We start from the raw sequence: 246955 nt of genomic DNA, 5'->3' as shown, positions 1-246955 counted from the left end.
GACATATACTAAAGCACATACTGAAAATTAAGCTGGCATCAAAACTGAGTAATGTATTAGGTTAGAATCCACTCCAGATAAAAATGGAGTATCACAAAAAGCAGTTTTAAAAACTAACTTTGAAAAGCTGTTGTGGAAACATCATCTTAGTTCTAAGATTAATACAATTACTTCAGCAAGTATAATGGCGTCTAGGCTAATCATTAAAGCAAAGAACAGCAAAAACATTTGCAGGAACCCAATGTAGATGCCCTACACTTATCACATAAACTGAATTTTCAGGACTGGCTGTGTATTACATGTTATTTTCTCCTGGAATGCCCACAAAACTACAATTATCTTATTATTTACAAATCTCATTTTAGAGGAGAACTGCTTGATATCAAGAAGAAAAGACATAATACTGAACAAGTAATTAACACAGGAAGGCTACAGTCAGAAGAATCTGAATTGACTGTAACACTCCTTGCAAATTTGTTTCCTGCAGCACCTCAGGTGATGAGATGCTGTAGGAGCACCTGTAGGTCACGTACAGATGAGAACTCGGTAGGACCATGCATATTGGCAGAAGTATGCAAGTTCAAGGACAAGAGGTTTCAAGAAAAAAAAGATCTCCATCTTTGTAACACAATGCGTTTACCAGAATTTGAAAAGACAATTGTTTGAGGAAGAGGCTAAAGACTGTAAACCCTAGGTCAGAATGGATTCCGTACACAGAGATGTATCTGTGTCAAATCAGATGCAACGTTGTTTTTCAACTGTGATGTTGCTGACCCCACTCAGGATGCATTTCCCTCCCTTTTCAAGCTGGAAGGCAGGCTCTTCATTGTTCAACTTTAGCTTTTTTGTTGTTGTTTTTTGTTTGGTTGGGGTTTTTTTGCAGGGGTGTGTTAAGGGTTTTTTTTAGCTTGAAATCTGCATCAGTTTTCTGAATCCTTTTGTCTACCTTATTACTTGCTATTATTCATGTTCACTTTGTATTTGTATGAAACAACCAACCTAGGACAGATACACAGCCTGTTTCCAAGACCCCTACTTCATTGTATGCTCTGTTTCCTTAGACCTTTAATGCCTAAGTCATGTCTGGAGAAGAATCAAAGCCTGAGATTTTGTCTTTACTGGCCAAGAATAACAGTTCCTCTCTTCCTTCCTCTCACATTGTCGATTCCATACCCTGTTAAACACAGAAAGAAAGGAGTAGTTTAGCACCTTCTTCTTCCATAGTCACAGGAACAGGGGTTTAAACCTCACACTTAGTAAGATGTAGCATACGGTCTCACCACCTAGGTAAGAAGTTATTACACTATCTTGCAAAAGACAATTATCACCAAAGCTACTGCCTCTTCTGGCTGTGTTTTCAAAGACAAGAACAAATCAGGCTACAGAGTCAGTCTGATCTCAAGCAGCAGGATAAAGGGTTAAAGCTATAGCTATTTATGTCGAGTCTTGTAGACATGCTTTTATGACAGCAGTAATTGGTGTCCGATTTCCAGACAAGTTTGAGAGATCCTTCCCATATTCATATTCCCTAGTAGCTGTTTTTGGCATCTCCTCTCTTCCAACAGACACGCTAGAGCTAATACCTAACTCCTACTAGTCACTAAACACAGTGGAGAGGTTCCCACTCGCTAAACCCTGGTGCACCCAAGTGTGTTTGAGAATCCAAACATCCCAGATGCGCTTCATGCAGACCAAGACTGCCTTCGCACAGTCCTGCAGGGAATCCTTTAACATATAAAGAATTATAGATGTATAGTCTGCTTCCCTCTCTGCTCAGCTCTCCTAAAGCTGGAGAGGGAATAGCAAAATCTTTTCAGGGCACTTGCCCTTGCAGGTGGTAATATAACTCCCTTTTGACCACAGCTGCATTTCAGAGTGGACACAAAACTAGAGGGACTCTTTGTTTTCCTCACAAATACACCTTGCAATGCTTGTCCCTATTTGTACATTACCTCATAAACAAAACAAAAGTATTACATTTTATAATAGAAAATAAAATATTCCACATTATTCTTGAACTGAGGATGCTCAGTTCTAGAACTGTGTTTTCAGACATTCCACAATTAATGCACACAGCAACAGGCAGCACAGAGTACTGAATGACCGAGAGCTGATTTTCCAACTTACCTGTAAAATGACTTGTATTAGGTTGTAACAGGACCCAGATTACAGCTGACAGTGGGATAAGCACTGTCCAAAGGCAAGGCAAAATGAGGGCTTCTGTCCCAAAGAGTAAATTCAGAATTTCAAGGAACACTCGAGAATTGAGGCAGACATGTAGTAATTTTACATTAACTTCACATGTGAAAAAACAAATGTTATTTCAATACTGAGAGAAAAGCTGAGCTTTTGCCCTTTACAAGAAGCTAGTAAAGCACAGTGTCTTTTCAGTGAGGCTATGTAGCCAGGGACTACTGTGGCAGCAAACACAGCGAGTGCTGATGCAAGGGTACATTTTCAGAAAAGACACTGCACAATTTATGTTTTTAAGCAAAATGTATTGTCAGATGTTTGTTGCAAAAATAGAAACAGGGAAAAACATCCTGCCTAGCTACAGGTGCTTTCATTTAAGGTAACACCAAAGCATGCAGCCAAGTCTATTAATATTCAGGTCAGCTCTCATGCACCCACCATGACCTCACTGCTTTCTTGACTCAGCAGAAAAATGGGTTTATGAAAAAAATATGGAAACACCCCTCAAAATTTTTTTGAAAGCTACTATCAGTTAAACCTGTGCAAATAATTGTAGAATAATCTCTCCCATGCTTCCCCACTGAAGTATGGAAAATGCACATTTCTACTTTTGTAAAGAGGCAAAAAAGGCTCCAAAACAACCAGGCAATTACTTTGACATTATTTAGAGTATAAAGAGCTCTGAATTCTTACTTCTGGAGACATACTCAGAATAAATTAACTGTCCAACATGAGTACAAAAGTAATTTTGATTCCACCAGTATTAGTGGAGATTTAACTTTTTTCAACTCTTTCCCACACCACAGGCACATGTGACCGAAAGCTGACCCAACAGCCTAAAAGATCAGGAGATAAAAGCATGAAATTTTTCATTCTTTCCCTGTATCTCAACCATAACTTAAAACATAACCAGTGAGAGAACTGTACTTAAAGTTGATCAACACAGACTTCCAGAGGCCCTGAAAGCATATAATGTGAAACAATGCAAAAACAAAGTATTCACAAGAATTTGCCATCTACTAGAATTTCCAGATATACTATTTAGACTTATAGTTTTACAAAAACCCTTTGTTCTTTCCAAGAATAGAGTTCTACATAGCAGATACTACACAATAATTTTAATCTGAGTAGCAAAAGATTATTTTTCTGTGAACAAGTCTGGGACTCCAAAGAGCTGGGAGTGTGATAATGCAACTCAGTCAAATGTATGTGACCATCCACAACAGACAAGTACAAAAATGATGATGGTTATACTCTGTAACAGGGAAACCTGATAAAGGATCCAAGTAATGGACACGACAGAAGAAGTGAATGGAGGCAAAATACAAAGTCTGTGTGTTTAAGGAATCTCTAATGAAGGGAATGTTCCCCTGTGGCCCAATATCAAGGTTTTCTGTGTAATGTATTACAGCATGTGTGTATCATGTGTTGAATGCATGTTGCATGTCTGAAAATACTCAGCCTCATTTCAGCGCCGAGGGAAAAGTGCATACCACCCTGCACTCCTTCACACTTCAGTCATGCTCTACAGCAAAAAACTGTGTAAAGCATTCAGAGTTCCTTCTCAAGGAGAAATATCAGTACTATCAGTGCATCCACAGCTACCCATTTCTTATTCCATGCTATTTTTTAAGGTAAATTTTTAAGGATGCAGATCAGTGCACAGTATCATTCACTGTAAGCTTCTAATTTTCTACCCAATTACCTACTTATACTAGCAGAAGAAATGTTTGAAATTTGAGTAGATAACAGTAAATAATAAGCAAGAGTTATTCGCTTCTGTTCAGTGTCTTGAAGTAAGAAACATATGTGAGTTCTTTTGTTCTGTCATTAAAACTAGCACTTGTTACAGGCTCCAAGGCTTCCAACCACAGTCTTTGGATCTGTGATAACATTCCACCACAATTTTAAATATTTCAGAAAGGGGTGGGGAACAAAAACCAAAGATGCGTTCAACTACATCTTCAGAACGCGTATGCAGGTATGAAAAATCTGTGACTTTCCCTGGAAGTTTTTATATGAATAAAAAAAAATCTCAAGTGTCACAGAATCTCTGAAAATACATTCTGTACTACTTCAGCAACGATAAAGTATTTTTTAAAAACATCTGCACTCTTATTTAATATGGTATGTTATTATGCCTTATACTACTAGATAAGCTGTGTTTAAATTCTAAGCTAAACAAATTCTATTTCCAGAGCAATCACAACTACCACTATGAAGACCGTATTTTCAAGAAGAGTTAAACATCACCAAGTTAGAAATATATTTTGTCCCTAGTGCATATAATTATTAACTATGGTGAGATAGTATACTGGGAGAGATTTACAAGAATAAACCCAGAAACCGTGAACTTCAACAATCCCTTTAATATAACAAACATATCAAACTTTCAAACATAAACTGGAACCAACTAACAAACTCAAAACAACTTTCTGAATACCAAAAAGGTTTTATGCAAAACAGTGCACATTTATTTGAGGTATCGTATCCATGAAAACAAAACAAAACAAACCAAACTATCTACATTTTAAAAGATTTTTTACTTAGCAAGGCAAAAGAAGTTAGGTGGTACACAAGGAGTAAACCAATGTAAACAGTGTAAAAATAAAAGACTGCTAATACCAGCCAACCCAAGACTGAAATATCCCAATAGATTGAAGAAAAATAAACCAAAGGCATGCAAAATATTGTTTGCTAAAATACACTCAAATCCATGTGGCTAAAGTGAAAGTCACAAGCTAGTGACGTGGATTTCTTTATTTTCCTTAGATTGATTGTCATTCAGTTTTCCACTGATAAAAAGCTTTCAGCCTTCTTCAACCCACTGGGAACTGAATTTTTAAGACTCCAAACAGGTGCTGCAAAGGAGGTTTAAGTAATTGTGTTTTTATAATCTAGTGTGATATACAACCTCACTCAAATGCCACAAGCAAATGGTGATCTGTTACCATTGTGGGAGGCAAAAGCTTGGAAAACAGTCAGGTTGCTCCGGGTGGAATTGAAAGATTTTTGAGTTTCTCCTGACGAGAACAGTGACAAACTCCATAGTAAATCCGGTAAGCCACTTAACATTTTATTTGCAATACAGAACATTTTGGCAACCAAGATGCATTAGAGGAATCTGAATCGTGACCTGCAATGCATGTGCTTTTCAGAAAAATTAAGTTTTGTTTCAGGTATGCATCAGGAACATCAATAGCACAAGACTTTTTCTCATTCAAACAACTGCAGCGATGCCATCTGTCTCAGATGCACTTACAGGTCTTTCTTACCTTCTGCTTGATTTAAACTTTGCTGAAAAGAGACAGATCAAAAATAATTTAAGTTTGGCAAGATCAGAAACCGTTGACTCCAGACGCTGCATTTTGCCCCTCTGCAGTCACACCTGATTTGTTCACCATACACCTTTCTAAGTTGCAGTCCCATCAATACTACCCCACACCACACCTGAGCTTCTGCTGTCAGCAGTCAAGGCTGTGCAGCCTAGTTCTGCTCCCTTTGGTGTTGCAGCTGAGCTGTGCAGCAAACCCAGCAGAAAACATCTTCTGCTATCAACTGATTTATTCTTGGGAGCCAAATCTCCTGTGTGCTCAGTACCTCTGTTCTTTCCACTCAGAGGTAAACAGAAGATGGTGAGGATGTGTGTTTTAGACCACAAGTCTGTTAGAAATGCAGCAGGACTACTATGGCTCATTACACAGGGAAGCACAACAAGGACAGGCCATGCATGGTGGTCTTGAACACAGTGATCAGTTGAGCAATCTCTGTAGGAGTACAGGGTGAGGCTGGGAATGAGTAAGTGGTTTCACAGAGTAGAGGAAAGAAAGATTATAACCAGGTCAAAACTGCCTTTTTAAAATTTAATACAGGACTGAAAAACTCTTTTTGAAAAGCAAGTCACCATAATTTTAACAATAATTTATTTTCTCCCAGGACCACTACTTATAAAAAGGCTAACTTTCATTTTTACTGAATTTTGCTCGAGACAGATGCTAGGCATGGACCATACGAACACCTGTCCAACAACTTAAATTGGGAGTACAGACTCCCAGTTCTACCAGAAATAATTACTGTGTATTTTACGGGTATTACAGCCATGCACATAAGAAACTCGATCAAACAGCTAATTGAACTTTTGCTTAATATGTTTTTTAAATTATTTTGTACTTCAGTTTGAATTTTATAGTAGCCCGTTTTTAGCCTAGGCTGTTTGTTGCATTTTTTACCTTCATGTATCAACAGTATTGCAACATGTACAATCTGGGATTGCAAAAGCATGTTTTAAGAGCAAACAAAATAAAATTACTTTTATAAATTATGTATATACTCCCCCCACCACACACACAGACCCCCCCCCATAATTTTCTTACCATATTTCAGTTTCATCATCACATGCAAAACTATCTGAATCTTATTTCCCAAGTAACAATAAAACTGAAGCTAATAACAGCCTGAGCATTGTCAACCAAAGTGCAAAACAAAATTCTACTATTTTGAAGAAGTTTAAGGAATGCTGCCAATTGTAACTTTATGCTATACTAAAGATTTTGGTAAATTCTCTTGCACCAACAAAATACCAACAAACAGAATTTTGCTGGTACAATTTCAAAACACAGTTCTTGTATGGCGATCCAGAGCCACCTACCTGAAGCTGCTGAAATTCTTTCATCAGATGATCATATTCTTTTCTAAGGCCTTCAGACTGCTTTTTAACTGCAGCCACTTCAGTTTTTGCCTTATGGAAAGCTGTAAAATATTGGAATTGGTGTTTTAATAATGACTTGTATTCCTGCAGTTCCTCAGAGCCCTAGATGTGCATTAGGGCTCCACTGCAGTAGACAGTCCTTCCTCTAAAAAAGCTTAGAATTTAAGACACAGCATCACAGATGGACACAGATGGATGGAAGAGAAGTTGAGGACAGGGAGCGGAAAGAGAATGGCCAATGTTCAGAAAGATCAGCACGAGGAACAGGAAGGGCCTGTAAGAAAGGTAGGGGTGAGACCAATAAACTACTGAAAGAGGTGACTAGTTAGTGATGACTACAGTGTTCTGTCACACTGCAGGAGACAGTTTTAGAAAAACAAAACTCTGTAACTCCAAAACCAAAACTCTCAGACCTCTTAAAGAGGGAACTCAAACATTGGGCAAGATTTTCACACAGCAACCGAGACCATCGACAAAACATGGTAAGGAGGAAGATAATACATGATTATAGGAGCACAGACCTCACCTTTTTACCCTGTTCTGTATTTCACCATGCATGAGTTAATTGATTAGCGGCATCAGTTTATGGATGAAAAGGCAGAAATGGTGGTGGGATGACGGACAACTCTGAACAGTTTTTTAACATGTGAAAAAAAGTAATTATTACTCTACTCCATCTCAACACAAACTGACATCACATCTATGCTGCAGTACCAAACAGCCTAGGACTCCATAGGGGCTATTTTACAATGCAGGGTAAAACAGCGCCAAGTGTCATAAAGCCATTAGTCCTAAGCTGTTACATGAGGTCATTTAGACATTTTCATATTCCTCTGCTACAGGTATCTCAGGGATCATTATAGTTCTCTGATGTAGCATCACAGGCATAGTCTAAATTTTGATCTACTCATGTGAAAACAAAGAAATGTTGTTAATGATCTAATAAGGCTGCCTCACATGCCCACTTAAAAAACCCAAACAACCAAATCTAATGGTACAAATAAAAAAAGAACATTTGCCAATTTCCTTGTTCTAAAAGTGTGAGTCTATCCTTTGACTGTGAACTCCCTGAGAGAGACTCTTCTTTCTCAGAGACCTCCATGGCACTCAAGAATTACAGCACCTCTAAAAGCCTGTTCTCAAAAGATGAGGAGCTAGATGTGGTTTTTAAGCACTGAACTAACAAGCAGTCTGGTATGAAACAGATTTCTCTTTCGATGCTAGTTCTTGAAACATCAGGAAATGAGATTTGACCACTCTCCTACATGCAAAAAGGAGAACTCCCTCCCCCAGAATTTCTGCTATTTTTAAGTAATTAATTGGAATGCACAGATGAAAAGTAGCTCTAATTTCAGAACTCTGCAAGTGGTTTTCCTGTAACAGGACTTTTACCTACCTTGAAATTCTGATTTACTGGAGTTAATAACACATCCATCTATTGATTCCAACATGAGTAAAGATTCATCCCTTCTCTTTAAATACTTTCTTTCATTTCCATACTCTTCCACAGTTATCCTGCATCCTTTAAGTCACTCTTGATAGCATCAATACAAATTTTCTGAAGGTTCTGGTATTTGGAATAACTTGTATATTTCCATACATCTGACAAATCAGATGTATTGCATTTACTCTCTCTCTGATCTTGGTACTGTTTAAAATATTCAATAGCAAAATTTGGAAACAAGTAAAATAAAACTTGTGACAATTTGATAAACTCCCGAATTTTAAGTCGTAGACAAAAAACCATATATGTATGCTATTTCACTTCTCCAAGAATCTGCTACTTCGAAAGATAAATCCTGCTTTTGCTTGAACATTTTTATACATAGTGTAGTACAAATTAATAATACCTAATTTCTGAAGAAGTTGTAGCTCAGTGTTATTGATCTAATACTATTTAGTGATTTATAAGCAGTGGCACAGTACTTTAGTTGCAACTAAAAACTACTTTATCTTTAAAACATGAACAAAATATCTAGAAGTATCTACAAATCAAGAAAGCAAACAAGCTACTGCATTGTTTCAATGTTTTGACCAAAACAGATGTATGACAGAAATACCTCACCTAACCCTAGAAGAAGAAAAAGCAAAGAACAGATTGTCCTTTCCACCTGTGTTGGCTATGGACAAAAACCCCCAAAACATCAACAAACCACCAAATCCAGATTCATTTCTGTTGGGGCCACACAATTAAAAGAAGCATCACATCTTTGACAGTGTGAATTCCTCAGTGCACCAATTTCCCTGGATGCCTGCTGACACCAGTGTCCACACAGCAGTGCCCAACTCCTCTGCGGTTGCACGAGCACTGCAGTGCAGCTGAGTGCATCAGGTACAGTTTGTCATATGGATCCTATCACTTGAACACAGATCCAGCAGGGAACAGGAGATCCTTTGTGTGCACAATACACTCAGTTATTATTTCTGGCTTCCATCTGGCCTGTTACTTTGCCTCACAGGAGCGCAACAGCTGGACTGGCAGCAAGCAAGCCCCCACAGCTGACACCTCCCACCAAGTCAGTGCATGAGCGGGCAGGAGGTGAGGATGCTGCTTCTACTTTAAAGCACCCAATGAGAGGAATAATCACTAAGTTCCAAACCCAGAATCCAGCCTCAGTACTATGAGAGGTAGGCTATCCTTTTTCATCCCTTCTCCTTCCCTTCAAAGAAAAATCAACAAACTATTCCTAGGGCAGTGTTTCAATAGAAGACATTTATGGAAAACTTTATCCCTTTACACTTATGCGTGACTGAAGGTCTATAAATAATTGTAACATATATGGTCTGAGAAAAGTAGAGAACTTGTCCTTCTTTCACCACATTCTCTGAATCCTATTCCAGGAGAGACAGTTTACTTCAGATTGATCTGAATTCTAAGGATGGAGAATAAAACTGGTCTGAGGAGCTACATTACCACAGCCCAGTAGCTGAAGCATTTCTATCATCTTCTCATTCTAACAAGGATGGAGAACCTAACACTAAAACCAAAACCAAACAGCAACAAAAACAACCAATAATTCTTTGGGCATTTCCTTGCACAACTTCTAGTCCTGGTCTGACTAAATCACTTGACTTACAGTGCTTGCTACTAAGGAAACGATCTGGAACTTACATTAGCATTGCTCACAATACAAGCCTACAACCCAAATCATTTGGACTAGTTGAAGAGTAAAAAAGAGCCCTCTCTTAAAAGAGTTTTCAAGTTAAAAAAGAGCTATTCACATTTAAGAATTTAGGCACTAACGGCACAAGAGATTTGCCAACAAATACGCTGTAAGGCTGGGAACACAACTCCAGTCAAGCAATTCCATACTAATTCTGAATTCTCTTCTTAAGATATAATGGTCAGAATTTAGAATGAGAAGGCAGGGCCAAAAAATTTACAGATTTGCTTCAAGTACCTTTTGCAACCTCAAAAGAAATTTTGTTACAAAAGGGATGTTATAGCATCTTCAGATGGCATAAACAGCCTTGTATAATAAACGCTGTATAATAAGCATTGTATAATGCTTTCTGTATGCAGCCTTCCCTTCCAATCTGTAAATGTACCAACTCTTGCTGCACGTGACATCTGCAATGGCTCCCACCCTTGGTTATCATCTCACAGTTCTGTAAAAAGTAAGGTTAAGTAAGACAGACTTTGTTTCTCTACTTCCCTCTGCTATTGGCTAAATAATAAGACTGTGGCTAATCTTTCAACTTGCTTGTTTTTAAAAACTGGAGTGCATCAGTGAAGCTCAACACAGTTTTCACATATAGCCTACCCAGCAACACCAAGGCCAAACTGAACTCTCGCTTGCAGCAATAGTTTTATGAAATGTATTCCCAGTGTCTGTATTTTTAATAACTTTTTAAAATGTAATAATCTTCACATTTAAGTGAGAGCAGTACATCTGTACATGCACACTTTCTAAAAGAGCCAATAGTTAGAAGCTATTTCAAAACCAGCCCTCCACATGAATTGTTCCTTTCTTCCAGTCTCCTACAACACTATGCAACCATGAAAACCAAGAACACTCGTGACAGTCTGTACACAAAACAAACCTCTTTAAAGGATGCATGGAAATTCCATTAGAATTTCCTCCTGCCCCACTATATGACAACAATGTATAAGCAGAGTATTTTCAGGAAAAGTTGAACTGAAGTTCAAAAGCACATAAATGACTTTAATGAGCCAGTACATATTTCATGAAGCCCTGTTCCTGCCCCAAAAAAAAGGACTGATGTAAGGACATAAGGCTTGATGAAACTTCTCTCACCTCTAACCTCATGCCCAGTTGCAGATAACTTGTTTTGTTGTGTTTTTTTGAATAGTTTTCAAAACCATCAAAATGAAACAATATCATGGCATGTCTTCTTTCCCCACAAAATTCCTATTGGTCCTAGGCCAGTAGCCATACTGAGAACCTCTAATTATCTGAATCAATATTTTGTTAGAAATATGTCTAATGCGTAGGAGGAGAAACATTCTTAGATCAGTACTGAGTACTGTTACAAGTATGTACATTTATTTCTAGATATCAATGAGACATTTTCATAATATATAAGTGTATCAATAAAATACCATCTCAAAAGGTTTCTGAGCAGTCATGTTATTACATGTCTAGGTATGCTAAAAATGGATTTAGGCTCTAAAACTGCTAGCCCCACTGCTGGGTGCCTAAAAAGCCCTGACAACAATATGTGAGTCTGCAAGAAAGTAGTGAGGAACTAGCCCCTCTTTGCTTCATTTCCAAAATAAAGCAAAAAAAGGAATCAAGGGGAATAGAAAAATCTAGTCTGAAAAGAAAATGAATTTGCTCAAAAACCTTGTAAATAATTTCCAACCTTTCCCCAGATTTTACTAATTTCACTGCTCAGTCTTGTATTTTGATTCTTCCTCCCCACCTGTTCAAAGCACAGGAGGTAGAAAAATGTCTTCTTAACTTAGGATTTCACTGTTAAGCAAGGGAAAAAAAAAGTAGTTTTGTGTTTTCTGTGAAAGGCAGAAAGCTGAAGAACTAGAGAGGAGTCTCCTGAAAGTCTGCAATCATCTGTCTACACTATAATTTTAATCAGAATTTCAGAAAAAGAAGACATACAGTATTTCCTCTGCCAGTTGTAAAAACAGTTATAAAAACTTTACAGGAAATTTGCATGACCTTTGAAGTCACAGCACATCTGATACTAAACTGTTTTCTTAAATGTGAAGACGGTGTACATTTAGGACTCCTGGTTGCCACTATACTGAGTTAACCTGCCTTTCAACTCACGGCCTACTCTAAAATAATATATCTCCATGCATCAGCAGCTTAATGAGTGTCCCAGACCAGAGCAATAGATAATTGAAACTGCTTTTGAAGAAAAAAAAATTTTTTTTCCTTGCAAGCAGCAAAAAAAAACCCCCTAAACACAAACCCCCAGCCAACCAAGAACAAAATCCGAATACTTTAGCTGAAAACAAACAAGAAGAAAACCTCCAAAATCAAAACCAGTCAAGTTTTTATTTTTATACTAGTTTTGCTTTGTTTCATTATTAGGTGACACCCTTCACACTCTTCACTCCCCCCCCCTGCAAATTTCATGGATTGGACTTCGTGGACACAAAGAAAAAGTTACTTTAGTCATATGAGCTCAGTAGCATGAAACAAATTGTTTAGAAGAGGCAAAACAAGCTTTCCAATCTCAACTTTCATTTTGTGTAATCCACTGCTCACAGTTACTGAACATGAAAGTCAACATTCACCTGCCCAGCTGCAGGAATTTCAAAAGAAAACAGTAAATTTGATCCACACTCTCTAACACTCCATAGAAAACTATGTCTACAGATGTAGTTGTTCTTATTAAGTACTTCAAGCTTTCTGGCTATCAATTTGCTCAAAGTAACATATAAGAAAACTTACAAAGAGGTAAGACAGATATACCTCACCACCACCTAGCTGCCCATGGTAATTCCCATACCACCCATGGGGTTTTTGGCAACGAGGGGGGTGGCAACAGGAGAAGGGCTGTAAATATTTTCCTATTCACTCCTTAGAAAGACCCTTTTTCCCACTTGTGCCCTAACAAAAGATTCAAGCATGCCTTAATTTATACATCTCTTGGATGGACAACATCCCATGGGGAGAATGAAGCTGAAGCAGCATGAGGTAAATCTATTTATTCCTTAGCCTTCTCTAGCATTCCTGACTGAAAAGCTTACATTATATTAGTGTTACATACCACAAGTTAGTTTAAATAAAACATATGCATTTAAATTTTCCACTGATCCTGTCACTTCAAAGACTGTTTTCCCCCCTTTCTTCAAGAAAACAGCAGGAGAGGGAAAACCCACCATCAAACATGCCTGAGAACATGAACTAATGAGATTCTCTATTTAAACATTCTTGTTGCTTCAAGGCCAGCTGAAAACAGCTGGTTTACATTTTTTATTTGAATTCCCAGTGGACAGTAAAAAAGGATTAATGAAATATTTGCTGTTATTCTTATAGTGTTGTAGCAGTGCCAGGCAATATGAAAGCGGGGCTATGTTTTGATGATAACATGCTATCTTGTAGCGAGAAAATTTGTATTTTTGTTAGTCTGAACATCTGATTAATGTTTACAAGATCACAAGCAGTGTTATCTTAAAAACACTGACTTCAGATGAGCAGGTGTTCACAGGCTCACACACCTTGAGAGATCCCAGTAAGACAGAACCAAACAGGTAAAATCTGCTTCTATCTCAATTTGGGCTGCCTATAAAGCAGTTTTGACAACCTAAACCTTAAACACGGAAGCTGCTAACAAAAGTATTATGTTACAAATTGCAAGATATGTTTCCTTGTAAACAAAAAAAATATTAAAAAAGCTAACATCTTAATACCTCAACTGCAGAACATATATAAATTTAGAATACTAGTCAAGGACTTTTCTGCTGACGGAAACCCTGTGTTAGTAAAAAACCTCAACCACAGTACTTCCCCATTTTATACAGGGAGAGTGGCTGCTATGTATGACATGAAAGATCAAACCAATGCTACAAGCAACCTGCAAATGATTCCATATCCTGGCCGTGTCACTGACAAAGACAAGTCAACACCACTTAAATATATCAGTCCAATTTGTTAATAATTACAACTTACCTAGGGTGTTCCGATTACACCTTACATATTTTCATAATGAACACATTTACTAAAATATTGGGATGGCAATGGCATGTTTTGTCAGTTCCTAGTCAAATGTAAAGAAACCACATACCAAGTGTTCTGGAAACAGATGAAGTTAGTTCATGCTATAGCTAGAATATTTTTTTGACTTTCAGTGTTGAAATATATTTTTCCTATTTGCAAAGAAGTCCTAACTAATACTTACCATCTGATGTCTTCTGTAGCTCTGCTTTCAAATGTTCAACTTCCTCCTTCAACTTTTCCTTGGTTGCATCTGTTGACTCTTTCTTTTTACCATGTCCTTTTCCACTCAAGGCCTATTAAAAACCACAGTTGCTACAATTAGTTTTATTTTCATTAGTCTGATATTAATGCAAAATATCCAGGGAATGTCAGCCCTGAGCTTGCAAAGCATTAGGTTTTATCAAATGTCAACTTGATACAGGCAGATAGTTATTCTAGAAAAAAATCCTCCCAAATTAAAAAAAAAAAAGGAAATAAACAAGCTCAGTGTTTTAGGTAATGGCATACTTGTAACAGAAGGGCATTATCTCCTTTGTAAGAGTACTTTGCATGTCTCATCAAGTGTACAACTTTCACTTCGGTTATAAATGGATTTTTCAGAAGACACACACTGGGACTGTCAGTGACAGAATGCTGCCATGCTTATGTGCAACTGGTTCTAACAATTTCTTCCAATTCTCTCCTTGTAGGTTTGCAGCTACTTCAATCTTCAGAACAGTTCCAATATTCAGATTCTACTTCCAGTGAAATTCAAGACAAAAACTAGGAAAGAATTCAGGAAGAGCCCTGTAAACACTTGACACAAGAGCAATATATTCCCTGTACTCCAAAAATGTTGGCACTACTATACTTACGCATGCTCTTAACGTGTAAGATTAGATCCCATAACAAGACCCTTTTTTCATAAAGCTTCTACTATCTAACCACACATCATCTCTGTAATAGCAAAAGAAGTGGTAAATGTTTAACGGGATGAAGTAAAACAACTGAGACAAACAGCCGTTAGGTGAACTAGCAGTATCAGAGCTTACCAGGCACAGGCAGGAGCAAAGGGGAAAGATTACTTTAGGAAGAAGAAAAAGAACTGTTATAAAGAGTGGTAAACAATCCAAGGAAAAGAGCTGAAAAAATTTTTCCATAAGCTATTTAATCAAAGAGCGAGATGATATTTAACTGCTCATAACGAAACCATAGCCAATTGTCTTCTTTGCTTTGTGCTCACCTCTATTAATATGCAAATAGCTATTTCTGTAAACTTTTATCTTAAGTCCTGTGCTCCATGGAACCTCTGAACAGGTGACAGTGCAGACCTTGTACACCAGAGTAAACTCACAGTATTTATACTTGCAGCCAGTGCCTTACGTGCAATTGCTCTCACTTCTCTCTGACGGTGAAATGAAGCACACTTGTAAATAAACACAAATGCAGGGGCCAAGCCACAGAGAAGCCTAAGCCATAGGATGCCTACGAAGTTAAAATATTCCAGTCCTGAACACTTCCCATGTCCATCACAAAGGAGATCCAGCCACAGCATGTTGCCTGTACCTGTGGCTACCCGTGTTTTTAAAAACCATGCAATCAAATGCACAAATAAAAACAGACAAGAGTACAGTTTCCAATTTCTGGCTATCACTTGCAAGTGGCTAAGAGAATGTGTTGCTAAGAGAATGTGAAAGCAGAACAAAAAAGAGGACTTTTGGCAAAATCCCAACAGGACAGAAAAGAAAAAAAAAACCGTACCCATAGGCAGTAAAGAGACAAATTCCATGGCTGAGGGAAGGAATTTGAATCATTTTGACAAAATACCAAATCCCAAAATTTTGGAATCATTTTATACTTGGGAAACACCTAACACAGACTAGTGATCCTTGTTTTACAACACCTCTCAAACAACTGGATTTTTTGTATCCTGTCTTTTGTCTAGAGTCTTCTACGAAGATTTATTACAAAAAAATTACAGTGTCAGTAACCATAGACACTGCTTTAGACAAACTGGAAGGAAACCTGTACACACCTGCAGGGAATTTTGTTTTGACAATGTGCCGGACTCTAAAAGTCTTCATATGTCTAGATGTCTGAACTCTAGCTTATGGTTCAGTCTCTTCAAACAGAAGTCAAACTAATCAGTTACAAGAAAAGATTTCATACATTTATCTTAATCATCTTTGATGACTTTCCTTCCTGAATACAATTATGTATTGAACCACAGCTTAACCATTCTTTGCATAAAAATAACATCGCTTTTGTCCATTGATCTTTTATTAATAAATTTTTGGTAGTAGTCTCATTAATACTACAACAGTGTCCTACTAAGCAGGGGAAGTATTCTGAAGTTGGCTGACCCACCATAAAAAGATACAAGAATATGAAATACATTAAATACAAAAGAATATTTTTCAAATTAGAAAATACATTTCAAGACTGGAGAAAATCCTATTAAGAAGAAACAGTCAGCATGAAAACAGTTATTTAGTAGGCTTTTTCATCCTGGACTGCTACAGCCTTGACCTAAACAGGCAATCGTTTGGGATAAAAGGAATAAAATTAGTGGCTCTCTCTACTTTGTTATGACTAAATTCAAAGAGATACATTAAGGATCTATTACTACTTTGATGAAGTTCGTACTGGAAAGACAGGACTTCATTTACTTGGTTTACTTCAGTTTCCTTTGTTAAAAAAATGCTACTATAGTTTGTTTTCAGTATTCTAAATTACATACTGTAAAAATAGTTTTCTTCCTTTTTCAACCAGAAGGAAAAAAATGGACAAGCATTCCGTAGCAAACCATCCCCAGAGTACATCGTACTAACTACCTGCTGCATAAGAAAGTTACTAATGAAGCTCAAAGGTACCTCCTGCAGCCTTTCGTTCTCCGCCATGTATTTTTTGGCTGCTTCAGTAGCATCATTTACTTGTGTCTCCAGAGCTGCATGAGATGCCATCTCTTTTGCCAACTGAGTAAGAAGGGTAACAGTACGTCTCAATACACTGGTGAAGAAAAACAGTGAACAGAACTGTAATTTACAGCGTAAATAATAAAAAAACCCAAACCACAAGCAAAAACCAAAACAACAAAAATCAAACCAAACAAAAATATCCAAAAAACCAAAACAAGCCCTTTTCTCTCTCTGCATTAGATGTAAAAATAAAACCAGAAGAGGGCTGTTTAAGCACCTTAAGGGAAACATTCAGGCTCATCGATGACAAGTAACAGTAACAGGAGAGACTGAAAATATTTTCATCCATTGACATTCTGATTTTCACTTGACGCAGAACCTCCCACAGCCATTAAGGGGTCAGAGACGTGATTGCTTAAAGGCTGTTTAAATACTGTTAAATGACCCAGTATTTTTAACAGGATTGATCTCCAAATGCAAGAGCCAAACAACAAGTTATGGTAATGAGTACAGTGAAAAAAAAACCCCTCACAATTTCATAAACAGCCTTGCAAGAATAAAAGTAGCAATGTGAGCATATTAATCTTCAAAGTACTGTCAATACAGCTAAATCAGAACATGTGCAGATGTCAACACTCACACGGAACCTCAATTCTAAGTTTTGCAAATACCTCCCATGATTTGATCTAGTGATTGCTTCTTTGCATCACTACTTTCATTATTCATCTTGAAGTCTTTCAAATGTTGCTGAATCAAGGTAACATAACACTGAGTTAAATTAATGCCTATAATGTAACTATGCAGCTGCTCTTCAAAGAAATTTGAAAATCTAAGTAATTGGCTTTTTCATAACTGGAAGAGTATTAATAGACCTTTTCAAGTTAAGCCTCCCTCCACCCCCTCGCTTTTTCACTGAAAGCTCCTTACTATTTCAGAGGTTAATAAAGAAGTTAAGGTCTCCATGTCACTACTTTTCCAAAGGTTAGCAAGTTTTGCTATTAACTTACAGATGCAGGAATCAATAAAACATCACAACTAAAAGTTAATCACAGAATCATGTAGGTCGAAGGAGGCTTCCATCCCATGCAAAGTAGGCCAGGTTGAGCAGATTGCTCAGAGGCTTGTCCAGTTGAGCACCTACCATCTTCAGAGATGGGAGTTTCCACCATCCTTCAGGGTCCTTGTTCTAGTGTTTAACCACTCTTGACAGTAGCAGTACTTTTCTACCACAAGTCAGAACATCTCAGATTCCTGTTAACTCTTGTCATTCCTTTTTGGATCCACTGAGATGAACTGGATCCATCTTTTCTGCTACTAGACAGACATACAAACCAATGGGATTTTCCCTTCAAAGTCTCTTCTCTTCTGTCTGAAAGCCATGTTCCATCATCATCTCCTCAGAGGTCACATATTTCAGCCTCCAACTTTCTCTGTACCCCACTGCAGTACTCCAGTATTTTGGGGAATTAAAACTGGACACAGTCCTGCAGCTGCAGCACCACATGTGTCAGACAGAGGAGAATAACCATTTTCCTTGACCTGCTGACGACATCCTTGCTATCACAGCTCAATACACGACTGGCTGTCCACCAGGATCCTCAGGTTTTTTCCTACAAAACTGTTTCCTGCTCACCCACGCAGCCAGTCCCCAGCCTGGATGTTGTATATGATTATCCTGTAAAATGTAAGACTTCGCATTTGTCTTTGTTGAACTTCATGAGATTTCTGTCAGTACATTTCTTCAACCTTTCTGGCTCCCTCTGAAAAACAGCACTGCTCTCCAAGATGTCAACCACTCTGATTTGGCACTGTGAGGAGCTTGCTGAGAGCACACTCAATCCTATCATCCATGTTGTTAATAAGGACATTAAACAATACCGAGACCAGTACCAATCCCTGAGGGGCACCAGCTAAAATTTACATCATTATTATCCTTTGAGCCCAAAGGTCCAGGGAATTTTCCACCTGCTTTTTTCTCCATTTCTCCAGCCTATGACCCTCCATGGTCAGACTCTCAGGATACTAAAAGGCACTATGTCAAAGGCCTTGCAAAACGGATATACTGGTCAGGCATCACCTTCCCTAAGTAAGTCCGTGATGGCTGTTCCAAGTCATCGTGTCCTTCATGTCCCTGAAGATGTCTTTGAGCAAGATTTGCTTCATAACCTTTCCAGGGAGGCCAGTCTCCAGTTTCCTACATCCTGTTTTTTATCCTTCTTCTTGCCTTTTTGCAGTCACCGGGATTCTCCCCAGAATTGTGATCTTTCAAACTAAGCCTTGCAATGACATTGGCCAACTCCCTCTGCCATCCCAGGATGCCACAGACTTTTGTATGCCCAACTGGCCTAAGTACTCCCTAGCTGCATCTTCCACTACTGGGAGTGATGCTACACTCCTGCCGACTCTCCTAGAAGGCCCCAGTGAGCAGTAGGCTCATGTTTCCTTGAGATTCTCTTTTGTTTTCAGCCCTTCTTATCCCCCTCTGGTACAGCATGGGCTGACAGAGGACCAGGGCAAACTAGCAGATGGGTGTCTCTGTCCTACCCAGGGGACAGTCTTTCGGGTCTATGACACTCCTCTTTTCTGTGCAGTTTGCAGATAAGGGCTCAGCTGGCCCAAATACCTCCACTGATACATGATTTTCCTCATCTGTACCCCACAACTGCTGTTGTCTTGCCAGAAGTGACAAGCTCCCAGCCTCCTCCATTTCATGAATCTCCATTTACCAGTCTTGTGGAATTCTCCTATTGGCTGATGTGCTAAAATGAACCAAAACTGACACAAAGAATGAACTAGGGGCATCCAATTACCCATTCACACTAGATGGGGTCTCACGTTGGTTGGGTGATGGTACAGCAGTGCAGGATAAGGAAACCCAAGGAACACCTTTCCTCCACTTCTCCGACAGACATTATGCCTGTTTCATGGATAAACAAAACAGCTCTAGTAAGAAAAGTCCTTTGATCTAGCCCCTACTGGAAGAATGCTTATTTCTCCTAAATCTTGGTGAAAGGCCAGCACCTCAAAAAAACCTCAAGCAAACCTCTTCAAGAGCAGAGCTTTTATACAAAATAAAATCTACTGGGGCCACTTTACAAGTGTTCTTCCTTGGAAGCTGAATGTAAGTAGGACCCTGAGAGACCACCTTCCAATTCTTGTGTATGACACAATTCAGCTATTCCTCTTGGAGCAGAGTTTAAAAACGTATTTGTGCATATTTACTTAACCTTTCTGTAGGAGGACAAAGAACTTGATGCATTCCTATCACTACTGAGCAAGGCTACAGCCACATTGTTTTTTCCAAGGTTTTTCTGCTCAAGCCTCGTATTCATTTTTCCTTGACACTTCTTTATGCTCCATGCTCTGCTAAAATGGCCACGCATCACTCTAAGGGGAAGAAGTTTGTCATAAGTCTGTCATATTCTTGTTTTGTGCTCCTCTTGAGTATTGAGGCAATGTCAAGCAGCTCACTGAAGGAACTCCTAAGAGGACCAACACTTCTTGTCCAGTCACCACAGAAACGCACAAATAGGAAATCATCAGACCAACATGTCTGTTTCCATTTGTTCACATTATCAGTGTCCAGTGACTTCATGTGCTCTCTGCCCAACTGATACGATCTGCAGGTTGTTGTGGCTACTGATTCACAGGTAGTCTTGGCTGCTACAGGTGGGCAGTACAGAACTGCCCTTTCCTTTACCCTGTTTTGTGAGCTGTACTTAAGCATCCTGAAAAGAATACCAGACCTAAGATCATAACACCATAGTAGGCAAGTTGCCACAAAGCGTTTGATCTGCAATGCATTTGAAACTTTCCTTAAAACCCAGAATATTATCCTACAGTTCTTAACTTCATGCTTGAGCTGAAGTGGCTCAGGTCAGGCTCAAGTTTTGCTTCTTAACACAGCAGGGTGCAATGACACCAGTTTGCCAGATATTAATATTATTTTAACAGTACTTTAGTTTTGAGGGTTTTTTTATTCCAGTTTTCCATGTGCAAAACAAAGGGTGTAAGTTTAAGGAAGGAAATGAGTATTCCCCAAAGAAACTTCTGCAAAATACATGTTTTCTCCAGCATTCAAAATGTTTCTCTCCATGTGTTGCTCACATATCCTTCTAATTTTCAAACATTTGTAAGGTATTATTTTCCCTGATCTTACTTACCTTGTAGCCAACCTGGTCATAATTAATTCTTTAATCTCCTGAAATTGTCCTTCTGATCTTTACAATTACTTTCTACAACAGTTCCTGTAACAAACATACTATGTAAACATTAGAAAAATGTTATACTTACAGCCAAAGAAATAAGGAAAAACCTGAGAGATACAGGTTTCTTTGCGATCGAAAGAGTTTCATCTGAATATGATCAAAGGCACTGCTGTTGACATTTGCAGCCTTTTCATTCACATGAACAGATGAGTATTTCCTGATTTCTCTAACAGCATCTGCAAACGAAGACAGTCTGTTCTTATTCACATCTGCAGGTGTGCATGTATGCTAAACTAGACACAGTACTAGAAATAGGTATTTGGACTTTCTACTCAGCAAACAGTAATAGGACCAATAGCGACTTCAATTATGTTATCCATACATTTTAAAGATTGGTCTTGATAAATCATGAAGTGCTCTAGCACATTCCCAGAAATATGACAAACCATTGCCCAAAATATGCTTGAACAGGTATTTCAAATGCTTGTGCCCAGCCACAGATGTTACCAAAGACCCTACAGTGTCAAAATGTCACTGCTGACAACCGAGCTAAAATTTCCCAGCAGACAGTAAGAAAAGAGAAAGAGAAGCAAAAAGAAGTAGTATTTCCTCAAGTATCTGCTTCACACAGGGTTTAAGATATGCATGTGTTTTAGTAATGACAGAAGTGTCTACTTTGTGCTTCAATCATAGAGGGAGAAAATTATTTCTTTAGCATCCATCAAAATAGGAAGACTGTAGTAACACAGCAGTAGTAACATCAGTAGGAACTACTAACTGTAACAACATCATAAAAAGAATGGAGGAGGAAAGCTACAACTCAGCTTTCTTTCATTTGCCTTTCATACATCTTTCAGCTTCCTTTCATCCATGACATACTCCTGATAGTTCTGGAAAAGGGCCAGTACACTGCAAACACCTTTCAAAGGACAAAATAAATAATTGGGACTTACATCCACATAAACCCCAAACCTAACCCAGTTAAGAGTTCATATTACAATCTTTAAACATAAGGTCATCAGACATTCCTACAACCAACACAGCACCTTAAATCTCTTCCTGCACATCAACAAATATACACATTTCATGACATGGCCTCAGTTCTTGCAGAGTATTTTGGCCAGATGTTATTAAATTGCTGCTGCATTTGTCTAAGCAGGCTAAATCAACTACAAAGAAAAGCATATAAAAAGTGAATATAATCACTTATGACGGTCTCCTTCATATGTCTGAGTTATTTAGGTGGTATAAAACCCCTGAAGTGAAGCTTCAAACAATGCATTGAAGACTATGAGCAAACAAATGCATGTCCCTGCACTATAGGAAGACTCTAGGCCTGCAGTAACCTATCACTTCACCCTATGGGGCAGGTATCTCATCACTGCTTCCCTTCAGCCCAATTCTATCTTTCCACAAAACCAATGACCATCACCAACTTAAAAGCAAACTCTGGTCAAAGTTTTCAACAGCAGTTCAAGAGAGTAAATTAAATAAATTAGTTCCCAATCTCAAGCCATTTACTGAAGATCTACTTTTAAGGATAATACTAAACATAATCTTAAAAAATAATTTTAGAAGTTTATTGCATTTCTGGTACTTTAAATATTAAGAATATAGTACTGTAGCCTGGTCTGACATTGCTATATATATAAGTGCATCTGCATGTTTCCCTCAGTAGAAAATAAAACCATGGATTTTTTCTTTCTATTTCAAGTAGCTTGGAGTTAAGTAGCATGTATATTCTAAGGCACTGGAAACACTTATCCATGGAGAACTATCTAATATCCCTGAAACACACGAGAACTACTTTCATCACTGAAATACAGGAGATGCTTACCACACAAAGCAGTCAGGGCAGACATTAAATGACATCAGTCAGGCATATGGTAACCATTAAAGCTTTACTCTTAGTTCACAGACCTGAGGATCTGCTCATAACAAATGTAGCCAGCAGATGTTTTGTATCTGTACTGAGCAAAAGTATTCAGTCAGCCCAGTGCTTTGATATATTCTGGTCTTCTGTTTCAACAGCAACCAAAAGAAAAGAGTGCCATCTACTGCATGAGGTGCACCTCAGCCAAATTCTGCTGTCAAACAAGTTCATTTACCTGTATGAGAAAGGGAAACCAAGCAGCAGCCTAGACTAAGCTCCATTTTTCCTTCTCATTCACTCAGTATATTACAATTGCATTTGGATTCCCAATGTGGATGCAGTATTAGCCCTCTCCTCTTTCATTCTATGGTATAACTTTTCAATAAATCAGCTGACTTACACTAAGCTTAAATCCCTTCCATTAATTTACTGATATAAACTCAATGTACCAGGTTTCTTTTACCCATTTGTTAAGAAATTATCTAACACTTACCAAGAAACAAGATGATCAACAGAACTATTATTGTAAGGAACATCTTGTTCCAAAATACTGCCATTTTGCTCCATAGAGGAAACATAAAAATCTTCTGCCATCTGTAAAATAGAACTGTGTTATTCAAAAATAATTAAGCACTAAAAGAAGAGCATTACAACCTCACAGAAGAGAGCCTTGTTATTGATAAGAGACTTGTATAAGGTCTCTAAACAGTTCCTCTAACTGCAATATAATTTAGGTATATATTAACTTTTCCAGAAATCCAACTTGTCTTTTTTTGTTGTTGATACAGGCAAAACCAGTTGGTTCATCTTACAAATGTCTTGCACAATAGCAGGGACTCTGCAGATGTGTCTGATTTTAGCTTATACTTTGGCTAGCAATACGTTGTATTCAGTCCTGACTATAACAAGGGATGGGGTAAAGACTGTAAAACCCATTCCATTATTTTTATTTTTATCCACTAATACCTCTTGTTGCCAAATAAAATTAAAAGCTTCCAGAAATTCTCTACCATCCTTCTTCAGAAGGCTTATCTTTTATGCTGATGGGTCTGCATAATTCTGAAGTACAAGGACTGTTACTACATTCTAACTTGTAACGACAACAAAAAAGACCAATCTTGTGTTCATATTTTGTTAAGGGTTAAAACTTCTTTCCCAAGCATAAATTTGCTGGCTACAGAAGCGAGTTCTGGTGAGGCCAATGCTGATGCAGGCTTTTTATTTTTAAATGATTAGTTGTCTATTTGATATTGCTGCATGGAGGGCGTGGCAGAATCACACCTGCAGCACAAAGAACATCTAATGCGCTCAAATGAATTGAAACAAGTTACAACAGAGCACCTATTTGTTCTTTGCTGCAGGTTAGAATCAGTGCTACTGCACAAATGAAATAATACCTAGTCATGCCATAGGGACGTAACACAGACATGCTACTCACCATCTTATTATATGAGGTAAAATTTCCTACTTTTGTTATGACTATTTACACTTCCTAGAGACTGTTAAGATTTGCCCTCTCACAGCAGTTTCCAACCTACTACAAATTTAATTTAAATCAGACTGCAGCATGATCTCCTGTGGTCCTTTACGGTTCTCCACCAGAAAGAATTAAAATGTTTTAGCGTTGTGCATTTAAGTCTTTTAGTATAATCTCAATTCTTTACAGCAGACAGCCACAGTATGTATCAAACAAAAAGCTTACTTCAAGCTACGACTCAAACAAAGCCAACTCGCTAACTCTTTAAACGTGCAATTTTCCAAGCTCCATACTGACCTCCACTTAAGAGGTGATTCTTTGAAGTATGACCTTAGATAAACTACACTGCCAAGTTATAATCAGGCTAAAAATATGGATCTCTTTACTGGAAAATCTTCCTGTGTTTTATTTTCACATTTATTTTTCCTCAGCAAGTATAGACATTCACATTTACTAAAACTCTACATCCTTTTGGTGCCAGAAGTCATATAAATATAATCCTTCCAAACTATAATACTAGCCACCATTTTAGATGTACTACACCTAGTAGAACAGATCTCTTCGTGTACTTGCAGTTTTATACTGTCAATTTACTTGTTCCCCAGGAACTTACAAACTTGTTAGCAAATCTGAAAAACATTATTTAAAAAAATGTGCAGACACAAGAGAGACAACGAATCAGTTTACTGAGTAAATCAAAACTTCCAAGAACAGCAGTTTCACACCTGTCAGTAACCACGCATGCCTTACTGCTGACAAAACTAGCTCCCAGGCCACCAAGATGTGTCAGGCAGAGTTGCTGCCCTCTGGTACTGTCACAGCAGCTAAATCTAATTTTTAACCCCACAAGATTCCTGCAAGTTTTGTTAAGAAGATAATTGCATATATCACATAAGGGACAAAGCGATTTCACTCTTTTAGAAACCAGTGTTCAGAGGAATAGCTGAATGCTCCAAACAAAGCACACAAATCTATCCTTTCTATATAATTAAAAACACTGTGTTTAATGTTTGAAAAAATTTTGGCACAGCTGCACATTACGAATTTGCTTTTCAGCCACTAACACTGGACTCTGTTTGCATTGTAAGTGAAACATATTTCAATACTCCCAAAGTATTCTGCTTGTGACATTAGCCTGAAGAAATTCTTGCAACTAGTTTCCTCACATAAGCCATTAATAACCTGATGCTTATGACTCCCATAATACTCCTCTCCTCTTACATAGTTGCACTTTTGCTTAGAAAACAGTAAGAAATACAACAACTCAACAGTCTATGTAAAAATGCTGAACTTGCAAGCCAACTTGTAAAAAACCAGAAGCTGAATTAGATTTTAGAACAGTTTCAACTTCTCAAGCTGAGGAAACATGCCTAATCATTGGTACCAGGTGTGGAGGAGCCAGTCATTTTCAAGACTCCTCCACAGGTTTAAGTAATTAAATCCAAACTTTCCACAACAACTCTTGTTCCTTAAGAGGACAGTAAAAGCTACATCATTCTAAATATATCTAAAGATGCAGGAAACAAACAGAAGACACAAAGAAACAAACAGTTTTCACAGAAGACTGCTGAAACAGCAGCATTTAAAAACAAAAAAAAAAGCTTTAAAGTTTCTTCTTGCTTGTTGTTTTGGGGGGTTGTGGGATTTTTGTGGGTTTGGTTCTTAAGACTTCCTGATATTCTGAAAAGAAATCATAAGTCTACTTCTCTTGCCTCCTGCAGAGAAACTAGCTTTATTTCCTGTAGAGAAATAATATCACCAAATTTGAAGAGCTACTTACAGGAAACAAGATAATGCTGTAAGTCAAGCCTTTGCATACAGTAAAGATAATAAATGCATTTTTTTCCTTTCCCTTATTATGTGCATTTATTTTACAAGAATTTACTATTTTCTTAATGTCTGTGTTGTGTTCCAGAAGTAGTACTATTTTCTTAATCTATATGTAAGTTTACAAAGGCCCTTATTCCAGTAGTCCCAAACCTTCTGCTTCAAACTCAGGTTCAGTTTTTTTAAACAAGTGATCAAAAATTTCTTGCGGGCCTTACACACAGTTTGCAGCCTGCATTGTATATCTGACGTCTCATCTGTTCAGCACCCACAATGCCTAGTGTACACCAAAACACAGAGTTGCATCTCACAAATGTGACAAACAACTGCCGAAAAAACCTGCATTCTCCTCTCATTTATTACTGCCAGATGCCTTCCTGTACGCTGCCTACTCCAAAACTCTGGGAAAAGCCGTCCCACCTGCTGAAGCGAAGCAGGGGGCTGCTCTGGGCACGCCGAGACCGCTGCTCTCGGATGAATCAGCACTGCGTAGAAAACACAAAGCTCCTTAAAGAGACTTGCGATTCTTGCAGCTCCTGATACTCAAGTCCCAAACAGCAGTCCTTCGGCTATGTTCACAACTAGTTTAGGATGCAGCAAAGCTCCGTGTTTACGAAAACAGAGACGTAAAATAAGCCCACACTGGTGAGAAGAGCGAGCTGTGTTGCTCAGCACGCCGAAGTCCTCCTACCTCAACGGGGAAATGAATGGCAGGCAAAGCACGAGAATTACTCCGATTTCACCATACAGGATGGTAGCCACTGCCGTCCACTGGAAAGTCATCGTCCCGGCGGCCTGCGGAAGAAGGGACGGCTCAGGCGGGCGGCTCTGACTTCCCCTCCCGAACGACAGCCCGGGGCGGCGCTGGCCCGCTGGGCAGGGTCCCCGGCAGAGCCCCCGCGAGGCGGCCGCGGGCCCGCGGGTTCCTCCCGCCGCCTCCCGCCCCCCAGCGCTGCCAGCGCCCCCTGCGCGGCCGCGCAGCCCAGCGGCCGCCCCATGCTCCCGCCCGGCCGGCCTTCCAACCTCGTCAGCGCCGGCGCCCGGTGGGGCTGATGGCGGCCAAGGGGCGGGAGCGGTCGGAGCTGCGGAAGCGCGGACCAGTCTCTCCCGGCGGCGCAGGGCGGGGGAAAGGGGTGTCTGTGCGGACACGGTGCCGCCTCCGCCTTGCCCGGGGAATGTGGGCCGGGATGGGGCTGAATGACACAGCGGGGGCGGCGCGGGGCTGCCGCCGGCCCGGCCGGGGAAAGGTGCGGGCGAGGGAGGCAGGCAGAGTGCAGCCCGGCGGAGCGGCGCTCCCGGCGCAGAGGCCGCGCTCGTTGCGGCCCGGCCGCCCGGGCACACGGGCAGTGCCGCCTGCGGAGCGGGGGGGCCGAAAATGACGGCGAGCGCGGAGTTGCTAAGGGGCCGCACCTCTGTTGGGGAACGCGTGGATCTACGGGCTGAGCAAGGTTCAAATGAGCATTACGTTTTCTCCTATCGAGGGAATGATTTGTAAGCATTTTGCTGCGGAATCGTGCTGTGCTCATGCCACCGGTCCGTGACTCCAGCTTAATCTATTGGAGACTTCAACTCTGCTCTCCAGCACTATCATGAGTTTCTCAAGTTCAGTTAAAATACTGCGTGTGTCTATCCATTCCCTCTTCCATGTGTTACACTACATTAATGTATTAAGACCCAGTAAATTGTTTTCTCAAGAAAAACAGGTCCAGTATTTGTAAGGACAGCACAAATAACAACCGAACAACAGTCTCAAGCACTCAAACAGGCCTGTTTGGACCTCATGAATCAAACAGTATTCCTTCAGAAAGCCCTGTTCTTTCCTACTGTCCTGTGCCTGTGCAATGTTTTTATCAGTGTACCAAGGCTCCAAGCACATTCTTTCCATACCTTGGTACCCATTTACCCATTTCTTGAGCACCTCTTTTGCTAGCCGTGCAACTCTCTTTGCCCATGCATAAGAAAGACATCCTCTGATCATTTTTTCCTGTTGATCCTAGCAGATGCTGAGGTGCTGCCAGTGGAAGAGGTTACCTTGTCTACCTGGGCATCTCCAGCACTCTTTGATACAGCTACTTGCTTTAGGGAATTTTTTCCCAATTAAGTTCCATCAACATGAGATATATAAAATGCTGTGAATAGTAGTTCTTTGTTACTCTAATCCATTAGAATTGATGTGGGGTGGAAGTTCTTGCATAAGCAGTTTTGAGCAGAGCTGTTTGAAGCTGCTCACAATCTGAAATTGTTTACTTAAAATTTCCCAGGTCTGCAGCCTGGGGATGGAGCCAGTGTGTCAACATTTTCCTAGTTGTTGCCAAGCAATGTCTGAATGAAAGGTTACATCCCAAATAATTGTTTATGCATAACAAATACTGGAGAGAGATATAAGCAGTCATTTCAGTCCAATCTACACAGTAGGAACACTCCCAGTTTTAAGTAGTATTTCTAACACATTTTCGCAAACATATTTAATCAGCAGTATAGACAAAACACCACCTCTTCAAATGTTCTGGTTATTACATTTTAGCTACTGGCCTACAGCCACTATACTTCACTGAAGCTGTTAAAACGTTAATACTTTCCTTTTATTACAGAGCAGTTTCCATTTCTGAGCTGCTTACTCGCCTCTTTCTAGTACTGTAAACTGCTCTCCCACTAGCATACCCTCATACTGATAGGACTGTATTCACTCATTCCCACTGCCAGAGACTTGGAGTCTGCTTTATCACTTTAGAGGCTTCATAAGATCTCAGAAAGACTCACAGTGAATGTGACTGCTGTGCACTTCCACTGCGGCTGATGCGTGTTCCCCAGCAACATAGAATGAGACCTGAAGAAAAGAGAGGTCCCCTGCAAACATTTGTGAGACCTCTCTTCTCCTGCTGAGTGCACTCTGCTGCTCCTGGAAGGAATTCTACCTGAAGCTGTAGAAGTCTGGGTTGTTGATCTAAGGCTGTCTCTCTTATACTGAACCCCCATATGATGAATATCATGCCATACAATATATACATAATGGCTGGCTGTTTTAGGGAAAAAAATCATAAATCTTCAAACATTACAGTTAAAAGGAATACCTTCCTTTTCAATCAATGAGGTGACAAACTATTCTGAAGCAGAAAATAGGAAATGCCTGTACATTAGCAACTGGTTAGAGGACTGAAATAAAACTAGTTCTCTTCTGAAACAAAAGGAAAGTTTAAATTTGTTCTGTTTTGGCTTCTGTGACAGCCTTCTCATCACCATACACTGCTTTTGGCCAACCATCAACCCATGAGACCTAAGAAATTTAACAACAGGCAATAGAGAAAATGGGATTGTATAGGCTGTGTGAGGGTGCTGGGGTTATTGAAGCAGGGTAAAAGCTGCAAAAACATACAGGTATTATGAGAATATGGTATTGTTGTGCAGGGGGGGTTTAACATAAAGAACAGGATCAGTTACAGGAGGCAAAGAACCTAAAATAGGAAACAATGCTTTGTATCTTCTGTTATTTGCTTTGTACTTATATTAACAACATTTAAAAACTAGAAAATCAAAAGGCTGACCACGTGGTGATGTTAAAAGTAACATGTACAGGAGAAGGACTACATCCAGTGGTTTTAAACGAAAATAGACTTTTTCTGTAATTAAATGTCTTCTAATGAGAAATATGACCTGTTCCAGTTTGGCCAAATTTAGAAATATATACTCTGAGAGAAGGCACAACCACCCCTCCCCCACCAGGTTCAGGAAAAATAAATTTTCTTCGAAGGAAAGTGAAGGAGATAAAACTATTTATTTAACAAACACACGGGAAAGGAAAATAATGCTAAATAATAAAATCTCTCGCTGTGGAGATAAAACCTGGGAAAAGTGTTAGAGTCCTCCCTTTGGTCTCCTCGGAGCTGGGGCTTGGCCCAGGGCCAGACCCTCTGTGCCCAGTGGAAAGTCCTCCTGATGTGCTCTGAGGTTGAAAGCAGTCCAGTAGAAAAGGGAGAAAATCTGGAATTCCAGGGAAGGAAAAGCAAAGTTCAACTCTCAGTCTTTCTCTGGAGAACAAGAAACTGAAACAACTGGCAAAAAGCTGACCGGAAAGCAGCAAGCCAGGTGCCTCCTCGCTCCCCTGCCGCAGCTGGGGAAAAACCTGCTATCTCTGTGTGGCCTTGAACAAGCTGCAAACTGCTTTGAAAAAGTTTTGCTCAGTTTTTCCTTCCCCCTCTCAGGCTCAGTTTAGAGGCACAGAAAGGCACAAAGTTAATTTCTGGGCATAGGGCAGCGATATGGGATACACATCATAGAGTCACCCCAAGACAGTGTTATTCTAAAAATAACACTGGTAGTTGAATAACTCCCAACCGTAGCAATTTATGTATATTGGAACAGTATGGTGTTCAAAGTATGGCTCAAAGACTCCAACTTTGCAGTTTATTCTATGGAAACAGTGAAGTATATTCAGATGCATACAACATTTAGAATGGAAGGCATAAGATTCATTTCACCCTTGGAAAGGGATGATGAACTTCCATTGACTTTTATGATACACAAAAGGCCAGATCAAGCACTCCATAATTAATACCAATATTAACAGCAACCTAGGTCTTGTACTTCAGGTAGGAATCTCTGTGATTAATCTCACACAGGCACAACAACTGCTGCCTTCAAAATCATCAAGTACTCAGTTCCTAAATAGGTCAAGGTATTTCCAGTCCTCTAAAATTCAATTTTCCCACTACGACAGAAAAAATAAAGAAAGCCTTTGTGTTGATTATATATATTATTCTTCTCTGCTCCTTGAGGCTAATGGGATAGTTTGCTACATATAATAGTTGCTAGCCAAATCATAAAACTCTCAAGAAAGTGGCAACAAAGGGCTTAGTTTCACAATCCTTTTCCTCTACAATTCAGTTGTATAGTTTTACTTCAGAGGAGCCTGGAGGCATTTTCAGAACTGAGGAGAACTGAGTTGCACCATATTTGGATGAACTCGATATTGGAAATTTGGCAGTACAAAATACATAGTCATGCAGTTGGGAAATAAGAACTTCTGCTCTAAAACTGGGAGCTCCTAATTTACATGATGAATATTAGCTGAAGACAAGTGAAACATTGTATGAAGTATTAACTGCAGAAGACACTGTGGGGAATTTACCTGGAATGCTATACAGAAATGTGCCCAACTAATGTCAAAAAAACATTACAATCCAGAAGAATGAAAAAATAGTTGTCTGAGGGAATGGAGACACACCAAAAATGGTTGAAGAGGTTGTCTCAGCCTAGGAAAGCAAAGCATGTCTGTAGTTTTCCATTTGTTAGCACATCGGGAAGGTGATCATATCAGAAGAGTTACGTAACTTTGCTGCCTTAAATAGTGAACTGGACTTGATGACTTGGGTCATGCCTTTCAAACTTTTGTTCATATGCCTAAATCAGACATATTCATTATAAAAAATGATCAAGTATTTTATGCTATTGCATTAAAAAAATTGTGACAATTTAAGATACCTGAACTATGAAAACATTTGGGGAGTAGCTTCAAAAGCAACCTTCCCTCCTCCAGACTGCTGTATAACAAAAAAAATTACAACTGCATACAAAACCAGCAATTTATTTAGAAAATTTGGAACTATTCACATATATATTCACAAAACAATCACAGTCAGAAAACTAGGCAATTTTTGGTATGAATTTCTGTGTAAACATGTAAAGAAAACAAATTATTTGATTACAAATAATTGTCCTGTACAGTTTTGTGAAATTTCCCTTGCAGAACAAATGCAGCTGGTGTGTAATGTTATTATCTTGTTCTAATTTTCACTATTTCACTCATATATAACGACTCAAAACCAAGTGGCTGTCATGCTTTGATAAGCAACATGCCAGCAGGCAGAAAGGACTGCAAGAGCCCCACTGAGAGAATCTGTCAGCTTTTCTTTGACCTAAAAAGTTCTGGTTTGGTAGATGATAGGGATTTAATCTTGTATACAACTATTCTACAGTAGATAAAAAACTCTGAATTTAGTTACATTGAACTTTAAGTCTTGTTCTTTAGATTCAGCTAAATTTTTACTTAAACTATCTCTTAGTTTTCCTTTTTTCTTCTTTCCCTTTTCATTTTCCTTCTTTCCATAATTGTTCATCTGTGTTTCTTTTGCTATAAGAAGTGTAGAATTTTTCTAAGTTGTAAGTAAGTTTAGAAAGTTTTAGGCTGCAAAAGGAACATCAAATTTAAAAGAGGATAGTATGATGGGCTTTAAGCTTATGTTATCTAAAGCAAAAACTTCTGTAGTTGCTCCCTTTGTATTCTTTTGGTCTGAAATTACTGGCATTATTTGTAAGTAGTCCTGATTTTAGGAGCTTTCATGTAAGAAAGGCCCTAGTTTTGCAATCATATTGCTGTAAGCAATTATTCTGTGAAAAATTAAATTACTGGGGCCTTAAAATAATCAATCCTCTGTGTAGTAGTGCATTGTAAATAGAATTCCACATTTGTAGAATCTTGAATATTCTCTAGAGTGAAAAATAGACATAAAAATAGAAAGTATCATCCTAATGATAATGTTTTGCTGTGTTGAAGATACTTACACAATATATAAATGTGACTAAAAAGTAAGAACCCAATTAAAACTTCTGCAGTTTACTGACAATTGCAAATACAAGTTTACATAGAACTAACATACTTTCACACGCCATAATGGTCATTCAGATAATCTAATACTGCTGAGGTACTTGATAAAACATTAAAAACTTTTTTTTCTTGTTTAGAAGTTATCCGCTCCATCATGTACATTAAGTGGTGGTGAAAACACGTAAAAGGAGTTCCGTGCTCAAGAGCTATGTCAACCCAGTCCTGGATGCACTGAAAAGGTGTCTCTTCATATCCTGCAAACATAGCTGGATTTGCCAAGAGTCCTCTAGCCACCATTATACCTTCAAATTGGAAATTAAAGCAGTAAGTTACATTCTAGTTTAAATTTTATGCTAAATCTTCTTGTAGATTTTGTGCAGCACCCCTTAGAACAACCACCTGAAGCTTACAGACAGTAATGGGAGAACAACAGGGATGAGTATTACAGCTTTATCAGAGAAATCCATTGAACAAGGCAGACATCAGAGTATCTACAACACCTATCAACACATTCCAGAAATTTTGAAACAAAACACAGGTCACAGAAGCATTTCTTCCCTTCGTTTGAAACTGCAAATAAATAGTATTTTATTTGCTACACACATTTATTGCCTTTATAACATAAAATTATGATGGAAAGACACAAGAGGACTAATAATTTTCTGTGCAACTCAGTCTATTCACTGACCTTCTTCCAGTAAGAGCTCAATGGCTGAATTACGTAAATTTCAGGACTCTTATCTGCAGCAAATCTTTCTGAACAAGCATGTAGTGTATTTGCAATTCTAATCCCATATTGTCAGATAAACCTACACAAGTTCCATTGTAATTTTTGTGATTTTTCTGTGATTAAGGGATTCTGTTTTCCTGCACTACCAACATACAATCCATTACACTTAGTTTTTCCTTAAGAAACAGGATGATCAAAAATGAAAAATTTCTTTTGTCATTGTCCACGACAGAAAAAACCGAATGCTTTATATTTTTACTACTGAAGAAGGTCAGATGGACTATGAGAACATTGCTTTGTATTATGCTTTTCCTTCCTGCTCTGCATTTGGGGGGAAATACACTGTAAGCATAGTAGTTTGGTTCAATTTCTTTTGATGCTATTAAACGGCAACAGGGTGAGCAGAAACCTGTCACATGTACTGTTCTCTTTCCTGTTTTTCTCTAGCTGTAAGACAGAAAGTCTGTAGATACAGATTATCTTTTCAGAACATATACCAAATATCCATATTGTCTTGAAACCACAGACAGTTGCAGGAATCTACTGTGACTAATAACTGCAAAAAATCCCCAAATTTTACCACTGAAATGAAAGTGCAATGCTTCACTGTGTGCTTGAAGTTCACCATCTGGCTTAACAGTATTTCCCTTTTCCACTGTGTTCTTACTGTAAGAAATCTGCTCCCATGTGCAGGAAGCAGAGATTTCCAAGTGGAAGTTTACAGTTCTTTAAGAGATGATCAGCTCCATTAAGAGACAGAATGTCTGAAGGTCCCCCCGAACTCCACTACTGAGTGATGAGATAGCATAAATAATCACAGAGCTTTTGTAATTTGTCTCGGAAATAATTATTTGTGGCTTTGAATAACAGTGCTCTAGTGTTCTGACGATTACCAGTGATGCTGCTTATGAGTTTGTAAGGCATCTAAAATATCCTCTTTCATTTGTCTCTTCAAGGAGAGAAAGCACTCAAATCATGTCCTACTTACATCCAAAATAAATACCTTGAAATCTGATAAGTTTACTTAGAAAATAGAGTATGTTTAATCTTACCATCTGCTTCTGTCAAGTGATGAACATTTTCAGCATCTTTTAAAGTTTTAATGTCTCCATTAGCCACAATAGGTATAGACATGCTTTGTTTAATTATTTTAATTGCATCATAATGTACAGGTTGATGCCTTTCTTCTATACTTCTCCCATGTACTGTAATCCATGAAACTCCAGCTGCTTCAGCTTTTTGACACAGGTCAACTGTTCTTTTTAAGTCCTCATGGATCCTAAAATTGCAAGGAATGAAAGCAGTAGGTAGTAAGTTTCCCTGGCCTATATAAAAAGCACTCCTCTATAGGGAGGAATTACCACATATTTCTATAAGTAACGGTATAAAGACAGTATTACTGTAGGAAAACAGTGTTTGATTTTTGTTTTTTTTTTTTTTAAGACATATGAGTTCAGTGTATGGAAACTGTTATTTATTTTAGCATTTCTCAATTATATCACATCTCTGTAATATACATGGTAAATTTTATACAGATTGAGCAAGGGTACCCAAAAAATCTAAAATAAACACCGTGATTTTGCATATTTTGTGAAAAAAAAAATCCAATTTATAATAGTTCCCCTTTCCAGAAGGACTGGAAACTAAGTTGAAACTTAACTGACAAATACGCAGAAGCCATATAGGATGTATGGTTAAATAATGGATCAAGAATGGCCATAGAATGGTTTGGGGTGGATGCAACCTTAAAGACCATCCAGTTTCAATACCCCTGCTATGGAGAGAGTGGATCTTCCATTAGACCAGGTTGCTCAGAGATCACCCCATCTGGCTTTACAAATTTCCAGGGATGGGCATCTACAACTTCTCTAGGCAACATGCTCCAGGGCCTCACCACGTCCACAGCAAAGAATTTCTTCCAAATATCTAACCTAAACTTGCCCTCTTTCATTTTGGAGCCATTCCCCCATTCCTGTAACACCACGCTCTTGTACGAAGTCTGTCTCCATCTTTCCTGTGGACCCCCTTTAGGTACTTGGAAGGCTGCTCTAAGGTCTCCCTGGAACCTTCTCTTCTCTGTGCTGTACACAAAGCAATGCAAAACAAGTCTACAGAAGTTTAGAAGCTGATGTAGGGAAGCAGAATGTATTCCTTACAGCAGCTGTGGGAGCAGCTCCCAGTTTTGTTACCCATCCCTTTATACCCAACCACAACTATGGCTCTGCTCCCTAATAGCTTGCAAAGCAAATCCTTGTGATGATACAGACTATGCATTGCTTTTCTTTTACAGAAGCCCTTTAATCTTTTACCTTGTACTTTCATGTTGTTTGGATTGCAAGAGAACTCTAGTTTACAGTATGTTATCTGGATAAGCAGTCAAAGGCTGTGCTGGTTCTAAGTTTTATATTAATTGCCCCAGATATCTGAGTCAAAAAAATCTCATCAGTCTTCACGCATAAGGAAATTACTATAATATGTAGTATTACAGTAACAGAATTACAAATATTATTATCATGACACTAAATTCTTTCTTTAAAAAAAAAAGGATTCTTCCATGTACCACAAACAGCACTTAAGTTAGACCTACCTTATTTTAATAGATACTGAAAATTTAGGATTGTCGATCTGACTCCGTACATGTCTCACCATATCTTTAACAAGCTCAGGTTTATTTATTAAGCAAGCACCATAACCTTCTGAAACCGCCCATCTTTAAAAGAAAAAGAACATTCATATTCTACATTTGAAGAAATGCAGATCAGTATCAGTCGCATACATCAGTTTCTTTCCTTATGACCTTCAGAATATGTGGTTAAGTAATCAGAGATAGTACTGGCTTTAGATCAATTACTTGTTTGCAGTTTGATACAGCTTTTAGATCCTGGTTCAGTCTCCGTTTTGCTACTAGAAATTTGGACAAGTTACCAATCTCTTTAAGTTAAATTTTCTGTCCACAAAATAGATTCATAACGAAGATAAATTAAAATTTAATCTACAGTGCATGCATGAAATAAATATATTGATGTTTCCCCTTCCCCTTGGTCATGGATTTCTTTCAAACAGATTTCAAACTTTGGATTGAAAAGGAGGTTTTTTTGAAGTGCAAGTGATGATATTATTTTAGTAATATTCTGATCTCACTGTTTTGACTGGCAAAAATAACCTTTGCTTCCACATAACAGCAGCAGTTTTTAAAATAATTTTTCTTATAAAAAACATGACACAAACTTTTGTTATTTTGAAACTAATATGCACAAGAAACAAAGGATTCAAATGTAAGCATGTATTTTTGGCCTAAAAGGAACAGACAGTTTGACATACTTAACTATAGTTAGCTTAAAAAAAACCCCAATACTTCCATTCAGAAGCCTCAGATCTCTCCAGAAAAGAGTTTTCTCAAATACTATAGTTTTAAGTCAAGACAACCTAATTAGAATAGAGAAATTAAGTATTTGCACCGTAGTATTATCTTTTACTTTCCTATATTTTTCAGGTCTTCATTTAGAAAAAGACTGCCTGGCAAACATGTAATAGATGGTTCTCAATTGAACCAGTTAGAAACAAGCTTACTACTCTATTTCAGTGTCAAGACAAAATCTTTATCAATAAGTGAGAAGTAGATCACTAATTCACTATACTTACGAATTTAATAAAAGATGGAAGAAATTATTTTCAGCAGTTTATCTGTATAATTTTATTTTGAAGACTATCCTTCACTTGCAGAAGTTTGAGACATCAGGACTTGCCTCATTATTCTGGAAATTGCTATATCATTATTCAAAACACTCCGCAAATTATTTGCAGCAAGCTCTTTTTGGGAGTGCACATTTAGCAGTTGTCAAGAAGGGATGGGCACTTCACTTCTGAGCCAACACTCAGTATCAAAGAAATTAATAAAGGCAAGTTGGCAAATACAACTAGTTTTCCCAGTCTCACCATGGTGACAGGCATCTCAGAGCACTCAGAACAGTGCCTTACCACACAGACGTTTCTGACAGGTTAAAAAGCTCTTACTCTCTTGAAATCTCTTTTTAGGTTAAAATAGAAATGATGATGAAAAGGAACTATTTAGTCTCTAATTATTTCACTGTATTTACCCAGCTTTTTCAAAACTTTACCTCTGAGGACAGCCACAGTTTAGGTCTATTCCATCTGCAAAAGGACAGACGATACGGGCAGCATCACACAAAACCTGTGCTTCTTTAGCAGCGAACTGAACAATCAGTGGGTGATCACCTACTCCAATGAAAAGATATTTAGAGACTTAAAAATTCCCAGAAAATAAAAAGAACAAGTTCTAAATTTTGAATGTTTTTTTTGTATATTGTACAGCTGTCTGACCATGGTCCTGGCAACCAGGTATAGGTGACCCTGCATGAACAGGGTGGCTGGATAACATGACCTACAGAGGTCCTTCCAAGCTCATCTCTTCTGTCATTCTGTGAGCCCCAGATCACAAATAAACGAAGGTGGCTGGCATGGGGTTACTAAGTATGTCTATTAACAGAGGTGGGAATTCAGACAAATATAGGTGTCCCACACAGTTGCTGGCTTAACATACACTATTTCTGACTGAAGCTGGTCAGTTGCTAATCTTTCACAAAGACCATCTACGAAACTAGGCATTCACTAATTTTCAGCAGCCTTCATGCTTCCCCTCCTAGGCTGCCCCTCCTTGTCTGCATGCTGCCCCTCTGCTGTGCTGACATGGCACATGCCATGTCTGTCTTGCTAGGTGGGAAACTTGCTTACAGAACCAACCCTTCAGAAGGGAGCTAAACCACCCACAAACTTTGTCCTTCCTCATCCAAGCCGCTCTTTTTCCTTTTCTGTGCCAACATGGCTGTTTTTATCCACAACGTGACACTCGAGAGTTGGAATGAGCACTCATGTGCAGACGCAGCTCTAGCAGCTTTGTCTCAAGTGAGAAACCAAAGTGTCAGTGCTCCTCTGCTTGGGTCTGCTGAACTACTTGTGATTTACTAAGCCCCTGCAGAGAGCCAGATGGTCATTTGGAACATGCTCTCCTCTTTTACAGCTACTGCATTACATTAAAGGCATCTCAAGTATCTCAAGCAGTCTTAGCACTCACTTTCCATATAAACAATTGCTGTAGTTAAGAAGCAGCAGCATGATATCTGAGCACTGATGGAAAGAGATGATCAAACAAATGCACGAAACAAGTGCACTTCTGGTACTGAAGAGACCACAAGTGCTTTCTGAAGATTTTCCTGTTTTAGAGGGAAATGAATAGTTACTGAAATGGTGGAGATTAAGTAAGAAAGGCCACCAGTACCCTCTCAATCAAGCTGAGACACTTCTAGAGGTTACTTAAAAATCCAGCAAGCAAAAAAAAATTGCATGTATATTTTCAAAAGTGTCCCTTTAATACAGTGCTCTAGATGAAGAGATTTACATTGTTATAGCTAATATTTTAGAATAAGCCCATGTGCCTAGTTTCTCTTTGATGAGCATTAAGTAATAAAAGCACTGAGTCTAGCCACATAAAATATTTTAGCAGCAGCCACAAAGAACATCTACCTCTATTTGAGAAATACACAACAAAGAAACATTAATGCAGAAGAAAATGTAAAACAGAGATTGCAAACCTACTCCACTAATTAGAAGACAAAATCCCCAAACAGCCAGCAAGTTAAACATAAAACCACACAAAAAGTATAAATGCTAATAGTGTAAATAGTATAGGCTGGTCAAAGCATGAGACAATGTTTTAGAGGCCTATAAAATTAAGAACGGCATAAAAGAAGTTGAGCAGGGAAAAGATGTTGTTTACAACACTAAAAGATTTCATCTCCTCTTTCCCTGTCCCAGCACCCCCCAGAATACACTCCATATCTGACCTGTAGAACTTCAGTGCCACCAGACTTCGTGTAGATCAAAAGTGTAAGTAAATTCTAAGAGGCAAACTAGTAACTGTGGAGCTTTGAGCCATATACAGTGTCAGTTATGTTCTTACTCATTTTTTTTTACGTAGAATGAGTTATTCATGGTTTTTTTTGAAGTTGAATTCCACTCATAAGAGTCTGCCTGTGCCTTCCAATGTGAGTTTTCTCTGTAATTGCTCTGTTCTATTTGAATAATGCACCATAGTACATAGCCAATGCGGAAACAGTGAAATACACTTTCCCTGTTACATATACACTTATGAAACCACAAATTCTGTGGCCTGAATAGAATAAATCATCACACTTCACAGACCCTACATGCTGATCTTACTTGCACGTTAGCGGTGCTTTTCATTCCTCCAGTTGCAGCCTGTGCTCGTACATTCCTTGTCACACAGTTCTGCTGCAGCCGCTTCATGCCAACAGATCTGTATCGTTCTTGTCACCTCTTCCCACATATTTCAGATCTCTTTACAGCCATGACACTGTACAAGTCCTCATACTTCTACTTTTTATAGGTGTTCTGGTTATGTTTCTGTGCCATGCCTGAAGCCTTGCTTCTCCCCCTCAACCCCAGCCATGCTTTAACTTCCCAATCTCTTCTGTGCTTTCTTGCTCTTGCATTTCAACTTGTCCACCAGCCCCTTCCACTTCCCAGTGTGGCTAATATGAAACCCTTTTTCTTTTATCAGTCCTTGACTCCACTGTATCAATGGCTGGTCTATTACTTTTTTCACCTTTAGCAACACTCTTATTTTTGCTAGAGACTAGAAAACTTTTCCTGGCAATGAGTTAAATGTTTGTCTCTGAAACACACATTAAACAATTGCTGGAAAAAGAATCTTACTGTCATCTTGTACCTGGTCTAGCTGAGATGGAGCTACTCGTCAAATTTATTTGAAGTTTATTTGTAGTAGCCTGTATGTCTGGATTTTGTGATAAAACCAGTGTTGAAAATTCACAATTGTTTTGGCTCTTGCACAGTACCTGCACAGTGTCAAAACTTCCTGGTTTTTTCACTCTGCCTACCCCTGCCCCCAGCAAACAGACTGGGGTGGGCAAGAAGTTTGTAGTGGACAAAACTATGAGAGCTGACCCAAACAGGAACAAGGAGTATTCCATACTCTATAAAGTCAAGTTCAGCAAGGAAACTGGAGTGGTAGGAAAAGAAGAAAGTGGGTTGGGACATGGAATTTTTGTTCCAGAGTGGCTATTGCTTGGAGAGTGGCTGGGCATTTGTCTGCTAGTAGGAAGTGATTGCCTTTGCATAACTTGTTTCTTTCCCTTTTTCTTTCCTTAACTTATTAAGCTGCCTTTATCTTGACACATAAATTTTTCTTGCATTTGCTCTTCCTATTCTCCCCTTATGCTGCTGGGAGAATGGAGGAGGAATGAATGAGCAGCTATGTGTGGTCAACCCCCACAGATGTAAATCACTTTGGAGGCCTCGATTTCAGGTGGAGACAAGGTTTTCCACTATTTCATTTGACCCACTATCACTGCACTGTGCTTACTCTCACTTAGAATATTCCTGCGGTTTATTAATCAATCTGACGGTATGCCAAAATTGTTAACAGATGTCTAGTTGTGTGACAGACTTCATTCACTTAGCCAATTTGGCTTATGACCATATAAAACATTCTGACAAGGCAATGGTTTGTTAGAAGTAATACCTTTGTTTGTTGTGAATTCGCTGTCTCTGGCTTTCGCAGATCTCACAAAATCAGCTGCCACTATCATTGGTGTGTAACACAAATCGCAACTGTACTTCCTAACCAAGGTTCTGAAAGCCAACCTGCAGACACATGAAAATTAAGAGGTAAATAGTTAAGGCATTTTTCTGTTAGCTATCCTAAAATGCTGTTCTAACATGCAGTATTGTGGAGATGTTCGAGTATTGTATGCGTAGATCTCTGATGAAAACACATCCACCTCTGTCTTAAATAAAAGAGACGGTAATCACCCATTTTTACAGTCAAGATAAACTTGAGAAACAAGTTTCTAAACAAAGAAAATACACTGAAAACTGTTGACATGACAGCTACTTACTTTGAATAACGGACCATAGGGGCACATATTTTTACAACTTGCCCAGAATGAAACAAATCCATGGGATCTTTTAGTTGGCATTCTTTAGATTCCCTGATGTCACCAGTCATGTATAGTTAACAGTCCTATCAGCATCTGGGAAAACAAACAGCGCCTGAAACGTTCGTTATTCAGCTATTTCTCACAGGCCATCATGCAGAGCACCACAGTTTACGCAGCACTCGAGTTCTGGGGAAGCGTCGGACCAGAAGCCGCTCCTCCGCAGAATGCCGGGCACAGCCCCCCCGGCACGGCCCCTGAGACACAGCCCCTCCCGACCCCCCCCGGCCCCCCGGCACGGCCCCTGAGACACAGCCCCTCCCGAACCCCCCCGGCCCCCCCCGGCACGGCCCCCCCCCCGGCACGGCCCCCCCCTCGGCACGGCCCCTCCCGGCACGGCCCCCCCCCGGCACGGCCCCTCCCGGCACGGCCCCCCCCGGCACGGCCCCTCCCGGCACGGCCGCTCCCGGCACGGCCGCTCCCGGCACGGCCCCCCCCCCGGCACGGCCCGGGCCGCGCTCGCTCCCGGCGGCCCCGCTCACCACGTGCTGCCGCCACCGCCCGCTCCGTCGCGCGCCTTCGCCATCATCGCCGCGCGCCGTGTCCGGGAGTGACGCGCGCGCTCCGGCACCGCCAGCATGGAGGAGGCGGGGGCTGCCCCCGCCCCGGCGCTCGCCGAGCTGCGGGCGGACGGTGAGGCGCGGCCGCGGGCACGGGGGACAGCGCCGGGCACAGCTCTCGCCGGCACGACCGTGCCGGGGGCCCGTCCGCGGCCGTCCGGAGGGTCCCCTGCGAGGGTGGCGTTGGGCCCGGCGGGCGGAGCCCGGGAAGAGGCAGGCGGGGAAGCCCCGCGCTGGCGAGTCAGGGGAAGTTTGGGCGGAGGAGCGAGTGCCCCGGCGCGGGGAGGGATCGCCGGCCGAGGGGCTGCGGCGCCGCGGGATGGAGTGTGCCCGGGTTCGCTTGCTCCCAAAGGAGAAAAAATTGCAGTGGAAGGAGAAGCGAAGGTGCTCGGTTGAATTAGGAGTAGCTGTCTGGGAACTCTGATCTTGCTTGATCCAGAGTCAGCATTGCAGTATCATTTCTTAATTGTTTTATAAACTCATACTGTTGCCGAAATCCGGTATGATTTCATGAAGTTCAGTCTTACGCCACTTGTCAGTGATCTGCAGCTGACTGGTGTGTTTGGTTATGGGTACAGGCTCAACAGCTTCACCCTGGTTACACTGTAAAGTTTGAAAAAATAAGGTATACACTTTTTAGGGTATTCTGCTCAAGAGAAGGTTGTGGGGAATAAAGAGACATGAGTCTTTGTCTCCATTTGCCAAAAAATCCCCCAAACAAACATCAACCCCAGTTACCAGTTCTAAACTTGTTTCTCATGATAGTGGTCTCTTCTAAAGTTTGTACTATGTGATGTAGAGAACATTCACTGTTACGTTGAAGTAACTGAAGGTCAGAAAACTGTACACTGTAGGGCTATAAGTATTATTTCATTCTTCTGAAGCATGAATATAAAATCTAAATCCTTTTTCAGAATGTTATGCTGACTTCTTCAGAGAAGACTTTGATGTGAAGGCTTACACTTCCCAGTCCATCCATCAGGCTGTGATAGCTGAGCAACTGGCAAAACTTGCTCAAGGTATTAGTCAGTTGGATAAAGAACTGCATTTACAAGTAAGTTTAAAGCATACCTGTTATTCTGGGGTGATTGATATAAACTAGTAAAAAACATAGTAATCTTATGACCTTGTAACTTGTGAAACTGCCCAGTGTCCTCTGCAAGCAGTTACTAAAGGTACAACTTGCACCTACACTAGTACTGAGTTTGACAACTCAGTTAAGCCCACACTTAATACTCATACCAGGAAGCCATGTACTGTTTCAGTTTCTGTAGTCTATCACTGTATGCTGTTTTACTCCTGTAAGAAGGAAGACTCTTTCCAAATGGTTGTGTCAACCATCATAAACACTTGAGGCTGTGTTTCAGGATGGCATTGTGAGAAGATAGGGAGAACTTGCACCCTTACATCCTGTGCTGAAGAGTAGCATAAGCCCTAAGACTTACCTTTAGCTAGGCAAATATAACCTGTGTTAACATACCTCTACACCTTCAGAAAGGCTTTTGAGTTTTGATGGTAAAAGACTTCTTCTACGCAGAAACCATAAATCCACAGTAGACCTTGGAATGAGAACACTTGCTAAGTTTGTGTGTAGTGTCAAAACCTGCTTCCTCCCTCCCCCTGCTTCAGTTGGTAAGTTCTTTGGGAACTAGTTTAGAAATGTCATAGTAAGAAAAAAAGTTACTGTACATTATTATGGTATGATTAGTAAGTTCACATTTACAATTATTATTAAATATGAAGGTGTGTTGAAATGTGATTGCTCTGCTGGCTTTAATTAAGATGTCAGCTCTGCTGCAGTTACGGACCCTCTTCTCATTCTAAGCTTGCTGCTTTTGTGAATTAAAACACCTTGTATTCTGAAAACCCTTTCTCCTGTAAGATATACCTGCTTTTTCCTGTATCTGACTAATGTAGAGATGCTGATGTTTAAATGCCTAATGTAGGAATGATGTAGATATATGTAATACTGCTTTTAGGCTCATGTCCCCATTTTTCTCTTATTGATTTCTATATTGTTTTTTTAAGGTTGTTGCAAGACATGAAGATCTGTTGGCCCAAGCAACTGGAATTGAATCCCTGGAAGGTAAATATTGTTATATTATGCTGGCTATTCTTACAGTGGAAAAAGCACTTTTAGAATCTGTGTGGGGAACTGGATTCACTGCTAACTTTGGCCCCAAATGTTAAAGCTCCAAATCTGATTTCTGAGGAGTAACATGTGGCAGCTTTTTTTTTTTACATCAGTAGATGGAGCTCCAGGGAGAAGATTTGGCTTATACTTCTCTGGAGTAGCTGCTTCATAGGAAAATGTATTTTGTTAAGGTTCTGAGCAACTTTAGCAATAAAGCCTTTTTTTACCTTTTAATATATTTTTCTAAATAAGCCTAATTTTGCTGCAACATTGGCAGGTATCTGTTGCCATAAGCACCAATTTTATGTTGCATATGCATATGTTACATAGTTTGCACATCTTAACCAAAGAGGCTGTAACACATACTCTAAAACGTGTTCAGATATTTTTTCCTAGTAAAGGGCTACTAAGTTAAATACATACCTTTGTTTTATTCCACTGTTTGAGACATGCATTTTAACATAAACTGCTGATTTTCAAAGGCCTTACTTAGGAACCATTGAATCTGTATAGAAAATGGTTGCATTATATTGTTCTTGTGCCAAGAGCTCATGAAACCTGCCATTCTGCTCTGTCACTTTGCTGAGAACGTCATATGGTTTGGTTTGGTTGGTTTTCGGGTTGTTTTTGTGCAGACAGATACTCACCTCTGTAACATGCCAGAATGTCTGTAGCATGTCCCCTTTTCCCCTTTGTAACTTGCTAAGTAATTTATTCCTTTTTCTGCTTTCAGCTTTTGGCATAACCAGAGTTTCTGGTTACTGATGGTTATAGTATATCCTTAGTCTTAGTAACTGCTTGGATACACTGTTTTGTGTCAGTAATTGCATACAACTGTAAAATTAAAGAAATGGCTATTTAATCTAGCAGTGGTAGCTCCTGAATAACTTTATAAACTGTTGGAGAATCAAGCATAGAAGACTGAAATATGTGTTCATTCTCCAGTTAAGAAGCAGACAGGAATCTGTAGTCAATCTTATGACTGATAAATACATCCCAGTAACAATCTTCAGCAATTTGTGCTCAGTGGAATTCTGTTTTCTGAAATTATGGTTGTTTCTGAAGGTATTCCTTCCAAAAATTGCTCTGAGGAAAGAATGATGTACTTCAAAACAACTGCTCAGTTAGGAAACATTTCTATAAGGCAGGTGTGGTAAATAATGCATGTTTTACAACTAATACTGCAAAGTAAAGATAAAATTTAATTCACCTCAAAGTTGTTGAAATTTTTCCATTTACTTAGGGTTATGCTCTTAAAAGAAACCCTGAGTCAAGATTCATAAGAAAAAGAAAAGATAAATGCCAACAGATTTTTAAATTATGAAGTTAGAAATGCATAGCTCTTGGTATATTTATCAAGAAAGTTAGCAAATGAAGATTATGGAGCTAATTCACAGCATGCATAGTCATTTGGATGTGTGAAAATGAATCTCATTAAACATTACAAGTTGGTACACCCAGCTTGTACAGTCCTTTCTTTTTTGGGCCTGTGCACTTTTTTTAATGGTACACAGCTCTGGTCTACATATTCTTTTTTGTCTATAGGTAGTTCAGTAGGTATCTTGAGCTTACCTGTTATTTTAAGGTAGCATCATCCTGTATCAGTTGTATCATCCTGTATCTTTGACAGCAGGTGGAGAGGGGAGAGTGCCTTTTCACCCATTCTTATTCTGTCCTCTGGGAAGAGGGCTGTTGTATGCTTAATAGCAATATTACAGCCGTAGATGCAGCAATGTTGTGCCACTGGCCCTCCCCCATTGTTGCAATGTAGAGTAGACAATGCAGTCTATTTTGTCAGCTTTTCACTGTATCTCTTATCTTCATCCTCATGATCTGTTGCCTGCTATACCATGTCTAAATAACAGAGAACCTGCGATCCTGTCACTAAGTTAATACTTCTGAAGTATGGAGAAGATGGGAATTTACATATTTATACAAAATGAGTGAGATACAATCACAGTACAGGACAACCTGAATATAACTGTTAGCAGTAGTTTTGTTTGTCTTTCATCTTACAGTATCATGCTGCAGTTTTATTTAATTTAACGATGGCATGCTTGTAAACAGGACTTTACAAAAATGTAGTATGTTTTAGAATGCTAACAGTAACTGGAACAAAAATAATTTCATAGGCCTGGGTTTGTCTAACCTAATTAAATTCTCAGCAGGCTGATTCTGTATTGCAAAAATGACTCCTGTCCCCTACTACTTTGTTTGCAATTTACCAAGAAAAGAACAGGCATGCTTATCAGCTTTCCTTGTGCTGCTTTGCCAAACTAATGTGGAACAAACATGATTAGGGTAGTTTTCTCTGTTTGTAATCCAAATTACATGACCTTACAATGACATTGATACCTTACTTTTTGCTAAAGATGCTTATGCCCAGGAAGAAGACCTTGAAATAGAATTGTTTTGTCTTCTCAGTCCTCTTTGTCATTTGGTTCTCTGAACTGTCTCGTCACTATGTTAAATAAATAGTGTTAAATACGTTCTGCCATTTTTGTGTATCATGTTCAGGTGTTTATACCAGATTATGTAATTTGAACTGCATTCCTGATCATCATTCTCTTAGAAAGTAGCATCCTCTAAATATTATTTGAAACTTCACAAATGATGGATTTTGGAGTGATGTTTCTTCTGTGGGTTTATGTTCTCTACCAATATATTTTCCATAACATTCAGTAAATGACCTATTACCTGCTCAGTTTATTTCCCAATATGCTTATTAATTTTGGTCTCTCTGATGCTTTGTTATAAAGGGGGAAACTTTTTTGGTGTATGCTAAAGTAGTCTGCAGTAGTTACTATGATTTGAAGAGAAACTCTGTAACTGATCAGTGTTCCATGTAAAAAATCTGCTTTATTTTGCAGGTGTCCTCCAAATGATGCAAACTAGAATTGGTGCTCTACAAAGCACTGTTGATAGGTATGACATTCATTATGTAATTGGAAACTATAAATTCTTATGTTCTATAATGCTATTTATTAACACTGCTATAAATAAATTTCTCTTCTTATTTTCAGAATTAGAGTCAAAATTGTTGACCCCTACAACAAAATAGTGTCTCGCACAGCTCAGCTAGCAAAACTTCAAGTAAGTTGCATGCAAAGCATATTTTAAAAAATCCTTTTTGAACATGTGTTATTCCACAATTGTCATACATGGTACAGTTTTTCTACTCCAGTAGCCTGTAATTCATTGTCAGTATTTTTCTGAAAATCAGTATTTTTGTGTCTCTTCAAGAGCTACTGAGAAGTGCTTTATATTGCAAAGTAGGAAATTGACCTTTGCACTGGCTAATTGAGTTTTTGTAGAGATGAAGGGAAGAGGGAAGGGTTATCTGAGTACAGATTAATTAAATTCTCATAATTGTGTTATTTTGGCATTTAATGTTATGGTGCTGTTGTGCAGAAGATGCTTTTCACCCCTAAGTTAATGCAGACTTTGCTGCAGTTTAATAAAGAGTTTGGGAATTATTTCAAAATTCTTTCAAATTTCTTCAAAAGTCAAGATACAACTTAAGGAGCCATTTGTGGTTGTGGAGTTTTGTAAACCCAGGTGCATGGCTGTCCGTGCCTTTTAAATATAAGTGGAGTCTAGAGAAGAATGTAGATCTGCGTTAGAGGATAGCAGTGGCAGAGAGCTTATCACAATGGTGGTGAGATAAGTGTCAAACACTTCCACTGATAATTTTATAGTAGTTGAAAACTATTCCATAGATCTTCAGGAATCATGTATCTGCATTCTATTAAGTTAATGGTTTGAAACGCAACACAACTCCAACCCCACAAGTGTTTAATGAGTTATTGTTTAACTATTTGTCTTTGCAAGTTTACCTGAATTTTGAGCTGTGGATATTCACTCAAGTAGATTGCAGTCTGCAAGTGACTGCTGTTGTAGAGTAGATGAAGCTGCAGACTCAAGCAGTTTCTAGTCTGGGGACTGGTGAAGCAGCTGCACTGTCTCTTGGCTGAACTTCTATTTTCTGTGTTACTTTCAGTAGCAGTGAAGTTCAGCTGGGAGCTCTTAACACTGTACAGCCATTTTGGCCAGATGCTTCTCCTGTTGTTTTCAGCTCCAGCTGTTACTCTTGCCACTGGCCAAAAGTCCCATTACTTCCATGTGGCAGTTTAGGTGCAGATTTTTTTGATGTTCTCTGAGATGTGTTGCGCATGTAGAAAAGGTTGTAGGAATGTGGGGCTAAAGAAGATCATTTCTGCACTGTCCTTACACAAAGTCAAACTGCAGAAGGATGTCTGAGAAGAATGAGTCCCTGGACTTAGGAAATGTTTCTTGGGTGCTCTTTGTTTCCTCTTGGCTGTTACATGGGTTTTCCTGTGGTGTGAAAGCAGCATCCATTCAGGGTCAGCATTGCTCAGGCTGTGCCAGGGGATTTGTAATAACTGACTCTTCTTGCTGTAAGTCAGAAAAAAGAGGTGCAGAGTAATTGGAAGCCTGGTAGGCTGCTCTTCCTAACATCAGTGTAGAAAGAGGAATGATGACTCCAGATTCTCTGCCACTGAGGGGTCTATCCTCAGCACAAGAGCTGCTGTCCCTTCTTGTGTTGGCAGATACATTGTGAGTGCTGGAGGAGTTGAGGGTCAGGATACCTGGATTGAGAAATGAAGGTGAATTTACGGAGAGTTGAGTCAAATCTCAACTCTCCAGCCTCCTAAAGATGCACTGCTGGGCTGTCCTTTACCCGGGGGACTTGTTTGTTGAGGAAGGAGGGGCACACCACACAGTTCACTCCTTGGTGATGACAGGGCTTACAACATGAAATTGCCCCCAAATGTGAGACTTGTGGCTTGGGACATTGTCAAACTTACTAATTTTATCAGTTGATCTACAATTGGTAGAAAAAGATAGCTGGTAAAAGAGGTTGCCTTCTGTCCAAATCTGTAGGGTTAGCAGGTATGTTTTGCTGGAATGCATGATGTTTCAGTGTGTCTTGCACTTGTGATGGTGTTATTTTAGTACTTCTCCATTGATTGCTGTGGGACTGCTCACTAACTGAAGGAATATTTGACTTGCATAAAGCTAGATTTTGCCATCCTTAATTGTTTTTAATATAGTGTGGCTTTTCATAAACGTTCTCACTGCAGGTTTGTTGTTAAACTTAAAATCTAGTCCTGAATTCTAAATCTCTGTTATGTGCTTGTACATGTTATGTCTTGCTCTGCTCTTAGAGCTTCATGGCATCCTAAGGCAGCAGCAGACTCACTTCCTGCTTTGAATTATACTGTCCTCTTCTGACTCTTTCCATAGTTGATCACAAGCTAAGTGGGAGTAGTTAACAGCTGAAATGTGTAGACAGGGAGTTTGTCCTTCAGAAGGTTCATTTCTGTGCAGCTCTGTTTAACTAAATGTTTCAGTATCTTGGTGTATGAAAAACTTTATAATAGCCAAACATGTCAAACATTGAAAAAAAAAATCTGTATTTTAAAGTTATTCTTATTTTAAAATATTTACCAGTAGCAGATGTCATCGTGATGCTACTGTAAATAAATAGTAATTGTAGTCTAAGATAGTGGACTATCTCCTCTTCAGGCTTCATAAACAACAGAATATATACATTCAATTAACTTGCATGTTTGAGCTACACACTGGAACATTTTCAAGTGACTCTTTCTTTATAATTAAGTGTTCTTTCAGTAATTTCTTAAAACTAATTTGAGATTAAAGGTAAGAGGCTTTTTGTTTACTCAAATTGTACTAGTAATTTCTGTTATTGTTGATATGTTGTTTTAAATTTCAGGAGATAGCTACCATGTAATCTCAAAAAAAATTGGGGTTTAGTTTTACTTAAAATGACCTGGACTAACTGGAGCCATTGGCCTTTTCCAAATTAATTCTTGCTTGAACAGTAGAATTCGTTCCTTCTTGGATGAAAGCATCTCCTTTAGAAAAGCATTCTTGTCCAACTCAGGGAGGGAATGTTCCCTGAATTAATTCAGACTTCTGTTATGTGGATAGTCAGGTTAGAGGATCTGGCATCTGTGAACAACTCCAAAGATACAGTTCTTTGTTTCTGTCACATGTCCTTATATATAGCATTCTTTTACAGTGACTGGGAGTTTCATTAAGTTGAACAGCTCACATAAATGAAAATACTTGGGTGAAACAGAATCTTTGTCAAGGGTACAATGCAGTAGAAGTCACTATGAAATTTAGAGTGCATCTTCAGTGTCTTTGGATTTTTTTCCTCCTACTAATTCCCAGGGCCAGTAATCAAAACTTTTTTTTTGCTCTTGTATCTAAATATAACTTTCCCTATCTCTTACTCTCTTTTAAAAGATTGTTTCTTGGGACAGGAAATAATAAGCAACAAGTCAACGAAAAAGAAATACTCTTCTGGCATGTAAAGTAAACAATGGTTCGAAAATAACAGAAGTTGAATTTGTGGGGAAAAACATTAGCCAGAGGTACACAGTTGGATTAGAGAGTAATTAATTTTGAAAGCAAAGTAATAATACTATGCCCTCTTATTTGGTGAAGCATAGTGCACTATATAAAGAGCTATTTTTGATTAATCTGGCAGAAATTTAGTTCACAGATATGAAAGTGATATGTGGATCAAGAGTTTTCTAATTAAAGAAATGAGTTAATAAAAATTAATACATTAATCTCTCAAAGCAGGATAAGCCCCACTTAGTTCTCAGTAAGGGTAATAGAAATCATGTGGTTAAGTTGTCACAGAATGCTTAGAAAACTTGCACTTCAGACTGTGGTAGAGAGCCTGAAGCAGCAAGAGTAATTGGGCTTTCCCTGATTTGCCTCAGTGGGGCTTTTTCTAATTTTTCCTTTTTGTTCTGTCTAGATGTTTAATAAAATGAAACTATAAATATTTGTGGATTTGTTAGTTTGTCCTGGCATAGGGGAGAGACTGACAGGTTGTACAGTCTGCTGTGGATATTGGTTGAAATTATTCACTTGTGCATGTTTTCATATGGGCACTTTAACATTAGTTTTCAATAAATGAACTTGAGTCTGAAAAAGAGGTTCTAAGTCTTTTGGATACTAAATATTTTTTTTAAGTAATTTTAAATTAATTTTGATATCCATAAGGTTAATACTTCAGGAGACTTTGCCTTCAGTACCAGGGAAAGTAACTCCAAACAACTATGTCATACCTGTTCCAAATTTCTCACTTGCCACTCTTGTTAATCTGATTGCAGATATTGGACCCTACCTATGACTGTACTGAAATCTGAGTTGCATTTTTGAATTCTACTTTAGTTGTTACCCACTCCAAAATGTTGCTGTTCCCACAGCATGTATTTCAAGATATTAATTGAGTGAAAAATTATGAAACTGTTATGTTTGATTCAGATGTCAGCAATGCCTGTTACTCTAATTTGGTGCTAACAAAAACATACATGAATATGTTTCCTAAAAATTTATATATATGTCCATATTCTTAATTTTTAACCAAGAATGCCTTGTATTTTAATAAGCATATGAAAGAATGTGAACTAACAGTTGGCTGAATGAAGGTAACTGGCCTTCTGAAAGTTTTTCTGAGAATTAGTTTTTACATATATGCCTACCATAAGAGTCAATACCTATAATAACAATTTAGTCTTCAAGTTTTATTGTCTTCTGAAGTAACTGCTGCCATTTTGTTTATTTTGGATGAGTATTTGATTGGCAAAGCCAACTTCTTAACTTTGCTAAAGCTTAAAGAGGGGAGGAGTATTGAGAGACATGCACAAGGTAAAATAAAGCTCACTTCTAAGTAGGAATAGAACATGCCTCTGTCATGGGGTTCTGAGTTTCTTTTGTTTTTGCGTGGGTAGTGACAGAATAATCTCAGTAGCCCCATGAATGTAATTACCAGCTTTTCAAAGTCTTGGTCTATATAACATAGAATCATATTAAAAATTTTTGAAAAAAGGGATTTTAATGTTCTAATGTTCTTTGTTTTTATTTGCATTCACATTTCCTTTTTTGCTCAAGATGTTTTCACATTTGAGTACTGGTATTATGTGATAATAATGTACTGATAATATCCCCTAATGCCACAATTTCCTTGCAGGCTGCCTGTGACTTGCTGCGGAGGATAATACGCATCTTGTATCTCAGTAAGAGACTTCAAGGACAACTGCAAGGAGGAAGCAGAGAGATAACAAAAGCTGCCCAGAGTCTCAATGAACTTGGTGAGTCCTTAAGTCTTAATTACTTGTAGATATATTTTTAGCTTGCACTCACATGATTCACACTAGTGTTTGACTTAAAAAACAAAGAAACACCCAAAACTTTTTACTATGGTTCTTGCTTTCTACTTCCTGATTTAAATTGAGAAATGGTGTGGACAGAACTTATTAGTCCTTTACCTTTTTTCATATAACTTCTCTAAATACAGGTAGTTAATAATGTGAATATTCTATGATAACTTGTGTTCTTTTGGGCAACATTGTTTTTGTGAAGGAATTTCTTACTGGTTTATGTTTCTATAAAACATCCTCAGAGGCAGCAGATAAATATTTAGCTTTTAGGAGACATTGCACTATGATAAGGCATAGTTTAAATTAGTTAATGTCCTAAAAGAAAGATATTGGCCCTGTGACTTTTATGAAAGCCATAGGTGATATGATATACAGATACCTAACCTAATTCAGATACTGGAAGTGTTCTGCTGCAGTAGTGACTAACTTACCCTTTATTTTATTGGCTTCTAGGAAGAATAATGGGGTAGTTCTCATGAAGGCTCATGTTACATTGCTAGAATGTTTTCTGTACTTGAGCTTGGGAGGTTGCAGGCTGCAGGATGCAATGAGGAGCATCCCATTAGTCTGGGAGAGATAGTTGGTGGTGTTGTATATGGTATCTTGCCAGCTGTTTCTCCTCTGATTTAATGGTATCAGATTCCAACTTCCAAAAATAGGTTGTGGGAGGGCTGAACTATCAAACATTCAGAATCATCCTGAAGTTTATTTTGCGTATTTGTCACTACTGCTCTTTTTATATTGTGTGATCAAAAAATTATTAGACAATGACTTAATCTTACAACTGGCAGATGCTGTGTTGCAAACAAAAAGTTTATATATTTATTTAGTATATCAGTCTGATTGAAGCACTTAAGTACCAATTATATCATTCTAAGGTAGAATATTTTTTCTGATTCTTTTTACTTTTCTTTCCGTTTTGCTCTTGCATTATAGCTTCAGAATATAAAAAGTAATACTGTCTGTTAACTACCTGGATTGCAAGTGTTGTGGGATTAATTTGAGTACTAGATCCTATTAAACAAATTAGTACAATTTAGTGCTAATCTAGATGTTTAGTGTAGATTTTAGGATTTCTTTCTTTGAAAGAAAATGCCTTTTACTACTGGCCTTCCTGTCTTTTTCTTTCACTGTTTAACAAAAAAAGTGCAAGCTCTTTTTTTAAAATGCCACATTTTTTTGAGTTTCTTGTTTTCAAATACTTGGTCTTTTCCTAAAGCTCAGCAAAGTCTGAGTAATTATTGTTAAAGATGAAGGGAAGTGTGTCCCCTTGGGGGGCCCTTTTGAGTTTGATTCTACAGTCCATGGCAGTAGCCAAGGCTTGGGGTCCTTAATTTAATCCTTAATTCTGGATGGTTTATGGCCAGGTAAAGTACCTGTCTATTGTCATTTATCTCTCCATCTTATTTCCTGGTATCTCTTCCTTTTTTCTCTCATACCCCTCCATCTGCATCCCTCCTTCATTTTTGGCTACCTGTCCTTTGTTACCATCTACTGCCCACCTTGGCTGGTTTGAATTCTTCCTGCTTCCCAGCTGGCCATGCCTCCCAGCACCTGGGTGGATGGGAACACCCCCCTGGGGAAATGCTGGTGCAGGGAATTGGAGGTCCGTGTCCTGTGTGGAGAGGCAGTGATTGCTGGGTGTGGGGTGGCTCTGTTCCAAGGGGAGGAAAGTGCATGGGGGCTGGAGTCAGCATGGGTACTGCTGTGGGAGTCAGCGGGAAGGGAGTGTGCTGCAGGGAACCTGGGTTGTGGGATATGACTGGGGAAGCACTGTGCTGTGCTTCTGGACTTGGAAAGCATTGGAATGGGTGGGAAATCTCTAGCAGAGAGGTGGTGGTGGTGTGTGGCAGGAGAGCACTCGGGATGGGGTGGCTTGGGGTGAGGTTGTGGAAGTGCTGTGCTTCAAAAAGATGGGAAATGTGATGTGGTGCTCTGTGGTGTCAGGAGGGTGGGAAGCATGGGGAACAGGCACTGGATGCTAGCAATTTGGTGGTGAGATATGAAAGCTTTGGGAGGCCTGGGGAAATACTACAACATCTGATGGTAGTAAATAGGTGGTAGACATGAGTGGTGTGAAAGGCTGGTATTGGATAGGGACCTCTGTGTCCCAGAGGCTTGCTTTTGTGTTGGGGTTTATGTCCAAGATGAATACTGATCTGTGGTTTTAGCCAGATATTCCTGAATATCCCTTTCATCTCTCATTCAACGAAAAAATCATTCCATTGTTTATTATCTTTTCATTGTACATGTGGTGCAGAATAATTTCTGCTTGGTCAAAATCAGCACTGTGATATTGCTGTGAAAGCTTTGTACTTGCTGCGGTAAAAGATACCTTCCATTGCTTGTAAGGTGTTCTGATGTTGAGATAACTGTCAAGTGTTTTCTATGTACTGCTACACTCTGTATGTTTGAGAGACACAAATGTGCGTGTTTAGGTATGTATTTAACACACATTCCTACAGCTGATCTTTGTTAGTTCACTTACAGCTTTTACTTAGTTGTGTCTTGAAGTTTATTTTGCAGTGATGGGAAAGGCTATGGTAAATATATAAAATATTTGAATTAGGTAAAAATGTGGGTCAGTCAGAGGAACTACAAGAAACAGTAGCTTTTACTGAGAAGCAGTTTTTTCTGGACACCTAAAGTTGCTAGTAGTCTGCAGATCTCCAGCTTCAGTGTATGATGTTAGGAAGATGCTTTCTCTGAAAGCATTTGGTAATATTTTGACTGCAATCTCTACTTAGAGCTGAAGTAGATCTGGAATTCCTCTGTGCTGGAGTTCCACATTCTTTGAAATTAACTTCACACTTTGGCAAAGTAAAAAGAAAAACTGAATTTCCTATGCAATTTTAGAGATTAAAAGTGATTTGTGAGTGTGTATGTGTATATATATATATTTATATAAAATTAAACCCCAGACTTCTTCAACTCTTCTACCTTCCAACATACTTTGGGTTCTCTAGCAAAGCAGAGTAATCTATTAGCTGCTTCTCTACTGCTATTTCTTTGTATCATACAATCCAATTCAGCGTTTGCATAGGTAAAACAAGTGCCAATATTCAGATGTCACACAGTGCCTAATGCAGTGAATTATATGTTCTGACTGTGCTTCTTGGTGGTATTTAAATACAAATATTTTATAAAGTGAAAAAGAAACATTCCTAAGCAAGATTAAACAATAGAATGTGACAAGAAAATGGTACATTATATACAGTTCCCTTTCACAGAAAAAATTCTGCAGGCATTAAAATATCAGCTGTCTTCCATGAGGGATGTGGAAATTACTGTCTTTAACAGTGGCCAGTTAACTTATCCAATGGAGATGAAAAAATTCTGAGTTGTGCAGCAAAAGGCCAGTTTAAGCGTGGACAGGTTAATTCCATCTGTCAGTTACAGAGCTACCTCTGGACAACAAAGGATTTCTCTCTTTCCCTGATGTCATCATTATTCATATAAATACCTAGACTTCTTTTAATGACAATAAATTCCTCATCTCTATATATGCTTGTATTATAATTTATGTCTCAGCAACTTAATCTGTTTGCTTAAATGATCTTGTGAATATATAGTATTTCAAGGCAGGCTCTTGAACCAGCCATAATGTTGCTCTTTTGTAAACTCAGACTTACTCTGTGACTAAGCTGTGCAGTCATAAAATGAAGGAGAAGGGATCTATTAAAATACAGTGTCAGGTATCTTCCATATATAGAAGTTGTTCCAGGAAAACATTGTCTTCCATGTTACTTAAGAGAGAATGGGCAAAGATAGAACTATGACCTTACTTTAAAGCTAAATATTTCTAAAGAAGTAACAAAATATTGTCAGTTATTGAGGTCTAGCTAAAATGGAGAAAACTCTACGTATGCATTGTGCTCCTGTTGTGGTTTAACCCCAGCCAGCAGCCAAGCCCATGCAGCCTCTTGCTTGTTCATCCTTGAGTGGAGGTGGGGTGGGGGAAGGGTAAAGTGAGAAAACCCATGGGTTGCTATAAAGGCAGGTTAATGAGTAAAGCAAAAGCCAGGCATGCAAGAAGAGCAAAACAAGGAATTAATTCACCACTTCTCATGGGCAGGCAGGTGTTCAGCCATACCCAGGAAAGCAGGGCTCCGTCACACGGGGACACAGACACCATCACTCTGAATGTCCCCCTCTTCCTCCCTCTTCCCCCAGCTTCATATGCTGAGCATGACACTGTATGGGATGGAATATCCCTTGGATCACTTGGGCTCAGCTGACCTGGCTGCGTCCCCTCCCAGCTCCTTGTGCACTCGCAGCCTCCTCACTGGTGCAGTAGGGTGAGAGGCAGAAAAGGACTTGACTCTGTCTAAGTCATGCTCAGCAATAACGAAAACATTTCTGTGCTATCACCACTATTTCCCACACAAATCCAAAACACAGCCCATATCAGCTACTATGAAGAAAATTAACTCTATCCTTGCTAAAACCAGCAAAATCCTTTATAAAGAGGGAGCAAAGCTTACCTGGGCCAGTTTTTTAGGTTTAACATCACAATACAAGATTTAAGGAAATTCAAAGAAAATAGCTTGTGAAGAAGTGTTGCTGGGCTGGAGAAAATTGAAATTAGTTAGGGAATGCATGATACTAGGTGAAATACAATTTGAAAAAAGTTATTTGGCTGTGCCTGGAAGGCCTCTTTGTAGATGGTATAATGTAGGGGGTGGTAGTCTGGTCTTCTAAAGTGTACCCCAGAACTAGTGACATCCGCACAATGGTGACAGTAGTCTTGGACATGAAAAATTCTTCTGGAGACTAGAAATAAATTTGACTTAGCACTTTTCTAGGGTAAACAGTATGGATCATACATGATTAAAAAAGCAAAAAAGCCTGGATAAAGCTGATACGTCAGTTAGAGTAGAAATTAGGGGCAATGGAATGAGGAAAATTACTTCTTATCTACCTCTCTTAATGTGGTTTGCATTGTGGGACCTTGTCTTTCCACTGTTCAGGTTTCTCTGTTTCAGTGCACTTTTCTAGTATTGCTGCTACATGTAGTACCCTGAAGTTTCCACTGAAAGGGAACACTGTTGTAAAGACTGTGAGTTATCTATGGTACTGCAGCTCATCACCCACTTTGTGTCATGCACTAATACAAAATAGTGCTTGATGTAGGGAGACAACATGGTCTGTGTTTCCCCCAGCTTTGAAAATATCATTAATTAGAGCAATATTATAATCCCAAATATTATAAGCCTAGAAAGTACTGTTTTCCTTCTTGTTCTCTATTGCTAATGGGCCTATTTAGTAGAAAAGAGAGCATGTTCCTTTGTGTACATATATATAGCATGTGTATGTATATACACATGTATATAATAGCATGTGTATGTATATAAAGATTTATAATATTCATAAATACAAATATGAACAATATGTATATTCATCTTAATGTATCTTAGATACTTTTCAGAGTAATCTCATTGTTCTTAGTGGTTATCTTCGTGAATTCTGGGGGGAGAGATTAGATTCCCGAATCTAATGGAGAGCTTGTTTTATTGAAAATAGATCTTACTGCAGTCTATTTTAGACAATTCAAACTAACTTGACTTCCTTAAGCAAAGGAACTCCAGAACAAATAAACTATTTGTTGGAGTCTATATAAAAGTGCTATTAAATAGCAGGACACACAGATTTATCAAGAATGAATCCTGTTTAACCAACCGTATTTTCTTTGTTGGCAGCATAACAGGCCTTGGGACTAGAGAGATCAATGACTGTCTTGTAGTTTGATTTAAATAGGGCTCTTGACACCATTGATTTAAATAGGGCTCTTGACACCGTGTCACGCTAGCAGGATCAGCAATAGAATCCAGATGAAAATGTCATTCATGCAGTGAATTCAAAAGTTTAGAGTAAGCTGTACCCCAAAAGCCTTCATCTGTTGTTCACTTACCCAGCAGTATATCAAGCGAGGTGGTGTTAAAACGTGTTCTGTAGCTGGCTTGTGTTTTCGTTAATGATTTGAGTGATGTAATATGGCATATATCCTTATTAAATTTATAACCAATAATCAAGCAGAGAAGAATGGAAAGTATGTTAGGAAACAGGGTTAGAATGAAGGATATTCTTAGCAAATTGGAGCTACGTCTCAGCTGAACTGATTTTATTTCTCTTTCAGACAAGTGCTAAATCCTCGCAATAAATAGTTGTAGTTAAGAGGGGGAACAGGAGAAATTACTGTATGGATTACAGTTCTGCAGAGAGAGTTGATAGTTCCTCACAAATTGAGTGCAAGCCACTTGTTCATTTATTTTGTAGCAGTGTGACATTGTTGGCAATGAAGTTTGTACTCATCTTTATAAGGAAGGGTGTTGTGTACAAGGCACTTGAAACAAATCTTTTGTTCATGCTTCAAACAGTATCAAGTCCCTTTTGAGGCCCCTCATTGAAGGAAGACTTAGGTTAATTGGAGAAAGTCCTAAGTACAGCAACAATGATGGCTGAAGGTCTAGAGGATGGTCAGTGGGTGGAGGAACTGGAAGTGTGTGGCTGTGGTTTGGAGAAGAGGGGTCTGAGAGGGAGAATAATGTTCTTCAGATAAACAAAGGTTTTTCAGATGAGAAGGGAGTAAGTGGCTCTTCATATGCACTGTGACCAAAACAAGAAGTAATAGGCCTGAAATGAGGCAAAGGAATTTTTTTTCTAAAATGTTAGGAAAGAGTTCTGTCAGCAATGGTAGTTTCAGGGGAGCTATGAAGTCAGTATTTGAAGCCTTTTTAAAAGGGTTTTACACAGAGCATGTAACAGGAATAAAATCATATAGTCATGGAATAGCTTGGGTTGGAAGGAATCTTTAAAGCTGATCTAGTTCAACTCCTCTACAATGAGCAGGGACAGTTAGATAGGGATGGTTTTGCCTTGAAGTAGGAGACTCAGTAAGGTGATCTGCTACCAATCCTTTGTTACTCTTGGAGATGTTCCCCTTCTCCCTCAATTTTTGGTTGGTTTTTTTTTTGGTTTTGGGATTTTTTGTTTGGTTGTTTGTGTGTTTATTTGGTTTTGGTTTTTTGCTTTGGTTTGTTTGTTTGTTTTTGGTTTTTTGTGGGGTTTTTTTTTTTAGTTGGAATTTTTTTAATTTGAATTCTTGATGTAAAATATTCTTTACAAGTTGGTTTGTTGGGCATTGTTCCCAGATACCTCCTGGAATATTATTAGGACAGTGTGACTGGAAATTTCATGCCATCACTTCAATTCAGCCTCTTCTTATCATTCCTTCAGATGAAACAGATAAATCTCCTCAAAGACCTTCAGCTCAACCCTCTGACAGAATTACTTCTCTTCTGGTTGTGACTGACATTCACGAAACTTCACACAGTTCATTGTGTTACTTGAGTGCTGCAAAAACTGACCCTCAAAAGCTATGATGTCAGTCTGGTCCAGGAGAATGCAGTGAGCAGGAAAAAGGAAGTAATACTGACTATGTGAATGGAAGTGTCCTGTATCTAATTTTTTTTCCCCTTTTCTGGGAAAGAAGGCAAGCTGTCCAACTGTTTTTAAGAAAGATGTTACTCTATTTCTCTTAAGTTTTTTAGTATTTGGGATCAGTGATGAATATTGTTTTGTATGCATCAAAATACTAAGCACTACTAGTTAGTATTCAGGAAACAACAGTTCTAATTTGCTATTTTAGTAGTAAGTATTCACAGTAGTTTATTTTATACCAGTTAGCCATATCTGTTGCAAGGTAGAATTAACTTTACCTATGATTTCCACGGTGTACCTTATTAATTGAGTATTAAAATAGCATAAGTAATCTAACTTATACACAGTGACTTATTCTGAAGTGATTGCAGATTGGCTGACTGCAATATTTGTTCCTCAGGTTAAATATTATTGTCTAAAAGCTGTTTCATTTTAGCTGCTACAGTTTTTGCAGTAACATTCAATATGTGTTATGTATCTGTACACAAGTATTGCTAAACTTGCAATGGTAAACTGTCTGAACACCTGCCATGGATACTGTGGCAGCTCTCTTTCACTGCTGCCTTCTTCCTGTATCCTGTTCAGTGATGAACTTGATTTTTTTTCTATTCCAAGCAATAATTTACAGCGTAGAATTGCCAAGCCAGATCTTGCATTGACTGCTGTTAAAGTGAGGATGGACTTGGTTACTGTCATGTCAGTGAAGTCTTTCACTGGTAGTACACAGAGCAGACAGATTTGGTGATACTAATACTGCCGTGCACAGTTTCTCATAAGAATCAACACTCAACAAACTGGAGGGAAAATTTGCTTTCATTGTGCTTTTGCTTAGGGACTTAGATGCCTTACAATTTGCTGCCTTGTGCAGTACCTAGTGTCCTCCAAAATAATATAACACAGATCTATGTAGCACAGTTATTGTTCTGTAGGGGTAAGTGAACTTATTTGATTAATAGAAATTACATGGCTTTTATTGCATGACTCTTTGCTCTTGGGTAATTAGTCCTGCTGAGAATGACTGAATTATATTACTGGCTCAGAGCCATCTGCATTAGTGCCACTGCTTCAGGTGGTGCATCTGCATCCATAAGAAGTGCAAATATTCTGCTAAAACATTTTTCTTCTGTCTCCAGTGGTGTTAGCAGTAACACTGCCAGACCTTCACTGAAATTGTCTGGACTAAAAAATACTGTGCCTTTCTGTAGCTGAATGTAATCTCCATGTTCTTCAATTTCATCTTGTTCCTTTCAGTTGAGTTGTTTTTTATTTTGCTTTTTTATGTTTTTCCTGAAGTTCTGTTATAAGATGAAAGATTTTGCAAAAATTTGATATGCAAATTTTCTTTGTAGTATTCCAGGCCAAAAAAAAACCCTTTCTGGTGGGAAGGTCAATTTTTTTCTTATTGACTTTTGAAATAAAGGAAAATCTTGATAGTATCTAAAAAGTTCATTAATTTGAACTGTTGACTGTGAAATACCAAATTAATGTGCATGTAATAAATTGACTTTCAAAACTTAATACAGTTTTTCATTAGTAAGAGGCCAATAGTATATGACCTCTTTATCCTCTTTGAGCAAGGCAGACAGAACATACAGATTTTACCATCCAATTGTGTTTTGCTGTGACTAGGATTCCTAGCTTGGAAACCTGATGTTAGACAAAGCATTTTATGTAAATATTTTGTATGTTTTACCTAATCTCTGGCATGCATTCTTTTTCTAGTCATTTCAGTAGAAGACATTAAATAATTACAGGGACATGAGAGAAAAGACTGAAGTTTGAGTTGATGCCAGAAAAAAGTCCTGTTACAATTTTGTTTTTCAACATACCCTTTTAAATTACCAGGGTTTGGAATTTAATTTTCTTTATGCATACAGTTCAACAAAAATAATCCAAATACAGTTGTGATTCTGGGATTTTTTGATGCCTAGTTTCCTTTAAACAACCATAAACAAGTTTCAAGTTTGCCATATGGAGTGAATTGTGAAAATATTTTTTTTAAGCATTGTAAGCATTAAGTTGATTTCTGGTATTGATGAGATTAATGTTTTAGCTGTAACCACTCAAAAAAATTGATTTTGTTGTATTATTAAGTATTTGGTAATTTTAGTCTCAAGTACATAGAAATTTTCAGAGGGCTGTATGTCAGATGTTTTAAAATGGATTTAGTATTCCGCTTTCTGTCGTGGTGTTAACCTGTTCCTAAGAGATATGTTACTGATGGCCTGGTAGCAAGCCTGTGTCAGAAGTTAATTATGGTGTGTTCAAGTTGCTTTTGCTGTAGCCGGTGGAGTATTTATAAAAGCTTGTGTCCCAGGCCCATCAAAGACTATTTTCTGTCTTTTGCTTTTTTCTTTCTCAGTTACAGATGTCCACACCTGTTGTTCCTTGTATTTCTGGAAAGCTTTACTCTTTCAAAGTCCTTATCATCTGTTCCCTAAATCTGATTGTTGCTATTTCATTGTTAGTATCAGTTATGACTGTCATTGTGTGATCTAATGTATAGAAGTTTTGGTTGTAGGCCAATATTACATTTAGCTAGGCTTCAGCAGGTACGGAGTAAAATCTAGGGCCTGACAGCTCTTGATATATTTGCTTCTGAAAGTTCAGAGGACTCCAGTGGGAAAGAGATGATAGTGAACAATAACTAAGGGAGGGGAGGGGGGATGTCATGTACTGCCGCAAAGTGTTTTCTTCTTGGAGAGGAATTATTGTCAGGACAGCAGAATAACTGCACCCATAATGCAGTTGATAAGTTATTACAGATTTAAACCTTTGTGTGTATGGATAGTCACATGAGTACAAATAGCGTTTGCCTTGGTAGCACATTCAGTTCAGTGTTTGAGATTAAGCCAATACTTAGTATTTCTTAAAATTACCAATTACACTGTAACTACAGTGTCTTCCGTTTGCTTTGTTAATATGTTGTAGTGCTAGATTTATCTTAGCAGGCTGTAGCTTCCTGAGAGCTCAGTGGGGATGCTTAGGGCAATGCGACCCAGTTGCATCCCGTAGTCCATTTTGGACGGCCCCGCGATCTTGCTCCGGCAGCCAGCAGCGCTACAACCAGTGATGGTGAAGGAAGCGAGAAGGGTCTCCCAGAGGGGTTTGAGAGAACTTTAATCACACCTTGCCCCAGTGATCCCCAGAGGCAGAGAGACCTCGAAGTTCGGGTGCAGGGGGGTTTTGTGAGGGGCTCAGGGGTGGTCCCTGGGCGGGGTTGGGGTACAGGAGCCAATAGGGAGAGCCTGAGGGAGTGGCCAGGGCTAGGGCAGGGAAAAGTAGGAGAACAATGTGAAATAGGAAAAGCAATGGGTTAACAGATCACCACAGTAATACATGAGATGGTCTGGGGTTTTGAGAGCTAGAGGATATACCTGGGGTTTGTAGTGGCACCTAATGCTGAAACAGAGGAACTCCGGAATTTTGAAAGAAGAACTGGTTGGAAATGAAGAATAGAAGGAGTGATGGAAGGAGAAGTTGTGGAAGAAGCTCTTAGCAATTACACCATCCTGTCTTTTCTCATTAATAGGCTTAAATGTAAAAGCTAGGTCTCATAGTTCTTTTTTCCCAGTTTTTGTTTGCTTATTTTGCAGTTAGTGAATTTAACTCTGTAATTTTAAAATCTGAAAACTGTACTTATATTGTGTTTCTCTAATTACAAAATTTTCCTTCTACTCTCTTCTCAAAGTATCCCTGTAGAGCAGAAAGGAATTATACCAAGCTTGTTTCTGTTTTGCTGTAAAGGAATATTTGTTCCCCACCAAAAGGATGGCATTCCAACAAGGTTTGGACCCTGTTTTTGCTTTACCCTTTGATCTTTTCAAGTGTTTGAACAGTAAGTATTTTTGTATCTGTTAGCTAAGATGTGTCATAAGAGTGGAGATATGAAAGGATATGAGAGGAACCAGCAACACAGGCTTGTAGTTACGAACACTTGCGTCTTGCCAAACACAGGGTAAATACAAATTCACAGGAATTTTTTTGGTTTTTATTGTTTTGAGGCAGTTATGATTGTGTAATTAGTACAGATCCTAGGACATCTTTGAGTTTTGAGAAAAAGTATTGTTACTGGATAGTCATACTTTTTCAGTAGAACTGCATAATTAAAAGTAGAAAGAAAAGCTCTGGATTTCTGTTTCCAGGTGGCATACAAAAATTATCGAGGCCAAAAGATATCTGCAAGCTCTGTCTGCCTTTGAATCTAGTAATTTTTGTGCACTGACTTTAAAAACTCTTTATTAGTTAAAAAAAAAAAAAAATTGACCCGACCAAAGATGAAAAAAAAAGTTTAAAAGAAGTACTTTTGGCTGAGAGATCCAATGAGACACAGAGGTTAGTAGTGAGTCTTTGAGAGATTATCTTTTTGCAACTTGTAAATTATCAGTACATTGTAGAGCATATGAGTAGATGGCACGACTTTGAAAATAATTTGCAGTATCTCTTATGTATTACATGAACAAAGCAAAAGTTGTATGTGTATGTTCATGAAGAGAAAGGCGAGTTGAATTACATCATTTCAAACAAGAAATGAATGCAGGGATATCAACAAAACAGATGTCATCTCTAAATTTGGGCTATATTCTTACTGTATTTCAACAGACATCAGAATTTAAATAAACAGTGAAGAACTAGGGTTCTTAAGTTGGTGACACAAACAACTAACATGGAAAAATTTAGTTCTGTAGTTCTATTTACAGCTGGAATGATACATCTGAAGCAGTATGGATCCAGTGGTGTGTTCTACTCTGGGTGGAAGTTCTGCAAGGAGATGGCAGTTTTATGTTTCTGGCTAAGTATGCATAGGCACTGTCTGAGGCTCTGGTGGGAATTGGCAGCTATAATTTTCTCTGTTCCCTGAGCATTTATATACTTGGAAGTTCAATAGTAAACTGCAGGTTAGTCCTCCCAGAACTAGAGTAATGATCTCTAAGGTGATCAGACTTGGTGGTTTGAGTTCAGTAGATGATAACTTGTCCATGGGAATGTGTGGAGAAACATCACATGTATTTTTCCTAATGTGGCTGAGGGTAGCTGGGTTTTGTTTATCTATGGCCAATGGTGAAATCAGCTGTTTAGTGGTCAAAGAAATAACACTGAGCAGCAGTTCGTAATAACGATCTTTGTCTTTCTGCTGGGACTGAAGCATTTAGTAGTGTGTAACCCAGTGGTTCAACAGAAGAACATGGTTCATTCAGAAATAACATTTCAGTATTGTATCTCTGAGAAAACAGAGTGGTTTTTATTTCTTTTTGAACAATCAGATTCAGCAATAGAATGAGAAAGAATAGAAATTGATGAAATGGACTGGTAACTTGTTAGGTGACCATGGAAAGAAGTGAGCATTGGATTAGAATGATTATTAGAAGATCAAATAATGGTGGTAGCAAATAATTTTTGGAAAATTTCATTGAGGATAATAGAATGAGAAGTTTCAGTAGAAGTTCCTGTAGGTGCATATAGATCTGAGACTCAGCTAACAAAACCCAAAAGATGTTACTTTCACAACCCGCTGAATTAAACCAGAAAAACCAAATCATTACATGTTTCCGAAATGTGTGGAAGAACAGTGCTGGGAGCCTAGACTACTTGTCCTCTGCAGCCAGTGCTTAAAAATCACCCATTTCTAACACAAGAAATGCTATTTTGTGTTCTGTTATAATAAACAAACTTACTGGATTTGGAAGCCACTTGCTGCCAGAGTGGCAAGTTATGATGCATAGGGCGAACTGAGAATAAACCCAGTGTTCAGTGTTTCATTTTTGAAAGAGTTAATTTTCCATTGCAGAGGATCTTCTGTTCAGTAGGTGGGGCAAATGTATTTAGCCAAACTTGAAAGCTGAAAGCTTGTTGAGAAGGTTATATTAGATTGTGAAATACTGGCTTTTTGGCAATCAAGAAAGAGGGTAGTCCTGGCTTGAAAGCCTATTCTAATGTAGTGACAAAGCAAAGACAACAACTACAATTGGAAAGCAATGTATAAACACCACTGAATGCATTGCAAATTTAGAGTATAGATATGAAAAGTTTAAAATACTGCAAAATAATCCGTGACTGACTGGAACCAGAAAGACACCTATCATGGAATAAACGTATTCATATACTTGTTTGCAGATTGTTCATAAAGACGGAAAATAGGAGGATTTTTCAGTAAGTGCTATTGTTTTCTCTTTGAAGGCAGGGTAATTTGTTCTTCCATAGAGTAAGGATGCCAAATACTAACAAGGATGTTACACAAAAGTGCTAAGTTCCCAGAGACATTAGTTTGTAATTTCTTACTGAATGGGGAAGGAGAAAGTCCAGCTTGTGTTGTTCCAGCATTCAGAAGGAGATGGTATTTCTGGAAATCAATGTCAAGTAGATACAAAGCTACTCTAGAAAAATTGTAGACAAGTTGAATTCATTTGAAAGAAGAATTTAGGGCTGTAAAGCTGAATTAATGATAGTCAATTACCTTTTTAAGGAAAATATGTGTTGTCAAACAAATTTGTGTGTTTTGCTTACTGAATTGATTAAAGAAATTGTGTAGATGCATTATAGGTTTATGTGCATAAATTTAGATGACTTAAACTTTCCCTTAGGTTATTTTTCCCCATAGCAGGCATTTAAATAAGCCATATTCTTCTCACCTCACAGTTGCTCTACATTCTTAGTAGATAATTCCAGGTGAGCTGGAAGAGAGGAACGGGGGTAGGTAAAGCTAAACTCCTGTAAAGCTTTGGAATTGTACTGTGTGTTTTCTGGGATTGCTTTACCAATGTTGTTTCTGTTCTTGCATTCAGGCAGCTATGTCAAACAAATCTGTACTTGTGGAAATGGTGTAGGGAATTGTGCTCTACAGATAAAAACAGTTTTGTGGTTACCTGTGAATAAATGCAATTATACATGTCACAGTGGGCGATTAAGTGGGCTCTTTTTCTTGAAGATTAAGACTGTAGAGGTGCATTCATGGGGAGAAAATAAAGGACCACAGAAGGGCTCTTGGATAAGGAGGGAAAGAAATGGCAAGAGCTAAGGACTGGAAAATGAGGCCTGGCAAATTCAGAAGTATAAAATAATTGAAAAATTTTACTATATGCACAATTTTGCTGTAATTCCTCAAGTAAATACTGCTTGTTCAAATCTTGAACATAATAACCAACTTTATTCTGTTAATTTCTAATTAAAGTATAGCCAGTTCTAGTTAAAAAAGTCTAACCAAATGGCTATGAAAAGAAGACTGAAGACTAATCTTTGTTCAGGCCCTGGATGGGAGCCAGTATCCCTGTAACTATTGTTTCTGTCTTCTCTAAAAGATCAGTGAAGGTGTTACCATATGTAATACAAAGTAATGAGAAGTATAGAGTAAGATTTCATTCTTCATAGGAAACAGCTTTAAGAATAGGCTATTTTCACAGGAATAGTTTTTTCTCTTTGTCACCCAACTCATGCACATAATTTTCAAATATTGTTTAACCATTTTATCAACTCTTTTCAGTTATTGTTTGAAGCATAAAATAGTCCAGTTGTCTTATGTGTTTACCTTTCAGGTCCAACCTTCAGTTATTCACAGGCATCAAATATGATTACTGGCTTTGTTATCTTGAAGGTAGACCTTCTTCAGCTGAAAACCAGCAGGATCTCATACCTTTTTTCATGTAATCTCAGGGAAAAATGTGGAAACCTAACCTTGTTAAAAGAAGGAACTTACTATTATTTTGAGAACATACTGTTTCTCTGGCAGGTTGTCTACAATTTCAAAGATGCCCCTCTTGCCCAGTTTTAGCAGACCTGATTTGTAAACTAAAGTTGTGGAAACTTTTGACTGAAAAAAAATTGGGACATTAAAAAAATCAGTGGCTGAATCAAAAATTTCCCACTTCTATTCTACTTTATTTAAACTGCTCTGGAATCTTCACTGTATGCTGTAAAACTGAGGCAAGATTTGTTAGAAGCTTCTGAATATATGAATATTTTAAAAGATATATTTAACTTGTCTTCATGTGCACTTTTTTGTACTTCACCCATGTTTAATGCAAGTGCAGATGAGCTGTATACCTCCGTTTTAAGAATTTTGACTGTATGAGGTTATATGTCCATAATATAATCTTCACCCACAGATTCTCTTCATAGAATCACAGAAGGTTTAGTTTGGAAGGGGATCTTAAAGACCATCTAGTTCCAGCCCCCTGCCATGGGCTTAGATAACCTTCCACTACACCAGCTTGCTCAAAGCCCCATCCAACCTGGCCTTGAGCACTTCCAGGGTTGGGGGTTCCAACAGCTTCTCTGGGCAACCCCCTCCAGTGCCTCACTACCCTCACAGTAAAGAATTTGTTCCCAATATCTAGTCTAGACTTGCCCTCTTTCAGTTTGAAGCCATTTCCCCTTGTCTTGTCATGACATACTCTTGTAAAAAAGCCTTCTTGTAGGTCCCATTGGTACTGGAGAGGTGCTCTAAGATCTCCTGAGAGCCTTCTCTTCTCCAGGCTGAACAACCCCAACTCTCAGCCTGTCTTCACTGGAGCATTGCTCCAGGCCTCAGATGTCTCCACGGTCCTCTGGACTCACTCCAACAGGTCAATGTGTTTTGTGTGTTGGGGCCCCAGAGCTGGACACAGCAGCCCAGGTGGGATCTCATGAGAGAGAGTAAAGGGAGCATCACCTGCCTCTTTCTGCTGGCCAGATTCTTTTGATGCTGATGAGGCTAAGGATACAGTTGGCTTTCTGGGCTTCAAGTTCACATTTCTGGGTTGTATTCAGCTTCTCATCAACCAATGATGTTCACATCTTTTGTTTTGTTTGTTCTCATTCATTGATAGGTCTCACTTACTAGGTATTAGAGCTGTTAGCAGGCAGAATAATCTTCCTCATTATTATTAAGGTGTTTTACAACAGCAGTGGTCACATTCACCTTTTGTTTTGTGATGATACATACATTGCAAATAGTGTTCCTTTCCCATTTCTTTTGCCTTATGCATTTTTTCAGCCCATTGTAAATGCAGCGTAGTGCACAACTTACCACTGATATTTGTAATAACTTACTGATGTGGGAAGCTGTCCTTTTTTTCCTGCTTATCCCTTCTTCTCTCTATTTGTGACAGGAATTTATGAAAAATATCTTGAAATAAAATTTGGAAGAAAACTGTGGTGCAGAGTAGCAATAGGTTACTGTGCTTTTTCCCCCCTACTAAATGAGTTGAAATTGAATTTAATTTGAAGTAAAATCTCACAACAGATTGTGAGAGTTCCTGGTGCAATTAAAAGTAAAACTGTGCTAATACGGCTGCGTTAATAGCAGTCTGACATACCCAGAGTGACAGATTTTACAGCGATGTTGTTTCAGCAGTGACACTGATTTGTTTATTAGATGTAGTATCAGGTTAAACTGATACAATATATGGTAGGAAGTCAGAGATCATATCAGGGTAACAGAAACCAAAAGTATATTTTCAAAAACCCATCTTGGAAGGGAAACGAGGGTGCTCTGTTTGCCAACAGCTTTGTGCTCTCAGCCTGCCTGCCTGCTTGCCTGACTGCAGTGTCAGGAATCAGAATGGGGATATAGAAATGCTTATATGCAATTTATATGCATTATTTGAATGAAAAAAAAATCATTCAAACTATAAAAAAAAATTCGTTTTAATAATTTCAGGTTCTGTACCTACCACACAACTTTCACTGTAAATCTTCTGCTTTTTCATTTCAAGTGAGTTTCTTTTCATTGTGTGAGAATTTCTTTGTAAAATAGGAAAAAAAGATGATACAGACATCTATAAAGTAAATACACAAGAAGATATTTCTCTGATTTTGCTTCAATTTATAATAATCACTGACGTGTAATTTTAGAAAATAATATAAAGATGTCTAATGATATTTCTCTTTCAGTTTATTACTTTACAAAAATAATTAAATTGAGATAAAGAAGCAGTAGCTGAAAACATACTGTGGTCGTGAAACACACTCGAAGCATCCAGATGAACTGAAGTTATCTGACTAAAGGGAAAATTCAATAGCATATTTTAAAAGTATCACTGGGAGCAGATGCTTAACTTTCAGGTCTTTTCTTGTAATGCTTGTACTCTGTGTGTACTTTGTACTTTGTCTGTAGGAAAAGAGGTGGTAGCATAATGCACACTTTTGGTTTGTCAGTTATTCTGTGTATTATTTGCTAAATCAAAAGCCTTTTCTGGAGTTGCTGTTCATCTTGTTCTCCCCTCTCCCCCGGCAATTTTGGCACAACCACATCTCACACTCGATGATTCAAAGATAAGTTCTTGTTATTTTTTTGGCTGTTACAACCTAAAAAATGAGGTTAGCCTTCTTTCCAGAGCAAGTGCATGTTGCCCTCTGCCTGTCTGTGGTCCTGATGGCCATAGCTGCCTTAGAGCACTTCCTTCTGCCTTTTTCCACTGGACCTGTACTCCTCACCTTCTTCATGTCTTTCTTATTTAATGCTTATTGGCTCTGAGTGATTTTGATTTTTCTTTTAGTCAGTTAGTATGTGGTTTTTTTCTTTTTTTTTTTTTTTTTAACCTTCCCCAACCAAAACAAAACCCAAACCGTGGGTTTAATTTTGCTTCCTGAATTGCACAAGTGTTCTATGAAGTAGAAAAAGAAGAAGGTAATTACAGAGTCAGATTCTTCTTTCCTCGTGGTGTAAGACAAATACAGTCAGTGATATTATGGAAGAATGTGTGAAGTAGGAGTCCAGCTCTTACAAGGCTGGAAGATTTTAAGACAGAAGCTGATTGTCCTTAGCTATATGTTGGAGGTATTTTTTCTGAACAACAGATGACAGAAGAGTAATTTAGCGTGTTCTAGATTTTTTAATACTGCATTGAAACTTTGCTAAAGAGTGCTGTATTCTCTCCTTTCAAAAGAGTTTAATGGCAATTGGCAACTAAAACTTTCTTCATAGGAAACAAACATAATTCTAGAATATTCAACTATCAAAGAATTTTGATGATTAACACATACATTGTTGTTTAAAAGGAGGTACTATGTGCACTGCCATATAGTATGTGTAATGGCTAACACAATCAAAAATTTTTTCTGTCTGTCTGGGTAAATTCTGTAGCCTTTCAATGTATTATTTAATTTAAAACAAAAAAAGCCCAACAAGGGTGGGGAAGATAGGATGTTTAAGTCTATGTGTGGTGGGACACGGTGCATATCAGTCCAGTTCAGTGGACTCTTACCAAAACTCCTTCATATAAATATAAAATAGATGCTGATGTTAAACCCAGCTTCTGGTGTGTATGGATAAATAATAATTATGTATGACATACATGTGTGTATTTATGTAACAATGAAAGAAGAGACGTGAATTGATCTGATGTGTATCCAACTGCATACATTTTAAATTTAATATATTTAGAAAGTACTAAAGTGACTGCTATTCCCCTGGCACTAATAAAGTAAACAGAACTTCCAACCATGTAGCAGTGCCTTGTAATTCATAAAAATTGTTGCCTACTGGAAACTAGATATTTGTTATGTATTTACATTTCTGTTTCACAGGTTTGTGATGTACTAGTGTGTGAAGGTATGCTTCTTGAATATTCTAATAGATAACTGGCACTGCACTCTGCTTATTTTGGTATTTTTAGTGTGGGATAACCTAATGAGGTAAAATTGAATGGAAGTGCATTTGCAGTTAAAAAACAACATAGTCAGATACCAGCTAATACTTTAGAGACAGAGAACGTGTAGAAATTGGCAGTGCTTGCTTGTGTTTCTGAGATGTGTTTGCTGGAATTAATATTTTTAGAGTCCTGTGCAATTCTGCTTGCCTTAGGCTGAGTGGTGTGAAATGTAACTGAACTAATGACTCACTGTGGTGAGATCATTTTTAAGAATGTAGTGGGCTTCTTATTGTACAATACTATGGCATAAATTTGCCCTTTTTTCTTCAGCAATGCTGCCTCTTTGCATTTTGTTTTAGTCTATCTGTCAAGCACGCACACCTTCATATCGTGCCTGAAATCCTCTTGCGTCTGTAGGATATGTAGTGTGTCTTCACAATTTACTCTTTGTTTTGTCTTGTGTTTAATCTGTCATGTGGTACAGATCATGTATGGTTCTGTTTTATAGTGGCTTCTGTGTGTACGTAGGATGGCTCATATTCTTACTTGTATTCCTTCCTGCTGTATGCAGAATTTTCTTCTGCAGCCCTCGAAGTGTACTGCAACATAGTATAAGTCCCTTTTTAAAAAAATTGATGAAGATAAAGAATGGTAAATGTAAAAATGAACCTGCTTATGTTTGTAAAGGCAGTCAATGACTATGATCGACATAACCTTTACAACTGGGCTTAATCTCTTTGAGTGATTCCTAGGCTGCTCTTTCTCTGCTATGAAGTGCTGCTTCATTGCATCTGACTTTCTAATGAATGAGCTTTTAACACTAAATGTGTAATTCTTGAGGCTTTATTTAATTTTAAAAAGTAAAGTTATGTTGTCAAAAAACCTTTCAAGTCTGAAAGCTTTTCTTAAATGCTTTTTTCAGATAAGGACATGATGTAGACTTATTAATCTGTTCATTATGATTTCTCCTTTCCTTCTTTGTAAATGAATGAGTAGTATCTTTCATTTAAGAATGCTTTATTGGAAGATTAGTAATCACTGACATCATCTTATGATATTAACACTATACATGCCACCTTCTCTTCCTTCTAGTGTTCAAAATATAGAGGATAGCTTGAAAGGAAATTGAAGAAGGGGCACAAAAAAGAAAAAATAATAGTTTCTGTTTAAGTATTTTGGGTACATTTCTTTTCAGAAGTTATTCCCAAAAGATTTTTTAAAGTGGTAAATGTGGAGGTTGTGGGATTTTAAAAAAAAGCTTATTGCATTTACTTCCTCTCTGCAGCCTCTCAAATACGAGGTAGGATTTCAACCCTTGTAGGAAATAAAGATAACTTGGATGAAAAAAATGCTCTGAATGGGTACAGTTGAATGCAGGTAGTGTTGGGCTAGTTTTCACAAACAAAGCCAGTGAAAATATGTTTGAATATATGTTACACAGTAATTTCACATAATCAGTTATTAACAATCAGATAATAAAGTTTCTAGGTAGAATTTGGATGATTGTAAGTGGCTATTGTTTGTGGAATATGGAGCTGTAGTATTATATTTTGAGTCTTCTGTTCTGGTAAGCTAAGGCATGAGCCCAAGTTAACTCAGGTACTTTACAAGTATTTTTTTTTAAGCACAAAACCAGTTTTGGCAAAACACATATGATTAATAATTTAGCGATGTAGTAGAAAAGAGCTTTTTGTTCCCTTAAAACTGCACCTGTTTTTTTATATGCAACTTCCGAAAAGTGCTTTAGAAATCCTAATTTTTCATGTAATACTTTAGTCAAACTAGCTCTCATATTCAAGGATATGCTTTGCTTTTTTATATGAGATAATAGTTATTGAGAATTAGCATTTTAAATATACTGGTAGCTGGTGACACACTGATCAGTTTATGTAACAAGAAGAGTGAAATCATGCTCATTGATTTTGCACCTTTTTGTTTGGTTCCCCCCTCCCCGCCACTGTTTCATTGAAATTACGAAATTTTTAATCATGGCATGGTGCAAACAACTTGACAAACTTATGTTTGGATGAATATCTTAATTCTTGCTTACAGTGCTATGGATTATGATAACTTCATAAGGCTTCTTCATTCTTCAGTGCAGGTTTAAGATGAAATTGAAGAAGATGATGTAGAACAAAGGTATGCCATGGCTGCCCAGGAAATACAGGAATAGGGTAGCTAGCAGTATTGGTGATTGGTTTGTGACAAGGCCAGAACTGAACACACTGGAAAATAATAAAGTTATCAAGGGCAAGAAAAATTACCTACTGCTTTAGCTGTGGCAGTTAACAATCATATCAATGTAGATAGATGGTATGAATGAAAAATTTCTGTATAAAAGGTCCCTGTGTCCCACTAGAGGTCTAGCTAAGCCCCTTCATTGTGAAAAATCTAAGCCTTTGCACAGGATTGACTCTGTTGGTTGTCTTTTAGTAGCAGCCAAATAATTTTCTTGTCTGTGATTTTTTCCTTCATTTAGCATTTTACGCCTACCCTGTCCATTGTAATTATTCAAAGTTGTGTATTTTCTATGTAGAAGTTGTGGATCTGAGATCATATATGCAAAACCTTTTACTTTTCGTAAGAGTACTGTCAATTTTTGGACCAGTCTGAATTTTTTTTCCCCATCTCAAAAGTAACTGATTCTGAACCATTCACTGAAGGACATCATGTAAATGGCTTTTTCTGTGCATGGTAGTCACATGCTGGAGAAGATTGAAATAAGTGGGATATCTAAATACGAGGTCAAAATGCTTCCAGGTTGTAGCTGCATAACATTCAGAATTCCTCTGATCAATACTGTTTATGAATTAAATTTAAAAATACCAGATCATGCAAAATGATGAATTTGTGCTATAGAAAAGCATTCCCAAGTGCAATTTTTGCTTAAAAATTCTTTTATATTTACAGAGAAACTGAGCCATACAAATATTTTTAAAAGTTTTCACTTCTTTAAGGCTATTTATTTTCTAAAAAAAGAGGACTTGAATATTTTTGACAAATATACACATGGTGTTACGCTAACAAACAGCCATGCAACATGTATCTTACATAATGAAGAAATCGAATATATAAGACCTACTCTATTTAACATATATATTGAAAATATACAGTCTCGCCAATAGTTAAAAAAGTTTTTCTTATTTGGCAGTATTTTTTTACAATTTGTTCAAATATTCCGTTTGATGTGTTTTGGTGAATACTGAAATCTAGTCAGTGACAACCTGAGGTACTAAACATTTCTGCCTTACTTCGTTGTCTTCAAAGGTAATCTTTTTGTTCCTTTTAGGCTCTATCCATGAGTTGTGTATTACAGCATTATTTGGCATGGGATCTGCTTCCACTATTGAAACAACTCGCTTTTTCATCTTACTTTTCAGAACTTTCTGAAACTTTTGCCTTGTGAATGCGTAAAGTAGAGGGTGAAATATAGTTGTTCCATATGCCATTACTAGAAAACATAATCTCAACTTTACCAAAAGGTCACTTGGGCCCAAACATAAGATAGTGGTGTTTAAAACAGAGATGGGTGTCCAGCAGAGAAGGAATGTTGAGATAATCAGAAGGGACATTCTGAAGACTCTCTTTTGCCTTTCTCGTCGCTCCCGGTGCCGTTTTACAGCTCGGCGTAGAGCAATTATGACAGACACAGAAGTCCTTACACCAAAGACGACATTTTTGCCTGCACTGCTGTGGGACACATCCGTAGTCTCATGCTGAGTGGTCAAAGAAATAGTTTTTTTCTTTCTGTTTTTCTTCTTTTGTCCCGTTGTAAATCTTGTACCAATCCGAATATTTAGGGCCTGGAGTATTTTGGTGTATGTAATTAACATTACTATAACAGTGAAGAAGAATATTGGAATCTGAACGAGAATGTGGTAGTACATTCCTAGTTCAGTGTGGTACTCGTTTGTACTCACACACAGAAGTGTCTTATTTTCCCAAGTACTTGCACTTTGAAGACTGAAAAAGTTGACTTCAATGAAAGGAATCAGGAAGGAAAAAAGTGAGATGATCCATATTGATGTCATTAATATCACAGCCCTTCCCATGGTCAGGATTCGATTAGCAGGTTTTACGGAGATGTCGTATCGGTCCAGGGTGATAGCGAAGACGTTGATTGCAGTTGAAACACTTGCAAAAGAGACACAAGCCTCATGGAAGCAGCAGATGAGAGCAGTGTTACTCTCCAGTGAAAGCAGAAGGATAACTATAGTTAGAGGAATACATCCCACACAAATTATTACATCAAGTACATGAAGGTTCATTGTAATTATGTTACTGACAGAATTGATTAAGTTGGATTTCATACAGTAAAGTACCAGCACGGTGAGGTTGCTGCCAAGTCCCAAAACAATTTCTAACATCAAAAATCCAGTGAGAGAAACTTGAAAGCTTAATGGATATGACAGTGGTTGGTACATGTTGGTATCAATGTCATCAATGGCATCTCGGACTGTGATGTTAGATTCAGACTGCATGTTGACTTCCAGAACGGGGGAGAAACACATTCTTTTGTTGCAGCTGGTTTTTCTCCTGAAAGGTGAAATAAAATATGGAACTATTTGATTTCTTTTTTTAGCACTTATTGTAGATAAATGCTGGGGAAGGAGGAGGGAGGAAAAGCAACATTGTTACCAAACTCTTCATTTACAGTATGTTTTGAGCTTTAATTGGCATGGGCTCAAAAGCCTGAAGATCTAGAATAAGGTCTTTCCTTTTTAAAAGAAAGCAGGATTTGCTTGAAAAAAGAAAAAATAGTGAAAAGCTTCCACTTAGGGAGGCAAGCCTTTGTTTATAGTGATGTGGTTTTTCACAAAGGGCTCATTTGTTGAATAAACCATACTTTGTGCATGGCCTTTGTATTTCTCTGAGGGTCATTTTAGAAGAATGTTGTTAAGTATTAACAAATTAGTGATCAAGATCATTTTAAAAAGCTCTTGTGGAAAAAGAAAGGAACATGGAGCACTGTTGCTTATGTATCATAAAAAGAGTGTTTAAATTATTTATGCCAATTTATCCACCTCTTTCTTATGAGGTTTACAGTAATGTTGTGGACTGAAATGTGATGTTCTGTAATTCAGCAGATTTTTACAGAGTTTAAACCTTCTGCTCATTTTTATCATTTATGCATCTATGTGTATGATGCTTGCTACTACAACAATTTTATATAAGTGTGTATAATTTCAAATGCAAAACTTACGTGGGTTTGGGAAATTAAGTTTCTTATAAAATACTACATTTCCTTTTTCTGATTTGAGTGTTCAATTTCTTCAAGAAATCAGTGCCTACATAGAATGGAAGAGTATTTAATTTTATTCCAGAATAGATTTAAGGGAATAATTTTAGAAAATAATATTTAGAAAGAAAATTGTGTCTTTTGGGTTTTGGGGTTTTTTTTTGGGGTTTTGGTTTTTTTTCCAAACTGCAGTTAAACCCAACAGATTTACATACATAGCATGTTTCTCTTAGGAATAAGTAAGGATCAAAAAGGTATTTATTTTGTCTAGCAGATTTTTTATTTTGTGTCTCATCTACTTAGTTTTACACATGCCAGTAAGTTTTAAATATATCATCTGCATGTAATACGTGGTGTTCGTGTTATTTATATTGTCAGCCAGCTCTTGAGTTTGTAATTGACTGAATAAATAAAAGAGAGGTTATTCAATTTCTTGTTATGATACTGGAGAGTTTTTTTTTTTTTTAGGTAGCTTTAAATTTAAGAGGGGACATATTTGGCTTGAAAATAAGTTTGAATGTCGACTTTTGTTCTATTCTGAATACATTAAAGTAGATAGCACTAAGGTGAACAGAATTGAGCTCTTTTAAAATGAAAGTATGAATTAAGCACACTTGGGATACAGTATGCAAATGGATTTCATCTGCAGTTCTGAAAAGCCTCAATTGAACAATACTATTAATTGCAAATTGTATGATGAAAATTCTTGGTATTCTTCAACAGTTATTTCACATGTGCCTCTTAAATAAAAAATATGTAAATTAGAACGTATTACTCTCAGGTGTGAAATGAAACAAGAAATATTTCAAAAGCTTTGTTTCATTTCTAATTTAGGCAACCTCTATCCATCTTACATTAACCCTCAGGAGTATGATCTCCTCTTGTATGCTGTCCTGGCTGTGAATGGATTTCAAGAAACCATTCCAAATGCATTTCTGGATAAATGAAGTTCTTTTCTATTAGCAAAAGCCAGGAAGAAATCAAAAGCAGATCTGCTAAAACAAATTACAGTCTCACCCTAACATTATAGCAACTGAGATTTTGTGAAAACAGAAAACCTCAGATGTGTTAGGTCATCATGAATAGATAGAACATCACCTCCTTGTTGCATTGCCTCGGTTTTGGGTGCGGGGAGCAGAGCCATGAGGGCAGCAGCTCGTTCACCCAGCGCCGCGCGGGCAGAGCTGGGGCACCTACCTGTTCTCTGTGCCTCAGGGGCCTGGCACAGCGTGGCAGCAGCTTGGCAGAAACTGATACATGGTGTCACTGAGAGATTTTTGACACGCACTGTAACCTGGAAATCAAGTGGTAGCTGAGCTCTTATTTCATTTCTTGCAGGTTTTTTTGTTTTCCTTTTTTTTGTTCCTGCAGTTCAGCAGCAAAAAAATCTGATTAAACACGGGGACTTCTTAATTGCCTCAGATACTTCTACAGACCAGGGCATATTCTGTGTGTCTGTTCTGAGTTTCAAGCCAGCAATAACAAATAAACCTTCTTTTAAGTGATGTTAATTTCCTTCCCCTGTTGCATTTTGTAGAAGCCTGTTTTTATTTTCCAGGTTTAAAGAAAAATAATTTCTGATCTCTGTTTTCAGAGTGTGTGGACATCCTTTAGTTTATGGTTGCGTATTTCTTTCTGTAATATTCCTGCTCCTTACATTTGAGTGATGGCTTAGTGAAAGAAGTTGCTATACATCATAAAATCCAGTTCATGTGCTTTGAGAGTAACCATGGGTTACCTAATTTGGTTTATTTTGATTTAAGGAGAATACATAACATCATAAAATTGAGAGAAAAATATCCATTAGTCATTATGACAAGTAAGTTATTTAATGAGTAGTATAGAAAAAGCTTGGTTAAACCTTTATTCAGCTTGCTGGTGAAGTATGCATATTCTCCTTTTGGGATTTCATGTTTCATTGTCTCTTCATGCATCAGTAGTTTCCACAATTCTGGTTTTAAATTATAAATCCCTCTTTAAGAAATGCTCACCATTTTAAGAATCAATCATTGCACTCTTCTTTTAATGAAAATCTGAGCAGATATGTTAGTCTTCCATGTATATTGTTGAAGTGTCATGCACGTAAATGGTAATGCAAGTGTGTTCCATGTTTTGTTTTTAATTCCTTTATGTCTTAAGAATACATTTTAGAGATGCATCCTGCTGCTCGTAGGTCATACAGCTACAAAGATACTCGGTCAACTGCATTCTTCATATTGTCAGTTGTAAAACTGAATTAGTTGCTGCATGCCCTTGTGAAGGGGAGGAAAAAAAAGGTTAAAAGTAGGGCTTATAATTTCAAAAATAAAATAATGCAAGAATATATTTTCTAATATCACTTATTTCATGGAATAAAGGATCTCTAAAACTGGACCTTATAGATTACGTAGAAAATCAGTTAGCCTGCTCTCTATTTGCCAGTAAAATCATATTCTTCTGTCAGCTTACATGAATTTAGGTTTTTTGGACAAGTTTCCTGTTCCCCAGATAGTGCAGGTTACAAAAATTCCTGGCTAGAAGCAATAACTGTTGGGTGTAGAGTGTGGCTAAAGCTAGAAAATGTAGTTTATAGCTCTGGTGAGCAGGTAGTTTATACCTACAACTCTCGTGTCTTTTAATGAGAAACTGAACAGAGTTAATGAGCCTTTTATAAAATATGCTTTTGTTTAATTTGCACACTGTTGTAATTTCCGTTCTTGAAATAAATGTTTAGCAAATCCATGCTTTTAACAAATGTACAGGATAACGAAAGAAGTAAGTTTTAAAAAAACAACAAAAAAGGGGGATTTCTTGAGCAATCAGAGATTAGTCATATTAGCCAACCTTCATAAAGCAAGAAGTATACACTAATTACAGACTGTCTGATCCTTCGAAGAGTAACTGAATAAATCTGAAACGTATTTAACTGCCAATATTTGGAAATACTGCTAAGGGAGGAAAAGCATATTCCCAGCTGCTTTATGTGGTTGTTTTCCTCAGTACTGTATGAGCTCAAACTGTACTGTCTTCATGTTGTATGAACAAAACAGGTTCTTAATATTCTATAAGACTTCCATACAGAATAACATTTTTCTATCATTATATTTTTAATGGGGAAGGGGAAATAGCATTTAAATATTTCCTGGTCTTAAATATAACAATATATTACTGCTTAATATAAGTTGAATCTGATCTCTTGCCTTTTTTTCTCCAATTTTTACTTTGGTTTAATGTTGCTTATTCTGCATATCATAATAAGGAACAGGTCTTACCTCCACTAAAGATTTGGTAAATTCTCGATGCAGGTGAAGCAGTTCCAGGTTGGAGGGATTCATTTTGTTCACTTGTTAGCAGAGTAGAAGGGAAAGAGGGTAATAAGCATATCTTCAAAAAATGACCTTACTGAAAATTTGTGCCTGTACTGTGCCATTGTTTCAGCATACTGCTAATGTATACAATTGCTTTAGTTCTGGTTTACAGGCTGCTGCAGTCTCCCACTCTTCCTACGGTAGAATCAATAAGCATCTGAAAATACATAATGAACGTAATTTAACATACTGAAGGCTTCTTGTCTCCTGAGACACCACTGAGATTCAGGCTTTCTAAAAAAGAAAAGCAGTGCTTCTGAGAGGAAAGCTTGCGATGGGCAGCTTTTGCAGAATGACAGCCTACCTTGTCGCTTCTCCTCACTGCAGAGAGATGCAGTGCATTCACTAATTTTGATTGGTCAGTGATGTTGGGCTTAAATTGTGCTTCATATATGGGATTGATGCCCTCCCTCCCCCCGATTTATATAAGGATTCTTTTATAAAAGGACTAAATTTACAAATGATTTATGAATTCTGGAATATATTAAGGGTATGCCTGTTTTATTTTTACCTTTTCACTCTTTACTTTGTGTACACTGGAAACCACATGGCACTGAGAAAAAAAAAGGGATTAAAGGTTTATTACTTAAAAAGCTTCCAACAATCTATATTTGAATTTGCCTACTTTCCATTTCTGAACCTTTTAGGTGTTTGGGAGTTTTGTTTGATTTTTTGTTGGTTTGTTTGTTTCGGTTGGCTGGTTTTTCTTGTCCTAAGAACATTCTGAAATAATACTGCTCTTTAAGCCATGCTGAATTTCACCGTACATGTTTACATACAAGTGGTCATCTAGGTCTTGCAGCAATAAGTTGTATTCAGGACAACTTGGTATTGACATGAATATTAGGGAAATTTATGCTAGGATGCACAGAGATTATTCAGACCTTGATAATTATTCAGATGTGATAATTCGGTTGATTCATGATCAGAAAAAAATTATTTTTAGGATCCATCACTATGTACAATGTATGTATAGTTGTGGAGGTTATTAATTTTGTTGAAATATAAACGTCTATGTTCCACATGAATTTTGCTAGAGACTTCACAGGTTTTTGTAAGGATGTCTTTCTTGCATGATGTTCTTGACCTTCACTTTGCAAGCGATGTCTTAATTTTCACTTTTTATTTTGTAACTTATTTCTGAATCTGTTCTGTCAGTATGAGCAATGCTCACAACCACATAATGAGAAGTGTAGGACAATATCTGTTTTAATTGGTACTGGTGCTGGAGATAAATTCAGTATAAACCCCAAAATACTATTTTAAAAATTGGCTTGCTGAAACAAATAGTTTAAGAATATATGAGTATAAAATTTCCTGTAGGTAGTTTTTAATCTCAAATGAACGTGGGGATTTTTTTCACTGTGATTTAAAAGATTTTTAAGGTTTTTTTGTAAAGTGTGATAAAGTACTAAATGTTAGAGTTCTTATATAAGTAACTGTGTTAAGATGGTAGTTTGGGTCAAATTTTGATGGGGTCCTCTGTTTTTAGGTTGTTAATGCAAATAAAAAATGCAGTTGTGTAACTCAGATGTCTTTATTTCTTCTCTTTACTTCTTCTTTCAGCTAGACATCCAATATATTATTTATCTTTAGGTAACAGCCTGCTTTATTTATTGTTTAAAATGGCTTTGTATCCATCTAGCATGCTTCCTGTTCTATACTCTTTTCCATTCAGAAACTATGTAAATAAAGATTGCCAAAACTTTGAACAGGGATCAGCAGGTACCAGCTGGGTATGCTGAGTAGCAGCTGATTGAGCCCTTTGAGCTGTCTCTGTGTCGTCTGCCTCCCAAGAGCTTGAAACCAGTGATACCAGCATAGCTCCTAAGGGTGATGTGATAAAGAGGATTCCTGAAATGAAAGCATAAATACTAATATATTAAAGAGATTTACTTGCTTCACTTTCAGTATGACTAAGGATAAGTAAGGAAGCCTGTCTAAATTTAAACAGATGAATCTCCATCTCCCTTTCTAATTCTTCAGTGTGTCCCTGAACAAAGATGGAGGTATTGGATGATCTGTACTGTTAGAAAAAGATGTACACACGGAGGAAAATTGTAGCAGGATTTTGGATATACCATGAATATATGGTTCAAATGCAGGCGAAAGGGTCACAAAAGATTACCTATATGACAGGAGGTGATATTGGCAGAAGTTTTATCTGCAAAAAGTGTTTGAGAGGATGATAAGGAGCTGAGTTGTGAACATATATTAAGCTTAAGTTTCTGGAGAGAAAATCAGGAAAAGAAGCAGTACCATATGGAGGCAATCAGGAGTAGGTGGATGGATAGACATGCTTATAAGCCACTGCTGTGCAGATGCTAGTTAAGATGGTGTGAACAGATGACATCATCCTCAAAGGGTAGATAGGGAAGAGTGGGCAAAAAGAGCCATGTGCAGGCACCCAGCATAAACAGAAAATGTGCTGTTCTTATACCTGTTTCTATATCAGTACAGAATGAGAGAAAGAATTTGACTGGTATTTTGGCTTTTAGGGTAGTGAAAAATGGGATGAAAAGGTAATGAGAGGGTAGAAGAAGTATCAGGAAACAGGAGTCCTAAACCAGGAGACTGATGGTGAAGGGTCTTAGATTTGAGAATGGCAACACAAGGGGAGAGGGAGATCCAGATGGTAACAGAGAATAGACTGTGAAGGGTTGAGGCTGCTGGGTCTGATGTGAGGGAAAAAGAAATGCGAAGAGGCAGGAGCTTGAAGCAGAGTGGAGCATAAGGGAGTAGAGGCATGTGCATGTAAAGAGACACTGGGTGCACAGGAATAGAGATAATTGCAACTGCCATAACATACACCCCTGTAGTACTTCTAAATTCAATTCAGGAGGCATAACTGTATGTAAGAATATGTTTTTCTGTTTTGCTGGGAGCAGGAAGTTGAGAAATTTGCAAGTTGTAGTGTATTTCTTGGTCCTCTTCAGTCTTTTTGTCTGCTGTCTTGCTTTCTACACAGAGGAAGTAATGTCCCAACATTGACTGTTGGTGCATTCCCAAATGGTGGTAGGTCATCTTTAGATCTGAAGGTCAAAGCTCTGCTGTTGTGTTGATAAGATCACCCTGAATGCAGTTTCCTGAACTGCAGTGTTTTAAATAAGCTTAGTTTGTTTAGAAAGACTTATTAGACTTGCAAAGTCTAGCAGGGCCAAATGAAGAACCCAATTCTATTGTTTCTCTATCAGAGTCCTTGATTTTGGAAGTTTAGCATTCTTTTAATGTGTTTTAGGGTTTAACTTTATGTAAACCTACTGCAGACTGTTTTAACATCCACGTGTCATGGATCTTCATGAAGATCTTTATTGGCACATTTGGGAGACTGTGTCTGCCCTTGTTCTCTGCATTATTCTTTTTTTCATCCTGAATACTTCAGCAACACTTTCTTCCTTTGTACTGCACATCTTGTTTCCTAGTCTGAATCTTGCTGCTCATTTAGTGACTGTTTAGAATTTTACTGCTTTTGGGTCTAAAAATGTCATCTGTTTTCGTATTTGCTAGAGACTTGAGATGCTAACTCATACAAATTTTTTAGTGCCAGATAGTGTCTTTAGACCTCAAGTTGCTTTAGAAAATTAATATTGGGTGATTTTGGACATCCTGCTCTGGTGTTATTGTTCAGCATTATTTACATGGCGCATCTGCACAATTCCAGCTAGATAGGTCCTCTGTACCTCTCATTTGCTCACTCTGAGGAGTGTGATGCCCAATTCTAACATAGCTCTTCTGAATATTTTATGATTTGTATCTGTTCTAGGAGCTTGTGATCCATATCTAAAATTGTTTCTTACCTTGTTATATCTCAGTTTCTTCAGTAGTCAGTTGCAAAAAACTTGTTAGAATGTTGTAGAAAATACAGTAACTTCTACAGTGTCAAGGAAGAATAAGCGGTGGATAATAGCTATTTGGGTTTGGGAGTTGTACTGATGTGCCCTGGTTATGCTGAATTTGTAAATGTGTTCTGCTTTACCTGATACTGAAATTATGGCTTGCTGGTCTGGATCATGCTGCAGGATGCTTTTATGTAAATCTTGACGCCTGACCCATACACAAGGTCTAGTCATAAAGGTTTTTATTATTATTTAGGAGTGATATGCTGAAGAGATGACAAAAATTCTTTAGAATTTGTAGATAAGTACCACTCTGACTCAGATGGTAACATGGTCTTTTTTCCTTTTGGCTCAAGTACTTTATTCTCATTTCTTTAAGCTATAGAGAACTGTTCCAAAGCTATTAGTCCTTTTCTGCAGCAAGGACTGACATCCAAAAAATTAATTTTCCATTCAGTGTCTTAGCCTTTATGTTTATTTTCTCCCTTATTTTTGATTGCCATACAACTTGCTTTGTTTAGTTATTTTTATAATGACTTATTTCAGTTGGGTTTTGTTGGGTTTTTTTTTCCACTTCTCTAACATTCATGTTTCCCTTGACAGAAAACAGTCCTACACATGGGACATTGTTGATCTTGGTTCCGCCACTGTAGAATTACATCCCTGGAAAAATCTGGATTTTCCAGAATAATTATATGTTGTTTCACTGTGCTTCCTCTTGTATTTGCAAAGACGAAGACCTTTGGAAGCAACACAAAGACATGTATTTTAAAATAGATATAAAATAGTTCATATGTAAATGTTATGTATAATAGTCTCTATATTTTACATGTTTATATATTTTATATATAATGTGTATATATTAATTTTCAAGATGCAGAGTTAATGATAGCATAGCAGCTTAAGTACAGAAAAAGTAACTATTTTTGCCATGGAATAAGAATGTCTTATAAGGTTCATTTGGGTTTATATAATTGTTAGGCATAGGTTATTTGTTCAGTAATATTCCATGTTAGAACAACTGTTGACCTTTTTAGCACTGGAAGGTTCTATACTCATGAGAAAATATGTAAGTTAGAGAATGTCCTTTATCTATTAATACCAAAAATGTATCTTGTTTTAGTTTTGCACAATGAGGTGGCACCAAAGAAAAACTGCAAAACCAGTGCTGGCTATCACTCATATGTAGGGAAGGCATCCTTTTTGTATCATGACAATAAATTGGGCTAAGTGGTACAGCTAAATCACGGTCCTAGTACATTATTGCACAATTATTTAAGCGTTTTAGTGGAAAGGGAAAAAAACCCCAACAACCCAGTATCAGTTATGCTCAGGAGGGAATTATGGCTGGTAAATTTAATAGTAATTTAAATAACATCAGTCTGACTTCAGCTTTTCTCCATTGAGGTGGTTTGTCCTCTAGTATAAACATTCATAATGAGTGGTGCTGTATGTTGTAGTAGTTTTTGGCAAGAGTTTAATTAGTGACTATAAATTTCAAGATGTTTTTTCATTTTTCTTTAAAAATTGTAATATTGCTGTGAGTTTAGTTTCTCCTTCATTAAAATTGTGCTTTGACTGTTCTGAGAACTTGAGAGGTTTCTGCTTTTGTAAAATATTCTTAGTTATAAGTTGGTAATTGTTACTGAATTTTAGTGAGGATTTTCATTATTATGGAAAGGCTTTTGGAGTTCTGACATCGTATCTTTTGTACTGCTCTGAACATACCAATAAAAAAGCCACCTGCTCACCTTGTGTGAGCCTTGTGAAAGTGTGCCTGAAAGAACATTCATTCCCAAAGTTGCAAAGTGGTTTAGCACAGTAGCTGAAATGTGCTGGAGCTGGAGTCCCGATGTCGTGTGGCTGTAGAATGAGGAAGTACTGCCTTGAGATTGCTTATCTTTCTTTCATTAAGATATTTTGTATGTTGGAAGAAGTTTCCAGTGCTGTTCCTTGCTGCTGGGTGGCTGTGTTGCCCAGCACCTCCAAGTCCAGCTCCTGGCAACTCTGTGCTCATGCATCGCACAGCAGTCTCAGTGGAGACGTGTCAGGAAGTGTTCTGCCTGGCTGATTATGTTGCATTGGATTGGGAGGCAGCTGAACTTAACATGCAGGGTTTAAACTTTAGGATCTGGTTCAGGATTCTCCATCAGATATCCTTGTTGTGAAAGTCATGCCTAGCCAGGTACGCGGGATGGGCAGCAGCAGGAGCAGCGCTAACTGCCCTGTTACAATCCCCTGATGCAGGAATTTGGTTACACACCTTCCTGCTGTAATATTCTTTAAGTGGAATTGCTAATTTAAAACAAAATGAGAAAACAAGACGATTTTTCTCTAAGAGTTATTTATTCATCAGAGATCTTGGATAGACTTTGTTTCTAGTAATTTTGCAAACTAGGAAGGCGGTACCATTGTCTCTTAATTAAGACAAAGTGTTCACATGGTGTGCCTAGTAGCGAGCATTCTTCTAGCTGAGATTAAGAGACAAATCTTAGGATCTTAATTGTCCTGTACTAAAGAGTGAACACATAGCTATCACCTGTCATGTCCCTTTAATTTTGTTAAGATCACCCTCAGCGCAGGGTGACTTCTTATGTGTCAGTCTTGCTCAAGTAGCTGCTTGGCTGATTTGGTTTGGAGGCACTACAAAAAGTGTGTGAAAAGGATCCAGTAGGCTTACTACCCTTAAGATCAAAGTTCAGTGACCACACACAGTAACTCTGCATGTGACAGGAGCATGCTTTGCCTTCTTCAGACAACAAAATAAAACCTAAGGACAGTATTTAGATCCCCCCCCTTGTTGTGAATGAGTGATATAAGCAGTTAAAACCATGTCAGCCTCTGTGTTCAGTTCAAATGTAGGAAGTTGTCCACATCAGTCTGACAGTGGTGGTATTCCACAAATTAAGTTCTCAGAATCTGAAAAATTATATGCAGTATGTTTCCTTGTCCGATTTTTAAAATGATAAATTACTCTGTTCTTCCCTGTTTGCCACCTGGCTTCTCTAGTTGTTTTTACAAGGTTGTTCAGGGAAACTGATAGAAAATCTGTTTATGTAGTGCCATAAAAAGACATGTGAGAGTAGTTTAAAAGTAATAAGCTATAATGATAAATGCATAATAATATGGAAATTAAACTAAGTGCAGTGTGTTGGCTTCACATTTCCTCTGCTAAAAAAATATTCATTTGATTGATGTGCATGTTGATCTAAATTTAGATTTGTGTTGGTATCATATTCAGTTTATTTTCTTTCTTCCTCTGTTGTTTGGGTTCATTCATTTTCATAATTTGTATCCATAATATAGTTTAATTTTTTTTATTGATTATTGAAAAACATCTCTTACTTTCCTAAGTGGTTAAATGAAAGAGAAATATAAACCCCTTCATACTTTCTGGGTTTTTTTTAAAAACATATATATTGTAGCTGTAGAATCTACAATAAATACCTAAACTGTTTTAAAATGCATGCATGTGCATGCATATGAAGAACTAATTTTGTCTGTGAAGCTTTCAAATATCAAGGATTTTTGTGCCTAAACCATAGTTTCAGTTTTTTTCCAACTTCCAAAGTATTTTTAACCTCACTGCATAATTGTTGTCTTTGAAATCACTTACTGTAATACTGAAGCAAACCACAGCTTGTATGAAAAATGCTTTCATTTGCTGTTTTTTGGGAGAAGGCTGAGAGCAGTGGTGTCACTGGTATGTCTGAGGAAGGGAATACTGTTTTGCTTTATTGATGCCTGGAGGTGGCTTTGCAGTCATTAGGCTTGAAGCCTAAGTTTTATTTTACTAATAAAATATTGAGAAATTTAAAACGGTTGTTCAAACCATTTTTGTTACACGGATGGATGATGAGCAAATACAGGTTTATGCAGAAAAAGCTTGTCAAATTCTTCAGCAGCCTTCACTGATGATCTACATAATCAATTAAAACATATAGGTAGCATGAGTTGCAGTGATAGAAGCTATTAAGTGTAGTTGGAGTAGGAAAAAGGAAAAATGTTATGTGCATTATTTCTGGTACCTTTCAAAGTGAGAAGCTTCACTATTACTAGGTAGGCTAGCAGCTTTGCAAATTGATACCTTGGGTTAGGAGCTCCTGGAGGAAATGTGGAAGACGGAGAATAGCAACAGCAACAACCCATCAACAGGAAAACCATGTGAGTTATTACATACTGACTGCCTGTTACCATGCTGTCTTTCTAAAAGAGAAATTGCTGTTCTGGCACAAGTAGAGGGCTTTTCTAGTTCTCATTCTTTCCACAGTACATGTGGTGCCCAGAGAGAAATGATTCCCCCTGAGAGACAGCTGGATATGGAGAACATTATTTTATCTTATTAATCAAGCAAATTAGTTTTAATGCGAGGAAAGAATGAAAGGAAAGGAGAGCCTGCCCTTTGAAAGTGGTTACTATTTTAAGCTTGCTGGTGGTTAGGCTTGAAATGTTTTTTGTTGAAGTTGCTTTATGTTGGAATACCTTTTCTGCTGCCTTGCTGTTGAAGGAATAGAAAAAACTCAGACAGCACTTTCTGTTCCCCCTGGGGCAGTTGTTTTTTTCCCTGAAAATTTTTTATATATTCTTCAGAAACCTATTTTGTTTGCCACCATCAAAAAATTCTAGGCATCTACCTGTTTATTGGACTCTTGCTAATACCTTGTTTAATACTCCCACCCTGAAATCTTTAAGCTGGCATTATCACAATAAGCAATACAGGTCTAGTGTAGAATATTTCCAACAGGGATTTTCCAATGGTGTTTGAGTGCATCTGTATGTATGAGACTCAGTGGCTCTTTGGACTGTCAGTTAAGTGCATACCTTGATAAATGTTACAGGCTGTGATGATAGAGTTTGTGAGAGTCTAAGAGCCACTCTCAGTAGTTTTGAAGCTTGTAGGCAAAGCAGCTATTACAGTATACTTTGGGGCAATAAAGATTGATACTGGACACAGAGTTTTAGTTTGTATTCTGTACCCTTAATCTAGAGCAAATTTATGTGGACAGTTAGAGATAGTGTGGATTAACACTTAAACTAAGGATTTTAGCTTCTTGTGCGATGTCCACGACCACAGTGCCTGAGCATCCTGCTTCATCATTTCTGTTCACATTAGTCTGTTTTGTAGAAGAACAGTTTGGTTATGTCCTAGATGCCTAGTGCAGATCTGGAAGGTCTGTCTGTATTCCATTAATCCGTCCAGTCTCTATAATACAAGATCGGTTTCTTTTTGAAGAATGCATGGACTGTAGAAGTTTTCCCTATTTATTCTCTTTGCAGATCTTTAAGCACAGATTTTTAATGTCTATCTAGACTTGACAAAGTTAAACCAAGGCAATGCTTTGGAGTAATAAGGAGAGAATTGAGGTTTGAGTGGAAAAAACAGTTCATGTATCTATCTCTCAAGACATAAATTTATTTTTTTCTGAAGTAAGGTAATGTATTGGTGAAGTTAGAATATAAATGATTTCTTGCACTAACTTCTATCTAAATTGCTTTAAACCCTCAACTACATTGGAAAAGGGGTGGGGAAGCAAAACAAACCTTCAGAAGATACAAATAATTAATGAGATTTAAAAAAAACGTATTGATGAAACACTTTAGCACTCTCTACTTCATCATCCAGCTTTTCAAAATTAAACACCCCTCCATCTCTAAGGAAAGAGGCCTTGCCACATGCATAGAAGATTATTAAACACAGGGCAAAAATGCAAACCATGTTTGGAGAATATTTCACTTGGAATTTGACATTGAGAAGCTGTTGCTTCCAACATCAACTAGGAAGTTAAATTAAGTGTAAAGATGCTTCATAAATAAAACCTATAAACAAGCAGTACCATGCAGTTTAACAACAGTTAAACAAATCAATATTATGAGTAGAACAAACTGGATATAATGTTTTTAGATGTGGTACTTTGGGTTGTGCCATACTGAAAAGAAATTGTCATTAATATATTAGGTGCCTTGTATTGGTGCATTTCCCCTTCTCTTATCCTTCCCAATGCCACCTTACGTGTGTGTGTGTGATGTGGCAGAAGGAAGAAGAAAAGACGTCTATTGAGGATGAGCCAGGCATGGAGTTATTCGCATGAATATTTGATGAGAACTAAAGGAGTCACACACAAGGACAGGCAAGTTGTGAGAATTGCTCCAAGGGTGACTGAGCTGCTCTTCAGATTTATTTATATAGGCTTTCTTCATTTTCTTAATGATCTTTTGCTATAAATAGAGAATGTTGAGTGTTGAATTTCATGGTTGCTTTTGTACAAAACTGCTAAGAGCTTGACTTGCAAACCTTGCTTTAAGTTTTGGGGGATTTGAAAAAATTCTTCAGCAATATCAGTATTTCTTCACTTTGGTACCACAGTATAATTCCATTGGGTACAACTCCCATGTATGGCAGTTTGCTGAATGGCATCCTGCGATCAGCTGGGCACAAAACTTCCTTGAGTAGATTTGATCCATAACACAAAGAAATGAGAATGGAAATGGGATTGATCCCAAAAATTCCATGGACCAGCAGCTGCAGAGGGAACTGAGGACTGTAGAGAGTCCACGTAAAATTGCTAATCTGTAATTTTAAATCTTTGTTTAAATCTGTGATTACGATGCAAAGTTTATTTTTTCTTTCTGTGCTTGACTGAAAGCATCTATTTTTTCAAAGTATGTTTGCAGATCGCTGAGAGCTGCTAGATGTAGATACTGAAGAAATGAATTCACCAAATCACTAATCTTTTTAATTTTTTAGTTTCTTTTTAGAAATTCATCCAGCTGATATAATTTAATATTCTGGTTTTGTGCAGTCTTGGCTAATGCATCTGTTGAATGAATGAATAAATAAATGGAAAGAAATGCAGTTTTAATTCTGGCAAAACCTATTTTTATTTTTTTACTTGTAAAATTGGCAGCAATATTCTACTCTAGGATAGCATTATTGGTTACTGACATAGTGGAATAATAGTAGCAGATAGAAATAAATGTGAATGTCGCATAGTTTGATAGCTTGAGCTTTTATTATTTGTAAGTAATTTTAGCACCTGCAAAATAATGCAAGATGCTGGTTTCTCTTTTGACAAATATTACACATTCACCGATTAATGTATAGCTTCCAATTTCCACTGATTACTATTATCTAGTAAGTGCTTGTTAGATACCAAAGCAGTGAACAGTGTGAGCAGGTCACAGATTAGGTCAGCCAGTTCTTTGACAGAGGCTCAGGAAAGCAGCCAGGCAGCTATTGTTTTACCCTCTGAACAACAAAATTTATTTCTTAGACTGCCTTTTGGCTTTTGAATTCCTACTGAGTTAGTAATTTATTTATTTGATATTTGAATGCTATTTGAACTTTAAATGAGGAAATTCTGTTATGCTTCTTCTGGGAGAAGAAAATCATAACCAAATGGTTTTAATTACAGTACCCAACTCTTTGCTGTTCAGTTTAGCTGGTAAGTACAGGGATGCTCAAAATGCCTGCAGTGTCCACTACCCAAGGCATTCTCAGCACTGTTCCAGGTCCTCTACCAAACCTGGGATTTTGGGGTTCTGACTCAGCTGGCACAAGACAGCTCTTGTTGCTGTTGAGGAAATCTGTGATTGCTTGATTTGATTAAAACTGCTGTCACCACTGCCACTGACAAGCAGTGCTCCCTGTGAGCCTGACATGTTCAGCTGAACTCTGTGTACAGAGTAGTTATTCTCTAACTCCTGTGATAGATGTAGCATAGTTATATTTTGTATGAATGCGTGTATGTATATAAAAAGTACATAGTAGTTATAAAAATGACTTGATTCTTAGAAGTGCTACAACTTACACTCTTTCTGGCAACAGAAATAGTGTAATTGTTGAATTCTTCAAATGGAGATTCTCCAATGCATAGTGCATTCTCCAGAGTGGAATCCTACTTCCAAAAAGGTACCAAGAAAGAATGCTGAATTTGAGGAAATGTACCCTTAGCCCAGAGGCTTTCCGAAATAACCTTTTTTCCAAGGATGAGCCTGCTGCAATAGCAATGGAAAAATCAGTTCAAGCCATAGTTTGAATGGACATTTTGGCCCTGGTTTTATTAATTTTGACAATGGAGATAATTTTTTCCCCTCTCTTCCATTTAACAAAAGCTTTTCTTTCAATATTCATTCTGCTTAAAAATATCAGAAGTAGTATTATTATCTGTGTGGGCATTGGGAAGGAGAAAAGACGGACACAGATCTACTTAAAATATCAATCTCTGATAAAATTTAGATTTTTGTACAAATGAAGTAATAGCATTCCTGTCTTCTTTTATATTTTTAATCTGAAATAATATCAAAGAATCGTTAAGGTTGGCAAAGACCTCCAAGATCATCAAGTTCAACCTCTGACCAAACACCACCATGTCAACCAAACCATAGCACTAAGTGCTGTGTGCTGTTGTTGGTTGTCTTGAGCACTTCCAGGGTTTGTGATTTTACCAGCTCCTTGGGCAGCCTGTTCCAATGCCTGATCACCCTTTCAGTGAAGAAATTCTTCATTATTTGGGATTTCCTTTGTGTAATCAAACTAGTTCCTAAAGTTTAAAAAAATTATAGATACATAGTTGAAGGTGTAAAGAAGTTCTTTTCTTCATTTCTCCCACTTTGGTAGATTTCCTAACTCTCCATTTCTACTCATCAGTAGAAATAAGTCAAAGGGAAAAAAACTGAGGCAAAAATAATTAATCAGCTGGGAATGGATGAAACATTGGACAAAATCCTAAGGTGGTATTAGGTAGGAGACAAAGAATGATATTTCTGTTATGACAGTTCACAGGACTTGCGTGGAAGCTGGGTTTAGGTGTAAATTTGTTTCTCAGACAAGTTACTTGGTATTCAACTTCTTCCCTTTATAACAATGATTAAAATGGTAGCCAAAAGTGCTGTGAGGTCTTAAGATGGATACTGTAGACAAGTGCTATCTTCTAAAAGTTATTTAAAAAATACAGTCTCTATGGTTTGTGAGCAATTTTGCAAACTGTAACCTTGCATGATGAATGAAAAGCAGTAGGGAAACTGATTTCGCTTCCAACCTTCATGCGGCAAATGCTTCTTTATATGTAATGAGAAAGCGCTGTAGCAATTGCATCTGAGTATGGTGCTTTCCTTGCCTTAACTGTTTAAAGCTGAGGATCATTGCCTGTGTAAATATTGATAGCTTTAAAGACTGGAGGAAAAATTACTGTGAAAAACATAATCTGGGTAGACTCAAATACTGCAATTTCAAGACAAGATTTTAAACAGAATGTACTAAAACTAGTTTTAAGTAATTCTCCCATAATAATAATAAAATATACAACTCTCCATGGTGCCCCATTACCTTTGTGCAGAAAAGAGAAGCAAGGAAAAATCTGCTACTGCTCAAAGGACGTTTTACAATTACAATTGATTGAAAAAATTAATAGTGCATGAAACTGACATAAAATTTCTCTTTCGTTATTAGTTAAATAGTAACTTGTTTGAAACCTAGACTGTAGTCCTTCATCAGTGTCTACAGAATGATACTTTACTCATATTTAAAGAAGAAAACCTCTGAGTATAAACCATTGTGTATAGTTGTGCATGGTTTTTAAATGATCGGAAAAATTATATCTTCTCAGGCTCTTTTTAGGATTTCCTTGCTTGAACTTACATTAAAGCAAGCATGACTGAAGAAATGGTGTTGAAGTAATGCTCTCCTTTGTTTGTAATCTAAATATGATCTTTGATACATTAAAAAATATTAATTATTGCACTAGTTTTCATAATTACTAGAATGAATTCACTGCTGTCTGCCTTAAGCTGATGCTTATTACAGAAAACCTGCTTTGTAGTTGATAATGGTAATATAAGAAACAAAATTATCATTCTGCCATTGTGAATATAATAAATATTGCTCCTATCTGTATTACCAAGGCATACACATCTATCTCTGGTGAAATGCAAAGCACCATATTGGCTTTCTAGTAAAATACTAAATATTAGAAGTAAGTAAGTGTTCTGTTATTGGTGAGTGCAAAACGTGAATAAATCAGATTTATGGATGGTAGGTTTTCTATATGTTTATTTAAAGTTTCTATCATACTGTTATGCCACACTTGCAGTTAGAATAGTTATGCATTGAGTTCTGAGTGATCTGTATCTCAAGTTGAACAAACCAGGCTGGATTTTGAGTCAATTAGAGCATTTTTAAGACTGGAGAAGTTTATTTTTAGTCTTGAAGAGAGTTCAATAGACAGTGATGTCTTACAGTTTCTACTTTGTAACTATGTGTCGTCTTGGACAAATCCTTTTTACCTTCATTCATGGATGGATTAAATAAATTGGCAGCTTGCTTAGACAGAACCTAAGAAAAGCACAAAGAAAAGGCAATTCTGTCTTGGAACATTACACTGCAGCCCTTTCACCTGCCTCTGAATTGCAGTGAATGACACTTTCTTCTTCCTTTTGAACTGAAGCTTGATCTATAAAATAATACTTTACTGTTCTATAGTAGCAGAGAAATCAGGGTTATAAGGTTGGTTCAGAAAGAGGGTAGATGAAAAAAAAGAACTGGTATACATACCTGTAGAAGGAAAATAGTTACGCTGCTCAGTTTCCCTGCGTAGGTGATCCCCCTTGAGAATGCATGAGTGTAGTGATCCCATTCTTAGAGAACTTCTCTGAATTCTTGCTCAGAAGATAACAAATCATTGAAATCCTGAAGTTTCTGGGCTTGAGCTTCTGTTTCTAGCCCGAGTTTCAGGTTTGAAAGTCTGAGCTGTGGAAGTTTTGGTTCATCAGTTTCACAAATTCTGAAGTGTTACTTATTTAAAGCAGGTTAAGGTAGTTGCATGAATGTATTATGTAATGTTATACTCAAAAACATTCCCCCCAGCAAGGTAGTCAGAAGAAGTTGGTTTATATTGCCCTGTTGTAATATATAATAGGTGACCTACTTTTGTACTTTTGACATGGGAACACAAAGAACAACACTATATTTATGTACTTTGAGATCTTCCTACACATTTCTCCATCCATTCTTTCTTTAGGTTTTTCCTCTTTTTTTGTATTCTATGCCCAGAAATGAGTGATTCGATGAAATAAAATGACTTAAGTTTTTTCATTTGACCAGGGTACAAAATACGCATAAATTTCTCTTAAATGTAATCCTAAATGTATGTTTTTACATTTTTTTTAAATAAGAAGGATTTTTTTTTACGTATGTGTCTTCCATATACCTCTGTATTTGTTTGAAGTTTAGGGTTTTGTGTATGTCTCACATAACTTTTTGTTTTTAATTTTGTTCCGAAGAAACTCTTGGGTCTTTTAATGTAGTTTTTAGTGGTTTTTTTTTCTTGGTACAGGAGGAACCTGACTCTTGCAAAATTGACTGTGAAAAATGTATTATTAAAATTGATACCGGGAAAATGCTGTTAAATGTATAGCTTAAACTCTTCTCCTTGCACTGACCTTTTCTACTGTATAATAAAACGTACTATTGTAACCAAGTCAGATAGCAGAAAATTTTCCGGCAGTAATGTTTTTCAGATTTGTGGCATCTGTTCAATTGGCATTTATGAAGCACTTGGAGGTACTCAGATGAATGAGGCTGTGTTAGTGTATCTGTTAGAGGGCACCATTTGAAGGAGCATCGTGTCTAAATAATTGCATCTTGGACTTCTACAAATCCGGTTGTGTAGAAGCCATCCTAACTAAAACAGCCTATGAAAGGCAAAACATAAGCATTAAATTCCTTGGATGCCTTTTTTTGGGAAAGCAGGATTCATAAAGGCACAGTATGTTGTAGGCTTTATTTCACAGTTCTGCCAACATGAATCCAATCTGAGCTCGAGCACAGCTGCTATTCCTGCCAGTCCTCCTCACTCTCCTGATGGAGCTTGATCAGCTCTCTTTGTTTTCTCTGTTCTCTTAAAACGAATGCTGTTTAATGATCTTCACTAATGAATTTGTGATGTCCTGTTCAGGGACTTCTATTTATGGAGTGATTCCCTTCCAGCATTAAAATATTCTTTACTGACATGGTATAGGGTAAGGTAATGAGAAAAAATAGATGTGAAGTTCAGGATGGATTGTGATGGATAGAAATACATAGAGAAAACTAGATGTTCTTACAACAATTGTGCTATTCTTTTTATCCCTGTAACACAGTTACTCCTCCTCCGCCCCCCACACAACAGATTTGTAATGAAAGAATAGAATCTTGTGCAGGCTGCAGCTCCCAAAGGTAAAACCCACAGTACTAGACTTCCATCTGTATAGCCTAGTTTATTTCAGGGAGATTTCATTTAGTTTTCCTTGGTTAAATTAGTCTGAAGTACTGTCTTTGCAAGTTCATTAAAATTATTCTATAATGGGCATCTACCGTAATTTTTGAAGTTTTATATTCAGTTTCTTGGTGGCGGTGCTTGCTATTTACCTGATGTTCTTGTCATCCTTTCTGCCATGTCCTGATGTTTGTCGTGCTCTCTTGCCTTTGCACTAACCTTCATGGCCAGTAGTGTTACTCCTGACCTGTTCTCCATAGAAGTCTTTTGCCCTGTCCCCTTCCACCCTCATAATAAAATTCTAGAGTAAAAAAAAAGTCACCTGTGTTAGGTATGTGTAATTGGAGTGGAGAAGGGAATCCTCCTTGGTTGAATAATATATTTTTATAGAATTTAAGAAGATTATTTCACCAGAATACTTATCTGTAATGTTTACATTTACTGAATGTAGCCCTGACTGATTAGTAAAGACTTTTATCTGCTTGGAGAAACGAAAGCTATACATGAAAAAAACCAACTCCCTAGGGAAGGGGATAGTTCTGGGTTTTGTTTCTACTCTGCAACCAGCATGCTAAAATTTACTGGATCAATACTTGGAATTGATACACGAGTATTGGATAGTTTCCTAGGAGCAGTTAAGAGCATAGGAGGCCTAATCCTGATGAGATCTGTGCACTTGGATCATTTAATAACCTGCACAGCTACGGGGGCAAGTAAAGCCTCAGTGCCGAGTGTAGGACTGGGCCCAGGCTGTGAGAGCTTGGCTCATCTGACGCGGAGTGAGCGCTGATCATTGCCCCACAGACTGGGACTGCTCCAGGGGTTAGTGACCACTGCTCTTCACTGGCTTGTAAGGCACTATCATTATCCCTCTCCTATGCCAAGTAATCAATCCCTCTTCCTCTAAAACATGAGCAAATAGCTGAATTAAGTAAGTGAATTACTATGAATATACATAGGATCCACCTAAGCTCTTTCGTGAAGGGCAGTGATTGAACATTTGAAAAAAGCTGATAACAAGTATTATCTGAATAATCTGAACTTGTCTAATTGCCATTTGAAAACTTTTCCCACACACAGTTTATCCTTACTGAAGGTACTTGTTTCAATACCACGTAATCTGACACTTTTTCTTCCCAAATTTGTTATTCTGCTCAACTCTGTTCTCTAAAGAATTCGTATTTCTGCTTTGAAATTTTTGAGTGCTTTTTCCACAACTAATTTTTGCATTAACTTCTTTATATGTTGTAGGCGTGTGCTAATTAGCTCTAATGAGTTATTGAGTAAATAGAAATCAGAAGAGATACTAATTGAGTAAGATAGTGAAAACTTGATGTCCATACAACCCAAAACTTTACAGAGTTCTGTTTTTTATTGCTTTAACATGAAGCTTCCTAGACACAGTGGATTAAAGACCGACTTCCATCTCTGGTTAATTGATATAAATTGTTCTCCTATGATTCTTTTCTCCTTGCACCTCTGCCGTGCACAGGTGCTTGTTCCTTGCATAAGTGTCACTCCTGGGACATAACAAGTAAAAGACACTATCAGAAATCCAAGCAGTACTCCTGGAAATAAGTTTTGCCAATTAATTTTTGCTTTATGTCTATTGTAATAGCATTTCTTTGACATTGCACATAGCTATTGGTGTAATCTGCATGCTTTGGATTGAGATTGCCATGGTATCTGTTAGGTTTTTAAATACATTTTTCTAAGTGTGGATGAGAATATTAAAGTAATTAATTTCGCATGGATTCTGAGACAAGAATTGACCACAGCCATTTTGCTAGCAAAGTTTGCACATTCTTTATGTCATTCTTTGTAACTACTAAGGGAAAGAGTTTAATAAAAGGTAATAAACTCATTTGATTTTTTTACATAAGGTTACATGTCTGATAAAGCATAAATGTGTTAACACTATTGAACTCTGTAGGCCTTTTAATACATTTTAATAAAAAAAATCAAGTAAAAGGTAAAAAGCAAAAGACAAACCCTGAACAACTGGAATGATAAGAGTCAATGGCAGAGCAGCCTTCCCACGTAAAAGAATGGTTTCATCTTTGGTTTCTCTCTTTGTAGAGTTTATTCCATCCCATGATCTGCAGAGTCCTTAAGCCTTCCAACCATTTTCATATTTGAGCTGGAAGCCTTCTGTGACCATAGTATGTTGAAGAAATTTTAGTAAAGTTTTTTTCCTGGACATTTTTATTGTGATTTCATTATTCTGTATTTTTAAAACTCTTTTATACTTCATTAGCTGTTTTTGCAGCACAATCTATCCCCTTTCTGTCAAAAGCTGACTTAAAATTCCATCCTTCATCCATCCACCAAGCACCTATTGTTACTTTTTGAATTTAAAATTAGGGCTTAGTGTCATAAACCAGTAGAAATATAGTACATCTAATGTAAGTATTAACACTATTTTTAAAACTTACAGGATGGGAGAAGAACAAGAGTGGCAGTTCGTCTAGTTGCTGGGACGGGGTGTAAGGGATTCATGGAGAGGAGCCCTGCTGTATGAGGAGAAGCAGTGAATTGGGGTGAAGCATCAGACAATTACCTGCGGTTTTGTTCCTTGATCAATATGCAGTTACTTCTTGGTCTTATTGATCTTTCCTGCTTATTTAATGCACTTTCATTTTGAGACCTATACAATCATTTTTGGAGCAATTTGAATTGGGTTTGAATTATTTTCGTTTGCTGCGACATTGTTTTTAACATACTGAGTTCATTTACTGTTACTGCCATTAAGAGAAAAATAGCTCATCTACAGAACCAGGCAACTATCTATATCCAAGTGTCCCACATTGAATGATTTGGCTTACTTGAGAAAGTTGCACACACTCAGTATCTCTGTTTCAAAACGTCATGTATTGTTCAGTAGTTTGTTTGGGGGTTTTGTTGTTTATTTTGTTTGTTTGCTTGTTTACTCTGAAAACTGGGGAAATACTAATTCATGGCAGAGCAGTTTGATTGCAGTGTGAGCTGTGCTGAAGATCAGCTTGCTTATAATAGACTTTTGCTGAGCAGCAGCCCATGCAGTGCTGTGTGACAGCATCATTCTTAATTCTCAGCTCGCTGTGTGCCTGGTGGTGCGTGCTCAGGGCACTGGCTGGAAAGCCAAGCAGGTGCCTCTTGCAGAGCCTCGTGCCACATGCCCCGGCCTTGTGCTCTGCCGGTGCTGAGGTGCCTGCGTGGCTTCGGTCCGGGCTGCATGACAGAAGTTTTGCTGTCAGGGCTCTTCCAGATCCTCCTTTCAGCATACACATAATGGTGTAAATGCATTTTTGCCGAGTCAGCCTGCATTGGCTCTGGAGTGAAGTGGGATACAGTGCACCAGCAGAAGCCCTTTTGTACACTTAAGCTTTTTTTGGCATAAAAGTGCTGTAGACCTTTCGCTTCATTGCCAGGATGGTACACTAAGAAAAGTTTGTGATCTAGAGCTGGACTTAATATGTATTAAGAATAGAATATAGAATCAACTTTGTTACACTTTAGTAAGCAAAGCTAGTGAAAAATACTGGGTGAATCATGATGAATACTGTGAGTCTTTTTTTTCTATCCCCTTTTTTTGTCCTCAAAACAATTTGATTGGGCTGGTTTAACAGATGGGCAGAAAACCTATCACTGTGTGTTGGAAAACTGTTTCCAGATGAAGAACAGTCTTCTTAAATCATTTGTACTCTTTTTTCTTTGTTCAACATTGACTGAACTAGTCAAAACATTTTAAGCACATTAAGCAATAACATATTAAGTAAGTCTATAAAATAATTAAATTGAAACTAGAAGCTAAGAGTTCTTAGAAATATTTACATTAATATTTAACTTAGTATAAATCTTACAGTAACTACTTTTGAATCTTCTAGGAACCTTGTGCTGTAGATAAAGAAAAAGTTTGTTAGGGTTGATATGCTCTTTCATACTGAAATATTTAGGATTATCTTGTAAATTTATTTCTGAATCGAGAAAGAGCTGTACTTTCCCTTTGTTGTAAATGCTCAGCTTCAGATGATGAAGCAGAGAGACTTATGGTTTATGTCTCCCCTTCCAAGAGACCTAGACACCTTTTGTAGAGTTATTAAGGTGTTGCAGCACCCTTTGTTTTTCATGGACTTTGTTTCAGTACATTTTCTTGTACAGGAATTGTACAGCACTTCTGTACCTGAATTCAGGCAGAGGTTTTAATGATTCTTCCTTGTCTGTTTTGGTCCTGGTCACTGCTGTTAAGAATTTCTATGAGTCTGCCCTCTGCATGTTCTTTGGGAAGACCCAGACTTTTAAAATTTATGTAAGGTTAATAGTCTGCATAATTTTGCAGAGTATGAGCAAGTACTTGGCAGGAAGGGCCAAAAAGCTGTGGCAGATTTATATTGTGCTCTGTAGTCTCAAACCGGGTTCAAAGGATACTGTTGATAACAGGTGACAAGCAATACACCATGAAATAACTTCTGTGGTGGAGATGAGTCAGGTAGTTACCAATTTCCAAACACATTTGCAAAGCAAAATCCTTCTGACAAGAAAGGTTTGGAAGTTTTTTGGATCTGTGATTTACTGGAGTGCTGATAAAAGGTGTATGCAGATTTGGGGTTCTTCTTTTCTCTGTCCTCCCTGTGTGAAAGGGGATTGGAGAGTCCTGTAATTTAATCCTCCAATGTCCAGTAATTCTCAGATCCTTTCAGTGTCTCCAGCATGTTTTCCCTTATGTGAGAGAAATCTCTGGTCTGCAGTTTTTTCCCCATTAGGATGCTGTCTGTCTTGCCTCTGCCTGCAAGCTCTCTGTGCAGTCCTCACCAGCGAATCGTTTGATTCCTCTCAAGCCCTCGCTGGAGGGGAGCCAGCAGTGATCGCTTTCAGGAGGAGGCAGTGAGAGAAGTGTAGCTGAAAAACAGCTCCTTAACCTTTCTCCATAAAACATATCACTCGAAAGTGGGGATACTGTAGCATCCTTTGTATCAGGCCCAGACTCCTCCACCATGCCCCTGTTTTTTAAAAAAATGCCTTTGAAGATCTGTCTCAGCTGCTGCATGTTCTCTGGAAAGGGCAAGTCAGTACTATGCCTCCATGACTGTATTGCTAGCTTGTGGCAATGTAGGATTGAAAAATCTCATCCTACTTTTTTGAATTTCCACATTTTTAGATGTTATTATCATGTTAAAGTTTGAGAACCTGAACTTTATAGATCCCATTTAGTTTTCAGACTCTGAAAACCTGGTGAATGCAGAGCAAGGGTTCTGTAAAAGTTCAGTAATAGAGAACACAGTAAAACATGCATACCAATGTTATTTTAAAACAGTAGAACTATGCCATGGTTTCTTCAGGACTGACTCAGTTTTTAGCTCTTAACTCTATTGTTGATGATGCTTCCCTTTGATGTTTTCTAGGGAAGGAAAGAGGGGTTAGATCCCTCTCTCCCCCTCTCCATGTTCTGCTTCCTCTTTCCTGACTATGCACCATATTTTCCAGTTTTACTTGGGGCAAAGGGTGAGAGAGACTGAGACTCACAGCAGCATGAGCGATTACTTGGAGAGTGAAGGTAGAATGAAGAACATACATGCAAACAGTACTTAGTCTCCTCAGAGACATGAAGCATGGAGAAGTATTCTGAAATGTTCTGCTTTATCAAGAACCAAGGAGGTGTTTTTTTCTTTTCCTGTTTTTACTTTTCTCAGAAATGTACTTTTGGTGGTTTGTGTATTTTATTAACTTTAAATGATTCCCTTTGTCAGTCTGCACAGACATCCCCCACTTAGTTGCTGCAGGGCCTATGATGCTCAATTTCAGTTTTTTCGCCTCATTCTATTTCTAAAATGAGAATTGTGTTCTGCTTATTTTTACCCTTGCAACAGACTTCATACAAAATTTTTCTGTCATTTCTTGTAGCATATGAACTTTGAGTGATTATTTGTAAATATCCACCCATCAACCCCTCTTCTATTTTCCTTTCTTCTTACAAGCCACTACTTGTATATGAGATGATGGAAAACTGGCATTCTCTAAATGAGCCAATGAAATTATTTTCCTATTTCCTGTTATCAAATACAAAATTTTATTATTGAAACCTTATGCTCCTAAGGAGTGCTCTGTCTTACCTAGAATGACTTTGAAGACCTGTCTGATTTCCCCTTACTCCAGCAATTTGCCTTGATCCCTAGCGCCGCTCACTGAATTCAGATCAAACATAATTAACTTTGTGGTTGAAAATGAATCTTCAGGAGAGTTAGATAAAACTTGGAATTGTTGCTTTCTGGGAAGGTTTGACATTTTGAAGTCCAGTTTTCATCCAGTTTGTGACAAATAGGCCTTTCTTGCTTTTCCCTCTGAAACTATTTCATAACATAATATGACATAATCAAAATATATTTTTCCTTTAAATAGGAAGCAATAGCTGCTTCCAACCAGTTATTGAAATGTCTTATAAAATGCATTTAATTTTGAATTCTCATTTATGATAGCATAAATATGTGGATTTTAAAAAAAGTCAGTGCCTTGCAGAGACTACACTTTCCATTGTTAGATCATTTGTATAAATCAAATGGAAGTTCTTTTAAATCTGGAGTACTTGTACTCGTGTAGTCCTGGAGTTTTATTCGCTCTGCAGTGCTTGCTTTCGGAGAGTGAAGGAGCTGAGATCCATGGGAGCTGTCCCAGCAGCCTGCTGGTGGCTGTGCTGGCCATCACAGGAGGACCCAGGGCTGCCAATCTGATGGGCAACTCTGCCTCTCAAAGGTCACTGCTAACACGAGCCTCTGCCAGGATCCTCTACTTCAGACAGTCCTAAAAAGCCATTTTATTTACAAATATGATCTGTGTAACGTCTCCTGAAATGCAGTCAGCTAATCCTGCCTTTTTAATTACTTGCAGTGACTTTAATTGGATCAGAAAACAGAAAGAGATATAAAGTAGTGATGTAATAGGGTTCACATGGTGGGAAGAGTCCTGCTGCAAGCGGCAATTTGCAGTGGCTGTCACTGAGCTCTGTCCATTCTGCCATGCTGCAGGTCTTCTGTCATGCAAGTACTGAGACAGCCATGTTCATTTAAGATGCTCAGTAGCTGGGAATTTTCAGTATTTCAGTCTCTCAAGCCTGGGAAAAAGTTTTTTGTACTGAGAATGACTGACCAGTGTTGACCCCAGCATGCTGCTGTCTTGCTGATGCTTTTGGAGTAGTTAGACCTTATGGGCCCTTCTCATGCTGTTTGCCACTTCCTCACCATTTCAGCAATCCAATAAGTACACAAGCATCCAAAACCAAACTGCTTCCTCTTCTAAAGGGCATTGCAGTCAAGCCAAACTTAACTGAGACTGTCTGGTTACTGGTGCCTGTGGCTGCTTTAGTGAAAGTTGGTTTTGGGGAGCCAATATCCTAGAGCAACTGTTACTGCCATACTTTCTGGCCATTTCCAGCCGTAAAAGCAAGGTTCCTCACATGGGTCTCTGTGTGATGTACTTCTGAATTTAGGACTTTTAACTTTTCCCTGACTGGCTGTTTCTGATTTTTCTCTTATTTTAACCTTTGTTGGTTTTTTTTGGAGGGTCAAACACACAGAAAGTAATTTGCAGCTGTACCCAAAGACTTCATAAGTTTCTACAAATGTTCATCTTGCAATGCTTTCCTTGTGTATTTTTTTCTAACAAGAAAGTCCTTTTTCACATGCTTAGTTTGCAAATAAAATGGCAAAGAAGGTCATAAAATAAATTAAGTGAATCTAAAGTTTTACTTGATAGAATGGTCGCGGACTTGTTGTTTTTCCCAGTAGGTAGAACTTATGACTTCTTTCACTGTATGGTTTTTAGGGTCATAAAGTACCCAGAGGGGTCAGGCTTAGGCTCAGCACTGTGCTGGCTCTGCTGTGGTTAGGGAGTGTGCCTGCTGTCTGTCAGTAACTCTCTGTTGGCATTCTTGTGCCAGAGACTTAGTTGTGTAGTGTTTGGTAAATCCATTACTTGCTAAGATTACCAAGATTATCCAATGAAGAAATACATGGCTCCTGCGATAGGGCGAGGGTGGAAAGGCCAGTCAGCTGTCAGTGGTCGCCCCCTATAAATGAGTTTAAAATGGCTGAGGGGCAATTATGATTATGGAATGCTGTAGGAGGAGAAAAGGGACACTATGAACAGTCACCCTCTTCCATTACAAGCCTGAAAAAGCTTTGACTGAAACTGTCAGATTGCAGGTTCACAACCCAGAGCTGCTGCCCCATGCAGTGTGTGTTTCAGTTGCCATGGGAAGCAGTGATTGCTAAATGTTTCCATGGGTTCCAGGAGTTATTTTATAGTTAACGAAAAGAAGCAGAAAGTGGGGATTACTGAACATAACAGTACTCACAATACTTTAGCTCATAATATTGCTAAACCATAAACTGTTTCTCCATGTAGAAAGTTGTCCATGCGTTGGGCTCAGCATCCTGTGTTGGAAGGAGCTTGGAGCTTGGCAGGAGCTTGGCTAACCTGAGGGCGAAATCAAGTCCTTGAAGCAAATAGCCAAGACCACAGCTCGTCTAGTAGTTTATCTCTTAGGATCTGTTGATAGAGATTATATACTGCTTGCTGCGATATCCCAGAGATGTGTATTTGACAGTAATAAGTTTTACATTTTAGAATTGCATGTGTTGTTGTGTTTCGAGTCAAGACTCTTTGCTGCTGCTGCTTCTTGATTTTCAGCGTTTCAGTGATAAATAGTTTTGAGTGTATCAATATCATTAATTTTGAAGAACCTTGATAATCTCCATTTAACTTTCTGCTGGAGTTATTTTCAGTTTTTGATTTCTTTGTTGTTGTTTTGTTTTTGCTTGGCATAATGCACTTTCTGGATGTTGGAAAAATGTGAGTCTTAATTGTGGTGCAGTGTAATAATTTCTTCAGGATTGGGTTCCTGTTAGAAAGCTTAGTATATACTGTTGAGAAATTGGGTTTTCCCTAATTTTTTTTCTCCTGAAGGAAAAGGTGTTTAATTTAAACAATAATAATGTTTCTTTTAGAGAAGATTCTGTTTCTTTCCTATCTTAAAATTATTCAAAACTATCAGCAGTAAATTTCACAAATTATGCTTTGTAAGGCTTGAGAAAAATCTGTTATCAGACTAAATATTATTTAGAATTAGAACTGTAATAAAAATTACTATAGAATCATGAGTACACAATGAGTATGTATGTTTTCTCAATTTTATTTTAAGTATTAAATTGCTAAATGTATTTTATTCTTCAAGCAGCACATTTTTTTGTCCATTCAACTCTTTTGTGTTAATTATTAGATACAATTGGCTGACAGATGTAGGTAACAATAATTGGCTCATAGATAATTATGAAATTCTACAAAGAAAATATCGGCATTATTTATTTAATAACAGTTACTCACTAAATTAGATGTTTTCACCCATCTGTTAGCAATTTGTGCCTTTAATGACTGAAAGACTTGCTTGAACTACTGTTTTCTTCCTTGGATATGCAAACTTTAAAAAAAAGGGATTTATATTTGTAGCATTCAGCTCATTACTTTGAACTAGGCTACAACAGATACTGATTTTTAATTTTGTGTCTCTGTGACATTAATGATAATAGAACTCAAATGTGTCATCGGTACTGTATTTGAGAAGACTTAGCTTTTCATTTTTTATCCATTTTGAAATAATAGAATAGAAACAATGGCTTCACTTTCTGTTTACACTGATATTTAGTCATCTTGAGAAGATGAGTACATTTTTGTGAAATCTTAATATGTGGTAATTTTCTATCTTCATACGTGCATGAGCTTCCTAATTTTAACACTATGTGTTTTTTGTAGAGAACCGTGGTCAGTGTACATGAAAGTAGCAATAGATCATACTTGTTCATTTATGTTGCCAAAGAACTTTTACAGGTAGCAGGAAAGGTATGTGCCACAGCTGTGTAAAGGCAGTCCTGGAGTGTGCTTTAGGCAATTGCTCCCTTTTGTTCTGTGTTTGAGGAGCAACTGTGCAGGTAGGCTGCTCTAATTCCCTTCCACTGGTGTTCGTAGCTGGGCAATGATTTGAGTGTGTGATGTGTTAGGTTTGCAGGCTGTGGTGAACACTATGGAGCAGCTCATGTGGGCTAGGCTGGGAGGGATGTGACATTTCCTTCAGCTTCCTTGTGTTCTTGTTAGTGCAGGTACAGCTAAACATCACATTAAGTGCTAAGGGTGAGAGTAATAGTTTATCAATTTCTATCTAGATAGCTTTTTTATCAAATTGCAGTGAATGTTGTAGAGGGGATGAGAAAGGTTTTAAAACTTCTTTTTTCAGTTTCACTATCCAAATTGTACAAAATAGAAGGTATTAAAGAATCATCACAGGCAAATGCCGTCAGTCTGTATTATGGTTAAATACTATTTCAGTTGAAAGGTCAAAAGGCATCTGTGGCTGGCTAACTTCAAATGCAAGTGTTTGGAATATGAACACTCTTAGGTTCAGTTTGGCTTTCAAACAACATTCTTTTCTTGCCCATCTTTTTAGTACTGTTGATAAGTTTTATTATTGCTAGAAGAATTGGCAAGAATTCTGGCAGACTGGGCAGATTTCTGCCATAGGCTGATCTCTAAATTTCAAAAGGGCTTTGCTGTAGGAGATAAGATATATTTCTAGAGGTTTTAAAATTTTGCAGTTGTTCAACCTGTCCACAGAAACACTCTGTATGACACAAGGTTCATTTTGCTCTGCTACAAAGTATCTGAGATTCATAAAACCTGTGTGATTTATAGCCTATGCAACATCTGTTGACTCTAAAGATAATAAAAACAGGTAAATCTGCAGCCAGTTGCAGGAAGTTATTGATGATATGGCAAGTGAGAGGTGGGAGGAATTAAACATGCATTTATTGAAGACAAAAATCATGTATATTCTAAAGTACCGAGGGAGTTAACCCAGCTGTTACTAAAGAAAATGCAGTTCTGCTTTTGCAGAAGTGTTTTCCTGAAGGTGTAAGTATGAAAGGGTGAATGGTGGGTGTTGAAAAGAGGCAGGAGAGACCCATAAGGAGAGAGGAATATGAAAGAAATATTTGCAGCTTATACATATGTAGTAAAGAAAAAAAGTAGTATTCCCCCTTATGCAGGGGCCAAGATAGCATGATTTTTTTTTTATTACTTTGTATAGCACTGTAGCACTACTGATCCTAAAGCGTCTCCTGGCATTTACAAGTGTATGTTAGAAACTACCTGTGTTCTCTCATGGGCAAGCTACATTTTTGGATTCACATATTAGTGCAAAAATAATGGTATAAACTCAAAAAATGTAGGCTATATCTCACCAAAAAGAAAAAAATTAAGTGCAAACTAGCTAGTTCAGTATGGTAATTGTAGACTTGTAGACCTGTAAGTCTGTGGCTGTCCATGTATACCTGTATCCAGGTGTAAAGTATTAAAAAATTAGGTCATTAACCATTAACATCATGAATTAAAACTCACATATTAACCAAAATCTCCCCTGCCCTCCTTCGAAGGCAGTGATTCAGCGAAGAGTCAGCCATCTTTGCCTTCTCAGCAACTGGTGGGATGTTTGAAAGAAGTTATTTTTGACTAAGATTCTTGAGACACATGATCATTTTCTTTCATTTTCTTTTATCATTGCATGGTTTATTGCAACATGGGATGGTACTGATGGAAACTGAATCATCGCACGTTTACATAATGCTCTATATTGAGAAATTCTACTTAGCTATTGAATGATAACATATTAATAATATGTAAAAGCTGCCAAAAAGACTTGTATTTTCAGGCCAACATGTAAATTTAGGTTATATTTTGCATCTCTCTGCTCATAACTATTCTGCTGGCTTTCATGGCTTTAGTGATGACACTAACTTAGGCAAACAAAAGACAGCCAAGCTCATATACCTTCATTTAGATGAGTCCTTATCTCAGTTTCCTAGTTCAGGAAGGAGATGGTTTACTTAATCCACTCCATTTGGAAGGGCATACTTCTTTTACATGGGTTTTTGGTGCAGTTTTAAGATATATTCAATGCATTATCTCTGGTAAATATGAGAGTACATTCCTTTCATCCTGCTTCATTTTATATACTGATATGATGCTCCATTTCAAGGACTGCTTATTGTTCACCTGTTGAGATGTTAAGAAATATTTTCGAGACAGTAAAAATCCTGTTTACTGTCTGTATGAAACTTATTAAACACAAGCTTTGTTCGCCTCTTTGTTTTCCAGGTTTGAATGCTCTCCTGAAATTTGAGCAGAAATGAGCATTACCACTGGCCTTGGTAATGAGCAAGCAGTGCAAAGCTATGGGCTTAGGTGGGGGTGGGAAGGAACTTGTCAAGGTGGAAAGTGTATGATGGCACTAAATTATTCTTACAGATTAATAAGACCAAACTGTATGAACTGATCTGTATTTGTATCCTTTCACTACATTCCTTCATAATTTCCTGTCTGTTATTTTTGAGCATTCTGTTATTCTCTTTCAAAGCTAAAGTTCATTTCTTCTGTAATGCCTCGCTTGGGCTACATCTCTCTCCTGTTCCATATTATACCTTTCTGTCCCCTTTTCTGTTTTCATCTCTTTCACACATGCTGTACATTTGCTTTGCATCCATGATGCTATGAAATCTGTTCAAAACTGAAATAGGACAACTAGATTTTTACTGGCAACATGTTTTATTTTTACTTTGCTCCAAAAAAAGCCCAAGAGGAATATTGACTTTTAGAGGTATTATTGTTTTGTTGCCAGAATAAATTTGATTTTGAAAGTCCATGTGCATCTGAAGAGCAGTTCCTTATCTGTGCAGTGTCTAAATTAAACTTCAATGATTTTATTGTGGAGAAGTGGGGGTCTTTCTGTTTATTTTTAATGAACACTCTTAATTGTCAGAATAAAATGTGGACTTTCTAAGTTATATAGATAACTGGGTTTGTTTCCATGATTATAACTTTTGTTTCATGTTACAGACCTGTTATGCTTGTAATTTATGGCCACTGGTATAAGAAATTTTCTTTTGAATATTTTCTGATTTCTAGGCCATAGCTCAGATAGAATACTTGGGCTGAAATTGGTTTCAGCTCCACCCAAGTACTATTGAATGGCATGAATGTTACAATTCTGTATGAGTATTTTATCACAGAGAATTTAGAAAAAGATGCAGTTTTAGTTACTAAAGATGTTTTGGGAGCTCTTAAGGAAGTTTCTAAAATCAGCCTGTTTTGAGGGAAGGCTTAAGAAGCTTAGGGTGATTTTTCAAGTTCTAGATCCTAATGTTTCACAGTTTATCAATTGTAATTATATTAAAATACAATGTGTGCATTTCTGCAGGTTAATATCCTCCATGGGTAAGGTGTACAGAACCATAAGTAAAGTGTTCTCCCCCCATGTCTAACTAGAATTTCCTATGTTGTAGCTTGTGTCTCTTGCCTCTTGTCCCATCTGTGTGCACCTCTGGGAAATGTCTTGTCTGTCAGGTAGCAGAAGATGCAGTTAGATCTCTTCTTAACCATCTCTTTTCAAGGTTAACAGACTCAGTTCTCTCAGCCCCTCCTCACACTCACATGCTTCAGTCCCCTGTCGTGGTGGTTCCCTATTGGACTAATTTGTCAATGTCTCTCTTCTACTGGGAGGCATGGAGTACAGCGGCTTTACAAATGCCAAATAATAAGAATAATGACTTCCCTCAACCTGCTGCGTACACCCAGTCCAGTACACAGCTGGCTGCCTCTGCCTCAAGGATGTGCTGCTGGTTTAAGTTAAATTCTCTGTCTGCTGGGTCTGTTTCTGAAAGCTTCTTTCCAGCCAGTGAGCACCCAACCTGCTTGTGTGGACAGGGCTGTGCCATCCCAGGTGAACAGGGCTTAATTCGCTTTTGTTGAACTTCATAATGTTTTTGTCTGTCCTCATCTCAAGGTTGCTAAGGTTCTTCAGAATGGCAGCCCTGCTCTCCAGGGTGCTGAGCACTTCCTCAGATTGCCGTCACCCATAAGCTCACAGAGCGTTAATTCTGTCCTGTCACCCAGGTTACTAACAATGGCATTAAACAGCCACCAGCTGGATGTGGGGCTGCTGCCTGCACCCCGTGGAGTCGGCAGTCCAGGCAGCGGAGGGCAAAATAGAAAGCAGGTTTAGTAGGTCGTGGTGAAGTAAGGTTGTGAGTTTGTATTCAAGGGTGAGGGGGAGGAATGGGGGAGATCTAATGGTGCGTGGGAGGGGGAACCTTAAAGGAGTTCAACAACTCTTGCTTTAGGCCTAAGTGAGTGTGGGAGTCGTGTGGTATAACTTGTGATTAGACCTAAGTAGTGTTTGTCTTGGTGTGTTAAGCTATTTTCTGAATCATGGCATTTTCACAGGAATGTCTCCAAAATTTGGTGCTCATTGTTAAGTCAGTGATGATGATAAAAATAGATATCAAACTCATTTCCATCAGTTCCAGATCCTGCGTGGCATCTGATTTCCAGCCCAGAGAGCAGTAGGAATTAACTCTTCCATCAAGACAACTTAAATGCAGTTTTAACATAATTTAAAAATAGCTAGTCAGTCTTCCTCACTGCTCCCCCATAATTGTTCTCAATTCAGGGTGTGTTTTTTTATATTTTTGCATGCAGTCTGGAGAGAAACAGCAGGTCTCCTCTGTAGATAGGATTGGACATAGATGATTATTAAAGCACTACTAAATATTTTAACATAAACCATATTTTACAAAAAAAAATCAGGAACAATCTTTTGGAAGAAACAAAGCTGATCCCAAGTGCAGGATGACACTCCATTTTTTCTTATTCCAATCTGACTTTACACTTAAAACTTTTCCCTTTGTTTTAACATTCTAGAAAATGTTCAGTTTTTTCATACCTACATGGCTTCTGAATTAGTGTTGCATTTTCTGTTTTCTTCTGAAGTAAAGCTTTGATCAGCTAAGGTGATGCTCCATCACTGGAGGTGTTCAAGGTCAGGCTGAACAGGGCTTTTAGCAACATGATACGGAAGGTGCCCCTGCCCATGCAGAGGGGTTGAATTAGATGTTCTTTAAAGGCCCCTTCTCACCAAACCATTCTATAACAATATAAAGTACATGACACATCTGTTTTACAATACAAGATAATTGTCTGTGTTTAAATGAGCAGTTCAAGTTCTGCTTTCTTTGACTTGTATGCTTTCCACCAGTTTGGTTTTGGTACTGTTGGCCTGATTTCTTTAAAATGAAAACAGTCTTGGATTGAAATGAAAAGCTGAGAAGTGCTTTGCTCTGTCTTTATGTTCCCCTTCATTAGGGACATCTATCAGAAACTATACCTGGTTGTCTAATATGTTCTATTTCCTTTTCTGGACTTAAACAGAGTGTGTTAATGTGCTGTCTGAGAAAACAAACAGAAATACAGAGCCAAGGGGCCCCCTCAGTTTCTGTCTCCAGCAGGACAGTTTTGGCTTACTTAATGTTGCTCAAACAGCTAAAAACTGAAATCTTATGTATTATGCATACAAGTAGTTAATTTTTAAGATGGTAGAAATTGCTTAAATAAGGACCGGATTTCATAGGAACTTAATGGCACTGTAGTGACACAGATTTTTTTCTCTGTTATTTCACTGAAGAAATGTTTCAGTTATTTCACTGAAAAAATGAAGAATTTTGCCCTGTAGGAATAGGAAAGAAGGATACCAAGAGTTTTGTAACTAACTAGATTTTAGTAAAATAAATTTTTCTTTCTCTTTAATAATGAATTAATAATACCTGCAGAAAAAATTTCAAAATTAACAATTTTGTAAAGTATATCTAAAATATATGACATTGTATATGGCACCTAGTATACAGCAGTTACATTCTTATTTTGAATACTTTACAAGGCATTGTAATCTATGCAGTTTTGATAGGAATGAACATCTTTTTCTGAAGAGCTCAAGTTGTATGAGATGGCTGTAAGATATTGTTTAATAGTACCTGTAGTGGAATCCCTTTCACTTGATTTAAAGGCTTAATATAAGGCTTACTTCAGCAATTACTCTGGTGCCTGGTGCAGAGTGTGTGGCAGTCATTTCAGCCTAAGTGGAGAATTAGTCTGGTTTAAACAGAACATGAGCAAAGGTTCTTTTTGGAGGCATCAGCTTCCACTCTGAAGACTTAGAAATGTGCCTGCTCTTGCTATTCCCCACCTGCTCCATGCATCAATTGCATGGCAAATTTAAGTGTCTCCAAGCAGCAGACTATTGTTCTTTGAGTTAGGGTGTTTGCCTATACTACCTAGAGTCTAGAGATATAATGTAGAACTCTAGGTTGCTTTCACCAAAGGGTGAGCATTGGTCTTCTGCTGAGGTATTGGGATCTCAAGCTCTGTTTTAAGGGCTTTGGTTTTAAATTAGCTGCATTGACAAAACCAAACAAATTGACATATTCGGGCCCAGCAGCATCCTGGGTCATTGGTTCAGATACAAGTGAGGCAAACAGGATATCCTTCCTTTTCCATAGCTAGTGCTGTAACTAACATTTCCTTTAAGACCATGGAAGATAACAGAAATAAATATTGCCAGTAGCAGTTTAGATTCAGTTTCATGAACATCTTCTACTAATGCACACATGAGTCTTCTATAGTAGTTCTTGATAAATCATGTAGCCTCTCGTCTTCTACATACTTAAATCCAAGCAGAATTCTTGGATATCATTTAGACCTGACTTTTGGAATTGGCTTTTTGGAATTTAAATTAGTAGTTTCTTCAAAAATTGTAATTTTTCTTCATTATGGAAAAATAGCAGTGTCTTCTTAGGGTACAGATATCACCAATATTATCTGCAACTAAGACTGCAGAACCAAGTAAACCAAATGATCAATGAAAGAGAAATAATTCAAACCTTCCTCAAACAGGCAAACAAAGATCTGTAATTTTATCATTCTATGATTTTATTTAAAATTTCAGAAATAGGTTATTTTCCATTAATATACTCTCCCCCCCTTCCCAATCTCCCATGGAACACCTCTTAATTTGTCATTGCATTCTTGCATTTGAGGGGAGTTATGTGTCTGCAGATCTCAGGTGTTTGCTTCTGGGGAATCCACTTCAGATGTTCTAATTTGCTTCTTTCCCCCTCTATTATTAAGCAGTACAGAATTTGAAAAATATAAAAGTTAAAACCTAAGGTATCATTTCTATCACTGAGGTTACTTCTCAGACCACAGAAGAGTTTCTCTTTTGACTCAAGTAGCCTCTTGAGTGATGCAGCTTAATCACATTGGTTTATTACTGTCTTCTTTACTAACTCTTTGTTAGTGCAGCTGATTGTTCTCAGTAGACTTCTGTTGATTCTCTAATTTCTAGCAAAAGCTCAAAATCAATTCAGTCTATATAAAGAATGTAATATAGTTTTTGTGGAGCTCATAGGGATGAGCTTCATAGTCGTTTCTGTTCCAAAACATTTTAATACCTACAGGAAGTTTTAATTTTTTATCTTGATTCTGTATTATCACAAAGAATATTTGAGGTTAAAAAATGAGATCACATAATAGAAAGAATCTGTGTTGATGAGTCATTTAGATTAAGGAAAGCTAACCGTGTTGCTCAAAGTACTGTTTTTCTGCCTGATGATCTGCATATTGGGTTGGTCTCTGTCTATGACTCTCCTCTTACATAACTATCTTAGAAATATTGGTTTAAAAAATGCATTTTCAAGAAGCATCTCGCCAGTAGATTAGAAAAGCTGTTCAGGTTTAGTAAATCAAGAAAATTTAGAATTGTAGTGACAAATTTTTTTTTTTTTAATTAAAAAAATACGAAGTTCTAACCCTTTGGTAGGCTGAAGTAGATTATAAAATGTCACTTATTCCTAGGTCTTAGTGTATTCTGCCTTGACATACAATATTTTTGTTCAAGAAAAGGATTCAGCAGGCAGTCGGTATTTTCAGTTCTTAAAAAGTAATTTCCAGCTGTGCATTCTAAGCATAATAGGATGTGATAGAAGGGAAGCAATACCAATACCCTATGAGAGTGTTAAGGATTTGCCTTTATGTTCATGAACCTATATAAAGAGGTAGAATTGTCAGAGGGATGAGAGGTAGAGGAATGGTTACGGGACTATAGCTCCCTCCTCTAATTTGCTCCTTGGCTGTGCTGAGAAGTGGCTGGAGCAGCATGTGGTGCTTCTGAGAGGGCGATGCCTTGGTGGCTGCTCCAGCCCTGGCACATGGTGATACAAGATACTTAGGTTCTAATTTGTTTAAAGCACAAGTCTTCCCAAAGGTAACAAAATGTTATATATGTGCTTTTAAAATCTCTTAAGGGAGAGTTGTCAGTTATAAATATATACTCACTAAATCTATTAGAGTTAATATAGTAATAGTTTTACTCCAGAGCTTTAAGGTTAAAGCAGACGGAAAGCTGACACACTTTAAACTGGACCCCAGTCCCCAGAGTCCATGTCAGTTGAGGGGTGAGCCATTGTTTTTGCTTAATTCCTGACAAGAAGACACAAGTACCTTACAGCCCATGTCCCGCTCACCTCTGATCACGACCACAGTGTTATTGACTGACTGTGCATGGCAAGAAATAATTATCACACAAGTGCCTGAAGCAAAATCCTACATTTGCTACTCCCTGTAATTAATAACCTATTGTATTTTTGTTGTATTTCACTTGACAGGGTTTCTTAACTAACTAAAATTGACCAGTTGGAATGTGTGAGTTCCTCTACAATATTTTAAATAAAACAGATAGGAAATGCACAGGCATTCTGGGTATGATCTGGCTGCTGTTGTGTCAGCTGCCTTTCTGCTGGGTTTCATTGTGTTGTTCAAGATAGCAACATCACTCTTGAAAGCACACAAGTGTAGAGATTTCTAATATTGTGTTGTCTGCTTAGATGACAAAAACTATCAAAAGGCACATACCCCTACCTGTGTTGCAGCTTCTGCTCTCACATAAGAATGGCAGGAAAACACTTGCAGGTGTTTCTGACATAGACCTGCTGTCCTTATGAAAAGTGCTTTTCTTTTGAAAACTGTAATTGCTAGGGCTTCCTTACTGTTGGAATAGCAACTAGGAGCATCTGTAGAAGTACAGCTAGCCACTGAACCTACAGAAAGGCCCACTGTTTTGAAATGCATCGTCCCAAGACATTTTGTTAGGATTGCAGAAAATTTGGAACAAAGCTGCCAGTTTTAACAGTTTAGCAGGAGGTGGCTGCCAGTCTGAGACACAGATGGAGGTATTTGGAGGAGCCAAAGCAGCATGGTCTTTCTGTTCTTTTCTTAAAACCATCAGAAGGATTAGATTTTTAGCACTTGAAGTGACTTAATTTAGATTTTGAGATAAAACACGGCAGGAAGAAATGGTACCTTTTTTAGTCGTCTTCCTCAGATTTTCTGTGGATTTAGGAGATCATAACCATATTTTAATTTTGTTTTGTTTAAGCAGCCTGGGCTTCCAGAATATGACTTTATGTCACAAGTGAACTACAAGCAGTTCTTGTATCTGTGGTACATGTAAATATTTGGTAGTATTTCACCTTTTTTAATCTCACGTTGGCAAGAAACTTCTTCAGAGTTTACTATGGCAGTTGATTGAATTTGTGATAGTGCATTGCTCCTTTAGTTTTTCTGTGCAGCTAAAAGAAAAGGGTCAGAAAACTAGTCTTCACATCCAAGACACTTGCTCATTGAAACTTGTGGGAGTTTAATGTTAGTTTTAATGGGTTCACATGCCTGACCACCTGTAGAGATGCAGCTTAGTCACAGCAAAAAGTTGCAGGGAAATAAGGGGTAAGTGTGGCTGCTGTAGCCCATGGCAAAAGCAGCTCTATAAACACACCAGCACGCAGGGCTTCATGAATAGCCTGTGCTGTCCTGCTGCTTGGCTGACCTTTGACCCCTCTGATCCATTTTTAAACAAACCCATGCAGAGGAAAGCATTTGCATACTGTACTGTTAAGAGAGATGATTTCCTTTATGCCTTACTAAGCTTCATGCAGTATTTCAGCAAGCTTTTTGTTTTCATTTCTTATATGGTATTTTTCTTATGCAGATGCAGGGATGTTCTCTACATAGCTGTGAAATGATTCATTTGGAATTTTGTGTTCAGTTGTGAACATGTGATTGCTAAAACTAATCTGAGAATTAGATTAGTTTATTGTGAATAAACAAAAATAATTGGCTACTAAAGTGAAAGGTTATTTGGCAAAGATTTAAAAGTTCAGTTAGCCTAGTTAAAATGTTTAAGTCTGTGCTTTAATAAACTTACTGTGAGGACTAAAAGGAAGATAACTTTATTAGGAAGTCATAGAGGGCTGTTTATAAATGGAAATAGTGGAACATCATCTTATGAAGGAAGTATCTGATACTGTGTGAAATGCCTTGGCTATTATTTTGTTAGTTTTATTTGATCTTTCAAAAAAAGCAGGGGAAAACCTGCTTGATTAAGCAAAATGTTGAAAACTCTGTAAATGAGAGTAGTCCTGCATTGCCTTAGAGATAAGCAGTAGTGTAAAGGCCTAGGCTACCTAGTCATTGGGAATTGTGTTGACTTAAATCCAGAAAAATAAAAAAGGAGGGAAAAAAAGCCATTGAAAAAAGTTGAATTTGAATAGATTTTATTGCTGCAGTTGCCAGTCCAGCCCAGTAATCTGTAGCTACCCTATTGATGGTGGTTTCCATGTTAGTAATAAATTTTGTGATGATTCTGTGATTAAAAAGGAAAAGACTGTATTCTTTTCTTCTCTTGCCATTCTTTTGTGTTTGATCCCAGATGTTTAGAAGTGCCATTTAAATATTTGAAGTATAATTTGAACCTTTTAATGCATCTTTAATTTCAGATCTTAGAGCAAATTTTGCTTATTTGAACATCTGGTTGGAGAAGTTTAATGATCTAGTTAATTCTTTGGGACAAGGATATGACTTCTTGCCCCTTTTTGGCCTGTGATTTTGATTCTGCAGCTCCTAGAACTCATGTTTTGCACTTCTCTGGCAGCCTCTGGGTCTAGAGAAGTTGAAGTAAATCCAGTGTATTCAGTATCTAGGTTTTCTTGAGTAATAATCCTTTGATTTTCAGTTTTTGTGGTATAAGACATTATTTTGATGTATTGTATTGTCAAGTGTTGTACACAAAAATGTCCCTTGGAACTGACTGTAACTCTGAAATGTTTTAACATGCTTAAAATGTTCCATTATCCTGTGTCGTGCTTATCAATGTTTTGTTGCTTTTATAGATTATCTTTCTCAAGGGATAGATCTGTCTGGAATTGAAGTAATTGAAAATGACCTGCTTTTTATTGCAAGAGCTCGTCTTGAGGTGGAAAACCAGGCTAAAAGGTTGCTTGAGCAAGGTGTGGAGACTCAGGTAAAATACACTTTGTTCTTTACTTCCTTTCAAAAATGACGTGTACAAGAACTTGAGCTTGATTTCTTTTGCTTTGTGTAGCACTGTCCAGTGTAAATTAAACAAGAGAAAGTCTTATGTGAGAAATTCTTACGTGTGACAATATTCAAAGAAATTGACAAAACTGGTCTTGTGCAATATTTACAGGAATAAAATTTTGCCGGATTTGATCCTGAAATTTGGAAGAAAGTAGGTGCTGATATGAAGACTTTAAACACTGTCATAAAAGCTTGGTGCATTAAATACCATATACAGCTTTGCCCATGTTGCTGAGCTTTATAGAGAAATATGAAAAACGCAGTTTCTTAAGACTGTAGGAAGATTTCTACATTTTAGCTGTGCAAAAATATATTGAAAAGATTTGTGTTAAAACTTTAAAGAGCTGCTTAAAGTTCGAGGTAAATATTCACTGTAGGGAAATAAGAATGAATATGCATAATTACATTCTTTCATATTAAATGTAATTATCTACATTTTTGTAACTTGGCTACATCTATTAACTGTTTGCAGTATCTTTAGTGCTATTTTCTTGCCTTTGTAAAATTGTCCTGGGTTGCAGTGTATTCTATTACCATCCTCATGAGCTGTTGAAATCAGGTGGGGCAATGTTTCCTTGCCTCCTCCCCCCAGACTATCTTTCTGTTAATGGCCCATCATTGTCCTGCCGCATGACTCAGAGAGAACTCCCTCCGGACTATCTTCTGTTAATGAGCCTCATCAACACTTGGCCTCATGACTCATTACCCCATTGTGAGATGCTCCACCCAGAGGGAGGAACCAAGCATCCCATCGTGGATATAATCTGAGACTGAACACCAGAGACAATCCATCCCACTGGATTTCCAGAGGACAGGAGCCACATAACCACCACTGGACCTTCTGAGGAGGAGCAGACCCTTTTTTTACAGGATCACCACTTCGGGAGGACTGCAGCCATCATTCTACCAGACTGCTACCACCACCCTGACTAACAGGGTGCCAGGTTGTATCCTAACTCTGTCAGTTTAACCCAGTGTTATCCCCTTTTATTGTTTTTTTCTTTCCCCTTCCTTTTATTTCCCTATTAAATTGTTATTCTGACTTGGTGTCTCCCACTAGTTTGTTTTCAAACTAGTACATAATTTGGCGCCCAATGTGCAGCACACTGCTGAGAAAAGTCAGAATTACAATTTTGTATTGTGGAAGCCACCTACTCACTATGATGTTCAACATGCTTACATGGGTCTTGTACCTAGCTCTCTATATTTTTCCGCACATGGGGAACTATCTGCTGATTGTAATGCTCCTCTGTAGACCAGGGTATGGTATAAAATTTGCTCTATTAGTCTATTATGCCTACTGCATGATAACCTCCGAGACAATGAACATAATTCGGAATATACACTCAACTTTGTCTGCTTGTCCTACTTTAGGCTGCTACATGTGGGACCTCAACAATCATACCCAGCCCCTGGGGGGAGGATTAAAGAATGCTTTTTTCCAGCCTTTCAGATTGGACACAGCAGTTTTTGAAAATATTGAGTTCCCTGTGGATGTTAAGGATGGCATAATCTTGTCAGTTCTTTTCTCTTTTTTCTCTATGACCTGCACTGTGTACACCATGCTTAGGATCAGAGCTATGGCACAGCATCCTCAGGATGAGAGGAAAAAAAGGAGCCGAGCAACAAGCACAATGTCTACATAGATTGTCGCAAAGAAGAAAGGAACCAAAAGCATAGTGACAGCATCCATGTCCACACAGACTGACACAGAGGAGAAAGAACCCAGACACAAGACCACAGCGTCCACGTCCACGCAGACTGACACAGAGGAGGAAAAAACCAAAGGAGCTGTAAGCATCTCCACACAAACTGTCACTGAACCAGAACAGCCTAAACCGATTGCAGTTGCCCCCGTTCAGAAGAAGAAATCAAAAAGCAAATCAGTCCGCATAGTGACTGACGAGGATGCAGCAGGACCTTTGCACCCAGCAGAAGAGGCAGAGCCAGAGATCATCACTCGGTCGCTATCCCTGGGTGAGCTGCGAGACCTGCGGAGGGAATTCACCCCCCAGACGAACGAGTCTATCCTGACCTGGCTGCTCCGCATCTGGGACGCTGCAGCCAATGACACCATTCTGGATGGAAGTGAGGCCAGGCAACTGGGATCTCTGTCCCAGGATGTGGTCATTGACCAGGGGATCGGGAGAACCCAAGGAACCCTCAGCCTCTGGCGGCGACTGCTTACAAGTGTAAGGGAGAGGTACCTTTGTAAAGAAGACCTCCAGGTGCACCAAGGAAAATGGAGCACAATGGAACAAGGTATCTGGTGCCTGAGGGAATTTGCTGTGCTGGAGATCATTTTCTCAGAAGACGAGAGATTTCCTAAGAGCCCAGATGGTGTCCAGTGCACATCACAGATGTGGTTGAGGTTCGCACGCCTTGGACCAGAGATATACTCCCGTTACCTGGCAACGCTGCAATGGAGGGAAGGTGAGGACAGGGTGGGCGTCTTGGTGAACAAGCTGAGGATTTACGAGGACACCATCACAGCCCCGTTTTACACTCATGTCTCATCTGTGGAAACAAGGCTGGCTGAGCAAGTCCGGAGCTTGATCGAAGAAGGCCATCAGAAACTGAAAAAGGAACTTAAGGAAGAGATTTACCACATCCCTCCAGAACCAACAAGAGTCTCTGCCATTAGGAGCTGGCGTCCCCCAACCAGGGAGACAGGATACACCCCACGAGGTAACCTCTGGTTTTTCCTTCAGGAACATGGAGAAGACATGAGTAAGTGGGATGGAAAACCCACCTCCTCCTTAGCAGCCGGGGTACGTGAACTAAAAAGAGGGGCAACTACCACAAGAAGTGCATCTAGAGTCAACGCCGCTCCGGTCTCTCGCGCACAGAACTCCAGACGGCATAGGAATGATAACATGACCGATCCTCTTGAAGGGACCTCAGGAGCATATTCACCGGAAGGGAGCAACATGTACCATGATCAGGAATAGAGGGTCCCTGCCTCTAGCCAGGTAGAGGAAAGGGATAATCGGGTGTTTTGGACTGTGTGGATCCGATGGCCTGGCACATCTGACCCACAAAAATACACGGCTTTGGTTGACACCGGCACTCAATGTACTCTGATGCCATCAAGGTATGTGGGAGCAGAACCCATTTCTATTTCTGGGGTGACAGGAGGATCCCAGCAGCTGACTGTACTGGAAGCTGAAGTGAGTTTAACTGGGAACGAGTGGCAGAAACACCCCATCGTCACTGGCCCAGAGGCCCCATGCATCCTCGGCATAGACTATCTCAGAAATGGATATTTCAAGGACCCAAAAGGACATCATTGGGCTTTTGGGATAGCTGCTGTGGAAACAGAAGATATCAGTCAACTGAGTACAATGCCTGGCCTCTCAGATGACCCCTCTGCCGTGGGACTGCTAAGAGTTGAAGAACAACAGGTGCCAATTGCCACAGCAACAGTGCACCGTCGGCAGTACCGCACCGACAGAGACTCTGTGGTTCCCGTCCATGAGATGATTCGTAAACTGGAGAGCCAAGGGGTGGTCAGCAAGGCCCATTCACCTTTCAACAGCCCTATATGGCCAGTGCGTAAGTCCAGCGGAGAATGGAGACTGACGGTGGATTACCATGGCCTGAATGAGGTCACGCCACCATTGAGTGCCGCTGTGCCGGACATGTTGGAACTTCAGTACGAGCTAGAGTCCAAAGCAGCGAAGTGGTAGTCCACTATTGACATTGCCAATGCCTTCTTCTCCATTCCTTTGGCAGCAGAATGCAGGCCCCAGTTTGCTTTCACCTGGAGGGGTGTGCAATACACCTGGAACCGACTGCCCCAGGGGTGGAAGCACAGTCCCACCATCTGCCATGGACTGATCCAGACTGCACTGGAAAAAGGTGAGGCCCCAGAACATCTGCAATACATTGACGACATCATCGTGTGGGGAAACACAGCAAAGGAAGTATTTGAGAAAGGAGAGAAAATCATCCAGATTCTCCTGGAAGCCGGCTTTGCCATCAAAAGGAGCAAAATCAAGGGACCTGCCCGAGAGATCCAGTTCCTGGGAGTAAAGTGGCAAGATGGACGATGTCAGATTCCCACCGAGGTCATCAATAAGATCACTGCGATGTCTCCACCGACCAGCAAGAAGGAAACACAAGCTTTCCTAGGCGCCATAGGTTTCTGGAGAATGCACATTCCTGAGTACAGCCAGATCGTGAGCCCTCTCTACCTGGTTACCCGCAAGAAGAATGATTTCCACTGGGGCCCTGAACAGCAACAAGCCTTTGCCCAGATCAAGCAGGAAATCGCTCATGCGGTAGCCCTTGGCCCAGTCAGGACAGGACCAGAGGTGAAGAACGTGCTCTACTCTGCAGCCGGGAACAATGGTCTGTCCTGGAGCCTCTGGCAGAAGGTGCCTGGTGAGACTCGTGGCCGACCACTGGGATTCTGGAGCCAAAGCTACAGAGGGTCTGAAGCCAACTACACTCCCACAGAGAAGGAAATCTTGGCAGCCTATGAAGGAGTCCAAGCTGCCTCAGAGGTAATCGGCACTGAAGCACAGTTGCTTCTGGCACCTCAACTACCGGTGCTGGGTTGGATGTTCAAGGGAAAGGTTCCTTCCACGCATCACGCCACCGACACCACATGGAGCAAATGGATTGCTCTCATCACACAGCGTGCCCATATTGGAAACCCAAATCGCCCTGGGATTCTAGAAATTATAACAAACTGGCCTGAAGGTGAGACTTTTGGATTATCTTCTGAAGAAGAGGAAGAGCAAGTGACTCGTGCTGAGGAAGCCCCACCATATAATGAGCTACCGGAGACTGAAAGACGTTATGCCCTCTTCACTGACGGTTCCTGCCGAATTGTAGGCGCTAACCGGAAGTGGAAAGCTGCAGTATGGAGCCCCACACGACGAGTTGCACAAGCTACCGAGGGACAAGGTGGATCGAGTCAGGTTGCAGAGCTTAAAGCCGTCCAGCTAGCTTTGGATATTGCTGAACGAGAGAAGTGGCTGAGACTCTCTACACTGACTCGTGGATGGTAGCTAATGCTCTGTGGGGATGGCTGGTTTGCTGGAGAAAAGCCAACTGGCAGCGCAGAGGGAAACCCATCTGGGCCGCTGAGATTTGGCAGGACATCGCTGCCCGAGTAGAGAAGCTGACCGTGAAGGTTCGACACGTGGATGCGCACGCACCCAAGAGTCGGGCTAATGAAGAACATCGCAACAATGAGCAGGTGGATCAAGCTGCCAAGGTGAAACTATCACAGGTGGATCTGGACTGGCAGCACAAGGGAGAATTATTCCTAGCTCGTTGGGCCCATGATGCCTCTGGCCATCAGGGGAGAGATGCAACATACCGATGGGCCCGTGACCGAGGGGTGGACCTTACCATGGACAGCATCTCCCAGGTCATCCACAGTTGTGAGACCTGTGCTGCAATCAAACAGGCCAAGCGGGTGAAGCCTCTGTGGTATGGTGGATGATGGTCAAAGTACAGGTATGGGGAAGCCTGGCAAGTTGATTACATCAACCTTCCCCAAACCCGCCAAGGCAAGCGCTACGTGTTGACCATGGTTGAAGCAACCACTGGATGGCTGGAGACCTACCCTGTGCCTCATGCTACAGCCGGGAACACCATTCTGGGCCTGGAAAAGCAAGTCCTGTGGAGACATGGCACCCCTGACAGGATTGAGTCAGACAACGGGACTCATTTTAAGAACAGCCTCATCAACACCTGGGCCAGAGAACACGGTATTGAATGGATATATCATATTCCTTATCATGCACCAACTGCCGGAAAAGTTGAACGCTGCAATGGACTACTTAAAACCACCCTAAAGGCACTTGGTGGGGGGACCTTCAAAAATTGGGAAGCGAACTTAGCAAAGGCCACCTGGATGGTCAATACCCAAGGGTCCATCAATCGAGCTGGTCCCGCTGAGTCTGAACCCTTGCACACAGTGGATGGAGATAGAGTCCCTGTGGTACACCTGAGAGGTATTTTAGGAAAGACTGTTTGGATTAATCCCACCTCAGGCAAAGGCAAACCCATCCGTGGGATTGTCTTTGCTCAAGGACCTGGTTGCACTTGGTGGGTAATGCAAAAAGATGGGGAAACCCGTTGTGTACCACAAGGAGACCTAATCTTAGGTGAGAACTGTGTGTAGGGTTTCATTGTATATATATATATGTATGTGTGTGTAGAGTTTAAAGAAGGTATTAATTTGGGATGATGTAGATGGTAATAGAATAAGGGGTGGATAATGTCCTGGGTTGCAGTGTATTCTATTACCATCCTCATGAGCTGTTGAAATCAGGTGGGGCAGTGTTTCCTTGCCTCCTCCCCCCAGTCTATCTTTCTGTTAATGGCCCATCATTGTCCTGCCGCATGACTCAGAGAGAACTCCCTCCGGACTATCTTCTGTTAATGAGCCTCATCAACACTTGGCCTCATGACTCATTACCCCATTGTGAGATGCTCCACCCAGAGGGAGGAACCAAGCATCCCATCGTGGATATAATCTGAGACTGAACACCAGAGACAATCCATCCCACTGGATTTCCAGAGGACAGGAGCCACATAACCACCACTGGACCTTCTGAGGAGGAGCAGACCCTTTTTTTACAGGATCGCCACTTCGGGAGGACTGCAGCCATCATTCTACCAGACTGCTACCACCACCCTGACTAACAGGGTGCCAGGTTGTATCCTAACTCTGTCAGTTTAACCCAGTGTTATCCCCTTTTATTGTTTTTTTCTTTCCCCTTCCTTTTATTTCCCTATTAAATTGTTATTCTGACTTGGTGTCTCCCACTAGTTTGTTTTCAAACTAGTACAAAAATTTAATGTTCTTTTGTCTATACTTTTTAATGTTCTTTAATAACCAAAGTATTTTAAATCTCTATTGCTAGACTAAGAGGAGAAATCTGGTACAAGTTTCTATCAAATTTGGATCTTAAATTAGAGAACAAAGAGGCTTAGAACAAGATATTTTTATAATTAAACTTCTCTGTAAGTTTAACTTTATAGTTAAACTTCTCTGTAAGTCAGTATAGCATTTGTTTATACTATTGAAGATTGACATGAAAATAGAACGTATACAGAATAGGAAACCTATTGAGTAAATTGGCTTGATTAAACAATTGAGGATTAAAATTATCAGTGTGTCTCAAACTTTTACTTAGACCTATCATTTCCACTATTTTTCTGCAGTAAGAAGTCATGGTTGTGGTAAATACCTTTGACTATTTGCTGGTAACAAAGTGGTAGGAAAAAAACCACCCCATTTTTCACTTGATTACTATTCCAGTGTTGAAACTTCTGGCTATTTGAGCATGTTGCCAAGCTGTGATTGCACTTTCTGCAAGCTGTGAAGCTTATAGATTATTTAATAAAGATTGACTGAAGATAGGGCCTAAGAAAAAAGCAAGTGGACATTTATTTTAAATGTAGCAAAAGTCTTCATCAGTGTGAACTCCTTCTAGTTTTTCATGTCAGATTTGACCTTCTCTGATAATTTTCTCTTCATATTAAGTCCTAAAATGGAACTGACAAAGAAACCCGGGGGAAATCAATCCCACTCCACCTGAAAAATAGACAGATTTATTAGGTGTTCCAGGCTGTCGCCAGGTAATCAAGAGATTATTAAAGTATATGCCTGTTGTGCTTTAGCTAGGGGCCTGTTTCCAACAAATGGAAGAGTGTTTAGAAGAATATTATTAGTGCTTAGTCATACCAGAAATGGGGATGTTTTCATGAGGAGGTGTTGGGTTATGCAGCACAGGTTTGTTGTTGGATATGATTTGTGAATTTAATATTGAGAACAATAGTTTGCTTTAGAAAATACGCCTGCAGGCATTGCCCAAGAAATCTAGAATTTGAGATGTGACTAGTGAATAGTAGGTCTTTGATTCCTATTACTGTAGCTATGTGTTTTATTGACAAGCTGATTTACATCTATACCTTCCAACCCCTGAGATTTCCCTTAAGAAGACATGGGACCTTCATCCTTTCTCCTGCATTAGGTACTACAGAATTCCTCAGATGAACTGTCTTCCTGCTAGTGTATATTCTGGTAGCTGTCTGTCCCTTTGAGAATAGTGCATCTGTATTTATCCAGGTGGTTCTTCAGTTATCTGATATTCATATTTGCAAATGCAGTTTTAGTTTCCACCCTTGTTTTCATCTGCTGTGTAAATAATACATGAGATCAGTTGCCTACGTAAGAGTGAGCTGTATTTCTATATTTCATCTAGCACTTTTCAACAATGCCTTAAGAGGAAAATTAGCCTTATGTCTCCATTTTAGAGTATTTCAGTGTCCATCTGGAAGAGAAGCAGGAAGCAGAAATACATTTAAAAAGTAAAACTGGAAGTATCTATTTTTAAACAAAAGTCTTTAGAATTTGGTGAATGTCTTCTCTAGAATTCAGCCTTTTTTTTTCAGAGACGCTGCTAGACTCTGACAAAAAGAATGGAGCTAAAGAGTCTAAATTGCTCCTTTTAACATTTTTATATATCCCCTTTGTTTCTGAAAGAGAATATTTTTGTTAGTTTGATTGTTTATTTAATGACGTATAAGTCACATGCTAATGAGCTGTGCACAGATTCCCCCAAATAACGTCCAGCAGTAGCACACGAAAACAGATACTTACACCTAAGTAATATATTGTCTTTTTCTCTTCAGTGTAATTCATGTTTTTATGGCATGTCCACACTGTGATGTTTGTGTATTTCTCAGAAAAAATGAAATCTCTTCCCCCTTTGGAAGTGTGGCATTAGCCACTGACTGCTTTAGAAGTGAAGCCTTTCACTCCTGTTCCTGGTAGAATCTTAAAGCTGCCATCTGGGTATAAACTGGAAGTGTCTGTCAGTGTGTCTAGACTTAACAGGCTCTCATAGAGCTGCCAACCACACTTGTCTTCCTAATCCTTTTAGAAAGAGTAAGCTCTCTTTGCTGTTGTTGACAAAAGTAATACCAATAATAGCAAACCTGACCACACAGGGGTACCAGTGGCTACAGGCAGGATTTTTATTGTCTTGTGTGCTTTGTTAGGCACTCCTAGTGTACATAGCACAGATTGATGGTCTTTCGTGACCCACAGAACAATTTAAAGAAAATGGATTCTACCCCATCTTTACTTTCTAGTCCTAAACTGTTGCTGCCTGCTTCGAGGTCGCCCTTCCCCCTCCCTGAGACTGGTCAGACCAGTCAAGACTTGCCCCTGCCATGTGCTCTGAACCTCTTTGTTCTAATGCGGGGCAAAACCAAAAGTAACTCAGACGCTGGAGCAGTGTCTGATTGGCCGTTCACCCCAGCTCCGCCCCCTGTCTGCCTCTTTCCATTCTCGTGAATAAAAGAGAGAGCTCAGAGTGGGCCCACCCTCTTTGGCTCAGCTCCCTTCTGCGAGTAACTGCTGCGTATCTCTGTCTCGATTGAAAGCACCTGATTGCAGGACTAAGGCCTAAGCCAAGAGCTGCATTTCTACCTCTTTGCTTCTGCTGGTGGTATCAGCTTTGCAGTTACCATTTTGCCACTTTTAGAGCTACTGAAATGCTGGATTGCCCCTGCTACCTCTCTAGGCTGCTCAAGGCTTTCTAAGACATTGAACCACGAGCCTAGCCGGTAAAAAAGCTGTGAGTATAACCACACTAAACTCTTTGCTAGCTTTCCTTCATACTGTAAGCAGGCTAATGGCAAATAGCTTAGGATGCAGGAAGGACTGCTTTAGCAGAGATGCATCAAGAACTTGATTAAAAGCCACCCTTCTAGCAGAAGGGACAGCAATGTTTTCTGCTTTAAAAATTTAAAAGTAGATATATATGCATCTTGCAACCACCTGAAACATCCCCAGCATTTCTTTTGCTCCCACGATGAACCCTAGGCTGAAGAATCTAGATTTGCTCTTGGTACCATGTCACCCCTGTTTTCAACAGCAATATTGTGTAAGAATAATAAGAAATAACTGGGGAAGAGAGGAATTCAGTAAGATTACCATAGCTCAATTCCAGGTAGAACAGTTTTTCCAGACACAGTGTTGTGGCTGCTATACTTAAAAATGAGAAAACTTCTCTGCAACTTAGCTCATGCTTCAAACCCTTTCTCCTGTAATATTGCCTTGCTTGGTGTGGGTCTTAGAGCCAGGGATGACCAAGCTTAGTTACACCTGGTAATGACAACGTTGGTAGCTTTAGGAGCCAGGCCATGTGTGCGCCGAAAAGAGCTTCATTTCCATCTCCTTCATCCTCTGAAATGGTAACCTTAGTTCTGAGCTAGATTCAGTGCTTTAAACACCAGCATTGGGTCTCTGTGTAAGAAGGATGGATTTTTGCATGGGTGAAATATGTTAGGAATCTATGTTCTTGCTTGTGGCTTTATTGATACAAACTGTAATAATTAGGATATAGGTTGTGAGGTATCAATGGTATCATTAAAGATTGATTAAAATATAAATATCCATTTAGGTCTAGCAGGATGTGGTGTGGAAATGAGAGCCGAATTCAGATTTCCCTGGGTTTGGACTTTAAACAGTTTGTCCTTCTGTGTGTTACAGAAACATTCTGTATCTTTGACCACATACTAAAAATTTTCATTCTTTGTCTCCTGGAGGAATCTGTACATGTCTGACTAGTTGGGCATTTTTTAGGTTTTAGAGAAATTATGTGATGGTTTTTATCCAGTTTCCCTTATAGGAGGTGTGGACAAACCTACCTGCCTAGCATGGACCTGGAGAGAGTCAAAATCACTGATAATTCTTTGAAATTGTTCTGGTGATCATATAGTGAAGTGTCCTGATCATGTTAGAGAAAGAAAAAAATAGGTGTAAGCCCAATAAGTATCCTTTGTTAAATTGTGTGTGCAGGTTTTTTTAAAATACATAGATTTATGTTTTTGCAAAATGAAGAGCTTTGCTAATTATAACCTCACAGAATAAAGAAGAGGAGGGGAAAAACTGCACCGAAATAAATCCTAAAACTCTACTTCTGACACGTATTCAAATGCTGGATTTGTATACACAGGATAAATAGGTAAACAGTATGCTCTGAACAAAATTTTCTCAGTTATTCACAGTGTAACATCTTTATACTGTTGTTATTTTGAACAAATTTGGGGGCATTTTGAGTTTTCATATTGTAACTCATTAAGAAGAATTTGTTTTGTGAATTGTTCTGTTTTGCATTCTTTTTCATGCTGAACCTTTCAGTTGTTGTCTCTGGAACAAGTACAGCTTTTCTTTACATTAAAAAATTATTAACTAGATGTATATGCATAAGTGTTCTTGACTAATGCTATTTAGTGCCTGAGAAAAGTGATGGGAGGATGAAGTGTCTGCATAATTAACCAGTTGTCTGGAGGTGATTATTCAGGAGTTGCTCAATTTATCTCAGTTCAGGGTTCCCTAAGCTAGGTGCTTGTGTAGTACGTCTTGCAGTGGTATTGCGAAATTGGTGAAATTAATCTGAGATCTCTCATAGACCAGCATTTAATCTCTTGTCAAGGATCTCTAATAGGTCTTGTTTCTTATCCCCAAGGGATTGGAGGGGAAAGTACGTACATAATTGACCAGTTTTCCAGACACAGTCATCAAGAAGTTGCATAATTTATTTCATTTCAGGGCCCTCTGAGCTGAGTGTTTATCTACCACAGTTTGCAGGGTTATGGCAAGATTGGTGAAATTATTCTTAAATCATTCATAGGTCAGTGTTCAATCTAATGTCAAGGATCTTAAGCAATACATGCACTTATTATCCCATGGCAGCATTTTCCTGTCATGCAAATGCACTTCAAGGTGTTTGAGATATTCAGATATTAAGAATGGTTGGCATTGGGCTCCATTTTCCACTTTTTGATGAAACATGGAAAAATATAATAGTGTTTCATTTTCTAATTGCTTCTAATTATTACTGCCAAAAGTGTGGATGGCTTTTGGAGCATGCCTGTATGGGCGGGATCCTGTGATCCTGAGTTTCCCAGTTACTTTCAATCTTGCCTACTTTAGCAAGAGGATGTGTTGCACTTTTTTCTAGATTACTTCATGATATTTTAACACTTCGATTTAAATCAAAAATGCCTGCTGTTTTTTGCTGGTTTAGTGTCATCTTCAGATGAACGCTTCATTGTGAAGTGGACTGTGCAAGTGCATGAATATGCTTTCTAAAGTTGTCAGCTTTGTGGAGATGGGCTTGACTGTAGAACAAAGTTTAAGGTTGTAGCAGGATGTCACATTGTGTGCCCCATGGTTGTGTAGGGGCTTCTAATGTACAGCTTTAGTTCATTTAGCTTAGAATCTGTTACATTACCCACACTGATGTACTGTGCTAGTCAGAAGCACAGTTTTAGTTTCCAAATGTTTTTGCCTGCCATTTGCTGCTTTTACATATTAGCTATCATATTTTGTCATACGTTTTAAGTAATATAAGCCCTTATGCACTTCAGCATGTCAGTGGGATTGATCGCTGTTACGTAGATGTACATAACTGCATAGGGGTGCATAATTACGAAATGATCGTTAGAATAGCAAATAAAGTAGAAAAAAAGAGAGAAAAGAACTCTTCTGATTTGGCTCGTAGCCATTCATCTTTTTATCCATATACTGTTGGTTACCCTCATGAAAAGCCTGGAATAACTAGAACTGGAATGCTACCAGAGAGTATGCTTTTTTGAAGTAAAAAAGTAATAATTGCTTTTTTCTTTTTTTTCTTTTTCTTTTTATTCTGACATTTAGTTCTATCTTGAAAGCTAGTAGTTGGAATTTAACCTTGTTACTGTCAAAAATTTAACCAATGTAGTATACTTTAGGCAGTAGTTGTTATATTTCCTTGTTATACCACCATCCTGATTCCCTGCAGGAGATCCTGATGGAAACTAGACTGAGGCACTTACTTTGTAATTTTTTTTTGTAAAGTGATTGACTACAGTATGATATAGAAATAGAAGGCATTTCTGATTATTCAGTTTGAAGTCAATTATTTGAATCTAGAGTAAGAAGACTGAAGTATTATCTGCAAAGAGGAAAATTTGAACCTGCTTGCTACTTTTGGCATAAGATGAGGGTGGTAGCTATAGTTGACTTTAAATCATCTAGTTTTGTTTAGTGAAAATGGAGTATGAAATCCAAAGCTTTTTATTTAAATTCATGTTAACCACCCATTTTGCTGCTTCTTCTAATTCTAATGTAGACAGAGAAGACTTATTCCAACACGTTATAGTTGTCATATTGGCTTTTGTTGTGAAAGATCACAATGGCATTTCAGTCTGTTTAATTAAAATCCTACTAACTTTCACTGTTTCATTTCTTTCTTTTACAGTCGCTCTGTATACATATGGAGAGTTTTCGTTTAATGTGTTCAAATGTCTTCACAAGTTTTATTCTAGCCTAACCTTTAAGTTTCTTTGTCATAGAAATATAGTCATGTTGCATTATTCAATTTTATTTTTCATCTTCAGTCTTATGGTTATGGTTTTCATGATCTTGTTAGCTTGCTAAATCAGATTCCTTCATCTGGCCATCTGGTGCATGGCACTACTGAAGGAGTTTTCTATAAATCTAAATTATTTTTTCCTTGATCTATTCTATTAAGATGTGATACAGCCACGTATGGCTCATCTAACAATCAAAAAATATCTCCCAAGTATATATTAGTTATATCCTACATCTGAACGGTAAACTTCATGGGGATTAACCAAACCTTATAAAATTTTCCCTTTACTATTCTGGTCTAAAAGGAGTTTGTTTTATCTTAAAGTATGATCTAATGGAACTGAAGTGTTAACCATGCTTCAGTAATTCAAAATCACCAAGCTAAACACTAAGCATGAATTTATACCTCTGAACTATGGATTAAAATAAACCACAGATTTCTCGGCAACATAATCGGCTGATACTGATATAACCTAGAATATCCTTTCAGTTTCCATAGGAACAGATGATAGAATGTTTTGAATCTTGGAATAGCTAAAATGAATGTCTGACTTCAATATAGTTCACTTCTACTTTGCAGTTTGCAACCTCTGCATGTAAGGGCTAGAAGTGTGCATTAAAAAAGGATGGTGGAATATTCGCCTAACACATACTGAAGTGGTTTTAGGAGCAGTAGTAACAACAATAACAAAAAATAGTATTAAAAATAAAAATAAGGTGTTTCTATGCATAATTCTTCAGGTGTTAGATCTGTATTTTATTTTACAGCTGCAAAAGGTTTTTTCAATTCCATAGGAAAAAAAGATCCATTAATTATTCCTTTATGTTAATGGCTCATTAAATGTGTTACGACAACAAAAAAATCAGTCTTGTTGGCCATCTCTAAATTTCATCTCCAGCCATTGTTTCGTCTCACTGTGTTACACTGTATAGGTGTATTTTCTGATTGGAATCATTCGTAGAACACAAAAAACCTTCGTGTAGCCAGAAAGAAAGATCAGCAAAATTTAAACAGAATATGTAGTGTGTTATTTAGGTGACTATAGCAAAAGATAATTATTGAAGAACAGGCAAGGAAACATGCCAGCTATAGTTGTACCTGTTTTATCAGATATTTGACATCGCTTTAACAGGTCATGTTGCTAAATCAGAGGAGATATGCTTTGAGTGTAAAAACATTAGCAATATTTAAAAGAGATATCTCTTTGAGATAAATGGATATGTAACTCCAGTATTGATGTAGAGGGGAAAATATGGAGATCTTGTTAACAAACCATTGGGAATCTGAGTGCCCATAACCTGAAGCATCGTGCATGCAGGTAGAAATTATAGTGTGTGGCTGATTGTTCAGTCACTTGGGCTCTTTTCATTTTTTGTATGTCATTTAAGGTACAACATGTTCTGCATTTAAGATACTTGATGTTTAAGCATTTTGTATGTGGAAATTAGGATAGTTCTGAAAGCAAAAAACAAAAAAGAAAAAAAGAAAGAAGCCAAATGGGGAAGAAGTAACAAGTTAACTTGTGATAGTTTCTCTATTCAGTGAAACAGGATTTTGAGAGAATGGAGCTGCACTGTGCTAGTATAGTTCAAATAGTACATTTTTTCAAGTATCTGTATTCCAAGACTATTTTCAACTACCATTAATATAGAAGACTCATGAGAGCTGTAGTTGTTGGAACATATGGGCAAGTTTAATAGCAACATTTTGAAAATAGCAGGATTTTTAAATAAAAGTAATATCTAGGGCTTTCCTGCTCAGTATTAGAATATTGTTTGCTGTTGTAAATGTGTGGAGGACCCTGTGTCACATGTTACTTTCTGAGTATTGATCCTTTTTAATTAATGCCTCTGGTTCGCAATTTTGCAGCATCCTTTAGAAAATTCCTCACAAAGTGTGTAGTAGGTGTTTTAGGCAGGTATTAGCAAACCTCATTCCACAGTGGGCAAAGACTGAGAAGTTCTGAATGACAAAAGGTGAACAGGAAGGTTCCTAACACGTTTGAGTTTGCAAGTTTCTATGCTTTAATGATTAGGCAACACTGGCCCTTTTTAACAATACTGACCTTGTTTCATGAAAATGCTTTTTCCCCCATATGAAAATAACGTTTTTTTTCTTAAATCCTGTAAGCTTCTATTTTTTCACCCAGTAATATTGTCAACTGTAATTGTTCATTTTTTGAAATATTTTCGGGTCAAGTAGAAAAAGCATTGTTAAATGAAGGTAGATTTTTGTTCTTTAATTTATGTTCAGCAGAAAGTTTTCAGGTGTGGAGGTGGGCACAGGGGACTCACTAATTTTGCATGGAAGGGCCCCTTGCCTTCCTTCGCCACCTTTCCCAGTTAGCAGCTCTTGCTGGTCTGCCTTCCCAGCTCTGGGCTGTCTCATGGCTGTGCAGCTGTGCCGCAGTCTCACTGGCGTTTCACTCCACAGCCCATTCTGGTCAATTCCTGCAGTATTCAGGATCAGATTCAGGCCTTATAAAATTAAAGATTTTTATGTACCAGATACTGAAGTTATAAAGTCTGTTAGGAGACTAAACAAAATGGGTAAGTTTCCCTTTAGTGATGAGGCAGTATGGGGAGATACTGTGTTACAATGTATTAGGAGCTTTGGTCTTGTAAAACCTTCAAATTCAATTAGTTTGCAGTTAAAGAATGCTTTTTTCTGTCCTTTGGATTTTTTTTTTCTTTAAATCATATTAAAGCAGAGAACTGAGATATGAAGCTGTCATTGTTTGCCAGATTTGGATTGCCTATCTCCACTGGGGTGGTGGCAATGGCAGCAGCTTCCTCCGCAGTACCCAGGTGCATACGTGTCTGTGGTTAGGGCACACACTCCTCCCCTCCTCCATCCTTCAGCTGGATACCATTACACTGCCATTTCCCTAGGCTTCAAAATGCCTTCTAAAGCATCCAAATTAATAAGAAGTCCTCTCACACTGGACATCTTGCTGTATTACCTCTGTTAATTTCCAATCTGTGACCCCGGGTGAGCCCACCAGCTGCCTTCTGAGAGCCCTATATTTGTATCTGAGAGCCCTGTACTTATATCTGAAGTGCTCCTGCGGATCAGCCCGTGGCCCAGGCAAGCGCGGCTGAACTGGGAACTGCCACCTCCTTTGCTGTTAGTGTTCCCTGCAGCTGCTGGAGGAGGTGTTGGCTCAGGGCTTGGGTGGCTTGGCCGAAGGCATGATATTTCTTGTTGATCATCTGTTAGCACTCCTTACTATTAATTGTACGTCTGCTGGACACATGTTCCACAGAGTAGTTTGCAAAGCAGACAGCCCCGGTGAGATGTTATCAACAGCAAATGGAGCATGAAACATTCCCTTTTCCCTTCCGTCTGTGGCAGGTAGTACACCGTGGTGTAAGGAATTCATAATTAGTTGATATGAGGCACAGACTCAAATGTACTGCCTTTAAGCAAATATTGAAAACAGAGGAAAGCAAGAGACTGCATTTTGAGGAGAAACCTGCTTGGACAGACACATACATAGTTAATTAGTCTTCAATAATTCATGTAATATTAATGTGAAGCATATAGTAATACAAGTGTTTAGTAAAATGGTTTTGGCTGAAATTTTAATACCTAATTGGGAGTTGTTGCCTTTTATTTTATCTCTATTAAAATTCTTGGGGAAAAGGTAGAATTAGCTTAAGTAAATTATTTAATATTACTACAACTATGTGTGTTATACATATTTAACTGAAAATAGTTTAGTCACTTAAAGTCACTAAGCTTCTTTAACTAAAAACCGTGTCTGATTTTGCACAATAATTTTGTGCCATGACCTCTTTCAGAGCTTTTCCCAGAGAATCCATCACTATCTAAACTGTCATTTTTTCCTTTACTGTTTTTCTTATGACAGGGTACTGCTGTATGTTTGTTAGTCTGATTTTTTAAAAAAAAAAGCTGCAACAAATACAAAGACAGCTGCATAAAATACAGATTAATGTTAAAAAAACAGCAAAAAAAGGGAGACAGTATTTATTGCTGCTCAGTTTTCTAGGTTTCATAACAGTTTATATGTTAGTGATACTTTATTAAAATGATGAAGTTAAATCTGTATCTTTCTAACTTGACCCTGTTTCATAATGCCATAAAATTCCTCAAGTTTTCATTTGATGGACTTTGAAAAATTTTGGTAGCAACAAGCTCTTTAACCAATGTGGTATTTCTTTGGGTACAATAAAGTAAAGATTGTTTGAAAAATTACTTGACTAATAAGTAATTTACATCTTGAAGCAGGCCCAGCACTGCTGCTGGGTAAACATGCTGGAACTGCAAAAGAAAGGAAAGCATAGTCATCTTTGGAGACATGTCATGCCAGAAATCCAGATGTGCAGGTCCACCTCATTTGTTTTTCAGAGCTGTAGTTTTGCCCCATACGCAATGTACTTTCCAGAATGAAAGGCTTGTAAAAGAGGAGGGAGCGATGAAGTCCTCTGTGAATACTCTTGGGGAAACGGGACAACTTGGCAAGTACCTGGACTTACATTTTTAGAAGCCCACATTTTAGGGTAACAGAGATAACATAGTAGCAAAAATAGTCATGAGAGCGTTTTGTCTAATCTAGGCAGAATTAGTTCATGCCTAAATCTATCCCTTGTACTGTCTTTGCTGAACCATCCTGAGGCTGCTGTTGTGCCTCTGTCGGTCTGAGGGAGCACGAGCATGCAGCGAGTGCCCAGGCCAGGGGCAAGAGGGGCAGCATGTCCCTGTTCCATCCCTCTCTTCTTGGTCACAAAGCACACATGTAACCAGGTATTGGGTGCTGATACACAGTCTCTCTCCATTTGTGCCACTCTTCCCCTCCGGGAGTGGGGAAGAAGGGAAGCTGGAAGATGATCTCCTTTCGGTCTTTTCCCCTCCCTCCTCCAGCACTGTATATGAGCAAAGCTAAAATCCATATGCATTTGGGAAGGAATGTGTGCTGTAGTAGGAGTCACCAGCAAGGAGGATGGGAGGGTGCCATATGTTCTCCTGCACTGCAGGTTTTACTCTTTCCTGGAGATTTGTTCTAAAATCCTATTGATTTCTTGTCCAAAAAATTTGGTTGTCTTTTTTACTTGATCAATATTATAGAATTATTATTAGAAGATCTGGCTATTATTGTTTAGTGTTGCTATCCTTGTGTTTATTGGGATGTAAGTACTGACTTATTTGAGAAAAACCTAAGACACCTTGTTCTTTATTTTAATGTTAGATGAAGGATTTTCCTGAATTCGGATCTAGGTCAGTATTATTACTGTTGGGGTTTTTGTGTACTGCATATTGAAAACTACGTTTCTCAAGCACATATGTATCACCCAGTAGAAACTTGCGGTATGACAATGTTACTTGGTAGCTTTTTGCTTCAGGTTTGGTTTTATTTCCTGCCTAAGGAGATCTTAATGCATGAGGCTTTTTCATTGTCTTTCTACTTGACTCTTGTTTTATCCCCCTTTAAAATGAGCCACTAGGAATCTGAATTTCAAAATTGTCTGCAAATAAATGCAAGCAACCTTTCCACAGACTGAAGACTTTTTCATTTGCTGTGCTGCTACAGTCTATTCTTCTATCCATTTGGGGAATTCACTCCCCTTAATTTAGGATCAGCATTCTACCACACCTTAGAATTAAATTTAATCTATCTCATGATCAAGGTTATTTTTCTCTTTAGTAGAAAATATCATTCTTCACAGAGACCCTCTGACAGTATTTTCATATACGGCGTAGTGGGAAAGCATCACTGTGTCAAGTTTGTTGCTTCAGTGCAGGTTATAAAAATAAAAGAGTAAAATTAATAAATTCACAGAGTTCTACAGTGAGCTAAGAAACCTTGTGCTGGTATAGTCTGACTTGTATAGTGCTGGACACAGACTTAAATTAATCAGATAGTGAGCTGTAAGATGTAAAGAATAACAGCTATTATGAGCTAGAAATTATATTCTAAAGCAGGGGATTTGATAATTACTTAACATTTATTGGACTGAACAGTATTGAATTTTAAAACAAATTGTATAGCCATGTAAATAAAATAGTCTTTGCTCTGAGATTTGACACAGCAAAACTGCTGACAAAAATAAGGTAGATCATTGAAATAATGTCCTGGCTTGTAAACATCTGAAGATTGATGTCGTGCATATTGTTTTAAAATGCAGATTTGTTAATAATGAGGTCTGTATTTGTATTTTATATTCTCTATTCAGTTTAGAAATATTACAGTTTTATAGAGTATCTTTGGGATTTTCTTTTCAGAAAAGATATGTTTTAGCATAGGTTTTAGTTCTGTTCAGAGCCTTTCATTTTAATTCTAGAACAAGTGATAAGAACTTTTAAAAAATGCTAGGCTATTGGCTTCAACTAAAATGTGGGTCTCAGATTAGTTTTATTTAATGCACAAGTGAAATCTTTTCCCCTACACTGTGAATAACTCATACTTTGTGCCTTGATAGTGGTATGTGGAAGAGTGAACTTAATCCTGCATCTTGGTAAGTAACTGTACCTACATATAATTTCTCTTGCACATTAAACTTCTCCTGTAAAGACTTTTTCCATTGCATCTGTATACAATTTTTATGAACAAGTGATTCATTCCCTTTTATTTTTTTCTTGAAACTTACACTAGTGAATAAAGTGTACCTCAGGTAAAAGTGCTGAATGTTCTGAAACACTGTTGTTTTTCACACATAATACGATTATGTATTCCAGTTTCTATAAGAGATGTTTGCATGCTGAAAAATTTATTTTCCGTACCACACTTATTTATATTTCATGGTAGCTAAGTTCACAGTTTATGTGTCATTCATACAAGGGAAAATACTAGGGGGATAACAGCTGAATTTTAATAATGGATGAAGAATTACTTAGTTGCAGTAGTTTTCCTAAGGCCCTTTTAGTTAAGGATCTCTGTCAACAATCCCTCTGAATCTTTTATATATACTGAAGGTTTTTACCTTGGCTGTGAGTATTCAGAGGAAGTCTGGCAAAGTTGATACTACTACTCGTAATTTAAGTGTTCATTTCTACCTCTATGTTTGTGGCTTTCTTGGGATGGGGGAGAAGCTGGGCTAAATTAAAGTTAAGGTTCTAGTTATTGTCCCTGTCTTGTGCTTTAGACCCAAGATGTTCTTTGATATCAGGGAGCTCATCTCTTCTGCAGACAAAAACTGCTGTTCATACAAGTAGAGACTTTGACATAGAATTCATGAAATCATGTCATGGTGTGTAATTGTACGTATGTGCTTAGAGTATTATTTTGACTGAGAATCTCTTGAATTTTGTCTCTGAGGATCATTATTATTGTTTTGAAATCACAGGGAGTTTTCACACTAACTAGCGTAATTGAAGGGCCCTTCCAACCCAAGCTGTTCTGTGCTACGCTTTCCAGAGTTACGCAGCAGCATCACACGTGAAGCTTAGACTGGAGCATGAGGCACATTGTCAGAGCCAGCCAGCAGTGTTGAGAGGCAGCCTTTTTGTATTTCCCTGAGCTGGGCTAAAATTCCACACCTGTGATACAGGAACTTGATTAATGTTTTCAATTGAAGACAGAGTTTTGGAGGTTTTTTTTAAATATGTAGGAGCCAGAGACACCTCATGGTCATTATGAGTGGAATTCATATTCCATATGCCTTAATATATGGCATTTCAGTTTGTCCGGACTACAGTGTCTTTGCTTTATGAATTCCAAACCTGTCCATGTGTATAAATTGTGTACCATGGTGGTTTGCTACTCTCTCTTCTGCCTTTTTCTCATTCCATGAGAATGTTGAATAGAACCAGGACTAGGACAGACAATGAGAGACACAGGTGTTGGAGTGTCATACCCCTGGGTTATCCCACCCTAATCTTTATGTTCATTGTTTGACCATGTTTGCTTGGCTTACTTAAGAAAGTCACTTAAAATAGTGTCAGCTTTGCTTCAAATCAAAACATGTTATATCTCCTACTCAAAGGTATGTTTTCTCTGTCACAGAAATAAATTACTTTGGTTTGGCATGAGTTGTTTCTGACAAAGCCATCTTGACTATTATTTAGCACCATATTAAAATTTCCTTGTGCATATCAAAAGGTAATTTAACTGTGCAGTCAAATGTAAATAAATTATTACTTTATGGCAGTAAGACTTAAAATATTACTCTGCTGTTGATGTTTGATGGTCCAGTTTTGAAGAACAGAAATGTATGAGATGGTCATTTCAGAATACCTCCAGTGTTAATGACTTTGTTATATGAGAGCTTTAAACTCCTTCATGTATTGTTTGCATTTTAACTCGGGTTTCTGGGAATTTTCTCACTTAGGTTAGTAATTACGGCACTTTCTGGACGTAATTAGGGGAGCATACTGTAATTAATGAACTTGCAATCACAAAATGCAGATGTATTCTTAATGTACTACAACTTGGATAATGAAAACATTTACAGCCTGTATCATTCATGGAAAACAATAGTATTTCTTAATAAAGAGTGAAGTCTTTTTCTCCTTCTTCAGCCCCCACTGCTGACAGTTATTTTAAGATCAGAATTAACACTTACGTATATACAGCTCTTGTAAATCAGATGGATTAAGAAAAGTACATTTTTGACAACGCTGAAGCTGAAGTACCTTTCCTAAGGTGGTCACACATCAGCTGTAAATATCTAGCAGAATTCTTCTGTAATAAAGTGTTTATGAAAAGCCTTATGTTTATGAAAGCTTATTATTCTAATCGTTCCAGATTTTTACTTCTGTATGTAGCTGTACACATCCGTTTAAGAAGTAGGAACAGACATTTTTGTGGGTTACTATCGCTGATTCCCTTGACAGCCAAATGAGATGATAAAATGGGACTAACATCATCTACTCTGAAACCTTTTCAAAAAATTCATGTAGTTGAAGACAGTTTCTGACCAGCTGTTAAACTGGATGTCAAAGTGTGTTCATTCTAAAAGTTTCATGTTACCTCTTATCCCCTCTGCTCCCCTCCCAAGATGTTGGAGAAAATACATCTGCTTTTCAAAAAACCAGAGTAAAGGGATGTAGAAGATATTAATGTAATGATGTAAATTTGGAATATGGCCAAATTCACAATACTCTAAACTGTACTCATTCTGTCTTAGTAGTAGGATTTAGAAGAATTTAAGAAAAGAACACAAGACATTTTAGGAACATAAACCCACTGTCACAAGAATAAATATTTGAAATATTGAGGTTATTTAGTATATAAGGTAAATAAGTTGAGCAAATAATACATATGTAAGCATATAAAGTAGTGACTGTTAAGAGAAGAGAAAATGGAGTCCTTTAGACTTCGCAGTTTTCTATCCAGGTCACATACTTGTTGTCCAACAGCAGGTTTCAGAGTAGTAAACAATTTCTACAACATGTTTCTTACAAAAGTCACAACAGTAAGAAAAACTATTTGTTAAGTATTAACTTTAGACCAATGGAAGTGCTAATATAGAATGTCTCTGAAACAGTGACATTTAAAATGTGAATTTTAAGAATTTAATGTGTGTCATTTATGGACAGTATTTCCGTTTAAGATCTGAAAAATCTCTGAAGACATCTCTGTATCTCAGAAAAGGTGCAGGCATCTGTCTCTCTTTAAGAAAGATGGAACTTTGTTCCTTTTAGTTTTCAACATTAATTTGCACTCAAGTTAACATAAAATCATTGGTGTGTTGTAGAATCTTGACAATACAGTCAAGACTCCTTGTCTTGAGGAGCTTTGGTTAATCATTTTGCAGTTAACTTTAAAAATAAATTACACTCAGTCATAATACTCATGTGCTCTGCTTTCTCTTTAATTTTCTGCATTTTCTTTTAATGCCAGAGAATGCAAAAAGAGAGTAACAAACATTGCATTACCATCGTTTTTGTAGTAAATGTTAGAGGAAAAATTGTTAAGCACTAGCAGCTTCTTTGCTTGTGAGAATATTAGACTGCATGTGCCTGCATTTAGGAAAGAGGATGCTTTAGGATGTGTTTAGTCTCTTGAAAATAGCAAAATCCTGAAAGTCCAAGTGGTGTTATTATGGTAAGGTGTTAGCATGGAAGTATTCTTGTATATTCTGCAATTTACTTTTTTTTTCAAGGAGATCTTCAACAACATTTCAGTGCTTATTACTTGTTTCACAGGCATTGATGACCTTTACAACAGTGTGAAGGCATATTTGTATATGACAGCTAGTTAGGCTGGAGCAAAATAATGGATTTTTATCAGGAGTTTATAAAGGTCTGCTTTACTAACTTCTGACACCATTTGTTATGTAAGATAACAATATTTTAACAATGGTATTATGTTAAAATTAAGACTCTTTGTCATGCTTTAATATATCCGTAATGTCAAGACTTGGTTGGCATACATGTTGTCAAGAGCTCAGTGAAAAATTATTTTTGGGTATAGCTTAAGTGTGCAGAGATTACAGTTTTACTAAGTAATGTGGTAATTCTGTTATATTCTTCAAGTAGGCTCCCATTCCTAAATACCTGTCATTGTGGACTCAGATAAATAGAGAAGCTCTTAAGTTTTCAAATTTGAAGTCTGAAATTCATTATCTTCTTGGCAAATTTGTTCACGTGAAAAATAAGCATTAAAAGACACTTAAATGTCTTTTAACACTTAAATGTGTGCATATATATATAAAATTCATCCTTGGTTGCTGACTGCTGCAAGTTAACCTCAGCAGTGTGCTTATATATGACATAAGTTTATCCAAATGACATTGTCACAGGAAATAGCTATTATTAGCCCAAATGTTTCCCTTTTAGGAGTCCTTTCAAACTTGATCTTCCTCTTTGAGTTTATTTTGATACAAGTCCCTGAAAAGGTCATGCCCTTTTATAACAAAATCATTGCATCTCTTTTCTTTGGCTTGAAAAAGCAAGCTAACAACACTTGAACATAATTAGATCTTCTGTCTCACAGATGACCCACACAAGTATTTATCACCCAAGAAAGTTCCTGATCTAGAGTTTTTGTAAAGTGATATCATATTAGGTGTCAGAACAATTCCACAAAGTTCAGAAGAGTTCTGAGGAATTACATGAAAATTTGTGTAGAGTTAACCTATGATTCATTTAGCTTGACCCCAGCTATTTGGAGCTCTGGAGTCAGAAATTTCTGCAAGAGTCAAAAATCTGTGTGGTAAACATACAGTGTGATGATTGGTTTTGTTGGGATAGGTTATCTCACAAAGAATGAAGTGTAGGCAGATAGGTATTCCTTTAATACCTGTTAAGCCATATAAGAGAATTGATCTGACTCTGAACAAATGCAGATTTTTTTTTTACATGAGGCATAGATGATTTTTGTACCTTCTTGAGCCCTTTTAAATGCAATGTTAAGACTTAAAACATATATTAGAAACAAGGCTTAGCATTGAAAATGCTGGGTTTAGTTTTCTTTAATGAAAAGTAATGTTTTAGGGTGTAAATCCATGTTTAAATTACATCTCCTTGGAAAGTCATCTTAATGCCCACTGACGAAATTCAGTACTTTACTGATGCTGGAGCCAATGAAGATCCTTTATTACAAGAATTGTTCAATCATCATCATCCCTGCTGGGTGAAAGATGCTACCTTATATCATACAGTTTACCATACTAGATCAGGATTACAGTTACGCGTTCAATTCTCATTGCCAGTTTGGAATGGATGCATAAGACTGTGCAACACTTAGGCCTGGGGAAGAAACTGATGTATTTTTTGATTTATTCTTACATTATCAAATCATCCTTTGATCCCTTAGAAGGTTAAAGAATATTTTATTGCCCTTGAGATTTTGTATGTAGACAGACACAAGCATTTTCACTGATGTAATGATTCAACAAGCAAAGTTCAAATGATCAATAGGAAACCATAATTTCTGCAATGCTGCCTTATATTCTTTGTCAGCAAACAAGGAGGGAGGACAAGGATTCATCAGCTCTCTAGAGAAACAGCACAAGTCAGTAAGGCAAGTGGAGGATTCAGAGATCATACGAACCCTTGCCATAGCTTGTCTTAAGTTTGCAAAAAAAAAAAAAAGAAACTGTAGTCTATCATTCTAGAATGGTATATTTTGGAATATGTTGCAGATTGTGCACTTTGTCTCTTCAAAATAAACCATTTTAAAAAATTTTCTTTTTCTGTGACACTCCATTTTAAATCACAGGAGTGAACAGAAATGCCAGCAATTTTGTATATTTTCCTAAAAGATCCCTCTCCAGGGAAGAGGCTCATGAACCAGGATTTAATTCAGGAAAGAAAACAAGTCTGAATTACTATAATCAGTGAATTTTTGTTCAGATTGATGATAAAGAGCTGATCCTCTAGAGCTTTAATATTTGTATCAGTGTCTGTAAGTGTACTAAGGATCTAAAGGGTAAAGAATGAGCAAAATATCTAAAGCCTTCTTGGTGACAACTGCCCATTAGGAACAAATATACATAATTTTATTCCAACCAGCAGAACCACTGCTTCTGAGGCTGTCCTCAGTGTATGAATGATGCGGTAATTTTTTTTCTCTGGGTTTCATCAGTAGATAGAAGGCCTGTAGGAGAGATACCCATTTTTAAATCAAAATCTGGTTCTAGAATCTATCAAAAGGGTCAGAAAGTGTACCTGGGATAGTTGGGCAGCTGTGGGAGATGGCAGATGATGGCATGGTTACAGTGTTATTACTGCCCTCTGTAAGGTAGAGGTTAGAGGGGTATAGTGCTTATGTAACAAAGAAACCTTTATCTGCTTATTAATCTTACAACTTGAAAAGCTAAAATGTATGTAGTTGTTTATTTGGCTTAAAGCTACCTCTGTTTCTGCATAGAGTGAGATGTTACAAGACAGCTTGCTGAGGAGTGGCAAAAAGCAGATGTGTTCTGAGAATTCATTTATTCTGTACGTTCTATATAGCTTGCAGAGCAGTCTTCACTATCTTGACCCTTTCACAGCTTGTTATGTGAATGTTTTGACTTTGTTTTGGTGTTAAATAGTTGTTGATAGCTGCTTTTCAGTAAACCTCTTGTGTTCTAAATATTCAGAATTTGTCTCAGTTGATCTGATAGTAGACCAACTGGTGCTGGAGTCAGAACTCCTAATGAAATGTTTATTATTTCTTGTAATTGTTAGAAGTTTATGAATATACCACGTATTTCCACCCCCAAAGAACTAACTGTGCAAATGCAGTACTCAGTAGCAAATGTTTTAGTGGGCTGTGCTTAACCATGCTGTGTAAACGGGCTGTTTTAAGTTGATTCAACCAATGATAATTTTTGTGTAGACCTTTCCCTCTAGAACTCTACCAAAACACAATAGCTTGACACAACTTGAAAATACTCTGGTTGCTCTTTCCTTATTATTTGGCTAGATCTAACTTTGGAGAAATATTCTCAGGCCACCTTTGAGATTGTTTCTTCCTGGCCAAAAAAAAACCCCAGTTGTGCATTGGAGAAGAATATTATTTATGATCTGCTGCAGGCAAACTATCCTGAGTTTGAGAACTGATTTAACTACTGCTCTACCACAGACCTGCATGTGGTGTGAGGATGTAGAAAGCAAACCAGAGATGTCTGTTTTCTCAAAATCTGCAAGAGAAGATTTGTGAAATGCATAGCTTCACATATATAGACAGATGAAGGCTAAAAAGATCTACTAAAACCGTAGTACTCTTTCTCACATTTTGTACCTTCCCACCTGTTATTCACTACTGCTGTAGACTTTCGTAGGAAGCATGTTTTTTACATGGCCTTCAGAAATATTTCATAGTGCAGTCTCTTTGGAATCCCTTACCTTTTGAAGAAATGTTGGTCAGTAATGAAGACTCTATAATTAAAAAGTAATCTTTAATTTTCACTTAACTTTAATTTTCACTGGAATAATTAGGAGTTGTTTTGTACCTGTGAGTTGAGTATTAGTAAAAATAAACTAGAGGAGAGAGAAGGCAAGGAAGGTAAAAATAGGTAAAGGTATAGTTGAATATAATCTATTTTTACAGTGAATAGCTATAGTAGTCTTTTCAGTGGAAAAAGGCCGATTTTTATTTCCAAGGATTAAAGCGCATAGCTTGTATTTAATTTCATGGTAAGTCTTTATGTTATTTGTGTTAATCCAACCCTGTAACAAGCATCAACATGTCATCAGAATTAGTATAAAAATTGCAATTATTTTTTCTTTGTTTTGCCCTTTTTCTGTCAAGCCAAAGAGAGTAAGGCATTCTTTTTACCTTTTCTCCATCCATGGCTCATCTCTTTCAGTTTGGCTTTTAGGATGCTGCTGTTTGCCTCCTCCTTCCCAGCTGTTCACTAGAAGATTCAGGACTGAAGCCAATTCATTTGCTTTCCTACTTTATTACCAAAAATGGCAAAATTTTGCCAATGTTGTCATTTTCCCATCTCAATAATAGATAATAAAGTTGCACATGGGAGTTTTTGCATATCTTCAATTTTTTGAGTGTGGGCGGAATACTATTTCAGGCTCTTACTCTGAAATGCTAAAACATGAAAGACTGTATTATGGTTTTTTTCCATGATAACCAATATTTTTAGCTTATTTCTGATTCATCTGAATCTGAAATAAGATGTCAAAAGCACAGATACAATGCTTTAAACACCTTGGGAAGACAAAGTGTTTCAGACACTTGCTGTGTAGAGAAGAGGAACAACCCTCCCTAAACTTTTGGAAATGTGGAGTTTTTATTTTTACATTTTACGAGAGGAGAAAGTTTCTTGACGTCAGCTGTAATTGAGTTTGACAGGAGCTAGTGTGGAAGACAAATTCTGTTGAATTTTGAGGACATCTAAAGGCTGTATTGTACAGGTGTTTTGCTTTTGTTGCATTTTTAAATGCAAAAATGCATGGATAAATTTTTTTTTTTAAATACAAGCAAAGAGCAAAAACCTCTTCAGAACCCTATATAATATCCAGGGCCAGATACAGACATTGTGAGTAATTACTAACATTACTTAACTGGAAGTAGTAAACTCTGGCACACCTTGTTGCTGATGTGAAGTCTTCACCTGCTCCAATTTTGCAATGAAATCATATGACTGGCACCATTCCTCCTTTAGTTTGTCTCCATTCTTACTAATTAAAACATAGATGGCCATCAAACAGTTTTGTTTAAGGAAGACTCTGAATTGTGAGTTACTATAGATTTTAAGGTGAAAGGGGAGTATGATATATATGACTCAAGAATCAGTATAAGTATGTACATATAATCTCTTATGTAAGTAAGATTGTATAATCTTTAAGAGCTAAAGAACATTTTTGTAGAGGAGATGCAATATGATTAAAAGAATTAAAGAAAAGAGATTAGCTAATTTATCCATGAATGTATCTGTTAGGTGATCGTTTTTTTAAGGGAGAAAATGTACTCCTGAAAAATGCAATGCTAATGTTTCAACAGATAGCAAAGCAAATTTTCCATATTATGGTCAGCGTAACAGAGTGTAGATGCATGTGGGAAAATACCTGTGTACAGGTACTGTACAGACATGCAATGGCAGGATTTTCAGGATTGTCAGCTAGAGGTGCTGGTTTCATAGTAGCAGCAGCTGATTTTCTGACCAGGCTATCACTGAAAAAAAGAGCTCAGCTGCTTCCTACGTGAGATTAATTGCCCAATTTTCATTGATTACTGTGGGCATTCTTCTATTCTTCTACATTTTCTCTGTGCAAATCATCTCCCTTAGAATAATCAAGATCAGCTAAAGCAGTCAGTGATGGAAAACTGAAAACTGGGGGTTATTACAATGATTAGCAGCAATATGGGCTATTAGATGATGGGTGACAGAAGTCCAAAACTAAGCATATTGATGAAACAACTATTGAAGTGTTCCTTTACCACTAAGCAGTCATGTTACTGGGGAGTGTCAGCAATTAGAAGTTAGGCTAATCGGGAGTAAGTGCAGCATCTGTAATTTCGGAACACATCTTTAAGGGTAAAATCATCTTTTGAATACTTCTCTTGGCATTCCCAGTCATGTTGCTATGTTAATATTTTATAGTTCTGAAAGTAAATGTCTTTCTGAGGTAACAAATCTTTTGGCCTTCCAAATGTATTGATTGAATTTTAGTTAAAATACATTAGATACTATTTAAAAATGGTAATGTGTCACAGGAATATGTAATACAAGAAGAAGACTTCTACTGGCTGACAGTTAAAAGATTTAACCGTTGTTTCTAGACCTTCTCAGCTATCACCTTTAATCCTTAAAAGGCAAATTTTAGAGGCTATCTAGTTTGGATTTCAAAAAAGGAATTGGGTGCTAGAAGAGAGTATGTTACTTATTCTCTCCTGGAAAGGGGAAGTACTTTTCTGGTAATTCCATGTAGTGTTCAGAAGAAAATATTCTCTTTCCACAGAATATTCCACCTCAACATAGTTCTTTGGGTTACAGATTTTAAGCAGCTGATATCTGTGCTTAGGATGATGTGCTGTAGTGGCAATCAGCCTTTAGTCCACAAGCCACACGTAGCCCCTTGGGACAGAGGCCCAGTCTGGTACGTGCCTTTGAGAGCTCACTGCGTGCCAGGCCTGTGCTTCCCGTGTTGAGGGCCTTCCATGATGCTCCCCCGATACGTTCCTATGCACAGGCCTTAAAATTGTTGTGTGTATGAACATGGCCCGCATTCACACACTTTCTTGGTGTCCCAGAAATGCCTGATAACCGCACATGTGCTGAGTCTGCCTCATGACCAGCACAGGTTTCTCAAGAGTGAGTTATGTCAGACCAGCTTAGTTTCCTTCTTTTAAAGGGTGTTCGGTTTAGTGGATGGAGGTGTGAAAGGTGGGATCTGATATTTTGTCTGTAATACTTCTTTACCTGTGGCATTTTCAAATTCAAACTGAGGAAGGATTATCTAGACTTAATAATAGTAAGGATAATCTTAAACTGTTAAGAGATCAATACAGAACAGTTTAGGAAAACCACACACAGTGTTGATTCTCTTCCAAAATGGAAAAATTGTATCCAGTGAAATTCTGCAGGGATTTAACCCAGGGCTAGCACTATTCAGTGCTTGCATTAATGGTCTGGATGATGGAATACAGAATATACTTATTAAATTTGCAGGCTATGCTTGTCTAAGAAGGATTAAGAGGTCTTGTAAGGACAGAATTAGAATGATCTTGTGAAATGGATTTGAAAAAACAGGATGCTACTGAAAAGGAACAGTGTAAGGTACTGCATGAAGAAAAGGAACAAGAGAAGAAAAGCATGGCTATATAGCAGAAACAGCAGTGTGGATAGGAGACCTGCAGAAGGGGATTTTGAGGTTATAGTGAATTACGAGCTGAATGTCAGCCATGTCAAGTAGATACAAAGGAGGAAAATATTGTACTGGGAGGTGTAAACAAAAGTATACCTGGAGTAATCCCTTAGTTCTACTCAGCAGAGTGACCTTTATACTCTACTCAGCCCTGGGGATTCTAGTAGTGAATTCAACATGTCAAGAAGGATGTAGACTAACCTGAGAGATAGTCAAGTGGGGAGCAATGAAAACTAGACTTACTCATAACAGTTTGGGTAAATGTCTGCTAGATGGTTTGTATTTTCATTTGTAGATAACTGTTGTTTTATAGAAGGAGAGTGAACTTGAACTCCTTCTGAAAATCTTTTCAATCTGTGTGGTAAATTTAGATATGGCGTCCTGGAACTGACACCAGAACTGATCATTCAGCACCCTGATTGCAGTGGATGCTCACATAAGAGCTCACCTGAGGGCCAGCCTCCATGTACATGAGGGCCAATTCCCCAGCAAGTGTCACATCTCTGACACACACAACACCACTTCTGTGTGTGTGCTGCAGTCTTTTCATGGAGTAGGGAATGTGGCCTATGGCCCTTCTCTGCACCTGCACAAAGGCAAGTGGCCTCCCCAGCCTGAAGGGTTGGGCATCCCTGCGTTTGCTTTATGATTTACAGTTGACGAGAGACTCACATCTTTAATGGGTTTCAAATTTCACTAATGGAAAATATTTGCTGCTGTAAACAAAGTGAATCACCTTGTTGACAATTCAATACTGTATTTCACACATTAGTAAGTTTGTAAAACCGTTGGCACACTATTGGATGGGGTTGAAAGGCATTTGATACCAGCCATTTCCTCTCTCATGTATATAGACCAGCAGCATGTTTTGCACGTGAAAAAAAGGAATCATTGTGGTTTGTCAGAATGCTGAAAATCTGAATGATGACTTTTTTAGGTAACTGTTACCTGGAGCACTCTTACCTGCAAGGACCTCAGTGGCTGGTTGTGATAAGCAAACTGCAAGGCAAACCAATAACATTTGTATTAAATAGAAGATGAAGAAACTTTTAAAAATAACTAGTAAATAATAAAATAATAAAATTTTCTGAAGAAAAAATGTATCAAATGGTTTGAAATTAGGAAAACAAAAATTTTAAAATAATTGCTTGTTGGACAGATGAAATGGGTATTGTGTTTGTTAAGTAGAGCAGGGAGGAATTTATGCTCTTGGAAACAAGGAATGGTGTCTTGAGAAAAGGAAGCTCCAATGATGAGTGCTGTAGAGATCCAAGTCTGAGTAATACATTCTCCCAAGTAAAACTATGTTTCTATAATACTAGACCTTCAGAAATACGTGTAAATCTCTGTGTTTAAACTATCTGTTGGTATTTACTAAAGCTTTTAAATTAGAGCATGAGGTTGAAATGGAGTGCATATGTTTGTGGTTTGCTGGGACTCTGTATGTCTAAGAAATGCACATTATGTCAGAAATAATCAAAGGAACTCTGTTGGTCTTTTGAGGGGTAATGCTCTTCTAAGATACTGCAAATAATTTGAAAGGATCCAGTCAGGAATTTCTCTCAAAATATTTGTGCTGTACTCACCACACCCACTTAACTGCTTAATATAAGATTGCATTGAAAAGCTTGTGTGCAGATGTAGAGATAATAGTCATGTAAAGAAATGGTAGAGTATAGCTCACATCTTTGGAATTTAAATGCACATTATGGATAGATAATTTTTGTGTACAGTTGTTAACACATATATCCTAATAGATTTTGAGTTTCTTTCTATATTGGAGATTGTTTCTTGAAAATGAGTTATACTGGAGGCGAGTGAAGATGGACACAGTACTTATGTAGGTTAAGTGGAGCTGCAGAACTTCAGCACTAAGGCACAATGTAAATTTATACATAAACTCAGTGCACTGCAGAACTTAGCACTTGCAGTAACACAGCATCATATTACATTAATAAATTGAAGGGGACAGTAGACAATTTCCTTGTCCGTTCCCCACATCTCTCCCTTCTATCAGCTGTACCTTTTCTCCACTGAAGATAGTGTCATTATATTCAAACTGGAATTGTGTGGTTTTCATCTTAACTGGTTTAGCGTGTGACAGCATTATTAAAAATGTGTACAACGTACTAGTGATCCTGGTATGAATCTGTCTGAATACAGATAAAGCACAGTGTTGCATACTGAAAATCTTTTTCTGGGAATTCCTCAGAACGTCCATTAAAAAAAAAAAAAAAGTGAATTTCAGTTATTAGACATTTTGGCAACAGTGCACGATTTAAATGGCATTTTAATCTTTATTCAGGATGTCTGTCTGACCAGAAGATGAAGACAACTTTCTTATATTTAGCTTGGTAACTAGAGGTACTAAATTATGTATGTATAACATAAAAGCTAAAATAATAATTTAATTTTCTCAAAAAGTGAGTATCTAACATCACATGAAACTTATCTAATGTCTGCAGAGACCTTGTGCATAGTTCTATGTGTTGTCTAGTGTCTTTACTTTTTGTCAGTCCATGGGGCTTTATTTACTGGTACATAGCTAGGAAAATTTAGCTGACATGCTCAGCTGTCATCTTTTGTTTAGGCCTTGTGCGAGCTGTTACAAATATCTGCATGTTTTTTAATGGACCAGTTAATTCAGAGGAAGTACCGAATAGCAACATTTAATCAGATTAATTCTTGGTATTAATGATAAATCAATAAGCATCTCTTCTGATAATGTATGTTACCCAGGTTTCCAGGTTTCCAGTAGAAGGAAACCAGCTTCCAAGATTGAGAAACTTCTATGCATCTTCCAAAAATTCCCTGTGGCAAGTTTCATATTTACTGCACATTGTTTCCAGGTGTGCATAGCGAAAATGGAGCTGCTGTTTTCTGGTATTCTTTATTTTTGAGCTGAGGGACTGGCATTTTCAGTAAAAGTTTACCTGAATTTGGGATGTCTCTGTGCATTAAATAACTCCATAATTTGTGTTACCAGAATTCCTTACTGTTGCTGTTGCTGTTACCCCTACCAGCACCTTTGTGACACAGGTGAAGTACCAGCATCATTGCAGGTGAAGAAGAGAAGCTGAGAGAACAAAAGGTCATGTACAGATTTACAATGCTCCCAGGTCTTGCCATGCACAGTATGGGTTGTGGTGGTGGAGAGTGTGGTGTGAGGTATGGGAGTGGGTTCACAAAACCACTTCAGTCTTCTGGGTGAACTAAGTGAGCTGAATTAAGCACTTGGTGAATTAAGCACTGAAGATTTGAGACTTGCAGCAGAGAATGTCAGTATATCAAAACTGAACCTCAGCACGTTTATAGGTCTTCTAGGGGTTTTTTTGCTGGAATTCACCAGCTGCTACCTTTCCTGAGCCTAAGTACCTGGGGCTTCCTTCTAGGCATGGATCACTGCTTCTTTACCTGCACAAGTGATGAAAACAATGAAGGTGCTGGAGAAGAAGCATTAAAACACTTCAGGAAGCTGAAACGAAGGCCAGGGTGCTCCGGATCCTAAGCCTGAAGGCTTTGCCTTGTCTCATTTGGGAGGGAGTGACCTGCCCTTGAGCACCAGGCAGGGCTGGGGTGGTCACACACTGCTGTGGCTGCCAAAGGGCTCCAGGACTAAGGCATGGCACTGGGTGATCTTTTACATGCTTATTGTTTACTCGTGCAGACAATTCATGTGTTCTTAGAGGTTGGATCTACTTAATAAAGATGGTGTAGACCCAAGGGATGTGCTATTCGAGGGCAAAGGGAAGAATAATTGTAGTTCAGTATAGATAGTGTATTTGGGAAGTTCTGCTCTTGGCTTATTTTGTGAATTTCAGCCTCAGTGACTTGCTGAAAATCACATCTTACATGGCTGAATCTGAACTCTAGTAAATAGGTATTTTTTTGCTCCCTGTAACTTAAAACCAGACTCAAGTAATTGAAAGAACTATTTCACAGACTGTTCATTAACTGTGCTGCTATACTTCTTACCCAGGAATTCACATGGTTGAAACTGATATTAAAAATAAGCTTTCCCCTACTCTGGTGATTTAAACCTGCAAAGGGAGAAGGGACAGCAAACAGCCTCTTTTAGTATCACTTCCTTTCTGCTGCTGCTCTAGCTGTGGTGCAGAGGCAGTTAGGCATTCCCCCGTCCGTGATTTCTTTTCTTATTAATTTTCAATCTCCCCTTCTTTTGCTACTCAAAGTTATTTTTTAAAATAGAAATATAGAAGGCAGAAGCAGTGATTGTTGCAAGAAAGTACTATGGAAACCTTTCACGACAACAGTTTCAAATGAAAGTGAATCTTCAGCTGTTTAAGAAGTCCATGTATTTGTAGAAAACTCTGGTGTCTTCTCTGTGGTCAGAATTGAAAAGGAAGGAAGTGAATAGAGGAGTGTTGAGGGGATAATACATATTCTTGCTTTTCATGGGGGAAAATGCATTTCTGGGCTCAGCCTTGCAGTTACATATCCTGCAATGAACTTCTTATCTAAAATTTGTCAGTTATGTAATGTATTATAATGCTGTGGTAGCAATATTGTCCTTTATGGTTGGTGAGACATGTTTGCTGGAAAATCTAGCTTATAAGTGTTTCCACATGTTTTGTTGTTTGTTTTTGTGGGTTTTTTAAAGAAAACATAGGCAGAAAAATTATTCACAAAGGTCAAAAGAAGGTGGTGCAGAGAGCAATAACTAAATAAATATATCTAGCACACATTTCAATTGTGGATGATGGTCAGTATTTTTCAGATGGAAGATCAAAGCATGATGTGAACATATTAGATCCCAAGTCACTTGATATTTGTTCTCCGTGCCCTTGCTAAAGAAAACTCCATCAAATAAGTTTTGTTGTTATTAGTATAGCATGCAGAAGATAAAAAAGAACACAAATACGGTGCTGCTAGTAATGATATGACTTACAGATTCACTTCGGTCTGTTTCAGCACTCTGATGATGCATAATAGTGTACATACCTCTATATATATGTGTGAACATTAATGTTTCTGAGTTAAAGTAAATATCTGGAATGCCAGTGATTAATCATTTAAATATAGCACTTCCTGGGGATATTCCAAAAATGTGAGCTCAAATGCTGAAGTATTTCATCTTTCTCTGGTCACTGAAGTTCCTGGGCATAGTCTATAAGGTTTGGTGGTCATGTTTGTTGCTGCTAGAAGTATTGGAAAGCAGTATGTAATACCCAGAGAATACATAAGGAAGACTTACCTTTTTTTTTAAATTTAAAAAGTACTGCTGTCCTTAAAGGGTTATTAAGGGAAAGAAAGACTTTTGGTGGAGAAGTCACTCTGAACTAGTAGATTAATCTTTTATAGTGTGTAAATTTAGAAAAATAGGGTGTTTTTTTTTTAATTGACAAAGGTTTTATTTTCACATTTTGACTTAAACTTTTTACTGCAGAGTTATAAAGCCTTAACAATAATAGACATGGTGGTAGTCTCTTTTGTCCTGTGAGATCCTGATCGTTCAGATTTTGATGAGTCTGTGCACATTTATTAAAAGATGTATACTGAATTAGAAACAGATTATGGGATTGTGCAGACTTTGTCTGCTTTCAGCTGTGATATAGAAAGCTTTATATCACTTTGCCATTGTGCACTTGCCCTATATAGAGGTAATTTAGGAAGCCTAATGCAATTGATGTCCAACTGTGACATTTTTGTAAAAATAAAACTCTTTACTGCTTGTAGCCTTTCTAAATGGTTAATCAAAGTGGATTGACAGATTATGTGTCTGGAGTTTTTTTTCTTTCTTTTTTTTTTTTCCCCATGTAGGTGTTTGTGACTCATAAATGCAGAATTAGACCGAAAATCTGTGACTGGATAATGGAGTATTTGCAAGTACTTTATTGCACTTTTCCGTGCAGCACAACAAATAGCCTTCACTTTCCAGTGTTTATTTGTAAGGATTTATTATTGTGTGGCCCTGCTAATCTTGTAATTTCTGCTCCTGTTTTTATGATAGTGCAAGAAAGTGGTTTATAAATAGTTTCTATAAATGGGTATTCCTGAAAATGCTTCTGATCTGAACAATATTTTTATATAACTGTCTTTTATGGTGAAATAATAGGTGAAAATTGAGAAGCCATTAATGTTTTATATCCCTTCACTCTGCTATGAATCACCACTTAGCTGTTTGCCAAAATCTTTGTATTCTGTTTAGTGACAATTTTATATGAGGATCAGCTGGATAATTTTTAAATTAATTTCTAGTTTTTTTCTTTGAAGATTCATATAAATTAATTTGACCAGTTGTCAAGTAAACATGAAAACTTAATCTTCCATTGTAGATGATGTTTTAAATACATATTAATTTAGAGTTAGATAATGCTTTTTGAAGAATTTGGATAGCATTACTGTTCCAAAAATTTTAGATATCAATAAATTCTAAAGAATTAGCAGCTATGCAGTGTGTGTGTGTGTGTGTGTGAGGGGGGGAAAAAAGTCAGAATACCTTAGAAAGCTATTAAAAATGACCTTGTGTTTTAGATCTCCCCACTGAGACTAGTTATTTTGAAATATAAAACACTTAGTTTGGTTTCAAACCAATTAGTAAGTGTCATTTGTGATCACTAAAAAATTATTCCTCATAGAATATTCATCATGAAAACACAGGAATGTTTAATAATACTGAGTTTAGCTTTCTTTGCAGACAGAAATTATTTTAAATTAGGGGCTGTTGCATAGTCTGCTTCTGGTTGTCCATCTGTTTAGGTGGTTTCTCTGGACTGGAACACTGCCAACCATTATGTGTTGGACATTTCTAACCACACTGAGATAGGACTAGATAATACCTACAAGGGCAAGAATGTATCTGATTCTAGTACTTTTAAGGTAATTAATGCAAATATGATGATTGATTCATCTCTATATGCGGAGAGGCCTGGGTCACTGCTATGAACTGCTCAGGTGTGAAAGGCTTTGTAAATAAAATACACTGTAGGGCTAGAATGAAGGAGACTGGGAACACTATGTGTCAGTACAGAAACTGGAAACTAAGTTTGGGACTTGAAGGTAACTCCAAAGAGAAAGATAGGAATGGAAGGAGCTGTTACGAGAACCAGACTGCAGAAGGGCTGGAGGATGGACTGGGGGATGGGTAAGGTAGAGCTGGGAAATACGGAAGTGGTGTTTGCATTGCTACAGGTGAAGAAAGGTAGGCTAAGATTAGATCTTGTTGAAAATAGTTTAGGTAAGACTGGAGTGGAGACCATGAAGGTTTTTCTTTATCAAATGTTGCAGTGTTTTAATTACATGGGTCTAGTCTTTATAGAATGAGCTTAAATAAAGTAGTCTTCCAAAGTCCTAGTCCATTTAAGGGGTTTATACCAAATTGATTTAAATATTTCTGATTTGCTTTAGATACTCAAAGGTGAACAGGATATATGAAATTCTGCTAAATTCCAGGGATACGACTGAGCAGAGACTGATGTGGGCTTTGGCTGAATCTCTGTATAATCCATCCCAGCCTTTTAAATTGGTACTTTCGTGTATCTGTGTCTCTTCAAAACTAAAGCTACTCTGAGGTTCTTTCTGTCCAGATAAGATAGTATGTTATTGTTAAACGCCTCTCCCAGACTGTAATTCTATTTGTGGTTTCTACTGTTGACTGTTGATTGTTAACAGGTTCTGCAATAATGCAATTAGGTGATCCAAGAAGAACATACAAAGCATTAATAAGCCACATCTGCATAGAGCAGAGTGAAAAATATGATTGATTAGCCATGATACTCATCTAAATAAGATAATATAATTCATTTTGCCTCTTTCTCAGGTTAAAAACCTGCTCTGTCTTAATCCTCTCAGAAAAAATCAATGCTTCACTGTGTTCTTGATCTGCTACTCAGTGCCACATGAAATTCTGAGCTATTGTACATTGTTACATTTATGGTAACAAAAGATTTTAAGCTTTGGGTAAGCTTAAATGGCGTAGGGAACTGAATAGTATGTTGCATTAGAAAGGAGAAATCTTGCATCAAAATACTGCAGTTCTTGGGTGATGAATAATGTCATCTGTGTGGAAGAAGAGGTGCACTCAGCTGCTTATTCTTCTCCTTTTTCACCTCCCTTCTGTCCTTCTGCAGGTAGCACCCCCAGTAAGTTCCCATTTGTGTGAAGGTTTCAGAATGCATTGCTGGCTGACAGCTGAAGTGAGGGGAGGGGACTGCCTTTTTTCAGTGGCGGAACTGGATCCCAGTGCCTGTGCTAGCTGCAGGCAAAGCTATTTCTTTTGCTGCACAGTATTTCTTTTTCTTTAGAGGACTTCAGGTTTTTTTCCTTCATAGTAAAGTTTTTGTATGATACAGCTTTGCCCATTTGATTTTATTGGGACTAACCTTTGGTTTTTTTAAAGCCTAAAGATGTAAAATCTGCTTTTATAAATGCAGATTCTGTAACAAAAAGAGGTCAGTTTTGTCATGCTTCTCCCAGTGGACAAATTTACAAGAGGACTTGGAAGACTGAGATTGTTGTCAGGGTGTGGGTAACACTGCCAACACTGAAGAAGTGTTTGGGGTGTATATATGTGCTTGCTCTCTTTCAAGCTGTCCTCAGTGAAACCTGATGAAAATGACTGCACAAGTCCATTGCTGCATTCTCCTGAAACTGTAAGAAGAACTAGGAAGGGAAAGTGGAGCAGAAAGCATGTCTTCTGGCTCATTCCTGAGCAGACTGCTGTGGTAAAGCCTCCTTTGAGCAAGCAGGTGGATTAAGGCATCTCCAGCAGTCCTGCCAACCTACAGTTCTTCACCAAATTATCTGCAAACTTTCCTGTAGGTGTGTGATACAATAAATTTGAACTTTTTATTAAGAAGAAAAAAAACATTTTTAAATTCTATCCAACAGCAAGTCTGACCTTGATGGAGATCTGTCTGTAGTTGAGTATGAAAATATTAGATGAAAAGACTAAACAGCTTCTTAAAGTTCATTCCTTTTAAATACTCGAGGGCACTTTAGGGCTGTTGACAATATATGCACAGGTTCCAGAAATGAGATGTTGTCACTTGCATGGGTAATTATTATCTTGTTGCAATGACTAGCAGGAGAACAAGAAAACCCAGATGGCTTTTGGTAGATATTTAAATCATTCAGAGCATACCATTTAAAGGATATTTTGTCTGAAATAGGATTTTAGATTTTTTTGTAAAGAGAGAAAAACGTGTTATAACCCTTCAGTAGCTAATTCCTAATGTTAATTGTTAATACTGAATTAAAAGTAAAACTTGACATTTCTGGTTTGTAATGGCTTTGTTCAACCATCTAACAGGGTGAGCATGTACATAATGACATTGTGAGGAGGAAGAAGAAAACATCTGGTCACAAGCTTTTGTCCAGATATCAAAATTAGTAATGAGATTTTGTGTCCTTATATTTCTCTTCTTCAGTAGTGGGACTTGAATCGGCAGGTGCAAGTTGGGGTAGCACAAGGACAGGAGAGGTGCTGCAATCTCACCTTCTGCTCTCTAAACTTCATCAGAAAGGGCCAGCTGTGTTTTTAATAGAGAAGCCACATCTTCAGGTGTGAACTGGTTTGTTATCAGTAAGGGGTTTAGAGATTGGTCAAATTGTGTAAGAGATGAGAGAAGCATTTTAAAAAGCTTGATTTGGCTCAGAAGCCCCCATTTCCATGTTGCCCAACTAGTTTTCTAAATTTGGTATTGTTTCTACTCTGACTTTATACTCTCCCTACACTCAAATAGTGCATTGTAGGATAAAATTTGTAATTGTTATGGGCTAGTCAGTCTAGCTGATCTGTCCTCAGAGGTGCCAGATACTTTCTTTGAAATTGCTGTCACGTTGGTAGCCTAAGGCTTGGTAAACTTTGGAACATTGCTTGATGTTTCATGAGATAATTCTTCACAACAGTTCCTGATGCCTTTCTGTCCCATTAGCTCTTAGCCATCTGTTGCTTTGATTACACTATTATGGTGAATAAGTGTTTTGGCAAGCTATTTAGCTGTGTTGAAAAATCTTGTTTCTTTGCTTTCTAGTACTTTATTGCTACTGTTTCTTTTTTTTTTCCCTCCTCAACCTTTGTAGTGCAAAGCTTCTTGCTATTTCCTTCTTGTTATTCCAAGAAACAAAAGGCTGACCTAGTTTGAGGACATGATGAGGTTTATAACTGTGCTTTGTGGCTGTTCTCCTTTCATGTGAAAGCCCATCTACCAAAAGGGGTAGTGTATTCCAAACATGGGCTCACAGAAGGTAGATGTTATAACCTAACCATATTTAAATGTTTGGCTTTGGGACTCTTGCCTCTTAAGGCTTAAAATGTTCTTTTCTAATCTAGCCAATGTGTTATATCAGTATTACCTATTATATTTCTATAACGAATCATAATATTTTAACCTCTCATTCCTCCCAACACTGCAAAGGCCAAAACAGGAATATCTGGGATATCATTAGGAAGAAGCCTGTACTCTCTGGCTTTACACATTTGACCTTTTCATTTGTTGCTCAGGTTTTAGAGATGAACAGAGTAAAAGACAGATGGAGTGATAATGAACACAGAGATGAGCTTCCCTAAGTAGGTTCATTTTTAGGAGTAGTGATACACCAATTAATTTTTTTAGGCATGGACTTTTGGAAACAGAATAAAATACTGTTTTTAGACTGAAACTGAATTTCATTGGCATTTAATTTCTACTTTTAGTTTTTTGTTACTTTTTCTTCAATTAAAGTAGCTGAGTTATACCTCAAAGCAAGAATTCCAATGATTCTTAGTCAGTTATTAATTCTGCTCAGTAGGTCATCTTGCCTTGACCGTGAGTTAGGTGGCCAACTTTTCTTCACTGTTTACTTGTTTGAACTCTTTAAATTGAACTGCAGCTTTTCCTGGAATAACTTCTAATTTTTTCACTTCTGGTGTCTGTGAGAGATGACTAAGAACTGGGTAGCTGCAAGTGCTTGCAAAACTTTCTCAGTCACTTGGTCTTCAAGTAGTACTTGTCATTAGGGATAGTAACATTATTTATGGGAAAATTATTTGAAGGAGGCAGCATGTTGTAATGGTAGTGAGAGGAGAGAAGGGGCAAACACTGTAAAGGAGCATCTGACTGGGGATTTCCAGCCTCACAAAGGGGTCTTTTTTTGACCTTGTAAAGCAGTACTGTGTTGGAAATTGCAACTGCTGTGTTCTACAAACAAAAGGAGCTGTGTGAAGTAAACTTAAAAAAGTAACTGAAACAGTTCCCAATATAGAAAATCTTCTGTCAAATGAAATTAGTTAATACTAAATGCCAGTCAAAGGTACTCAGAAGTATAAGATGGAAACTGCTTTTGCATTTACTCTGTAAGGACTGCAGTAGCCTTTTATATTCCTCGTCAGAGAATATACGTTAATTTACGAGTTTGGTTATTTCAGTGCGCATCCTGTTCTAGGATTGTTGTATTTTAGTGCTGATTATTTCTTGATGGTTAGGGAATGTTGTGGTATTCCTTGCTTGCCACATTGTCAGACCACTCTGTTTAAGTGATTCCTGGAATAATTAGTAATTATGGATCTTCCTCCATCTAAGCACCCTATGTAATTATTTTTGAGCTGGGTTACACGTCTACTGCTTGCATATGGGACATGGTAAATGTTTTACATAAGAGGTGAGGATGTGACAGCACGCTGAAATCACAGCTAATGAGTAATATCTATCTATCTATCTGTATATGTATAGATATCTGTCTAATGGCGGTGAAAATTTTCTATGGGGTTTCTGCCACAGCCTCTCCTGAACAGGGTTATCTGCTCTCTGCAGAATGGTAAAGATTTTCAGAGCCACTGTTCTGATTTTAATCAGCACAATAGAAATGTTCTTGTATACCTTAGTAGCTATGGAAGTAATTTCTAAGTGAGGGACTAGTCCGAGTTTGACATCTCTGTATATGGTCCTTCCAAACTGTACTGTAAAAGAGCATTTCCTTAGAGAGGTGTTCTGATTATTGGTGGTGCAGGTCCTTGTGAAATTTAACTGCATGAAAGTTAACAGTTAATTACATTTGTAACACTACTTCTTCACGAAAGTAGTAGTAATTGCCACAGATAGTATTGACCATAAATATTTTTGCTAATTAACACATTTTCATTTGAGAAGGGAGTTGATAGTCCACACAGGTGAAAACCCTGTGGCATGGGATCTTAGGGACAGACTTGTACTGGATAAAGAAATAATGATGTGAAGTTCCCTAAGACAGAACTGGATAGAGAAGAACGATCCACATGGTGAATCCTGTACTGTGAGAAGGTGGAGTGTGAGTTTGGAAGCTGTGTTTGTAGCACTTGAGCCATTAGTTTTGCTTGTTAACCAAGTTTCTTATTTTTGGTTCAGCCTTATGCCAGGAATCTTCCTGTCACCAAATTAGCTCAGCGTCATCACCACACTCCCTTGTGAGGAGCAGATTTGCTCATCCAAGCTGCATTTCTAATGATGAAAAAGATTATTGCTCTTTCCTTAGCGATGCTTTCAGAAAATTATTCTGATAATACTAGTGGCAATCATAAAATAAAAAACTACAATTTTGGACCTTATAAAATAGTTGCAATATTGGAGTTAACACAATAGAATTGTTTGGTTTCATCCTAGGAGATATTTTCAAAATAGAAATGTAATATATATTTATTTAAGTCTTTAATGACATTTGTATTTAGTCTTCATAGGGTTATTATTTTTGTGGGAAAGAAAGTGACCAAATGGGGTTGTGCTCTGAGAATGACTGTAACTGCCATGCTGGCCTGGACAGCATCTGCTGGGTTATTGAGTCCAGTTGCCTGGTCTTTGAAACAATGGCATGATGTAATTGTGGAAAAAACCCCACATTCATACTAATGACTGCATGACACTTACTTCTCGTCTTGTGTATGATTGTCTACAGAACCAAATGGAATGGGATGGGATAAAATTAATCAGAAATTATGTTAATAAAATGAACAGTTTTCATTGATAGAGAAAATGAACAAATGCATCTGGTGTGAACATCTCTTCATAGTTTTCTGCTGAATGAGTATGTTTTGCAAAAACATAAAGTGAAATACCCATTCTGTTTTTTTCAGGTGATGACTGGTATCAGCCTTCTGACAAAGCTGTCTAATCTATTGTCTGATGGATGCTGAGAAACTTTGATGTTGAAAAATATTTGTGAGACTTGTTTCATGGTAGAACTAGCTTTTGAGCATGTTGATTTTTCTTCTATTTCCTTCATATGTTGAATTGATGACTCACTGAATCTTCTTAAGCACTTACATTTGTGGAATTTAGTTTCCATCTATCTGTAACATACTATGTTGTGAGTTGCCAGATGGAGGAGTGCTTTGAATGGAGAAGGGTATTATTGGTGGACTTAATGCCACCTCTCCTTAACTCCCTGATTCATTATAATTTTTGCAGTCTGAAGATCACTGTAGTTAATTTTTGAGTAGGTAGTGTTGTTTCCCTACACTTTGTGGGGTCATGTTTTTATTTCACTTGTGTATGCTTGTGTTTATACGAGCTTAGATTACACTGTATTGCTAACATATTACTAAATGCTCCTCTGTTTTTCTTTGACCTCTATGCTCTTGATTGCCATAGCTTCAAGTTTATGGCAAATGTACAAATTTTTTACAGACAGAGATTCTTAGGAGAACACTGAAATTGCTAAGTTTGGTTGCCTGCAGTGGCAGACAACTTGGTTATATAATACTGCTGATGAACTCATCAAATTCCATCTCAAAAGTAGTTATATTATTTTCCATATTGTTCCTGTTGGATAGCTATTCTGAATATTCTCTGGTGTGATTCCATTTTCCTTTGTAGATCACTGTTGGGGTTAGTTCTCTTTAACTTTGAATGCATACTTTCTTCTTGATAAAAATTATGGCAGCCTGTCGAATCTCAGAACTGTTTAGCTTTAAGCTTTGTCAGGTAGAAGGAAAATGTTAGGTACAAATCTTATCAATAAAATCTGTTAGTAGTAGCAAATTCTGAAATACTGGTTCTCAACTTTTTGTGCAGTGTGTATTAATGATGAACAGTTTAATTTTGAGATGTCTATACAAGCCTTAAAGTACAATAATTAATTTCTGCACTGCTTTTCAACATTTTCTTTTCACATAATTTTTGTCCCAAGTGGTGCTTCATTTTTTTTTAACATATTGTCTAAACCTAGAAACTAGCTGTGCATAAAAATTTCCATTCTCTTAGGATTAGTCATAAACCAACAATGGACTGTTACATAGCTTGTCTGGGGCATATGAAACAAAAACTGTTTTCTGAGGTGAGAAAATTACTGTATATGAATCAAATAAAAGAATACACTTTGTTCTACATTGTCAGGGATTTGATATGTCTCCAATTCCAGTTATACAAGATGAACACATGAGCTAGAAACCCTCTATCTTGTGGCCATGTCCACAATTTAAAGCAAATAAGAAATAGGCCACCTGCATAATCTTTGTTCCATTCTGATTTTAATTTTGGTACTAGATTTGGAAGATACTTTGAGTATCAGCAGTTTCCATAATGATGTATTTTGGTTTGAAACTTCTGGCTAAAACCAGTTCTTTAGAAATAAAGCTCAGGCTCTCTTGGAGCATGTTTTAGTGTCTTTCATGCCCAGTAGATGCAGAGTTAGTTTGCTAAACTGTCATGTGGGAGCTTTAAGATTGATTATTTGCCTGCAATTATTTGTGCCTGTATTGCCTGTTTGTCAGAAAAGTAAGTATCTGGCCATTGATTATTTAAGGCTGGATAGTGCCCAGCTCACCTTTTGATGCTGTTCTACTTTTTATGATTTAATATATGAACTTTAGAGCCTGGCTGAAATCTAGTTCAGCGCTCCTATAGTAGTAGTAAGGTATTGATTTTGTATTACTGACTCACTACCTGGTTTCATAATCATGTAAGTATTCTGTAAAAATTAGAACAATTTAGGAAAGGTTGGTAAATGAGGTGTGTCTTTTCTGTCTTTTCTTCCTTTCAGTTTCATTCTCTTTTTCTTCCAGAGTCTTTTCATTCTATTCCCTGTCCTCTTCCCATTTATATTTTCTTTCTCTTGTTCATTCTGTCCCCAAATTCCCTGCTTGCATTATAGTACTCTTCATTTTCTGACATCCCATTAATCTTCCAGTCTTTATGGCTTACTTTCCCACCTCCACAAGCACACCCACAGGATGCTTAGAAATTTTACAGCATACCAAGTTGTCAAAAAACTAAACCTACAAGTCCCAGACCCGTAATACTATGCTGGGAATGCTCATTAACTCCCACACTGTTTGGAAAAAGAAACTGGTATAGTTAGTATAAGGTCTGCAAACCATAATGCATGCCTAATATTCCTTTGCTTTCCACTAAACCTGGGAACGCCTCATTGGAGCTGGGAAAGAAGATGAGACCTGGTTTTTTTTGCTTTAACTGTGGTTTTGATCTTTATAGAAACCCTAGAAAAAGTGGCATGAATGTGCAGTTATAGGGGTGTGACCTCTGAAATGTTGGGTTTGAGGAGAGCATTGTTTGCCAACAGATCAGAAAACCTGTTGCCATAGGTGGATGTACCAGCAAGTGCATCCTCAGCACAGCAGCTGCACCATGGCCAAAGCCAAAGTGGGCTTTGTCCTGGGAAGTGCCTGTGGTCTCGGATGATTCTGTCCAGCCTGACTGCCAGCATTTCTGTCAGACGATGTTCTTTACTGCTGGCACAAGTCACTAAGAAAAATGACAAAGGACTGCATCTCTAATGTGTGTGTGATCAACTGATTGCCCCCTCCACTAATTGCCTGTGAATGCTAATTAAAAAAGCAGTATTCAGTGTATGGATGACAGTGCTTAGTTTCCAAAGGCAATAATTTGAGGCTTTTCTCTTGCTAAATAGCACTCATGCCAGTGTTTAGTGTTGCTAAGTGGAATTATCATCAGATTCAATCTTAATCAGAGGTCTCTTAAATAGTGGACCTGGACAGTTTTTGGATAGTTTTCACTGCTCTGTATTGATTTTTTTTTTTTTTTTTTTTTTTTCCCCAAGCTTTGGAAATAATCACTGCATTACTTTGTTTCTTAATTCTGCTGTGAGGAAAATAAAGTTACTGTCAACAGTAGAAATAGAAATGTAGAAATACAAGTTTAAATTCTGCAGTAGTCAGTAGCAGGGGTTTGACCTGCTTGCTTCTTATTATCCTTCGTTAGTACTTTTTTTAAAGCCTGTATCACATTTAATGAACTATTTGGGACTTAACTGACAGTACTGTAACAAGCAGTGCATGTTAAAACAATATTACTAACTACACCATAGCTGAATAGAGTTGTACTGTAACTAACCCCAGAATTACTGGATCAGTTGCTGATAACCCACCCCAGGTTAGATACTGCCAGCAGGGCTTCCAGTTCCTTTCTTTCCATTCGTCATATTCTGAGGATAGCACCAAAGGGATCTAAGCAAAGCATTGCTCAGAGATCAAAGGAAATCAGTCGTCTCCTTTTACCCTCTGTTCTCTGTTTTGTGGTAAGGATGCCAGTAACTGAAACAAAATGAATTAGCAGACTGAACTTAAAAGATGAACTTGCCCACTAAAATGCTGTCTCATCATGGTTAAAACATCCCAGTAGAACAGCTAAAGATAATCATTATTTTTAAAATATCTTCTTTCTCCAGAATCCTACGCAAGTGGGAACTGCTCTTCAGGTTTTCCATAATCTTGGAACTTTGAAAGATACCATTGCTAATGTGGTGGATGGATACTGCACAGTCCTGGAAGAGAACATAAAAAATGCTTTGGATATCAAAGTATTGACCCAACCATCTCAAACAGTCACAAGAGGTATGATTCTTGTTTTACAGAGAATGGTAACTGGTTATGTTTTTTACAGGAGTACTGTATGTATAAAATGGAAGAAACTCTCACATCCAAGCCTGTTCTAGAAACATTTCCCTGCTTGCTTTAACCAGTAGAGGGTGGGAGTAGGCATATCTCAGAAATCATTTAATTTGGCTTTGCAAGCCAAAATCGGGACTGTCTGATATTTGGCTCGGACGTTTTCCTTTATTCCTCCCTGCCTCTCCTTCCTAACTTGCACAGAAAGTTGTCCTCATTAGGTTACAACTTTGTGGCATTTTCTTAGCAGTTTCTCATGGAAAGATGACTCCAAATTCTGCTTTCTTTGTATTGGTGGGAGGACTACAGGTTGAAATTATTTGCAACCAGTGGAAGAAACCTGCAAGTACGTTGTTATGCTTTTGTCAGGTGGAAGTTGTTTCAAAGCAGACTATTCAATATGAAGAAATGTTGCACTATTAAACATTTAGTTTTGAGTTAGGTCAGATACCAGAAGATATTGAGGAGTTGGGTGAGCAGGCAAATTTGAACTTTGGTGATACAAACATTTGATTTTTTTTAAACAAGTCTTGCAACAAGGTGGGGGTCCAGACCCATAATCAGTGGCATAATAAAGAAGTGCATCCTCTCTCAAGGGAAGTGGTTGTTTAGAAGCTTCATGCCCTTCTGGAAGGAATCACTTTTTTTTAGCAATTTGTCTATGCATTTAAGTCCTGAGCTGGTAATACCTTTATTTTTCCCGGATGCTCTTTCTGCCATTTCACTTTGCTATTAAATCCTGCAAAACTGCTCATTGGCATTACTGTGGTGTTTCTGTGGAGGTCTGAATTGGTAGAGCATGTAACAGTTATGAGCATGAAGTATCCCCACTGAGCTTCAGAGTTCAGTCAACTTCTCAGTTCAGACATCTGAGGCCATTCACAAAGCTCTGTTCTGAAGGTATTTTAGGCTGCTTTAAAAAAAAAAAAGTATCTGTCAAAGTGCACAGAGATCTATATTTCTAGTATTTTAATTTTCGTGTGTGGAAGCTGAATTGTGCTGCTGTGTATGTTTAAAAACAATTTAGGTGGCCCTGGTAGAGCTGCTATGCCAACACCTGGGAACACAGCAGCTTTTCGAGCAGCCCTCTGGACAAACATGGAGAAACTCATGGATCAGATCTGTGCTGCTTGCGGACAGGTACTCTGCAGCTAATTCCTGTTTGTCTTGTCATGCAATTTTGGATATAAGAATTTAGATGTCACTTTCTCTCTTAATAAATCCTTTCCTACAGGTGCAGCATTTGCAGAAAGTATTGGCAAAGAAAAGAGATCCTGTGTCACATGTCTGCTTCATAGAGGAGATAGTTAAGGTAAAGTTTTAATTTAGATGAACATAGTTTAGTAAATCTGTGAAGAAAAATGTGATGAGAGGAGGAGTTTGTTTACAATTTTACAGTTCCATAATTTTTTTAAAATTAAGTTGATGGGAAAGTGTTGAAAGTCAAACTAACATTGAAGGATATATTTGGGGTCTGTGGGTTATATCTTTAGGATGTAAACATGTTCATTTTGTTGTAATTTCTTTTGTTTTCTTTTAAAGGGAGCTGATAAGGCACCACTGTATGGATCATTAATGTCATTCTATAATATGATGTGATTTGAGTAATTAATTAAATCTGTTCGTTTGCATAGGAGAATGTGTCTTCATCTATCATTTTCAGCCATCTGTTTCTCACTTCTTGACAATTTCTCCCTTGAAAAATAATCATGGCTGTTCTTTTGAATACCTATTATTTTCCATTCATTTGCATTTTTTTTTATTCATATTTGGAATAATTTGATTAATGGTCTCCTTCAGTGTTAGGAACAGGATTACTGAAACTGTCTCATCTACCTTAGTAAAAAAGAGCAAAAACAAAAGATGTGTTCCTGCTGACATCTCTTGCCAAGTGTATAACTGGATTTTTAATTTACATGGCCTTAATATTTGAAATAACGTGGGGAAGCTCTTCATATGCAAACGTGGTCTTCTCAACAGTGAAAGCAAATAATGAAGGTTAAATACAGCCTTTATCTGTCTCTTAAGCCCATTTCCAGAAGACGTTGCACAGAGCATCACTTTTCTATGAGGCACTTCAAGCTTCTCTTTTTGTGTTCAAACAAACAAACAGACAAAGCCAACCACAACAACAACAACAAAAAAAACCAAAACAAAAAATCCCACAACCCCCCTCAAAAAGTTTTGAAACTTTTAGCATATTTTCTTAATTTAAAAAAGTTCAATCTGGCAAAAAATATCTATTGCTGCCTGGGTGGATCAGCCCTTCAGTGGATCAGCAGAAACCTGGAGACAGACTAGAAATGCTGAAAGGCTCAGGAAGTTTGGATGGAAAGGGAGCTTCGAAAAATGATCTGTTGGTGTTCATGAGTGGCTCCCACCCTGTGCCCGTGCTTCTCACTTTCACTCTTCCCTCTTGCAAAACATCACTTGAAAAGGAGTTTTTCGCCAACTGAAGAAGGAGCTTTTCCAGTTTTTGAGGTTGATGATTGAGGGAAGCCAAAAAAAATATTTTATCATCCTGGAGACTAAATGACCAGGGAAAATGAATTTCAGTGTAAGCAGGGTAAGGAAAAACTCATTAGAAAATAAAAGACTTACTGGGTTGTCTTATGCTAAGCCTGTTCCATGATCTCTCTGATTACTCTTCCTTCACTTTAAGTTCATATTGCAGGATTGCATCTAAGTGAAAAATTGTATTTCCCAAATAAAATCCATCTATTTACTTTTCCACAGTTATCACTCTTCCAGTTACATTGCTCTTTGGTGAGTGTTTTGGTGTAGTATAGTGCCAGGCTGGACATGGTCATTCTCAGTGGGGCAGCTAAGGAGGAGTCGTACATCCTTATCACATGTTCTGCTAGCAGAACTCTCTCAGCATGACACAGTACTGCTGATGGTACCGATGCTTTACTTACTTCTTGCCTGAAATGGTTCAGTATGCACAGTGTTTTTCTTGGACATTCTCACAGACCATTTGTTCTGGTGTTTCTTGAAAAAGGTGCGGCACCAGGCTGCAGGTGGGTGAGGTCACACCAAAGAGTAGAACTGTTGTTCAGACAAAACCAGGCAAGTACTGCATGCTGCTGAAATTCAGGAGCATATGTACAGATGGCTGTATGGGAGAGTATGAATTGTTTTAGATATAAATAAGAAATTGGTGTTTTGCCATTTACTAATGAAGATTCCATCTCATATTAAACCAAACTGAAATGTGTTTTCTTCAGCAAGTGTTCTGGAGGGGAAGAGAAGTTGCATTTTCTTTATTGTATTCAATTTCATTAATAAACTGAGCAAATGAACAAAACAAGCCGAAGGTACTAACATTGTACCCATTTGCTAGAGCAGCATGCCCACTCCAGAAGATAGGAAAACGAATCATCCACTCTACAGTCTGTGCACTAATTACTGTTACTGATGTCAACATTATTATTATAGTCATCTTCTGCAGCAGCTGCAGTACCACTTTGCCTGTCCATCTGCTTCCTTGTTTTGATTACTGCAGTGCAAGTATCATCCTAGGAAGCATAGGAGAGGAGGAGACCCAGCCTTTTTAAAGCACAAGTCCTTTAATAGCAAGGAAGCTACTTGCCTTTTTTTTTTAAGTCATCATTCCCTTTTTCCGTTGGGGATTTTTTGTGTCTTTCTCTTCACAGATAGCACAGCCTGCAGTTTTTCTAATTTTGTATTATTATCTCAAACATGTGCTTTCCGGCTTCCTTATTACCTGTTACCTTAATATTTAGTAGTGTTGTATCATGCTGTATCCAAAAATGTAGTTTTAAAAGCTCTAGCTAATTAATTAAAGGATTCACAAAAACTCTCTTTTTTAAAAAAACAAAGGAAACAAAACCTGACAGATGAAGAAACTGAGGTACAGAACTTGGAAGATTTTAAATACTGCAGTTCAGCAAGAGGGCAACAACACCACCTGCATCTTTTCTATCCTATGGTTTCTCCTACAGAATTCCCTTCCAATTTTTACCAGCTTTAGATGTGGCCAAGAGTTAAGTAACAGACTCAGGCTTACATGAGGATCATGGAAGAATCTGGAGATTAAATTTATACTGCACATTTTTTCCCTGTGCAGATCTAGATTTTGGTATTTTTCCTTTGTCATAATATGAAATTAATGAAATCTTGAAAAGAAATTATGCACTCATAGTACCTTCTAAAAGCTTCATTTCATACTAGTCATGAACTATAGATTCATTATTAATTTTTACACATTTAAATTACAGATTTGATTTTTTAACAAATCTATGAACTATTTAAAGGAGAAATACGATTGAATGGACATTTTTTGGGTTTTATGTAAGAAAAAAAGGCCTTTAATGACTAGATTTTAGTTGAAGAGTGCTAAAAGAATTCAGAATTCATGGAGTTTCTAGTTTTGGGGAAAATGAATAGAGCTTTCATTGCACACATTTTTTAAAAGGTAGGGTTAATGCTGTCATAATGTTAAGAGTAAAAATTAAAATTACAAATAAGATTTAAATAATGTAAATTTGATATTTTTGTTCACCTAATGACTGGTTATTTATATCAGTTCTTTCAATTGCTTCATTCACTTTCAGAGAGCTAATAAGTTATTTCAGTTTATTCTGCTTTATTGCTTCTCTCTTTTAATGTGTAGTGACTAATCCTTCCTCAGCTGTTGTAATGCCTAAACTACAATTGACTTCAGTGTAAATCGCAGCAGAACATATTCTGTGACAGCCACCTTCCTAATTAGAGATAAGAGTCCTTCTTAGCCCCTTGTAAAAGAGTTGAAAATGATCTTTGCTCCTCATCTATTTTGGGTCCTTCACTCCTACATAGGCGTCAGGGAACAGTTCTGCAAAGAGGAAAAGCAGCCTGAAAAGCAGCAAGTCATTTTTAGTGGGGGTTTGGGGTGGTCAGTAGAAAGGATGAGCTGGGGTCTCTCCGCTGGGCAGAAAAGTACAGGCAGATCTGTCCTTGCTTGCCTTTGGCTGTCCTGTTTGCAACCAAGGCACATCACAAACCCTGTCGTTTATGTAAGCCTCTGGGTAAAAAAGTGAGCTGAGAGTTGTAGGGAGTGTTATTATGTACTTTGTGGAGGGCTCTTATCATTGCTGCTGCTGATGAATGTTTGGTGAGTAAGCAGGCTTTTTTCCTGAGTTGTCAACACTGGCAATATGAGGTGTTAACGACACAGAAAGAAATGTCCTCAGCATTATATAAGATAAAGAAAATAAATGGAAAATATAGATATTTATTGACAGAGTGTACTTATATTTCACCTTCTTATTTCTCCTCCCTGTCCAAACTTATTAAAAAATGTTGCTGCTTTGAAATTATTCACATCTATCATCACATATTCACATTCAGTTGACCCAATTAAAAAATAATCCCAAGTGGAAAAAATTGAAAAATAATCTAATTATTGTCTTCTGTGAATTCAGAAAATAGTATGGTTTTCACCAATTATTGCAAGTATATGATTTATTTTTCAGTATTTTTTGTAGAAGCAGAATTGGATTACTTGCACATCATTTCTGCTGTGATTTCTGTTTGTTATTTAAGCAATAATGAGGTACTTTGTGAAGATCTAAACACAGGTGGATGAGCAGGTTTTTGGTTCCCAAAATATTGAAGACGCTCTTTGTTTCAGATCTACAAATTGCCCTGCTGAATTCACTTGCAGGATTTTTGAGAACTCTTAAAGAGCGAAAAAGATCATAGCAGTTAAAAGTCCCAATTCTCATTTTGGATGGATCTGTGTGCCCAGACAGCCGTTCTAAAAGTAATTTGATTCTAATTCACATGGGAGGGTCAGAGCCTGTGCAATGGTTTTCTAATGACACTACGATTTCTCTAGAACTTTAATTCTGTTTCTCTGACAGAAATGTGCAGCTGTGAAGAAAAGGGATGGTGTGGAGGTGGCGTGGGTTAGTAGGTAATAATGACCTTCGTTCTTTTTCACTTCTGGTTTGATGGTGTTTGTGCAAATTGCAGATCAGTGATGACTGCAAGTTATTAAGTCAGTTGGTTTTTAGTCAGCTTGCCATTGGAAAAGAAATACATTTACCAGAAGTGCTGCCTTTTATCATCATTCTTGTCAATCTTACCTTAACAGCTCCAGGCTGAGTGGACATGGTAACAAACCACCCTTTCATCCTTGGAGGGGATATGGAGTAGTCAAGGTGAAAGCATAGTTTGAATTGAAGCTGTACATACTAAATCATTTCTCTGGGTAGAAGAAAGCTGTCAAATCCCTGGGGTAGTTACTGGCTTTTGAATACTAAGTTCATTTATTTTCAGTTGATGCATATCTTGCAGGAATATGGAAAGATTAATTAATGTTTTAAGTAGTTTTGAAGATCTAGGACACTGTTTAATACCTAAGTATTTTTCTTCCTTACAAGTTGGTTTTTCTGAGGGATCGCTTAAGAATTCCAGTATTCTATGGAATGCAGAGTCTTAACTTTATATTCTAGTCAAGAAGGTTTTAAAAAAAAAAGCAAACCAGCTTTTGTTTTGTCACCTGCATAAAGAGACCTTTTTAAAATGTTGCACTACTGCTGAAAGTCTAGAAACTATTGCACCTTGGATATAAACTGATCAACCCAGTGTAATGAAATTCTGTGCCCTGCAGTAAAACAAAAAAATCAAGGTCATTTTTAAAATCACAGTGTCATTTATTGACATCTCTGCACCTGTAATGTATAACGTAAACAACATTAGAAATTTAAATTCACTCTTATTTTAAGAAATTTAATCCTGACTACTTTAAGGATATAGAAAAAGGTTATTGAAAATACACTCAGAATTTGTCTTTTCTTTACTGATTAATTACACTACTGAGGATGATGGCTTTTTGTTCACAGTCTAACATTTGGCAATTGTGTTGCTATAGAAATAGTGCAAATAGATTTCCTTATTTCTGTCCCATAAGATCTTGCCGTATGAAATTGTTAAATTATTTGCATTGTTGCTTTATTGGTGGAAAAAATATTTAGACTGTCCTTTAAATGTCTTCTGTTTTTAGAGCAACATTCGCAAGTCCCGCATTTCTCCATGGCAGAGCGTTTGATTACAGATAGAAAACACTGTATGTATTAGTATGCAAAGCCTGATTTCAGGAGCCTGCAGCAACTGGCTGCATGGTAATATTCACTATATTGTTTTACATTTCAAAGAGGCTTCACAATAAAGATGCTTTTCACATTCTACTCAAAAGTATCAAAATTTCTACAGGGAAAAATAAGTTGGAAGTGGTTGTCATGAAGTAGGAGCCAGTTTAGAATCAGTGGGTCAGATTTATTATTTGAATGTTAAAATAGCTATTTTAGACACACAAATATGATAATTCACAGATGGGAAATGATACTCATTAAGTTCTAAATTTACAGTGTAGAGGAAATAGAGACATTTGTAAAAATAAATATATGTCCTTTCAGCATCTTCTTACATTCTTGTCTAATACTGAAGACGGGGGGTACTTTTATTGTCATTCCTTGAGAGATACCTTGATGATGCTTAATGTCAGATACTAAATAGTTGTATTAAGAACAGAGCTAAAGAGATTAATTTCATTTCAGTAATAGCAAAGTTAATTAGTAGTTCGATATGGGTTTTTAAAATGAGGTAAGGTGTTTTTATGTTTGAAGAGACTTGAAATCAGTTTTCCAGGCTTTAGCATTAATATTATTGTATAGTAACAGTGACTATAGATCTTCTAATATCTTCACTCTGATGTTACTGGTACTCAGCCCACTATTGTTCAGTGATTTATTAACTTATTAGTAACTGTTAGTGAAAATGGGTTATATTTTTTCAACTGGGAAAACAAATCGTTTTCATGTGAGTTAGAAGGGGTTTAGCACATTAATTGTGTCAGTCTGTAGTTTTTTCTATAATCTTGCAAGCAGGCAACACTGAATCTAAATTTCAAATCTATGCAGTCAATGCATCAATCTGAGTAATAGTGTTGCTTCACACTATTAACAAGTCTGCTTATGTGCTGTAATACCATGCACTAAAGATAAAAGGACTACTGAAAAAAAAATTAATAGATAAGTATAAATTCCCCTCCCCACCCATTCATTCCATACCAGTAAAAGAATACTGATCTAAATCCTTTCCTTACCACCCGCCATTGCATAGAAGATGATTGAGTCTACAGGCTCTCCCAGTTGCACTGTGTTCTGAAACTCAGCTTTTTATCAGTGTGGGATTAATCATGAATGGCCCAGTCGAATGGCCAGGCCCAGGAAGTGGTGATCAGTGGTGCAGAGTGTAGCAGTGGGTCAGTGGTGTACCCGCCTCAAGGGGTCAGTACGAGGTCCGGTCCTGTTTTCGTTAGTGATCTGGATGATGGGCCAGAGTGTACCCTCAGCAGGTTTGCTGATGACACAAAACTGGGAATAGTGCCTGATGCTCCAGAGGGTCATGCTGGCGTCAAGAGGGACCTCAAGAGACTGGAGGAATGATCTGACTGGAGCCTCATGGAGTTCCTGGGACAGAGAGCAGGATGAACTATCATTGTCCAAATGTCTCCTGGCACTGGCATTAGGCAGTGTTATTAAGCTGCACCAGGGGAAGAAGTTTAGGCTGGACACTGAGAAAAAGTTCCTCACAGGAAGAGTGATTGGGCATTGGACAGGGGTGCCCAGGGAGGTGGGGGAGTAACAGTCCCTGGAGGTGTTTAAAAAGACTGGATATGGCACTCAGTTCCATGGTTTAGTTGACAGGGTGGTAGGTCATAGGGTGGACTTGATGATCTCAAAGGTCTTTTCCAACCTAGTTAATTCTGTGGTTCTATTATAGAATCTCAAATGTTTTATCTAAAACCTGCTCTATTATGGGAAAGTTGCGCAGAGTTACTGTTTGTGCCGAGTATTGACAATAGTGACTTTATAGTAATAGTTGAAATGAAATAGTTACATAAAGTGAAAATACTTTTAGTGCATTACTGGTTATGGCTCTGATTGAGCAAAGCATTTAAGCATATTTTAAATTTCACATAAGTAAGATATATAATGGAAGTCGAACAAACTACCTGCATCTATTATTTTAATAAAGATAAACATTGTCCAGTTCACATACACAATAAAGTGAGCCTACTGTTGAAAAAATGCATCGTCATTTGTGGTCTAGCCTGCTGGACATATTTTGTCTGATTTCTGGGTATCATTTTCATGAACAAATAATTCCTGTGTGAATAGTATGTGTGACCGAGTACCAAATTTTTGGACAGTATGAAAAAGGGGAAAATTACAGTGGCTGGGCCAGAGTGCAGTCTGATTGTTGTGTTTTTCTATTTTACTCTGCACAGATGCAAGTGGGTTACCTAGAAATAACATTTTTAAAAGTAGCTAAGTGTCTATAGTCCATATGTCTGTCAAAAGTATCTTTCCATTCCCCTGGTTGTGGCCAGCTGTCCAGCAGGTGAGAATGACAGAGGGTTGCCTTAATTTATGTTACTGGGCAGTTGTTCAGTTCATTTCTGAAAATAAAGAATTAACAAGAGGAAGACAGATCTAAACTGTCTTGCACTGCATAAGGGATTGCATAGGGGCTACTAAATCATGTAAGTGCCTGCTCAGCTGTTTGGTTTTGGGGAATAAAGTGGTCACTGGTCACAGGAACAAGAGCGACAGTATTTTTAATTCACAGTTTTTGTTGTTAGATATTAGTTTATATAAGTGTGCTTTAGGCATAGGAGCATTTTCACAACAGATTTTTATTAGAAAATAGCCATTTCTGTGGCTGATCTTACTTCCCCACCATTTTGTAGTAGTAGAAAGTATGATTTATGTTCAGATTTTCTGTGCTGTGAGATCAAAATAAAGTTGCGAACAGACAGTATCATTAATTCAAAAATTGCTGAGTGAAATGGATCTGGTTTGGGGGGAAAGTTCTGTTTTGCCATTATAATCTTACAATTGCTTGCAATTAATGTTCGTAGATTTAATTTGGTTGTATTTCATGATGGAGAAAATATGTATATGTCAACCTGAATCTTGCCTACCATGAGTTTTAAATGCCATCAATTACAGTTAAGATTCTTTTGTTGAAGAAAGAATGTATCGCATGACAAGAGGAAATAACATTGTATTTTATGCTAATGTGCAATAATTTCCTTCTGGGAGACTTTCAATTATGTACGGGTGTTTTATGTAGGCTTTCTATGTACGCAGTATGCACCTGAGACAGCTTTGTGCCAGATAACAACGCCTCAGCTTCCAAAGGTTTATGTGTTCCCTGTGTTGTTAAACACATACTCGGGAGGGGGGCAGTATGACAGAACGGTGACCTTTTTCCAGTGTTGTTGGTTATGGCATAGGAAGCTGTTGGAAAATGATTGCTACAGAGCTGAAAAGATAATCGGATGCAGTTCATTACTCATCTTGTCAGCTGCTCCTGCTACAAGGGATTGTATCACAAGATGTTAATCTGCTTGTGACTAGATTTCAAAGCAAGCATTTTTATTTTGGAGGGGGTGTAAGTAATTTAACATCTTCCAATTTTATTTCATTTTCAGAAGCAAGAGAAATTGAAAATTCCTGATTTAAAGTCTCAGAATATTAATTGATAGAAATATTAGTACATCCTTCTGGGTTATTTTACAAATACATGATGATATACGGCAAAAAGCTATTTAATTGCACAAGTTGTTCTTTTTAAGATAATTATGAAGTAGTGTATTCCTTGAATAGTGGAAGTTAGTCTGCTAGCACACTTCAGTGTGTTCTGCAAGACAACAGGTATTAGACACAAGACAGCTTTGGACCAAAAAGAGTCCTATCTACACATTGAATCACAAATGTGGATGTACCCAATGCTCCCATACATTGTCTACCACTGAGGATATTTGGTATAAGTGTAGAGGAGGACTATATTCATTATTTACAGATGGGAAGATGACAAGAAGGTAATTTTAACTAGCTGATTTTAGTTTTTTGAAAGCGAAAGGCCCAAAAGAGCAGTTACTTTCTGATACTGTCAGTTGCTGCTCACAATGCTGCATGTGAAGCACAGGGGAAGGCTTACAAACTTTCCATTGCGTTAAGATAATCCAGTAATTTGCTGTGTACATTTCAGGCAAGCAGAACTGCCTTCTCCTCTTCCATATTCATCCTGCCTGTCTTTTTCAGTCCTTGAAGAAGTTGTCCAGTACAAGGGACATTCCTTTAATTTCCTGCTAAGCTGGAGAAAAACACTCCTTTTGCTACCCTTTCTGCATCATTTTCTAGTATTGATTATTGTCAAATGGAATTGCACATCACATTTTAAGCAGTTAAATTACAATTCTCATACAGGCATATATCTAATCCTTATTAGAACACATTATTTAAAAAACAAGCAGTGAGAGTCTTAAATGTACTTTAAAAAGTAGTATACTGAATTAATGTGTACGCAAAAGAAATTACAGATTTAAACAAAATAAATTGTTTCTGGATGGTCATGGTTGCATATGACGCTTCTTACTCCCTCAGGAGTACCTAATGCTAATGCCTTGCTGTATTCTAGTTTTGGTAGCTACAATCCACCCACTTAAATACCCCCTGGTGTATGCGTAGGCAACAGTATTCTCTAGTTCCTGCCACAAATGGTCTTACATGGTCTTCTCTGTGCTATTAATCAGCAGCTATATTTCACCTCCAGAGAGACTGCATCTCAGCACTGCACAAACTGAAATCTCGTATCATGTGTTATAGAAGCAACCAGCACTCTGTAGATAGTGATTTTAGTTGGTTTGAAACCAGGGCATTTATTTTTTTCCCCTAAACATTTTTGACTGAGTAGTCAGTCAGTATGAAATGTTACGTGACTTTTCCACGTAGCTTTTCCCTTCTGTCTCTCCTCATACATAATACAGTTGGCTAGCTGAACCATGAGGGCCTTCTTCACTACAAAATTCTGATCCAGTTAATGAACACCATTTTCCCAGGTCAGAAGACACAAGATAATGAGCGGAGGCTAATTGGTATGGGTGTGGCTATCTATGCATGAGAACATATGTATGTATATATGTCTGAATTTATATTATATATGTATATAGAGATACATAGAAAAGTTATGTATTTCCACAGCAACATGAAATGTCTTCACATGTATGTTACTGTTACTTGTCACCATGTTGAATCTGACAGGATAGGAATGTTGATGTGCAGGGTACATGGCTATTTGTTTTCTGGACCCTTTAATCACTGCATTTTCTGCTGAGACTGTGACAGAGATGTAGATGGTGATTACAGTAATGAAAAAAAGTTGTTTGAAAGTGCTTTGTAAGTATTTTTCCACCTCCATTAGATTATTTAGAATTTGAATTGAGTTACCATGCTCAATAGGAAACTGTTGTTCCAGGTTGGAATAGAGAACATGAAAAGCGATTAATTTATACTTGATGTGAAAGGCCATTTGTTTTATTGTAGTCTTCATGTTCTAAATTTGAAACTGTGAAATAAAGAATTAAGTAATTTCACGTTTATGCTATAGCAATAAATTTACCAAAGAAAAGAGATTTTATGCAGTGAACCTTCTGAATCATTTTCTGATATTCTGATTTTATTTTGCCCATTTATGAAAGTCAAGTATAATTTTACAGAAAATACAAACATAGCTGTAAAATAAATTACTTCAGTTTCTAAATCCATCATTGTCCTCAAGCAGTCAAAAATGAGATTCTGTAATCCCAGTTTATTTTAGCATTCAGTGTTAATTACCGTACATTTTGAGTTCAACAGCATAAAAGATGTTCTCTCTCGATTCTTAACACATGACCCATAAACTTTATCCTTGTTTATCTTTAGTGATAAGGAGTAGAGTTGGATGAATTCCTCATCTAATTGTAGAGTTTATGATGATAATCCTATTTTTTATCATTACTTTTAGCCGTATCAGTATGCCTTTAACTGATTTTCAGGTTTATATTAATTCTTTAAGATGATTTTTTTTTTAACTGAAACTTGAGCTTGAACTTGCACTCTTTTAATGAACAGATCTTCAAGAGGGATGCAGTGGTACATCTTAATGAATGACATTCTAAAGACCTTCATTTCTTTGCCTGTTATTGCCACTGCAAGTGAAAAGAGCATTTTTTTTCCTTTATCATCTTCAGTAGTAGTAATTCATTTTGGAGTAGCCATACTTTTAAATACAATAGATTATCTCCACCTTTTTGTGGTACTGCTGGGCAGTGCAGAAGATGAACTGACTTTTTTTTTCTTTTCTGATTATCATTCCTATATTGATTTTGTCCAACTGGTTAATGTAGCAATAGGGTCAATGGATGACGTTCACCATACACAGAAGAAAACCATTGTGTTCAGAGCGGGTTTTCTCTTCCCATGACAACACTGAACAGTCTTCCAAGTATCTAACAAGCAGGCAGGACAGGATACTCATCCTCATCTCCTGGAATTTTTTTTCTACCTCAAGCACACAGACAGGGATCAAAAATCAAGCTTTAATGCTTGATTCTAAGTGCCAGATGTTGGGGGCAGTAGGGAAGTAGCCTGCCTCTGCCTACCTGTCCTTTGGTGTGCTCCCTTGTTTCCACCTCCACTTCTGCCCTGCTGGCACCAGGCAGCTGTGAAGTTCACTGTATTTTCATGTGTTTTATGTTTTTGGGAACCACAGCTGCTCTGTGTGCAGCACGCAGTGGGTTTAGTCCCTGGTCGGAGTTTTCAGGGTAATGGCAGTAAATAATTGCTATGGTGTAGCTGGCACGAGAACTCCCACGGAATGGGAAGGTCACTGCAGTGCAAAGAGATTTTCTAACACATCTCCTGAGGTGTGCTGCTTCGGGCTGCTCTCACACCCCTAGAGAGCTGGGAGCATTTCTCTCAGACTTGGAGGAAAATATTTCATTCGAGACAAGACTGAAACTTTTATTTTTTTTTTCTCCAATGCTTTTTCTAGCTCTAAAACCTGAGGGAAATTTCTCAGATTTCACTTTGATTTTATTCCCAGTGATGAGGAGCAGCTTTGACTGGAAGCATTTGCATTGTTTGAGATTCTTTGAAAAGGATATGTTTTGAAACTTGTATTCCTTTTGTCCCTTGTTCTCAGGATGGCCAGTCTGATATTTTGTACAAATTTTGGACTGCAGTAACCCAGACACTTTCCTCTCAGTTTCAGTCAGCAACAGACTGTAAGTATTCAGTATAAATGATTTTTAATGTGTTCTGTAATTATTTTGAATCTTGCTTTTCAGTAAGCCCTTTGTTGGTATCTCCTCTACCAGAACTATAGCAGTGGTTCACTCAGTACAAGGTCTGTGTGTTTGAAACTTCTGGGTTTGTAACCCGACAGGATCCTCCTAAATTAGGTTTGAATTTTCAGAAAGAAATATTTTCTGTTTCATTAAATAGTTATCTAATAACAAAAAGTATTTTTCGAACTGTATGTGGAGGTAAAAATGTTAGTACATTTATACTTTCTAAAGCAAGTAGGTTTGCCAAATTCAAAATCAGTAATTTGATTTTAAAGATAAATTCTTAGTCTTTTCTTGTTAAACACTGATTGGTTGTAAAAATCCGATTTCAGCCATTTTTTGGATACCGTTATAAACAGGATTTTAGTTACTTCAAAATTGTCTTGTATAAATACAGATAATCAGCTGGTGTTCTGATTATACACAATTTTCTCTGCATGTGTAATACGCAAATAGCAGATACAATCAAGGAATATTAAATATAAATAATGTGTTAACATAAGGCAGTTCTATTACCAGAACATGCTAATGCAGCATGCAGTTGGATCATAGGTGAGTTTGGTACTTTCATAAAAGTATCTTTCACGTTTGCATAGAGTGTTTAAAGTTAATCTTTTGCACATAGAGGCGAAGTGCATTAGATGTGCATTTATCTTTGTGATCTCAGCTATTGCACTGGCCCTTCAAAATTTGGACCTTCCAGGCTTTATAGCAGCAGTATAATTTTGAGGAACTAGCTGGTGGATTCATGTTCAGTGGTTGCTAAGTAACGAGATGATCCCAAAAGAAAATGTATGCATCTTGTGTTAAAACATATTAATTTTACTGTTTGCCTTATGCATTGCTTTAAGAGCAGTATGTACATACCCTGCGCCTCCTGTGTTCAAACTGAACACGTGCTACCTGTTCTCAGCCCTCAGTTTTAAGATTGTAAAATTATGACATCAGTTAATGGCACCAACCAACACTACGGAACTGAGGGAACTCTTACATTTTGTCAGCTGTACTTTTTCTAACAGCTATTCAAAACTATTTTATTACTTGCAGTTTTTAATAATGTGTTTTATATAAACATTTATAGGGGGTTTTCAATGTGAACGATGTTTTTGTTTTGATACAGCTAAGTTTTGGGGAGATAATGTTTACAGTAAGCAAATTTTTTCATTTAAGCAAGGCATCTACATGAGAATGTTCATTTTTAACATAAATTTCTGGTGACTGAATCTATTGACATCAGTCAGATTCTGGATCATATATATCAGAGGAAGATGAGATATCAGAAAAATAGTGTAAAAATAGGAATTTATGGCAGTTTACAAGGTTTGCTATTAGATCATGATCTGCTTTTGTGAGGTTGGGATAATCTTTGTAAACATAGCTTCGTTACCTACGATAACTCTTGTGTTTGATAATAAATGTGAATCCTCCAATATTCAAAATTAGTATATATTTGAGTTGAAAGCACAGGCTGGGTGAAATAGGGCAGATGTCTGGAACCTGAAAAACCTAGGAATGAATGGAACAGTGTTAATCTCCTAATGTAATGGGAAATCTATAGAGTATGAGTGACGTTAGATCAAGATTAACAGTTGCTAAAGCAGTTGTACATTTGTTTCATTTCCTGTTACTTGTGGCAAGCCTTTCTAGGCTGAAAATAATGCTTCTTTTTCTGCTTGCTTTGTCATTCTTTGACAAGTTTAGGAATTGCATATTAAATACCTTGTTTTAAGAAGTGTACATAAAGGCATATGCTTCCCTCATTACATTTCTGAAGACTTTGGTTCATAGGAGTTATCTTTGTCTGTTTTAAATTGTTATCTTCAAGGTTGCACAGCCCCACATTTTTCCTCCATCAAGATATTGTTAGCAAATCTCTAGATTTAGAGATTTCCAATTACACTTTGGCTTTAAATGAATGATGATAATAATTAAGTTTGATACCAAACATTTACTGTACAAAATAAAAAAAGCTTTTCATATCCAGTCTTCCAGTTGGGGGTTTTGTACTGGTGCTTTAGATCCTCTGTCAAGTGCTTTTAATATTATAGTTATGTCACTTTGAAATTAATTATAAATATTACATTACTAATATTAAACTTAGGATAACATTGTTTATATGAATAAAAAGATTAGTTTGAACTTAGCATTGTGTATTGCTTACTGCTTTATTTTGCAGCCTCTATGTTTTTGAAACAAGCATTTGAAGGAGAATACCCTAAATTACTGAGGCTTTATAATGACTTGTGGAAGCGCCTCCAACAATACAGTCAAAATATTCAGAGGAATTTTAACACAAGTGGAACTACTGATCTTTTTGCTGAACTACAACAAATGGAAGAAGATGCACAGGACATATTCATGCAAAAAAATGAAGATTATGAGTATGTATTATGAACTGTAAGACTATAAAATATAAATCTTTGCAAACTGTAAGAAAACAGAATATTTTTATAAACTTACTGTTATTCAAATTGTCACTGTGGGAGAATTTTTAAGACTTTTTTTCCCCTCTTGCAGTTACTGCTCTAATGCTGTTTTAGAGCTGCAGGCTTTTCATTAGGCTATATATCTAATGGTGCTGGGTTGTCTTGTCTTTCATAAAGTCTCTGACTTTTGAACAAGTTCTATCTTTTTGTCTCTTTGGGTGAAAAGAATAGGAGAATGCTGAAAATTCAGTTTTGTACGCATTGTGATTACAGCAGTAGCTTTTTCCTAATGACACTGCAATCATTTGAGTGTGACAAATGCTCAGTTGTTATGATTCACAGTTTTTAGTTTTGACATCATAGAATAAACATGATCTAAGTGATATCAGAAAGATCAAATTGAAACAAGTTCATCAATTCTATTAGGACTTCTAGACTTATGTAAGATAAAATGAATATTTTATATTGAGAATTGTATTGACTTAAATGTGTTCTTGAGCAGTCAGTGGGAGACTTACCAGAAGAATGTTTTTCATATGCATATGTTTAAAGAGTAGAAAGGAAAAACAGGTTCAGTATGGCAAAGTTTGTATGTCTGGAAAGATTTAATGCTATTGTGTATTTTAATTTAAAATGTAGTAACCTTTTCCTATATCCAAAGTCCAGAAAAGGCCTTGAAAGATTCACTGCAACAATATGAAGCTGCCTATCTGTCAAAATCCTTATCTCGACTGTTTGACCCCATCAATCTTGTCTTCCCTCCTGGAGGTCGGAATCCTCCCTCTTCTGACGAGCTTGACAGCATCATAAAAACTATAGCTAGGTATGTACATATAAGGCATTGCAAAATGTAATACTCAGCATGTATTTTTTCATAAGTTACAGTTTTAGAAATTAGACTTCCTTAGTGGTAAAAAGTTGGTTATTCTCTATTTATAAAGCAGGTTAGTGCAAAAATCAAATCAGAAGATAGGATAGGATAGGATAAAATACAGTAGCACACAATAGAACAAAATATTTCAATTGGAAGGGACCTAAAACAATAAATCCAGTCCAACTGCATGAACACTTCAGGGCTACCCAAAAGCTAAAAACATTGTCCAAATGCCTCTTAAACACTGACAGGCTTGGGGCATCGACCACTTCTCTAAATAGCCTGTTCCATTATTTGAACACCTTGTTAAGGAAATGATTAATACTGAGTTGGAACCTCCCCTCATGCAGCTTTGAACCATTCCCACACCTCCTGTCACTGGATCCCAGGGAGGAATGCTCAGCACCTCCCTCTTCGCTTCCTGTGTGCTTAGGAAGGTGTAGAGGGCAATGATGTTGCCCCTCAGACTCCTTTTCTCTGAACTAGACAAGCCCAAATCCTTACCATCCCTCATAGGGCAATCCCTCCAGTCCTTTCACCAGATCTGTTGCCCTCCTCTGGACACATTTAGGTAGCTTCACATCCTTCCTAAATTGTGGGACGTCAAACTGGACACAATGTTCAAGATGAGGCTGCACCAATGCTGAATACAGCAAGATAAGCACCTCTTTATTATTATTGATAATAAACAATGCATTTTATTATTTATTTTCTGTATTTTGTTTTTCTGGGATAAATGGAATTTTAATATAAGTTTTAATGTTTGAGCTTATAAAAGATCAGGAAGAGAAACTTTACACATACTGTAAATGTCTGGTCTCGTAATTATTCTGACTGCGTCGAAGGGAACTGGTAGTTGCTTGGCTGCAAGTGGTAATACCTGGTGTAAATACTTAGTTGAAGTAAAACAGCAAGATAAAAGATAGAGATGACTACTCCAGGTAGAATTTGTAGAATGGGATACTTAAATTATCAGTGGTGCATTTTCCCTCATAAGGTTTTGGTAAGGTCTACTCTGGTTAATAAAATCTGAAAAGAGATGGGCAGTATTCATAGTATGTTTGTGTGTGTAAAGTATTAAATACTGACATAGTACTTGTGACTGGGAGTTGCAAATGCTCAGAACATGTCTGTTAGTGTCTGATATTATTTTGCTCCTTGAAAAAGAGAATTATGAAATTATGAAATTTCAGCTGAGTTTTCCAGAGTTACCTTTAGCTAATGGTGTTTGGGCCCTAGAGAGTTCTCAGAGAAGATTATTCTAGGTTGGGGTGCTTAGTGATTCTCCTGCTCTTGAGAGAGGTTAAACTCACCACAAGCAACATGATGCTTCTTGTGCTTGCCTGTCTTCAGCAGAGCAGTTCTGAATGCAGCCCCAGCCGATGGAGATCTGGGGACATTCATGAACAAAAAATACTGGAAATGATTTAGAAGTCTTTTCCTTCTTCATTTGTTCCCTGTCATTCCTTTGGGGCCTCTTTTACTATAAAGGATTGCCTAAAACACAGCTTATTAGTTGTGTCAAGCTAAGGCATCCCCTGGGTATTTCTGCACAGCTCATGTAATTCCAGAGTTGAATGACTGTGTATTCACCTGTAATGTTTGAAGGCTGCTGCCAAAGCTTGAATGTAGTTAATTGCTGTCAATATTTTTGAATGGCTTACTAATAGTGATTTCATGCTGAAGTGTCATTCCTAAACTTTGCTCATTTTTACTAGAATAGGAACACTGCACATAAAATTCCCAAATGACTTGTTAAATTGTAAACTGAATTACGGTGCGTGGAAAGACTTGGTTGTATGTGTTACTCTCTCTAAATTGACGTGCCACGTAACTGTGTATTCATAGTTAATTCTTTATCGATTCAATACAGCACTGTTTAGTCGTTAATTGAGATTTGTAATCTTTGCTTCCAGTGAGCTGAATGTGGCTGCTGTTGATCCAGACCTGAGTCTAGCTGTGGCCAAAAATGTGGCGAAGACCATTCAGCTTTACGGTGTAAAGTCTGAGCAGCTTGTAAGTAATTTTAAATTTCTAAAACCTAATGTTTTTACATGTACAGTGTTCTGGCTTTTGTAGATTTAGAACATAACAGTAAAGCAATCTAGATAGACAAAACCTTCCAGTTAGCTTTCCATTGTATTTATGAACATTTTCAGTTAAATTCTACCTTCAGACAAACTCAGTCTATTGATAGCGGTAAAATTTATCTGTATAACTCCAAATTGAATTTGCCATATTAATTTTTAAAACATCAAAATTGTAGCTGTCATTAAGTAAAATCAAGACTGTTAAATTCAGGTTTTTATTAACCAACATTTGATATTGCATCATTTACATGATACAGCATCTTTATGGTATTAAAATCTGGACGATTCAAATACAATTTTTCATTACTTGAGAGAAATTTTGGGTTTTTCCATATATTTATTATTTGACATACATTTAACTGACCTTTGATTTGTTCGCATTTGTCACATATTTCCAATCATTTACCATGCAGTGGCATCTAGTGTTAAACTGAATAGAAGAAGGATCCCTAAAGCCTTATCTTTTGGGTAAGAGCCTTCAAGGAGCCTATGGATAGTACAGTGAATGTTGTCATAATACAAAAAAAAATTTCAGATGAACAATTTTCTCTTAAGGACTGTTGCTGAAATTGTAATGGTTTTTTTATGAAGAGATGAAAATTAACTTTTGCAATATGCAGACCCACCAGAAATGACTAACTACTTGTATTTGTAAACAAGATTTTCACTTAATAAGCAACATTAATTCTGACAGCAGACTCAGACTCCAGTAACATTCATTTGCTATATGTTTCATTTAAAGAAAGATGCTTGCTAATATTTTTTGTACCAATTGGCTACAAAACATTACAGCAATTTAGTTAGCATGGTTTCTGTTTACCTTTTACACATCTGTTGTCCCTAAATAGCTTTGAAAAAATTGAAATTCAGTAACACATACTTTGTTTACCTTGTCTGTTGGATTGTCTTAGAAGTTCGCAAACATGGCGTATGGAAAAGGTACATAGGTGAAGCAGTCATGAAGGCCATAAAGAATATTTTAAATTTTAAATAAAAACAAATGTTGGCATTATTTTGTTAGCTGTTTAAAGCATAGTGCTTAAGTTGGGTCTGCTTTTAAGGCTATCAAATCATGGCTTCGTATTTTCAGGATGAAATTTGCTTATGGCAGAAATGAGGATTTTTAGTAGGTTGTGAGAATCATCATAGGTAAAAAAAATACATTGTTGTCTATATATCATAGAGTGTAGTGTCAAATAGTGGCATTCAACTGGAAAAAAAAAGACCCGTCAGCTGTAACTGTGAAAGTACCAGGGTTGTGCTCATCTTCTCTAACAACTTCTTAGAGTTTGAATCTGGCCAGGGGATTCTTTGGAAGTGAACATCATTTTGTGTTTAGACAGCTGGCAAATTTTTAAGAAACCTTGAAAAAACCAAGATACTTAGAAATAAGCTGATAAGTATATTATTTGTGGCTTTGTGTTAGCTAACCTTAAAGTAAAAGAATGTAGAAGGAAAGAGGGAGTGTGAGCCCTTGAACTTCCTGGATTTGACAACTGAAAATGCAAACCTGAAACATTGAAAAGCTAAGTGATGGGATTACTCAACCTGGCAGGATGAACATCAATGTCCTTCAAGCACATACCTACAAACTGTAAAATAAAATCAAGAGTATTGCACAGCTACCTTTTTAAAAACTTCTTTCTTTCCTTGCTGATACACGTTATAAATTTAAAAACCAGAAGTGCTCAACACAGTTGCCAAGACATAAGTGCAAGAGCCATCTTTGAGGTGCTGAAATATCATTCCTAGCCTCCAGCTGCCTCTCCAGCAGGGCACGGCTCTCCCACTTGTCCTGTGCCATGCTTGCCAGCCCTCTGGATATAATCTGGAACAACTTAGCCTTTTTTTGGTGCCTATTTTTGGACAGACAGATTGAGCCTGAATTGTGCACCATGTGTAGAACAGGAGCTATGTCAGACAGCACTGTTTCATTATGTTTTAGTGGTTTAGCCAAGAATGCAATCTTAATTCAGTCTTGCAATCCAGCCTCCAACAATAGCTTTCTAAAGCTGAGAAGGGGACCATGTAACATATCCGCTCAGATGCTTCATGTCTGATAGCTATAGTAGAGCAGTGCTAGAGATGGAAATTTAATTTCCTGGAGGAATATGAAATTGAGTTCTCTTCCAAATTAAAAGTAAACAAAAGCATCTCAGAATTCTCAGTGAAGGAAGATGGGGGCAGGAGACTTTAAAAAGTAATTAAATTTTCTTTTTTAATGTTGTAATATTGCAGGTAGATTTGAAAGGTGAAGAACTGGAATATGCAGTTCTAAAAATATTGAGACATTCTGATGTCAGGGTTTTTATTTACTCAGTTTCCCAAAACAAGGAATTGCAATTCACTGAGATTTCATCACTGTTTCTCCAGGTATCTTTAAGTAGACAAATAACAAGAAAAATGTTACTCAAGATTCAAAGATTTTACCTTTGAGCAAAACCAGCATCTATCAGTCTGTGCATACAGTCCTAAAGCTAAGATGACTAAGAAAAAATGGCCTCTTCCTGTAAATTCAAAACATTTGTCTGTGTTACTTGTGGCTTTGTAGCCTTTTCAGCTTTCCCCACATCAAGAACTTGCTGCACCTGAGACCTGTTCTTGCATTAACTGGTTCAGAGAAGATAAGAAATAATCTCTGGAAGCAATATGTAGATACACTCTGCTGTTGGGTGAATCTTTAGTCACCCCCTTGCTGATGCTTGATGTGGTTGGTGTATGCCATGCAGCATTCAGAATTATTGTCCTAATTTCACTCAGTGTAATTGCAGATGTTCTCAGTATACAGAGTTTGAAGGGATAATTATACATTGCACTAGATTTAAAAAATATTTCTGTTAATTTAAGAGTATTAGCTTTCATCACCCATCATGTGTTTTGTGGTGCTGAGAAAGGGTGCTTGGTATATTTTCTCTGTGCCATTATAATCTTGTTTCTTCTTATTCACGTTTTCCTTAAAATAGATAGGCCAGACATCTTCATAATGATTACAGACACCACCAGATTTCTGTTTAGTCACCATTTCCACAACCTTCTCATTCCAGATTAGAAAAGATATTAACAAATCTGATGATCATGTTTTGGATAAGAATAAAATTTTCTTCTTCTGCATTTGTACCTTGCAATCCAGTGCATAGGTTTTAACAAAAGGTCTGCTTACTGAGCCAGGTTTTGTTCAGTGGCCACTTTTTCTTGCAAGTGAGGTAGCCCGGATGAAAAAGACCACTAACTTTTCTCCTCTATTCAATTCCAGGGGAGTCATCCATTCCCATTTGCAAATACCTTAAATCACCTGTCTTGATTGATCCATGCAACATGTTGTGCTCTTGTTTAACTGGCCACATCAGGAAAATTAGCTCTTTCCTCAAATGCTTACAATAAGTACAGTGAAGGGAAGAGATTTGTGAGAAGGCAGTAAGTTGCATTTCCAGAAAACAAAATTAAGTTGAGTAATTTGGGGTGTTTATGAGGATCCATGCTCCTTAATAAAAGATAGGAGCTCATAAATCTGCTTCCTAGAGATATTTTTACCTGTTTAACTGATAGTTGAGAAGTACAAAAAAGAGCTTATAACTCAGCAACATCTTTATTAAATGCCTTTGACATGGCAGCAGTAATTGTGTGGCAGAATCCTCTAGTGCAGTGATCTCTTAAGATTTTTGGTTGTGCATCCCTGTCAGTATAAACTTTTTGAGCTTGCACCTTCATTATATGTATACTTGTTTATTTATAACTTCTATACGTGTACTGTTGAAGTTCTGATATTTTTGTCGTGCACCCCACTGTATTGTCTTGCCTAATCCTTGTGGTGCATGTGCCCCACTTCAAAGACCACTGCTCTAAAATAATACTCTGCAGTAATCTTCCATAATAACAGAACAGACTTTGTCTGTTAATTTTTGGAAAAGATGCCTCATTGATTGCAGTCTTTTGAATTAATGTTTGATTTTGTTAATATGCTACTTTAAATCAGATTTCTTATCTATCTATAGAAAAATGAAAAAGATGGTAGCCTGATGATTGAAAGAGAAACAAAACTGTGTTTCCCCAGTTGGTTACCTGTAATTTTGTCATTTACTGAGCTGAGTTTTGAATGTACTTGAAATGTTGTGGTTTCTCTTATAATTAGAAATCTCTTTGTTGCAACTTTGCAATCACTGTACTTTTGTTTGCTATTGATAGAGCAGTCATGAAGCATTGAGGGTTAAAAGCTCTGAAATTTACAAGATATGTAATTTTGCCAACAAGCAGAAAAATAAATTGCAAGACCCATTGTCCCTTATAGATACTGAAGATGGAAGAGCCCTCTTTGATCCTCTAGTCTATTACCTTCCCAGCACAGGACCGTTTGAAACAATATTTGTTGCTGGGGCTTTTGTTGCATTCTTTCTGGTTTTAGAGTGATGATTTCAGTTACCTGAATGTAAGTACTGCCTGTTCTCTTACTTTTGTGCTGTTTCTCTTCAGCTTGTCATGTGGGTGGATTGAAATACACTAACACACCCACCAATTGCACATAGATGAAATGTGTTGTGCTGTGAACATGAAAATGCAGTTGTTTAGAGAAGGTGTGATTCTCCTACTTTGTGAACCTGGAGACCTCTACCAGTTTCCTCCCTAGGGTTATAGTCATCCTGTCAGACTATCTTTATTATTTTGATCAGAGTCCCAGAGCAGTCCTTCCTGCCTTGTCTGATGGAGGCTGTGTCTTGCTGACTCCTCCCACCATAGGGCATCACTGGAGACATCATCAGAGACGATGTCATCTGTTGGCCAATAAACACGCAAAGAGTCATTTGCAGAGGCAGGATTGTAAAAATGAGGTTGTCCACTTGCTTTTCAGAGCAGGTGGGGGCGATTATGCTGGCAAATTCTGGTGGATTGAACTATCTTAAAAAACATTTCTATATGAGGATATGTAATGGTGTGCTTACATGATTTAGGCAGACACAAACTCACTCTACTGTGTTGCCAGATGGCAGAGCACATTTTAGCTCCACTCCAGTCTGTGCTGACCAGTTCAGCTGTGGCATCTTGCTGAACACAACACTCACTCAGCCTGGAGCACAAGCTGAGAAAGTTCATGTCTGCTTGAAGTACAGACAATGCATGGCCATACTAAACTAGGCAGATTTTTCCTAAGGTTAGGGTAGAAAAGGCTAAAATCAGTGGGAGCTGTGATTGCCTATAATTGGAGTGTTTCCTAAATTTGGAATATTGTATTTTATGGAGTAATAAGTTTATCTAAAAAAAGGGTTCTTTCCAGCAGACAAGAGGCTGCAGGCAGATGATATAATGGAGATCTTTCCCACTGTCAGACTTGTAAGTAATCATAGAGAGGAAGCCCTCAAAAGGTGGAGATGGAGAGTGGGTGTAATGAGGGAGGAAGGAAGTAGAGAATTTGAGTATTTTTTTTATTCTCCTAACTCAATGTGGTTGAACTGATGCCATATCTCACAAAAGCTGATGAATGAGGCAGAGGTCTGAAATACAGGCTGAGGGCAGTGCTCTGGGAGAGCTGCTAACCTGTGCCCTCAGCTACTAACCTGTCCTTTACAGCTCATGCTAGAGACTTGGCTTCTCATCAGGATTTTAGCCTGGGCAATGGCTGCGGTATTTGTGATTATCACATTTGCCACCTGGAAATTTTTAAGCACTGTGCAGAGAGCACAGTCCTTCCTGGCATTCTGAAGAATTCTTCCCTGACCTTCTTAAGAAAACATAAGACAATGCTTGGTGTATTTAACGTATTTCAAAGTTAAAATGCTAAAGACCCAGTAATAGAAGCAAATTTTGAGATTAAAGAGAATACATAAGTGTCTCAAAAATTGGAGTCGCTGCACCAAGGTTCAAATATTTGTCACATATCCTCAAAGGGCAAGACATTGAATCACCTGTTGGTGACCTCTACTACTGGACATGCCAAGAGACAAAATGAGAGAGAATTTGTTATTCTGATCCCAAAAGTGATGGATGACTGTACACTTCAGACATAAGAACATTTGTGTGGATTTTCCTGGGTGACTGACATTTTAAGATTCTGGATTGTTTTGAGGGAAAAGTCAGCATCAGCTGATATCTGTGATATAGAGTAGGCAGCTTCTTTCTCACTGTCCTGGATCTCAGTAGTATATTGAGATTTATTTACATTTACTTAGGTAAATATTTCAGTTATGTAATGTTATGCATGGTTCTAGAATGTGCATCAGTTGCAGAGCACTGGAGCAGTAATATGAGCAGTAATACGTTGGCACAAAAAGTTTCTTGGGAAGTAACTGGGAAGCTTTGATTTAGCCTGATCCTGTTTTTGAACGCAATGGTGAAACTGGATTTCAGATGTTGTGAAACAATTCTGGGTATTTAACTGGCTTAATGTTTAAATGTAAAGTGGCTCTAACATAAAAATTCTATTATTAAAATTAATATACATTATTTTTAAACTTCTGAGGGTTTAGTGAGATCTACTTTTCAATTAACTGGTACTAGATTGTGTAACTAGGAAAATGTTATTGAAAAGTATTATTATCTGTCATAATGATGAGAAGCATGTGCTTGATGACAGGGGTTTTTTTAGTGCATTATAATTTAAGAAAGTAAATACCAAAAAAGAGCATAAGCAGAAAAATGTAACAATTCATTGTTGTGTCAACCCCTTCTTCAGAGGCAAACACTACATACATGCATATACCAATCACTGACTGCTTGTCCCCAGGTGGTCTGGGTTTGCTTTTTAAAGAGAGTGTGGGTGTGGAAAACAAGTAACTGTCCTGAGAACAATAAATGTAAGTAAGTAAATGAGCTTGAGCTCATCTGTGTGAAGGCAGATTTTTATCATCGAGGCTTGTTCTGATTAGTGTTGGCCTCAGGTCAAGGTGGATCAGCAAGACGTGTTTTGTTTTTGCTGCAGAAGGGTTGTGTCTTGAATTGCTCCACACTGTCACCCTGGTGTTTGTGTTAATGTTTGCCTCTCTTGCTTGAGAGCACAAGGTCAGCAAAGGTTTGTGACTTACACTCAGGGCTTAAATTGCCATCCCAAGCTGTGAACATCCCTCTGAAATGGGAGGGTAACAGTGATGTCTGTACTAGGGAGCAGAAGGTGCCTGGAAACACCCCGGGGCACTGTGGCCAGTGGGGCCAGGCAATGCCTCCCAGCTGGGGGTGATGCCTTTTCCTGGTCTTAAAATTAAGGGTCAAAAATGGTTAGAAGGGAAAAAGAGGTTCTACCTTGGTATTTATTTTAAGGATCTTTAGGTGCACACATCCAGGTGGAATGCAGCCCAATGCACACCACCAAAATGCCGACCCCCAAAAGATCTGGTATAACATTACAGGTTTTACTAATTAGCATATCCATCAAAAATTCCCCAGTGAGAGGCTTGAATGAGCCCCCCCCCCCCCCAAGGGATCTTCCCCTGGATGGTTCTATCTTGGTTTACAGAATGTGTTCTGGAGAGGACCTTGGGGTCTGGGGCACACTGATCCCTAGCTACAAAGCTTCTAAAATGTTTAGTCTCTTAGCTTGACAAACAAGTCCAAGAATGTAGACAAAAAGCACTAAGAATACAGAAGTTGTAAAAAGGTATAACAGGGGTATAAAAGAAAAGGAAAAAAAATTTCATGGCATCAGGGAGGGCTACCCTTCCCCAAAGCAGTGTCTGGCTGCCAGAGCCTTTCTGGCAGTAGTCTCTGCAGGACTGACTCTCCTGAGCTGTGGCTGGAGACTGGGGAAAGTAGCTGTTGGCCCAGGCCAAAAATTTGCTAATGGGTACCCTGCCACCTTAGTGGTACAGACAGTCACGTGCCAGATCCAGGGACCTTTCCTGGCACCCTTTAATTTACAGCTGTGGGTGTAGCCAATATGTGACTGAGACTGAACAGCAGCGAGTTGCAAAATCTGTTCAAGAGGAAGCTTAAAATGCTGACAGATTGGAGTAATTTTTTTCTTGCATCTGGAATCCATACTTCCTTCTGCTGTAAATAAATCTCTAAGGCAAAAGTTAGGAGAGGTGATTTCTTTTGTAGTAATATTGCTTTTGTTCTTAAGATTTTCTTAGATTGCCAGAGTTTCAAAATATATGCTTTCCAAGACTTTCAGTCTGCAGTGCTTGTCAGCTGAGCTTGACTTATTTTCGTATAGCATTTGGTGTTTCTACCAGTTTTAGACCTTGAAAAGAGTACAGTTGTCTGTGGCATTGTGGCTAATTGGCAACTCCAGTACTACTGATGGGTGCAAGAAAACTCTTGGATGTTAACTCTTCAGTGTTCAGCTCTTTCTTCCAGTAGCCAAGTGTTTCTTTGAGCCAACTCAGATGACACCTTTTTGCACGCCGGTGCAACCAAGCCCTTCTGTAATTTAATATTCTATTTTTAGTGAATGTAATGGATGGAGATACAGGCTGAAGAATATCTATCTATCTGTCATGTTCAGATATTTTTGGAGCACTGATCTTTGTAATGCTGATCAGCACCAAATGTATTACATAAGATTAGCATCAAAATATATACAATGGAAAGTCAGCTCTGCTGCAGTTGTTCTTAAATTATTTTTAGTATTGCCCACAAAACTGGTATAACTCAGTGCATTGCCCTGCCACTGTGCTCTGTCTCTATAGGAAATATTTTAAAAGATTAATTTTATCTTTTCTCAGACCTTTTCAGTCACAGGTCTCCTTCCTGAGGCTTCAAGTAAGATAGTCAGTGATGCACATTATGAAGATTTTAATAAATGCCCACTTTTCACCAGGACTGAAATGGAGACAAATTTGTCTCTCATTGTCCTTCAATCCAATTTATATTAGAACTTGTGATTTGCAGGTGCAAGATTCCAAATTTTGTTTTACTTACATTGCTAGCTCTTGTGTTCTTTATTGGTGCTCAGGTGGCTTCATCTTTGCTGTTACTCCAAATGATATTTTCAATTTTCAAATTTTAGTGGGTACTCAGAATTAATATCTTCTTTTTAAATATATCTGGTTTACTGGCTAACCATTTGGAATGGATTGGAGCAGATTATTTGGAAGATTTTTTGAGTTTAGAGGCAGACTGTAAGAAAACAAACTGTATTCTTCTCACACCGCTCTAGAAAAAGTATTTTTATGTTTCAAGTTTTCTGAAAAAGCTGATCCTTTCTTTTGAGTATTTTTAAAAACTAGTTTGTAATTACTGAGATTTAAAATAGATCTCAACTTTCTGCATATCCATCCCATCATCATAACTATTTGTAGCAGATGAGTCTTGGTTTTTTTTCATGATTTCTTTCTTAGTGGGTTTATGGTGCATCTGATATATTATAGTCAATAGAAAAAAATTACTGTTTGCTTTTGATGATGTAGTTTTGAAAGCATAATGCTGTCATGCCATGTCTTTACAGATCTTTCAGGACCTCTCTTCCTGAGAATGCAATCAAATGTGCTCTGATCTTGGTTTTTATTACTACTGTTAAAAACAATCTCTACTTTATTAATGCTTGTCCTTGGTGGCTTGTAAACATGGTTGCAATAAAGACAATGAGGAAGGAGAAGGCTAGAATGCCAGGTGGAATAAAAACCCAACAATTAATTCAGCTTAAAACACTGAGCTGAGAAAGAGACATAGTCTTTACAAGTAATTTTTGTAATGTCATTTGTAGAAGAGAAGGTGTCTGTCATGCTTGATCAGGGCAATGAAGATTTAAATAAGCTGTTTTCAGAGGGTTATTTAGATGATAAGCAATATGAATGGTATATTTTTGTCCAGAATCTAAAAGGCTAAGTGTATTATAACTAATCCAGAGACTATATTGGAACATCTCAGCTTAATCAGTAAAATTATGAAAAGTAGAAGTGCAAAGGATGGGATTTAAAAGTTAAAACATTGCAATGAGAAAACACTTGGATGAGAAGGATTGATTCTTAGTTTTTTCTGAGTATTCATGGGGGTAGGGGTTTTTTTCTGAACCTTTCAGTCTGTCCTTAGTGGTTGACTAGGAAAAGGCAGAGAGGGGCTGGACTCAACAAGTTCTCCACTGATTTTGCCCCAGTCTGTCTAGTGGTGAGACAAATGTCCATAACATGTTGCAAGAAAGAAAAATGTTGATACAGGATGTCTGTAATTCTGGTTTCTTCTAGGGGAATGAAAAGAATAAAGACCTCATTTATGGAGGAAAGCATTCATTGAGTTGACATTAGTCATATATATTTCAAGGAGAAATGTACCTTACACTATGCAAAAACATTTTTTGGCCCAGTTAATTTATACAAGTTCCTCAAATGAAATATGCTGGAGTAGCAAGAAAATGGATGTGAGCTGCATCTCTGTTAGGATGTTTACTGATGTTTATTGACGTAGCTATGTGGTTTGGGGTATGTGTGTTGGCTTTTTTCCCACCCATCCTCTTATGTGGCATAGTTAAATTCATCTAGCTGAATAATTCAATCAAGTAGGGGAGAGCAGGGTGGAGAGGGAGAGAGAAAAGACCTCCTGAAACCAAATTCTTCCAGTGAAGGGATAAAAATGCCCTGGAATTCTGGCATCAGATATAACCCCCAGCAAATTTATGGGGCCTGTGGTGGTTTTGAATTGAAAAGCATGATGAATCCTTATTGTAATGACATAAAGTGTATTTCTGATTGCCTTTTTTATTACGTGATCTTATAAGAATTAATCCATGTCTCTTATCAGATGGTGTTATATTGAATTGTAAGCTTTCATTTGCGGGTGAATCACTATTCAGGACATATTCCAACAATGAGATTTGTCTGACAGTTCCAGGGAAACGTATCTCGTCCTCCTGTCTAAATGTCGAATATTGTGAACTTCGGAGGGAAGTATGAAATCTAATAAGCTCACAAATCATCAGGAACAGTAGCGAAGTGACACCTCAGGAAAGGTTTATGTAAATAACGGGTCAGTAACAATGGTGTAACTAATGTGAAGGATTATATTTTCCCCAGTTCTTTTTTGAGCTACATGAATTAATTGTATTGTACCAGTAGCTTGAAGAGATGGTATTACTGTCAATGAAAACCTTGTATCCATGCTATTTAAATGAGAGAGCCCAAAAATATGAATTCAATGTTTGGCACATTAAAAGAATTCATTAATAGGTATTTAAATAGAATATGTGGGAGACTATTATATAATAAAATAATTTCAGAATAATTACTATTTCACTGTACAGTAATAAAAGCTAAAGATGGCAGTAGGTCTAATTTAAAAATAATCAAAAGTCAGGTAAGGTTTTGTAATTTATTTTTTTGATGGAAAGATGAGAAGAGCTTTGTTCAAACACTCATTAGGAAGCTACTTATATTGGTCAAAGAATACTTAGAAATATCTATCTGATAAATCACTTTAGAAAGCATTTAAACTTTTAAAACTGGAATTAAAAATCCGGAGGAGAGACCTAAATTAAATAACTTCATAAAGGATATTCTTTTTTTTCATGTTGCCTTTTGCTGGTTAGATCGTGACTCACATAAGAAATGTGTGATTTTTTTTTTAATTGTTTTTTTTTGAGATATCCTGACTAATCTCCAGAAAAAATCATCCAAACATAAAAGTCTGGGTTTGGGAGTACTGTGTACTTTATTTTATCCTGCTAGGAAGTTGATTAAGACTTCTTTAGGTCTAGTATGTTGTTTTGCTAGCCTGTAGAAAAAGAACGTGATGGCACAATCCTTACAGTATTTTGTTATAGTAAGCTCTAAGTTATTTCTTAGCAAATTAAATTCTGTGATTCATAAAAGGACTTGGTTAGGTGTATGTTGATATCTATATGGTAAAGGATTTGGAATTTTTCAATTTTGGAACAGCTCCAATGAGAGTTGGACCATGTAGAGTTCAATCATAGACTTGTGCAGGGTGGTAATATTCTAATTTCAGTTAACGCGGGACTTGATACCACAAAAGGCAGATGACAATTCAATAAGTTGATTGTATTTTTTATGTGTAGGTGAATATCACCCTAGCGTGTTGAACTTCTCATGTGTCTTGGGGATGGATGTCTGCTCTTCACCTCTGGAGGGGCATTCTCAGTAGTTGGCTGAAACCAGGAGCTAATGGGATTACATATAAGATATGATTAATCATTCAGTCATTAATTTGGCAAGCATGAAAAATGCAAATGTTACAGTCAGAGGTATCAGGATCAACACACATTGTCCTTGAAATCCTCCTCAGACTTGGCTGGGTAATAGAAGGGGCTTAATTTTCTGTAGTTGAAAAATTATTCCAAGTGTTTCAGGTTTAGGATTCTCTGAGATTCCTTAAAGGAACTGGTTTTATAAGTGTTTTCTGATAGCAGAGCTGTTTTAAAGCAGCTCATTATTTAAGCACCATGAACTATTACTCACTTTTGATTACTTGTACAGTGCTTTTCTTTTCGGATGATTCAAAGACTTGGAGATAAATCTTGTCTTTTCTGTTACAAAAAGACCATTTGCTGTTTTTCTTCCATTTCTTTGGCTTTTGAAAATATTAAGAAAGAAAAACCAAAACAAAGCAGAAATACCCCTGAGGAAATGGTTCAATGATTGCTGCTTCTTCTAACATGAATAGTATGAGCATGCTGTTCAGTCTTTTTTCCTGGTCAAGGACTTAACTGTCCCTTCAAATTTTTCCTCCAAAAATAATGATTGCATTTTCTATAAGATTTTGAATTTCTTCACCTACAAACTCCTTTTCTGTATTTCTAGAATACAAAATTTTCATTTTTCCGTGGAAGCTAAAAAAAAAAAAAAAGATATTCTGGAAGCTACAAGAATGTCCTGAAGGTGCAATATGCATGTTATTATGTACATTTTAAATAATTGCCTGAACTCACAGTTTATTCCTTTCCTCATGTCTTGAAATATTTCTTCTTTGCAAAATTAGAAGCTGCTCCAAGAACATAAATTCTTACTTATGATTTATTCTTAAATTTTAGTTTTGTTTTTTTTTTAAGCAGAATATTCATATTAATTTATCCTCATCTGTCAAGGACCTTATTTCCACTGACAAATTCATTCAAATCCTACACTTCGAACCTCTAAATTATGTCTCTTCTTCTTGTAAATTATCCTCTAAGTAGCTAATATATTAAGTGGAATAGCTAATGGAGTTCATATTCTTCTGTATTTTTCTGCTAAACGGTGCTTTTTTTACAAAAAGGAGCAAACTGATTCTACTAAACCTGTGTGGTTTTTAGGTGGAAAGAGATTGTAAAAGGTACCTTCTGCAGTATGGAAAACATTAAACCTAATAGTAAATCATCCCAATTATTTGTCGTTTATGGGAGAAATCCCAGGGCCAAGGCCTATTGACTCAGAAACTTTCTAAATGGATTCTGTGCTTTATAATAAGTTGTTATGATCAGGCAGGAGGCCAAGTACCAGATGGATTGATTGCCTTCTGCCAGAGGTATGGCAACATCAGCTGCATCTATTAGGAATGCATTTATTGTTGAAAATGTTAGCTTGACAACTGGAGTTCAGTTTGTGCTATCAAAACACTCTTTAGTCTCGTGATCCTGGAGTTAGATTGAATGATTTGTTGAGAAGCCCTACTTTAGTCTTATTTTAGGATCTTCTCCATACTCCTAAATTATGATGATGTTTCCTGCTCTAAAAAAATGGGTTTGCTGAGGCTGTTTCAGAGAAATCAAATAAATGGAGCTTTCCAAAACTGTCAATAAGGATGCACAGGAGATCTTAGTTACTGAGCATGAAACTGAAGTTTTTGACAAGATACGTAGTCTGTGAAGGGACTACTAGCAAACCAGCTCACAAATCAGTGTCTCTTCTGAGCTGCCACCTGTTGAAAGAGAGGAGGGTTAGTCACTTTGAAGCACTAAAAAAATTACAGGAAAAGATGTATCAATAGACTGAGCTTTCCTAGAAGAAAAAGACAAACTCAGTTAGCATTTTATTTATAACCCAAAGGAGAACTGATGATTCGATTCATGGCCTAATCTAAATTCTACATTCATTGCTTAATGGTGAAGACAAGAATTTAATCCCAAAGCAATCTTACCATTGCACATGTCTCCACATGTGAGATCAAATCCATGCTGTCACATTTCATGTCTGTTCTTAGGCATCAAACACAGAAAAGTGTCAAATCCAGAACACTTGATCTGGTTATTTCCAAGACATATTTCCAAAGTAGGTCTATGCAAAGAGGTGCAAATACATTTATAGGGTGAGAATACATCTTACATGACTACTAGGGATCTGTGGTACTGCTTTAAATTCCCTTTATAGCTAGTGAAGAGAAATGGGCGCATACAGGATGCAGGTACTCGCTTCCCAAAGCAGGGGCTTTGAAATAGCCTAGGTGAATTACTCAATGCAAGTTCTTACGTCTCTGCTTCGTGGTTTCCTGCGTGTGGTCAGGTGAATCATTCCTGAAATTTTCTGCTGTGGGCAGCTTACTGACCCAGGATGAGGCACCTGCACTCTCTGGAGGTGAAGCAGTGTAACCATGTAGGTGTGCTGAAGGATACAAACGAAAAGAAACTATTTTTCATAAGGACTTCTGGATTCAGTGAGAGCATTCATGGCTTACACTTTCTCAACCATGTCAGACTCAAGTAAGTTAGATGACCTTAAGTCAGCTTGTTCCCCCTTCATGACACATTTTTTGTGTATTGCCTTCTACAAGTGTCCTTTTTGGTTCAGTAAGCTACCTGATATCAATCTACTGCTTTGGTCTCAGATTCAGTTGGATTAGATTTAAACCCCCCCAAAATTCTTCTATGCAGCTTCTTCTAGCTAGTCAGCTGCTGGATTGAACATGCACATTTCAGCCTCCTACTTTAGAGAACACACTCATGTATATGTCAGAAAGGCACTATCTCCCAGTGTTCCTTGCTCATTTCATTTTAACAGCTGCCCTTTCTGTTTTTAAACGTTGCGTGGGACAGAAGCTCACATTCACATTTTTTAGGGCACCACGAGACACAGCCTTTGTCCCAGTGCCTGGATACAACAGTCCTGGCTAATATTTCCTGGTAGCACACTTCTCTGCCTCACTCTTCTTCGCGAGCATCCCATGTTGGCAGCGTGCTTGTCGCTCCTGTTGGCAAAGGAAGCTCACACTGATGTGTCACCCATTGTAGAACTGATGCTTGCTGGGGAATGGGTGCTCGTGCTACTGCCCGTGAAATTACTGGAAATAGTATACAGGCTTGAGGTAAAAGCAGAAACAATTTAACCAACTGAAGAGTGTAAGAAATCGATTGCTATACTTAAGGCAGATACAGAAATATGGAACAATTACAGGCCTTGTTGTTGCTGCTCATTCAGTTCTGGCTTCAACATTGTTTCTTTTCCTCTGTTTTCAGCTAGCAGGCTTAAGCCAGACTAACTCCCAGGGTGACTGACAGCTCCCTGGAGATGGGATCTGGCCTTCAGCTGCACTTGGTCTTTTACTTGTTTCCCAGAATAGATTCTGATTTGGGATGAAATCACCCCTTCTGTTCCCCCTGTTTCTGCTTAGCATAACTCACCCTTCCTGGCTTTCTGCATTTCAGGATATATCAGACTGATTAAAAAGGCATCTGATTTTTTCTCCAGTGTCCTCGTCAAAAAGAAGGCCTGTGGACTGTGTCTTTCAGACAGCCTGAGCAGATGTGCACAGGCTTCACACTTACTTGACTTAACCTATTTACACAATGTAATCCCCAGTGGACAGATAACAGAGGAAGAGTTACATTACCACTGAGTTTAAGTGCATAACCTGTGTCTAGCACAGAAATTTAAAAGTACTTTCTGTATAAAAGAGAGTGATAAATGCGAATCACTGATAAAACCTGGTATGCTGGAAAAGAAACTGGGGGATGGTTTGTGTCTATAGTAAATGGTCCATAAGCCTGGTTTCTGGGAACCAGAGAGACACAATAATGACATTTTTCCTAACTGGATGCATGATTGTATAATGGATATAAGTGATGTCAAGAATTCAGTCTGAGGCATTAGAGTACTGGAATAATGATAAACTGCCTAAAATCCGGACTTTTGCCAGTGACACAGTGTATGTACATGAACCAAATTGGACAGAGTGGAGAACTTTCTTGCCTTGAGGCAAAGTCAGAGAAATCATTGTGACAGCAAGAGAGACTTCTGTAAATGGTAGGACACACCTGCCCACGTAGGTGCCAGGTGTTCCCATGGCACACCTACAGGAGAAACGGTCCTAGGGAGCCCTGGGCTGCCCAGCTCCAACTGCTACTTACAAGAGTCAAATTTTTCAGGCCTCTTTGCTTTAGACCAGTGATTTTAGGATGTACAAGGGATCAGCACATCTAACTGTCAAAGTTCAAGTGGATTAGTTAAAGGAAATATAATATGGTAAACAGTTTTGAGAAGATTAGTTGCTTTTAAGGTATTTTCAGATTTTTCCTGTGAAGCTGTTGTGTGCTATTGCTGACTGCAAGAGTTTCTTGTTATTGCAGAAGGGTTATGTTTGTACTTGTTAATGGTTTTACTTACCAGTTAAGCTTTTTCATCATCAGGAGAGATACAGTCTAATGTCTAAGAAATTGTGAAACCTTTACAATAAACTCTGAGGAACTGAAATTTAAGTAACTGGGATGAAAAATTTTACTGGTTTAATAGTATCTTCTATGTTTAATAGTTGTAAATGTGCAAAAATATAAATTAGTCTGTACAGTACTTAAGTGTGGAGAAGAAGGTTATTTGTGTCTGGGAGGGTGGTCAGCTGGGTGAACGGGGTCTTTCTTTGCACAGCTCTTTTGTTATTAATCAATGCATTTGTGAAGCTGTAAGCGTGAGAAGCAGAATTATAAAAACCAGTCAGGTCTCTCAAACAGAAGTATCTAGAAAGAAACAGGGATGTTCGTGGCTCACGTGGCTGTTCTCATCAGGGAGGCAGGAAAATGTTGACACAATGATTTATTTGTCAACCAGTTTAAGGATACATTTTTATGTCAAATAATTGAAGGTAGATTGGAAAAGATCTTTCCTTCTACAATGGCCTCGGAAACCTATTTATCCTGAAATAATCCCTAAATTTGAAGAAAAGGAAGTGAACTGATATTGTCACCATAGTGCTGTGAATAAATCAGAGTTCCTGGGTGCTTGCAAGAACCTAAAACTTCATCATTAGCAATGCTGGAAAATACTAGATAACTGTGCTTGTATGCTGTCTGTGTTTATGCTGTATGGAAGCTATGGGAAGCACAGGAATAGTCTTTCAGTAGTAAAGATTCATTGTTTCTCATAAGTTAAAAAATTTCTTATTATGTTTGTTTCTTTTGTTCTTAAACAATTATAACTGTATATTCAGTTTTAGTTTAGGAGCTTTCTGTATGACCTACAACTGTGTTTAGACACACTCCATAAAAGTCTCTTGACCATTTGCTCAGTGAGTTGAATATATTTTTACTGAGAGACTTTTGGAGCTAGGCATCTTCAGGGGTTTCCTGGAGGATAATTCTGTATCCTGAAATATGGATAACTAGTTGGGTAATTATATCTCAGTAAAGCCTTCTATTAATAGGTATTCTTGCTTTAATGTTTAGATGTACTTCTAGAATTCACATAGCCCTTTGTATTTCTGCAGTTTTCAGTGCACGAGAAAATTTTCATTTGTTTCCCAATTGCAGTTTATGATATTTTAAATTACAAATATATGCTGTGGTATCCTTACAAGACTGTTCCATAGTTAATGGTTATTTATGGATCACCCTGGAACTTTGATTTCTGTTGTCATAATAAAAAATGCATGCTTTGTGCAGTTTAAATACAAAGAAATATTTCTTTGATTTTTGCTGAAAGATTCATGGATAGAACTCTTTAATGACAGGTCTAGCAGTTTTGGTCCCTGTAGTTCTATTTTTCTGTTGACTTATAAGCCTCTATTATTTACAAAGCTCTAAGCCATCTATTTGAAAAAGCAGTTTTTAAGGAGAGGCTTGAATGGTTATCAGAAGGACAGACTGAGGGCATACAGAAGAATGTACACTGCTCATAGAGAAAAGCTGCTGGTGGTTTATTGGGCATCCTCAGGTAGGTGATTTCACCTGACTCTTTGATTACAAAGTTGAAGTTTTGCTGGGACTAGGTATTTCCAGGAGATGTGGGTCTCAGTGCTGTGGTTTGGGAGCTGAGACAGTCTCTCAAGGATCCTGTTGCTGTTGTTCAGTCTGTTTTATCTGAAGATGGAAATTCTATGAATCAAGACAAGAGTTAAATGGAGTTACCCTCACTGGGTAGTGAGGGCCTTTGGCTTTCTGCTGTGGTTGAAGTTTAGTTTGGGGAGATGCACGGTTTCAAGAGTTGGTACTCACAATTTCTGTGATCACTGCAGCTGTCCACTCAAGGAGACGCCAGCCAGGTGATTGGGCCACTGACAGAGGGCCAGAGGAGGAACGTGGCTGTAGTTAATTCTCTGTACAAACTGCACCAGGCAGTTCTGAAGGTAGGCTTCCTTTGGCATTTCTCCTCTTGCCATAATGTTACCTTCTTGCTCTATCCTGTGCATATGCTCCATTTAGCGGATGAGAACTCTTGACAAATACAGCCCAATTTTGTGTTAAGAGCTGCACCTTGCTGTGCATTTGTACAACTCTTTTGAGACTTGGCTGGCCTTTGTAAGTACCACTATATGACAAATTGTCAATATTAGAAGAATAAAAACGTGTTTATAGAGAATAATCACGTCTCAGAGCCATTACTTTGTGAGCATAAATGATGGAACTGTTTTTTTTCTTATCTGTCTTTGTAATTATCAGCCTGATAGCCCCCTTCCAGCATCTGCCTCAGCCCTAGCTTCTGTTTTTCAGAAGACCTTCAATGCTTTCCCACATTTATGGCTAAAATGAAAAGGGGAAGGAAATGATGAAATCAATAAAAGCAACACCTCACAAATATCTCCATACGTTATTACTGTGACTAAAGTCTGGCTTGAAAATTTTTCAGGACTAAGCACAGTTACAAATAATTCCAGTTTACTGGTTTAGTGACACCAGTTGTTACCCAGTCTTTGTAAACTAAAATAAACAGATATATTGGTAGTTGCAATTAATCGTGTTTAAATCCTAGCCTTATTAGAAAAAAAAAAGAACATGAGTATTCCTGACTCTGGATACATTCAAAGAATTTTAAAAAATGCTAAAAAGCCTATAAAATTTCCTTGGATTTTGCAAACAGATGGTAGATCAACTTTTAAGTCTGCTTTCTCTGAAGTATCTAGTAATGAACCTCATGTGTCTTAGTGTTGGAGGGAGATCTGATATGATTCAGTCTTTGAGTTAAGTACTTATCTGGCTTAAAAATACTATTGTGTGGCATATTCATAACTGTAAGGAAAGTGGTAGAATAGTCCTTCAGATCATTCCTTGACTTTCAATTTTAATATTGTTTTAGCTCTACATAAGCAACTATTTAACATGTAGTGCTATGATAGTCATAATACTGAGAAAGAACAACCATTCTTTCAGATATTTGCCACAGAGCTGCTTGTACAGTTCTCCATGAATTCTATACTTAGCAGTGGGAGAATACACCAGTTATTTTTATTCTGGTTCTTTTAGCCCTTCAGCTAAATTTCAGCTTAACTCCATTGAGTCATTTCTTTGCCAATGCAGAAGCTGAGTCCATAGGAAATCTGAGAGCAAAGGACTGATACTGATGCATTGGGAATTCTTTCTGTATAAAGCACACTTGATAGTTATCTGTAACTATGTAAACACTCATTACTAAGGATAACTCAGTATGTTTTTAGATTACGTTGAATATTATGGATTCTAATAATTTGTTGAATGCTGACTACTAACAATTACTTTATAATTTTTAGGTTATTACCAGTCAGAGCTCATTTCCAGCAGCTGCTGAGCAAACAGTCACAGCTGCCTTAAAGGTAATTGAATGTCCATATGCTGCAGGGATAGGGCTGAGCTTGGCTTCGTTACCCTTAAGACAGGCACTTCCTTCCCACATATTATTTTACATCAGTATATTTCGTAACAGGTATACAAATATTCTGACATTTTAAATTTATTGTATCTGCAGCTACATATGTGTTGCCTGTGCCAAATCACTGCTTGAGTCGTGTTTGTGTTCAGAATATTCTCATAACGGTCAGAACATAGATGTCATCTGACTGTGAAAATAAATGTCTTTTGCTGCAGCATTCACACAGCAATAGCTGGATCCTTCATCACCCCCTTCCTCCCCCAACAGATACATCAAATCATAATTTTTATGCGACCCGGTACTTTCCTGGAGGGGGATGTGGATGGCAGTGCAGCCTCTGTGCAGCTCTCCACGTCTGTCCTGCTGGGCGCTGACCTGGGAGGGGTTGTGTGCAGGGGAATGAAGGGCAGCTTGTGTCTGGGGAATGAACAACTGAGCCAAGTGTGCACCGAAACTTTCCTGGTACAAACCAGGAAAGCCAAATTGTTGTGCACCTTTTTGAAGGAAGGCTTTACACAGAAGCAGCTTAATTTCTGTACTTTACTGGTAAAATCAATTAAAAAGAAATTTTGTCTTTAGCTTTGGTTCTCCTATTTAGCATTTTCTCATGCTGAATAATAAAAAGCACTGATGAAATGAACTGTTTCCTGAGGTATTTTTGAGGTGTCAGAATGAAAATGCTTCTAGTTTTTGTTTCCTTACTTCTGCCTTTTTCTTATTCTATTTTAGGCAGTCCATGATCTAATGGGTAGTGCTGTTCAGCCGCTACTGAACTCTGTGGGAGATTCAGTGGAAGCTATTATCATCACCATGCACCAGGAAGATTTTTCTGGGTAACTAGAAATATCTTTTAAATTTACCATTGCTCTAGTAAGATGTCCTGCATGTGCATAATAGATTGTTATTACCACAATGTCCTTGAAGCAAGAGTGCTTGTTTGTTGAGGGGAAGGCAATGCTTTATGGTTAATGAACACAGGAAGCAGAATTACACCTATTCAAACAAATTAATCAGGTAGCATCTGTCTTCTTTCCCTCCCCCTTTTTGTATTCATATCTGTTGAGTAAAATTAATTTCAAATAGAAAAAGAAAGCTGACAAGCGGCCATTTTTGTGCTTTAAAAAACCCTTTTGCTTTCAAAATGTGGGTTTTTTGGACAGTCTTCAGAACTGTCAATATTCCTGTTTCTCAAAGCATATAGCCTCTGATGTAATAGTTAATTTTAACTTTTTTTATATTTAAATCTCAGGTTCAGTATGTTACGCTATTTTCCTGTAGCATTTTCATTAAAATTTCCAGTATTCTTTATGTGCCAAGATCTTGAGTCTTATCTATAATTGAGACTTCCTTCCCAAATTTTATTTTGGTTGTCATGTCTGTTCTGACATTGCTTATATCTTAATCAATTGTCCTGTTTTCTGTCTTGAAAATTCACTGAAAATAATATATTTTCAGAGATGTTTTGACTTTTCCTTTTGACTTTCTTTTTTTTAACAATATTTTACCCTTACCCTCTTTTGGCACCAGTAGCACAATACCTCTCTAGGTGGGTAAACGGTTTCCAGCCAAAGGCTAAGTGTTGTTAGATAGCCTGAATGTTCTTCTAAGTTTGGAAGAGCTCTTTTACCTGACTGTCAGTCAAAGAAAGAGAAAGGGGATTGGTTTGTGTCCGGCAACTTCTGTGCTGCTTCTGTGATACTGACTTTATAATCCTGGGTTTGGAGGAATCTAGGAAACTAATTCCATACAGAGAACAGGTTTGGGATTGATAGGCTAAACTAGTAACCCTGTGAGATATGTTTATATTTGATGATCCACTATTAGAGTTTTGAATCAACAAGTGGGACATTCACATTTAGGGTCTGGATTTGAGGTGTAGGCTTCAAACTGAAGGAGGCTCAGCGAGTTGGGTAGGAGTGGGGTGATGCTGTTGTTATTTCTTGTTTTTTCTTTTAGTTCTTTATGGGAATGGCTGATAAAGAGATTTTTTTTGACTGTAGTTTCAGAGAGAGCTATATGCTCCTTATTCTGAGTAGAAATGAGACTCTACAAGTCATGCCATGACTTGGTGGCCTAGGAAAAAATTTAAAAGAATCCAATAGGTTTTGGTTGTGTTTTAAAGATTAATTTAGCTGCTCCTATTTCTTTTTCTTTTCTTTTTTTTCCAGATCATTATCCAGCTCAGGAAAACCAGATGTCCCTTGTTCTCTCTACATGAAAGAGCTTCAGGGTTTTATAGCAAGAGTCATGAGCGACTACTTCAGACATTTTGAGTGTTTTGACTTTGTCTTTGATAACACTGAAGCCATGGCTCAAAGAGCAATTGAACTTTTCATTCGCAATGCCAGTCTAATAAGGCCCCTCGGTGAAGGTGGGAAGATGCGCCTGGCAGCGGATTTTGCACAGGTACCCTCCATACTGATTCCTGCTTTTTAGTGTCATTTCACTGAAAAGTATCAATACTTTTGTCCCCATCAAAGTATAAACAGGCAGTTGTAGAGATTGGTGTGTTCCAGGCCTGAACATCCTCTCTGATAAGATACTGGATCCTGAGAAATGTGTCCACTAAGTAGCTGAAGATCCCTCATCACTGTAAGGCACATTCAGGGAGGTCTGACAGCTTGCTGTCAGGTGACTGTTGCATTTCAATTCAGCTGCATCTTGGCATGTTATCCCACTTGGCCTACCTCTTTGGCACGTCCATCATTTGCCGCCATTCATTCACTTCATTCTTTCTCTCTTCTAATAGAATATGGTGTGTCACTTCCTTAATCACTCTATATGTCAAGGTGCCCACAGTGGTTAATGGCTAACTCAGCTGCTTTGCAGTGAAGGAGACAAGCTAAAGAAATATCAATATCATTGGGAGGAACTGCCTTATTGGAAAAAGAAGGGCAGTTGTCTTGTGGGATTCTCTTCACGACCTGATTGACCGAGCTGCCTCTCAGCTTTACCTAACTCCTATGCAGGACTAAACCACAAAAGAAATTGCCAGATTCACATCCACTACCTGTCTGTGTTATCTACTATATAAAATTTGTCAGCAGTACCACTCTGTGGTTACCGTGCCAAAGGATCAGGCATCCACGAGATCAATCTGCGGCTGCCGTTTATTATTACCCAAGTGGAAAAGGGAGTTAGCACCAGCTGTCTGCATACTGAGTGCTGCTTTTGGCTGGTAGGTAACTGAGGTAGGAGAGGAAGGCAGGGAGGGAGGAATTCCTGCCACCTCCACTTCTTGTGGCTGCTTTGTATCATTTGCCTGTGAGTTACATACTCCTGAGTAAAATTTTTTTATTCATTACCCAAAAATAGCAAATCAGCCCTTAACCACAGAAATTAAGGGGATGTTTTCAGTTGCTTTCAGCTAGGAGGTTCCATTCCCTTCTCTATTTTGAAGACAATGGCATAAAATTGGAAGCAAAAAAAGGACACTTGACTCTTCCTGTGAAAGGAATAGAGATAATTTTTGTAATTTATGCTATTTATGCTAATTTTAACTAGTGTATGTCATATGAATTTGGAAAATATTTTCACCTGATTCTACAGTAAGAGCATCTGATCTAAGCACCTGTTACAGTCTAAAAATATAACTTGTTTATAATTTTTTTAACAGTGATTTTTCTCATTCTGACATGGGCTGACTTTTAAGTTAAAAAGGAAGGTATGTTTTCATAGAGTGTAGAGGAATTTGGTCTTCCCCACTGTGCTGATTATAATTCTTGAATGGACAACTGTGTGTAAAGATAAATACTCTGATTTCTTTTGTACCACAGAATCAAAAAAATGGGTTTGAATTCATTCCTGTCTCCTGCCTTCAACTGTTGCTGCGTCTGGGGGCTGCCTTGTGTTTTTCTTTTCTTCACATTGTACCGTATTCTTGGCTTGTTTAAAAATGAGCTTAAGACAAGACATCTGTGTCCAACCAGCTGCATACAGCAGCTCAGTGCTCACTCTGTGCCTTTGAACATCTCTGCACAGAGCTCCTCTGGGTGTCCCAGGCTGCACAGGGGCTGTAGTGCCCAGCATGGCCTGGACACTATATCCTCTTGCTCAGGATAGATGTAAAAGGACTGAAATATTTTGCGTGTGGACACTGCCTTATATCCATGTTTTCTGGGATGTATGTGCTCCTCCCAAAAACCTGGTGGATTTTGGGCACACGCCCATGATGCCAGCTCCTGGGAGCCTGACAGGAAGGTTGTTGTTGCTCTGACCCAGCCAGGAGTCCCGGTGTAAGTGCAGCTTTAATCCTAATCAGTACTAAGAGGTTGCTGCTGCTTTGGGCTGAGGAGGGCAGGGAGCAGGTATTCAGCTGGGCTGCTGGCTTGATGGGAAGGATAAATTTTTCCAAATGGCCATAAATGCTCTGTGCAGGGTTTTTTTCAGTCCCTTTCAGAAAGGCACTGCATTGTTGGACTAAAGCCAAACCCAAAGGAAACAACCTGCCTGGAAAGATACTGTGTGGAGGAGTAGGTTTGTTTATGAACTGTTTTTTCTTGTGCTCTGTCTTGTAATTTTGAATTTTCTCAGAACAGACTTTTGAGATGTAAAACCCCTGCTGGTATTTTGGAGTTGCTTGCAAGTAAAAGACCTGGGCAGAAATCTGTCCAAAAGCTTTGGTTAATTCGAGTTCTTATAAACACACTGGTCAGATAACCTTGGATTGCATCAGATTTTCGGTATCTCGTACTTGTGCACATTCTTTCAGGGCACTCACAGAGTTAACAGCTGCCTTATACTCAGCAGAATAGCTTTGGCTGAGAGTCTGATTTGAAAATTTTTGCACTGAAAACGTGTTTGACTGATAAGTTGCCTCAAAACAGCAGGTGTCCACACAGAAGGGGGAAAATGGATTTCAAGTTCCCTTCATTCAGAACTGGGCTTGCTGAGGTGCATAACAGCCAATTTTCTGTAGTGAGGCTCAGCTACTTATACATTAGGAATTACTGCTGTAGCTCTGTTGAATTCTCTGTCTTACCCTGTTTCCAGTGTCAGCATTTGGCTGTCCTGTGCATTACAGATTTCTCAGCAGTGAGACTAGCTGTGTGCTACTGTGGCAGCTGTAAACAGAGCTATGGTAGGCTTGAAATATGCCTGAATATCATTAATATGATTTCATGTAAATCAGTGCTTGCAGGAACATGGGAACGCTGCAAGCCCTAGGAAATGTGCACAGCGCTGCAAGGTTGTTACCGAGTGCTGTGCCACGATTCCTTGGGAGTCTCATTTGAAATATTTCCAATCTACAGCTTGAGTTCACCTCTTTTCATACGCTCAGTTTTTATGCAGGCATTTGCACAAGATCACTTTTCAGCTCACTCCAGTATATTCCTGAATCAGTTTATTTGGTTTTGTATTTTCAAGGTCTCCATAATTCAGTATTCACATATTTAATACCGAATTTCACTTTTTAATTCAGTACTTGTCAGACTGAAAAAAAATGTTCTCCTGGAGGCAAGCAAGCCAGCAAGCCGTGATGGTTTTCAACATTTCTGTTTCTGGGAAGTGCAAGTTCTTCTTCGGAGGACCTTTTAACTTGCTTGGTATTCAGAGTTGTTACAGCACTTAGGCACACTTTGGGATTGTGGCTTGTAGTTCAGGTCTTCCTGAAACCCGATGGAAGTGCTGGACAATGCAGCAAAGAATGAAGTAAGCAGGATCAGTTGAGGAGTTTATTTAGAAGAAATGAGGAATCTACAGCAATATTTGGCGTGGAAATTGGTAGTCTGCTACACAGAGTTTATAAACTGGTACAGGAAAATAGCTGTTTATTAATAGCAAATACAAATCACAACTGCATTGAAATAAACTAGTCTAGAAATTGCAAAGACAAAGTAATCATTATGCCTCGTGGCATGAAGGCATGACATGTTTTCCTATCTATTTTGGAGCAACATATAAGGCAGGAGCCACTGTCAGTGCCAAGAACCCTGCCTCATGTCGTGACTGAGATTTTCAGCCTTGTTGAGTGAACTATTTTTATTGGTCCTGTCTGAGTTAATATTATTCTCTGTATGCTTTCCTGAATTTCTTATCTAGGCATGATTTATAGTTGAGATTTTTGGCATTGTTCAGTACTATGTTCAGACAGTTTTGATAGGGTACAGTTAACACTGCCACCAATTCTTCAAGTCTTTCTCAAAAAAAATACTGCAAAATATTTGGGTTTTATTGATTTTCCTAGAAAAATGTTTTTATGGTAGGAGTTTACAGTGCTAAATTCTAGTGTAGAAGAGCTCTTCCTATCTGCTGGCTAGCCTGTGGTCAGAATCTTGTTTCCTGATTCAATATGTGGCATAAAAAAAAAGCAAGAATATTAGGCATTTGGATTTTTTAAAATGTAAACAGATTTTCTCATTTGATCAAACATGATGATACAAGTGTAAAAGTGCTTTTTACAATTTTTCCTAAAAGATTTGCTTTCTAGTTTCTTACAGAGAAATGAGAGCAGCAGAATGCTGTAATCACAGTTGTAGTCGTAAGGACAGAAACTACTAAAGCTAAAATACATTTACTGTTTAGTGCTAATTATCTTCCTGGAAAGAGGGAATTATTTGCTGATGTGTGTTATTTTAGAGGTGTTACAGCTGAAGGATTTACTTAAGCATCAACTGTTTTGGAATTGTTGCACTGGGGAGAAATCAAATTCCACATCCCTTCAAGGCCAGCTTCTTTCATATAATAGTTCAGAGCTCTTCTGCTCCCTTGCTTGTTAAAGCATTCTGTCTTGGTGAATGGCTAGAAAAAAGCATTTTGAGTTAACATTTAAAAACTTGGAATTCATCTTGGCCAGCAGGAAATGTAATTGCTAAAAATTTAATGTTAAGATTTTCCAGCTGAAAAAACAGCTGTTTAAGTAATGAGAGATCTTGAAAATACCACAATAGGCACTAAACAATAACTTCACTATGGGGTTTTTTAAAGCACTCTTCAATACATATGCATTATCTGTATCTAGACTACGTATTAACTTCACCCTTGGGTGGCTGAACATAATCCAATTAGAGAAGCCAGGCGTGTGATGTATTTTTTTCAATATGGCCAGCCAGTGAATAGTTGAACAGATAATTGACCACCTAGCCATGGGCTATGGTAGAGTCACATGAGAAGAAAAGATAATACTGCCTTTTTGGGCTTAGAGAGCATGAACCATTGAGAAGAACCATATGTTGGGCAGGAGCCTGCCACTGTGTCCTGTGAAGCATAGCAAACTAGCATGAATAAATCATGGAAAAGCAATGGGTTTTGAGCAAAGCTAGAAGAAACAAGTCATTAGGCCTTCTTCTGTTCTATCTGCTGCTTGCTTTTTGGCAAGCACATCCATCTCATAGTACTCCCCTCAGATCCTGTGTTAATGATTATATCACATCAAGCCTCTGTGGTTGCAAATTACTGCTTGGAAACCTGATTTATCACGGAATTTAACCTGGATGTCTGAATTTTCAAATTTGCAGTTCTGGAAGGGAAATTTGGAAAACAAACAGAAAATATTGCTTACTCTTTTATATGTAAAGTCCACAGGACGTGGCTGTGTGAAAGGCCTTGCATGACACACATGACATACATGACACACATGATACAAATACTGGCTGCCAACAGCCAAAAACATCCCCCGACCTGTAAGGGCTCACCGACAGGCTTTGGAAATTACAGCTGTGTATCACAGCCAAAGCTGCTACAGTATAAACTCAGTGTGTGAATCAACAGTTGATGTTGTTTCAGGTGATGACAGGTAACACAACCAAGAAGTGATGCACGGTCTCAATTCTCTGCCCAATTCCAGCACCTTAAAAACAGCAGCTGTTCCAGCCGAATGGTTCCTCCACAGCACTCGCTCCCGGGCTGGCACAGTGCTCAGCAGAGACACTAAACCCCTCTCAGTGGCCTCAGAAATGATTGTGACAGCAGAAGGATGCCGTAGCATCCCACTGTGTCACTGGGCTCAAACAAACATGTAAAATTCAAGCAAAGAAAACAATCTTAGTAATTATGTGAATTATACTTTTTATTGGAGAGAGATTGGGTTATAACACAAAGCAGACTAGTATTGTAAACTTTTTAAAAAAGAGTTTCTGTAGTGTATGTACATTTTTACCACATTAGTTTTCGCTCATTCCCACTCTTCATGAGTCAATGTGAGATAGTATAGTATCCTGCAAAGCTTAAAAACAATATTTTTCTCTGGCAGCTATTACTTCACGAATCAGCCATCTGCTGCCATTAAATCGATCTAGTTCTAGAAATACTAATAATTTCCTACAGTGAATAAAGGTTGAAGATGAAGTAATAGAATTTTCCGAAGTAATTTTTCTTCTTTAGTACTTAAGACTAAGAATTTTAATTTATGGAAACTACAAAGTATATTCAAGAGAATTCATTTAAATTTGTTTTAATAAGGAATTGGTTAAGCTGTAGAAAGTTTCACTTAATGTCTCATTACTTCATATTATGTTCCAGGAGTGAAACAATCTTTTAAAACTTATTAAGCAAAATTACATTTTGCTATGCTGTTATTTCTTTCCCCTCATGAGTACCGTTTGATCCACACATCTCTGTTTCCACAAGTCAGACTGGCAGTTTGTTGCCTGTTATCAAAGTCTCTAAAGAACCTAAAGGAATTATCTTCTCCCTGGTCCCTCACAGCTACAAGCCCACGGCTCCCACCAGAGCTGGGACACCAGCTCCTGCAGGATATCAGTTGCTTCCAGCTGCCCCCAGCCAATACTGATGTCTGAAAAGAAGCTCTGGAGAAATCAGTCTTGCTCCCATTTGTTTTTCAGGATCTGCAGGGTTCTTGTACCATGATGCAGCAAAGCATACTTAGCTTCTCTTTTTGGCTGCTTGCTCCTGATCCTGTGTGGCAGACCAGCCTCTTGGCTCCCATCTGTGCCCCTGGGGGACCTGGGGGAACAACATGATGAACTTGCTGTAAGCTTCACTGCAGCTTGGAGTTGGAGCGCCTCCCTGCAGCAGTTCCCTGCAGAGCCTGCCTTTCCTGGGAGCATGCCCTCACTCCCTTGTGCCAGCACATTCAGCACAGCACGGCAGCTGGTGGCTCCTGAGGCACAGGGACATTGACTTAACCACCTGCGTGCAGGAGAGGTGCAGGGTGTAGAGAGGGGCCATTTCATAGCCTAGAGATTTGGGGACCAAAAGGGCAGCAGGCAAGAGGAAGCCAGGCTGTTACTCAGGGCCTTATTTCCTTATTTCCAGTTCCTGGATTTTTATTCACTTTCTTCTCCTGTGAGTGAAATCTGCGTAAAGTTCAGATTTCAACTGGTCTTGGAAGTGCCTGATGTGGTCATGTACTCCAAGGTCCCTGGGCTTGGGCAGTGGCTGTGCACTGCCCATAGGAAAGCTCTGTGGGACATTCCCCATTGCTTTCCAGGGGCACCCACCTCTCCTGGTCTGCAGGGGAAGCCAAGATGCTTGGGTTGGGCCCTGTGGCTTTCCCAGCTTTGCGTGAGTGTTTTGTAGGGGGTTACTCCTGCAAACATGATCTGCCTGACCTATTTTAGTAGTCTACCTTGGGGAAAGGTGCGTTGCACCCCAAGAGTGGCTGTTTCTCTCCACTGCCTATGAAGAGAACCTGTAGATGTTGAGAAGTAGGTGAGATGACTCCCATCCTGGCACCTTCTTTTAAGAGGGATGCCTAAAGTATATGGCCTTGATTTGCATTATTCACTAATTTAAGTTCTTCTGGGTTTAGATAAACTATGGCATCATAGTTCACTGCACCACGTTTCTTGTTTATGCTGGAACCCCAGCAGCTCTTGGTAAAGCTGGTGGTGGCCCAGCAGCCAGCTCTGTCTGAGGAAATGCTGCAGCTGGAAAGAATAATATAACAGTATTAAAGACTTCACTGTAAATAGCATCATATCCCAAACACTTTGAAACTTGTTCAGCAATATTACTTAAATGGGAAACTCGTATGGTGGTTTCGATCTTTCTACTTACTTTAGCTGTCGTCCTTTGAAAACTAATTGTGCATTATGTGTAAATCTGAACAGTCTCTCAAGTTGGATATTTTAAAAAACGTACTTGGAGAATAAAGCTTGATCCCTCATTTGACTGACACGTTAGGAATGCAAAAAATAAAGATTTAATCCATGTCTGAGTAAAATTACCTGTGGGGTTTTTCAAGTTGGTGGTGTTTGTATTGGTGTGCACATTAACTGAACTTTGCTGTGTAAGGTTCATGTTCAGTCTGGGATCCAGAAGGGAAATTGTTCTTTCTCACTTCTGTGTCCTCACTGATAATGAAGAGCCTGAGCCTGGATTTAGATGTAAAAACCCAAGTGGAGCCTGGCTCTTCTTCAAAAAAGCAGAACTCCCATGCTTAAACAACAGAAAGTGTTTTAAGCTCATTTGTTTTTAAAGATGGCTGCTGTAACTCAGAAACCCAACAGTATGAAAATAAGTATGAAAATAATGCTCTTACTCTTTTCCCCATGATTCCATATGACCCTTTGGCAATAGATCACAGCTGCCTCCTATCTAATCTGCATAGGTTTTGTGCCCCAAAATTTGGGGCCCACTGTTCAGGAAGGACTAATTTTAACCTTGTCCTTCACCAAAGGAAAGGGTGCCCAGCTCAAATGTGTCTGCAGTTTTACTGCTTTAGCAGTGGTTTGTGGAGACCTGCCTAGATTTGCTTTCTTCCCAGGCTGTGGTCAGATTTTTTGAATATTGACATAAGTGCTTCATCAGGAAACTCATCACCAACAAAATAAACCTGCTGCAGGAAACAAAGCTTTAGTCTGGGAAAGCTCATGAGGCTCCTTCTGTTGTGATCCACAGGCTGTCTCTATCATTTGTCATGAAACGCTTATTGCGTTGCCAAGAATAAGGCAGAAGTCTTGGCTTGGGCAACATAGTATGAAAGGAAAAGACAGCTTCTTGTCTTAATTCAGCCACCAGAGAGAAGTCACTGACTTACTCTGCAAGTTTGGATTATTGCTTAAAGACAAGCTACTTCAATACCAGGTGTTACGTTTTGGGAGAATCTAATTCAGATGGAACTGTTTGTTTTTGTAGATGGAGTTAGCAGTAGCACCACTGTGTCGGCGAGTCTCTGACTTAGGAAAATCTTACAGACAGCTGAGGTCATTCAGGTGAGTTGCAGTCACAGTATGATTAAACTGTATTTCAAAACTGATGTGTTACCTTGTCTTAGTTCTGATTGAACTGAGGGCTTTTTTGGCAACACCCACCTGCAAATTAGAAATAGATTAAAGTTCTTTTAAATTTTATGCAGAGTATAACTATGATTTAACAATCTTTGTCATGCAAATGTTGGCCAAATTGTACTTTTTTGTGTTCCTTTCAGTACATCTTTTGTATGACAGCAAGTTCTATAGTTACCTTAAATGTTTTCACTGAAATATAAAATTTACAGTCCTGTGTTGTTTAATTATAATAGGCAACTACTGTAAATTTTTGCAAACTGGACCTGTGTTGGAAACCCAAGATGCAGAGAAGTAGCAACAAATTAGATGATTCTATCCTAATGCAATATTGCCACCACACAGAAGCACTTTTCTAATGCATAAGATAAGCTTTTTTTCATTTCATGAGTATATTGTTACATTTTTCTAGACCACTGCTGTTCCAGACCAGTGAGCATATTGCCAGTAGCCCAGCTCTGGGAGAGGTTATTCCATTCAGCATTATTCTTCAGTTCTTATTTACAAGAGCACCACCAGAGCTAAAATCACCCTTCCAGGTAAGAAGATCAACCTGTCTTTTCTTTTCAGATGTCCTAAGGTGGAATGAGCATTGTAGTTTGCCCTATCTGTTGTAGTTAAAAATTATTCAAGTGCATATTTTATACGATTTGTTGGTTGTGTTTTTATTGTGGCAAAGGTATTATGGTAGTTGGCTTACTAATTTAATTAATTAATTGATTAATTAATAGTAGGGACATGATGACCTGATACTAAATAGACTCTCAATTCTTTACTATTCTGTCAGCTCATAGTAGAAGTCGCAGATCTTTCCCCAGACTATAAATTGCGTGGATCCTACTCTTGTAAGATGCAGGAAACCTAGTAAAAACTGATGTCAGAAATGGGCCAACAGCTGATGTAGGAGATCACCTCTGAGCTCCCAAATAACATACTGGGCTATTCCTGTTAATTGTCCTTGATTCCTTTACTCATTCTGCATCACTGCAGTATTAAGAGAGCCTCATGTGGCTTTCATTTGTGTCATCTTTGATTCTGAAATTGGTGTGTCTGTTTCCTTTTTCGCATTTTGTGTAACTGGTGTTTGTGTTTCTCTGTATCAGAGGGCTGAGTGGTCCATTGCCCGCTACTCCCAGTGGCTCGATGATCATCCATCTGAAAAAGACAGGCTTGCTCTCATACGGTAAAAATCATGCTTCTTTCTTTGCATTTATGATAATGGAGCAGCAACTTATCTGCACACTAGGACTCTTGAAAAGTAAAAAAAAATGTGCCTCAGGAGATGTATCATAAATACCAGTACCTTCACTCATGGGATGAGTTACAAAGTGGCAGAAAAAATAAACTGAACTCTCCACTCCGCCCCCCTGTATTCAAACTCTCCAGTGCCTTTGGAAGGAGCACACAATCTTCTTGTAAAGGAAGTAAACCATGCACAATGGTGGTTTAAATTAATAATGAGTTTTTGCGAAACTGCCTCTCTCTCTTAACTGTTGGAAATTCAAAGCTGCAACTGTCCTGTCTTCCGTATCAGGAAAGAGAATCTCTGAAAGTTTAACCAGTGTAAATGTAGGTGGAAATCTAAAACTGGAAGACCCTTGTTACACATCTGGAATGTTATTCTTCAGGAAATCAGCCGATGATCTTTAGGAAGTAATAATTACATGAGATTTTTAAAATCTTGCCTAGGGTAGATGATTTTATAGCTAAATATTATTTTGCATCTTAAGATGTTAGGAAAAGTTATGAAGAGTCTTGTTTTTCAAAACCAGCAAAGTTTTGAAGTATGTTAGAGAGAGCAGATGAGCTGTATGAACATGACAAACCCAACATGAGGATCCTCAGGATTCAAGACTCAGACTCATTTAGCTCCTAACGCCCTAAATTTTCCAGCCATCTTCTCAGTGACCTTGGTGTCACCTGCATCAGTGACCTGGGAAAGGCTGTCACACATAGCTGCACTGGGCTCCATCGCCTGGGAGCCAGCTCTGTCCTTGAACTTCCGTGCATGGATGTTGCCAGCTTTTGCTGGAGTGATAAAAGCCAACAGTGATTGTGCTTCAGAAAGTCAACTGTTTTCTGTCCACACTTCTGAAGCAGCCAAGAGGAGTCTGCTATAAATATTTACACTTCCTGAAGCTGATAGCACCACACAGTCCCATGCAGTGATTGGGCCAGTTAAGGAAATACTAGTTGATCACCAGTAGATGTTACTAGGATTTATTTCTGAAAAATGAAAATACAAACTGTGTCTCTTCATATGTGTATTTTTTGAAAATCATACATGTGATTAGTCTAGTTTGTCTACAAAACTAGCTTTTCTTGAATCTCAAGCCATGACACTGAATTACAGGGGCATAGGTAATAGGTACAGGGCTAACAGAGCTGTATATGTACTTAGCTATGAGTATTTTGATGGTAATTTCTGTCCTGATAGTATTGGCAACACTGGCAGTGTTGAATCTCAGTTATGGTAGGGAAAGCCAAGAATGCAAATAATTTGAGAACTGGTGGGATTTTGTTCTCTTCAATTCCTTTTCACAAATTCAAAAATGCCATCCTTAAACTACAACACATTTTTGTCTTTGCTTGCAATTAAATTTCATCCAGACTGTTTCAGTTAATAGGTTTGCTGGTGGTCATGTTCAGACACTGATAAGTTGTTGTAACCATGGAGGTATTAAGGGACAAACCTTGGGATGAGGTTTTTAGGCTGAGACAGTGTCATCCATGAGACCAAGTAGTGAAGCTGGAATACTTAAGTTTTCCTTTCAATCCTTTCATTGAATCCTTTATTCATTTTGCATGGCTGGTTATCCATATGTAAGGCGGGCACGCAGACATCAGTCACTAGTATGACCATGAATCACTCATATTTTCTTTAATACTCTATTGGAAGATTTCTGAGCCTGCTCTTTGTGTATCTCTTATGAACCTAAGTTAACTACAGGCATCTTGCTCTTTTATCAGTCACCCTCTTCAAGCTTTTTCCACCTGTAGTTGTTCAGCTGTGCGAGTTGAACTTTGGATGTTTGGAGCCTTCAGATCCCTGCACTGGCCTGCATCAAGATAATATCTTCATGTTTGCTGCAGCCTTGCAAATGGTAATTTCCTGCAACTTCCCTTTGTAACAACTGTGGAATTACTCTAGGGACCTGCTGCCTAGATATTACTTTCCTTGTGTTACCAGGATCCTTCTAGCTTCATATTAAAGTTAATTGGAGTCCTTCTTCCGCTCTGTAGGTCTTAAATGCTTCACTTGCAAAATGGTGTGAATGGTATGAATTAGTCCCATTCTGAGCATTTTTGTGCATTTCTTTCTGCTTGTATTCAGCACAAGGGATGGTATTTACCTGGCCAGAGGTATATTTGCCAGACTCCCTTTATAGTCAACAAAGAGAAACAGGCACTGCTGGGGCTGATTCATCTCATCCTGAAGCAGGTACCCAAAATAGGTCAGTTCCACTGTGTCCTGAAAGCTCCCATTTTCTTTGTTCAGTCAGTGGAGTGTGGGCTGGGACACAGGCAGCCAGCTCAGGCAGCCAACTGCCCTGCAGACATTTAAAGTTAGGTGACATGACCCTACTGCAGGTGTCCTCCCTGAGCAGGGATTGGGTTGAAAGAAGCACTTAAGTGGCCAGGGCAATTTTTTTTCTTTTTCTTTTTAAATTAAGCTTGAAAACTCAACTTTTCTTCCATAAAAGAAACCCTATTAAACTTGACAGGATTTGAGCCAGCCTGAAGGACAGTTCATCCTTTTAAGAGCCAAATTCTTACCTTTACCATTAGAATGTGCATGAACTCCCTTTATTCAAGCTCCCCTTGCTGAAGCAGAGTTGAAAGCCAGGCTCAGTGAAGGGTTCATTTCCGTAACGAGCTGCTGTCCTGAGCTGAGGAGTGGCTCTGACCACTCACCTGCCCGGGGCAGGAACAAATGGCAGCTCGGGGACCAGCCTGAAAGCCCCATCTGTGCACTGGGTTCACTCTGGCTGGGCACAGACCGCAGAGCTTTGCTGGGAGCAGCGGAGCCGCGCCGGGTGAGCGCTGCCTCTGCTCCGGGGGAGCGAGCGCGGCTGGCCGGGGCGGCTGCAGCGCTGCCGGCCATTCATAAACCCTCGGTGCCGCTCGGGCGGCTCTGTCCGCGCTCGGGCCCTTTGATCTCTTCATTTACAGTCTGGAATAACCGGAGATGTCTGCTGCTCCTGTGTTGTCCTACAGGTGATGCTGTTGGAGATTTTACTGTTCGGTTTTACAGTAATTTTTATAGCACTGGGTTTAATAGACCTGGTGTCAGACAGATGTGCTCTAACACAGCAGATTTTCCAGTTTCTGCTTTGCCCTAAAGTTTGCAGAGCAAACAGACTTTTAACAAAGTACTAAAGAAAAGTCTGGCCCCAGCATCCTCCAGCTGCCCTGCTGATTGATTGGGACAGGAGTGCACAGGGTGCAATCCCCCTACTGCTGAGCAGAAAGATGATCCCTGCCTCTTCTGAAGCTTACGATGTAAATCTATTTGACCAAGGCAGAGCCCAGGAGGGCAGCGCTAGGATTCACAATTCCATATAAAATTAATTCATTAGAGTGATTCTAAATGATGCGCATTAAGATCCCTTAAGAACCACAACTCAAATCATACTTCTTCTTTCCTTTTAACTCTAGATATAAATCTTCATGGGTTGAAATAACATTTTAAAGAGGAACTATCAGGATCTTATATAATCAGCTTGTCCTGATTTCCAAGAAAGCTCATGGTTTTGCTCATGCAAGTGAAGTAATTTAATAAGTGCTTTAAAATCCTTTTCCTTATGTGGGAGGGCATCTTAAACTTAGGGCTTTTTTTTCCTTACTTTTTATGGCATTTTTAATGAAGCATTAATATATGCAGAACATCCCACCAACCCTTCTTCCATAGCTCTCTTTTACAAACAACGTTTGTAATGTATACCATAGCTTGTCTTTTGAAATAGAAACAGATTGCTGAACAGGTTTTATGTCCTTTATTAGACTAGAAGATGCTGAATTTAGGGCATTATTTAGTCTAATCCCTTCAAGAGTATGTTTTGTATATTACATAAACAGGGTTTCTACCATCTTAAACAACAATAATATAACTATATATTACATCTTTTTATATGACAACAGCTGTGATCTCCTCTGTGCTGGAGACTTGATGATACTGCTTTCACCCATAGCGTTGTTTATTTTTCCACAGCTACTTTGGCACTGGTGTTTTTACAGTGTCCTCAACAGGAGTGAGCCTGCCTTTTTAAAGACAAGATTTTAATGGTGCATCTGAATTGAGTCCTGTACTGCCAGCATAGTTACAAAAGCTCATTTGAGCTAGGACTGCTAAAGTTTACCAAAATGTCATGGTAAATCCTGCATTTCAAATGTTAACAAAGCCTCTGAACTAATTTATCTCCCCAAACTACAGTCAGGTAGGCTTCCCAGCAGCTCCAGTGATGTTCCAGTTTGCCCGGCTCAGGCAGCCTCCACTGAAGTCTGGCTATGTGCAGCAGTAGCCATCTTGCTTTGCCACAAGCAACTTCCTGCACTGTCCATATTTCTGTATGTTGCAGTCCCAAAATCCCACCTTGAAGACTTGTTGACTGTCTTCAGCAAAACAAATTCCCATCCCAAATGAACTTCTGGAACCATGTCTACTTCATGACCATTGGTGCTTTCAGTTACCTCTTCCAGCCCATTCCTCCCTCTCACTCTGGAGCAACCTCACCATTATTCTCTGGACTGCAAACAACCTTTCTCCCTGGATTCATGATTTGTGCCATTTTACTACCTGGACCTTTCCTAACCAGGAATGTTGCTCCTAACAGTGTGGACAGACTTCCTGGCCTGCCACCATGGTGCCATTCTCACAGGCAGCAATGCAAAAGTGTTTCCTGAGCTTGACCATGATTCCCTTGGTAGAGTGTGGAGCTCCAGGTGACTGTGGCTGCCTCTTCACTCCCAGCCTTTAGCAGCTGCAGCAGCTTTTCATCCTCCCCTTAGCTGCTTTCCTACTCCTGCCCATGTGGGAGCAGGCTCCCAGCCTTCCCTGGGTGGGCATAGGGAGCAGGGAGTTCTCTAGGCCAGTTTGCTTTACCAGAAACAGTGTTCTTCCCGTGTTTCAGGTGAAGTTACTGATTATGAATGGCTTTTCAACATTCAGCTTCAGGGTGTTTAAATACTTCTACTGGGGATGCAAGTGTGGGATGCAGGAAAATAGTGAATGCAGTTGGAGTAGTCAGAAAGCTTTTGTTTTCATTGTTCAGTGTAAAGCTGTACAAGGTCTGTTTTAGAAAAATGCCTGAGAATTCACCTTACAGTATTGATATTACTGGTTGTCTTTGGAGTGGGTAAGAGAGCTAAGATGCTCTCAGGTTGGTCATATTGGTGAAGTTTGACTCCATCTTTTTGAAACAATGCAAGCAAAGCCACAGTAAAAGAGCAAGTGCAGCAGGAGGGACCTGCAAAACTCCTTTCAGCTGCCACTGATGGAGTTGGTTTTGCCAGTTAAATCAGATTCTTTTGGGGCAGAAGGAAAAACGATAAAAGCTGCTAGAAGGTGTGACTGTGGGACTGTAATACTGGTGTATGGCACATAGCATAGCCTAAATCTCATTCCACCTTGTTTGATCTGATGGGAATAACAGTCTGGCAAGGGATTATCAAGGGCTCACATTGAGTGGTTTTGGGTGTTGTTTTTAGGGTAAAGCTTCTCCCTTTTATCTATCCGGTTATCTCTGTAATCTTTTTCAAGGGCTTTTTCAAAGCAAGGAGATAAGTCAGTTAAGGGATAGCAGTGTTACCATCTGGATAATGATGCCAACCCACAACTTCACCAAGAGGTGTTAGAGCTTTCTAAGTTAAGCAGGTCAATATGGTTTTTTTCTATTTTCAGCTTTTGAGGACTTCAGAAAACTATTTGAGCCCAACAAACTTTGAGGAGTGTATAGAAGGGAAAAGACAGGGCCACTGCTGAGTGGAAGGGGAGAGATTTAGCGAGATGAATGACAGCTACAGTAAGAAAACTCACAGGAGTTTCTCAACTGTCGTTTTAATACAAGGGACTATTCTTTGTATCAGGTAACTAACATCTAACATGTCTAACAATTACTGCTGACCAGAGCACTTGAGTGCTGATGTGACTGGAAATGTGAGACACTTCTGACTCTTCTGAAGCATCTCCCCTCATCAGGATGGCATCCTTGATGTCATCCTTGAGCTTTCCCTGCCTGTATCTCCCACCTGCTGCTCAGTCTGCTCATCACATGCTGCCCCCTCATTGCCACAAGAGGCCAGTTTATCTAAAAAGCACAATATCCTGTTGTCCCATTCCCTCAGTCTCACTTTTTCTCTCTAAATCTTGGATTTAAAATAAACCTGTGGCTGTGCCTAATCTCTCTGCAGTTCATGATGCTGATGGCCTTTGCTGGGAGTGAAGTGAGGTGCACCCAAAGCACTTTGTGGCCACAGCAAGCAGTTTTTTAGTTGCCTCTTTCCCTGTAGACCCTGTGCTGCTCCCCAGGGACCTTTGGGAAGGAGGAGGCTGAAGGTTTTCAGGGAACTGACCAGGTGCAAAAGGTCAGCTTTACTTTAGCTAGATAAAATAAATACTATTCCCCTGCCTTTCTGCCTGTAACAAGGGATTGCTTCTCTGTTGCTGTTTTTTGCTGTATGAAGAACTCAAAGTGACTCCTCACTGTGTATTGGTACCTGGTGTGGACCCCTCAGCAGTAGCTCCATGAGTAAGTTGTTACCGAAATTGAAGAGCTCTCAAGTGCACCAAGGCCAACATGAGGAACTGTTTCTGTGCTCACTAACTTTATTTTTCTGAAGCCGCTCAACTCTCCAACAATCCAGTCCATCCTTCTTCTGTGTCCCTCCAGTCTCAGACAATATGCCCTGGGCTTCAGCAAAGAGGGCCTGTGAAGTCTGGATGCTGCATAGGGACATCAGGAACTGTGGTGGGAATCACCTCGTGCCTATGCTGTTTCATTCCCATGCTCAGAAGTGAAGCTGCTTCGGGTTCTTTGATTGCACAATTGCATGCTTCACTCTCTCCATCAAACTCCATTAGCAGGGACTGCACGTGGGGCCAGCCAGCTCCTCATGGTGCGCGCTGGCAGCGAGGCTGACGGATCCATGCACGCGTTGCTGGGCGTGGGAAGTGCTGGCAGGAGCGGGAGTAGCCCCAGGACCAGCTCGTGGGGCCGGGCTGTCATTGCTGTCAGTGGCTTCTTGGAACCCAGAGCTCAGACTCGTCTCTCCAGCGAACTGAGCACAGGCTCTTGGCCTCAAGAGCATCTTCCTCTTGCTGATAAATGAATTTAGCTGAAAATTCCCAGCGATGCTCTGACATGGATGGGTTCGAGTCATTGAGGAAGGGCCAAGCCCTTGCTGATGTAGCAGCATCTTTACTCACAGGCACCCAAGTGTACTGTGACCCTGCATCTTCCTACCCTGCATCTTCTCGTTTGTCAGGTTTGGTGGGCTCATCTGAGGCTTCTTGGAGCTGCAGCATCACACAGGGATCTTGGCTGCTCCTCTCTTACCATCTTACTCCAGGAGGAGCCTGTGTGAAACATGGGCTGAATCTCACTCCTCAGTACTTCTGCTTTCCTTAAGCCTTGCTTGATTCACTGCCTATCGCTGCCAGCAGGCACGTACCAGGGAGCAGCGCTGCCTTAGGTCCATGAACTCTTCGTGCAGGAATGCAGGGTTCCGCCAAAGGTTTGTTTGTTGGAAGGAGCAGCAAACATGAATGCAGCTCTGCCTCCACAGCCCACCATCCCACAGCAGTGGGTGTGTATTTATAGGCACAAGGCTGCAGTTGCTTTGTGTTACCATCTCCCTTGACCCCCGTGCCCCCCGCCCCGTTCACCAGATGTGCACAACATCTGCCTTCTCCCAGTGGGACTGGGAATGTTCCTGCCATGTTACTAAAAGCCAGCAGGCTCCCTCACTGACAGAACAGCTGTGTTGGTGCATCCTGCACTTCCAGAAAGGAATGCAGGAGACAAAACCCAGTACCACTCCCTCCTCAGTGACTGCATTCACAGCAGGACCCACTGTCCTCGGGCTGGTGCTGGGAAGGGCTGGGAAGGGCTGTGGTGATACTTTGTATTAGAAGAGGAATAGCCAGGTACCAGGAGTTGAGTCTCCACTTGAAACGGGGTCTGTTCGTGCATTTTCTTAAATTTGTCAGTTTTGCTGTAAATAGCGCAAATGTAAACGAGTTTTAGAAGGAAACTCCAAGATGATTGTATCAGTTACATGAAGAAATAGAAGCAGAAAAGGGGAAGAAAATTAAATTCAAAGCTGTATTTGAGTGTGACAACACTAGCTTGGCCTACTTAATGAATTAGTAAGTTGGAATCTCAACAGATGAGCACTTACAGTGTTTGTTTTACAAATATGCTGTCACTCAACAACACTGTGTACTAGAATGTCGGCTAAAAGGTGACCCTGTGTTGTAAAGCAAGTTAAATTACGTACAGACAAGTATGTCACCACAGTTGCCCCTTTTAGCTTTGCCATGTTTTATTTGTGCAGTTCACACACAATGACTCTATGTGTGACATCCTGTGACAACGTGTAAGAGAGCCAGGCCGTGCCTTGCCCAAGCCCTGTCTGGAGTTAGCGTGCATTTCCGAGGACGGCGGGAGTTCAAAAGGCTGGGCCAGGAATCACCTCAGGGCATGGCGGGTGTTCACCAGTGCCCCAGTTTTCGTGCTGAAGTTGCACTCTCAGCATCTGCAGCAGCTGGAGATTATTCTCTTCCTTTCTAAAGGTTACCAGTGCAGCACTGAGCCCGAGTCTGTGCGTCAGAGCTGTCATTTCAAGCCATCTGCAACATGCTGCTGCTTATTTAAATGTTAACTTGTTTGCTCCTCAAAACATGCAAGAAAGGAGAGAAAGATCATGAAACAATTATGCAGAGCTTTGCAAGGCCTTCCTTGCTCCCTTCCACAGACAAGTAGGACCATCTGAGGAAAATTTTGCAGGAGGGAAGAAGGCAATTAATTTCAGTTGCAGATCCTGAATTTACAGTACTTAATTGCTTTAGCTACTTTACTTCTTTTTTTTTAGTGGTGCACTGGAAGCTTATGTTCAATCAGTGAGAACAAGAGAGGGAAAGGAGTTTGCACCAGTCTATCCCATAATGGTTCAGCTGCTGCAGAAAGCCATGTCAACCCTTCAGTGAACACAGCTGGACAACGCTCTCATACCAGGGAGTGGATGGTAACAGGGCCGGGGGCTTTGGTGCCACATCTGTATTTACTGTTCATGTAAATTATCCCCAAGTATATCAGCTTTACAATGAAATGTTTTCCTACTTCATGTCTGAAACTTCTGTCTTCTTGCTTTATGTTCACATTACAGGAACTTACTTACACAGAAATATCGTAAGGAAATTGTACAACTTTTATGTGCTGTAAGTCTACATCTAATTGAAACATTCTTAAGCATTCCTTTTGAATTTAGAAAAGTATAAAATTAGAACTCAAGTATTACAGTGTAATTGCTGAATATCTCAAATAAGGAAGCAGCTCTTTTCCTACAAGTATGATTTTAAACAGTTGAATACATTTTAGCCATATTCAGAAAACTACTTTTGAAACATTTGAATCATCAGTTTCCATCTAAAAATCACTAATTTTAACACAAGGAAAAATATTTATAACTAACCTAAATGATTCTCTCTTGCACTGCTAGTTGCTTAGAAATAATTTATATTGATTTCAACTCTTTTTGCTTAAACTGTAATAAAGAACATTGACTATCCAATCCTGAAAACAGTATTTGAAATTCTTCACTAGCTTCCTAATGACAAAGCTTCATTAAAGTATACTTTGGATGGGTTCATGTGAAGACTTCCATGCAGAACATGTTCATTGCTGCAGGGCTGACTTCGTGATTAGTCTTCTTCATTTTATAAAATACGCAACAGCAAATTTTAATGAATTTATTTGAAATAATATACAAGAATATAGTGTGCAAAAATCTTAGGGGCAACATCATGTAGATGTGTCATAAACTGAAATTTACAGTTGTGATTCTTAAAAAAAAAAAACAACACACAGCTGTTTAGTACAGGAAAAGCCATGATTGTAAATGTTCACAGCAGAAGCAATTGTAATCCTAACGCAGCTGCTCTAATTTTAGACAGTTGGAGAAGAAAAAAAGTAAAGTGCAAGTGTTGCACGTATAGTTAAGTGCAAAGTTTGCCCCCACCATAAAGATGTCTTATGGCAAAATAAAATATTGTAGAATATGTGGCAAAGACAAAACACAGAGTTATAACTATGATGGTGATGATACCAACAGCACCACTTTTCTTGAGATAACGCTATTTATTCATTTCATCCTGTCCTGGGCCATTGTTCCCACCACGAAATGATAGCTCTCACTAGTGCCAGCTGATGCACAAATATCTCCCTTGTGGATACAAGTTTTCTAAGTGGCATCCCAAGCAGCAGCTCCCTTGCTGCATCACACCAGGCTTTCCATTCTCACATGTTCTGGTAACTTGCTGGCAGCAGGGCAGGCTGGGAAGCTGGAAGCTGATAATAACACTTTGCCATTTCAGAAAATCCCAGGCCCCAGAATCGCAATTAATAATACAGTTGTGCAATACATATTAATCAGCAATAAGAATCAATGTATATAAACAGCTGTTACATATTTTAAAATTCCCCTTTTTGTACATTTTCTTTTAAAAATAAACATTTATACATATCTCCTTCTCCTCTTTCTGAAGTACTTTAGCACCACAGGATATCCATTTTCAAGCCTATTACCTGATACATAATGAAGTTTGGAAGAAAAGTAAGGCAATTTGGTTTAAAATGCTGATAGTTTTTAGCTTACTTAATGTTCTATTGTAAAAAGCAAATCTGCACTCAGATCATTTCCATGATGGTGCCAGTATTTTATGGTCACACATAGTCACAACAAATAGTAAGACCTTGATCTTGCATCTTCTTGCGAACAAGCAACAGCCATTTCGTAAATACAGAGTTAACAGGAAAATTCTGGCTTAATGCTGCTGTGAGCCCTGAGAAAAGAGAAGAGAAAGCCAGGTTAGCAATTAGCAGGCAAAGGGGCGGCAAACACTTGTTTTGAAAGCCACAAGTATTTCTAACAATTGGTCAGTTATTTGGAAGAAAACAAAAAGGCCAAACCAGACAGTTTTATTCCCTGATCATCGAAAGACCATCACGACTTCTCTGTCACAGCCTGGAGCCCACTGTCATTACTGGGTAAGGTTACTAGACTGCTAACAGTTCAGTTCACTGAACTAAAACAATTATAAAGGGTATTTCCTGCTGTAACACTGAGGTAACAGGTTCTACAGATCCTGTTCTCTTGGCCTGAAGACTGTAGGGACAAAGAAAATCCCACTACAAGGCAGGGTAAGAAAGCCTTACTGAGGCCAACCCATCACTACACAGCTACACACAAACATGCCTCTGAGTTGCTTGAAACTCACAGCTGAGCCTGTGATCTCACCATCCAAAGCCCAAAACTGCAGTAGTGTAAGAGCAGAGTAAATAAATAATATTATTTTAAATAAACCCACAAGGAAATCTAACAGAAACTGTCACTGTTGATTAAAATAGAATGCAGTGAACAGAAAAACAGCTTGTTTCTAGCAGCTGGGACTTGGTGGAACCTTCTGCAACAAAGGACTGGAAACTGCACAAAGTATGTGCTGCAGAAAGAAGCAACTCAGTGTTGGAGCATTTCTTATTCAGTCTTAAGGCAACACTTGCATATGCTCTTGAGAAAAAAGCCTCATTTACACATCAAAGGAAAGGGGGTAACTTGAGGACGAAATCTTACACCACATGGATGGACTGTTTCACCAGCCATATAGATGAAGTCCACACCACACTTGAAGCTCCTACCCAGGCATAAAATGGAAGAACTTGGCAAGCACTCTGTGCACCTCAGTGGATGTTTCCTTCCAATCTACTCTTCTACTTGAACAAACAGAATCTCATTTTGATGTCTGCTTTACCTGATCTTTCAGCTTGAAAGCCCTTCTCTTTCTTAATACATCCACCACCTACTAATACATTGGTGCAGACTCTCAGATTGATGGCTTTCTACAAAGTGGAAAACAACTTATTTCCCTACAGAAGTAGTGTTATCTACTGTATTTATTTTACAAGTGAACAGAGTAATAAATATCCTCCCTCAGTATCTTCATATATGCTGATATAAATTATCAGTAAGAAAAACAGAAAAACGTGTAAAGAAAAAGCTTTTATGGAAGGAAAAAAGTTCAGGTACAACCTATGAACTCACTTCAAAGCAAAAGACTATGTGCCCTTCCTCTGCATTTCACAAGCACACTAACTTTCAGTACAACAGAACTCACATAAAATTCACATAAAAACAGAACTCTCATAAAATATTCAGACAGACCCTCTCCTGATCCATCTCCTGCCAAACTGCCAAAAGCAGGTTACACAACACAGGGGAGTAAATGAAGGTTTTGGCTACTAAGAAAGCAGCTTATTCTGAACAAAACACACTGTAGCCACCCATCTGAACACAGGTAACTGCATAATGAAAAAGACTGCTTCACAAACATACAGAATTTGTTCGTTTTCTTTTCCAACAGTCAGGATTTAAACGCTTCTGCTCCTCTGCCAAGGCCTTGGCTTCTAGTGTGTACATCCTTCTTTCCTCATTTTTCATTTTCTTCCACCTGTCACCAAGTATCACACTTATGGCTCTGCAAGATAAATGTTTACAGTACAGTCAGGACAGTGCTAAGAAATACCATGATTTTTTTTGTTGTTTTTTATCTGAGCACTTTAAAGAAGATTTGAGTTATATGTGGAAATAACATGCAAAGAAGAAATCAACTGTATCTTAAAATTTTTAATAATCATATTTGTGATTATCTTCTCATAGTTCTTTGAATTGTTAAACAGCTGAGACTTCTGTGTTAGCTGAGCATGGGTCAATGCACATTTTAACATTTCAAAGAGTGTACATTTGAATATGCGGCAACTGGCATAAACCAGCAAAATAGAGATGTTAAAAAAACCACCACCAAATGGTAACTCACATTTGTTTTGCTCTACTTTCATACTAGCAGATCATATGACAGATGTGCTGAAAATATGTTCTCTAATAATTAGAGCAATGAACTGACCTCAGCCAAATATTTGATTAACTGCAAGTCCACATGTCTATTTAATCAATATCTGTAGCTTCCTCCACCTTTAATCCATCCTGGGTGGAACATACTGTTAAGTTCCCATTCCTGTGCAAAGGGAACCATTTTTTCTGACACATCTATAACCATTTCCAGAAGCTGAATTAATTCATTTCCTTATAAACTCTACGTCTTTTTACAACATTTCCCTGTAGTATCCTGCCATATTGCTTAACTGCACTCCCAAATGTTGGATCAATATCCCATTAAAGCTTTAACTCTTCTAGCTGAATGAAAATCTCTAAACAACAGCTCTTATCAACGACTATTAAAGCTACCAAGTAGTTTGTACACTTTGGCTTCAGATTACAGCAGTGAGAGTTCTGTGACTGGCTCTAAGAAAAAAGTGGACACAACTAAGTCCTTTTCTTTCTCCTAAGTTCCTTCCTGGCAGAAAAGATATTCAAACTGAATCAAGACAAGTGGAGTGTCATTTACCATTTCCATAATATGGCACATAGAGCAATCCTGAAGGCTGTTCTGCACCACAGCAAAAAAATGGATTTGAATCCTGCAAGGCCATGTGGTGCTGTTCAGGTTTCCACGAGCTGCAGAGCACTCTGGGACCACATCCCAAAGTGTGTGGGAACAGCCCTTGAGCGTGTGCTGTCACGTGCTCTGGTGACTCCTTAGAGTAAACTCCTCCAGGGGACACCACATCCCATCACCAACAAACCCACTGGCACAGCCTCTTTGGCAACGGAATTTCTGGTTTTCTATCCAGACTGAGAACCAGTATCTTTGGTCTGTCATCAGAAGCAAACACACCCAGTTTAATTAGCAGATTTTTCATCTTTTGACAGTATCCAGAGGCATATCAACAGAAACCTGTCTGCTCTGGGTCACCAGCTTTTGCTGATCACTCACACCCCTCAGAAAGGAACATGGTGACCCAGAGAGAGCAGGTCTGCAGTAAAAGCCATTGCCTTTCCAAATAAAAATGCACCATGAAATCTTTTTATTTCAAAACAAAAGTATTATTTCCCTCATCTCTACTCAAAGAATTTCTGAACACACAACCAAGTCCAACTATGGTTACAGTGTTACAGTGAACAGTATCTAGAAAATAAAACAAGTGCAGCCCTAACACCTAAGTTTTTCTAACACAATCTTGCAGTCCACAGTAGTTTTAAGTATAATGTGACTCTTGACTTGTGCTTTGAAAGTTTACAAGCTCACTGTCTTGGTGACACGCCTTGAGCTGCTTTGTCTCAGAACAGACCATTTAACTCAGAATACCTCAAGTTCTGTCCTTTCTTAACTCCCGTAAGGAAATAACTTTAGCAAACCTAAGAACTCCACTGTACAGAAATGGCTACTATGTTGTAAGACCTACACAGTAATCTGAAAATGACACAAACTTACATTTAAAAAACGTAAGAGTTGCCTCCCAACAGCTAAATTAATGAATGCCACAGCAACACTGGAGTGACAGTAGCTGAACGTCTGTATCAATTACCACCAGTGCTATTTCTGCTGTCCTGTGTTTTATGGATGCCATGAAACTGCACCCAAAATGCACTGCCTTCCAAGCACGACAGTGAGCAGTGCATTTTGAACCATACTTGTAACTTTGTCATCACTTCCCTTCAAGGTAAACCTGCTCGCTGGAATGTTCATTTTCACATCCATGCAGCTGCAGCTCCAGTTCACTGCATCCATTTGAAATCAGCATTTTCAATTAAATATATAACCATCATAAACTTTCCTGGCTGACACTCTGTTCCATTTCTCATTGATAGTTGCAATGAATGTGAAGGCAGCAGATCTGCTTCACTGAACTTACTACAAACATTACAGAACATCATTGTCAGGGCACACAAGACTGGGTGAGATTTGTCTGGCAGGATTTTATATCCCAGCACCAGTCACAGCCTCCTTATTAGAACATTATAAAATAGTAAAAACCCTTTCAAAGCCCTGTCAACTTTAATTTTTACCAGATTTAGTTCTAGAATTTTTATGTCACAACGCAATTTTTACAGTAGCAGTTTTTATAAAATTACATACATTAAAAAAAACCTAAGATCAGTTCATGTTCATGCGTTTTAGTTTTAGTTTAGTTTTACATAGGCACAAATACTGGTGCACATAGCACCAAATATTACTTAAACAGAGGTAATGGAAATCTTTATAAATATTGAGAAGCAAACATGCTAGAGATTAAGAACAAAAAAACAAACTAACAAGACCTCTTCCCCAAACACAGTCATATGACTCTTCCTGCAAGTTTCAGCAGATTGCTGAATGCCTTTAGGGCAAGCAAAATTTGGCAATGTGCTGTCTGGGTTATGATCTTTGAGATATCCTAACTATCAGTACTCCATTCTTCAACAGGATATACAGACTGGAAATAAATGCTTGTAACTTCATGACCAATTTGCAATAATATGTCAAGACTTAATTAGAAAAACCAGAAACTCCATTTTTTCCATTATAGCACACAAACAGAGCACCTCATCACCATAAGCAAAGGCTGTTCTGTATTTGTGCCTCTGCCGGTGTACACATACACATGGATCAGTTGCTTTACCCAAATGTTTTCTCAGAAGGTAAGTTTGCCAAAACTGTCTTGTATCAAGTTCACTGAGTACTGTAAATATTCACAGTCCACTCATAAATTACTCTTTATGTTAACATCTTTCAAAACTTGTTCTTAAAACACACGTTTTATTTCAAGAGCTAGATTTAGGCTACTTAAATCTAAAGGTGGGACACAGATATTCTTCTAACTCACCAGTAATAGCAAAACTACAGTTTGTATCATTACCTGTTGTCTTTCCCTGGATACATCTGAGTGTATTCAACTCTGTATTTTTTGGCAAAAAGCATGAAGGCATTCATTGGTCTTTTGCACTTGTTTGGAGAAGTGGCACTCACAGTACTTGCAGTCCCTGAGCTGTGGCTTTTGCCAGCTTTGCTGTACAAAGGATTGGAGGAAAGATGTGACGATGCAGCAGAGGCACAGTTTTTACTACTGCATTCTGATCTCTCAGCATCTTGATTGTTTGATCCCCCACAGGACAGCGAAGCGCGACGCTGGCGAGCCATGCTGCTGAGCACATACACTGCAGAGGAGTCCATCGGGGTAAAATCGTAACTACAAGCAAAAGACAAATCATAAAGCCATTGAGTAGTTGTCATGTAAAATCTCTAAATATATGTCCACTCTTCAATTGTACTACATTTCTAGTATTTTTCTCTCTTTTGTGTGACATAATGATTTGTGCTTGATGTGGATGTCAGTGTGAAAAGCAAAAAACTACAACAAGACTTTGGCAGGCAAGTTAGTATTTTCTTCAGTGTGATGGAGGCTGCAACTTTACATGATCTGCTGTGTACTTTCCTCAGCTATATATCAGTTAACCATAAAATGTCTTCAAACTTCATCCTCTTTTTAAACACACTTCTTTCTTTTTGCTTCTGTCCTTACCCTAAATCAAACCTGATCAGTGAATGACAAGTACAGAAAGGGAAGAATAAGCAGTTGAGTTCACTTGCAAATATATTAAGGGCAAATATGAAACCACTATATTAAAATAAATTATATTATATTCACTACCGTACAAATAACTTCTCTAGGTAGTTGAATAAATGCTATTTTACACAGAAACCTTTCAGTGAGGTTAAAACCCTGCTCGGAGCCCCATGATGTCGCACTATTTGATTTAGTGCTGACAAACGCCTGCCCTCTACTGACAAAACTGCGACATTTCTCCTCAAGGAGTTTAACTCCACAGACTGTTACCATCTCCAGATGGGAACAACAGGCTATGCTGTTTTTAGCATGCTATATGGGGAAAGCAATCTTGGAAAGGGGCTACTCAATCATAAATCCAAACCATTAAGTCACCACCACAAGATAAACATAAAATGTATATATGCTAAGGCTCCTCTTACCCACTGCTCAATGTGGCTATAGTTGCATGATTTATGGCCAAAATAAGGGGTTTGAAGAGCTTTTTTGCGGACACCAAGTAGAACTACTAGCAAGGAAATGCTGCATGTTGCAGTCCAGCCCCCATCTGCAAAGGTAGCTCCTTTTGTGGGACAGAACCACGCAGAAGAGCGGAGCCTAAAAGTGGCCTCCAACATCCCTCAGCAAAGTACAAGGCAGCGAAGAAGGGATAATGCCAACCATCTTGCAGGCTCTCCCGAGATAAGGAGAAAGGACCTCTCTGTTCTACAACAGGCCAGCACCCTTCCTATTACTTATCTCCTTCCCATAACACAGCAACAGGATTTTGTTTTTAATTCTTCTGTCCTGTTATCACAGCTGCAGCTGCTGCATGCTCCTTTCTCAATCACTCCCTTCGGCCCAGAGAAAGACAAGGAATTAGAAGTACAAGGCAATATTCAGCTGGGCTGCAAATTAGTAAGGAGCCAGAAATCCAGATTTTTCAGTGAGATGTAGATACAATGATTCTAAAAGCTCTCTACATAGGCAGTTCACAATAGGAGTTAATAATAAGAAAAAAAGCCCAGACAGCAAATGAGTGAAGCCAAGCAATCTGAACTCACTCTATGCCAGACTGAAATCATACAAGAGCTCTCAGGGCTTGAACTGCAAACAGCATCTTAAATTCCTTTTTTTCTATCGTAAAAAACCAAAGCTCAACTGATTGAAAACAGATGCTATAAAGGCACTAACATCATAGGAAAATATGGATTTTACGGAACCTTAAAGTCCCAAAATAGTGTGGAAAATCTTTATAATTTCCTTAGAATCTTAGAGCAATTTATGGTAAACAGGACCTCTGAAGGTTATCTGGTTGAAGTTCCAGCTCAGGCAAACCCCAACGTTAATCAAGCTCTGAAGTTAGGTAAATCTGATCTAATATAAAAGAATCCCAAAAACCAGATTATTCAAAAATAGTAATAACTAATTATGAACATACTGTATTCTAAAGCCATTGCACATGCATTTACCACTAAGAAACTACTCAGATAATTCAGACATAGTGTTGCATAAGAAGCATGAGGTAACAGCTAGCAGACATACTATTGTCAAAAATTAGTACTAGGTTTTTCAAACACAATCCATTTTACCTGGAGAATTTATAAAGACAATATATATATTTTTACTGTTTTATCTAATGTCTTAAACTGCCCTAAAAAGGGGCTAAAAAGTTATTTCACTCCAAGGCACTACTTTGCAATTTAGCAGAGCACATAATTACACAGCTTTCCTAGTATTATTTTTCCATATCATTTGTCTTGTATTACCAAAACTATTCTCTATAATGCTTAAAATTCTTCTAGACTTAAGGTGCCTACTCATTAAATACAAGAACCACTGAGGCCACTTTATCCAAAAATTACCTTTTAAATGTATCAAAAACACCTGAATCATCAAAGTTAATGGCATCAGGGTGTCCAGGAGGTAGACACAGATCTCCAAGATGCATTTCACAGCATGGAATGCCATGCTGTACCACAGTCAAGCTTGGATAAAAAGATGACCAACCTGAAGTGGTAAAGAGTTAAATTAGACAAACGGCCAGACAATCTCTCCAGTTCTTCATTGGAGCAATCCTGTATGTCGAAATTACATAATTTTATAAAATGTTCTGATGTAGTTTCTTTCACCCAAAAGGAAAACCAGAAACACTTACTTAGGGAATTTTTACTGCAAACGGTTTATTTTTATCTCAAATAAAATCTCATTCTAGCAAAAAAGGAATCAAAACCTAGAAACTTTTACCATCAAAAGTCCATGTTTAGCAAGTGAGAAAAGCCTCCCTTATTTGCAGTTTTCCTTTCTTCCCCCCACCCCCGTTCTTTCTGCTTTCCTGAGCTCCACTGATATACTCAATCAAATCTTTCCTTAAGAGATAGGCAGTCTTCCTGGAGCTTTATGGCTTTACAGTTTTGTTTGTTCATATTCTGGATTTCTTTACAAAGACAGTAATTTCTACACCACGACTATCACTTCCTTGAACAGTATGGGATGCCAACAAAATCTGCAATCACCTTCTGAGAGTATTTTAATATACAACCAAGTGTACTTCAGGTATTTCATACCTTTATTTTTAACATAAAATGGATGATCGAGTCTGCATTCTACAGTAAGCAAGCCATCCTCCACTGTGCCAGGATCAAAAGTCAGCTTCAGCACTGACTCACCACAGGAAATGCTTTCTTCATGAGAAATCAACTTCAAACCATTGGAACCATAGTCCTGTTAACACACATACAGTTCAAAAAATTTCCCCCAAGAAAAGCATGTATCTGTGTATACTACAGGTGTATACTCATCATCATACATTATATTAAAAAATAACAATATTCTAATGGGCATTTCTATCTTGCTAGAAATTAATAAAGATGATACAACATTCAAAACATACATCAATTAATTCAGTTCAAGTGCTTTACAATGAGATACTCAAACAGCACAATGATCTGCTCTAAACAACATTAATGCCAATCTGTTTTCCTGAGGCAGTAATTACAGGCACAGGGGTAATGTAAGAAACTAAGTATTTGTTACAGGTATTGCAGTGAATTTAGTAGAACTAACGGCTACCTTGTAAGGACTGACTGGGAGATTTTCCTCTTTTCCACAGCTTTCAGATCTTGCAAACTCTTCAACATCCTGCCATTCTTTATTGCATCCCTTATGAAAGCACAAACGAGAGCCTAAGAGATTTTTTCAAGGGAAAAAGAACATTAGTGTTAGGTAAAAAAAGCCTGTGCTACAAGAAAAAAAAAAAGGACAAGATAAAACAAATACTTATTTCATGATACATGTTATTTTACCTTTTAGAAAACAATGCCAGACAGTTGAGGGCCAGGAATGGCACCATCCTAAATCATCATCATCTGAAAGTGATGACATGCAGAAAATGCCAGATTCTGATTCACTATTCGCCTGTTAAAAAAAAAGCAAAATGGTGTTGGTATTTTACTGCACAGTATTTTAGGGCTGGTCTTAAATGTCTTAAGACAGTCTCTAATTTGCACTTGTGACATCATTTTGCCTTAAATACTAATAGGAATGTAACACGAAGACAAAGATTAAAGGAATGTAGTAAATGTGAATGGAGCATTTTCATCTCCTTTTCTGAGATGCAGCTTGACATTTTTGAGTTTCATTCTCTGAGACTCATTTCACCCCTATGGATTATCTTATGCTCATGTGTAAGCATTTTACACCTCATCATTCCTTGGTCATCTACAGAATCACTCAAAGCACATTACTCTATAGTCCAATTACTGGAAAGCTGTAGACTCAAGGCAGTTGTAGATAAATCACTGGAGAAAATTCAGTGTTGTTAACAGACAGATTTCAGATACAAATTAATATAAGGGAAAAGGAGACATAGGACTGACAGGTTTTGTGGATCTAAAAGAAGAGGGATGCATATTTCCTTCTGAGGCATCAAACAAGTTAACATAGTTTTTTAAAGCTTGTCACAGAAGGAATTACAGCAGAAGGAGAGCTTTCTTATAAAGTGATCTTGTCACAAAAAATATGAAGTAGCACTACAAGCCTACCCTGTGTGGTAAAATGAAAACTAACAGAAAATCTAGCTTAAATAGCAATAGTAGTAACACTATGTTTTTCTTTTTTAAACCAGTTTCCCTTTTCAAAAAACTTAACCCATTACTCTTACATGTTTATCTTAAAATGTTTCAGAACAACTCACCCTTTCATGTCTGACTGGTGTTTCATCCACATCATTCTTGGAGAAGTTAGGATCGTTGTTTGAAGATCCTGGTGGAGGACGTGCATAGGAATGTAAACTTTTGCTTGTTGCTATTATGCGAACAGGAGATGATCTGCAACAGAAACATGTATTTTAAAATATCTCAGATTAAGACAACATGAGACTTTGCTGCCATTACTCTAAAATGCTTTTATTGCAAGTATTTCCATTTGCATGAGCTGAACACCAAATAAACCTCCCACACACCAATATTTCAAAGGGATGATTAAAGGGTGCAAGCCCAGGCAAAGAGAACATTTAGCGTAACTCCTGCATAGGTTCTGTATAGCACCCAAATTACAACAGCAGTTCCACAGTGGCATCTCCTTACCACAGTGCTGAAGTTTTTACACAGATCTTGAAGTAAATACCAGCTCTTAAAGATAATGTAAAGATATCTGCTCTGTCCAAATGATTAAATCTCAACTCCATGACTATTAACAGTATTGCATTGAGTTTTCTGATTATAAACCTAAGAAAAGCTGTACAATAAAATGTGAAGCCCAGAAATTTCCAAGATCCCACACTTGTTGCTCACAACCTTACAGAATTTACAGATCACAAACCTGAGACAGTTATTACTAAGATACACATTGCACTAGATTTCCAACTAGTTGTTTAAAAGAAAAATCTGAAGTCTGTGCACTAGAAAGCATTAAGAATTTAATGTAACAAACTCCTCTTAGTTTTTATCCGCTGCTTCACATGAGGTAAATGTGCATAACTTCTGAGCCTGCTGTGGATAGGCAATGTCTTTATACCATCCTATGTCATTCTTTATACCATCCTATGTCATTCATGGCTGGAAACTAAGCAGCTTTTGCACCAGGCTATGGGACGAGTTCTGTGCATGCATTCACAGAAAAAATAAAAAGACCAAAAAATAAGGCTCCAGTTCAAAGTCAGAGGGTTTAAAGAGTGAAGGAAATGTTTCTGGAGACAGCATTATAATCTCTATAGTTCAAAACTGAAATGAGTGTCAGTACCTGTTATAAAAGGCGCACTGCATCAAAGGACTCTGAGGACTTGTGGCTATATTTGCTAATTCTGTCAACCAGTTCACCCCATTCTCACAAGAATAAGCATTTTCTGGATTGCTGTTTGAGGTATGTTGGCTCCATGAAGGCCTTGAACATTCCTGATGTGAAACATCAGCACCAAGCTGAAAAAGTGCAGGTGGGGTAGAATCTGTCTGCACAGCCTGTAATTCAGGAAGATCATCTACAAAGAAATGCACAAATTACCATCATTATTCTCAATTCTAGCTGACCCCAAATCTTGCAAATTAAAATAAAAAAGGAACCACAATAAAATAATTTTATTTTCTCATATCACAACTACCAACATTTCACAAACCCTATTAATAAAAATGGCCACAGAAATAGTAACATCTCTAGTCGATTATACAAGATTCACACAAGAAATTTAAGAAAAAATTAGGTAACTAGGTAAAAATGTAGTTCTGATTTTAAAGTTTTTACTCGATTGACCAGTTTACACAGAACTATACTGCAGAATTATTCAAAAACAATATGCTTCACTAAAATACTAAAACATTCCACAAAAGACAACTAAACTAATCTGTCCTTGAAGGTGTGACACTAAAAAAATTCAACATCAGACCATGTTCAAGGTAAAGGGTTTCCACCAGGGAACTGGAGTTAAATAACTCAGATTAAAAAACCCATGAAAGCTGTGTATACAGCCTGGTAGGGTGAATTCCTATCAGTAATATATATCTTTCATATTCCATGCAGAATCGCAGAAAAGAGCCCAGCTTGTTAGAAGTCTGTGCTATATGCTGTCATGTAACTAAGTATCAATACTCTTAATCACTCCATACCTTCAATTAAATGTGTTAATATCTCACTGATTATATCAACACTTTCTAAAGTATATGCTGTTTTTCTCCAATATGTAAGGACCAACGTTCCCCTATCCCAGAATCTTTATTTGCAGCAGATCTAAAGCAACATAATTTCCCTTTAGAGGAGCTCTTGAGCTTTCTGTTTGTTTTTCTTGTGCCAAAGAAACCCCACTCCTCTGGGGATTAGAAGCAGAAATTTGTGGCTCTGAGTTCAAGAACACATTTGAGTCAACAGGCCAGTGTGTCAGAACTGGAAATGGGTTAAAGGGAAAAGTGACTGCAAAGTGAGCCCTTCAGATGTCACAATTCCCTGCCCTTCTCAAGTTGAAAATCAGGAATCTCATTCAGTCAACTTCCAGTAATTTCAGTATAGGACATCTATAAGAAACTTCAGAATCCAGTTTCTTCTGAAAAAATCATGTTATTTACCAAGTTCCATGTGCTCATCACAGGATGCATATCCAGGAGAAGAGGGCAGGTTTTCATTGCACTTCAACAACTCCAGTGATTCGTTCATCCCTGAAGTTCTCTTGTCCACTACCAGAAGGAGTTTCTGAACTGCATTAGGCATTTGATTTGTCTTCACTTCCCACACCATGTTAGGATGCTCCAAAGTATCTGACTTTAGAAAGAGAGAGGTTAGAAATTTGTATACATGTGAACTGTTTTAAGTTGCATCTGATATACTTCATTACCAGGGCCCTAAATCCTCATTAGTCTGTTGACTATCACAGCATATTTTAGGGCTGTCTAGACATGATCTTGTACAATCCTTACAGAAAACAGAGCTAACTCGGAAGTCAAGAGGCTGCCTGGGGCCCTGGCCACTTGAGTTTCTAGTATCTTGAAGGATGGACACTCCCTGGCACTTCCCAGGAACCTGTTCCAGTAACCACTCTTGCTGTAAAGAAGCTGATCCTCACGCAGGTTTGATTGAACTTCCCACAGCCTGTGCCCACTGCCTCCAAGAGTCTGGAGTTATCTCCTCAACCACCACTCAAGCCAAGATAACATTCACTTGGTACCCTAAGCCACTCAGCTCATTATAAAAGGCAATCAGAAGGGTCAGACAAGATTTGGTTTTGGCTAATCTGTCCTAGCTATTCCCAGACAATTTCTTGCCTTACAAAGAGGGTAGACATGGCTGTCAGGAGAATTTGCCCCATATTCCTGAAGGCTAAGGTAAGGCTGACCAGCCTGTAGTTTCCCCACATCCTCCTCCTTGAAGCTGGGCGTGACATTTTCTTTCGTCCAGTTACTGGGAGCCATCCTGCCACCAAATCCACTTCTTTTTGGAGACCATTCTCAAAAAACATCCCTGCCCATGGCAGGGGGCTTGGAACTAGATGACGTTTAGGGTCCCTTCAAACCCAAAACATTCTGTGACCCATGACTGACACCTGGAGGGATCCCATCTGGTCCCACCGCCTCATGCACGGCTGCCTCACAGAACTGGCCTGCCCCTCACTTGCTCCGCTTCTACCACAGACAAAGAAGTGTCTTGCTCTGTCAGAGGCAAGTTGCTACACCCAGGGACTTGAGGAGCCCAGGAGCAGGCCTGGAAAAGAAGATCAAAGCAAAAATGCTGTCCTCAACCTTGTGAGATCAGGTCTCCTTTGCTATTCAGCATCAGGCCCACATTTTCTCCAGTTGCCCTTTCAGCACCATTGTCTCTGCAGAAGCCTTTTCCACTGCCCTTCCCTTGTCTGGCTTCCAGAAGAGTCTCAAACACACTGGACTCCTAACATCCTTAGCTGTGTTGCAAATGGAAAGATAAAGAAGCCTCTACTTCTACTAGAAGATTTCACCGCAGTTTCATTTCCCCAAATCCCAATACTGTAAAGTTTATACCAAACCCACTGTTTTAAATCATCTTCAGCAGAGAACTGTGTTGCTTATTCTACACAACCACTGCCTCTAAAAGCTGGCAAACAATGTTATCCAATCTTTACTAATTTGGTTATCTACTGGGGTTTTTTTCAGATGAGGATGAATTAAAGCTACCATAACATGATTACTGTGTACTTTAATGAAGTGTCCTTGAAAAAGTAATCATGAGTCTGTCACGAAGTAACAGAAAACACAGCTTAATAAGAAAGAAAACTTGAGAAGTCTACCATATGCATGTCAACTACGTAAGCTACATTAGAGAAATACCAACCATAGCTTTAAAAAGTGTAATATTTTCATATCATAGAACGACTGGGTTGGAAGGGACCTCTGGAGGTCATCTAGTCCAACCCCCTCCACCGCTAAAGTAGGTTCACCTACAGCAGGTTGCACAGGATCATGTCCGGGAGGGTTTTGACTGAAAAATTTCTAACCGTCTGATCCCCTAATCTTTCAAATATGTGCAAAACTTATATAAACTTGCATGCTGAACATAAAAAGATGTTTGATTCTACTCAAATGGCACTACTACAAAGCTACATCAGCTTTTTCTGATTTTAAGGTGGAGAAGAAAGGTCAGAGAAATAAGAATATATAACTAAAACTATCAGTGACACTACTTTCACCTCCAAGAAATATTTTTAACACAATTTATACCCCTGTCACCCATGAGGGACAGTAAAATTACAGAACACCACAAGAGCAGATAGCTCAGTTATTTCTGAACAGAAAAAACAGACCTCAGTAGTACGTATCAGGACCTTGAAGATTATCTCCAACTAATCAACTCCAAAAAGCCACTCCTTGTTTTTCTGGCTTATCTACGTCTTCCCTTTCCCCTCTTCTGCCCTGTTTTTTTTCCCCTCTATTTTTTCCTCTCTTCCTTTCCCATTTTCCTGCCAAAATGAAGAAGCAAACTTATTTCTGGAATGTTACCTTCTCCTTCCTTCCTGACAGGTGCCAAGACTTGAAAGTACGTGTCCTGGTATCCCAACACTCTAAAGGGTCAGAGGTAAGGTACAGATAAAAAATGCTAGTCTAACAAGAAATATACTTGTTTGAGAAATAAATTATTTCTCCAAGTCACAAGAATTTCTCTAAACCAAAGCCATCCATGTACAAAAGCCAAAAAATCCTCTAACAAATTAATTACAAAGAAATTGAAAGAATTACAAAGAAAAACAAGGAGAGTGCCCAACTTTACTTCTCAATTCTTTTTTATTCTACTCGATTAAAGCCTGCTTTGGATATGTCAATGGTTTGAACATGAAGGGGATTGGTTATTAATGAGTTTGTAAATTTTTTTTTTAATTCAACTTTATGTTGAAAATTTGTTGCATCAGGTGTTGTCTAGAACCACGCTTCACAGGACTTTAATTACTGTGGCTGTCTTTGGAGGCTAAATGAAATTATTATTTTGTACTTTTAAGTTAATTTGTCATGCTAAAACAAATGGCACCATTAACAAAGACCTTATTAATTGAACCGTGTCTATTTTTGAGGGTGAAAAATAAAGTTGGGAGAAAAGTAAATAAAGACTGTGGCTGAGAAGGGGTTCAGCAGGAACTAGGCAGCATCCACCCAAACCGCACTGCGCAAGAATGCCTGGGTGGAAATGCTTCCCGTGGTGTTTTTCCTTCTGCTATTTGCCTTTCTTCCCCCAACCTACTGACGAAGTTTCAGGCCAGGTCTACGCCTGAGCAATAAGCTGGACGGAGTTTAATTTGGAGAACAGCTTCTCCAAGCAAAACACAACATACTGGCAAGACTGGATCTACACCAGGGACTTTTCCTGGCGCAGCTGCTTTGATCAGGAATCCTCGCAGCACATCCCCGGCCGTGCCAGAGCGCGCAGCCGAGGCAGAGCGTGATTCACCATGTTTTCGAAGCCCGGGCGGCCTGTTCGCTGACGCAGGGCGGGCCGCGCTCCCCCCGCAGCCCCAGCGCCGCTGCGGGCCCCCGAGGCCGGTGTTCCCAGGGCGGCCCGGGGGCGGCGGAGCGGCGGGACCCCCGGCGGGACCCCCGGCAGGACGCCCACAGGGACCCCCCGCACAAACCCCTCAGGGCCTTCCCTCGTCACGTGACCTTGTTTACACCCGCGGCCGCACGGCGCAGGCGCGCTCGGCCCCATTCATTCGAACTGCGTAACACCGGCCCGGGGGGGCCCCCCGCGCCCCGGCCGCCGCTCCCCCGCACCCACGGACACCCCCAACACTCCCCATCCCGCACGGCCGCTGCTCCGCAGCGGGCACACCGCCCTCACTCTGACAGACTGGGGCGGACAGCCGCTCCCCAGGGAAAACAAGGGAGGGGACACCCCCCCTATTCTGCTTGTTTTCGTGATTTGGAGGGGCCCAAAGGTGGCCGGCACACCCCGGGAGTTTCAACCCAGCGGCGCGGGAGGGTGGCGGCTCCGCCGGGTCGGTCGGGGAAGGTGTACAGTAAACAATGTCCGGGGTTCCCTTCGCCGTCAAAAGCCTGGACCCAGCGGCCTCCTCAGCTCGGCCTACGGCCGCTACGACTCCCCTCGAACCTCCCCGACCCCTCCCATCCCCCGCCGGAGCCTCGCAGCCCCGAAAAGCGGCAGCTCTAAACTTTGTAGCACTTACCGAACCCGTCGCCATTACCGAGCTCCCCTCGGCTGCCCCCCCGCGCCGTCCTCTCAGCGGGTCCCGCCCCCGCCGGCCACTACTCGGGCGCTGAGTGGCCAGAGACGACGTTGCTCAATTCGCAGGCGATTCCTATTGGCTACCCGGCCTGCTTGTCAGGACTCCGCCCGGAGGGCGGGCATGTTTTGACTCTCCTGCACAGCGGATTGCACCGCGCCGCACATCAATCACCCCCACGCGGCGCCCCGATTGGCCGGTGCCTCCGCCAGCACGCGCAGGAGCATTCTGGGAGCTGTAGTCGCCGCCGCCGCCCGCGCCTGCCCACGGGTCCGCGATAAGACGACAGCCCCCAGGATGCCCCGCGGGGCCCGGCGATGGTAAACAAGCGGCGCGGGACACGTGTACCGGCCCGGCCGCTGCCCTCCGCCCGCCCCCGCCCCGCGGCCCCGGTTCGCCCCCAGCAGCGCCGTGCGGAACCGGCGCGCGCTGCGCCCGAGGCACGGCGGCAGCGCAGAGGGCGAAGGAGGTTGCTAAAGGTCAGGGAGTGAGTCAGCAGCTGCGCTCGGCCTCCGCTGCGGCCTCGTCCCTCCCCTCTCTTTCATTGAAAAGACACTGGTGGGAGGTTAGGCCCAAAATACAAGCTGGGGTGGGAGGGAGAAAATAAATTAAATCCATGCAGGTTTATCAGTCCAGTAGTGTCTCCCAGACAGTCCCATACATTTATTGCCAAAATAACAGCGTGGTTTGGTTAAACATTATTATTCAGACATTTCCCCACTTACCCAGTAACTCTGGGAGATCAGAGAGACACAACTCCTCCAGAGACCACATCTTCATTACAGAATAGATTCATTACTACACATGATATGATACAAAGCAAGTACACGCACAATTCAGAAATAGACAATATTTTAGAAACTGCTGGACAGTTATAATATTTTACAACTGTTGGGATTTTTCCAAGAAAAGCATTTCTTTCTTATCCTGTTGTCAGCATAATTCCAGAAGTGAGAACGTGTCTTAAATCCTGTCTCAGAATCTCTGCCGTAATTTGGTATCTGCAACAGTTCTGCCTTTCAGACATGCTAACATAGCTGTGCAGGAAAATAATAATAAAGAAAAAAAGTAGTTAACGCAAGTTAAACAGAAATGGTTCCCTGTTTGTTTAGTGGCCACTAGAGGGAATCCCGGGTTGTTGTTTCCACAGGCCTGCAAGGCCTTACAAGGGTAACACAATTAAAAAGAAAAAAAGGAAATTACACCAAAATTGTGCTTGGCATCACAACACACTTAGTCTGCAGATGTCGTTGGCACATCAGTTTGAGATTTGCCTTTTCCATGAAGTATTTGTTTGCCTGTTAGTAAAGTCATTGACAGCTGTAGGCACTGTTTGAAGACAGACATTACTCTGAAAAACACCCAGTATCTTCTGCAGTGTGAACTGGAAATTATTACTCTCTGTAAGCAAGCTTAGCTTTAAAAGTAGAAAAGCCAATGCCATGGAATTTAACTCAAAATCTTCTGTGCTTCATGATCAAACAAACCAACCCTTTACAGATCATTTTCCTAATTTGAAACCATGAGTTATTTTAAAAAGTAACTTGAGGAAAAGAATCTTTAAAGTAATACTGAGATTCAAATATTAAGTGACTAGACAGCTTATTATAATATCAGCTGTCTACCCCTCATCCCACAAACTCACATTTTCCCTATATTTACAATTCAGGCTTTTTCTAAATAACAGATACATCTTTATATAAGAAAGCTTTCATGGCACCCCCTCTCTAAAATACATTCTTTTAATAAATAGAAAACTGGTAAACTAGGAACCATCTTTTTTACACCACTCCATGATAAAATTAATTTTAAGGCTGTGTTTCTTCCCCTTCTCTTTTGATCTCTCTCACACATCTAAACAGCCTTTAGGCTCTTTGGAGAGACATCTAAGCTTCCTGGGCTTTTAATGAGTTTCAGCACAGACCCTGCACCGCCAGATTGAGGTGGGGTAGAAGACCAGGGCATGCAGATGTCTCCATTCTGCAAACAGGCTTCTGTGCCTGTGGTACAGCCACTTGTGAGGTAAAACTCAAAATGTACTCTTCTGAAAGCTCCCTCTGCCCCAGTGTAGAAGATGGAAATGGCAGAGGTCGGATCAAGCAGCTACAGAAGATAAAAAGTCCTGTCTCAAGTCCCATCTTTCTTCAGAAGTCTGTTGGCCTAAAGGACATGAATCTTGTTATGGAGCACATTTCTACCCTGCTATGTACTGTTTGGACCCAAAACAAAACAGCTTCACAGCTATTTGCTGTGGAGGTTCACAGTTCTCTACAAAAGCTTCTTGCATGTGTGTTAGATATGAAGCCCAGTCTCTGAGATCCACTGGCCCAGATTCCAGACAGAGGTCTAGACAAGTAAATACCATTGCTGAATTAGAGCCTTGATATCACGCTGGAATCTGTGACATACTCAGCACAAAAATATGAATCCTACCTAGGACTGAGATTAAAATCTTGTAAAGGTAAGTGTCTGAACTGTTTTGAAATTCTAAAAAGAGACACGTAACAGCTTTCTTATTTTCAAATCTACCTCTCCTTTTCATACAGTAAGTTAACATTTACTCAGTGAGGATGTAAGTGAAAATAAGTAAAGGGACAGGTAGTCCATGCAGTAGATGACAGCAAGACACACAAAACTAGCAAAGGTTACTTACTAACCCCATTGGCTCAAGGCAAGTATGTATTATCTAAATTTCAGAATTAAGATTATGTCAATGCCATACTCTGCTCTGATGTCTGGTCTTTAATTAAATCATTACTCCCCCTGCACACACCCTACCTCACCTTACTCCATGCCCAAATGAATGAGTGC

The 246955-nt window shown here is 38.4% G+C and overlaps 4 protein-coding genes across 11 annotated transcripts; 1 reads left to right on the top strand and 3 right to left on the bottom strand.

The window, feature by feature from the left end:
* Positions 1-4542: 4542 nt before the first annotated feature.
* On the bottom strand, positions 4543-42283 carry DUS4L (dihydrouridine synthase 4 like). 3 transcript variants are annotated; one of them, XM_039570352.1, is made up of 12 exons: positions 41621-41922; positions 41245-41366; positions 37784-37901; positions 36253-36375; positions 34705-34944; positions 27026-27118; positions 23524-23624; positions 21243-21393; positions 16905-17040; positions 14234-14345; positions 6842-6942; positions 4543-5490 (listed from the first exon to the last, which is right to left on the bottom strand). In XM_039570352.1, exons 1-12 carry the CDS (start codon positions 41728-41730, stop codon positions 5452-5454), a joined length of 1446 nt encoding a protein of 481 aa, XP_039426286.1. In that variant the 5' UTR covers positions 41731-41922; the 3' UTR covers positions 4543-5451. The 3 variants fall into 3 exon arrangements, with proteins under 3 accessions (XP_039426286.1, XP_039426285.1, XP_039426284.1); XM_039570351.1 differs by lacking the exons at positions 34705-34944; positions 36253-36375; positions 37784-37901; positions 41245-41366; positions 41621-41922 and adding an exon at positions 27358-27558 and having other exon boundaries at positions 27026-27129; XM_039570350.1 differs by lacking the exons at positions 4543-5490; positions 6842-6942; positions 14234-14345; ... (2 more) ...; positions 23524-23624; positions 27026-27118 and adding exons at positions 31900-33237; positions 42202-42283 and having other exon boundaries at positions 34718-34944; positions 41621-41755.
* Positions 42222-227512, top strand: COG5 (component of oligomeric golgi complex 5). Of its 2 annotated transcripts, XM_039570347.1 has the most exons (23): positions 42222-42352; positions 43194-43333; positions 44308-44365; positions 47284-47338; positions 47437-47506; positions 52452-52572; positions 117450-117580; positions 164889-165054; positions 166136-166248; positions 166343-166420; positions 179152-179233; positions 181473-181677; positions 182384-182545; positions 184513-184612; positions 202975-203085; positions 204463-204525; positions 205311-205414; positions 206750-206987; positions 215622-215698; positions 216183-216309; positions 216874-216953; positions 218741-218874; positions 225863-225950. In XM_039570347.1, exons 1-22 carry the CDS (start codon positions 42298-42300, stop codon positions 218841-218843), a joined length of 2439 nt encoding a protein of 812 aa, XP_039426281.1. In that variant the 5' UTR covers positions 42222-42297; the 3' UTR covers positions 218844-218874; positions 225863-225950. The 2 variants fall into 2 exon arrangements, with proteins under 2 accessions (XP_039426281.1, XP_039426280.1); XM_039570346.1 differs by lacking the exon at positions 218741-218874 and having other exon boundaries at positions 42224-42352; positions 225863-227512.
* Positions 74578-80586, bottom strand: GPR22 (G protein-coupled receptor 22). 3 transcript variants are annotated; one of them, XM_010395622.3, is made up of 3 exons: positions 80139-80585; positions 78085-79139; positions 74578-76184 (listed from the first exon to the last, which is right to left on the bottom strand). In XM_010395622.3, exon 3 carries the CDS (start codon positions 76157-76159, stop codon positions 74858-74860), a length of 1302 nt encoding a protein of 433 aa, XP_010393924.1. In that variant the 5' UTR covers positions 76160-76184; positions 78085-79139; positions 80139-80585; the 3' UTR covers positions 74578-74857. The 3 variants fall into 3 exon arrangements, with proteins under 3 accessions (XP_010393924.1, XP_010393926.1, XP_010393927.1); XM_010395624.3 differs by having other exon boundaries at positions 78879-79139; XM_010395625.3 differs by lacking the exon at positions 78085-79139 and having other exon boundaries at positions 80139-80586.
* On the bottom strand, positions 226726-244188 carry HBP1 (HMG-box transcription factor 1). Of its 3 annotated transcripts, none has more exons than XM_039570348.1 (11): positions 244088-244188; positions 240018-240210; positions 238708-238942; positions 237662-237794; positions 236772-236883; positions 236539-236651; positions 236034-236190; positions 235332-235476; positions 232780-233109; positions 229379-229520; positions 226726-227831 (listed from the first exon to the last, which is right to left on the bottom strand). In XM_039570348.1, exons 1-11 carry the CDS (start codon positions 244100-244102, stop codon positions 227814-227816), a joined length of 1593 nt encoding a protein of 530 aa, XP_039426282.1. In that variant the 5' UTR covers positions 244103-244188; the 3' UTR covers positions 226726-227813. The 3 variants fall into 3 exon arrangements, with proteins under 3 accessions (XP_039426282.1, XP_039426283.1, XP_019139122.1); XM_039570349.1 differs by having other exon boundaries at positions 240018-240206; positions 244088-244127; XM_019283577.2 differs by lacking the exon at positions 244088-244188 and adding an exon at positions 242415-242433.
* Positions 244189-246955: the final 2767 nt, after the last annotated feature.

Source organism: Corvus cornix, chromosome 1A, assembly GCF_000738735.6.
Source record: "Corvus cornix cornix isolate S_Up_H32 chromosome 1A, ASM73873v5, whole genome shotgun sequence".
NCBI classification, from domain to species: Eukaryota; Metazoa; Chordata; class Aves; order Passeriformes; family Corvidae; genus Corvus; species Corvus cornix.
This window is presented reverse-complemented; position numbering and strand designations above follow the sequence as displayed.

Coding starts and splice junctions, on each gene's coding strand:
- DUS4L (XM_039570352.1), bottom strand. CDS start 41,730: ATGACTGGTGACATCAGGGAATCTAAAGAATGCCAACTAAAAGATCCC. Junction 27,119..34,704: donor GCAGATGGTAAGATTAAACA/TACTCTATTTTC, acceptor GGCCGCCGGGAC/GATGACTTTCCAGTGGACGG. Junction 5,491..6,841: donor AAGAATTTCAGCAGCTTCAG/GTAGGTGGCTCT, acceptor GTCTCTTTTCAG/CAAAGTTTAAATCAAGCAGA.
- HBP1 (XM_039570348.1), bottom strand. Junction 238,943..240,017: donor TGATGAGCACATGGAACTTG/GTAAATAACATG, acceptor ATTTCTTTGTAG/ATGATCTTCCTGAATTACAG. Junction 236,884..237,661: donor CACCAGTCAGACATGAAAGG/GTGAGTTGTTCT, acceptor TTTTTTTAACAG/GCGAATAGTGAATCAGAATC.
- GPR22 (XM_010395625.3), bottom strand. CDS start 76,159: ATGTGTTTCTCCCCCGTTCTGGAAGTCAACATGCAGTCTGAATCTAAC.
- COG5 (XM_039570346.1), top strand. CDS start 42,298: ATGGAGGAGGCGGGGGCTGCCCCCGCCCCGGCGCTCGCCGAGCTGCGG. Junction 42,353..43,193: donor CGCCGAGCTGCGGGCGGACG/GTGAGGCGCGGC, acceptor ATCCTTTTTCAG/AATGTTATGCTGACTTCTTC. Junction 44,366..47,283: donor TGGAATTGAATCCCTGGAAG/GTAAATATTGTT, acceptor TTTATTTTGCAG/GTGTCCTCCAAATGATGCAA.